The sequence below is a fragment of the Neoarius graeffei genome, chromosome 10 (genome assembly GCF_027579695.1).
Source record: "Neoarius graeffei isolate fNeoGra1 chromosome 10, fNeoGra1.pri, whole genome shotgun sequence".
In the NCBI taxonomy this organism is placed as follows: Eukaryota; Metazoa; Chordata; class Actinopteri; order Siluriformes; family Ariidae; genus Neoarius; species Neoarius graeffei.
The window spans coordinates 58551935-58839166 of NC_083578.1; the positions used below are offsets into that span (position 1 = coordinate 58551935).

At 41.9% G+C, this 287232-nt stretch overlaps 3 protein-coding genes across 11 annotated transcripts; 2 read left to right on the plus strand and 1 right to left on the minus strand.

Annotated features, from left to right (window-relative positions):
- The first annotated feature begins 239 nt into the window (after positions 1 to 239).
- Positions 240 to 31844, plus strand: samd10a (sterile alpha motif domain containing 10a). Its single transcript, XM_060931945.1, has 5 exons — positions 240 to 395; positions 5943 to 6124; positions 18196 to 18364; positions 29170 to 29310; positions 30802 to 31844. The coding sequence occupies exons 1-5, from the start codon at positions 383 to 385 to the stop codon at positions 30822 to 30824; spliced, it is 528 nt and encodes a 175-aa protein (XP_060787928.1). The 5' UTR covers positions 240 to 382; the 3' UTR covers positions 30825 to 31844.
- A 52988-nt stretch (positions 31845 to 84832) lies between these two features.
- On the minus strand, positions 84833 to 199992 carry si:dkey-70p6.1 (uncharacterized protein LOC570575 homolog). 7 transcript variants are annotated; one of them, XM_060930815.1, is made up of 10 exons: positions 199696 to 199992; positions 196856 to 196928; positions 146537 to 146782; positions 123844 to 124068; positions 123198 to 123263; positions 121183 to 121240; positions 118845 to 118932; positions 117979 to 118550; positions 87960 to 88085; positions 84833 to 87794 (listed from the first exon to the last, which is right to left on the minus strand). In XM_060930815.1, exons 4-10 carry the CDS (start codon positions 123975 to 123977, stop codon positions 87216 to 87218), a joined length of 1623 nt encoding a protein of 540 aa, XP_060786798.1. In that variant the 5' UTR covers positions 123978 to 124068; positions 146537 to 146782; positions 196856 to 196928; positions 199696 to 199992; the 3' UTR covers positions 84833 to 87215. The 7 variants fall into 7 exon arrangements, with proteins under 7 accessions (XP_060786798.1, XP_060786800.1, XP_060786799.1 ...); XM_060930817.1 differs by lacking the exon at positions 196856 to 196928; XM_060930816.1 differs by lacking the exon at positions 146537 to 146782.
- Positions 199993 to 236037: 36045 nt separating this feature from the next.
- On the plus strand, positions 236038 to 268773 carry ythdf1 (YTH N6-methyladenosine RNA binding protein F1). Of its 3 annotated transcripts, XM_060931948.1 has the most exons (6): positions 236038 to 236414; positions 236991 to 237015; positions 244759 to 244838; positions 246829 to 248454; positions 266900 to 266944; positions 267110 to 268773. In XM_060931948.1, the coding sequence occupies exons 1-6, from the start codon at positions 236388 to 236390 to the stop codon at positions 267134 to 267136; spliced, it is 1830 nt and encodes a 609-aa protein (XP_060787931.1). In that variant the 5' UTR covers positions 236038 to 236387; the 3' UTR covers positions 267137 to 268773. The 3 variants fall into 3 exon arrangements, with proteins under 3 accessions (XP_060787931.1, XP_060787932.1, XP_060787930.1); XM_060931949.1 differs by lacking the exons at positions 266900 to 266944; positions 267110 to 268773 and adding an exon at positions 248990 to 250997 and having other exon boundaries at positions 236038 to 236431; XM_060931947.1 differs by lacking the exons at positions 266900 to 266944; positions 267110 to 268773 and adding an exon at positions 248990 to 250997.
- The last annotated feature ends 18459 nt before the right edge of the window (positions 268774 to 287232 follow it).

Sequence of the window (287232 nt, forward strand, 5' to 3'; positions counted from 1 at the left end):
TAAACTTTCAAATTGAGATTATCTTTCATTGTTCAGTTTTTAACCCAGCTCCTTTACGCAAACAGGAGGAAAGCGGTTCTAACTCAGCGATTTCTCGGAAACGGAGAAAGAGGCGTTTGGCTCATGTGTTGATTGACGTCTCTGTCACCTGTGCTGAATGGGGCGGGGCCACAGCACGAGCGTTTTCATTGGCGCGGTGACATTTCTCATCTCTCTCTCTCTCTCTCACGCGCTGAGACTCAGCCAGTCGGTCCGCGCGCAGTGTGAAGCGGAGCGCAGGAGCTCGTTCTCATTCTGAGAAACTGCCGGGCTGTGCAGAGTGAAATGGGATTTTACATCTCACAACTTTCTCACTAAGAGGAATTCCAGACGGATCAATGGCATGGCTGTCGACGGTAAATTGTTTTTATTTATTGTAAACCCATGTAAACAGATGGTCATGTGTTTGTGGGCCAGATGGTCGACCAGACAGAGTAAATAAATGTGAATAACCTCGGTGTGAAACTTTCACACATTGTAATTAGCTTTGAGTTTGTTGTGGAATGTGATGTGAAAACTATTATAAAGCTGTAATTATACCGGGACGTGTTTCAGGTTTTCTCTTCCTGTTTAATCCGAAAATGTAATGTTCCACTTCATACAGGAGTTTATGTATTTAAAGTAGCCCGTAGCTTGTGTTGTTGTTGTTGTTGTTGTTGTTGTTGTTGTTGTTGTTTAAATCCTATCTTGATTAGTATTAGTGCATGAATAGTTATTAACCAAAATATTTCAACCCCCAGGCAAAGAAACTTTTAATTTGTTTCATTGAATTCTATACACATTTCCTTCTCAGAAAGAGAAAGCACTTAATGTGTGCATTTTCCTGTTTACATTATTTTGTGCACTGTTAGTGCTTGAGCTGTTGGTCTGTTGCTGATTCTGTTTCTTATTCTGTGCAGCTGTGGTTATGGGAAAGGTGTCTTATCATTAAACAGTGGTTTACTCAGAGAACTCAGAGTTTATAGGAATTGTTCTGCAGATTACACGGGACTAATAAGTCGCAGTACTGGTCTGTCATTAAAGTGCTTCTCTCTTCCTGGTCTGAACTTGTCCTACCTGAAAGCACCAATCATTTGTACACACACACACACACACACACACACACACACACACACACACACATTTAGACTTTTGTTGAGAGACAAATGCTGGTTTGTAGAAGTGCTAAACTGGTCTGGGCAATAACAAGAAGGACCCTTTCAGAGCTAAGCACATAAACAAAAATACAACAACAGCTACTACTATTACTACAATAAGTTGAGGACACCAGGAAGTAGATTCTGCAATCGATGCAAAGTAAGTGCAGAATAATCCTAGACATTGCAAACACACTCTCAATCATTGACCCAAAAACCCTCCATAAATTCACCTATATCACCTATTACCCACTCACGCAAGCAGTCATTCATGCAAATACATCAAAAAACAATACCACCCACCCATGTGACTAACACACGCACGGTAATACCATCTACACATCCATCCATACACACACAAAACTATCCCCAGTCCAATCACACACACACACACACACACACACACACACACACACACACACACACACACAGATGAATAAGCACATAAACTCAGACACAGTTTGTTGTATTAACTCAAAAAAATTATTAACCTGATTGCCTTAAAATTTCACGTTTGTTGAAACTCGTATAGTAAGTTAGCACAATGCAACTTGATTGCCTCATAATGCTAACTTGCTATATGAGTTTTAATGAACTCAAAATTTCTCACTTTTTTCATTCAAAACAACATATATACATATATATATATATATATATATATATATATATATATATATATATATATATATATATATATATACACAGTTAGGTCCATAAATATTTGGACAGAGACAACATTTTTCTAATTTTGGTTCTGTACATAACCACAATGAATTTTGAACAAAACAATTCAGATGCAGACTTTCAGCTTTAATTCAGTGGGTTGAACAAAATGATTGCATAAAAATGTGAGGAACTAAAGCATTTTTTAAACACAATCCCTTCATTTCAGGGGCTCAAAAGTAATTGGACAAATTAAATAATTGTAAATAAAATGTTCATTTCTAATACTTGGTTGAAAACCCTTTGTTGGCAATGACTGCCTGAAGTCTTGAACTCATGGACATCACCAGATGCTGTGTTTCCTCCTTTTTAATGCTCTGCCAGGCCTTTACTGCAGCGGTTTTCAGTTGCTGTTTGTTTGTGGGCCTTTCTGTCTGAAGTTTAGCCCATGTTTACATTAGACCGTATCAGCGGATCATCAGATTAACGTTTTTAAAACGATTAGTGTGCACACAGCAACACCAATACACGATTTGCGTGCACACAGCAACACCAATACACGGATACGCTCGGCTCCGCAGGCATTCTGCGCTCCAAATCACTCCGCCCTGAACAGCGAGTGCCCTCTGGAGGGTGCGCACTCCGGCCTTGCACAGCTCACAGAGCACGCGAGTGAAATGAACAAGCTGTGATTCGGGACTGAGCCGCTGTGTGTGTGATCCCAGTGCATATCACTTACCACTTGCAAGTGGAAGGATGGCAAGCCTAAAGACAATCATAACTACACAATGGGCAGTATTTGCATCAGTATTTGCAGTATTTTCATACTTTTATACTCTTTAATGAAAGGTGATACAAGGCGGAAGTCCGCGCCGTTTTTCAGCAGTCGCGTCACATGACCAACGCCAGCGAATCAGGAAGGTGGATGTCACAGTGACGTTGTCCAATGAGACGCCAGCTAGAGCTCAGCACAGCGTATCCGCGTATTCTGAATGTTTACACAGCACCGGAGCTGACACGATCTGGATTGAATACGTGGACGCTGGCGGATTCCCGTTTCCCGGCGTTTCCAGGCGGTTTAATGTAAACGGACAGTGCATCCGCGAAGAAAACGAGACAGATACGGTCTAATGTAAATGTAGCCTTAGTCTTTAACAAGTGAAATGCATGCTCAATTGGGTTGAGATCAGGTGACTGACTTGGCCATTCAAGAATATTCCACTTCTCTGCTTTAATAAACTCCTGGGTTGCTTTGGCTTTATGTTTTGGGTCATTGTCCATCTGTATTATGAAATGCCGACCAATAAGTTTGGCTGGATTTGAGCACACAGTATGTCTCTGAATACCTCAGAATTCATCCGGCTGCTTCTGTCCTGTGTCACATCATCAATAAACACTAGTGACCCAGTGCCACTGGCAGCCATGCATGCCCAAGCCATCACACTGCCTCCGCCGTGTTTTACAGATGATGTGGTATGCTTTGGATCATGAGCTGTACCACACCTTTGCCATACTTTTTTCTTGCCATCATTCTGGTAGAGGTTGATCTTGGTTTCATCTGCCCAAAGAATGTTCTTCCAGAACTGTGCTGGCTTTTTTACATGTTTTTTAGCAAAGTCCAATCTAGCCATTTTATTCTTGAGGCTTATGAGTGGCTTGCACCGTGCAGTGAACCCTCTATATTTACTTTCATGCAGTCTTCTCTTTATGGTAGATTTGGATATTGATACGCCTACCTCCTGGAGAGTGTTGTTCACTTGGTTGGCTGTTGTGAAGGGGTTTCTCTTCACCATGGAAATTATTCTGCGATCATCCACCACTGTTGTCTTCTGTGGGCGTCCAGGTCTTTTTGCATTGATGAGTTCACCAGTGCTTTCTTTCTTTCTCAGGATGTACCAAACTGTAGATTTTGCCACTCCTAATATTGTAGCAATTTCTCAGATGGGTTTTTTTCTGTTTTTGCAGCTTAAGGATGGCTTGTTTCACCTGCATGGAGAGCTCCTTTGATCGCATGTTTTCTTCACAGCAAAATCTTCCAAATACAAGCACCACACCTCAAATCAACTCCAGGCCTTTTATCTGCTTAATTGAGAATGACATAACGAAGGAATTGCCCACACCTGCCCATGAAATAGCCTTTGAGTCAATTGTCCAATTACTTTTGGTCCCTTTAAAAACAGGGTGGCACATGTTAAGGAGCTGAAACTCCTAAACCCTTCATCCAATTTTAATGTGGATACCCTCAAATGAAAGCTGAAAGTCTGTACTTTATGTCCATGTCCATGATATAACTATAACCTGAATATGTTTCAGTAAACAGATAAAAAAAACAAAATTTGTGTCAGTGTCCAAATATATATGGACCTAACTGTATAACATTTTTACAGTGCACATGGAAAACTTTAGCTTTTGATCACTGGTGCTATTAACAGCAGCTCCATTTACCTGCTGAGAGGCTCGCCACTGCTTTAATAGTGACTTGCAAATATATTCTGGCATTTGTGTGCATCAGTAATTAAGCACTAGCGCTGGAGGGGCTGGCTGCAGACCTGTCTCAGCCTTTCCCTTCTAGCTCATTACTCTGCACAGATGTTGCATTTCACTCGTCCTCTGAAGTTCAAAGCCCCTCACACTATTGCCAGCACTGGCTTGCATAGCCTGAATGAAGCATACAGAATGCATGGTGAACTTGCACCAGTTGACCTGAGAGAGTACATCAGATATACAAAAAAAAAAGTCTGGGCTATTTAAATTAAAATTTTTTAATCTCATTACTTGTATTAAAAGAGCTCATTTGTGCTGGTTGTTGGGTTCTATAAAGATCTATAAGAGAGGTCTATAAAAGGTCTATGAGAGATTGGCTCTACAAAACATATGCAGTATAATAAGCCATGACTTTATTTAACTTCCTTATCCCTACATTCCCACACAAATCCCATCCCTCTCATACCCACTTCAGCAACTCTGTAATGAAAGCCACTTTGTTAGTTTGTGAGTCTATCCCGTAGTGGATCGTGTTTACTTCACATAGACCATGGTCAGATGAACAGACTTGATGAGAACTGCCTTTGTCGGTCTGTGGGTCTGGAGGAGGTGAGTGCAAGGGGATAAGGGCAAGAGAGACGAGCAAGAGCATTTCATCACATCCAGTTCCCCACCTTCTGTCACACACACATGCACAAACTGCTTACATTATCATGGTTGACTGGTTGTCTCTGGTTCAGCTATGACAACACTGTCAATTAGAGGAGTGGGATTTTAATGAGCATGGGCACACTAACTGAATACTTGTCTGTAAATACACTGGCCACTTGCCCTTCACTGAGAAAACATACCCAGACTGCCTCCTGAATCATTAATGCCACCTGAATTCAGTGGTGCTGGAATATGCATGGCAAGCAAGCTAGGATGTTCACACACGTTCACATCCCAGTGATCAGAGGCCCATTGAAGCTCTGGATGCAAGACTAATATCATATCTGACAGCTGACATAAACTATGTCAACATCTGACGCAGGAGTGAACTTGAGAGAGAGTTTGCCCAGTGCTGTAAATCACATTACCTTTCAATGTCTGGAGGTGGATGTGAGGAAACAAGAGCAGTACCTGAATTAGCAGTACATAGAAACAGTACATCATTTAGATTCAAAGAACTCCGTGGCATTTCCTTGAAGTGAGTGACCAGTCAAGCAAATGTGTTGCTGCCAAAATTGATGGTGCAATTTTCTATGTCTATTTAGCTTCAGAGTGATGTTTGTTTCTAGTTCAGATGTTAAAAAAAACCTACTGATTATGTTTGTATGAGTTAGCCTGAGACTTATGATATCCGTTTTCCTTTGGAGTTGTGGAAAATCCATGTGTTATTAATTACACTAACCCATAAGCCACAAAACCACTGTAGTTTTACAGTCTTACTACATGCATGCAAAGGCATGGTGTTTCTCATAATTAAGCATTAAACATCTATAACAGTAATGACGAATTCACACTGTGTAGGTTTCTATCTGCCAAGTTTTATGTTTTGCCTGAAGACAAAACAGAACAGCCAGGACAGAGGTTACCTTCTCAATATGTCAAGCTCTCTTGTTCTCTCTTGTTCAATAGCTGCCTCCAGCTTTAGTTTCTGTCGTCCTGCAGTAGAATATAAGGCACTTCCAGAGGACTTTAAGTACCAGCTGAGCCGCTGCACTGGAGGAAATCTTACCTGGCATGAGTGTCGTGGGAATAAGACAGCAGGTGGTCGCACTGTCAAACTTTTACAGCAGCCAGGAACTGAGGTCTTGCAGGTAACTACACAAAACCACTATAAACATCTTAATGGTACAAGTGCGGAAGTTATGACCAACTCCAAAATTCATCAGCATCTTATTTAAAGTCTTAGCTTCCTGACAGAGGTAACCAGGTTTTGGGCTAAATTATATTAATTACAGTGGTGCTTGAAAGTTTGTGAACCCTTTAGAATTTTCTATATTTCTGCATAAATATGACCTTAAACATCATCAGATTTTCACACAAGTCCTAAAAATAGATAAAGAGAACCCAGTTAAAAAATGAGACAAAAATATTATACTTGGTCATTTATTTATTGAGGAAAATTATCTAATGTTACATATCTGTGAGTGGCAAAAGTATGTGAACCTCTAGAATTAGCAGTTAATTTGAAGGTGAAATTAGAGTCAGGTGTTTTCAACCAATGGGATGACAATCAGATGTGAGTGGGCACCCTGTTTTATTTAAAGAACAGGGATCTATCAAAGTCTGATCTTCACAACACAGGTTTGTGGAAGTGTATCATGGCACGAACAAAGGAGATTTCTGAGGACCTCAGAAAAAGCGTTGTTGATGCTCATCAGGCTGGAAAAGGTTACAAAACCATCTCTAAAGAGTTTGGACTCAACCAATCCACAGTCAGACAGATTGTGTACAAATGGAGGAAATTCAAGACCATTGTTACTTTCCCCAGGAGTGGTCGACCAACAAGATCACTCCAAGAGCAAGGCATGTAATAGCCAGTGAGGTCACAAAGGACCCCAGGGTAACTTCTAAGCAACTGACGGCCCCTCTCACATTGGCTAATGTTAATGTTCATGAGTCCACCATCAGGAGAACACTGAACAACAATGGTGTGCATGGCAGGGTTGCAAGGAGAAAGCCACTGCTCTCCAAAAAGAACATTGCTGCTCATCTGCAGTTTGCTAAAGATCACGTGGACAAGCCAGAAGGCTACTGGAAAAATGTTTTGTGGATGTATGAGACCAAAATAGAACTTTTTGGTTTAAATGAGAAGCGTTATGTTTGGAGAAAGGAAAACACTGCATTCCAGCATAAAAACCTTATCCCATCTGTGAAACATGGTGGTGGTAGTATCACGGTTTGGGCCTGTTTTGCTGCATCTGGGCCAGGACGGCTTGCCATCATTGATGGAACAATGAATTCTGAATTATATCAGCGAATTCTAAAGGAAAATGTCAGGACATCTGTCCATGAACTGAATCTCAAGAGAAGATGGGTCATGCAGCAAGACAATGACCCTAAGCACACAAGTCCTTCTACCAAAGAATGGTTAAAGAAGAATAAAGTTAATGTTTTGGAATGGCCAAGTCAAAGTCCTGACCTTAATCCAATCGAAATGTTGTGGAAGGACCTGAAGCAAGCAATTCATGTGAGGAAACCCACCAACATCCCAGAGTTGAAGCTGTTCTGTACGGAGGAATAGGCTAAAATTCCTCCAAGCTGGTGTGCAGGACTGATCAACAGTTACCGGAAACGTTTAGTTGCAGTTATTGCTGCACAAGGGGGTCACACCAGATACTGAAAGCAAAGCTTCACATACTTTTGCCACTCATAGATATATAATATTGGATCATTTTCCTCAATAAATAAATGACCAAGTATAATATTTTTGTCTCATTTGTTTAACTGGGTTCTCTTTATCTATTTTTAGGCCTTGTGTGAAAATCTGATAATGTTTTTGGTCATATTTATGCAGAAATATAGAAAATTCTAAAGGGTTCACAAACTTTCAAGCACCACTGTAGTTAGTCATTGGCAAGCAGCCTGAGTTAACCCTTAAACTCCAACCACTATATTATTAAATATATTTTACTAGCCACTAAGTAATTCATAGTAGTTAATGAATAATGTTTTGTAAAAATTTAGAATATCTCAATAATAAGCCGAGATATTTAATGAGTCAAACACTTCTTTTTTTTTTTCATGATTTTAAAAATCTCTTCACTGAAATTTCCTGAAGCGCCATCTATTCAGGCAGCTGTGTTAATTGAATGAAAATTATTTTCATTACATTTCAGTTTATTTCTTTTTTTTTTTTTTCTTTCCTGACAAAATCAGCAGCTGTGGTTTATTACAGACTGGAGCCATTTCAGAGTCTCAAAGTGTATTGTTTAGTGTCTAAATGTAAAAAGTTCCACACTTTATAGTCACATCTTTTAATCAAAACAAAAATACCTAAAATATTTTTTTTCTCTCAAACCTCAAAGCTGTGTTGGCATTCCTTTGGAATAGCTGCATATTTGTGCTTAGGAAGTTTGGAAAAAGTTGCTGCTTTAGTAAATTGCTAAAGTTACAGTTAACATTAGAATTATTGGCACAATTCATTTTCTTATTTAAAATCTTACCCGAAACCTTACATTTTAACAAACATCCTAAAACATTAATGATGCGCCAAGATATTGTCTTAAAATGGGTATGGATGTGCAATGACAGCAATTTAAAAACCAGTAGAATTTAAAGTATTGTGTGTAATGTATGTTTTTGTTAACTATTTCCCATTTTCTTAAAAGGTGCCAATAATTCAGCAGCTGCAGCTGCTCCACTTCAGATTCATAGATCACAATGCAAAGAGCATAAATCCAAAAGCTGATTCGAGTAATAAAACTAGAAAATGTTGTTTGTTATTGTTTTCTACAATACGGGAAATGAACCTCATCATATACTGCTTTATGGAGAAGTTAAAAACTTTCTGTACAATCGACAGTTTAATATGAACAACATAATGCCAGTAGCTTTATGATATGGGGAAAATATGGGTTCATAATCCTCAGGCATGATATTACAGAACTCATACTGCTATTTGGTAGCATTATGAATAGTCTCTGAGAATATAGTTGTTTAAATACATTGCATTTTTCAGCTACATCCCTCTGTTTCATCAAAAAAAGAACAGCAGCAGAAGGTGTATGGTGGTGTGACAGTGATAATGAGGACCTTACAGCTGTGAGAAATCACTGATCATTTCTAAGCACCCTGTAATGCTTTCATACTACTGCTTCATGTCTTAAACAGGCATTCTCTTTATGGCTCTAGTCTACACATTTCCCATTAAACTATGCTGCAAGACAGAGGCTGTTATTCCATGCCCAACCGTCACTGCATTTTTGCATTACTACAGTGGCTGATATCTTGCATGCATTTCCTCATGCTTTCTGACATGCATTCAAAAAAGACATAGCTATGACTAAAATAAAGGTCAAAGGGGTAAAAGAATGAGGAAATGTAGCCATTCACTCTCTTTGTTTCTGTCTGTCTTTTTATTTCCATTTCTTCTTCTCTTACCCATCCCCCCTTGCTCTCTTTTCACCCATCCATCCAAATCAAGACTTTATTTGCACAAAATGGGAAAGATGCAGTTGAGCCGGGAGGCAGAGCAGAGCAAAGGCTCTTCTTCCAGAATGGCTTTAAATAGACTGTAAAGTCTCTTGACTCCTGAACACTGATAATGGATGATTGAACACTGCAGGCAGATATGTGAACCTTAGTGTGTGTGTGCTGAACTCTAGCTGAGTCTTTACGGTACATATTGACAAAGCAGCCTCCTGTGCCCCCCTTCCATGCCCCCAGAAGTTACGTCCAGATGCTGTCAATAGCACAGGCTTGCTTTCTTCATAGATTTTATTCTATATTTGGGCTGATTAACTGTTCCAACGAAACTAACCTGGCTAATAAGTTGAAATAGTCTTAATTCACTTTATTCTTGAGTGATTATTAGTGCCAAGTACCCTAAGTTACCTTAAACTCATATCACTACATATGTTTTCTTATTTGATTAATTATTGTCAATGAATAATTCATAGTAATTACTGAGTAATATACTTTGCAGTGAATAACATTGTCTGAACTACCATCTATTCCTGGAGTTGTTTTGTGTTAAGGCTATGTGTTAATTGTGTGGATTTTTAAATTTTGTTTTATTTATTTATTTATTTATTTATTTATTTATTTTTCCTGAGTCCTCTTCAGACAAAATCATTTGTTACAATTTATTATAGATGAGCCTATGGTGCAAATTATTGTCAAAAAGTGTAAACACTCTCATGCAACCAAAATCAGTCATGCTCATGAGGAAAAGCACATCCACCCAAAATAGAAAAGATAGACAAATCGCACATGTCCAAAAGGAAAAACCTTGCACCAGTGTATTTGTTTGGAATGATGAAATTATACCATGAAGCAACAGTGTTTTGTTTTGCAGTTACTACTACTACTACTACTACTACTACTACTACTACTAATAATAATAATAATAATAATAATACACTGCAACCCTGCTATAACAAACTCCTTGAGGGATGTCCAAATAGTTTGTTATACTGAAAGTTCGTAATACTGAAATGGACTTACTTGTCACACTAAACTCTCGTTATATACAAAATTTTAGGTACATTCTCCTTATCACAAACTTCTCATTCTGAGTCACAATTGCAGTGCATTGACTGAGTTAAAGGATCACGAACGGAGGCAATGATTTCTTCGTCTGTTATGGAAATGACGGAGGTTACCAGTGTATCATTGTCAGTGTCCACCCACTGACTCACTATGTTTTTCTAAATCTGCATCATTCAGTTCATTCATGTGTTAAAATTCACTGATGATGTAATTTATGTCGCGCCGCAAGGCTGGGCGGGCGGTATAAAAACGCTGCCGGTACGCTTTAACTAGGTGTTAAGTTCAGCAGGTATCAGCAGTCATTTCGTCCTTATAGCAATCCTTTGATCACCGTCCTCAATAATTGTTAGTGATCAACACCTAAGCGAGGCTAGTTAAGCCTTTGTTTTATGGTGTTAACACGTTAACTTGTTAACAGGTTAACTTGACTGCGGACTTGATTACTTATTGTTTGTCTGTGGTGGGAAGAGGAATGCATGGCTCAGTGTGTCATGTAAGCATGTGAATGATGGATGTAATTACAGGAAGAGTGTTTATTTACAAACAGGCAGGCAAACAGTTCAAAAACACAAGACAAAGGCAAGGTCTTGAAATGGGAAATGGTCAAGCGTGGCACAAACAGAACAAGTGTTGCCAGGCAAAACAAACCTTGCCCAGCAGTCTGGCCTATGAATCTGTGACCTTCAGTTTGACATTTCAAGGTCACTCAAGGTCAACATTCATGGTGCTAAATGAAAGCCCATATGGGACTACCTATATGTTGATAATGGTAATAGTTCTCAATCATCAGCTATCAGGTTATAGTCCTATGAAAATCCATGACCTTGAGTTTGACATTTCACAGTCATTCAAAGGTCATGGTGGCAACTGAAAGTCCATATTGGACTTCTTATATGTTGATAATGGTAAACATCTGCCTATCATTAACCATTTTGAAGTTATGAGCCTATGAAAACCTGTGACCTTGAGTTTGACCTTTCAGGGTCACTCATGGTCAAAGGTCATGCTGCCAAATGAGAGCCCGTATATGACTTTATATATGTCAATAATATTAAGTATCTGTCTATCTTGAACCGTTTCACAATTATGAGCCTCTGAAAACCCGTGACCTTGACCCCTGACATTTGAAACTATGAGAGAGACCCCATCATGTAGCATATCAATGGAAGCAGAATTGAAAGATGAAAGGCAGAGTCCAAATACACCAAAACCAGAAAGGCAATACAGAGATACAAGGCTTGGTAACATGAGACACTAGGTATACTTTGCCAAGTGTGTGCGTCCTTAAAAGCGTGCGCTGTGATTGTGCTCTAATCTGGAACAGGTGCATAGTAATTAGTTCTAATGGCACCGCACGCTCCGAGCGCCAACACACATGGATGTGATACAGTAATGATTTTTTTTTAAAACTCCGATTCATTGTCACTGAAGGCAGAGGACGTAAACTTTGTTCGTTATATGCAAAAGTTCATAGTAAAAGAGTTCATTATAGCAGAGTTGCAGTGTATCATGATTTTAACTACTTAAATTATATATATAGGCGACATATAAGACTTGACATAATATATAGGTTTAACACATACAGATGGATGGAAGAACTTTATTGATCCTCAGAGTGGGAATTTGGGCACTACAATGGCTGAAGATTACAGCACAATAAATACACAAACACATCAGTGCACAAGCAAGACAAATTTCAGAAACACATCAAAACACAGATGAAACATTCATATTTCATTTTGGGACAGTGGGTCCAGAACAATAGAGTACAAATTAATGGGGGAAATATGGGCAAAAAACCCACCATAAAACTTAAAGGCCCTCTCAGAGAGAGAGAGAGTGCCTGCTATCTCCTTTTCTTCTCCCACATCTGAAATGTCTGCAAACAAACATCCACTCCCTTCTATCTCCATCCCATGTGTTACATTACACAATTTAACTATTTCACAATTAAAAGACACTTCATGTCTTAAAGTAATGATGTACTGTCATTTCTCTTTACTTAGTTGAGTGGTTCTTGACATTATATGAATTACTACATGTCAGGTATGTGGAGGTAGATGGACATAAGTGCAGGAAGGTGTTTATTTACAGGTATGCTATATAGAGAAACAAAAATGTGATGTAAAGTCAGAGTCACAAAACACAACTGAAACAGAAAGCAGAGTTGTTAAACCAGACTAACATACACAGCACTAGGAAACATGGAAAACAAAACACTATACGTCATGAAGTCTTTGAGTTAACAGCATCCTTAGGTGAGCATGCTGATTGCCCTGAAATCAGCAATAGGTGTTTCCAATAATGAATGGTCCCTATGGCATGCGCAATGTGCTCCATAAGCGTGAATGAGAGCGGAAGCTCAAGTGCGCGAAGATGTGACAGGAACACCCCCCCCCAGCTCTCTCCGGAATAGACATGGACTTGGGTTTGGGCTCTGAACTAGATGTGGACTTGGGCTTTGGGCTCTGGACTACATGTGGACTTGGGCTCCAGACTAGACGTGGACATGGGCTTGAGCATGGGCGTGGACACTGGTGTCAGCATGGGCATGGATTCGAACGTTGGCATGGACTCAGGCATGGATCTGGACTTGAGCATGGGCATGGACCCTGACTTTCGCATGAGCATGAATTCAAACATGGGCAGGGACTCTGGCATGGGCGTAGGCATAGATTCCAGCATGAATCTGGGCTTGGGCATGGACCCTGGCATTGATGTGAGCATGGACTTGAAAATAGGCATGGGCTCAAGCATGTACTCTGGCTTAGACTCTGACCTTGGTGTTGACATGGACTTAGACATGGGCCTGGATGTGGTCTTGGAAATGGATATGGTCTCTGACCTTGGCACAGACATGGATTTAGATCTTGGCATGGACACTGGCATTAGCATGGGCATGGACTTGGACATGGGCTTAGATATTAGTATGGGCTCCGGTGTTAGCATGGGCATGGACTTGGACATGGACTTGGACTTTGATCTTGGCATGGGCTTGAGCTTGGTTTGAGTGAGGATGTCCCTGCTGAAGCCAGGCGGCTGAGCGACAACCGCCTCCCTGCTGAAGCCTGGTGGCAGAGAAATGACCTTGTCCCTGCTGAAGCCAGGCAGCGGAGCAATGATCTTGTCCCTGCTGAGGAGTGATGACATTTTTAAAGCCAGGTGGAGGAGTAAAAAGCTTGTCCCTGCTGAAACCAGGCGGAGTGACGGTCTCGTCCTCACTGAAATCCGGAACAGAGGCTGCCGTGTCAGCCTCTGGAGCAAGCAGTGGAGCGGAGGCTGTCCGCAGAGGAGGGTTTGCTCCCCGCCTTGGAGTGAGCGGGGAACACCCCCCCCCCACCCCACCCCACCCACACACACACACACTTTTATGGGAGTCCTCCTATCTGAAAGCCTGGAACCAGGACTTGAGCTCTGGAAGCATCGGTGCTGCACTCTGACTAGACCTTTGGCCCACCATACCCTGTCAGGTACCGTATGCACCGGTAGACAGATGTAAGTGCAGGAAGGTGTTTATTTACAGGCGTGCTATTTACAGAAACAAAAATGTGATGTAAAGTCAGAGTCACAAAACACAACCAAAACAGAAAGCAAAATCATTAAAATAGAGTAACATACACAGTGCTAGGAAACGTGGAAAACAAAGCAGTATACTTTGCTAAGTCTTTGAGTTAACAGCGTCCTTATATGAGTGCGCTGATTGTGTTCAAATCAGCAACAGGTTTTTCCAATAATGAATGGTTCTTATAGCATGTGCAACGCGTTCCATGCGCCTGAACAAGAGCGGCCACTCAAGCTGTGCCAGGCTTGAGTGCACGGAGGCGTGACATTACAGATGTCGAATAGGGCTATATACTGTATTTTTATTATTTACTATTTACTGTTCGATGATCTTGGATGCATTAAGACGGCAAGAAATTCGACTAATTAACTTCTGACAAGGTATACCTGTTAAATGAAAATCATTCCAGGTGACTACCTCATGAAGCTGGTTAAATCCAAACAGAACACAAAAAATAAACTCCTTTATACTGACAGATAATATCCATACAAGACATGTTCAAGTGTTCCACTTGTTCGTATTTGTACGTGTATACTGTGCGTTTTCTTTTAAAATCAAATCTGTACAATGACCCTGGGTGCTGACATCTTACTCTCTGAGGTTCACATATCACACTCTGAGTACAAATTACGCAAGAGAGTCAGAGTGTGATGTCACTTACATGGCACAAGACTTACCGAGGCTGAGACTTAGTGGATACATCACTTCTAAATTGTTGTAAAGAACACTAAAGATGCCCGAGTGTCAGGCGTTTGACTGTAAAAATAAGCCTGCTCATTGAAGCAGTGAATGAACACACACACACACACACACACACACACACACACAGAGACAGAGAGAAAATAAGAATTTTGTTTAAATTAGAAAAGAATGTAAAACTGAAGGATTTTCACTAGTTGTCTCAAACTTTTAGACCCCACACTATATATTGTTTAAAAATATTATTCAATAAAGTAAGAGACAATGGTTGTGTATGATTAAAGTTTTTAGAATTTAGAATTTGCATTTTTAGAGAAATATCCATTTTTGGTCTAAAAGAAAGCTTTTTCTGTGTTATCAGGAGTGTCTCATCAGATCTGAGGGAAAGGATGCATGTTCTTAAAATGTATTATGACCTTTAATGTGACATCTTGGGTTTGTTAGAAAGCATAAAGACATTTAGGCAGCCAGGTTTAAAAGCAAACTGACATGGCCTTGAGACAGCATGGCCAAAAGTATGTAGACACCTGACCATCACACCCCATATGTGGGTCTTCCCCAAACTGTTGCCACAAAGTAGGAAGCACACAATTGTACCAGATGTCTTTGTATACTGGAGTATAATAATGATGATAATAATAATAATAATAATTATTATTATTATTATAAGAAGAATATAAAACCCTTCGAAACAAGAATCATCATCCTTTTGGAATACGTATTTTCAAACTTGGCAAAAGTCTGGTTATCGAGGAGTAATGTGAATAATTATTAACCTATAGTAGAAATTAGTAACTTTGTAGCCTGTAGTAGAAAGATTATTTTAAGATTATATTAATGTTAGTTCCTCACTCTGCCTCCATGTCCAAGTGGTATCGAATTTATTTTTCTTTGAAAGTTAAAGGATTTAAAAAAAAGTTTTTGTATTCTTTTGGAATAGCTGCTACATTTTCTCCTTGTGAAGTGAAGTTAGTTCTTGAACACTAAGCTAGCTTTGAAGAGTTTTTAAGTGGGCGGCGTGCTGTTGTGACCCCCCCATTGAAGAGCCAATCAGAGCTTCAGCTACTTGCCCTTTTTTGTTCTCAGTGAACCAATGATCAAAAGCCTTGTAAAATTAGTCTACCATATTAATATACCTCTTGCAGAGTTCAAACAGTAATTGTTGAAATCTTGGGTAATTTATTTGGAAATTTTCATCTATTTTGGGCCTCAATGTGAATCATGATTTATCATAAATAATGAACGTTAACACTCTCCAGACAGATCAGGGAGTGTGGATTGTGTGGATACTTTGTACTTTATATGACCTCCTAATGGAAGTAGCCATTCATTACTGTTGAGGAATTTTTGTATCTCGTTTTTCAGAAGATATGAAAGAAAGAAAGTCAGACAGACAGACAGACCAACCATAATGAGGATTTAATGCTGATGGTGGTGTGGCGATCTGTCTACAAGAGCATAGTAGGTTGAGAACTATGAATGCCAGATTCCATCTCATTACTGTGTTCTATAATTACCCTTCAGAGGCATGCTTGTCTATGCAGGGGGTGGATAAATCATAAATTCATTAGCTTTCCCATTGCAAAAAGTAAAGGCTCTGTCGTGTTTGCCGAGTCCCATGTTTTTGTTGAATGTTTTAGCCTTTTATTTATTTATTTATTTATTTATTTTACTAGGCTAAAATGCAATAGCTAACAATGTGTGGTGAGATAATTAGCTTGTTAGGTTGAAGACTAATATATATGATCATGTAGTAGATTATGTTTGCACCCTCAACATAAAGACAGCAAGCAAAGTATATGAGATGTGGTGTTCTCTCGCCTATAAAATATATTATTTGTCTGGTTAGTGACTTTTTCTCTTGATATGTTTAACTGTGAGGTGACTTTAAAAAATCTTTCCCCATTTTCTCCACCTAACTTGATCTTGGCCATTTCCCATCCACCGGCCAGCTCTCCCGTATCATATGCCAGCTACCAGTGTCACTGTGATTGACAGGAGAGAAACAGGAATAGGTTTCTGTTTGTTGAATCTACATGTTCATTACACAGCATTAAATAAATAAATAAGCTAATAACCTGATCATGACGGGTGTTTGCACAGTCATGGTGTTTACACAATCATCGCACATGTTGGAGAATAGCTGTCAGTAACAGACATATGGAAAAGAGACCCATTGATTGGCTTCTGCACTGCAGATAAACGTTTAGTGACCAATAAGCCTAATATTCTTGATCATTTAGTGTTTGATTATTGGGTTCAGTGGTATTTATATGCATTATTAGTTCCTAGATGGAAAGTCACTTGTGGTCCCAGCCATGGCAGAAAAAAATGAATGGGATGCATAAGGGCATTATATATCCAACCAGTACAAAAAGGGAGGACCGTTCTCTGATTCAGCTTTGTGTGTGTGCACATGCGTGTCAGCCGTTACACACGAAAGATCTCCCTAGGGCCACTCGAGAGAGAACACTGCAGTTAAAATGGCTGTCAGAGAGGGAGGGAGAGAGTGTGAAGGCAAAAACTGTGAAGGAGAAAGAAAATTGGAGATAAATGGGAGTGGACCAGCATAAACATACATAGACGGCAGTTAATGGGTCATCAAAGCAAACAAATAGAAGAAAAGGCACAAAACTGTTACGAATAATGAAAAGAACTTTGTGGGAGTGAATAAAACAACAAATTAAACATATTATATTCACAGTGCCTGGCTTTGAAAAAATTATAATAATAACAAAAATAAATGCCAGTGTATTAATACCTTGATAAAACTTAAAAGGTTAATAGAGGGTTTGTAAACAGTGTCTTCATATATCCTTTCTAAATTCGCTATTCATCCAAACATTGTCTGGGACTATTTTGATCACAATGATGCACCATAATGCTTTTCTAGCTAGGTTATATGAGTGTAAGTTGGTTTATGGTACACGTGCAACAGCAATTGTGTGCAACAGCACAGTGTGCTAGAGGTTACTAAATAGGTTTTAGATGGCCTTAGTTTAATGAGGTCTATTTATGGCATCATGGGTCTGTCAGTGTTTTGGCCAAAATCACGACAATCCAAGATGAAATAATCCATCTTAATTACTGGCAGCACATAGAGCGGAACACTGCTATTACAGGAAAAAAAGATTTATTTCCCAGAACTCTCTGTAGCAGTTTGAATGTCATCACCGTCACGGGATATTGCTCACCTAGTCAAGAGAAAGAAGCTGGGTGTGCATATGTGTATGCGTGTTTGACACTCGTTATGGTACCGATGAAATGCATTCCTAACAAGCTTTGACACATGAGGTATGATACGCAGACTCCGAAGCATCCACTTGGAACATATTTGCCCATTTCATTGGAATTGTTTTGTTCTCTCTATGTCTCTCTCTCTCTCACATTTATTTCTGTTTACTCTCTCAGTTTCACACAGGGGATGCATACTCTGCTTACCACACTAGTCCCACCCTGCCAAGTCTGTCTAGGCCAGTGGTTCTGTGGTCCCAACAGGATGTGTGTCGGTGGTTAAAGAAACATTGCCCTCACAACTATCTGACCTACGTGGAGGCTTTTTCCCACCACGCTATTACAGGTACATTCTCTAGACTTTGAGGTCATTGCTGCCAGAGATGGGTTAATGGGCATTTTTTTCCACATCAAAATTAAGGGTTGACTAGTTTTTTTTTTCTTTTTTTTTCTTTTAAAAAAAACCAATTGTTGTAGTGGCTGCTGGTTTGCATAATATAGGTGTGTAAATGTTTGCATCTGCTTGGAAAAAAAAATGGAAAATGTAGTTTTATATACAACCCCGATTCCAAAAAAGTTGGGACAAATTCAAATTGTAAATAAAAACGGAATGCAATGATGTGGAAGTTTCAACATTCCATATTTTATTCAGAATAGAAGATAGATGACATATCAAATGTTTAAACTGAGAAAATGTATCATTTAAAGAGAAAAATTAGGTGATTTTAAATTTCATGACAACAACACATCTCAAAAAAGTTGGGACAAGGCCATGTTTACCACTGTGAGACATCCCCTTTTCTCTTTACAACAGTATGTAAACGTCTGGGGACTGAGGAGACAAGTTGCTCAAGCTTAGGGATAGGAATGTTAACCCATTCTTGTCTAATGTAGGATTCTAGTTGCTCAACTGTCTTAGGTCTTTTTTGTCGTATCTTCCGTTTTATGATGCGCCAAATGTTTTCTGTGGGTGAAAGATCTGGACTGCAGGCTGGCCAGTTCAGTACCCGGACCCTTCTTCTACGCAGCCATGATGCTGTAATTGATGCAGTATGTGGTTTGGCATTGTCATGTTGGAAAATGCAAGGTCTTCCCTGAAAGAGACGTCGTCTGGATGGGAGCATATGTTGCTCTAGAACCTGGATATATCTTTCAGCATTGATGGTGTCTTTCCAGATGTGTAAGCTGCCCATGCCACACGCACTAATGCAACCCCATACCATCAGAGATGCAGGCTTCTGAACTGAACGCTGATAACAACTTGGGTCGTCCTTCTCCTCTTTAGTCCGAATGACACGGCGTCCCTGATTTCCATAAAAAACTTCAAATTTTGATTCATCTGACCACAGAACAGTTTTCCACTTTGCCACAGTCCATTTTAAATGAGCCTTGGCCCAGAGAAGACATCTGCGCTTCTGGATCATGTTTAGATACGGCTTCTTCTTTGAACTATAGAGTTTTAGCTGGCAACGGCGGATGGCACGGTGAATTGTGTTCACAGATAATGTTCTCTGGAAATATTCCTGAGCCCATTTTGTGATTTCCAATACAGAAGCATGCCTGTATGTGATGCAGTGCTGTCTAAGGGCCCGAAGATCACGGGCACCCAGTATGGTTTTCTGGCCTTGACCCTTACACACAGAGATTCTTCCAGATTCTCTGAATCTTTTGATGATATTATGCACTGTAGATGATGATGATGATATGTTCAAACTCTTTGCAATTTTACACTGTCGAACTCCTTTCTGATATTGCTCCACTATTTGTCGGCGCAGAATTAGGGGGATTGGTGATCCTCTTCCCATCTTTACTTCTGAGAGCCGCTGCCACTCCAAGATGTTCTTTTTATACCCAGTCATGTTAATGGCCTATTGCCAATTGACCTAATGAGTTGCAATTTGGTCCTCCAGCTGTTCCTTTTTTGTACCTTTAACTTTTCCAGCCTCTTATTGTCTCTGTCACAACTTTTTTGAGATGTGTTGCTGTCATGAAATTTCAAATGAGCCAATATTTGGCATGAAATTTCAAAATGTCTCACTTTCGACATTTGCTATGTTGTCTATGTTCTATTGTGAATACAATATCAGTTTTTGAGATTTGTAAATTATTGCATTCCGTTTTTATTTACAATTTGTACTTTGTCCCAACTTTTTTGGAATCGGGGTTGTATTTTGTCTCAAAAAAAATTCCATATCCATTTAACAGTATTTCTATTGTTTCTATTGTAAAACTATTTGATTTACTAGAATGCGCCCCATTGTGCTGTCTAAAGATTTAAAGCAGTCAGTGCATTCATTGTGTTAAAGGCATGACATATTCTAATAAGTGGCACTCAATGAGACATAAAAGACCTGAAATATGTTTCACCATGGAGAAAAGTATAAAAAAATAATCGAAACAAAGACACTACCAAAGAGTCAAAATAAAATAACTTTTGCTATTTGCAAAAGTTTTGAGATATTCAATAATCTAAAACACATGGCAGGAGAATTAAAATAATGAAGGAGCATTTATAAAGCTGAAATTGCATTACATTTTTTTTTGTTTCATTATTTTGAAGTTATGCAACTTTTTACTCAACTTCATACTATTGTTCAATTATTGTAACACAGGATAAAAGTATAGTGTCTTGCAAAAGTATTCATCCCCCTTGGTGTTTGTCCTGTTTTGTCGCATTACAAGATGGAATTAAAATGGATTTTGGGGGGTTAGCACCATTTGATTACACAACATGCCTAAAGGTGCAAATTGTTTTTTTTTTTGTGACACAAACAATAATTAAGATTTAAAAAAAAAACCAGAAATCTGGAGTGTGCATAGGTATTTACCCCCTTTCTCAGGAAACCCCTAAATAAGAGCTGGTCCAAACAATTCACTTCATAAGTCACATAATTAGTTGATTAAGATCCACCGGTGTGCAATCAAAGTGTCACATGATGTCGATAAATCAACCTGTTCTGGAAGGACCCTGACTCTGCAACACGACTAAGCAAGCAACATAAAAACCAAGGAGCCTCCAAACAGGTCAGAGACAAAGTTGTGGAGAAGTATAGATCAGGGTTGGGTTATAAAAAATATCCCAAACTTTGAATATCCCACGGAGCACCATTAAATCCATTATAGCAAAATGGAAAGAATATGGCGACACTACAAACCTGACAAGAGAAGGCCGCCCACCAAAACTCACAGACCAGGCAAGGAGGGCATTAATCAGAGATGCAACAAAGACACCAAAGATAATACTGAAGGAGCTGCAAAGATCCACAGTGGAGATGGGAGTATCTGTCCATAGGACCACTTTAAGCCACACACTCCACAGAGCGGGGCTTTATGGAAGAGTGACCAGAAAAAAGTCATTGCTTAAGAAAACACGTTTGGAGTTTGCCCAACAGCATGTGACAGACTCCCCAAACACATGGAAGAAGATTCTCTGGTCAGATGAGACTAAAATTTATCTTTTTGGTCATCATGGGAAACACCATGTGTGGCACAAGCCCAACACTTCCCAACACCCTGAGAACACCATTCCTACAGTGAAACATGGTGGTGGCAGCATCATGCTGTGGGGATGTTTTTCATCTGCAGGGACGGGAAAGCTGGTCAGGATTGAAGGAAAGATCGATGGCACTAAATACAGGGCAATTCTGGAGGAAAACCTGTTTGGGTCGGCCAGAGGTTTGAGACTGGGACGAAGATTCACATTTCAGCAGGAAAATGACCCTAAACCTACTGCTAAAGCTATACTGGAGTGGTTTAAAGGGAAACATTTAAATGTCTTGAAATGGCCTAGTCAAAGCCTAGATCTCAATCCAATTGAGAATCTGTGGCATAACTTGAAGATTGCTGTACATCAACGCAACCCATCTAACTTGAAGGAGTTGGAGCAGTTTTGCCTTGAGGAATGAGCAAAAATCCCAGTGGCTAGATGTGCTAAGCTAATAGAGACATACCCCGAGAGACTTGCAGCTGTAATTGTAGCAAAAAGTGTCTCTACAAAGTATTGACTTTGGGGAGTGAATACCTATGCACACTCCAGATTTCTGTGTTTTTTTTCATCTTAATTATTGTTTGTGTCACAATAATAATAAAAAAATTGCACCTTTTAAAGTGGTAGGCATGTTGTGTAAATCAAATGGTTCTAACCCCCCAAAAAATCAATTTTAATTCCAGTTTGTAATGCGACAAAACAGGACAAACACCAAGGGGATGAATACTTTTGCAAGACACTGTATGCATAAAAAGGACAAGCATATGTGTAGCAGTTTGCATAAGAGAATCCTAGGCTTGTTCTGAGACAACTGTTTTATACAGTGTGACAGATGGGTTAGCTGTTTGACCCAAAGCTCAGTGAATTCTGGCTTGACTACTTTTCTAGGACCTTGGAATCTCACCTTCACCTATATGGGTCTGTCTCAGAAACTGGGTATTGTGGGGGTACCCCACTAAATATACTCACAGTCAATAAACTATATGGTTTTGAATGGTGATGGTTTTAATTTGAAATAAAATGATGAAAGAAATAATACAGATAAAACTAAATCTTTGATGTGAATACTCTATTCAGAATTTGGCAAAAATTCTGCAAATTTGTGGAAAAATGGCGGCTTGATCTGGGACATGATAAATGGTTGACTACATCGCATTCCCTTAAAAAGGTTGTAGTCCACTGAAAAGTCTACAGTTTATCACTAATTGTATTTTAAGTTGTAACTTTATACACCTAAGGATTGGTGCGCTCACAGAATAATCATAACCGTAATAAAACATCATGCAAAATATTTGATCACCGTTGTAGCTCCATTTTCCGCAAACCCAAAACCAATACGATCGTGTGTTTTGATCTAAACGGAAAGAAAGCCTCAGGGTCAAGGTCACTACCTCACCAACAGTAGTAACTTAAAATCACTACACCATATAAAAATTTAGTTATAAATCTACGACTTTGTTTTTTAAAACGAAAGCTGAAATTTAGGTATAGAATATGTTTCTTACAGAATATGTTACGATGGTAGCTGGTCTTGTATGAGTTGTGGTCTATTTTTTACCGTAGCGTGTTATTTGTGTGCGGGGAAGGACACACATTAACAATTTGCATGTGTAGAATGGAATTTTCCACTCCAGCAGTTAGAAGTTGATCGTGCTTCCATTTGCGGTCTTTCTGTTACGCGAGTGATCTGTTCGGACGTTATCACTGAAAAGGTGAGTTTTGACAGTTTTATTTTGTTTTAGTCTTGCAGTATAAGGCAATAGAATGGGTGGCACGATGGTGTAGTGGTTAGCGCTGTCGCCTCACAGCAAGAAGGTCCGGGTTCGAGCCCCGTGGCCGGCGAGGGCCTTTCTGTGCGGAGTTTGCATGTTCTCCCCGTGTCCACGTGGGTTTCCTCCGGGTGCTCCGGTTTCCCCCACAGTCCAAAGACATGCAGGTTAGGTTAACTGGTGACTCTAAATTGACCGTGGGTGTGAATGTGAGTGTGAATGGTTGTCTGTGTCTATGTGTCGGCCCTGTGATGACCTGGCGACTTGTCCAGGGTGTACCCCGCCTTTCGCCCGTAGTCAGCTGGGATAGGCTCCAGCTTGCCTGCGACCCTGTAGAACAGGATAAAGCGGCTAGAGGAGATGAGATGAGATGAGATGAGATGAGATTTTGCAACCAAGGTCAGTTTAGATCAAACTTTTGATCGAATCTTCGGCCAGTCATTTTGCTCCGCCCCCTGCCTCGCGCTCCATCCGGTGCAGTTGTGATGTCCCGTTGTTCGCACGCCGCAGCAGAGACCCGCGCGACCTTCAGCCGGGACAGTTGCTGTTTTTTTTACCACCGCTGTTATTCTCATCTTTCCGGTGTGTTCTTGATTTTTCCATTGTGTCTTACTGTCCTATTTCACCATATCAAATACCCCAAATGTATCATAGTATTCATATTTAAGTGAATAATCAATTCAGTCATCATAACTTGGCATTTTTAACCCAAGCAATCAAAAAGAGGAAATTTATTCAATATTTTCACTCATCTGTGAAGGAGGGGCTTTAATTCTTCATGATGTAGTTATTTTATATGTAAATCAATTTTACAAAAGCATTCGAATTGTAATCAAAAAAATTTTCCACAGTGGAGGCCAGATAAAGCAAGATACTATCTTTATTCTTATTAAACATGACAAAAGAAACATTGTGTGTTTGGTAAATGCAAAAAAAAAAAGTAAAATTAGAAAATGTATTTTTTGACCGTACTGTCCCAAATGAGAGACCAGTTCCTGAAACGGACCCATATATACACTTCCTCTGCAGCTCAGTCAGATAGCATTTCACAGTGGTTTCATTTTGAGTTACAGCAGTGCAGGTGTACAAGCTTTTTACTGTATTGTGGTAATATTTCCAGGACAGGTGCAATATCAGAACTGTAGTAATTTGTCCATCCTAACTATGAATGTACTGCATTATACAAGTGCTGTCCTGTGCTCTCATTACAGGATTGATACTTAAAAGTGGTATCTATTTGATACTTCAGATATATAAATAAAAATGGCACAATACCATATTGCCTGTTTTATGATACAGATACTGATAATGAATCCTTGAGCATCAGCTGATGCTAATATCTGTTTAAAATTTGAGATTTAAAATGTGTAAATCCTGAATAGTGCAACAGAAAACCGTTCTCTCTACTGTCTGGAGATCACAGCTTTCTCTAGCCAGGAGTCCAAGAGAACAAAATTGGCCATGTTTTCTGAGTGGGAGAGAAGGAATACTCTCTCACCCCATCAGTTATGGTCTTCACCTTCCCCAGTTGCTCACTGTAATATGATAGGGGAGACCTAACTGGTGGGTGAGAATTGGCTAAGACTAAATTTGGGAGAGAAAAAAAAATACAAACCCCATTTCCAGAAAAGTTGGGATATGCAATAAAATGCAATAAAATAAAATGCAATAAAAACAAAAATTTGTGATTTTTTAATTCACGTGAACCTTTATTTAACTGACAAAAGTACAAAGAAAAGATTTTCAATAGTTTTACTGATCAACTTAATTGTATTTTATAAATATAAATTAAGTTAGAATTTGATGCCTGTAATACACTCAAAAGTTGGGAGAGAGGCAAAATAGGACTGAAATGTTTATAGGATATTCAAATAACACCATTTTGGAAGATTCCACAATAAGCAGGTTAATTGGTAACATGATTGGATATAAAAGGAGCATGCACCAAAGGTTGAGTCATTGCAAGCAAGGATGGGTCGTGGCTCACCTCTTTGTGTTAAAATTCATGAGAGAATTGTGAGTCAATTCAAAAAGAACATTTCTCAACACAAGATTTTAGGGCTTTCAGAATCTACAATACATAATGTTGTGAAAAGATTCAGAGAAATTTGGAGACATCTTAGTGCGTAATGGGTAAGGTCGGAAGCCACTTTTGAATGTGCGTGACCTTCGAGCATTCAGGCAGCACTGCCTGAGAAACCGTCATGCTAATGTGACAAATATAGCAACATGAGCTCAGGAGTACTTTGGAAAACCATTGTCACGTAACAGAGTCTGCTGTTGCATCCAGAAATGTAACCTGAAATCGTATTATGCAAGGAGGAAGCCATTTATCAATTCTATGCAGAAACGCTGCTGATTTCTCTGGACCCAAACTCCTCTCAGATTGATCAAAAGACAGTGGAAATGCGTGCTGTGGTCAGATGAGTCCACATTTCAGCTTATTTTCGGGAAAACAGGATGTCGAGTTCTCAGTGCTAAAAGTGAACGCGACCATCCGGTTATCAGAGAAAGATGCAAAAGCCAGCATCTGTGATGTGTGTGAAAGTAGCAATTATATATTGGGGCATGTATTGAGGTTTTAGAGAGACATATTCATCAAGGCAATGTCTCTTCCCAGGAAATCCATGCTTATTTCAGCAGGACAATGCCAGGCCTCATTCTGCATTCTTGCTGTGAGGCAACAGTGCTAACCACTACACCACCATGCCGTTCCTGGGTTAGTAATTTTAAAAGAAAATTATTTGTGATTTTTAATTGAACTGGCCATCTAAAAGGACCATACTCAAACTGTACAAACACTACCATACAGTAAGAAATGCTGTACATAGCCATCACCAAATTCAGACGAAAAGAAACAAAACATAAATATCACAGTGCAAATATGTGCAAAATTACAGTTACAGTTTAGTACTTATTCATACCAAATATATTAAAATCAGGGCGGCACGGTGGTGTAGTGGTTAGCGCTGTCGCCTCACAGCAAGAAGGTCTGGGTTCGAGCCCTGTGGCCGGCGAGGGCCTTTCTGTGTGGAGTTTGCATGTTCTCCCCGTGTCCGCGTGGGTTTCCTCCGGGTGCTCCGGTTTCCCCCACAGTCCAAAGACATGCAGGTTAGGTTAACTGGTGACTCTAAATTGACCGTAGGTGTGAATGTGAGTGTGAATGGTTGTCTGTGTCTATGTGTCAGCCCTGTGATGACCTGGCGACTTGTCCAGGGTGTACCCCGCCTTTCGCCCGTAGTCAGCTGGGATAGGCTCCAGCTTGCCTGCGACCCTGTAGAACAGGATAAAGCGGCTAGAGATGATGAGATGAGATGAGATAAGATATTAAAATCAATGTGTAACAAATGTTTCCAGTTTAAAAAAAATATGCTAGCAGTAGAAAATAAAGCTATCATTTAACATGAAAAAGCATGTTATAATAGCATGTTATAATAGCTTATTATAGAACTGGATGGATTCAGTCTTTTTCCCTCAGATATCCTATCCAGCATTTTCTGCTGATATCAGCCCAATACCTGTTGTGTGCTGGTTGTAGGAGCAAGAAGTCCATGCGTATGGTGTAAGTAGAGTGATGCTGAAGTCGAGTATTTTTTTTTTCTGATTTATGATTAATACCAGCCCTGCCCTTTAGAGAGGGCAATGATGCATATCAGTGCATCCAAAGTGGGTTGTAACCCCAGTGACTTTGTGGTCTGAAGTCATTATAGCAGAGTTTAAGAAGTCAGAGAAGCCCTGATTCATTAGTGAATTTTAATGAGAACATTCTGTCACATTTAATATTACTTGCACAAAATAGTCTGCAGTTGAATGTGTACATAAATGTGTACATGAATCTCTGTTTGAAGAAAGAAGAAAGCATATTTTGGTATGTGTGTGCTTGCCATGTGACTCACTGTGTAATTACCATAATATTGGTGTTTGCGTGAGAATTTGTGTAGATATATGCTCTTGTAAGTCCATTTGTCCATGTACATTGTGCTTAGACCTCTACTTCTGCTGTACCCACTCCCATAGTAACCCTTCAAATTGGTTCAGTTTGTGTTCTGAAACCATGGGCTTTTTGTACGCGCATGGAGATATGTTTTATATTAGCGTCTACAGAACACTAATGTAAGCCACTCTGGATAAGGGCATCTGTCAAACGCTGTAAATGTAAATTTTATCTGTTCCCGCCCTCTCTTTCTCCACAAAGCCCATCTGTCTCACTGTTCCTGTCCTCTGTCTCAAATTGAACATAAAGCATCTGGGGCTCAGATGTTATACAAGTAGCAAGAGGAGACCAAGCGACAGGGAGAGTGTCTGAGATATTGGGAAAGGCTTTGCCTGTCATTTGGGGAGAAGACAAGAGGGCTGTGCACTAAAGGGTTTAAAACAGCAAGCTCAGTAGGCTTCAGGGCCATGAAAATGACTTCAGGCTTGGTTACCTCTCAGGGAGCAGCTTTAACAGGATGCCATAATTACATTCAGAAGCTCCCCCACCTGGGATTTGCTTGAAGGATCCCAATGAGCAGGGGAGTTGCTATTATGATTTCACAATAATTTGGAAACCGTAGTACTTGAGACTCCTGATTTCAGGTTTAGCATCCCTCAGGATTCTTGGCTAATTAAAAGGAAATTACTCCAAAACTTCAGTGTTCAATGAATCCAGACAACTTCTACAACAAAGCAGCTTTTATGACATGCTATTTATTTATTTATTTAGTTGAAAATGGACATGAAGGCAAAAATGTGGGGGGGAAAGGGAAGATAAAATTATCAGCATATTAAGTGGAACATAGCACGTCTGTTAGTGTTTGGCATTCTTTTGGGAGACAGCAGGGAAGAAAATAACCTCAGAGACATCCAGCAAGTCTGCAGTCGCAAATGACCTTCAGGCTTGAGCTCACTTTCCAGTGTGTGTGTGTATGTCTTATCAGCCCATCTGTATCTGCCTGTGTAAGGGCTCTTGTGTGGCCAGTGACCCAATTCTATGCATGATTTAATCTCCTTTGCTCACCATCCAATCAACACTTACTCTAAGGATCATATTAATTTGCAATTTAATCTGCTGGATTAAAAAGCAGCCGCAAAATGATGTGGTGCTAAACTTTTTTAACAATGTCATCTCCAGCAGACATAAAGGTGCTTATATCTGAGGGTCTCAGAGACCTTTTCCTCCTGAAACTGAGTATTTCTCTAACAATATTCATTGACATGTCTGTGAAGATTCTCAATCATCCAGGTCATAGTAAACTGTGGGTGGTAGAAAAGGGCAACTGGACTTGCTTGAAGATTCTTGAAAACGTTTCACCTCTCGTCCAAAAGGCTTCCTCAGTTCTGTCTGACTAATAGGGAGTATCAGATATTTATCCTCTCCTGGCTCAGAATCAGAATCAGAATTCTGATGACCAGCTCATCTAAGGTGTCACTGAGGCATCATGTTGGTGTGGGTCGCTGGAGGCTGGGTGTGGATGGCGAGTCATTAGGGTGATCAAAGGATTGCCCGTTAGGGTGATCAAAGGATTGATCACCAGATTGCCATTGATCACCCTAACGGGCAATCCTTTGATCACCCTAATGACTCGCCATCCACACCCAGCCTCCAGCGACCCACACCAACATGATGCCTCAGTGACACCTTAGATGAGCTGGTCATCAGAATTCTGATTCTGATTCTGAGCCAGGAGAGGATAAATATCTGATACTCCCTATTAGTCAGACAGAACTGAGGAAGCCTTTTGGACGAGAGGTGAAACGTTTTCAAGAATCTTCAAGCAAGTCCAGTTGCCCTTTTCTACCACCCACAATATTCATTGACATTAATCGCAGATATTGATCACGAAATAATATTTCTATAACCAATATGATTCAAAGGACCATCTCTCTCTCTCTCTCTCTCTCTCTCTCTGCCAGGCCGAGCTTTGTTGAGACTGAATGGTGAGAAGTTGGAGAGGATGGGTCTGGTACAGGAAACCCTCAGGCAGGAGCTTCTTCAGCAGGTCCTGCAACTGCAAGTCCAGGAAGAGAGACGCAACCTCCAGCTGCTCAGCAGAGGTGAAAGGAAGCTGGGAAACTGTTTTAGACAGACAAGGGGCCTCTTTTATCACTTTTGTTGTAAAGTTGTGTATAAATATTTGAGCAAGCCAAACTGAACTAAAAAAAAAAAATTACACCAAGTGTTTCAGAAATGCAGGGGGGTGTTTGTATTCACTTCGGTATGTTTATCACCCATAAATTGCAAAATGTGTTCCTGATGCGGTTACGGTGCATGCAGTCACACTCCCCAAGGTAGATAAAAGGTCAAATGGACAATGGCTGGAAACACGAAATGACTACTAAGTGATGAGACAAGGGCGCCACGGTGGTGTAGTGGTTAGCACTGTCATCTTATAGCAAGAAGGTTCTGGGTTCCAGCCCAGTGGCCGATGGGGGCCTTTCTGTGCGGAGTTTGCATGTTCTCCCCGTGTCTGTGTGGGTTTCCTCCAGGTGCTCTGGTTTTCCCCACAGTCCAAAGACATGCAGGTTAGATTAACTGGTGACTCTAAATTGACCGTAGGTGCAAATGTGAGTGTGAATGGTTATCTGTGTCTATGTGTCAGCCCTGTGATGATCTGACGACTTGTCCAGGGTGTACCCCGCCTCTCGCCCGTAGTCAGCTGGGATAGGCTCCAGCTTGCCCATGACCCTGCACAGGATAAGTGGTTATGAAAAATGGATGGATGGATGGATGGATGGATGGATGGATGGATTATGAGACAAAAGGAAAGTTATTCTGACACTTCTTTACCAATAAAAATATTTGGTAGTGCAACAGCACTTGAGCAGGTTAAAATCAAGTGATAAATTACAGAAAAGGTGAATTCGGCTGTGATTTAAGTGCGGTGACAAGAAAATGGTGTGACATGAAAATGGAGGATCTACACTATTTCCAGGGTTCATGCATACCAAACAATTTTAAAATTGTTTGAGGTGTCTCGACCATCATGCTGGAAGTGTCGCACAGCATTCAGAGAAAACAGTAAACGGAACAGCTTTATAAGCCAGCTTTGATCCTACAAAAAAAAGTTCTCTAAGCACCCGTTTTTCTCATAAGCGTGATGTGCAATAAATCTAAATGCTAAATGCTGTAAACATAAATAAGTAAGTGATTTAAACTTGACAGTATGATCCATATATAATAGTGCAGTAATCCATGCAAATTATATTATTTGAAGTTGAAGATTACATTAGTTAGTCTTCTTATGCATAAATGTATGCACACTCAGGAGCATGAATAGGATACAATGTTTTCCCAGAATTGCAAGATTTTCATGAATACAATTTTTTTTTTGCGTGTGTGTAAATGTGGAGGAACAAATGATTTATGAATACATTTGTTTGTATCCAGCTTTAGAACTGAGGCACAGGGTGTGAATTGTGAGGAACGTGATGAAAATTCAGAGAAAGAGAAAGGGAGTGTGTTTGTTTTTCCATATGCACAGGATCTCCTTTGCTTGGAAGGATTATGTATTCATTCCTTTCTTCTCCCTCTTCCTCTGACTGCAGGGACTTTTGGGAACCTGTCATAGCTACAGCCATGCGTGGGCAGCTCTGCCAGGCTCAGTATGCTGCGAGAGGGCATCGAGGCATGGGGCCACAGGCTATGTGTGTCTGTAAGAAGAGACCTCTGTCTTGGACTGCCACAGGCCACTGAGGCTTTGGCAGAGCTTTCAGCATCAACAGCTGAACCTTCATGTCCATCTGAGATTCCAGAAGAGCACAGACTGAATCTGCAGCAACAAGAATAAAGAACCTAACCTGAATTGCCCCTCTGAGAGTAGTACACTACTCTAAAATGTGGTGTCTCTGAGAGCACAAGGCTTCACAACTTGAACCAGGAGCACTGGGAAACACGTTTTGCTGCTCACCTTAAGCTGTTTTCTTCTACAGAAGCATTTTTCAAATGAATTTGTCCACAAATACTATGTGGGTGATTTTCCATGGCACAATAACTCGCTTTAATAATCTTGCAAGAGACAAATGTCAGTTAGCGACAGATGGAATCAGCTACAGTGTAATTACGTAAAAATTAAGAAAGCAGCAAGCCTTGACATGCCTTTCAAAGGTACCACATCTAACTGAAATGTCATGGTTTGAAGGAAAGATGAGGTGATAAAAACAAGCTCTTTAGGACTTCACTCGTCAAGTTAAATGCTGTGGTTAAAAAAAATAGGAAAGAACTGAAAGAAACCATTGCTCAAATGACTTTCACTACACAAAATGTAGGTGTTTCTCGTCTATTTATTACCTTGATGACACTGCGCTTTACTTGGGGACATTTAGAGCATTACAGAAATTCCACCGAATAAAAAGTTGACATTCTCTCCATACTTTGTCTTGAATCCTAAACATTCACTGATTTCTAATGGCTTATTAAATATATTTTCTTTTAAAAACCATTCTGGCTTACATGGTACCTTTTGGCCTGAGGACACATGTCCAGACATTTACATTATGGTTTTTATCTTATGTTTGTATTCTTCATATTTATTCCTTTGAAGTCATATTTTAAAATATGTAAATAAAAACATGATGCTTGGCCTAAAGAAGTGTGTGCAAATAATTAGTAACTATTTCATATGGATGTATTGTAATTAACCACAAGTGTCTGGTTTTGATGTATGTTGTTGTATAGTAGTTAAACCGAGTTGAATGGGCTGTGGGACTGACCTAAGTACAGTATTACATCAGTATTACAGCCTCAATAATATGTACCAACACTACCTCATTGCTGGCCTCTCTATGGTGACTGTTTGGGAGTGGATTGTTCAGGCTTTTTTAATATAATTTTTGTATATGACTTACACTGTTATGTGTACAGGTCTGATAGGCAGACTGTTACTTTTTGAACACAGTGTCTCATGGTGTAGCCTAGTGAAAGAATATCTCATCTCATCTCATTATCTCTAGCCGCTTTATCCTGTTCTACAGGGTCGCAGGCAAGCTGGAGCCTATCCCAGCTGACTACGGGCGAAAGGCGGTGTACACCCTGGGCAAGTTGCCAGGTCATCACAGGGCTGACACATAGACACAGACAACCATTCACACTCACATTCACACCTACGGTCAATTTAGAGTCACCAGTTAACCTAACCTGCATGTCTTTGGACTGTGGGGGAAACCGGAGCACCCGGAGGAAACCCACGCGGACACAGGGAGAACATGCAAACTCCGCACAGAAAGGCCCTCGCCGGCCACGGGGCTCGATCCCGGACCTTCTTGCTGTGAGGCGACAGCGCTAACCACTACACCACCGTGCCGCCCCGTGAAAGAATATAATAAGCAAAACTTATTGAGCTTTGGGATAATTTTCCTTCTTGCAATAAATACATATCTGTGTGGGATTGGAAAGGTGGATTACATCTCGTTTGCACAAACACAGCTTAAGCCTATTATTGGTACCGCATGCATGCTACATTGTTTTTGTTTTCCCTATTTTAATGGACCTGGCTTAGCTTATTGGTAAGTGCACTGTGACTGGAATTAGATATTTTAAAAACCAGATGAAACAAAATTTATGTGCATATGTTCACCAGGAGTGAGAAACACTATGGGATGGTGTCATACAATTATCTACAGTGGTATGATGGATGCAGTTGTTGGTGTATTCTGCCATCTACTGACCTTCTTCTACAAAAATCCCTAAAATGAAAGCCAATCATAAGGAAGGTACAGTGGTAAATTAAAGCCAAGCAACCCCCCCCCCCCCCAAAAAAAAAAAAAAATATATATATATATATATATATATATATATATATATATATATATATAAAATTTATGCTGAGAGATAATATTTATACAAGGCATGTTTGAGTGTTCACTTGTTCATATTGGTACCTGTATACTGTGTACAGATTTTATTGTAAAAGAAAAACAATGCCCCTGGGGCAGCACGGGGGTGTAGTGATTAGCACTGTCGCCTTACAGCAAGAAGGTTCTGGGTTTGAACCTAGTAGCCAACGGGGGCCTTTCTGTGTGGAGTTTGCATGTTCTCCCTGTGTCTGTGTGGGTTTCCTCCGGGTGCTCTGGTTTCCCCCACAGTCCAAAGACATGCAGGTTAGGTTAACTGGTGACTCTAAATTGACCGTAGTTGAGTGTGTGAATGGTTGGTCAGCCCTGCAATGACCTGCCGACTTGTCCAGGGTGTACCCCGCCTCTTGCCCATAGTCATCTGGGATAGGCTCCAGCTTGCCCGTGACCCTGCACAGGATAAGTGGTTACGGATAATGGATGGATAGATCGATGGACAATGTCCCTGGGCACTGACATTTTACTCTCTCTGAGGTTCAAATATTGCACTCTGAGTGCAAATTACATGAGAGAGTCAGAGTGTGATGTTGCTTATACGCCACATGACTTACTGGGGCTGAGAGCTAGTGGATACATCACTTCTAATTTGTTGTAAACAATCCTAAAGATGCCCGATTGTCAAACGTTTGGCTGTAAAAATAAGCCCAATCACTGAAGCAGTGAACACACACACAGCCTTTGGGAGCCTTTTTCTGCCTATAAACGCTCCATCACCAGCTACTCACAGTGTCTTTTTTTTTTTTCTTCAAAAAAAAAAATTTCCTTGCATTTTTGTGACATGCTTTTGGTTGTTTTGTATTCACTGAGAAAAGCGATCTTTTTAGACAGCAAGAATCGCATTGCTATGACAACGACCATTGTTTACTAGTATCCGTGTCAGTAGTGTGTATGCGTTATCTAGCCGAGTGAGATTTACACTTCATCAAAGTGAAGTCTGTTGATTTGTGTTTTGTTGCCAGTAAAAATCACATGGTTACAGAAAGTTACTGATTAGATTTTTAGAATTAGAAGCCTTTATTTGTCACATATACATTATAAGACAGTGAAATTCTTTCTCTGCATTTAACCCTTCTGAAGCAATGAACACACACCCAGAGAGAGAGAGAGAGAGAGAGAGCGCAATGGTGCCTGGGGATTTTTTTTTTTTAGAAATAGAAGCCTTATTTGGGGGCGGCACGGTGGTGTAGTGGTTAGCGCTGTCGCCTCACAGCAAGAAGGTCCTGGGTTCGAGCCCCGGGGCCGGCGAGGGCCTTTCTGTGTGGAGTTTGCATGTTGTGTCCGTGTGGGTTTCCTCCGGGTGCTCCGGTTTCCCCCACAGTCCAAAGACATGCAGGTTAGGTTAACTGGTGACTCTAAATTGACCGTAGGTGTGAATGTGAGTGTGAATGGTTGTCTGTGTCTATGTGTCAGCCCTGTGATGACCTGGCGACTTGTCCAGGGTATACCCCGCCTTTCGCCCGTAGTCAGCTGGGATAGGCTCCAGCTTGCCTGCGACCCTGCAGAAGGATAAAGCGGCTAGAGATAATGAGATGAGATAAATTGTTGACAAAAGTTGTATTTTTAATTTAAATGTGCAGGGGCACATCAGGGTACTTGCTGTGATCGGCAAACGGCATTTATTTTGGGGTTTTGTTTGACATTAAAGGAAAACCAACATAGTGTTTTAGTAAGCTATTGGGCCACCAGAACAGCTTCAGTGTGTCGTGGCATAGGTTTCTATAAGTCTCTGAGAATATACTGGACTGATCAACACCATTCTTCCAAAAGGTGGTAGAGAGCACTCCATCATCTCCCGTAGGTGTTCAGCTAGGTTGAGATCTGGTGACTACAAAGAACAATCAGTTTACAATATAGTTTACATCAGTTTTATACTCTTCACACCATTCTGTGATGTGGGCATTATCATTCTGGAAGAGGCACTTCACATCACGATAGAAATATTTCATCATATGACAAAATTGATCAGTCAAAAGAACTTTGCATTGATTTGCAATAGTGCTTCTTTCTAAAGGAACAAATGGAAAACCTGATAACAAAATGCCCTATGGCATAACCACTGTTTTTTCCTTTAATTTGTTACCTGTCGATATAATGATGCTGTTACATAGCTTTGATAAACTGAGTATATAGCAATCAAATGCAATAATTTCTGGCACGTTATATGAAGAATATAGGTATTGAACGTATTGAATATAACAACTGTTATTTTAGCCATCTACCACATTATAATGGAATTAAATAATGGATATAAGCTCAAATTACAGACTTGCATCCAGGTATTTATCTCAAAATCGGGTGAACACTGTAGAAAATCCCATCGCCCATCCATATCTGGAACCCATAGACATCACCAGATGCTGGGTTTCTTCCCTGCTGATGCTCTGCCAGGCCTTTATAGAATATTCCATTGCAGAATATTCCACTTCTTTCCATCAAAAAAGTCTTGGATTGCTTTCAAAGTATTCTTCAGGTCATTATCCATCTGCACTGTGAAATACCATCCAATGAATTTTGAAGCTTTTGGCTGAATCTGAGCAGATAAACATAGCCCTATACATTTCAGAATTCATCCTACTGCTTTTGTCAGCAGTCACATCAACAACTACAAGGGAACCAGTTCCACTGACAGCCATATGTACCCACACCATAACACTACCTCCACCATGCTTCACACATGAGCAATTCCCTCCCTTTTCCATACTTTTCCCATCATTCTGGTACAAGTTGATCTTTATCTCATCTGTCAATAGGAATGATGCTCAAGAACTGTATAGACTTTTTAAGATGTTTCTGGCAAACTCTAATCTGGTCTTCCTATTAATTTTGTGGTTTACAAATGTTTTACATCTTGCATTAAACTCTCTTTATTTACTCAGGTACCAAATAATTCCACTGACTGTGTTGAAGGCTACGGAGTATATTCAAGGATGATGAGCACTGATTTTCTAGAGGCATGATGTTTCTCAATAACAGCCACAAGGGCCATTTCTTTGGCCTATGTCACATTTAATCCAGACTAATAATAAGGATCCCAGAGGCCTGGAGGTTGTAAGGAATAGAGACAACTGATTGTATACAGTGCATTATACAGTACAAGAATGCTAGAAAGAAAGCATAGAAATGATGCCAGCAGTTAGTTACTAGTAGTTGTCTAGTATAGAAAAGTGAAGAAAAATGTTATAGAGCTTCCATTTATCAGATGCTTTCAGCTTTCCCTCATCGAATGATATCTTAATAGCAGTGACATTAGAGAAGAACACTGACAGAAGAGAGAGGGATGAGAGATCAGCATCAAGTGGTTTTCTCCACTTTCTCTTGGCTACATTTAATTTTCTCCAGTTGCTGCGTAACATATCTGACCGCCAAGAAGCAGGGAAGGGAAGGGATCTGGAAGATTGAGGGCATTGATTGGGTTGGTGATGGATGGATGGATGGATGGATGGACAACTAACTAACTAACTAACTAACTAACTAACTAACTAACTAACTAACTAACTAACTAACTAACTAACTAACTAACTAACAGGTGCACTAAGTAACCACCTGAGACAACTAAGTAGCCATGTAGTAAGACACTAAAATGCTCTCCTTTTGCAAAGGGGATTCCTCAGGGCTCTGTTCTAGGGCCTCTGCTATTTATAATCTACCTCCTTCCACTTGTCTTTAGACAACATGGTGTTCAGTTTCACTGCAATGTTGATGACAACCAGCTTTACATGTCCACCAAACCCACAGCCTCTCTTCCTCCTGCTGCAATCATTGCCTGTCTCCATGACATCAATTTGTGGATGACAATACACTACTTAAAGCTAAATAGCAGTAAGACTGAATTACTAGTTGTTGGTTCAAAATCAGCCCTTGCAAAAAATGGGCACATTCACCCTCTCCATAGATAGCTGCACCATACCTTGCTCCACTCAGGTCAAGAGCCTGGGTATAATATTAGACAGTATGCTGTCCTTCAATGCACACATTAATGTGTCTCGCAGTGCTTTTTTTCATCTATGGAACACAACAAGACTACGCCCAGCCCTCACTCTGCAGAGTGCAGAAGTCCTGGTCAATGCTTATGTTACATCTCACACTGACTAGTGTAACTCCATCTTGTCTGGCATCCCAAATAAGCTACTCCACTGGCTCCAATTAATCCAACACTCTGCAGCTAGGATCATAACGTTCAAAATCCACAAGCCATATAAAACCTTTACTCATGTAGCTTCACTGGCTCCCAGTTGCATATTGAGTCCAATTTAAAGTCCTGCTCCTAGCTTATAAGGTCTTACATAACCTTGCTCCCACTTATCTCAGTGATCTCCTTGAGAACTACACCCCTGCCTGTTCATTGCAATCCTCCTCAGCAGGTTTACTAAGAATACCAAGCATGAACCTTAGCACCATGGGAGAAAGTGCATTGGCTTGTGTAGCGTTGTGGAAGACGGCTGCCTCTCCAGTAGCTCTGTAGTTTTTAGCTCTTTAAACCTCTTTTTTTCCACCTTTTTACTTTTCTGCTCTTCTTACGGAGACATAGTGTGTTTTTCTTCATATCACACGGATATTTTTAACTTTAACACGCAACCAAGAGCCAGTTTTCTCGCTTATACGAGAGAGGAGCTGCTGGCCCTGAAAACAATGGGACGAGCCAGGATATGACACCCCATCCCGGCGGAGCTGAGGAGGAGACCCGGGGGCTGCAAAGCTGGGGCTAAGCTAAAGGCTAGGCTTGCAGACAACCAGCAGTGCTGGTTAGCATGTATAGCATATTTGACAAAGTTGACTTGACTTGACTTGCAAACCATCCATTTCCTCCATTATCATGGGGAATGTGAACTCACTGCCGAACAAGGTCGACGAGCTATCCGCACTGAACAACCAGCGGATTTACCATGAGAGCAGCTTGTTTATCTTTACGGAGACATGGCTAACACACCTCGTACCGGATGCTAACGTGGACCTGTGGGGATTCACTGCTGTGAGAGCCAACAGAGACACTAAAGCATGCAGGAAAGGCAAAGGTGGGGGACTCAATCTACGTAAACAACTGCTGGTGTAACCCGGGACATATCTCCATAAAGACAGGTCTTATGTTGCCTGGACTTGGAGCTGCTAGCCGTTAGCCTGTGGCTGTATTATCTGCCGAGGGAGTTCAGTCACATGATCACCATCTGTGTTTACATCCCTCCAAGGGCAGATGCAGCTGCTGCATGTGAGAGAGTTCACTCTTGCCCCTTTTCCACCAAAGCAGTTCCAGGGCTGGTTCGGGGCCAGTGCTTATTTTGGAACCAGGTTTTCTGTTTCCACTGACAAAGAAATGGCTCTGGCGCCAGAAAAAATGGTTCCAGGCTAGCACCAGCTCTTTGCTGGGCCAGAGGAAAGAACCGCTTATGTCAGCAGGGGGGCGGAGTTGTTAAGACCAACAACAATAACAAGACTGTGAAAGATCGCCATTTTTAAGCGACGAGAAGCAGCAGCTGTACAAACGCGAAGTCATCCATTATTATTATTATTGTTGTTGTTGCTGCTGCTTCTTCCGTGTTGTTTTTGCTTCGATATTTGCACCAAGGTTTATGCAAACGTAGCGATGTAACTGACATATACAGCGACGTAACTGACATATACAGCGACGTAACTGACGTATACAACGACGTAATGACGTGGCTTCCCTTAGCACCGCGAGCTATGGAAAAGCAAATTGGTTCTCAGCTGGCTTGCAAGTTGAACGAGTTGTGAACCAGCACCAGCACTGGCCCCGAACCAGCCCTGGAACTGATTTGGTGGAAAAGGGGTATCTGTCACAGCAAGGCTGCAGACACAGCACCCTGAGGCATTTATGATAATTTCTGGGGACTTTAATCATGCTACTTTGGACTCTAATTTGGCTGCTTTTTATCAGGTTGTGGACTGTCCAACAAGGAACAGGACAATTGACTTGCTGTATGCTAATGTGAGGGATGCATACAGAGTCACACCCCTCCCCCCACTAGGGAAGTCTGACCACAACCTGGTTCGTCTACAGCTAAAGTACACCCCCCCGGTCCAAAGGCAGCCTGCAACAACTAGCTCCATCAGGATGTAGTCCCCTGAAATGGAAGATGCCCTCAGAGACTGTTATGACACCATGGACTGGGATGTGCTGCTTAGCCCACACTGTGAGGACATAGACGGGCTGACACATTGTCTGACGGATTACCTCAACTTCTGTGCAGACGTGGTCTCCCCCATTAAGACTGTATGGTGTTACCCTAATAACAAGTCATGGGTAACACGGGAAGTCAAAGCTGTCCTCAACAGGAAGAAGGCCACCTTCAGGAACAGGGACAGGGAGGCAATGAAAGCAGCACAGCAGGAGGTGAAACACTGCGTGAGGGAAGCTAAGGACAGCTAGAGAGATCTTGCAGTCACGTGACCGGAAAGTACACAACCGCCATCTTGTCGGTCAAAAACACCGCTGAATACTGCTGCACTCGTGTACAGAATGGATCAATTTCAACCGACGGACTACACGGCTCATTTTTCTAATGAACAGATAACTAGATATATGTCTAAAATAAACGAGCTACAGATTTGTGACCCTTATGGCTTTCCGGACGGAGTTTTCACGACCGGATTTTGAACTGCCAGCGGAATACCCGGAAGTGTATGATTACCTCATTAACTTTCCCTCGCTGTTCAGTGGTGAAGCACTGCGTGCTTATAAATCTCTGCACAGTTATCTTTACAGAAATTCAGGATTTGTCAGCGACTCAGATGTGGCATCTTGTAAACAAGAAAATAATCCTCACTGGATGGGTAAGTCACTTAAGTATTACTAGTACTGCACTGACCAGCCGATTATAGAATAGAATAAGGTAATTCCAAATAGTCCGTTTTGTTTACATGGATCTGGCGTTGGAGAGGTAGAGGCTTGGCAGTGGAGATTTGAGTGGCTGTTTTCTGAGCTTAGTCAACAGGCCGGCTCTGCCTGTAGCCTCGCTTTTGCTTCGGCTCCCGGCGCCGCCTCCTTCGCTTTGCTTCCGATAACAATCCACGGAGACCCCGCTGGTCTCGCTATCTGGTCTCGTCCGGAATGTTTTTTTTTTCTCGTCCGGAATGTTGTGCATGCGATGGAAATCGCTACAAACCGTCATTTTCTGCTGGAAACCAATGTCCAGTAAATCCATACGGTTGTAGTGGATATTGAAGTCCGGTACAGACGAACAACACGCAAAAATACACACAAAAAACATAAAAAACGTGCACAGGTAGGGAGAGCTTGTAGCCGCAGCCGTTGTAGTAGAATTGTATATACCGGTAGTAGGGTTTTCCAGAAGAAAAGGTAGAAGTAAAAGCAGAAGTAGAACCAGAAGTAGAAGTAGAAGGCGGAATATGGCCTTTGACCGACACGATGGCGTCTGTCACAATCTGGATCGGCTGTGACGTCACATGCAAGTGCTCCATAGGAGAAAGGTGGAGCAGAAGCTGAAGGAGAACAGCATGAGGGAGGTCTGGGAAGGTGTGAAAACCATCACAGGCCACAACACAAAGACCAGAGTCGTTGAGGAGACAGTGGAGAGGGCGAACAAGCTGAATGACTTCAACCGGTTCAACCAGCCCACATCCCCCACCCTCCCCCTCACTGCAGCCATCTCTCCTTCCTCCCTCAACATACCTCCCCCCAGTCATCGCAGCAGTCCCCTCCTCCCCCACCTCAACACAGACTCCTCCATGCATCACTGCAGACCAGGTCAGAGGTCAACTGAGGAAGCTTCACCCCAGGAAAGCAGTAGGCCTGGATAAGGTGTGTCCCTGACTACTGAAGACCTGCGCTGCTGACCTGGGTGAACCACTCCAATGCATCTTCAACCTCAGCCTGCAGCTGGGGAGAGTGCCCACCCTCTGGAAGACATCATGCATCATTCCAGGTCCCAAGAAGAACCAGCCCAGCGAGCTGAATGACTTCTGACCGGTGGCACTCACTTCACATCTGATGAAGACATTTGAGCGGCTCTTCCTCAGCCTCCTCAGACCCCAGGTGCAACATGCCCAGGGCTGTCTGCAGTTTGCGTACTGGGCAGGTGTTGGTGTGGAAGACGCCATCCTCTACCTGCTACACAGAGCCCACTCGCATCTGGATAAGGGAAATGGCACAGTGAGGATCCTCTTCTTGGACTACTTGAGTGCCTTCAACACCATCCAGCCCCTTATGCTTCAGGACAAACTGAACAGGATACGAGTGGACCCCTGCCTCACCAACAGGCCGCAGTACGTCAGGCTGAAGGACATCACATCTGACACTGTGATTAGCAGCACCGGAGCACCCCAGGGCCCCTCTTCTCTTCACCCGCAGACTTCTGCTACAACTCGGAGCTGTGTCACATTCAGAAGTTCGCCGATGACACAGCCATTGTGGGGTGTATCAGGGACGACAGAGAGGAGGAGTATAGGAGCCTGGTGAAGGACTTTGCCGTTTGGTGCAACAGGAACCATCTGCAGCTCAACACCTCGAAGACCAAGGAGCTGGTCATTGACTTTGGGAGGTCCAGACCAAGGTCACGACCAGTTCTGATCGAGGGAGTCAAGGTGGAGGCTGTGGATTCCTACAAGTACCTCGGGCTGTGACTGGACAGCAAGCTGGACTGGACTTGCAACACCAACCACTTGTACAGGAAGGGACAGAGCAGGCTATATTTCCTTAGGAGGCTGCGGTCCTTTAACATCTGCAGGAAACTCCTGTGGATGTTCTATCAGTCTGTGGTCGCCAGTGTCCTGTTTTACACCGTGGTGTGCTGGGGGGCAGCACATCCAAGGAGGACACATCCAGGCTGGACAAACCAATCAGGCGGGCTGGCTCTGTGGTCAGCATGAAGCTGGACTCTCTGGTGACTGTGGCAGAGAAGAGGACTATGGACAAACTACTGAACATCATGGACGATGCCAGTCACCCTCTGCACACCGTCATCAGCAATCAGAGGAGCCTGTTCAGTGACAGAATGCTTCTTCCCAAGTGTAGGACTAACAGACTTAAAAACTCCTTTGTCCCTCATGCCATCAGACTGTACAACTCCTCTCTGGGGGGGAGGAGGGGTAACAGGAGGACAGAGGATGGGAAGGAGCAGTAGCCTAGCCTGACAAAAAGCAATACTGGACAATGTGCAATCTAAATGTGCAATACCTCTCCTGCTGGATTTTTTTTTTCTCCACATATCATCTTTTTTATATTTGTATATGTAAATAATTTAATTTATCTATAAGTTTTCTCTATTTTCTATTCTCTGTTTATCCTGTAATGATGCTGCTGGAATTGTAATTTCCCTGAGGGAACCCTCCCAAAGGGATCAATAAAGTTCTGTTCTGTTCTGTTCTGTTCTGTTCTGTTCTAATCTAATCTAATCTAATCTAATCTAATCTAGTTACATTGCCCCTAAACTCTGGAATTCACTTCCCCTTTACATCAGACACTGAATCTATTGCGGACTTTAAACGCCACCTAAAAACTTCTCTCTTTAAGCTGGCATATTCACTGTGACTTGGTTTTACTACTTTGTAAAATTTAAATTTTTGTTTATTCATTGGCAGCGGTGGCTGTCCATCGCTAGCGATGATGACTGCTTCTTTAGGATGTTCAGAAACACAGATGGGCCACGAGGCCTGCACCAGAGCACACCAGACTCATTCTCCTTTCCTTATGAAGCACCTTGCACAGTAAGGTAAGACAAACGATGTTGTGCCCCCATCGTGTTGTCTCTCTGGACCTCCAGATCTGATGCCAAGTGGTGCACAAAAGTGCCACAGACCTGACGGGTATGGAAGTTGCCCTGCAGTGACAATTGACTTGCCAAGTGATGCCATCCATTGGCCATTTGAGTGGCTCTTCCACATGCCATCAGGTGGTGTGCCATTGACCCTGTTGGGTTCATCTGCCACATTGCACCAAAAAGCGCCCTGCTGCCAGCACCTTATTGGTGATGTACTGTTTAACCCATAGCTGGAACCCAGGCAGGTGCTGCCATTCCGGGTCAGAGCGGATCTGGGAGTGGGAGTTTAAAGTCATACCCAGGACTAGAATGTTTGTTTATTAATACTTTATTAATTGCATTGCATGTTTTTTTGTGAAGTGACCTTGGGTGTCTTGAAAGGCGCTTTTAAATACAATTATTATTATTATTATTATTATTATTATTATTATCATCCATCCATCTATCTATCCATTATCTGTAACCGCTTTTCCTGTACAGGGTCGCAGGCAAGCTGGAGCCTATCCCAGCTGACTATGGGCAAGAGGTGGGGTACACCCTGGACGAGTTGCCAGGTCATCGTATTATTACTACCACACAGAGAACAGATCCATGATAGAAAAAACCCTGAAATGTCATCCATATGATGAAGTGAATACTAACTCCTAATGTTTCTTGTGAAAATATCTTTGTTGCCAGTACCAGGATCCTCAAAGGAATTTTGCCTTTAGCAAATAAACAGATGTAACACAGAGATGAAAAAGGACTTTTTACATTAAGATCTTGAAATACACTCGATATTGGTGCATGTGCAAATGATTTGTGTAGCCAGCTTTGAGTACATTAGCCCCACCATGAGACTGGTAATATGTAGTACAACAATTATGATATATAGTACTGTGCAAAAGTCTTAGGCACATGTAAAGAAATGCTGTACAGCAAAAATGGCTTAAAAATAATGAAATGAAAACATTTAAAAAAAATACTATCAACAGCAGTAAACCATAATAAATGAAACAAAGTCAATATTTGGTGTGAGACGACCCTTTGCTTTAAAAAAAATAGTAGTCTCAGGTACAACGAGTGCAGTTTTATAAGGAAATGAGCTGTAGGTTTTACTGAGCATCTTACAGAACCAGCCACAGTTCTTCTGGACACTGACCGTCACATTCGCTTCTTCATTTTGCAGCAAAACCCAGTAGCCTTCATTATGTTTTCTTTTTTCATCTGAAAAGTGATTTCTTATGTAATATGCTGCTCAGATACAAACTTTTTTTCTGTAACATTTAATTTTGTGCTGGAAAACAAACGTTTGGAACTCTACAATGTTTTTGCACTGACTCAATGTAGAAGTCATAAAATAGAAATCTATAACAAAGTTTGCATGGAAAAAAAAATAGGGGGCCTAAGACTTTTGCACAGTACTGTAAGCAAAACACAGAGGCTGATTTGATCATTCAGCATTTTCATGGTGCAGGTGTGTCTTGTAGAGACTTTTCAAAGACACATTTCAGTTTAATACAACCGCAATTCCAAAAAAGTTGGGACAAAGTACAAATTGTAAATAAAAATGGAATGCAATAATTTACAAATCTCAAAAACTGATATTGTATTCACAATAGAACATAGACAACATATCAAATGTCGAAAGTGAGACATTTTGAAATTTCATGACAGCAACACATCTCAAAAAAGTTGGGACAGGGGCAATAAGAGGCTGGAAAAGTTAAAGGTACAAAAAAGGAACAGCTGGAGGACCAAACTGCAACTCATTAGGTCAATTGGCAATAGGTCATTAACATGACTGGGTATAAAAAGAGCATCTTGGAGTGGCAGCGGCTCTCAGAAGTAAAGATGGGAAGAGGATCACCAATCCCCCTAATTCTGCGCCGACAAATAGTGGAGCAATATCAGAAAGGAGTTCGACAGTGTAAAATTGCAAAGAGTTTGAACATATCATCATCTACAGTGCATAATATCATCTTCCAGATTCAGAGAATCTGGAAGAATCTCTGTGCATAAGTGTCAAGGCCGGAAAACCATACTGGGTGCCCGTGATCTTCGGGCCCTTAGACGGCACTGCATCACATACAGGCATGATTCTGTATTGGAAATCACAAAATGGGCTCAGGAAAATTTCCAGAGAACATTATCTGTAAACACAATTCACCGTGCCATCCGCCGTTGCCAGCTAAAACTCTATAGTTCAAAGAAGAAGCCATATCTAAACATGACCCAGAAGCGCAGACGTCTTCTCTGGGCCAAGGCTCATTTAAAATGGACTGTGGCAAAGTGGAAAACTGTTCTGTGGTCAGATGAATCAAAATTTGAAGTTCTTTATGGAAATCAGGGACGCCGTGTCATTCGGACTAAAGAGGAGAAAAATGACCCAAGTTGTTATCAGCGCTCAGTTCAGAAGCCTGCATCTCTGATGGTATGGGGTTGCATTAGTGCGTGTGGCATGGGCAGCTTACACATCTGGAAAGACACCATCAATGCTGAAAGGTATATCCAGGTTCTAGAGCAACATATGCTCCCATCCAGACGACGTCTCTTTCAGGGAAGACCTTGCATTTTCCAACATGACAATGCCAAACCACATACTGCATCAATTACAGCATCATGGCTGCATAGAAGAAGGGTCCGGGTACTGAACTGGCCAGCCTGCAGTCCAGATCTTTCACCCAGAGAAAACATTTGGCGCATCATAAAACGGAAGATACGACAAAAAAGACCTAAGACAGTTGAGCAACTAGAATCCTACATTAGACAAGAATGGGTTAAAGGAACAGTCCACCGTACTTCCATAATGAAATATGCTCTTATCTGAATTGAGACGAGCTGCTCCGTACCTCTCCGAGCTTTGCGTGACCTCCCAGTCAGTCAGACGCAGTCAGACGCGCTGTCACTCCTGTTAGCAATGTAGCTAGGCTCAGTATGGCCAATGGTATTTTTTGGGGCTGTAGTTAGATGCGACCAAACTCTTCCACATTTTTCCTGTTTACATAGGTTTATATGACCAGTGACATGAAACAAGTTCAGTTACACAAATTGAAACGTAGCGATTTTCTATGCTATGGAAAGTCCGCACTATAATGACAGGAGTACTAACACCTTCTGCGCGCTTCGGCAGCACATTGATACGGAGCTCAGATATCAATGCGCTGCCGAAACGCGCAGAAAGTGTTAGTACGCCTGTCATTATAGTGCGGACTTTCCATAGCATAGAAAATCGCTACGTTTCAATTTGTGTAACTGAACTTGTTTCATGTCACTGGTCATATAAACCTATGTAAACAGGAAAAACGTGGAAGAGTTTGGTCGCATCTAACTACAGCCCCAAAAAATACCATTGGCCATACTGAGCCTAGCTACATTGCTAACAGGAGTGACAGCGCATCTGACTGCGTCTGACTGACTGGGAGGTCGCGCAAAGCTCGGAGAGGTACGGAGCAGCTCGTCTCAATTCAGATAAGAGCATATTTCATTATGGAAGTACGGTGGACTGTTCCTTTAACATTCCTATCCCTAAACTTGAGCAACTTGTCTCCTCAGTCCCCAGACGTTTACAGACTGTTGTAAAGAGAAAAGGGGATGTCTCACAGTGGTAAACATGGCCTTGTCCCAACTTTTTTGAGATGTGGTGTTGTCATGAAATTTAAAATCACCTAATTTTTCTCTTTAAATGATACATTTTCTCAGTTTAAACATTTGATATGTCATCTATGTTCTATTCTGAATAAAATATGGAATTTTGAAACTTCCACATCATTGCATTCCGTTTTTATTTACAATTTGTACTTTGTCCCAACTTTTTTGGAATCGGGGTTGTGTATATATATATATATATATCACATCACATGTAGAAACAGTGCCCTCTCTTGTATCAAAATGTTTTTGTTAAACCTATTCAGCAGTTCCATACTGGTAATATACCACATGACAGTACTCCCAGTTACTCACAGCTGTCTTTATGATAATATTTAATATGCTTTTATTTCATTTACATCTTTGCTGAAAAAAAATTGTAGTATTATACTTGACACTAAACTGAATCAATGTGGGTGTATTTACTCAAAACCACATGACAAAGATTTAAATAAAAAATGAAAAAAAACACTTTTTTTTATCCTATCCAGTTTCTTTAGAGCCTCAGACAGAGAATGGCTGTGGATCTGTAAAGCTTTTAGTAACGCTGCTACAGCACCAGAACTGTCAGCTGCTCTCCCTAGGGCCAAGGCTGAAGACAGCAACAGTGTCATGGATTTGTACATCTGTCATTTTATATAGCGAGCTATTCAGTGTGCTCCTCATTTTGAAATATACCGTAGGCTTTATAATTGCTCTCCTTTTATTTCTCTTTACAATTGTACTTTTTTTTGCTTCACTCAGATATAATTGTGGTTCTCATTCGTTTCTTTTTCTCTCCCTCTTCAAACACACAGGATAATCCTGGCCACAGTGTCTCAGTCTCATTGGCAGACACTGCATTTGTTAGAGAACTCTGCTGCTCCAAAATTCATCATTAGTTCATACAATTAATATAATGGCTTATCATTTACCTTTCAGGCGGCATGGTGATGTAGTGGTTAGCACTGTCGCCTCAGCAAGAAGGTCCTGGGTTTGAGCCCAGCGGCCGATGAGGGCCTTTCTGTGTGGAGTTTGCATGTTCTCCCAGTGTACGCATGGGTTTCCTCCGGGTGCTCCGTTTTCCCCCCACAGTTCAAAGACATGCTTGTTAGGTTAATTGGTGGCTCTAAATTGACCGTAGGTGTGAATGGTTGTCTGTGTGTCAGCCCTGCAATAACCTGGCGACTTGTTCAGGGTGTACCCCATCTCTCGCCCATAGTCAGCTGGGATAGGCTCCAGCTTGCCTGCGACCCTGTAGGACAGGATAAGCGGCTGCAGATAATGGCTGGCTGGCATTTACCTTTCATTATGTGTTAACATTAATTAAATAGCGCTTTTTTAAAGACAGTACATGTAGATGTGTATGTCTCCTTTCTGTCCAGAAAGGCAGATTCACTTACTTCACTCTGTTCTCAAAATGGCTTAATACCCCTTTGGCATAATTTGCCAGTGTGAGATGAAATAGCAATCTCTGCAGCTTGCATTACAGCTACATAATTCTGCTACATTTGTCCTTGTTGTTTTGCTGGAAAGGGAAAAAGCCTAGAAATAATTGTACACATACCGTATGTGGACAAACACATTAGGTATGTCTAATAAAGTGGTCAGTAAGCGTACACAGTGCTTAAAAACCTCGCCATTTCTGCTTCATCTGATTTCATTCATACCAGCTCTCTGGTCTATGGCCTCTCTTTTTACTATACATTTATGATTTCTCAGAGGAGAATAAGATTTGATATGGGGATTGGCAGATTAGAAATGACATTATTTGATTAGGAAAAAATAAAATGGAGCACGATAAATGTGAACCCGTTAAGCCAGCCCCTATTTCCAGACACTTTGATTAATTAAAGCATGATTAATTCATTCAGGGGAAGCCCTGGCCTAAAGTAACCTTGGGCCTAAAAGGTTACTGGTTCAATTCCTCGGACTGGTAGGAAGTGAATGAACAGGGGTGGGTTTCCCAAAAGCTTCTTAACACTAAGAGCATCTTAACTAGGAGAGAGTGCATTCACTGTGATGCTCACTCTACCATTTAACCATGCTCTTTGTGCTACAGTGCTTTTGGGAAATCCACCCCAGTACTTTTAGACTAGTACAATTTTCACAAAAGAGGAGTTCTAGCAGCAAATTTGAGGAAAAGTTGGTAAACCATATTTTTTACATAATTTGAGGGTGCTGATTCTGAATATTTTGTTTACCAAGCTGAATTCTGAGTTTTAAGCCTTCTAATTTGCATATTAAAATGAGATAAACGATTTTCATTTATTATTATTTCTAAACTATCCAGTTAAACAACATAGCATTAGGCTCGAATTTCATATTTAAGTGCTAAAATAGTGCAGGAGTCATAACAAAATGTTTTCTTAACATATTGCATGGAATCAAGGTAATAAAACAAGGTAGAGCAGGAGTCATAATATGACGTTTATTAATAACAGATGGGATAAAGGTAACAAAGCAAACAGCATTCAGAAAATAAACAATTTTAATTAGTCTTAAACTTGAAATCAAACTAAGAATGAATACAAATACAAATCAAATTTATTTACAGCAGTTTAAGATTAACAGAGAGTGTCTCTCCAACTCCATGGACACTTGAACCATTCTCCTCGTCAATGCAAAAAGTCACTGTGGAAAGAAAAAGTCACACATCAGGATTTTATGGTGTGTTTGATGTTTGTTCTTTTAAGCTGTGTTAAAATTGTGAGATAAGAAGTTTAGAGAAAGAACTGCTAACTTACCTGAAGTAAGGTGTGTATCCCTAGTCCGAACTGCTAGCATTCTGGCATGGGTGATCTTGAGTACTTCTACATTTGCAGCCACCTGTACAGAGCAAGCCAGCACTGTGACAACTGCATTTGCTTGTCTTACAACCATACTTGCATCTGCAGGTAACCATCAAGCTGCAGCTTTTGGGGATTGGTGCAACAGACATCAGTTTGGGTTCCAGGTGTCCATTGATGATGTTCCATCCCATTTCCTCTATAGGTGGTAGAATTGGATTTGTTTTGTTTGATTGTCTCCATACTAGAGCTTGATAATGTGCTCTTCTAATATGCCACTGAGCATCATCACTTGTAGGGGGTAGAGCCTCAGGTCCCCGACATCTGGAGAAAAGAGTGGCTCTTGCATCATTGCAGCTGACATCGTTGGTGTCATAAACATGACAAATGAACTTCTCTGCAGAATGTATGGTGGTTTCAGTCAGTTCACCCAGGCCAAGTCCATCTAGAAGTGCAGGCTGCTCCAAGAAAGTTTTCCATGATGTTTTCTTGCTATGTCCCGCAAAGTAGGAGACAGTATCACAGCCTGTTATTGCATGGAAAGAGAGAACATTCTCAATATTGGGAACCTGCGCCCTCAGAGACTCACGCACTGTGTGTATGGGGATATGTCTTGGCTTCTTAGATGTCCCCATTCTCATCCACAACTGCTTACACTTCATCTTGTCAAAATGTGCAATTAACAGTAGGAGTACATCCGTATCTTGACTCGAGACAACAAGAAATTCTGCATTTGAATGCACACAGTGGAGGATAATTCTTGTGTCTGCTTCCTCATGGTAGCCCTGGAGAGCTGTGATGTCTACTTCTGAATGAGAACATTTTGCTGTATTCTCCTCTTTGAACCCTCCAGCAACAATGATAATCTTGTTGGCTGGAGCCTGAGCCAATAGCTCGTCTGATAGAAATTGAGCTAGATCTTCTTTATTCTTCTCCAAAGCAAGGAAGTTAGACCAGTTCTTTGGAAGTGGTACACAGCCATCTTCAATGGCACGGCGAATGGGTGTACATCCTCTTGCACGTTTCTCCCTTGTTGTGCTCTTAATCGATATGTCTCTGTATCTGTCAAACATAATGTTGATTCTGTGAAAGTGTTTGCCAAATGCGAGCACTCCTCTCACAAACTTGTCTGCATATTCCCTGAATGTGTTGCAGTCAGATGGTTGCCCTAGAGTCATAACAAAAGCTTGACCATCTATCACTAGCGTTGAATGAACTTCTGTAGGGTACACCACTGCTGGACATTCCACATCACCACATAGCACCTGACTGAGGATAGATTAATTTCTACTTCTCAAATAACCATCACTGTCTGCAATAGACTAGTACAATTTTCAGAAAAGAGGACTTCTAGTGGCAAATTTGAGGAAAAGTTGGTGAACCATCTTTTTTACATAATTTGAGGGTGCTGATTCTGAATATTGTGTTTACCAAGCTGGATTTTGAGTGCTAAGCCTTGTAATTTGCATATTAATATGGGACTTGTTTGTTAACATTTTTTGAAAGTCGGCCATCTTGAAAGTCGGCCATCTTTAAACCGTTGGCTTCCAAAATGTAGACATTCATGTACACATGCTAGAGCATCAGCATAGAAGATTTGGTGACAATCCATCAAGCCCTTCAAAAGTTAATCGCACAAACAAAAAAAATCTTCATTCGCCTAGTATGACTGCTATGCTATTATGCTAATTAGCAGGCTTAAAACTCAAAACTCAGCTTGGTAAACAAAATATTTGGAATCAGCACCCTCAAATTATGGGAAATAGCATGCTTACCGACTTTTCCTCAAATTTGCCGCTAGACCTTTTTCTGAAGGTATTTCTAAGATTTTTGCCCAGTCTATTTCCCCTCCTTCTGTATCCATGAAGTGCCCCTGAGCAAAGCACTTAACCCATGGGCGTCGCCACCATTGAATGTGAAGGGGGCGTGTCCCCCTCACATTTCATAATTCTTCGTTTGGACCCCCCCACATTTAACATAAAATATATGAGTTCACCCAGCGCCCATTCCACTTGATCGATAAGAGAATACACAGACCACTGAAAATCCACTCCGGGTTTTCCGGGCGTTCCCTACAACAACTCACCGCGCGCGAGTGAATCTCAGCGCGAGCAGAGAAATGTTGGTGCAGCCATAGATTTACAGAGAAGACTAGATGCCTCGTCCCCGTTGCCCGTCAACGAAGTCGAACGTCCGCACATGGCGGCCATCTTACCTCAGACACCTGGCTTACCCATTACATTGTGTTGGTAGCGATATGTACTTTTCAGATGACCGTAACTTCCTCAAATTTCAATCGATATTCAAACGGTTTGGTTTATTATATATTATGGCATGCCGTTCAGGAAATTAATCTTTGCATATATTGAATGAATCCCCGAATATATTGAATGAAACATTGAATATATGGAATGACTCCCCGAACATATTGAATGAAACTTTGCATATATTGAATGAATCCCCGAATATATTGAATGAAACTCTGAATATATGGAATGAAACTTGGCTGACGTCATGAAGGCACTGCTGCCGTCCTGCAGCAAAAATGAGTCAGTCGGCTCGGGATTTGGTTGCGGCTATTTTAAACAATAAAGACATTGTTAACACTCTGGCGAATGCTTGTGGTTTTATTAGTGTTTACTTCTTTTATGTGCAACGAAGCTACGGTGACAAAGTCATTTCCCTCGTGGATCATATTTGTATAATGGTATTTTCTGTATATAAAACTAATTTGTAAATTTTGTTTGTCGAGTTTTACAGTGTTTCTCAATATACTCTAATACTCTCCTCTGAGTCAGAGTTTTTCTTGGGATCTGTTGTCTGTCTGCCGAGCTGTGGGAGCGGGGGCAGAATACAAAGTTTCATTCAATATATTCGGGGATTCATTCAATATATTCAAAGATTAATTTCCTGAACGGCATGCCATTATATATATAAACAAACGGAAGTATGTATTTATGATATTAATGATGAATAATCATTTTGTGTTTTAAAAAAATACGCATAGCTTGGCGAAAATATTTCAGTATACTACAGACTGTAAGACAGGATGCATGCTGAAATTCCTATGCTGTGAGAAGCCTAACACTGCATACTTATGGATAACTGCGGCCTTAGGACAAATAACCATACAATTTATTTCCAATTTTTAGTGAAAATATTTTTACATGTGACAGGGCCGTAGGGGAAGCTAAAGTTAAATAAACAGCTTACTCACTTCCGAAACTTCAGAAATACTTCATCCACCTCAAAAACCTAATGCACTCACATCATAGCATAATAACAAATGCAGTAATAGTATAAAACAGTGACTCACGGTAGTTTGTGACAAAAAAAAGCATTTAATCACGTGGTTATACTTCCAAGGATAAAAAAGATATCTTTACATTTACAAAAAGAACATTCAAAGCTGATTATCATGTCAAAGTCAATATATGTTAGCACAGAAGATTGAAATTTCATTAGACTAGGCTCCAATGTGCAGTTAAAATAAAACTAAACATACTGATATAAACATCTACAATTAAAACACACATCATCTTGTCATCAAAGTCAGTACTTTCATTTCCTGTAAATCATGATGTGAGTGCTGTGCTTGCGTAAGTCTTCATACCCCTTGTCTGTGGTAAGATGGCCGCCCTGTGCGGACGTTCTGGAATATGCGGCGAGGAATCTAGTCTATGTAAATCTATGGGTGCAGCTGCTGGAAAGTGGAGGTGACGTCATCCCCATTGCCACCTCACAATGTCTAGCTTTTGCTAAAACCTTATTCTTTTGTTATATGCCCTCAAAATTAACCCTAGGCCACGTTAAATTAATGTTCAACTAAACAATGAAATAAGCTTAGCCTAATGGGGGTATTCTTGGTTGATGATGAATTGTTTGCAGTATTTGCTCCCTCCCCAGACACAATGGACATAAGGACATTCTTTACAAAGAAGTGGAAAATAAGTCCAAATTTCCCCACAGGACAGGGTTTTTTTTTGTCCCAATGGAAATGTTAGTGCAGTTAGCTGGCTAGTCAATGTTAGATGTATCAGCTACTGTAGCTTAATGTTAGCTATCATTTAATTCAAACCCAGTAGGCTGACCTTATTGTAATGCCAAGAATGAGGTCAAGTCTGCTCTGATGTTTATTGATTCCCTGTTTGATTTGAAGAACTTGTTTTGTCTGGTCTTTGCCAGTTTTCTGGAAAGTAACATGGGAAATCAGTGTACGGGGAAGGAATAGTAGAAAGGAAAGCAATGGAGAGAGATGGATGTTATTCCAGGTGGATTGTGAAGGAAAGGGGGATAAAAGTTATGAAGTGGTAGAAATTGTGGTGGCACCAATGTAAGGAGGAGTTATATCTATAAATCTATTTGTTGTACTAATCTGTAAATGTTACTGTAGTACCACTATTGCATGTAGGTTGACAAAACTGCACTTGTTCATTGTGTGAAGTTCTCTTTTATGTCCTCGCTTGACACAGTGTGATTGTTATGAAGACTGCATGATGCCATGTCATTTTTGTTATATCACTAAATCAGAAAAAAGTAAAATGCACCCAGTAAAGTCACTGTTGGTGGTTAACAAAATTGCACCTGTTCATTGTGTGAAGTTTTTTATGCGTCACCGTTGCTTGACAGTGCGATTTTGTGTTATGAAGTTTACATGATGCCATATCATGCCTGTTCATTGTGTGAAATTATGAATATTATTATTTTTAAACATACAGTTGAGTGTCACTATTGCTTGGCACAGTGGCATGTTGTGTTGCATCTAAAGCTAAATAAAAAAGGAAACAAACTAAAAAGTAAAATGCACCCATAAAGTCATTGTTGGTGATAAATTGTGTCACATTCATCTCATTATCTTAGGCATAGCAGTGGGTTTAAAAACAGACTGATGAATATATGGATTAGTTGTTGAATGAGGACTTCTTGTTGAGTCTCTAAAATAGTCACTGAATTAAGTGACTTGTCGGTAAAATTAGGTGTTTAACAACCTGTTAAAAATACACCAGAATGCAGGAAATGGCATTAATTAATTAAAAGTTTTCTGGGGGAGGACCCCCTGCCAGAGTGTCCCGCCCACATTAAAAATGCTTCTGACACCCCTGACCTAACCCCAACTGCTCCCTGGGTGCTGTAGTATAGCTGCCCACTGCTCAATGCATGTTTGTGTGTTCACCACTTCAGATAGGTTAAATGCAGAGGAGGAATTTCACTGTATACATGTGTACAGTTCTAATTTCAGCTTTTTCCTTCATCTCACACACAGTCTTGTACATCTATCTTTGTGGGGACATTCATTGACATAATGCATTCCCTAGCCCCTTACCCAAACCTAAACTTAATTCTCACCTAAAGCGTAGTCGTAACCATGAAACAGCCCTTTGGAGAAGTGAGGATCAGCCAAAATGTCCTCACTTCCCAAAAATGTCCAAACTCTGATATTAAAAAAAAATAATAATAATAATATTCCTCAATATGTAGCAAATCTCTCACACACACAGCCCACTTTTTTCAATCTAGATTGTTCTCATTTGCCTCTTTGTAGTGTGAGCCTAACTCATAAAATAAATGTTTGGTTTTTTTCCTCAGATTTCATTCCATCATTCACACCTCTCCCATCCTCTTTGTCTGTTGTCATGACTCAGTCTCCATGGAAACAGGGATCTCCTGACTCCTTGGTCTGTGTTCTTTTGGTTTTGCCTATTCCTCACTTTGTTTCCATCGTAACAGCATCTTTATATGCCACTCTTCCTCCGCCTGCCTCATCAGTGAGGGCCATGGGATCCTGAGCAGCATCATGTTCACGTGATCTGCAGCCATGATAGTGATTAGAGTGCTCTTGGTCTGTAGCTTTAGCCAGTAATTCAATTGCAGACAAACAATAACAAACCAGTGTAGTACTTTTACTTTTTGGTAGATACTTTTAAACACACCAACTTGTGTCATCATCAGCACCAGGGCCAAATGGAGTTACAAACTTTACAAGAACTGCCCACAAGTGCTGAAACTCCTGTGGACACTGATGAAAACTGCCTGGACTAAACAGACCATCCCCACCGAGTGGCAGAGGGTGGTAGCAGTCCCAACTCCTAAAGAGCAAAACTCTAGAACCCTCGATCAGTTTAGAAGCATAGCCTTGCTGAATGTTGAGGGGAAGAGCTTCTTTTCAGTAATGGCGAGAAGAATGACCTCATACCTCATGGCCAATGGATATATAGACACCAGCTGTCAGAAGGCAGGGATTCCCGGTTTCCCAGGGTGTGTGGAACATGCCTCAATGATATGGGATCAAATCCAGACAGCAAAGAGGGAGAAGAAGGACCTGCATGTAGTGTGGCTAGACATAGCGAATGCATATGGCTCAGTGCCCCACCAACTTATCGCATTTGCATTGGACTTCTATATCCCCACTAACATCAAGGCCATGATAGCAAGCTACTTTCAGGACATGCACATGTGCTTCAGGCTGCAAAACTTTACCACCAAGTGGCAGCAACTGGAGGTAGGCATTGCCATGGGGTGTTCCATCTCCCCCATCCTCTTTGTGGCTGCGTTCGAGGTCATTCTAACGGGAGCAAGGCAGGTGGTGGGGGGAGTCAGACTGCCGCAGGGCCGACGGCTTCCCCCATTACAAAGTTACATGGACGACATCACATGCCTTCTACAAACGGCTCCATGCATGTCGAGGTTGCTCAGACGATTGGACGAGCTGATTAGCTGGGCCAGAATGAAGTTTAAACCGGGCAAGTCTAGGAGCCTCTCTATGCGCAAGGGAGAACGTAACGACAGGGCCGCGTTCACCATAGGAGGAGAAAACATCCCCCTCATCGCTGACCAGCCAATCCACAGTCTGGGAAGACAATATACATCCAGTCTCTCAGACAAGTCGATGGGGAGGACCATTCTGCAGCAGCTATCAGCAGGCCTGGAGAAGATCGACGCCAGCCAGTTGCCCGGAAAGTACAAGGTGTGGTGTTACCACTTTACCTTGTACCCAAGAGTAATGTGGCCGCTGAAGCTCTGCGAGGTCACCTCCTCAGCTGTAACTCGGATGGAGACAAAAGCCAATGCCTTCATCCGTAAATGGCTGGGGCTCCCAAAGTGCTTTTCAGCAACAGGCCTGTATGGAATGCACTCCAACTGCCCCTGAAGTCCATCACCCTTGGGTATAGGCAGGAGAAGGCAAGGCTTGTAATGGAGTTGAGGGAGTCTTCCGATGCAGCGGTGAAGGACCAGTGCGCACGGGTTAAGATGGGGAGGAAGTGGAAGGTGGAGGAGGAGATGCAGAGGGTAGTAAGCAGGATACAACACCAGGAAGTGGTTGGCATGGTCCAGCTAGGGAGGGCAGGCCTTGGATGGAGGGAGCCACCCTGTATGTGGTCCAGAGCAAGTAAGAAGGAGAGGAAGGACCTGGTGGCTGCTGAGATGGCCAGGATGGAGCAGGAGGAGCTCAAAGTCAAAGCCATCGCTCAGGGCCAGCAGGGCCGTTGGACAACTTGGGAGGGGATGACGAGAAAAACTGTCAGCTGGGCGGATCTCTGGAAGACTCCACAGGCCCGCCTCAGCTTCCTAATCCAAGCAACATACGACACCTTACCCTGCCCTCGTAACTTACATCAGTGGCTGGGGACAGAACAAGCCTGTGACCTATGCGGTACCAACAACGCCTTGTTACAACATGTCCTGTCAGGATGCAGGACAGCTCTGACACAGGGGAGGTTGAGATGGCGTCACGATCAGATCCTCCGAAAGCTGGCCGAGATCATGGAAACAGCAAGGCATGAGGCGAGCAGAGGAGAGACAGCAGGAGCCCAACATCGCATCCACTTCCTCAGGCAGGGAGAACTGCCAGCCGGATTAGGAAGGATACTACCATCAAAGCTCCTCAATCAAGGTGCAGAGTGGAGGCTGGCAGTGGACGTGGGCAGGCAACTTCAATTTCCCCAAGAGATCTGCAGCACCTCCCTGCGACCTGACATGGTATTGTGGACCACAGTGGAGAGAAAAGCACTGTTGGTAGAGTTGACTGTGCCATGGGAAGAGGGGTTGGCAGCTGCCCACGAGAGGAAGAGGGCAAAGTACTCTGACCTACTGGTAGATTGCAGGGAAGCCGGATGGAGTACGAGGCTATACCCTGTGGAGGTAGGGGTAAGAGGCTTTGTGGCAGACTTGACAACCCGGCTGCTGAGAGACTTAGGCCTGCGTGGCACTAGTCTGCAGAGGGCCATCTGAGGAGGCAGAGAAGGCAAGTTTTTGGCTCTGGCTGAGATGGAGGGATGTAGCGTGGGGAGCAGGCACAATTTAAGAATGCTAGCTGCAGGGGGTGGCAGGGAGACGTCCCTGTTCACTGCCCCGCCACCAGGAGATGTTCTGGGCTAAGGGGCGAAACATCTATGAGCGGTGGTCCCCAGCTGATGACCCTGCAGCTAGCAAACAAGGCACCGGTGGAGGTGCTGCATGCCAAAAGGCAGTGCAGGAGAACACCTACCTGTATAAAGAAACACATGAAGCAGATTGCAATTATAGCTGAGGATTTGAGGGTTTCCTTGGCAGTGTCCAGATTTTCAATCTTCTTGTGATTAGAACCCCCCCCCAAACATTTACCACTGAACTATTAGATCAAGATAATTAATAGAAATGTATCCATCTGGTAGTTCTACTTTAAGCTAGTATAATGACCATGCTGTATACATTAAAGATGTTACTCAGTCATGTGGGTCATCAGTTTAACATCATAATAGCAGATTCACACCAGTTCATGTTCTAAGACTTCTCATGTCTTGGTGCGTAACAGTGTGAATCACCAACACATTTAAATGGCAGGCATTTTATCACTCTTTAGTAGAGCTGGCGAAGTTTTTTAGAAGAGTAGTGATATAACTCCAAGTTTAATAACAAGTGAAGTCACACTGGCTTCCCTGGTGAAAAATAAATGTACTTTATTGTATTTAAAGTATATTAATTTTTCAATAGTATATTGAAAATGTACTTACACAAATTGTACTTTGTAAATATATAAAAAGTATACCAACATCACGCTTTCACGCTAACGCAACACACTTTATACTATATTACACTTGATAGAAATTATACTAAAATATACTTTGTGAAAGTTGTGTAATTTAGCACATAAGAGTACACTAAATACACTTCAAGTTGCACTTTTCTACAATTTAATTACAATTAAAATATATTTAGTACGAAATTAGTTGTTCCAAAATAGCATGCCTCAAGTTAACTAATCATAAACACACTTGAAGTACAGTATATTGATGATTAGTGTGGCTTCAAGTACACAAAAGTATGCTAAATTTTAGTACACTTGGCACATTTTTCACCAGGGTTAATACACCAATTTATTTGAATAATTTAATAAAATACTTTCATAAATATCTAAGCAAGCAAGCTAATTAATTGGGCATATTAGGTGCAAGTAGTTTAAGGAAGGAGTTATTAAACTTTGTGATCACAGCACAAATTTATTTTATGAGTATAATCTAATTATTGAAATTTTAGAAAAAACATGTAAATTATATTTATTTATAGTGTGCATTATAGCTTGTTATTCCAGAACCTTCTACCCACAGAACCCAAACAAACTATACTGTGTTACATTTTAGAGTTATTTGGTATCATAAATACCACTTCTACTAGATTTATTAAAAGCTGCCATTATTAATGCATCAAATTAGGAAATTAAGTCCTTCTTATAGTGTACTTTATGAATTTTAAAACTATTCATTGAAAGTGGCCAGTCAATTAAGCCTTGAACTTTAGTAATGAAAATAAATAACATCCCTGGACACCACTATAATACTTTACTGTCTCATATGAACTGAAACAGAGAACAAATTTCCTGTTTCAAATTGGGTTCATATTATTCACGGAGTCTCCTTGCTTTCATCATTACAGAGAGTAGGTTTTAACATATGCCCTGTTAGCTTATTAACCATGCATACTTGGTGCAAAGGACCAAATATTTAGAAGGAGAACATATTGCTGGTGTCACCAGTGCTATGGACAAGAGTATGAATGACTTTTTTTACAACCCCAATTCCAAAAAAGTTGGGATGCTGTGGAAACTGTAAATAAAAACAGAATGTGATCATTTACAAAATCATGGAAACCCTATATTTCATTGAAAACAGTACAAAGACAACATATCAAATGTTGAAACTGAGAAATTTAATTGTTTTTGGGGAAAAAAAATGCTCATTTTGGATTTGATGTCAGCAACATCTTTCAAAAAAAAGTTAGGACAGGGGCATGTTTACCACTGTTTTATCACCTCTACTTTTAACAACACTCTGAACTGAGGAGACCAATTGCTGTAGTTTTTAAAGGGCAATGTTGTCCCATTCTTGCCTGATATACAGTTTCAGTTGCTCAACAGTTCAGGGTCTCCTTTGTTGTATTTTGCACTTCATAAGCCAAATGTTTTAAATGGAGACAGGTCTGGATTGCAGGCAGGCCAGTTTAGCACCCGGACTCTTACTATGGAGCCATGCAGTTGTAATACTGTATGTGTGGAAAGCGGTTTGGCATTGTCTTGCTGAAAGAAGGAAGGTCTTCCCTGAAAAACAATTTTGTCTGAATGGCAGCATATTGTTCTGAAACGTGTATATACCATTCAGCATTAACAATGCCTTCCCAGATGTACAAGCTCCCCATGTCATGTGCATTAATGCACCCCATACCATCACAGATAGTGGCTTTTGAACTGTGCACTGATAAGCCAGATGGTCCCTCTCCTCTTCAGACTGGAGGATGTGGTGTCCATGATTTCTCAAAAGAATTGCTACTTTTGATTTATCAGACCTCAGTCCATTGTAAAAGAGCTTGGGCCCAGAGAAGGTAGCAGCGTTTCTTGATATCATTTACAGTTAGGTCCATATATATTTGGACACTGACAAATTGTTTTTCTACCTGTTTACTGAAACATATTCAAGTTATAGTTATATAATGGACATAGTCCAGATTTTCAGCTTTCATTTAAGGGTATCCAGATTAAAATTGGATGAAGGGTTTAGGGAGTTTCAGCTCCTTAACATGTGCCACCCTGTTTTTAAAGGGACCAAAAGTAATTGGACAATTGACTCAAAGGCTATTTCATGGGCAGTTGTGGGCAATTCCTTCATCATGTCATTCTCAATTAAGCAGATAAAAGGCCTGGAGTTGATTTGAGGTGTTGTGCTTGCATTTGGAAGATTTTGCTGTGAAGAAAACATGCAGTCAAAGGAGCTCTCCATGCAGGTGAAACAAGCCATCCTTAAGCTGCGAAAACAGAAAAAACCCATCCGAGAAATTGCTACAATATTAGGAGTGGCAAAATCTACAGTTTGGTACATCCTGAGAAAGAAAGCAAGCACTGGTGAACTCATCAATGCAAAAAAGAGCTGGACGCCCACAGAAGACAACAGTGGTGGATGATCGCAGAATAATTTCCATGGTGAAGAGAAACCCCTTCACAACAGCCAACCAAGTGAACAACACTCTCCAGGAGGTAGGCGTATCAATATCCAAATCTACCATAAAGAGAAGACTGCGTGAAAGTAAATACAGAGGGTTCACTGCACGGTGCAAGCCACTCATAAGCCTCAAGAATAAAAAGGCTAGATTGGACTTTGCTAAAAAAAAAAAAAAATCTTAAAAAAGCCAGCACAGTTCTGAAAGAACATTCTTTGGACAGATGAAACCAAGATCAACCTCCACCAGAATGATGGAAAGAAAAAAAGTATGGCGAAGGCGTGGTACAGCTCATGATCCAAAGCATACCACATAATCTGTAAAACACGGCGGAGGCAGTGTGATGGCTTGGGCATGCATGGCTGCCAGTGGCACTGGGTCACTAGTGTTTATTAATGATGTGACACAGGACAGAAGCAGCCGGATGAATTCTGAGGTATTCAGAGACATACTGTGTGCTCAAATGCAGCCAAACTTATTGGTCGGCGTTTCATAATACAGATGGACAATGACCCAAAACATAAAGCCAAAGCAACCCAGGAGTTTATTAAAGCAAAGAAGTGGAATATTCTTGAATGGCCAAGTCAGTCACCTGATCTCAACCCAGTTGAGCATGCATTTCACTTGTTAAAGACTAAACTTCAGACAGAAAGGCCCACAAACAGTAACTGAAAACCGCTGCAGTAAAGGCCTGGCAGAGCATTAAAAAGGAGGAAACACAGCGTCTGGTGATGTCCATGAGTTCAAGACTTCAGGCAGTCATTGCCAACAAAGGGTTTTCAACCAAGTATTAGAAATGAACATTTTATTTACAATTATTTAATTTGTCCAATTACTTTTGAGCCCCTGAAATGAAAGGATTGTGTTTAAAAAATGCTTTAGTTCCTCACATTTTTATGCAATCATTTTGTTCAACCCACTGAATTAAAGCTGAAAGTCTGAACTTCAACTGCATCTGAATTGTTTTGTTCAAAATTCATTGTGGTAATGTACAGAACCAAAATTAGAAAAATGTCTGTCCAAATATTTATGGACCTAACTGTATATATGGTTTTAACTTGCATTTGTGAATGCACTAATGAACTGTTCACAGACGATGGTTTTCTGAAGTGTTCCTGAGCCCATACAGTCAGTGTGTTTACATGCACATAGAGAGAATCGAATTTCTGCCGTTGCTCGACTGAAATCGAAGTTCAAAATGCCATGTATACACCTTAATTCGGCTGAAATTGAACCGAACTTGATTTCTCGGAATCGAGCTACACGACCTAGATTATGCGATTTCTGCCGAGCTACTTAGTGCATGTATACCCTATTGAGCTACGTATTCGAGCTACTTACTTCAGCACTGCCCCTTCCGGAAGTGACGAGACCACAAGGGAAACACAACAGCCTCGGTCGGCATGACAACGGCATGAATCTTTTCTTTTTGTGGCATTGTTTGCACTGTTAAAATTTAGCTCACTTACTGTATCACCAAATACATCTGTACAGCTGTTGCATAGCTGTGAATTGTGTACATAAACAAGTCATTGTATTTGTCTTTTTTATATATATATATATATATATATATATATATATATATATATATATATATATATATATATCCAACATCTGAAGAATGTCAATAAAAGCAAAACAATTGAACTTTGTGTGTTTATTAAGACAAGTTAAATTGTAAGCAAAAAAAAAAAATTGTGCAAAATAAGTTGTCTTACAAAACAGTGGTCTGCGCCGGACAGTTTGTAGCTATACAGTCTGTTAGAGCAAGCCTAACAGCTTGAACACGGAACTGCCAGTGTTGCCAGATTGGGGGTTTTAAGTGCATTTTAGCGGATTTGAACATGTTTTGGGCTGGAATACGTCAGCAGTATCTGGCAACACTATAGCTCTTCATGACGACAACCGGAAGTGTACCAACACGATGGGGCACGTAGCGCCACGTGTGGCTCGGGTGCACAATGCACCTTGCACAATAGCCCAATTTCACTTGTGCATGTAGGATTGGATTTCTCTGGCACCCCTGCTGGGACCCTTTGCTCGATTACCGACAGCAGCTCGATTTGGACGTGCATGTAAACGTACTGAGTGATTCCCACTACAGACACATGTCTGCTTTTAATGCAGTGTTGCCTGAGGGCCTGAAGATCACAGGCATCCAATGGTGGTTTTCAGCCTAGTTTGTTGTATACAGAGGTTTCTCCAGATTCTCTGAATCTTTTCATATTATGTACCATAGATGTGATCCCCAACTTCTTTGCAATTTTAGATTGAGGAACATTATTCTTAAAAGGTCATAGGCAAGGGTCGGAGGTGAAACATAGAATATCAACTTTATTTTCTAGAAGAACAACCCAAAAAGCGAATTCAATCTTCCTAGTGTCTAATTTGCACCCTAAAATTGAAAACAGTTAAAATATACTGTTTTGCCCAATTTCCAAAGGTTTGTTTACATCTCACTTATGCGCACTTTTACTGCCAGGGGGCAGTTGTCGTGACGTCATTCAAGGCAAACAGACTGGGAGCAGTTCTGTGTTTACTTGCGAACTGAGCACACGTGTACAGACTTTGGTCGTGAGAGGTTGTGTAAAATGTCTGAAAGTGATAGTGATTTTGAAGTAGGAACTCTCCAAATTGAATATCAAGAAGTGAAACCATATGCGTATGAACCTATGGCCGTTGCGAAGCAATCGTGAATGTGGCTCACTGGTTTGACTGTGCAGCCTCGGACTCGGACAGCGACTCAGATCGCAGCGACCCCGGACCTCAACAAGACTCGTGCCCAAACTATTTATCCTGGTAATTATGATAAATTCTTACTTTCGTCGTAATACTAAATAAGAGCCCTTTTGAAGAATAATTAAACTGCCCCGGGCGGCACGGTGGTGTAGTGGTTAGCGCTGTCGCCTCACAGCAAGAAGGTCCTGGGTTCGAGCCCCGGGGCCGGCGAGGGCCTTTCTGTGCGGAGTTTGCATGTTCTCCCCGTATCTGCGTGGGTTTCCTCCGGGTGCTCCGGTTTCCCCCACAGTCCAAAGACATGCAGGTTAGGTTAACTGGTGACTCTAAATTGACCGTAGGTGTGAATGTGAGTGTGAATGGTTGTCTGTGTCTATGTGTCAGCCCTGTGATGACCTGGCGACTTGTCCAGGGTGTACCCCGCCTTTCGCCCATAGTCAGCTGGGATAGGCTCCAGCTTGCCTGCGACCCTGTAGAAGTATAAAGCGGCTAGAGATAATGAGATGAGGTAAAAACTTCTTCCTGAACCGGTCCCGTTGTTACAGTTCACTGCACAACAATAACGCATGGGGTTTTTCTTTGGAAATTCCTGAACGCAGGTGATTAGAACTCAGGTGAACCACTTCTAGGAATTGGATGGCAGAGTGCATGTGGTAGTGACTAGTGTGTGAGGGGGATTATGGGAACTGGAGTCCTGAGGGTTGAGGCAGATGGAAGGTGAGCCTGGAAGCATGACACAGAGCGGTGAACCCCTCCCCATCTTTACTTCTGAGAGATTCTGCCTCTCTGGGATGCTCTTTTTATATCCAGTCATGATACTGACCTGTTGCCAATTAACCCCAACTTTTCTGAAACATGTTGCTGACATCAAATCCAAAATGAGCATATTTTTCAAAAAACAAAATTTCTCAGTTTCAACACTTGATATGCTGTCTGTACCATTTTCAATGAAATATAGGGTTTCCATGATTTGCGTATCACACTATTTGTTTTACAGTGTCCTAACTTTTTTTTTTTTTTTTAAATTGGGGTTGTAAGTCTTCCCAGGTATAAACAGATAAAACTCACACTCTTACATTCTCCAGTCACTTGACACTCTTCTACTCACCTGTGAGCAAAGCAGTGCAATCTTGAGCTCTCTGTGGGGGGGGAGGAGAGACCTACAACTTCCTTTGTAATTATATTCAGCAATATTCATAGTATAATTGCCAGAAATGGCAAGCTGAGGTAAAGTGAGGACCCAAGAGCAGACTCAAGACAGGCAGTGTACAGAGAAAGACTTCTTGAATGAAGTAGAGGGCAGAGGTACAGTAGGGCTCAGGCAAAAATCAGTAGTCAAAGAACAGGCCAGGAGGTCAAAACACAGAGGAGCAGGTAGGCACGGTCAGGGACAAAAACAGGACAGAAAAGTCTTCACAAAAAACAAAGGACACAAGGACAAGGGAAATCCAGGCAGAGGAAGCAAAAAACATTCCAAAAGAACAGGCAGGTAAAACAGGGGCAAAAAACTAGACAAGGAACAATTCAGGCAGGAGGACTCAAGAAGGCACAATACCAAAGAGCTGTGGCAAGGAAAGTCTACAAGAGACAGTCTAGTAACTAGAGTAGCTCCAAACAGTTCTTAAAAAGCCCTGGCTGATGGGAGAGGAGTGGTAGCAGGTGTGGGAGGGCCACTTCAGGAAATTGGCCTTCAGCAAGGCAGGACTGAATTCCTGTCCCAGATCCGGCCTGGAGCCGGCATGGAAGTCCCACAAACTCAGGCATGGATGGATGGACTGGACCGGACTGTGACAATAATAGCAAAAAATATATCCCACACCCAAATGTCTGTTCTTCTTCACTCAGTGGACTGAATATGAACGAGTAATAAATTCCTGTGTACATTTTAAAAGGGATTTTATGGGATGCTACTTTAGAACAGATGTTCATTCATCATGGAGTGATGAGAACCATGAACAGATGCTTTCAAATAAGGTACTTTTGTCATTAACTATGCATTGCATCTGTTATGATTTCCAATTGCATTTAACCATTTTGTCTACACTGTTCCTGTACATTGAGAGGGTCAGTAACATACCTGTCAACCCTCCCGTTTTTCCCGGGAAATCCCTTATTTTGACTTATTTCCCGCTGTGTTCCCGTTTTTTTTTCCCGAAAATATCCCGTATTTTCACATTATATAAACGTCCCGTATTTTCACAATATAAAAAAGTCGGTAGGTCCAGAATTCATGACGCGCCTCTGACAGGAGTTTACAGCAGGAAGTCGGGCCATGAATTCATGTCTCCGCCCTCTCAGGCATCAGTAATTACAGAACTACGTCCGGAGGCGAGGCTGAGCAAGTGATTAGATCCAGTGTTGCCAGGTTGGGCAGTTTCCCGCCCAAGTTGGGCAGTTTCAAGTGCATTTTGGCGGGTTATCTGGCAACACTGATTAGGTCTGAGGTGAAGATGGCGATGCTAGTAGCTAAGAAAAACATTAGCCTCTCTTTCTTTGATGATTTCAACAAGTGCGTGGCTGGAATGTTCCCAGACTCTTCCATCTCAAAGAAATTTTTCATGGGGAAAACGAAAGCCTCCCAAATAATCAAAGGTAAGCTACACATGTTTACATTAAGTATGTCCTGGCTAAGACCTCATAAATAGCCTAGTGTAAACTAATTGGTGTATTAACTGTTTTATCCACTCATTGTCTATTTTATTTTCTATCTGAAACTTACCCATTTTAAATCACTCTTGGTTTAATATCTTATATTACTCTTTATCTCTATCTATCTATCTATCTATCTATCTATCTATCTATCTATCTATCTATCTGTCGGGGGCGTGTCTACGGGGGGCAGGGGTGGGCAGTGCCCACCCTGAGATAAGCCTTGCCCACCCTGATAAATTGGTTGCCCATCCTATAAAAAACGCCTGTGAATATCATCACAATATGCGCGATTTTGCTCGGAGGTGGCGTCTTGTGTTCTCCTTTAAATCCATTTTGCACTCTACTGCTTTCTCATTGGCCATTTCGAAAGGGAAGGGGAGGGGGGGTGCCCTGCCCACCCTATATATAAAAAAGCTGCGTGCGTGCTCGCTCTACGCACATGCGGTAGTAGCAAAGTCAGTGTGTACGGCAGTACTGTAGATTCTGAGTTAATAGTTAACAGTAATACATTGCTTACTTTCCCTTCTGATAGTCATGCATAGGTTTCTCATTAAAAAGCAGACACCCTCACCCCCCGTGCCCAGCACTTCCTCCGATACTGAGGACGTTTCTCAGCCCAGCACCTCTGCCCTCAACCAAAATTGCCTCAACACCATGCTAAGCGCTGCATCTTTGTCGGTGGATGCTAACATCGTACATGTCTCTGTTCCCGTTGACGCTAGCACCTCTGCTACAACAGATATTACCGATAAAGATGCATTGCTCTGCACAAATGTTACAGGCATACAGTCTTCCGTTCCCCTTAATTTAAACACAGATAGCCCATCTCAGCCCATTATAAAAATTTATCCAAAACGCCTTTTTGGCCAAACCTACCGGTCATTTAGTGCAGGCTGGTTTCAGTCACGGCCATGGTTGGAATATTCAATCTTGCAAGATGCCAGCTTTTGCTTTGCCTGTCGCAAATTTAGTTTAAATTCGGACAACATATTCACCAAACGTGGGTACACTAATTGGAAAAAGGCTCTGGAAAAAGACGGTGGCTTTAACAAGCACGCTTCCAGCCTTGTGCACATTAGGGTGATGTCCGCCTGGCAGGAGTGTCAACGCCGTGGAGAGACAGGAGAAAGTATCGTTCACCTTCTCAGTCAAACTCAGATTGAAAAGAACAGATACTATGTGAAAAGTGTAGGTGAAGTCATACAATTCCTCGCAGTAAATGAACTGGCTTTTCGGGGGCACAATCACGGGGCTGAGAATGAGGAAGGGCTTTTAATCTGGCTGTTCGAGTATACACTCCTCAAAGATCAAAAACTGAAGGATATCGCAAAATGCATCCCCGAAAATGCTAAATACACGTCTAACACCATCCAAAACGAGATAATTGAAACTCTGGCAAAAATGGTTCTAAAAGAAATCAAAAGGAAATATGATGAGGCTGACACCCCTGGCATGAGCATCAAGTGTGATGGCACCAGGGACCGCTGTAACATTGAGAACCTGTCAATAATAATTCGATTTGTCCGGAATTCCATTCCAGAGGAACATTTAATTGGCTTAGTTGAATTGGACCAGCTTAATGCTGAATAAATGTGCAATCAAATCCTTTCACATTTGTCTGATCTGGGTTACAGTGCAAATAATTTGGTCTCCCAATGCTATGATGGTGCTTCTGTTATGTCAGGAGTGAGGGGTGGTGTCCAGGCCTTGCTACAGAGCAAAGTTGGCAAAGACATCCCTTATGTCCACTGTTACAATCACCAACTACATCTGGCAGTGGTACATGCAATGCAGTCTGAGCCTCTAGCAAAGAAGTTCTTTGACTGGTCTGGTGCAATGAACACATTTTGTCACAGACATTATGTTGTACATATATGTGACACCCCCACACTGAAAAGACTCCTTGAAATCCGATGGACCAGTCATCATGATGTCACAAAATCAATTGTTGACAATGAGGATGCCATCAGGCAGCTTCTGTCTGAGGTAGTAGACGATAACACTGCTCCTTTTGACCTCTGTACAGAAGCGTGTGGTCTTCTGACCCAGCTGAACTGCCTGCACTTCTTTGACACTGGTAGATTTCTCCTTCGTGTGCTTGGTGCGCTGAAGCCAGCCAATTAAATTCTCCAGTCACAAACAGTAGATTTATGCACTGCAGGAGAGGTGGTGGCAGCCTCACTGAGTACACTGAAGGAGTTACATTGCGACTCCTTCTGGGAGGAGCATTTCTCTCACTGTGGAAGCACTCCTAATCCACCTAAAAGGAGACGGACAGTTAACTCCCAGCTTGATGGTAGCATTATTTTGTCAAGTATAGGGCATGGTGACTCCAACAACCTAGCAAGTGCTCCTAATCAGGCATTTAAAAGGGCTATGTACAACATTCTTGACAGAGCTATTGTGGAAATGGAGACAATGTTCTGTCAAAAAAATGTTGACTTAATGAAGGTGACATCATTCCTCCTGCCCAAATCTGTGTCTTTTCTTGACCCCTCTCTCCTACAGCCACTTCAAGTGCTTGCAGGCCAGGAACTTAATGATGTGGGCTTACAAAATGAAATTGCTGTGGCAAAAACACTGTTAGTCAATAATCTAAGCACAGATGCTAACCTCTCTGAAGTGTGCAAATGCATCCAGCAGTACAAGGAGGCCTTCCCCATGCTGCATAAACTGTATGTCACCGCACTCATCATTGGTGTGTCATCAGCTGCATGTGAAAGCTCTTTTTCTACTCTGACTCGCATTCTCACACCTCTCCGAAGAACAATGCTGCATTCAAGGAAGACACATTTAGTCATTCTGGCACATGAAAAACAAATAACAAAGAATTTGGATATGAATGAATTTGTTTTAGAATTTTCCAAATCTAACCGCAGACTAATACTGTAGATATTCCAGGTTATACACTAGAAACTGATCACTTATCTAACTAGACTGAGAGCAATTTTCCACTATTCTTGTTCTCTAGTAGATATAGTTCTTTAATACACCTATATTGCAGCCTATAAGTTCTGTTTGTATTCATAAAAAAGGGAAAAAAATATTGATATAAAAATGTTCCATTGCTTCTATTAATCACACAAGTCCATGTAATGACAGGTCCTTTCCTTTTATCACTAGATGCAGATATGGTGCATAATGAAGCCCAACCTTTTTTTCATGTGTCTGTTTTTTTCATGTTTGACCCTCTGAATGTTTGTGTGAGTATGGATCTCAACTTACACTACATTCCAAATTATTATGCAAATGACTTTTTTTCACTGATTTTCCTGAAGAGTCAATAGAAATGACAATCGTCCTAATTTTCAAGTCATCAACCGTCAGTGTACAAATCAACTGTTTTTGAACGAGCCTTCCAATGCTAACTGTATTTTTTTAAATAAAAAAAAACTAAAAATGGACTGTTCCAAATTATTACGCAAAATAGAGTTTCAAAAGATTTTTGTTCTTGTAAAGAACTAAAAATGGCCATTTGTGAAATTGGAAGCATTAGTAGGTGATAATTACTGGAATCAAAACCTAGTTCAATCAAAACATCTTATAATTCAAATTGCATTACTGGATTTGTAGCAGATTCAGAGCCCAGTGGGGCTACCCAACTCCCTGGGGTCAAGCAGATGATGATGGTGAGGACGATGATGATAAAAAGTAGCAAATGTCACAAGAGCAATAAACAAAACCTCTTCCAAGCAGTGCAGATTTCCCACCATTATGTTATTTTATCCACTTTGCTTCAACCAATCACCAGCAACTATCATTTAGGAAATCTTTGTCCTATTAATTTGCTCATACCCGTCTGAATGCGCTATTAATCATGGGAAACACGTCTGATCACAAAAATGGGGGACTTATACACACATACATACACATACACTACAATAAGAAATGTAATTTGTTGCCCCCCCAAATAAACCAAATGCCCACCTAAGCATGACATCCTGGCAACGCCTCTGCTATCTATCTATCTAGTGTTCCGAGGCCATGACTATGGTAAAACCATAATAAATTGCAATGGAATTTAATTTATTGACTGGTTATATAATGACCTTTCTTATTTTAACATAAGATACGTATTTTAGCCCTTAATTTGTGAAATAACTGGTACCACTGAGCGCAAATAAAAATAAATGTGTAGTTTATTCACAAATGCACTCTATAAACCATAAGCATATTGAGTTTGGGTCTTGGCTATCACCAACATGCACCAGAGTACAGGAAATCACAAATACTAGATAGAAAATTGCCCCCCATTCAACTACACACCCACTTTTGGTGAAGGGTATGACTTTCTGAAATGTTCCCTTATTTTGAGTTAAAAATCTGAGAAATATCCCTTTTTTTCAAACCTCAAAGTTGACAGGTATGGTCAGTAAAGCAATATGGTAGATTCTTTATTCAGCCAGTTAGGAATGTATTCTAAGATACAACATTTGTAGAAGTGATCCATGAATAAACAGGCCTGAGAAACATCTATAGACAAAAACAGCAGTGTCACTCATGTCATTAGTAAAGTGACAAACACTATGACAACAGTTACTAAAGCACCAAACAGATTACTGTATCAGTAAATAATGCAAACATACACTAACAATAATCTCATCTCATTACCTCTAGCCACTTTATCCTGTTCCACAGGATCGCAGACAAGCTGGAGCCTATCCCAGCTGACTATGGGCGAAAGGCAGGGTACACCCTGGACAAGTCGCCAGGTCATCACAGGGCTGACACATAGACACAGACAACCATTCACACTCACACCTACGGTCAATTAGAGCCACCAATTAGCCTAACCTGCATGTCTTTGGACTGTGGGGGAAACCAGAGCACCCGGAGGAAACCCACACAGACACAGGGAGAACATGCAAACTCCACACAGAAAGGCCCTCGTCAGCCGCGGGGCTCAAACCCAGGACCTTCTTGCTGTGAGGCGACAGTGCTAACCACTACACCACCGTGCCACCCCTCAGTTGTAATCATTTTGGATAATTTATTTTGTCAAATGAAGAAAAGTGAATAAATAAACAGACTATTATATATTTCTTTACTTCAAACATTACTTGTTTTCACCTCACTTAAAACTGTGTTTTTGTTCTGTTATTGGTACACTAAAAAAATGCTGGGTAGATTTTAACCTAGGGGCGGCACGGTGGTGTAGTGGTTAGCGTTGTCGCCTCACAGCAAGAAGGTCCGGGTTCGAGCCCCGTGGCCGGCGAGGGCCTTTCTGTGCGGAGTTTGCATGTTCTCCACGTGGGTTTCCTCCGGGTGCTCCGGTTTCCCCCACAGTCCAAAGACATGCAGGTTAGGTTAACTGGTGACTCTAAATTGATCGTAGATGTGAATGTGAATGGTTGTCTGTGTCTATGTGTCAGCCCTGTGATGACCTGGCGACTTGTCCAGGGTGTACCCTGCCTTTCGCCCATAGTCAGCTGGGATAGGCTCCAGCTTGCCTGCGACCCTGTAGAACAGAATAAAGTGGCTAGAGATAATGAGATGAGATGAGATTTTAACCTAAACGCTGTGTAAATATTGGTTATCCTAATACAGCAAAATGGGTTATGCATTAAACTCAGCAGGCTGAGATACAGATTTAACCAAAGTGTTGAGTTACTTTAACAAGACTGTTAAGTTAAATTTATATAATTGTTGGGTTTCTATTTCAACCCTGTATTTTGGTTATATTGACTGCAGTGCTGGGTTAAATTTATCTAATGTATGAGTTATTATTGGCCTCTTTTCCTCACCCTTACAAAAATTTTAGGTTTCTGGCTGATAGTTGTGGTTAACCTTTGGCAACGGGTCATATTTTCACATGAAAATTAGTTTTCTGGCTAACTTTTTGGAAAACTTATGACAAACAATTGATTCTAAACACGGGGGGGGGGGTGTCCCTTTTGTTGTAGGTTTAGGCGATTACTAAAACCCGTGACATGGAACAGGACATGACGTGACATATTATTGCTCACGGTCAGTGACCTCCCCATCCTGTCATGGACCGAAATAATTGTCACGGACTTATTATCGCTCACAAACATTGAACTCTTGTCACGTCACGTTCCGGGGGATCTTACCTTAGCTGTCCTATCACGTGTCATGGTATAGTTTGGATAACATACTATAGTTTTCATTGTCACGGTATAGTTTGGATAACATACTCTAGTTAGTTAAGAATAATCAAAAGAAAGAAAAGAAAAGAAAGAAATAACAAACAAATTAGTGGTATGTGTTAATATTTATTTCTTCTTTGGTCTTCCACATTTGGTCTGACATTTGATACATGTTAAATTCTTGCTTTGTTAATTTCATCCTGGGTTTAATGCCCCAGTCCTTCACATGATGGATGATACCACTGTTTACATTTAGTACAACTGAAATAAAATTCACTATTGTCTGGCATATTGCAGGAACAGTATAACTGCTCCACTGTTGAGCCATATTGCTTTTGGGATCCTATTAATATCTGGGGGTTGTCAAAGAATGGAAATTGAACTAACTTTTTTCTTTGAAACATTTTATTAGATGTTTCCTCATAACTGCTTTTTCATACATTATTGTTGATGGGCATATACCATTGCAAATGGAAAAGGCATTAGCAATGGCAAAGAGCCCACAATCATTACCATCACCCTGCATGTCACATGATATACAGTTAGGGTGACCAGATTTCCCTAGTCTGAAACCGGGACACTTTTGCGCGCGACCATGCTCGTGCACGCATACCTTTTTTTTACGTAAACGTGACACTCAGAGAGGTGCTCTTATCATTTTGTTGAAGCTGACATTTATCAACATCTCACATAAAATAAAACAAACAGGCATTTTGTTATCTAGTAGCATAGTGGTATACAGATCAGTTAAATTATGGTCAGACAACAGATTTTGTAATGGCTGAGAATAGGCCAGGCTATGTCCATAGGCCAAATTTAAACTGATTTATTTCACCTGTTTGTGAGAACACCAAGAAGAATGCATATGCACATGTAGGCTATATCTCTAAAATTGTATGCACTATAGCATGAACTTAAAAAGTAGATATGTGACCTCAACATAGCCTAGGTCAGAATCAACCTTACTAACCATTCCCCACAACTGAATGAATAAAGCAAGAAGATGTGTACAAAAGTGAACACTTTAATGGAAGCTGCAACAAGCTGTTCAACACAGCAATATGGCCAAACTGTCAGAATGGTATGTTAAACAGAAACAAAAAAGAGACAAGTGATTTGAGAATATATACTCAAACAAAACAGCACTAAAGGAGGAGAGGGGAGAAAGCCCGAGGAAAGCCCCCACAGGAGCGCACATCATTTGCAACATAGGCTACCCAACTCAGTACAAGAACAAAACACTTAGTGTGTGCAGTAGGCTTCGTGCACATTGTTCTGCACCTCTCGGAGGAAGGGGTAGGTGCCCTGTAAATCTTTGGAAAAGGTACATTTTCTTTTTGGCATAATTGCTGCGGCATTACTGCTGCTAGCTGCTAGACAAAGAACATTCGCGCCAGTTAATGTTTATTGTATTGTTGCATGGTAACACGTTCTGTTGTCTGGAATAATGTGGCTAAATAAACACCCATGCCACAGGGCCAGGGGGCAGTAACCAGTAAAGTTTGCGATTCCTGTCAACTCATCAAAATAGTAAATGCAGACATTTCTCCGCTAATGATTCCCACGCTGCTCAGTCGCAAACATCGCGAGTGGCAAAAACCGGGACATATCCGTGTTCCGACAGACTTTTGTCGGGACTCGGGACACACAACCCCAAATCGGGACTGTCCCGGTAAAACCGGGACGTCTGGTCACCCTATATACAGTGGTGCTTGAAATTTTGTGAACCCTTTAGAATTTTCTATATTTCTGCATAAATATGACCTAAAACATCATCAGATTTTCACACAAGTCCTAAAAGTAGATAAAGAGAACCCAGTTAAATAAATGAGACAAAAATATTATACTTGGTCATTTATTTATTGAGGAAAATGATCCAATATTACATATCTGTGAGTAGCAAAATATGTGAATCTGGTGTGACCCCCTTGTGCAGCAATAACTGCAACTAAACGTTTCTGGTAACTGTTGATCAGTCATGCACACCGGCTTGGAGGAATTTTAGCCCATTCCTCCATACAGAACAGCTTCAACTCTGGGATGTTGGTGGGTTTCCTCACATGAACTGCTCGCTTCAGGTCCTTCCACAACATTTCGATTGGATTAAGGTCAGGACTTTGACTTCATCTCATCTCATTATCTGTAGCCACTTTATCGTGTTCTACAGGGTCGCAGGGAAGCTGGAGCCTATCCCAGCTGACTATGGGCGAAAGGCGGGGTACACCCTGGACAAGTCACCAGGTCATCACAGGGCTGACACCTAGACACAGAGAACCATTCACACTCACATTCTAAACATTTTTAGAGTGTTGTAAAATGCTAAATTCACTGAATCTTAACTCTTCTCCCTATCTCTTTCATACATCGACACAATGTTTTTGCCTAAATACTGACGTAAACTCTCTGTTTGTATGTGTGTGTGTGTGTGTGTGTGTGTGTGTGTGTGTGTGTGTGTGTTTATCTGTCTCCCTTAAGGAGAACATGGAACCCACTGACCAGACAATACATCCATCTATTATCCATAACCGCTTATCCTGTACAGGGTCGCAAGCAAGCTGGAGCCTATCCCAGCTGACTATGGGCAAGAGTCGGGGTACACCCTGGACAAGTCACCAGGTCATCACAGGGCTGACACATAGAGACAAACAACCATTCACACACACATTCACACCTACGGTCAATTTAGAGCCACCAATTAGCCTAACCTGCATGTCTTTGGACTGTGAGGGAAACCAGAGCACCCAGAGGAAACCCACACAGACACGGGGAGAACATGCAAACTCCACACAGAAAGGCCCTCGTCAGCCGCTGGGCTTGAATCCAGGACCTTCTTGCTGTGAGGTGACAGTGCCAACCACTACACCACCAGACAATACAGTGATCCTGTATTTTTTATGCTTGAAAGATGTCACACGAGCTTTAGGATTATTACCACTAGGTGTCTCTCTCTCTCTCTCTCTCTCTCTCTCTCTCTCTCTCTCTCTCTCAGCCAGTTAATGTGCAGCCCATCCGTAGCTCAAAAAACCTGACGAAAGGGGAAGTAATGAAAAACAGCTTTAAAACAATTATATATGCAGCAAGGCTTGAATGAGGCATGTTCATTTCCACTACTGTTTTGCAATATACATTGATCACAAGGATAATCACAAATGAACCTTCACCAGGCACAGAATTAGGGGGTGGGGATGTTATGTGGGTAAAAGCTGTCTGAACCATTCAGAACCCCCCCTTTTTTTTTTTTTTGCATTCCACTATTTACTGTTATCTGATACTCTGACAGGTAACTAACTAATACCAAAAGCTCAAATGACTGCACCTGTGCTTTGCCCATTATCAAAATTAAAACCAATAAATACTAGCCTAATATGACTGCTATACAACGGAACAAATCAAGGCAGCTATATTAATAAACTTGGACAAGCTAATAGAAATATGAAAGATGAGATGGAGGAAGGCGGCACGGTGGTGTAGTGGTTAGCGCTGTCGCCTCACAGCAAGAAGGTCCTGGGTTCGAGCCCCGTGGCCGGCGAGGGCCTTTCTGTGTGGAGTTTGCATGTTCTCCCCGTGTCCGCGTGGGTTTCCTCCGGGTGCTCCGGTTTCCCCCACAGTCCAAAGACATGCAGGTTAGGTTAACTGGTGACTCTAAATTGACCGTAGGTGTGAATGTGAGTGTGAATGGTTGTCTGTGTCTATGTGTCAGCCCTGTGATGACCTGGCGACTTGTCCAGGGTGTACCCCGCCTTTCGCCCGTAGTCAGCTGGGATAGGCTCCAGCTTGCCTGCGACCCTGTAGAAGGATAAAGCGGCTAGAGATAATGAGATGAGATGAAATGAGATGAGATGAGATGGAGGAAGAGAAGGATGAAAAATAGTGGTAAAAGTGAATTAGCAGCTACCTGTCATCACTGGCTAACCTAAACCCAAAGAGCAGCTGAAGTCTCTTGGTAGCTCAACTTTCAATGGAAGAGAGTGTGGTTAACATTCCTCCTTCTGGGAACAGCATGAATTAACATCAGAAGATGACAAATCATTGAGACATCAATGACACTAATCTGAGAAATCAGTCAATAAGAGCACTGTGTGGATGAGGAAGATCTTGGGTAAGGATGTCTGATTGAATGGAATTGTGTTCAAGTGTTCATGCATTTACAGAACTGGAAACAAGGACTGAAAATATACCCATTTCACTGGTTCCACTTGTGCTGTAAATAACTTTCTTTCGAGGAGGATTAAATGTGCAGATAAGGTTTAAAAACATGACTGGCACTGGTCAAGACCACGAGCAGTCATTTAGACTTTACAGATAAAGGTTTGACATCAAGCATGTACTTCTTCTTCTTCTTCACGTTTCTTCCTCTGGTTGAGGGTGGGATGTGATGAAATGTCATTCTTTCCAGTTTTGTGCTTTTCGTACTGCCTCTGTGTAAGTCATACCAGTCCTTTCCTTGATGTTAGTAACCCATGATATTTTGGGCTAGCCTCGACCTCACCTGCTGTTTATTTGGCTTTCCAGTAGAGTACGACGGAGGCTGTCATGTCTAACTATATGACCAAAGTACTTGAGTTTTCTCTCTTTAATTACTTTTAGAAGCATTCGCTTAGCACCTACCCTCTTCAGCACATCCTCATTTGTTACTTTTTCAGTCCACGAAATCTTATTCATACGTCTGTAAGCCCACATCTCAAAGGCCTCAAGTCTTTTTTGCATTTGGTTATTTATTGTCCATGTTTCAGCTCCATATGAAAGTGTAGACCAAACATAACACTTTAATAATCTCTTTCTTGTTTCTAAGCCAATTCTATGTGAAGTAAGGGTTGCCTGCATTTTGTTAAAGACACCTCTTGCTATTTCTGTTCTCCTTGCTATTTCTTTCTCACATTTGGCATCTGCGGTGATGAGTTGACCCAGGTACACAAATTTCTCTATTTGCTCAATGTTGGTTCCATCTATCTGCATGTCTACTTGAGGGTTAGCTGTCTTTTTACTGATCACCATTGTCTTAGTTTTCTTTATGTTTATTTTCATACCAAGGTCTTTGCCTATCTTATTAACTTGGTCTACTATTTTTTGTAGTTGTTCCTGGTTCTCTGCCAATAACCTGGTGTCATCTGCACATCTAAGATTATTTATAGTTGTACCACCAATATTAATTCCTCCAAAATTTTCAATGCTTCTGAAGATCACTTCTGTGTACAAGTTGAACAAACAAGGAGATAAGACACAACCTTGATGCATTCCCCTCTTTATAAGTATTTACAAGCATGTACAGTACCAGTCAAAAGTTTGGACACACCTTCTAATTCAATGGTTTTTCTTTATTTATATTAATTAAAATACACTTCATGTCTTAAAGTAATGATGGATGCCATTTCTCTTTACATAGATGAGCGGTTCTTGACATCATATGGATTAGTACAGTTGTAGTAGTCAAATCTTTATCATCTTTGGTCCCCACCTGACCTGACACCCAGCTCTCACCTGTGGCTCCCCATAGCTGTCTGCATGTGACAGTGGCCATGCCCTGGGCAATGGCTTCGACTGGCAGGCTAAACTACAACCCCGATTCCAAAAAAGTTGGGACAAAGTACAAATTGTAAATAAAAACGGAATGCAATAATTTACAAATCTCAAAAACTGATACTGTATTCACAATAGAACATAGACAACATATCAAATGTCGAAAGTGAGACATTTTGAAATTTCATGACAAATATTGGCTCATTAGAAATTTCATGACAGCAACATATCTCAAAAAAGTTGAGACAGGGGCAATAAGAGGCTGGAAAAGTTAAAGGTACAAAAAAGGAACAGCTGGAGGACCAAATTGCAACTCATTAGGTCATTGGCAATAGGTCATTAACATGACTGGGTATAAAAAGAGCATCTTGGAGTGGCAGCGGCTCTCAGAAGTAAAGATGGGAAGAGGATCACCAATCCCCCTAATTCTGTGCTGACAAATAGTGGAGCAATATCAGAAAGGAGTTCGACAGTGTAAAATTGCAAAGAGTTTGAACACATCATCATCTACAGTGCATAATATCATCAAAAGATTCAGAGAATCTGGAAGAATCTCTGTGCGTAAGGGTCAAGGCTGGAAAACCATACTGGGTGCCTGTGATCTTCGGGCCCTTAGACAGCACTGCATCACATACAGGCATGCTTCTGTATTGGAAATCACAAAATGGGCTCAGGAATATTTCCAGAGAACATTATCTGTGAACACAATTCACCGTGCCATCCGCCATTGCCAGCTAAAACTCTATAGTTCAAAGAAGAAGTCATATCTAAACATGATCCAGAAGCGCAGACGTCTTCTCTGGGCCAAGGCTCATTTAAAATGGACTGTGGCAAAGTGGAAAACTGTTCTGTGGTCAGACGAATCAAAATTTGAAGTTCTTTATGGAAATCAGGGACACCGTGTCATTCGGACTAAAGAGGAGAAGGACGACCCAAGTTGTTATCAGCGCTCAGTTCAGAAGCCTGCATCTCTGATGGTATGGGGTTGCATTAGTGCGTGTGGCATGGGCAGCTTACACATCTGGAAAGAAACCATCAATGCTGAAAGGTATATCCAGGTTCTAGAGCAACATATGCTCCCATCCAGACGACGTCTCTTTCAGGGAAGGCCTTGCATTTTCCAACATGACAATGCCAAACCACATACTGCATCAATTACAGCATCATGGCTGCGTAGAAGAAGGGTCCGGGTACTGAACTGGCCAGCCTGCAGTCCAGATCTTTCACCCATAGAAAACATTTGGCGCATCATAAAATGGAAGATACGACAAAAAAGACCTAAGACAGTTGAGCAACTAGAATCCTGCATTGGACAAGAATGGGTTAACATTCCTATCCCTAAACTTGAACAACTTGTCTCCTCAGTCCCCAGACATTTACAGACTGTTGTAAAGACAAAAGGGGATGTCTCACAGTGGTAAACATGGCCTTGTCCCAACTTTTTTGAGATGTGTTGTTGTCATGAAATTTAAAATCACCTAATTTTTCTCTTTAAATGATACATTTTCTCAGTTTAAACATTTGATATGTCATCTATGTTCTATTCTGAATAAAATATGGAATTTTGAAACTTCCACATCATTGCATTCCGTTTTTATTTACAATTTGTCCCAACTTTTTTGGAATCGGGGTTGTAGGTGAGGGTAGCCTACGGGTCTCAAACCCTCGGTGAGTCAGGGATTTGCTCATCCCATCATGTGAAGACTGCTTCGGTGGACCAGGCGGAAGAAGTCCCTGTGATTCAACGGCTGAAAAGGTGATGCAAGGACTGTGGAGTGCTTAGGGAGTGTTAGAGCACAAAGACAACACAGCCATCCACTGCAGCTGACAAAATTTCTAGACATAACGATTCTTTGTGCCATTGGACCCAGGCTTCTGAGGCTGAGAGAATGGGTTTGTCTATGCGCAAAGGCCTTTCTACTATAAAACCATTCACGCACAGGTTTCATTGTGCACATTCATCTATTATCCCAAGTCCTGCGATCCCACAGATGAGAGCACAATGGATCGTCATCCTCGGGCAACAAGAGACTACCAAGAAGCGTAGTCAAATTTGGCCATTTACTGAATTTTTATTATTTGCTATTTACTGTTTGATCTCAAATACATTAAGAAGACAAGACATTCCAGTAATTAACTTTTGACAAGGCACACCCATTAATTGAAAAGTATTCCAGGTGACTACCTCATGAAGCTGGTTAAGATAATGCCAATAGTGTACAAAGCATCATCAAGGTAAACACTGGCTACTTTGAAGAATCTAAAATATGAAACACGTTTTTTTAAACACTTTTTGTTTACCACATAATTACATACATGTTCTACACGTTATTTCATGTTTCTTATGTCTTCAGTATTTTTTGACAATGTAGAAAAGTCAAAGTACAGAAAAACCTATGAATAAGTAGGTGTGTCCAAACTTTTGACTGGTACTGTATATACTAAAAAAAATTGCCACAATAATTGACTAGAAATCCATGAAATGTTAAGAAACCTACAGGATTAACCCATTTAATCCCAAATTCTTCCTAACTGGATGATGCCTTACATGGCACAAACTGTATACTTTTTCAAAACTTGTTTTGGAAAAGTTAGTGAAAGTTAAAGTCATAATCAGTGGCAAACTACAAAGTGAAATGTATGATCAAGTGTACTGATCAATTACCTACAGTTATTATTATTTTTTAAACTATAGGCTACATCAAATAAAATGTTATTATGCTAACAAGCAATATGGAAACAAAAATAAAGGCATTGAATACATTTTCACATTGTATATCTTTTAAATTAGGAACGGTGCAGCAAGTAGCATTGCCACCTCACAGCTCCAAGGTCCCTGATTCAATCCTGATCTAGAGTTACTGTATTGGCAGCTTCACATGTTCTGTTGAGTTTCCTCCATGTTCTCCAGTTTCCTCCAACTGTCCACAAGCATACAAACTGGCTACATTAAATTGCCCATAGGTGTGAATGAGTGTTTGACTGTGTGTGCATGGTGGCTTGAGATGGACTGGCGTCCCATCTGGAGTGAATTCTCCTGCCTTAGTCCCAGTGTTCCCAGGATTGGTGCCAGACTTACCAGAACCCTGACCAAGGTAAACTGGTTACTAAAAGTGAATGAATGAATGAATGAATGAATGAGAACTTTTAAACTTGTTACATTTAAAGTGTATTGATAGTTAAAATTATCAACAATGGCAATAAGCAATATATTATTCCACTGGCCACATTGCAATTATGCATACCAAATTTGATAACTGTATCTGTATTATAAAGTTTGATGTTCCTTTTATGAATTACTGACCCAAGCATATTCTTTGTCATGTACATGCTTGAAGTAAACGGTTCACATCACCCAAATAAAACTAATGAAATCAGCACTATTGATAATCTAATTTATAGATAAGTTTATAAAATACTTCACTAACATAGCCCTTATAGAGCTTTACAAACACAAAAGACAATTTCTATCTCAATGACTGGTGAGATTATAAAGGTTAAGTACAGTGCCTTCCATGATTATTGTCACCTCTTGTAAAGGTTAGTAAAAAAAAGGTAAATAAAAATCCATCCATCCATTATCTGTAACCGCTTATCCTGTACAGGGTTGTAGGCAAGTTGGAGCCTACCCCAGCTGACTATGGGCGAGAGGCAGGGTACACCCTGGACAAGTCACCAGGTCATCACAGGGCTGACACAGAGACAAACAACCATTCACACTCACACCTACAGTCAACTTAGAGCCACCAATTAGCCTAACCTGCATGTCTTTGGACTGTGGGGAAAACCGGAGCACCCGGAGGAAACCCACGCAGACATGAGAAGAACAAGCAAACTCCACACAGAAAGGCCTCGTCGACCACTGGGCTCCAATCCAGAACCTTCTTGCTGTGAGGCGACAGTGCTAACCACTACACCACTGTGCCACCCAAAATAAAAGTCCACTTTTTGGTAAAGTAGCTTCATTTCACGCTGAAAAAAAATGAGAAAAATATAACTTTTATTTTAAATAAATGTATTCAGAGAAAAACAAATCCCTCATCAAGAAATAATTATTTTCAACAAAAACACATATGCCACTCAGTTAAAGGTTGGATTTTTCTATTTTTCAGTGTGAGATGAAGCTCCTTCGCCAAAAGGGAATTTTTTCTAACCGTTTTTACTAATCTTTATAAGGGGTGCCAATAATCGTACATAGATGTAAAAGTGCTCAGGAGACAGAATAAATGAGGAAATGCTGGTTAAAAACATCTCAGAGCAAATGGAACTGGTCATTGCCAGTGCCATTTATTTAGGCTACCATAAAATAGACTGAAAATTGTCTGTCACAATTGTGTGTATTGAATATTGTGTGTGAACATTGTGTGCCTTGAAGAGCCAGCCTACAGGATTACAGCTGTAGTGACAGTGGTGCTGTAGACAGCCCTTCTGTGAGGCAGTTTAAATGTGGCACTGTCATGATTCTACCAGGACTCTACTATCACAGAATTAATGTTTCAGGAGAACTGCCTGTGCCAGACTCACACTCCGTCTACCCGATGTGCCTGGCGTACATGACATCTGGGCTAAGAGGGGCTTTCATGCATGTTGGATTCTCCCAGACAACAAACTGGTCTGAGACTGCAGCCTCAAGGTTAACCAGTTACCATGGAGACATATCAGCCAATAAAAAATCAGCAGATGGTTGCCATGCAGACTGCACATGTTTTAAGGATGACCTATTTTTTTTTCCAAAACAAGTCAACAAGAGGCATATGACACATACACACACACAAACAAACAAGCATATTCCATAAATGGCATATTAATACACACACATACATAACTGTAATGCTACTTTTTAGACTAAAATAAATTGAATCAAATCAAATGAATAATGAGGCTTGTAATCAGGCATTAATTTGAGCTGTTCCCAAGAAATAATTCTCAATTTTGTCTTGGTATTAGAGAATTTTTTTTTTCCTATCACAACAGCATGAGGAACAGCTGTTGTGATAGGAACATATCAGAAATGAAAGCGGAAATGTAGCAGCTTCCCTGGATTATCTGTAAACAAAGATTTCTAATCATATTCTCCATTTACCCAATTGTTCATAACACAGACTGGTTTTATTTTAAAAAATATCCGGAGACTAACCAAAACCAGTACTAAGGCAGATTTTGAATTCTGCTAAAGTAAAATTGTGGGGTTTTTTTTAATTGTATTTATTTATTTGTTTGTTAGTTTGTTTGTTTATTTTCTGAGATGCTACAGTTTCATGTTACTACTATTGGAATTTAAACATGTTTTGACTTCTCAGAAAACTGTTGTGGACAGACTACATAACTTTTTTTTTAAATTAATATCAAAACCTGACTGAAGACTTGTTTGTTTGTTTGTTGCTTGCTTCAGATGTACTTTGGCAAGATACATAATCTATATAAACATAACATTTCCTTATTGCTTGCATTATGAAGATATAATGTACAGGCCAAAACTTTTCATACACCTACATCTAATTTTTCACAACTCCGTATAGTTCATGCTACTATGCATTTCTTTTGACAAGTCAATTAGGGCCTCTAATTTGGTTATATCAGAGGTCAGTTTAAATAAGTGATTAGAGAAAAATTTATTTCATCATTAATTCTCACTATAACAGAATTCCAGTGGGTCAAATGCTTACATTTACCAAATTGACTGTGTCTTTAACCAGTGTGAAAAATTACAGAAATTGGTGTAATCAATTTTAGAAACATCTGATTGACCCACTGGGAATGTATCTGTGAAGGGCTTGCCTTTTTGCCCTTGATACCATAGGAAAATCCAAGTAACTCAATGTGAACTATCCATCCATCCATCCATCCATCCATCCATCCATTATCCATAACTGCTTATCCTGTGCAGGGTCTTGAGTAAGCTGGAGCCTATCCCAGCTGACTATGGGCGAGAGGCGGGGTACACTCTGGACAAGTCACCAGATCATCACAGGGCTGACACATGGAGACAAACAACCATTCACACTCACATTCACACCTACGGTCAGTTTAGAGCCACCAATTAGCCTAACCTGCATGTCTTTGGACTGTGAGGGAAACCGGAGCACCCGGAGGAAACCCACACAGACACGGGGAGAACATGCAAACTCCGCACAGAAAGGCCCCCATTGGCCACTGGGCTCGAACCCAGAACCTTCTTGCTGTGAGGTGACAGTGCTAGCCACTACACCACAGTGCTGCCCTCAATCTGAACTAGGTCAGATGAAACAAAAATGGAGCTATTTGGCCATGATGATCTATGTATGTAAGAAATCTATGTATGTAAGAAAAAGGCTTAGGCTTTTAATCTTAAGAACACCATCCCAACTGTGAAGCATGGAAGTGGCAGCATCAGGTTCTGTGGGTGTTTTTTTTTTAAAAAAGTACTGGTGCATTTCAGAAAACAGATGGCATTGTGAGGAAAAAGAATTGTCAAAAACTATTGAAATGAAACCTCAAAACATCAGCTAGTAATTTAAAACTTGGTCCCAACTAGGTCTTCCAGCAGGGAAATGATCTTACATATACCTTCAATACTGCAACAAAATGGCTTAAAGACAACATAGTGAAAGCATTTGAAGTGGCCTTCACAAAGCCCTAACTTCAATCGCATAGGAAATTTGTCTGAAAAAGCTGAATTGAAAAAGTGTGTAAAATATTGTGAGAAGCTTGTCAAAAGCTATCCCGTCTTCATGTTCAAGTAATTAAAACACAATGCCACTTAAAACTGTATAAAAAAGTGTATAAAAATAATATCATAAATAAAAGCTGAAGTAAATCTTAACTATTATTTCTGAAATTAACTTGTATGGAAATTAAGAAACTACCCTCATGGACTTAACACACAAATATCGTAACAAATTGTTAGCTGTGAAAAATTGAGTCTGTCTGCCTTTAGCCTTGGTTTAGGTGAACTTTTGGTCTTAGCGGTATATTTTTGCCTTTTAAAATTTGTGGATAAACTGCAGAGATTCTTGCATTTTTACAAAATATATTATGTCAATCCAAGTCAGGTTTTTAGGTGCTACTTTATTAGAAAAGTATAAACTTGTTGACATTTTTTATGAATAGTCATTTTGTTATAAAAACATTACAATCTTTTGCACATGAGTACTTACACGGCTGGAACACACAACCCTGTTGTCTGATAAGCAAACACACAACATCAGCTGCCACACTAATACTCAGCTGATCTTTGAAATACACATTATAGCTCAAAATGGCACGGGAAAATAATAAACACACACACACACACACACACACACATTAAAACCCACAGAGACACTGCTGAGCAAAATTTTCACCAGAGAAAACTCATTCCAAAAGAACAAATAAAAAAACACACACACATATGTTCAAATACACCAAGGGCAACTTCACCTTGATCCTCCTGCTCTTTTCCTTTCTTTGTAAAATATTTACAACGTTACTCCCACATACATTACAGTGACTGTGTGCCAGACTCATAGACTGCAGTCTTTCTCCATGGGTTCAGGCCTCTTTTAACACTAATATTAATTATCACTGGTGAAGGTTAACTCATTGTATTTTTTTCTTCAATTCTTGAGGAACGTCACAGATAATGCTGTCTGCATTAAACATAAAAAAACACTGTAGCGCACTATACTCACACTGGTTACCATCATTTGAATAGCATCAATAGTGTTTCATTACATCATTCCCAATTACTATACAGCAGATTAATGTGCTGTAAGATAGTTGGGTGAAATTCCACTTAAAGCATACTGTATATCTGCCTAAAAGGGGTTCGAGCCAAATGCAGACATCGTGATTGGTGTTCACTTGGAAAAATGAGGAGAATTGTCTATGATTTATTCACTATAACCAGTCACATTCGGCTTCCAGCTGTGTAACATCAGATGTAGACAAAGTTCACCTTGAGTCATCAGTCCTGAAGCAAAACATTGTGCTCTCTCTTCAGCAGAGGAAAAGGCAATTAAATCAAATAAGCAACCGACAACAGCAAGAAATAAACCATTCTCAGACACCAGATAACTTTTTTCATCACCTTTTTTCATTTGTATGTTTTTTTTTAATACATGCATCTTTTTTTTATCAGGCAAAGTGCATTAACAGTATTAACAACGTAAAACATTATTGTACTGTATTGTACGGCAGTGGTGACTTCATACACAGCCATTTAGGTGTTTATGTTATGAGCTAAAATAACCCAAAAAAAAAAGGATAATACTATGAAAACAACAACTTAAAAAACATTCTGAAGGGCAAGGTCCAATGCCTAAAATGCTTTAAACTCTTTTTGTTTCACCTACAGGAAAATAGTTCCATGTGCAACTAATTCGATTACCTTTATATATTTTCCACATTCCCTGAGCGTTTGCTAATTCTCTTTAGGATCTCTTTTTTTTTAATTGCTACTATAATTATCATGTAATTGATTTTAGCTCTCATTTTTCAAATGGACTCTTAAAAAGGAGTCTATAATGTATTTAAGTGCTGGAAGAGGAAATTTGCAATATATGATTTTTGTGCTTTTGAATATGCAGACCAATATGCAGTTGTGTGATTCAGTGACTGGGAATACAGTTTTTACTGTATATCTATATTTTATATTTATTTCCCATAGAGTTCCCTTACAGAAATAGAGGCTTTATCACTAGAAAAATAGTGCCACATATTTTCCCAAAGCTTGTGGATGTATTCATAAATAATTTAGATAAAGGCCTGTGTTCATTGTCAAGCTATAATGCAAGGTCTGACAATAGTGGCCTTAGCCAGACTTTCATTATTAATAGTTATATTTTGCTAAAATAAGGGGCTTGTTTTCCCACTGCATCATTTTTCTCTGTCAATATACTCTAAAACATTGAGTATAAATACTCTGTGCCATTTTAGTATTCTTTCTGCTCAGTAGAGTTGTGCTCATTTTATCCTTTCCTTTGGAATTAACATAAAATTAAACAAAAGAAACCCGCAATTCCGATGGAAACTTAGGTGGAAACTAATGCACAAGTGAATGTACTATCAAAAACAGGATTCTGGAGTATACTTTAAACAGGCTTCCCCATGTAATGATATGTTGATGATTTGTGAATTCTGATGTCTGCTACTCTTGAAAGATATGTGATTAAGTGAGATAAATTTTTACTTAAGTCTTTTCCTTGGTGTTATCACTTTTTCCCCCACCATGCTTTCAAATCTCAGTCCATAGGCAATTAATACTGATACACCATGTTAGACATGAAGTGGTTGTGCAACGTGTTTATCAAACTGATGTATGATGCAATAGCATCCCCACTGAAAACTTTAGCACAATATGTTCTGTAAGATAAGCCCCCTTTTCCAGACTGCTTCTCTAAGGCAATGTGTGGGGCTACTTGGGAACCATAGAGCTGAAATGTAAACATGATGTGTTAATGAGTGCAGGAAGAGTTGGTGCCTTGTCAAGTCTCTTTCCCACTCAACTATAAGATGAGGGGGCTTTCCATTTGAGGTTTAAGTTTGAGCCCTTACAGGCCAGTGACATACATTTCCATTCCGTCATTAAAAGTGAAGATGGTGGTGGTACTGGATGTAGTTGAGCCCTGCTTCAGGTCAGGAATGCTCTCATAGAGATTCTCACCTGGCAGCAAAAGTGCTTTGGCTGGCAGGTGCTGCATCTTGGGCGTATGTTGGGGAGGAGGAGGTGGCGGAGGTGGCTGGTGCTGTGGCTGCTGTGGCTTTCTTTTCTTGGGCCGAAGGGTGGCACTGGCATTGGGCGGAGGCCTGTCTCGTTTCCATCCTCCACCTCCTCCTCCACCTCCTCCTCCTCCACTTCCACTAACCTCCGCAGCTTCATAGGATATGTCGCTCTCCTCCGCACCAATGGCTTCATAGCAGTGCTCTTCCATTGAGCCAGGGGGCATCCTTGAACCTTTTGCCTCCTGTGGCGCCCATGTCTGTGGCTTCACCACCACATTAAAGCCACCATCACGTTCACCTCGGGCCAAGGTCCGATAGCCACCAATATCCCTAGGACCTGTGGGTGAGCCGGGCATGCCTCTTTTCTTCTTGCCTGGTTTGCAGACTTTAGAGTACATATCTGAGATCTAAAGAACAACACAGTAGCAATGAGTTGCAAAAGGTGAAGCGTTTGTAAGCTATACTTCAAACTTTACATGACTACTTACAGACTAGAAATTAAGTGAAAGCCTTGACACCTTGAAAACCATTTTAGAGTGAAGAAGGGACTGAATGCAGAAACACTCACGTACCCCAGCTGCCATATTTTCTCCCATGTGAGGGCTCAGAGGGCCTATGTGCTTGGGCTGGAATATGATGTCATCATCTTCAGGAGGCTTCCATATGTACTCCTCTCCATTTCCAATAAACACTGCCTCCTGATTAGATAATACAGAGAGTGAGATGTCCATCATATACAGACTGTTTCTGATTAAAGATTTACATTATTGATGTCTAAAATTAAATATGAATCAAGAAAATGTAGTGATGAAATTTATAAGGCCATGATCAGTGTCTCTGTCATTATATACCCATATGAAGACAACAGTAACCAACTGCACCAGTGAACCAGTACTTTATTACAATATATAATGCATCATCTGTAAATGTACTAGCTATAGTACATATATTTGCTTTAAAAAATGATGATTAAGTCAGGGAATGGAAAAAGTCTCTATAATACGATGTTCCTGAGCTGCCGTGAGTTGCCCTAAATATCCTGTATTAAAGTAATTTGGGTTAGAATTAGGGTTTTCAATCCACTATGTTGGGAGCCTCAGTGAGGGGTTTCAGTCTCTTGAAATGGGAAAAAAGTTTCAAATGGATTTTTTTTTAATCAGGTTGAAATGATAAGTAAAATAAACTGAAATGCTTGAACACTTGAGTTTAAGTAACATGAGACAATACTTAATTTAACACAAGAACTGTGTATTTGTGTTAAATGAACACAAAAGACGAGTCTAAAAACACCCTCTCTCTTTACACACACACACACACACACACACACACACACCAGCCACTTTATTAGGTACACCCATACACCTGCTGTTTTTTGCAATTATCTAAACAGCCAATCCCTTGACAGGAGCATAATGCATAAAATCATGCAGATACAAATCAAGAGCTCCAGTTAATGTTCACTTCAAACATCATAATGGAAAATTGTGATCTCTGTGACTTTCACTGTGGCATGGTTGTTGGTGCCAGATGGACTGGTTTGAGTATTTCAGAAACTGTTGATCTCCTGGGGTTTTCACACACAACAGTCTCTAGAGTTTATACAGAATGGTGCAAAAAAAAAAAAGAACATTGAGTCAGTGACAGTTCTGTGGGTGGAAACGTCTTGTTGATAAGAGAGGTCAGAGGAAAATAGCCAGGTTGGTTTGAGCTGCCAGGACGGATATACAGTAGTAACTCATAGCAACTCTTTACATCTGTATTGAGCAGAAAAGCATCTCAGCAAGCAACAGCAGAAGACCACATTGGGTTCTACTCCTGCAACCAAGAACAGGAATCTTAGAATCAAGAACAAGTTCCTATTAAAGTGGCCGGTGTGTGTGTGTGTGTGTGTGTGTGTGTGTGTGTGTGTGTGTGTGTGTGTGTGTGTGTGTGTGTGTGTGTGTACAGCTCTGGAATAAATTAAGAGACCACTGCAAAATTATCAGTATCTCTGGTTTTACAATTTATCAGAGGTAGACAAAGTACCCAACTTCATTACTTACCGTAAGTCAAAGTACAGATCCCACTGGTCAAATTTTACTCCAATAAAAGTGAAAGTTGTACAGTCAAATTTTTACTTCAGTTAAAGTACTGAAATACTTGCTTTTAAAAATACTTAAGTATTAAAAGTACATTTTCTGTCAACGGATTGTTGTATTACTGCCACAACACTTACAAAACCTAATGCCTCTGTAACAACCTACTGGATTTACTGACTAGCTTGTAGAACCTGTAGAATAAACACCTGGTAGAATGTTACAAAATGAAACACAACTGAACTGAAAAAGAACCATTGTCATTTTCTTTTTTTTTTGTAACACTCCTCCCCACCCCCACAAAGCAGTATGGTAGTGTTCTGACACAGCTCTGGCAGTGTGCACACGTACAGTGGGTCAAAAAAATACTTAGTCAGCCACCAATTGTGCAAGTTCTCCCACTTAAAAAGATGAGAGAGGCCTGTAATTTTCATCATAGGTATACCTCAACTATGAGAGACAGAATGGGGGGAAAGAATCCAGGAAATCACATTGTAGGATTTTTAATGAATTAATTGGTAAATTCCTCGGTAAAATAAGTATTTGGTCACCTACAAACAAGCAAGATTTCTGGCTCTCACAGACCTGTAACTTCTTTAAGAGGCTCCTCTGTCCTCCACTCATTACCTGTATTAATGGCACCAGGACTCAAATCCTGCAGTGCCAGACGTGTCCCCCTGCTTAAGCCAGTACATGTCCAGGCCCATCTGAAGTTTGCTAGAGAGCATTTGGATGATCCAGAAGAGGATTGGGAGAATGTCATATGGTCAGATGAAACCAAAATAGAACTTTTTGGTAAAAACTCAACTTGTCGTGTTTGGAGGAGAAAGAATGCTGAGTTGCATCCAAAGAACACCATACCTACTGTGAAGCATGGGGGTGGAAACATCATGCTTTGGGGCTGTTTTTCTGCAAAGGGACCAGGACGACTGATCCGTGTAAAGGAAAGAATGAATGGGGCCATGTATCGTGAGATTTTGAGTGAAAACCTCCTTCCATCAGCAAGGGCATTGAAGATGAAATGTAGCTGGGTCTTTCAGCATGACAATGATCCCAAACACACCGCCCGGGCAATGAAGGAGTGGCTTCGTAAGAAGCATTTCAAGGTCCTGGAGTGGCCTAGCCAGGCTCCAGATCTCAACCCCATAGAAAATCTTTGGAGGGAGTTGAAAGTCCATGTTGCTCAGCGACAGCCCCAAAACATCACTGCTCTAGAGGAGATCTGCATGGAGGAATGGGCCAAAATACCAGCAACAGTGTGTGAAAACCTTGTGAAGACTTACAGAAAACGTTTGACCTCTGTCATTGCCAACAAACGGTATATAACAAAGTATTGAGATGAACTTTTGTTATTGACCAAATACTTATTTTCCACCATAATTTGCAAATAAATTATTTAAAAATCAGACAATGTGATTTTCTGGATTTTTTTTTCTCATTTTGTCTCTCATAGTTGAGGTATACCTATGATGAAAATTAAAGGCCTCTCTCATCTTTTTAAGTGGGAGAACTTGCACAGTTGGTGACTGACTAAATACTTTTTTGCCCCACTGTATGTGTATGTTAATCAGGAAGACAGCTGTAAATGCAGCTTGCTCAGAAAATAAAAATGACAATCCAACCTGCTTAAAACCCAAGTCCACACCTCGAACTTAATAACTGCCTAACAGCAACACTGCTTTAAGCAAGACAAAAAAAATACAAGACCATCATCTAACAATTTGTCTGGCAACAATTTGTTGTGACCGACTAGTACAATACCGTCCACCTCACAGGTCATGTGTGAGCACATGCGCGCAAGTGTATGTATTCATGCACATATGAATCTGCCTGTGGAATCATGGTGATTTAATGTTAAGCTAGCTAGTCAGTGAAGCTCCACCTGACATGCTAGCAAAATCTTTTCAAACTCAAAAAAACCTGGGTAGCAGCCGTTACTAGAAAAGAAAGATTTCTACATTTTGTTTATTTGGCAAGATTATGCTAAAACATTTCTGAAAGCACTTCAGAGAAGTTAACGTTATTCATGTTAGCGTAACTCCAGTTTTACATGCTAACTAGTGTCCAAGTTAACTAGCTATGTGTTAACGTTAGCTGTAGACAAGGCTATGGCAACTTGGCAGGCAAATCCATAGAAAGTCATTTGACTAACCAGACTGCATAGCTATTGCAACATTATCGGCTAACTCTAAAAGTGCATACAACTTCACTGCAAGCTTTCTCTTGGAATAAAATGTTTACATACCTCAATATGCTTCTGCAGGTCAGACGGCGAGTTTTTGTAGGCTGTGATGTGCTCCGTTTTAGGCAAACAAAGCAAACATTTAAAACGAAATGACTCTTTATTCCTTTCAGAAAACTGAAAAATGGGTTCTAGCTATAGCCATGGGTGTGTGCATTCCCCAGAAGTACCACCTCCTTCCATTCTGCCATCAACTGATCGTGTTAAATAATGCTGCAGAGAAATCATTGAACTTGGTTTTATACAGTCTATAGATGTGACCCTAGTGATTACTGATAGGCTGTCTCAGTGTCACCTGCAAAAAAAAATCACGTTTTAGAAAAGAAAAGAAAAAAACATCCACTTTCAAAGCCACTTCATAGTAACGAGTAACAAGGGCCTTGATCGAAATGTAGTGGAGTAAAAAGTACGATGTTTGTCTTTCAAATGTAGTGAAGTTATAGTCATAAGTTGCCAAAAAAATTAATACTCAAGTAAAGTACAGATACTCAAAAAGTGTACTGAAGTACAGTACTCAAGTAAATGTATTTCATTACTGTCCACCTCTGCAATTTATAGGTATGTGTTTGAAGAACAACATGAACATTTTTGTTTTATAGGCTGTATTCAGTCATGTGACTTTTGCTTGCGAGTTTACTTCTGGTGAATGAAGTGGTGGTCAGGCAAACCAATTTGGCTACCATTATGCAAAGAGCTAGTTAACCATCTCCAGCTATTTTCGCAGTTTAGAAGCCAATGCACGGTCAAGATACCTTCAGAAAGTTGCTCTTTGCAATGGAATAGACCCTTACACGTTATTAAAGAAGGATTTTTCCTGAGTTGGAAAATTATCCAGCCGTTGAGCACTCTGACATCTCAAACTACCTGGTGTTGGAGACATCGTTCTACATGGCCAAACAGATGAAAACCTGGAAGAGCATGGAGGCATACAACTTTTTATATGTGGCTGGGTTAAAGATCTTGGGATCAGGACACTACAAGATAAATCCTGTATTGTTTATGCCAGGTAAGGAGGCATTTGGGGGCTTTTTGTCCGTGTCTTTGCGATGATTGCTAGGATGCTACAAGTTTTAGTATTGGGTGTAAACAAACCACAGCCACTCAATTCACAATCATCCCTGCTCTTCTGTTCCAGGTAAATCATTCACAAAGGTCCACAGAAACCCCTTTAAAGACCTGGGTATTGGTGAAACAGGACAGAGAAGTTATCACGGCTCACTGTAACTAAATGGCTGGGGAATCAGTTTCATGGTGTTAACACGTGAGCTCTGCTTTTGTGTTTCCATGGATCATCTCAATTATCTTATCTATCTAGTTCAGTGTAGGAGCCCAATCTACATAATCATCCTTGTAAAAATGACTAGAACATCCTGATAAATACAGTGAAAACGTGTTAGTTTACAATATGGCAACCATGATCAAACAGTAAACAAAAACACATCTGAGGATGTAAACATCTCCTGAACTTCAAAACAATAATGAAAATGGCAAGAAAAGTAATTTGTGAATCCAAACGAAGTAATTCAGAGGAATTTATAAACCTTTTACAAAGTGATCACTGCAAACTCGAGTGTTCTTCAACTCTGCTCCCTTCCATCGCAGTGAAAGGTTCAAGAGCCACTTTTCTTGTTGTCTTTTGGTAAAATGCTTTGCTCTTTCACCCTTCTTTATCACTTCACGGGGAACCTGGAAGAAACTTATCAGTTTCACAGTTTGTTCGATTCAAGCAGCCCAAAACAACACAAGCATAGGGCATTTTAACAAACAGCAAGATGCCCCAGTGATAGTAATGCTTTGTGAACAGTGAGCTTAGCTGACCACCACTTCATGTCTTGCATATCTAATGAAGCAGATGTGACATTAGATGCAACCCACCTATTCCATAAACTACTGATAACACTTCCCCCAAATTCCACATTAAAATATTGTCACTTTGAACATTTAATTGCAGAAAATGACAACTGGTCAAAATAAAAAAGATGAAGTGTTTAGAAATGCATAGTAATCAAGATCATATAAAACTTTAAATAACACAATACGAATGTTTGAACTTAGGATGAGTTCAGAAATCAATATTTGGTGGAATAACCCTGACATTTAATCACAGCTTTCATGCGTCTTGGCATGCTCTCCATCAGTCTTTCATGTTGCTCTTAGGTGACTTTATGCCACTCCTTGTGCAAAAATTCAATCAGCTCAGCTTTGTTTGATGACTTGTGACCATCCATCTTCCTTTTGATCACATTCCAGAGGTTTTCAATGGGGTTCAGGTCTGGAGATTGGGCTGGCCATGACAGGGTCTTGATCTTGTGGTCCTCCATCCATACCTTGATTGACCTGGCTGTGTGGCATGGAGCATTGTCCTGCTGGAAAACCCAATCCTCAGAGTTAGGGAACATTGTCAGAGCAAAAGGAAGCAAGTTTTCCAGGATAATCTTGTACATAGCTTGATTCATGTGTCCTTCACAAACAAAAATCTGCCCCATTCCGGCCTTGCTGAAGCACCCCCAGATCATCACTGACCTTCCACCAAATTTCACAATGGTGCAAGACACTGTGGCTTGTAGGCCTCTCCAGGTCTTCATCTAACCATTAGACAACGAGGTGATGGGAAAAGGTGAAAATTGGACTTAGAGAAGATGACCTTACTCCAGTCCTCTATGGTCCAATCCTTGTGGTCTTTAGCAAACCTCTGGCTCTTCTTTGCTTCTCATTGATGAAGGGCTTTTTTGTTGCTTTGCATGACTTCAACCCCACCCGTAGGAGCCTGTTTCAAACCGTCCTTGCCATGCACTTCACCCCAGCTGCCATTTGCCATTCTTTTTGTAGGTCACTTGATGTCATCGTATGGTTGTTGAGTGACATTTGAAGGAGTTGACGGTCATCCCGGTCAGTGGAGAGTCGTTTTCACCCTCTGCCAGTCTGTAACTTTGTTGCCCCCAATGTCTGCTGCTTGACCTTGTTCTTATGAACTGCAGTCTTTGAAATTTTGAGGATGGAAGCAATCTGACGCTCTCTGTATCCTTCTGTCAGTAAAACCAGAATTGAACCCTTCTCACTCAAAACTTTTCTTTTTAACTATTTTGGCATGATAAATACGGTGGTGCTTGAAAGTTTGTGAACCCTTTAGAATTTTCTATATTTCTGCATAAATATGACCTAAATCATCAGATTTTCACACAAGTCCTAAAAGTAGATAAAGAGAAACCAGTTAAACAAATGAGACAAAAATATTATACTTGGTCATTTATTTATTGAGGAAAATGATCCAATATTACATATCTGTGAGTAGCAAAATATGTGAACCTTTGCTTTCAGTATCTGGTGTGACCCCTTTGTGCAGCAATAACTGCAACTAAATGTTTCCGGTAACTGTTGATCAGTCCTACACACCAGCTTGGAGGAATTTTAGCCCATTCCTGAGGGTGGGAGCAAAGAACTGGAGACCAGAGATTTAAGCTGTGACACGTGGAAAATGGGGTGAATATGTCACATGGTGAGTGGTAATGCCAGTCTAACGGAACATGGATTGATTACCTTGCTGATGAGGAAGGGTCCTAGGTATCTGGGGGCCAGCTTGCGGGAGACAGTTCTGAGTGGCAAATGGTGCATGGAGAGCATGACTCGCTACCCCACCCGGTAGGTGGGTGCCTTAGAGCGGCGTTTGTTGGCCTGCCTCTTGGATGCTAGGGTGGAGCGAATGAGTCTTCTCCGGGCCAGTGCCCACCTCCTCCTGCAGCGGCATATGAAGGTCTGGGCTGAGGGTATAGCAACCTCCTCCTCTTGGTTGGGGAAGAGTGGTGGTTGGTAAGCTAGGGAGCACTGGAAGGGCAAGAGATCTGTGGCAGATGAAGGGAGAGTGTTGTGAGCGTACTCAACCCAAGGTAAGTACTTACTCCAAGAACCGGCATCCCTGGATGCCATGCACCTGAGTGCCACCTCCAAATCTTGGGTCGCCCGTTCCGCCTGGCCGTTGGTTTGAGGATGGAAACCTGAGGAGAGACTACAGGAGGCCCCAGTGAGTTTACAGAAGGCCCTCCAGAACTGCGCAGTGAACTGAGGACCCCGGTCGGGAATGATGTCAGTGGGGAGTCCGTGTAGGCAGAAAATGTGAAGGATGAGTAATTCAGCGGTTTCTTTAGCTGTGGGAAGCTTGGGCAGAGGGATGAAATGGACTGTCTTGGAGAAATGGCCAATAACTGTGAGGATGCATGTGTTGCTACCTGAGTTGGGAAGTCCTGTGACAAAGTCCAGGGCGATGTGAGACCAGGGTCGATGAGGAGTCGGGAGGGGTCTTAGCAAGCCAGCAGGGGGTCGGTTGGCTGTCTTGTTCTGGGTACATGTGTCACAGGCTGCCACGAACTCCTGGACATCTTCCTTGATGGATGGCCACCAGAAGCACTGTTAGATAAGTGCTAGGGTTTGAGCAGCTCCCGGGTGACAAGCCAACTTAGAGCCATAACCCCACTGCAGCACCTGGGTTTGCACAGAACAGGGAACAAGCAGATGGTTAAGTGGTATGTTGCTAGAGTTACCTTCTCCGGGGTCCTGCTCCAGGGCCTTCTGCACTAATGTCTCTACCTCAAGTAGGGTGGCCCCCACCAGACAGCGTGGAGGGAGGATGGTTTCGGGCATTCTAGACTCCTCCTGGCGGGAAGAGAATATCCTGGACAGGGCGTCGGGTTTGCCGTTCTTGGAGCCTGGGCGACAGGAGAGCGTGAATCGGAACTGGGAGAAGAAGAGAGACCATCAGGCTTGCCGTGAATTAAGATGTTTGGTGGACTTGAGGTATTCTAAGTTTTTGTGGTCAGTTCAGACAAGGAAAGGGAGATCTGACCCCTCAAGCCAGTGCCTCCACTCCTCCAAGGCTAGCTTGACAGCCAACAGCTCTCTGTCGCCGATGTCGTAGTTTCATTCAGCAGGGGACAGCCGGTAAGAGAAGAAGGAGCAGGGGTGGACCTTGCCATCACTGGCCCTCTGGGAGAGAATGGCTCCAACCCCTGACTCGGAAGCGTCGACCTCCACGATGAACTGTTTGGCCAGATCGGGTATGGTGAGAATGAGTGCTGTGGTGAACTTGTGCTTGAGCATACAGACGGCTTTCTCTGCTTCCTCCCCCCACTTGAACGGGGTCCTGATCAAGGTCAACACCGTGAGGGGTCCGGCCACTGTGCTGAAGTCGCGGATGAAGCGCCTGTAGATATTGGCGAACCTCAGGAAACGCTGGAGGATGGGGTGGGCCAGCCAGCGACTGCCTCAAGCTTGAGGGGGTCCATCTGGATCCTTGCCGGGGAGATGATGAACCCCAGAAACAAGACAGAGCTTTGGTGGAATTTGCTCTTTTCCACCTTGACAAACAGCTTATTCTCTAGCAGGCACTGGAGGACCTGCCGGATGTGACCCCAATGTTCCTCCAGGGAGCAAGAGAAGATCAGGATGTCATCCAGGTACACGAAGACGAAGATGTTTAGGAAGTCCCTTAAGACATTGTTGACGAGTGCCTGGAAGACTGCAGGTGTGTTGGTCAGGCCGAAAGGGACCATGAGGTATTCATAGTGGCCAGTGGTGGTGTTAAAGGCTGTCTTCCACTCGTCCCCCTCCCTGATCCTGATGAGATGGTAGGCATTGCGTAAATCCAACTTGGTAAATACCGTGGCTCCCTGGAGTAGTTCAGAGGCCGTGGTCATGAGCGGTAGTGGGTAGCGGTTCTTGACCGTGATGGCATTGAGACCTCGATAGTCAATGCAGGAGCGGAGCAACTTGTCCTTTTGCACAAAGAAGAATCCCACCCCTGCTGGGGAGGAGGAAGGGCAGATGATCCTAGCTGCCAGAGACTTGGAGATGTACTTCTCCATGGCTTGCCTTTCGACAGGAGAGAGTAGAGTCGCCCTTTGGGTGGCACCGTCCCAGGCAGGAGGTCGATTCCACAGTCATAGGGTCTGTGAGGAGGGAGGGACACTGCTAAGGTCTTGCTGAAAACAAGTTTTAAGTCCAGGTATTCTGGAGGCACGTGAGAGAGGTTGGGAAACTCGCTGGTGGAAGGCTGCAGTGGTTTGGCGGGAGGCAGAGTGGAGTTCAGGCAGGAAGCTAGGCAGGAATGGCTCCAGCCTAGGATGGTGTTATCGGCCCAGTTTAGGTGGGGGATGTGCTGCGTTAACCAGGGTAATCCTAGGATGATGGGTATGTGGGGGTCGTTCATGACGTGAAGTTGGATGGTTTCTGAGTGGTTGCCGGAAATCCTCAGGGTGAGTGGGGCGGTAAGATGGGAGATGGTGGTCAAGTCAGTGACAATGAGTGTCAGGACAGTGAGAGGGACCTCGAGGGCGAGTAGCGGGACTCCCAGACACTTGGCGGTGATGGAGCAGATCAGGTTCCTGTCCGCCCCTGAGTTGACGAAGGCCTGGAGATGGTGATGCCGGTTGTCGTGGATGATGATTACAGGGAGTAATGGTTGATCAGCGGGGGGCTGGTTCCGAGTGTTGCCCACCAGGGCCCCTCAATTCACTGGTGGGCTCATCCTTTTAGCGGGCAGGCTCGGCAGATGTGTCCTTGCTGACCGCAGTAGAAGCAGACCCCTGTGCTCCGACAGCGCTGTCGTTCCTCCGCTGACACCCGTACCCGGTCTACCTGCATGGGTTTGACGGATGAGGCGGAAGGTGGAGAGGAGGTGAAGTTGGGGCAGGTCTTCTCTCTTCTCCATTGCTGGATCCGGGCGTCAATACGGTTGGTGGGGTCCATGAGACTGGAGAGGTCCGAAGGCATTTCCCGTGATACCAGTTCATCCTTAATGACGTAGGACAAGCCGTGCAGGAACACGTCAACCTAGGCGCTCTCGTTCCAACCGCACGATGCGGCCAACGTCCGGAACTTGATGGCATAGTCCGAGGTAGACCGGGACCCCTGCCGCAGCACCATGAGTTTCCTAGCCACCTCCCGGCCAGACAGAGAGCAGTCAAAAGTTTGCCTCATCTCCTTGGAGAAATCTTTGAAACTGAAGCAAAAGGATGCGTTGGCGTCCCAGACTGCTGTCCCCCACTCCCTGGCCTTGCCGGTGAGGAGCGTGATGGTATATGCTACCCGGCAGCGTTCTGTGGGGATGGCCAGAGGTTGCAGTTCCAGGATCAATGAGCATTGAGATAAAAATGATCTGTAAGTACCTGGTTCTCCATCGTAGGGCTGAGGCACTGGGAGTCTCGGTTCGCGGAGGAAGGCGGTGGCAGGAGCTGAAGTAGGAGGCAGCTGGGCAGGGGTAGGCATGGCTTGATAGCACTGCATCTGTGTGGAGAGGAGGTTGAGAGAGTTGGACAGGGTGGCAAGGTTCTGGGTAATCTGTTGTACTTCTTGTTGGTGGGTCCCGAGGAGAGTCCCTTGTTGCTGGATGGACGTTCTCAGATGGGTGAGTTTCGCTGGATCCATGCTGGCCAGAATGTACTGTCAGGGGTGGTGGAGGTGTGGTGAGATTTGGATCCAGAAGCAGAACACAGACAGCAGTCCAATAAATAAGGTGATTTAATCTAGGGAAAGGGCGTGGCAAAAAGGTAAATAAACAGGATGAAAAAACAAATAGCAAAATAGTCCAGGTAAAAAGAGACAAAAAAACTTGACAAAAAAAAGAGGCAGGCAAGGACAAAAAATGCTAGTGCAAGAAACTATGAACAATAAAAAATGCTAGTGCAAATAAACCATGAACAAGAAAAAATGCTGTGGCAGTGGGGGCGTGGTCAAGCACCGGTCTGTGACAGGAGGGCGGAGTCAGGGAAGGTAAGTGGCAGAATCACTACACCTGAGAGCAATTAACCTGTGTTTGTGTGTGTCTTCCCAGTGACCGCGCCCTATATAAGGAGGGAGAGCGAGAGTGGAAGAGAGCTCTTCCTGACCCAGACGCTGAGAGTGTGTGTCTGCAAAGTACACATCGATTGTTATGCTGAAAAGTGTAGAAATAAAACAGTCTGTCAAACCTTATCTCTGTCCTGCCATCCTCTGTGCTCCACCCACCAACACCGAACCGTTACAGTGGTGCCGAAACCCGGGATCTGGAGCACAGCAGCCTAACAGCCCCATGGAGTCCTCCCCATTCGCTGAACTGGTCCACGCCCTCACCACAGCCCAGCAAAGCCAGCACCAGGTGCTACTCACCCTCCGAAAGGAGGAAGAACAGCGGTTCGAGGCCCTGGTGTTGGCTCAACAAGAAGATCGAGAGGCGTTCCGGCACCTCCTCGCATCGGCGGGGTCCACCAGCGCTCCTACTGCGGGCCCGTCTCCCCTCACCATCACCAAGATGGGCCCGCAGGACGACCCCGAGGCGTTCATCACGCTCTTCGAGCAAGTCGCCGAAGCCTCGGGGTGGCCGATGGAGCAGCGCGCGGCGCGCCTCCTCCCCCTGCTAACGGGAGAGGCACAGCTGGCCGCGCTACAGCTCCCCGCCGACCGCTGGCTGGCCTACACGGACCTCCGCCGGGCCGTCCTCCAGCGCATGGGGCGCACCCCAGAACAGCAGCACCAGCGCTTCCGCGCGTTGCGCTTGGAGGAAGTTGGCCGGCCATTTGCGTTTGGCCAGCAACTCCGGGACGCCTGCTGGTGGTGGCTGAGGGCCAACAACTGTGACGCCGAGGAGATCGTCGATCAGGTGGTGCTGGAGCAGTTCATCGCGCGCTTGCCAGCAGGAACCGTGGAGTGGGTCCAGTGCCACCGCCCGGGGTCGCTGGATCAGGCAGTCGAGCTGGCGGAGGACCATTTGGTGGCTGTCCCGGCGGCAGGACAGCAGATGGCATCTTCTCTTCTCTCCTCTTCTCTCCCTCTCTCTCCCCCTCCTCCTGTGACCCATCCTAGCCCCATTCCCCCACCGCGGAGGCGGGGGCCGGCACCACCCCAGCCGGCCCACCGCACCCGCAGTGCCCTCCCGTTTCTCCCTTCTGTGTCTGTCTCTCCCCCACCTCAGGTGAGTGAGCCCCAGATCACCGGTGCAAAGGGAAAGCCCGGGCCGGTTTGCTGGTGCTGCGGGGAGCCAGGCCACCTTCAACAGCAGTGCACAGCGATGGAAGTGGGCGCGGTGGTTTGGATCCCCGACGTGCCAGAGGCCGCCCTCGATCGGGCCGGAGCGTATCGTATACCGGTGAGTATCCAAGGGGATACATATCAGGCGTTGGTGGATTCTGGTTGTAACCAGACCTCAATTCACCAAAGCCTGGTTCAAAACGAGGCATTGGGGGGAGCACAGGGGGTGAAGCTGTTGTGTGTGCACGGGGATGTTCACAGCTACCCTTTGGTGTCGGTCCACATTTTTTTCAGAGGGGAAAAATTTATAGTGAAGGCGGCGGTTAATCCTCGCCTGACCCACTCTTTAATTTTGGGGACTGATTGGCCGGGATTTTGGTGTTTAATGACACGCCTAGTAAAGAGTGGGTCCTGCCATTTGACAGGGGGAGGTCCCGGTGTCGCTTTGGCGGGAGCAGCTGTCACAGAGCCGTCTACGTCATCACCGCGTCAGAGTGAGGAGCCGCCGGCTCCTCCTCTCTCTATTGGGGAATCCCTCACGGATTTCTCATTAGAACAATCGCGAGACGAGACTCTGTGACATGCGTTTGACCAAGTGAGAGTAATCGATGGTCAAACGCTCCAGCCGAACACCACCCCATCCTTCCCCTACTTCGCGATTATGAAGGATAGATTATACCGAGTGACAGTGGCGGCTGGTAGTCTTTCAAACAGGGGAGGCTGGTCGGTTACGATATTTCCAGATTTTAAAAGAAAAAACACATCAATTTTGCCCATACTCTTGCCTCTGATCTGGCTGATTGTTGGCAGGGTCACAAACTGTGAAATAACAGGTTCTTTTGGCCCATTAGCCTACTGTCCAATATACATGATGGTGGTGTTGGGGGGGAGGGGTATATTTTAACATTTTATATTTTAAAATTGTGGCATGTTGTTTAAAAATTGACCTCGGCTGTGTTTTTGTTTAAAAATGTTTTCCAAATTGTAGCGGTGTTTAATTCATATCCAGAAAAACATATATTCCAATATAATATACTCAGCATAAACATTTTAAATAGATTCTATATTTTTGGTCCATCCATGACATATTACTAAAGTAGCCTATTTACTGTTGTTGATGTGGGTCACTTGCTGTTAGCCAATTCACTTTCTCATACCAGGAGAGCTGAAAGGAATGAGTATTATTCCCTACCTTTTTCACCAAGTCAATTTGAGGCGTTGGTCTACCCTGCTCTTTAATTTTAATTTTTTCCTCGAAAGGAAGACTGGCAAATGGCTTCGCCAAAATTAAATCAGCAATGCTTGGCATCCGTGCGCAGCTTTCTTGCTAGCTGACTAGCCCCCTCAAGTTCAAGTTCAGTCACTCAAATAAACGAAATTTCTGGAACTAAGATAGCAAACTTGACAACACTATATTTACACTTTATTTACAATGAAAATATATACAAACTAAAAAAGCTTGTAGAAACCGTATGTAATGAATGAAATCGAAACGTAAGCCGATCTCTTACAATACACCACAGCACTCGCGAATCCGCATGGGACTGAACTGATGTTGCCAGATACTGCTGACATTATCCAGCCCAAAATATGTTCAAAACCCGCCAAAATGCACTTAAAACCGCCCAATCTGGCAACACTGAACCGCTGCCTGTCTATAGTTGAAACGAGCTGTCAATCAAAGAAAATATCCGGCCGCTTTCACCAATCACCAGTCTCCTCGCGGAAACTGCCATGTCCCTCCCATGTGAGGCTTGGAGTCCGTAGGCGGGCGTTTTCGCAGTATTTGTCCAATAACCGTCTTGCATTTTGAGATTGAAAAGCGCAGAGCTCCCAAATGCCGTTGAAGTCCATTGAGGCTGGGAGTCCGTGAGACTCCGTGGGCGGGCATTTTCGCAGTATTTGTACAATAATCTTCTTGCATTTTGAGATTGACAAGCACATAGCTCCCAATCCACTGAGGCTGGGCTGCATCGCGCTGTCACAAGGGGGAAAAACTCACGCACACATTAGGCGAACTGGAGAAAGTTATAATGGAATGATTTCGCACTGTAGTGGGTTGAGCACATATATTTCTATGATTCTGGATCTGAAATAGCAATGTTATAAGGTCGGCTATAACATAAGCCTAGTGCAATTCATCCTACATGATGTTCGTCATTTTTAGAGGAGGCTGAGCCTCCCTCGCTGTCTTAGAGCAATCACCCGTGCCGAGTGACGCAGGACACTCAAACTAAAGAGCGAGTCACGCAGCTTTTGATTCCAAAGAGCCGCCGGGAATTGGTATTCCCGGCGGCTCACTTTAATCCCATGGCTGGACACTTAGGGCAGGATAAGACACTAGCCCGAATAATGGCCCGATTCTATTGGCCAGGGATTCGCGGCGATGTTCGTAGGTGGTGTACGGCATGCCGCGAATGCCAGTTAGTAAATCCAGCGGCCATTCCAAAAGCGCCTTTGCGCCCTCTTCCTTTGATCGAGACCCCGTTTGAGAGAATTGGGATGGATCTCGTCGGGCCATTAGATCGGTCAGCACGAGGGTACCGCTTTATATTAGTTCTGGTGGACTATGCAACGCGATACCCGGAAGCCATGCCTCTGCGCAATATCTCAGCACGCAGTATTGCAGAGGCACTCTTCCGCGTCATCTCCCGAGTCGGAATCCCGAAAGAGATTCTGACTGATCAAGGCACTACATTTATGTCACGGACACTGCGCGAACTGTATTGGTTATTGGGGATTAAGCCGATCCGCACCAGTGTGTATCACCCACAAACGGACGGTTTAGTAGAACGGTTCAATCGCACCCTCAAAAATATCATTAAAAAATTTGTAAGTGAGGACGCACGTAATTGGGATAAGTGGCTCGAGCCCTTGTTGTTCTCAGTGCGAGAGGTTCCCCAAGCCTCCACGGGGTTCTCCCCGTTCGAATTATTATATGGGCGTAAGCCGCGCGGCATCCTAGACGTGCTGCGGGAAAATTGGGAGGAGGGACCTTCACAAAGCAAGAATGAAATTCAATACGTTATGGACCTGCGCGCAAAACTCCACACGCTCACCCACCTAACCCAGGAGAATTTGCAGCAGGCCCAGGAACGGCAAGCCCGCCTGTACAACAAGGGTACGCACCTTAGGGAGTTCACCCAGGGAGATAAAGTACTCGTACTGTTGCCCACTTTGATCGCCAAGTGGCAAGGTCCCTTTGAGGTCACATGGCGAGTCGGGGACGTCGACTACGAGGTGAGGCGAACGGACAGGGGTGGGGCGCTACAAATTTACCACCTCAATCTCCTTAAACTCTGGAAGGAGGAGGTCCCCGTGGCGTTGGTGTGGGTGGTTCCGGAGAAGGCGGAGCTGGGGCCGGAGGTTCAAAAAGGGGCATTGGCATCACATACCTCTCCGGTCCCCTGTGGAGACCACCTCTCCCCGACCCAACTCACGGAGGTCGCCCAGTTGCAGACCGAGTTTTCGGATGTGTTCTCGCCCCTGCCCAGTCGCACGAACCTCATAGAGCACCACATCGAGACGCCCCCGGGGGTGGTAGTGCGTAGCCGCCCTTACAGGCTACCCGAACACAAAAAAAAGGTGGTTCGGGAAGAACTTCAGACCATGCTCGAAGTGGGCATCGTCAAGGAGTCCCACAGTGACTGGAGCAGCCCGATGGTCTTGGTACCCAAAGCCGACGGGTCAGTCCGGTTCTGTGTGGACTATAGAAAAGTCAACGCGGTGTCTAAATTCGACACGTACCCAATGCCTAGTATTGACGAGCTGCTCGATCGACTAGGCACGGCTCGCTTTTATTCGACACTGGATTTGACAAAGGGATATTGGCAGATCCCCTTGACTCCACTATCCCGAGAAAAAACGGCCTTTTCCACACCGTTTGGTTTACACCAATTCGTCACCCTTCCGTTTGGGCTGTTTGGGGCGCCCGCTACATTTCAGCGGCTGATGGACAGGGTCCTCCGCCCCCACGCCACCTATGCGGCCGCCTATCTCAACGACATCATCATATATAGTAATGACTGGCCGAGGCACCTTGAACACCTAAGGGCCGTCCTTAGGTCGCTGAGGCGAGCGGGTCTCACAGCCAACCCAAAGAAGTGTGCGATTGGGCGGGTGGAAGTACGGTATCTGGGCTTCCACTTGGGCAACGGGCAGGTGCATCCCCAAATTAACAAGACCGTAGCAATTGCGGCCTGCCCGAGGCCCAAGACCAAAAAGGGGGTGAGACAGTTCCTGGGGCTGGCTGGCTATTATCGTAGGTTTATACCTAATTATTCGGACGTCACCAGCCCGCTGACTGATCTCACTAAAAAGGGGGCACCAGATCTGGTCCAGTGGATGGAGCAATGCCAGCGGGCTTTTTCTGGGGTAAAGGCTGCACTGTGTGGGGGGCCACTTCTACACTCCCCTGACTTTTCTCTCCCCTTTATGTTGCAGACCGATGCGTCGGACAGAGGGCTGGGAGCGGTTTTGTCCCAAGAGGTGGAGGGGGAGGAACGCCCTGTCCTGTATATCAGCAGAAAGCTGTCGGTGCGTGAGGGGCGCTACAGCACCATAGAGAAAGAGTGTCTGGCCATCAAGTGGGCGGTTCTTGCCCTCCGGTACTACCCGTTGGTATCTGGCACTCCAACCCTTTAATTTCAAGGTGGTCCACAGGCCGGGGGCGCAGATGGTCATGGCGGACTTCCTCTCCCATCGGGGGGGGGGGGTCGGCTGCAGGCCAGACGGCCGCCCGGCCTGAGTCGGGCGGTGGGGGTATGTGGCAGCGGGGGCATGGTCAAGCGCCGGTCTGTGACAGGAGGGCGGAGTCAGGGAAGGTAAGTGGCAGAATCACTACACCTGAGAGCAATTAACCTGTGTTTGTGTGTGTCTTCCCAGTGACTGTGCCCTATATAAGGAGGGAGAGCGAGAGCGGAAGAGAGCTCTTCCTGACCCAGACGCTAAGAGTGTGTGTCTGCAAAGTACACATCGATTGTTATGCTGAAAAGTGTAGAAATAAAACAGTCTGTCAAACCTTATCTCTGTCCTGCCGTCCTCTGTGCTCCACCCACCAACACCGAACCGTTACAAACGCTTAGTGCAAAAAATCATGAACCAGAAAAATACGCTAAAGAGAAAAAACATGAAAAGCATAAGAGGCACAGAAATGGCTAGAGTAACAAATGAGACGTTCTAGCAAAGTCAGAGTCTGAGAACAGTGTTTATATATGCAGCGGTGAAAACCAGGAAGTGAATTCAGGTGAGCGCTCGCTGAACAGGGAAGCAGGCAGGATGGAATTCCCGTCTCGAAATCCGGATCGATGCTGACATGGGAGATCCGTAATGTCCGGGGTGGATGTCCAGGGCGGAGCATGACAGTTTTTGCCATCCAAACTGGTCCTACTGCAAGACAATAGTGATGACCACAGCAGTGGTTTATATACTTTTCCTTGTTAAATAAGATTTGGATCAGGTTATCACCTAATCAGTACCTCAGGAAGTAAAATGAGGTGTGCTTTTGTTAGAATTCCAGCACAGACACTGGAATGAAATGACTGCCATACACAGAGATGCTGATTTAAGAAAAAAATGAAGCGGTCTCTTAATTTTTTCCAGAGCCGTGTATCATATGATTCAAATGGTTTTTAAATAATACACATATTCAGGGATGTGGGGGGGCACAATGTTTCAATGAATTAATAATTAACTGTTACAAGCTAACTCCCTATATAAGTTTTTTTAAACTTAGGTAATTAATCTTTGATAAAGAACAGCAGTGGAGGTCTCCTCTCAGCTTAGTAATGAGCTCTGCAGAATTCTTGTTGAAATATGGCAGGTGACATCTTGTGTATATCAGAACAGCTTCAGAGTAGTTCCACCAAGAAAAGGAGATAAAAGAAGCGACCTGTCAGAGCCACATCAGTAGTGTAAAGGGGGGGGGAGCAAGCATCTGGAAAAAGCCACAGGCAAGCAAACCGTCAGTGGTAGTTTCTTCACTACTGAGCCTTGTCAGTATAAATAAAAAAAGAAAAGTTCCAAATTTTAAACAAATATAATTAATGCTTAATATTTAATTGTTTAATTTACAACCCCAAATCAGAAAAACTTGGGACAATACGGAAATGCAAATAAAAAGAAACCAGTGATTTCTGAATTTACTTTGACTTGTATTTCATTGCAGATGGTGTAAACCCAGGATATTCAATGTTGTTGTTTTTTTCTGGTCAACTTCATTTCATTTGGTTAATATACCATCCCTGCATTTCAGGCTTGTAATACATTCCAAAAAAAAGTTGGGACATGAACAATTTAGGGCTATTAATGAGGTAAAACAATTAAATAATGATGTAATTTGAAACTGCTGATTTCAGCAGGTGATTGTAATAAAGATTTAGTACAAAGTCAGGATCCAGGACAGGCCAAGTCTTTGAGGAACAAAGATGGGCAGAGGCTTTCCAGTTTGTCCACAAATGCATGAGAAAAATATTGAAATGTTTAAAAACAATGTTCCTCAAAGAAAGACAGAAAGGGATTTGGATATTTGACCCTCTATGCTGCACAGTATCATTAAATGATTCAAGGAATCTGGAGGAATTTCAGTGCATAAAGGGTAAGTGCACAAGCCTAAGCTGAACATCCGTGATCTCTGATCCCTCAGATGGCACTGCATCAAGAACCATCATTCATCTATAGCTGATATAAATACATGAGCTCGGGATTACTTTGGCAAACCTTTGTCAAGCACGACAATACAGAGTTACATCCACAAATGCCAGATAAAACTTTACTGTGTAAAAAGGAAGCCTTATGTTAATTGTGTCCAGAAGCGCTGTCAATTTCTCTAGACCCAGAGGCATCTGGGATGGACCATCACACAGTGGAAATGTGTATTGTTTTCAGATGAATCAGTATTCCAGGTCTTTTTTGTAAGAAATGAATGCTGTGCACTCTGTACCTAAGACAAAAAGGACCATCTAGACTGTTACTAGCAACAAATCCAAAAGCCAGGGTCTGTCATGGTATGGAGTTGTGTCAGTGCCCTTGCCAAAGGTATTTCTTTCCCCAGTAGAGAATGCGAGGCGACTTTTAAAACAAAAATTTTGGTAACAACCCCACACTGTTGCACACCTTTAGACCTGTTTGCAGGAAGAATGGGACAAACTAACACCTGAAACATTTCATCACTTGGAGTGTTCAATCCCTAAACATTTTTAAGTGTTATGAGAAGGAATGGCAACATTATAAAGTGGTAAATGCTTTACCGTCCCAACTTTTTTTTTTTACGTGTTGCAAGAATCAAAATCACAATGTGTTTATTTTGAAAAAACAATAAAATTCATGAGGTAAAACATTAAATAATGGTATGCATTGTTTTGAGTGCAATACAGGTCAAAGATTATTTACAAATCATTGTTTTGAGTTTTAATTTCAATTTCAACATACCATCCCAACCTTTTTCTGATTTGGGGTTGTGCATTCAGTTGGAACAGTTTAACCAGCATAATGATCATTGTTAAACTTTTCTGAGATTTAGAGAGCTAGTTTGAAACATGTCCTCTAACAGAGTGTTAAGGTCAGTGCAATCCATCTGGCTTTCCCCCTGCTGACTGACTAGCTCATCTATAACCACTCAGTGCATCTAATGACATGACGCTTAATGAGTTTCTCCAACCTGGCAGTGGTGAGGGAACAATGACCCATACTTTGCAGTTTTACTCATTTTCCCATGAGTCCAAAATAGAATAGTAGCATAGTTTATTTTACATTCTTTGTATTTATAATGTTAATTTTTTCATCACAATACTTTACAGTAAATAGTTAAGTGTGGTATTTTATTTGAGATTTTATCATAGCCATATGTCAGAGAAGGAATGTAAAGCCCTTAAATGTGAAAAGCTGCCTAAGAAGCTGCAGTGTATAAGCTGTATGTCTGAATATTTATGGCAAGATTATAGGCTTTTGTTTGTGAGAACATATATCTTCTATTAACAGGAAGTCGCTAGATGTCTGTGACCTGAATTTTAATGATGGGAATACAGGCATTGCATATGGGTTTCTGTGTGTTGCGTCATCTGTACGGCACAGGGATTCTAGGTATGCCTCAGCAGGAATGCCAAATGGACAGGAACGAGTGTCAGGAGTTTTCACAGAAGTGTGTAATTAGCAGGGATGGAAAGTGACAAAACTATATGTAGTCTTGTTCCAGTCTTTGAGTATATGGTTCAATGGAATGGGACTTTTTTGTATAATTAATCCTAGGGTTTTTACTTGAGTTTTTTAATAATAAAATGTTCAAATTCACTGCACTCGTTTTAATCACTGTTCCAGAGTATACAACATATACAACCACCACAATACAACTATAACATTTACAAGGCCAGGTTGAATGAATGAATGAATGAATCGATAGATAGATAGATAGATAGATAGATAGATAGATCCTACGTATGAAAACTGCAAATTCTTAAAGTTCTAAGTTTAATATAAGCCATTAACCACTACTGTGGAGTATGATATCACAAAAACATTGAATGCTGGACACGGGTACCCTCAAAACAGGTCAAAAATTCCATTTTTTTGACCTGTGGGGGAAAAAGAGTTTTTAAAAGTTTGTCTATATTTTAAATAATTCAACCCAATAATTTTGCCCAGTGAAAATAAATTAGTTTCCTGCTGAAAGTCTACACTTCAGGTGCCAAATGCTTACTCAACAGCAGCAATGTCTGAGACAGTGGTGATATATGAGCATTATTGGTCCAATTTATCAGGAATCTTCAGTTTTAATGCTTCAAAGAAAAGCGTGTGATAATGAATTGCAAAGTATGTGATTCAACCAGTGGAGATATTTTCATTTATAACTCAGTATCTAACCTGTAGAAACATACAGCTAAACCCAACCCCAACAACATTTGGCTAAGTTAGCTATGCAACTAATGTTGCCTTTCTTTATATACTGTTGATAATCAAGGTGGTGTTACCGGTATGGCTATTATCTCACTCACTCACTTCTTCCAGCTTGTCCCATTTATGTGTGTGGGGTTGATGCCATGTGGACCCTACTGATCCACATGTCCCATGTGCATAGTTTTATGCCAGATGCCCTTCCTGCTGCAACCTTCCCATTTCCAAGCTTGGGAAACAACCATTCACACACACATTCACACCTATGGACAATTTAGAGTAGCCAGTTAACCTAACCACATGCCTTTGGACTGTGGAGGAAGCCAGAGCACCCAGACGAAACCCACACAGACACGGGCAGAATATGCAAACTCCACACAGAAAGGACCCCATCAGCCACTGGGCTCGAACCCAAAACCTTCTTGCTGTGAGGCAACAGTGTTAACCACCCCGTGTTATGGCTATTATAAAAAGGCAGTGGCTATTCTTACGACGAGTCGTAAGAATAATATTTTCCCTATTCTTATGACATGAACGTAAGTTCTGGTAGTGCATGCACAAATCAGTATCACTTATTCTTATGCCTCACCCCGGTGTCAGAGGGGCGTAAGAATTATGCTTACAGCATTGGCTGTAAAAATATTTTTTATCATTAGCTATCACATTTATATGACAAAAATTATCCATTTCAATAAAAATAGGCAAATAAAATAGAAATGATTTGCTACTTTTGACTTTGCCTTTATGGGCTACTTGGTTTCTTTGCCCGGTTTATTTTCTCTAAAACTTCAGTGGCTGCCCACGCTTTAAAAGTACATGGCAACAACAGTATATAAGAAATAATTTCCTTATCCATTTTATTTTAGCAGAGGTGGAAAGTAACGAATTGCATTACTCGCGTTACTGTACTTGAGTAGCTTTTTTGTGTACTTATACTTTTTCAAGTAATTTTTAAAGAGTGTACTTTTACTTAAGTATGTTTTCTTTTAAGTAGTGTACTTCGGTACATTTTACATCACAACCGTTACTGAGTAAAAAAATAAATAAAAAATTAAAAAAGGCTAAAACGGAGAAGGGGAAATGCGTTCTGGAAATGAATCACGGGAAGGACAGTTGTCGCGCGCGCGAGTCTCACACAGACGATGGCGGACATGCACCGGCGCTTCGGGGGGCTCAAACCCCTGGGCCACAGCCAATCAGGGGCCTTGTAATATTAATAAAATAATAAACTGTCGGAATCGTGGGCCTACATTAATGTACGGATAGAAATAAGGTTAGAAATAAATGAGCGCACAGTAGCCTGCTGTAAGAGACATGGTGGATGTGGTTCGCGAAACGAACACCCACAACTGGACCAGAATAAAATGTAACAAAATGTAACGTCACGCACGAAAGCGCGCCAAAGACTGCAGACTACTGAGACACAAATTTAAAGGCTTTGAAAGATGAAGCGTTCACATGTTAGCGGGGCGCATAAAAGGAAAAAAAGAGAGAGATGCAGGTAATGATAGAATCGTTGCCTAAAGTCACAGACTTTTTTAAGGTAAGGATCACCAATCTGCTCAGAATATCAGCTATTTATCAGTTATCAGCCTGCCAGCAGCTAGGCTATGTGCAGCTAGGCTAGATATGCTATGATCTGTCCAACAGTAAAATAAATCAGTTGTGATTTGAATACGTGTCGTGTGATTTGAGTTATAATCCTGTTAGTATAATAGCATATTTCGATGGGGATAATAAAATGTCTAAAATGGCATCTACTGAAGAAATTGATGAAAAGATTGTAACCTATAATGTTCACAGTTCGGGCAGCAGACAGTGTAAGCATACTGAGGGGAACAGCAATACAAAGCTAGCGCAGATCCACATTTCTCGCTAGTTGTGTTGGGTGTGTTGTTAACCCGTGTGGATTTAAGTGAAATACTTGAGAAGTTCTGTGGTCAAGACAGCGTTTTAAGGTAAGGACGCTTGATTATTAATGTTTGCCCGCCGTGGCTTGTTGTTGACGAAAGGCCCACGTGATTTTGCCTTATGCAGCTACTGCTAGCGTCGTGCTTTGAACTAGGTTAAGCTCATTTGCGCTAAAGGATGGGTTGATTGAAGGACTTTGATGTAGCTAGTTTCTTTTTAAAAAATCGTATGCTCAAAACAGTATGCCCGTGTTCATCATGTTTAACTTTTTTCTTGATGGAGTGCGTGAAATAGGGCTGTGCGATGTCCCCTTAATTGGCATCGACGATGTTTACAGTGCAAACATCGTGATGGACGATCATATCGTGGGCCGGGGGGGGGGGGGGATTTTAATACCACATTATTATTATTATTATTATTATTATTATTATTAAAAGTATTAGATACTCATCCGAGGCTTTGGCACGTAAAGAAAAAAAAGCGCTAGGTGATGTGGAATATTTGGCCTTGATAACGGATATGTGGTCCAGCTGCAACATGATGCCCTATATGTCAGCTACCGTACATTATGTGGACCGAGAGTGGGCAATGCAGTCCAAATGCCTGCAGACGAGTTTCATGCCAGAGACACATTCAGCGGACAATTTAGAAGACGCATTGCGCGAGACACTTGCCGAATGGAAAATAGAAGAGAAAAAGATCGCCTGTATAACAACGGGGCGAATATTGTCACAGCCATCAGGCAATTGAAATGGCCGTGGTTAAGTTGTTTTGGGCACAATTTGAACCTGGCCATAACCAACTGGCTTGCGCAACAGAGGGCCAGTACAGACCGAGCGTTTGGAGTTTGCCGAGCAGTCAACACTGCGTTTGCGCACAGCTGGCTTCGGAGAAATGAGCTGCGCAAAGCGCAGGTGGAAATGAACCTCCCCGAGCACTCACTGATCACGGCAAGATATTAATCTGCTCTAACAATGAAAGACTAGTATTCAAACTATGAGAAGAAACTACACTTAAGCTATTACTCATTGTTTATTTACACCATATCAATTGAAGATGCGTTTCGGCCTTTAGTGCGCACTTGAACGCGCTAATTTTTCCAATTTATTAGTATGTGAATTATTGCTCCAGCTTTTAAAATCATGATTTAATATTGGGGGGCGGCACGGTGGTGTAGTGGTTAGCGCTGTCGCCTCACAGCAAGAAGGTCCGGGTTCGAGCCCCGTGGCCGGCGAGGGCCTTTCTGTGTGGAGTTTGCATGTTCTCCCTGTGTCCGCGTGGGTTTCCTCCGGGTGCTCCGGTTTCCCCCACAGTCCAAAGACATGCAGGTTAGGTTAACTGGTGACTCTAAATTGACCGTAGGTGTGAATGTGAGTGTGAATGGTTGTCTGTGTCTATGTGTCAGCCCTGTGATGACCTGGCGACTTGTCCAGGGTGTACCCCGCCTTTCGCCCGTAGTCAGCTGGGATAGGCTCCAGCTTGCCTGCGACCCTGTAGAAGGATAAAGCGGCTAGAGATAATGAGATGAGATGAGATTTAATATTGGGGTTTTTTTTACTGTCTTTACATTTGTCAGAATCACCTTCATTCTTCCATTTGGTTTGACATTATGGCTTAGAGTGGACCATTTTGAGTCTGAAAGTAGGCCTATTTACCAGATTAAAGTTATTTGACTTCTGCCGAAGTCTGCGCTTCACTGCCGTTTGATAAGGTGAAATATTTCCCGACTGTTAATAGTGGCTATTTGTTTGAACAACATGACAAATTTTACATTAAAAGTATAGTGTAGGCTAAAAAATGAAGTCAAAATTTATTATTAGTAGCATACTGTAATTGTGTAACCACATGTTATGTTCACTAGCACGTCCCTGCACCATAGCCTACGTGAACAAGCGGTAATAGGATATTACTTTATAATGATTTATATAATTATGTATTTATAATATGTTATATATTTATATATTAAACAAAACTAACTAACTAAACTAACAAAAAACTAACTTTTTAGGTTAAATAGGCCCAGATGATACCGTATATGCATGATTATGACAGGAGGGGGCGTGGTATCACGATGGTGGCTCTCCATCGTGATGGATGACCACCATCGTCGATGGACGATGGCATCGTCTATCGGCACAGCCCTAGCGTGAAATATTGTTGCAAGTGGTATTTTGATGCAGTCATGTCAAAAAGGCAGTTGAATGCATGGTCTCATTCAAGGAGAAGGAAGACTTGCATGATGCTTGAACATAGATCGGTAAAATAGACCCTAGTAGGACTTGGTTTCGTGTATTTCGGTCTGTAGAGTTATGAGTTTGGCCGCTGTCCATGGTGTTTACGTTTCATGTGGCCGCCGAGCCAAGTACCTTGACTTGCAGTGAATGTTTGTTTTCATGCCGCCGAGCTATTTTTATGTATTTTATTTTTTAAAAGGACTTGTCTGTAGGTGTGTGTGTTTTATGTTTACAACACATAGGTCTACATTATAGCGCACGCAGGCTTGTGTGGTTATCTCTGGCCATGCCCCTGCGTGAAAGTTACGCAGTATCACTGTCCTGTCCATGGTAATAATCAGAACCGGCTCTGTAATGATAATGCGCGCGTTCTTCTCTCCCTCTGTGGTCGGATGTGTTGAGCGATGTGAGCGTGGGCCTTGCGCAGCTACGCTGAGCCAAACGTAACCTATCGTAGGCTTCTAGGCTAATTACGCACTTACACTGTAAATGCTTGACACGTATTGCAAATAAAATAAGAGTGTTTTCCTGGCCAACGGTAAAGGTAGGGTTGACAGGTAGCCTATGAGGGGCCTAGCCCCTGGGCCACGGGTGTTGATAAAGCGCCCCTGTGGACATGGAGGAGACCGAGGAACCTGTGGTGGACGACCCTGCAGAAAACACAATTTCTTCCAGTAATGAAGTGCACCCCTGGCCCTACATACGTGATCACTTCAGCTTCGTAGAGAAAAGGGGTGACAGTTTCATTATGCAATGCAGATTATGTGTGCCCAAGAAGACAACCATTGCGGCATACAAAAATTCGACGTCTAATCTGCGCAAGCATGTTGAGGTAAGTATTGTCATTGGCATCATAATCACGGGCGCAGATAGAGGGTGGGACGGGTGGGATTCGTCCCACCCAGATTTAAATTCACCTCGTTCGGTCCCCCCCCCCCCCACTTATAGGGAGGAAAAAATGTCTATGCTGTCTTTCTTTGCATAAGGCAAACCTCACGGAAAAATCAAAAGACTAATTACCATTCGGTTTATTGAGGTGCACAGCAGTGTATACATAGTTGCAACAACTCACATAAAACAAAACAAAGACTGATATTCGGTTGGTTGAGCTGCGCAGACTGCACAGGTTGCGAGCTCGAGCTTGGTTGCTATGGTTACCCACAACAAGTTTGACAGGCATATCGGGGTTGGGGTTGGTTTGCTGGCAGCTTTGTCCCCCCCAGTTCAAAAAACGTATCTGCGCCCCTGATCATAATGTTTCCTTTCCATAGTAAAACCGACAATAGGCTGGTTATATTCCAAAAATAGTGGATGGCATTGCTAATGTTGAAGTAGCAACCTGTTGGTACTGTAACATAACGGTAACTAGTCTGTTATTTGGTTGGCTAATCATGCAAGCAAGTTAGCTCGCCAACCTGACGTGATCAGTCCTCCTACCATTCTACATCCAACAGGCCAGAAAGGAATACTAAGCAAAACAAATAATGTTTGAATTGAATTGTTTAATAACACACAGTGCACACAGGCAAGCTACGAGATTTCGGTGCAGCATTTCACTTTCATATTTCGTGTACAATGCTTTGTGTGTGGTCAGGGCGATGTAAACGACATGACTGTGTGTATTGACCTTTTTTGTTTGTCTCAGTTTTAATGCAGCATTATCCTAAGCATTCAATTTGATACACTTCCTTTAAATAAAACATCTGGGTTGAGATGTACATATATCCTTGTTTCCTCATCTCATCTCATTATCTCTAGCCGCTTTATCCTTCTACAGGGTCACAGGAGCCTATCCCAGCTGACTACGGGCGAAAGGCGGGGTACACCCTGGACAAGTCGCCAGGTCATCACAGGGCTGACACATAGACACAGACAACCATTCACACTCACACCTACGGTCAATTTAGAGTCACCAGTTAACCTAACCTGCATGTCTTTGGACTGTGGGGGAAACCGGAGCACCCGGAGGAAACCCACGCGGACACGGAGAGAACATGCAAACTCCACACAGAAAGGCCCTCGCCGGCCCCGGGGCTCAAACCCAGGACCTTCTTGCTGTGAGGCGACAGCGCTAACCACTACACCACCGTGCCGCCCATCCTTGTTTCCTCTTCTTTTTCATTTTTGCACAACACAATGGAGGCAGAAAACACCCATTGTTAAAAGTAACGTTTTACTTTTACTCAAAGTACATTTTAAATGATCTACTTTTTTACTTTTACTTGAGTAGATTTTTTGTCTGGTAACTTTACTTGTACTTAAGTAAAATTTCATCAGAGTAACAGTACTTGTACTTGAGTATAATATTTTAGTACTCTTTCCACCTCTGTATTTTAGTGTCTAACATCAGTATCTATTTTCATAATATGACATTTATAATTTTTTTTTTTTTCCGAGTAAGACATAAACAATAGGTTGACTTTACACCATGCAGCCCAGGCAGACCGGTCAAGACGACATAAATGCACATTGTAATTCTTCCGCCTTACATCTACTTTTTTGGTGTCTTACTATCTGTTTATGTATGGTATTTCTCTATGTTTGCCTGATACAGGAACACGTTTTTGATATGCCTGAATAGAAGATACTAAAGTCCATTTATTCAAATTCTGCACCTTCATGCAAAAATTGTGAACACTTATCCTGCACTGAGCTGCTCATTTCTTCAGCCATTTTTTCAGTCTGTTGATAGCGATTTGTGCATGCGCTACCTGTTCATGTCGTAAGAATAGGGAAAATATTATTCTTACGACTCATCGTAAGAATAGCCACTGTCTCATAAAAATGAAAAATAAAACAGAATAGAAAATATGTTTTCAGATTAGTTGTCAGTTGTAGACATGAAAAAATTATTTGTAACATAATTACTCAATAACCAAATGACTTAATTACGCTAACTTCAGTGATCTACACACTGATACACACAATTCTAATAATTTTGGAAATATATCCAGATACGAGCATCCACCTTATTCCTGAAGCTAATGCTGGAGAAATCATTCTGTGTGAAATTTAGTGTAAGTGATGGTAAAAGCAAATGTCTGATGGAATGTGTTACTATTGTTTACTTTGTCTTATCCTTGTTAGTTTTTAATACATGTTGTATTATACCGGTGTGGCTTGTGAAACTGTCATTACAGAGTTATGAGAACTTGCGCTGTTCACGGCGATACTAACAATCAGACTCAGCTAAACCAATGACTGAAACAGGAGTGTTATGAACACATGCATATTTATAGCAGGACCTTATCAGTGATGAACTCTGTGAAGTTTTCATCATCTACAAAAAGAGGACTTACATGGTTGAATCAGTGTCATGGCGAGGCTACGAGATACCACCAGCGAAAAGACAACTAGTATGCTAGAGGTTTAATGTGATGTTTCTGCAGAATGAGGTTTTTTTTTTAGGTATTTAAAGGCATAAAGACAAATTTATTGCCTTTTGCTTAAGATTTTATTTGCAGTACTAAAGTACAAAGTATTTCTACATTGTTCTAGTATTACCTCTACTGATAAAATAACTGTACATACCAGTTGTGTGTGTGCGTGCTACATACTGATAACATTTAGATTTGTATTAAGTGTCAGAAACAACAGATTCAATAAAGTGGCTAAATATGTAACAGTAGGTTATCCAAGGTCACGTCTTCAAATTGTCCTTTCATTCCTCAGTAAGTGAAGGCAGGGAGATGATCACATTATCCAGTCTGAGCTATTGAAATGATTGTGCTCCTACATTATTCATTTTCCTTAATGCCAAACAACCTTTTGCATAACCGTTAACTTCGCACAACAAGTAACCGGAAATCTCACCCAGAGTCCATGCAAGGAATCATGGGAAGCAGGAAAAAGGTGGATAAAGTGGTCACAGGTGCAGATATGCATATCACAGAAGAGTCAACTATTGTCCTTGGCAGAGGTCTGTGCTGTCCGAGTGTCCTTCTAGTTATAATAGCAATACTTTTACTCAAGTTAGTGTCTTTTGTACTCTTTCCACCATTAGTAATTAGACAGCATGTGCAACACATTTTTTGCTTCTTGTGCTACCTCAGATGAATTGATACTGTAGTTTTATGCATACATAATGAGTTTAAGCCAAATAGTAATTTGACTATTAATGATCAGTTAAGTTAATTATTGGCACAGTGACACCATGCCAATAATAAACTAATAATACAAAAACAATCATTTTGGTTAATACTGGCTTATCTCCCTCAGTGTAAAGTCAATATCCTGTTTCCCCACCTACCTTTGGAAAAAAAGGAAGATTGAAAGCCTCCACGTTCTTGCGCGGCAGCTTCTGACTGTGTGGGTGTGGTGGGGGTGGAGCTGGATGACTGGGTGGACCATGCCGAATTTCTCCACTACTGTGCCGCTGTGACTGCCCGAGTCCCTCCTCTGTCTCAGTGCCATTATCCCTCTTCTGGGCAGCTTTGTCAACCTTGCGAACTTTTCTGATACATGCGTACTCAGCTGTTTCTGGAGGCTGTGGGGGTGGGTTCATTACTTGAGGGAGAGTTTCAGGCTCAGGAATCCCACCATCCAGGCTGTCTCCATCTGGATCAGGTGGGGCTGGGGTATTGGCAGGAACAGCTGGAGGGGCGGGAGTGTCTGTCTCTCCAGCACGCCCCCTGAGTGCAGCTTCAGGACAGCGAGTGGGGGACGAGCGGCGGCCCACCTCAGCATATGTGTGTTCTCCATCCTCCCCTGATGACGCCTGGGGCACCTGGCGGCCTTGTGAGGTTCGCAGGTCTGAGTTGGAGCGACGGCTTGGCAGCAGGAGCAGGTCCATGCTGGCTGGACGGTTCTTTTTGGAGGATTCTGAAGATTTAACATCAATTTTAGCTCCATGAAGTATGGAATATGTAGTATATCAAAAATAGAACAGAACATTGTGGGCTAAACTGCAGAGGCAAAGGCGGCACAGACGGCGCCAACCCTCACAAAGTGAAAAAAACATCTACGGGTGGCTCTACTACAGAAGAACAGAGAAAAGAATTGTATCCCGAAATGAAACTTATACCATCCCGCATGCTCCGACTCTACATCCGAATTTGAGGCGGCTCTGTGGCCTCGGTAACACTATCAAGCAGTGTGAGAAGCGAATGTACATACTTTTGCCATTGCAGTTGAGTCTGTTCATCTCATGGAGCTTGGTGTCTGACTTACTGATGGAGCGCAGCTTTGACTGCCGCAATATGTTCTAAAAAAACAGAGAACATTATCACTACATAACCTAATATGAGTTGTAGATCATAGCTGTAAATCAATATATAAGAAGAGTTAAAAATTAGAAAACAGATCAAGATAAGACTTCTATTATAAAGACCACAGTATATTTCTATAAATATAATATATTTGTACTGTTTCCACTGGTTATCCATAACATTATGATCACTGACAGGTAAAGTGAATTACATTGATTTACGTTGTTAGAATGGCACCTGCCAAGGGGTGGGATACAGTATGAGGCAGCAAGAGAACAGTCAGTTATTGAAGTTGATATGCTTGAAGCAGGAAAAATGGGTAAGCATAAGGATCTGAGTGACTTTGACAAGGGCCAAATTGTGATGGCTAGATGACTGGGTCTGAGCATCTCCAAAAAATGACACATCTTGTGGGGTGTTCCCAGTATGCAGTGGTTAGTACCTACCAAAAGTGGTCCAAGGAAGGACAACCGGTGACCTGGCAACAGGGTCATGGGTGCCGAAAGCTCATTGATTCACATGGAGCACAAAGTCTAGACTCTAGCCCATATAGTCCAATCCCACAGAAGAGCTACTGTAGCACAAACTGCTGAAAAAGTTAATGCTGGCTAAAACAGAAAGGCATCAGCATTAACTTTTCAGCAGTTTGTGCTACAGTAGCTCTTCTGTGGGTTTGGACCATATGGGTTAGCCTTCGTGCCCCATGTGAATCAGTGAGCCTTCGACACCCATGACCCTGTCGACGGTTCACCGGTTGTCCTTCCTTGGACCACTTTTGGTAGGTACTAACCACTGCATACTGGGAACACCTCACAAGATGTGTCATTTTTTGGAGATGCTCAGATCCAGTCATCTAGCCATCAGAATTTGGCCATTGTCAAAGTTGCTCAGATCCTTACACTTGCCCATTTTTCCTGTTTCCAACACATCAACTTTGAGAACTAATTGTTCTCTTATATATCTAATATATCCCATCCCTTGACAGATGCCACTGTAATGAGATAATCGATGTTATTCACGTCACCTGTCAGTGGTCATAATGTTATATGTGGTCATATGTGGTCATAATGTCACACTTGACAGGTGAGAACATTGTTTTGGGGCTTTTTTTCTATATAAATGGTCAATAAGATAAGTAATAAGGTTTACTGTAGCCTTAACACAGGGCCATATTCAGAGCTGAGTTATGTGTAGTGATGGACACACAGAGTGGAGGTTGTCCAAAACAGCAACATGTCTCAGTGATGTACCTTGAGAATAAATCACATTTTTGTGGTGTATTCATTCCACTATCTGCTAGCTGCTATGTGTCGTAAGAACAATTCCACATGTAAATACACAGAAACATGATGGAATGGCATTTTAAAAATAAAATATTAATGAATTAATTCATACATCTTCAGTAATTGCTTTATCATGATCAGAGTTGTAGTTGACCTGGAGCCTACTCCAGGAACACTGGGTGTAAGACGAGAATACAGCCTGGAAGGGACTCCAGTTCACTGCAGGACCCCATGAACACGAATATTCACACACTCATTCTCATCTAGGGGCTATTTTAAGGGCATAGTCAACCTGCATATCAGCATGATTTGTTGATGAGGTAGAAGGAAACTGGAGAACCCAGAGGAAACCCACACGGACACAGGCAGATCATACAAAACTCGGCACAGACAGTAAACTGAGGCAAGGATCAATCTGTGGACCCCAGAGTTGTAAGGCAGCAACACTGCTTTTAGGACAATTCATTACTATGAGTATGAATATATTTTAAATATATTACACTACTGTTAGTTCTGTTTTTATACTAAATCATATTTCAATTGCAAGCAAAAAAAATCAGCTTAATAAGACCTTATTTAACAATCTATCTATCTATCTATCTATCTATCTATCTATCTATCTATCTATCTATCTATCTATCTATCTATCTATCTATCTATTTTTGTTTAAAGAATGATCTGGATGCAGTTGAGAAGCTCCTTGTCCATCACCCTTACACAATAAAAATCTGGCCAATTCAGAGACATTAACTGCATTTCAACAACCTGAATGGGTCACCCAAAAAATCTCAATTGAACTGAATACTGAAATTATCTATAAATAAAATGCCTATTTATATTGCCAAGTTTGAACCCAGCCATCAGTGTCCAGAACCCAATTTTCTCACCCGTCAATGCAGTCTAAAGGCAGACATAACAAGGAAATAGTTTTATTGCAACTCGGAAAATGAAAGAGATGGTCACCATATCCATGAGTCTGTGCTTTCTCTCTTCACCAGTACCATTGTGACTCTTCCCCTTCCTGTTAAACACACAATAAGCATAAAACACAACGATTATTTGTCAGTCCCAACAATAATAGATGGTTGGTTCGTGATTAGGATGAGAACTCTTTGCTCCCTTCCACCCCAATTACACCTGGTCATTTCATGCATCTTGTACCTGCATTGTATCCAATGTAATTACAGTTCAATTTCTGGTTACGTTGTGTAAAATAATCATGGGCTGGAAGGGATTTTGGCTAGGTTTGGCTTGGAGAGATGGATGTATTTCTTTTGTAATATCTGGCTAAAATAAACCTCAGGTCACCTGAAATATTTTGTGTAATTTACATTTGTTTTAAATGTGTCTTGGGTACAATTACATTTGCATTTTTGTATATACTACAATCCTAATATTCAAGACGCATGAAAAGACAAAGTATAACCAGTGTTTGAATCTCTGAAACAAGAAAAGGTTTCATGCCAACACTATAAAAAATGACTGTAAATTTTAAAGTAATTTACTGGCAACTGGGTTGCCAATTAAGTATTATAAAAATTTTACAATGAGCTACTTTAAACATATTTACAGTAAAGTCCTCCAATATCTTATATACTTTAAAGTAACACATAATCTAATATATTTGCTCATTTGGCTGGCGCTTTAAAAAAAAAAAAAGCACCTTACAATTGATGCAGGATACAACTGAGCTGAAGGCTAATGGTGATGATACACGGGGCAACTTTTTGGGCAATGTTGCCGAGCAATGTTGCTGGCAACGGGCAACTAGGTGAGACACAGGGCAACTTTTCAGGGCAACTAACAATGGGCAACAACAGTTAGCAACGGCAGTTTACAGTTAGCTAAAAAAAATCGATGTCTTAATTTTTGCTGTGACCATTTAATCAAGCTGTCTGTTGTTTTTTAGAGCTTTGGTGAGGTAAATTCCTCCATATAGAATATTAAAATAACAACTTACCGGCGTAAAAACAGATGAGGAGTCTCTCCATCTCTTCACTCCACTGACACTGAGCGGCCGCCATATTTGTTTGAAATTTCTGATCCGAACCTCACCGGAGGTCACATGACTCGATACTCACGTTCTGATTGGCTTATCTCAAAAAGTTGCCAGAGATTATCAAAACCATTCAGAAAGAAACAATGTTGCCCAATCTCGATAGAAAAGAGTCAAAACGCAATTGCCCAGCAACATTGCTCGGCAACATTGCCCAAAAAGTTGCCCCGTGTATCATCACCATAAGGGTCTTGCTCAAGGGCACAACCAAAGCCATGGCAAATCAAAACCTGAACAACTGTGCCACCACAACTTGCTCAACTAGTTGACAATGATTCAACCACTTCTACCACTGAATTAACTTGTACCAAAAGACTACATCCAATCAGTTGTGTTTGGCAAAGTGGTTAAGGCTTTGAGTTGCAAAGCAGAAAGTCTTGTGTTCAAATCCCAGTGCCTCCAAACTGCCAGGGCAGGGTTCTTGAGCATGACCCAAAACCTTCAGATAGATTGTAGCCTGCATCAATAGTACATCATTTCTTTAAAAAAAAAAAAACAACAACAGCCAAATGAGCAAACATATTGAATTATGTTATTATGTACTATGCAGGATATTACAGTACTTCACTGTAAATATGCTTACTGTTGTTGATTGTAAAAAAAATATATACCTTGTTGCCAGTAAATTACTGTAAAAATTACAGTCATTTTCTTAAAATGAAGTCTTTGGCCAAATCACATAGAATATTTCAATCAGCAGCCATAAAGACTTACATACAGTCATCATTTATCATGATTATTATACAGTATATACAGTACACAGCACCAAAGCTACCTTTAGTCTTGGACCCTAATATTAACTACACACCCAATGCCTCTTTGTCAAAGCACTGGAGTCTCACCCTCTTGCGCAAAGCTGCTTTTTCACAACTCCCTCCCCCCCCAAAAAAGTATCTTTGATCAGAAATATATTTACTCTCACTGGATGACTCTGGGAAGCAAGCTGAAGCTCCAGATTCCAAAGACTAGACATGAAAAGAGTCCTCGTCTAGCAGACAGAGAAGCACATCTATAATTCATTAGACAGACTGTAGCTTAGTACAATATTCAATCACAGTCCATTTGGATGTGCCACATTCAAATGCTCTCTGCTTTAACCTATCAAATGGCCTGTGCTTCATATTTATAGTGGGTTCAGAAAGTATTCAGACCCCTTCATATTTTGCACATTATTGTATTATAAAGTTAATTTGAAAGAGTTTAACTGAGCTTGAGAGGATCTGTTGGAAAGGAAAGGAAACCAGATCTAGTTGTGCAAAGATTGAACAGACTTACCTTAGAAGAATCGAAACTGTAACTGCTGCCCAAGGTATTTCCACAAAGTACTGAATAAAAGGTTTGAATATTTATCCAACTTAGACACTCTAGTTTTCAATTTTTAAAAAAATTAAAATAAAATTTCTAAAAAGTTGGATTACTGTGTGTAGCTTGATGGTTGAAAAAGTCACTGTAATCCATTTTAAATGTAATCTATAAAACAAAACAACTGAGCAAAAAATGAAAGGGTCTGAATATGTATACTGTATGTGAATATCTGTGTGTTACAATTATTTCCATTTATCGCTCACCTGTGGCAGCCCACACATAACACGACAATCAGGATGGTGACGACGAAAGCCGAGGCAGCGGCAATGGCCCCGAGCAGCAACACTTTGCCGTAGGGGGGAGCAGTGAAGTTCACCCCGTCCTGCATCGAGGCCATGTGAGAGTGCTCACACACGCTCGCTCGTACACTCCCACTCTCTGCCACGGGCACGCACACAGGCAAAAACAGGGTATACACCTCACAGGATCTGAGGAAAAAAGGAGAGGAAAGCAAGGAGTAAGCTCTTCTTTTGTGCACAGTTGTTTCATTTAGATCAAACATCAACATCCGTCTGAATCCTTGCATCCTTCTTCCATGAACTGTGAGAGAGAGAAAAAGAATCCCAGCTCCATCTGTCTCCTTTTGTCTCACACTTACTGTCATTTTCTCCCTATTGGCTGTCAGTCATCCCCAGGCTGACACTATTATCCACAGCTGGACAGTTCAGGGGAGCGATTTTAATCTTTTCATGCTGACAGATTCACAACCAACAGGCACCAAACCTGCCAATATGTATGACTGCTTCTCCTGCTTGGAAATATGATGCTTGCCGAGCTTGCCGACTACACAGCAAAATCCCTAGTGTTGAATTAACACCCAGAGTGTTGATTTAACACCCTACTGTGTTAATATGTGTCCAATTGGACACAAATGAACTCTGAAAGTGTTAATTCAACACTGCGGAATATGCTGTGTATAATGCCAACTCTGCAATTAGTGCAATCCTTGGGCAAAATGGTGGAAAAATTAGTTTCACTATAGGGAGAATCAACTTTATGAAGAACCCTGCCTGCCTATGTTAGTACTAGTACCTACACTATTAGAAACATTCAAGCCATGGAACAGCAACATACTGTCCATTGCCATATGTTGCTGCTACTATTATTATTATTATTATGTGGCACGGTGATGTAGTGGTTAGCACTGTTGCCTTACAGCAAGAAGGTCCTGGGTTCGAGCCCAGCAGCTGGCGAGGGCCTTTCTATGTGGAGTTTGCATGTTCTCCCCATGTCTGCGTGGGTTTCCTCCGGGTGCTCCAGTTTCTCCCACAGTCCAAAGACATGCAGGTTAGGCTAACTGGTGACTCTAAATTGACCGTAGGTGTGAATGTGAGTGTGAATGGTTGTTTGTCTCTATGTGTCAGCCCTGCAATAACCTGGCAACTTGTCCAGGGTGCACCCAACCTGTCGCCCATAGTCATCTGGGATAGGCTCCAGCTTGCCCGCAGCCCTGCACAGGATAAGCGGCTACAGGTAATGGATGGATTATTATTATTATTATTATTATTATATAAAATTACATCATCTATCATGAATAGAAAACAATACATCCATTGGGTTTTTTTGCTGAAAGCAGTGGTATTGATGTACTTTACAATAACACCTGCTTTAACTATTTTACTCTACTTTAGCTGTAAACAATATACGTACAGTACCATGTATGGAATAGCACCATTCAAATTAGATGTCATTACTAATATTAAAATGTGATTAAAACACATTTTCAGTTTCTTTCTCTCCCAAAGGATTAATTTAACTTGAATACAATTTCACAGCATGGGCAGCACCAGGGAGGGGTTCAGGGGTGCTGTAGCTACCCCTAGGATAACCATAGCACCCCATCAGAAATTTCTGTGGTTTATTCATAATTTTAAATTTTTAATGTGTGAATACTATAATTTATCATTTGAGAAATAAATAAATACATCAATAAAAGAAAAATTATTTTAGACTAAAAAACAACGTGAATGCAGGTGATCTGATTCAGACACATTAGCGATATCATAATGGATCTTTTTTTGTTTTTGTTTTTTTTTTACTTCGTAAACATCCACATGTGGAGACTCAGTCAACAGATGTTTTGTTATGAAGATATTGAATGGTAAGTACACAATTTTTTTTCCTATTGCCATGTATAAATTTAATGCATTTAGTGATTGAGGCACAAATTCTGACTCCTTATAGTTATCTCTCTGTGATGCTCATTCATATAACATTAGGTCTATGGAATGAAATACTGTTGGTTGTCTAGTCAAGGCGTTGGTGATTGGCAGCATGAGTCTGTGAGCTCAGAATCTTGGGCTAAAATGTGCACAAACCTGTGTCTGTTGCTTGCTGCTTGTGTGCAAGCCCTGACTGTGGCATAATTGTGTGAAATTTTATATACAGAGGTGTGTTTACCTAGGCTGGCTTGTGAACCTCCCATATATATCCCGTAAGCTAAATAGCTCATCTTCTGTTTAACACATAATGACATTGTAATTGAGGCAGAGCAGGTACTGCATGCGTGCACATGTGCACATGCGCATGGAGTGTTGCAATAAGGGCACTGAAAGAGCTCAGACTTCTGCCAAGGCCAAATGCCGCATTGTTAGTGAAAGTGAAACGAAAAACTGTGAGTCAGATGCGTGTCAAAATTTAACAGGTTCTTCCTTGGCCCATGCTACATCTTTCCACCAAGTTTCATGAAAATCAGGCTTGTAGTTTTTACGTAATACTGCTTGAAGACAAACAAACAAACCTCCTTGGCAGAGGTAATTAAACTGTAGCGATTGGCACATTAATGGGAAACCCTAAATTTCAGAGCACCCTCACTGAAAAGTCAAGCAACCCCGTGGCGCCAGCAAAAGAAAATTTCTCGTGCCGCCCCATTTCATAGCCAGACCTTAATATTCTCTGTCAGGTTGGCATCAGAATGCCATCTAACTCTTTTCTATTAGTTTAACTCTGAAGTAAACACACTTTTCTCTAATGAGAAACTTATTAGCATGGCAATTAACATTCGCTGACTGAGACTTAATTTGTGAAAATCAGCAAGAGCAGAGGATTTATAGCTATAAACACGCAATGGCAAAAACACTTGAATAATCACAAAAAGTTGGAAGGGGAGGAGTCATGGGAGTCTAATTTTAGCAGCTGTCCAGCAGTTGTCTCTCTGCACAATTTATTACATATAATAATTTAATGGATTTAATTAAGATTGTATTAAATATGAGTGACAACTGAATAAAATTATAGTACCAGAGGTCAGCTCTGATCGCTGTTCACATAATCCAGTGGTGTCTGAGCTTGACTTGTGTTCATTCCACTCTAATTTAACACCTGATAGGAATAATGGATGCGAGTGGACCCCTGCCTGGTCACCTGGATCTCCAGCTACCTCACGGACAGGCTGCAGTACGTCAGGCTGAAGGACATCACATCTGACACTGTGATTAGCAGCACCAGAGCACCCCAGGGCACGGTGCTGGCCCCTCTTCTCTTCACCCTGTACACCGCGGACTTCTGCTACAACTCAGAGCTGTGTCACATTCAGAAGTTTGCCGATGACACAGCCATCGTTGGGTGTATCAGTGACGACAGAGAGGAGGAGAATAGGAGCCTGGTGAGGGACTTTGCTGTGCGGTGCAACAGAAACCATCTGCAGCTCAACACCTCGAAGACCAAGGAGCTGGTCATTGACTTTGGGAGGTCCAGACCAAGGTCACGACCAATTCTGATCGAGGGAGTCGAGGTGGAGGCTGTGGATTCCTACAAGTACCTTGGGCTGTGGCTGGACAGCAAGCTGGAATGGACTTGCAAAGCCAAACACTTATACAGGAAGGGACAGAGCAGGCTATACTTCCTTAGGAGGCTGTGGTCCTTTAACATCTGTGGGAAACTCCTGTGGATGTTATATCAGTCTGTGGTCGCCAGTGTCCTGTTTTACACCGTGGTGTGCTGGGGGGGGCAGCACATCCAAAAAGGACACATCCAGGCTGGACAAACTGATCAGGCGGGTCGGCTCTGTGGTCGGCATGAAGCTGGACTCTCTGATGATGGTGGCAGAGAAGAGGTCTATGGACAAACTATTGAAACTCATGGACGATGCCAGTCACCCTCTGCACACCGTCATCAGCAACCAGAGGAGCCTGTTCAGTGACAGAATGCTCCTTCCCAAGTGCAGGACGAACAGACTTAAAAACTCCTTTGTCCCTCACACCATCAGACTGTACAACTCCTCTCTGGGGGGGGAGAAGAGGTAACAGGAGGACAGAGGATGGGAAGAAGTAGTAGACTAGCCTAACAATAAGCAATACCGGACAATGTGCAATATAATGTGCAATATCTTTCCTGCTCCCCCCTCTCTCTCTCACACACACACACACACACACACACACACACACACACACACACACACACACACACACACTTACCCTAACCCCACTTTCCCCCCTTCCCCCTCCCCCCTTCCTCTCTTCCCCATATCTTATTCTTTTGTATATGTAAATACTTAATTTATTTTAGTTTATCTAGAAGTTTTCTCTATTTCTTTTCTCTGTTTATCTGTTATGATGATGCTGGAATCTTAATTTCCCTGAGGGAACCCTCCCAAAGGGATCAATAAAGTTTTATCTAATCTAATCTAATCTAATCTAATCTAATCTAATCTAATCTAATCTAATCTAATCTAATCTAATCTAATCTAATCTAATCTAATCTAATCTAATCTAATCTAATCTAATCTAATCTAATCTAATCTAATCTAATCTAATGACTGACAAATAGTGCATCACATTGTCAAGTTATTAACCCATGACAACAATTAGCACTTTGTACATGAGAATGAAAATGAAGTGGCATTAAAAGAATTTTAATCAACAAAATGCAATATTATATTGATTTCTGATAAATTCTTCAATAAAAACTGCCTCATAGCAGGCGCTTTTGGAACATGCAACATACCTTGGCTGTTAGTCATGCATCCATTGCTATCTTCATAACACTTGTGTCCATTCAACATACACAGAGTAAAGCCCATAATTAAATACAACCCCAATTCCAAAAAAGTTGGGACACTGTGTGCAACATAAATAAAAACAGAACATGAAGATTTGCAAATCATGGAAACCCTATATTTTATTGAAAATAGTACAAAGACAACATATCAAATGTTGAAACTGATACATTTTATTGTTTTTTGAAAAATATATGCTCATTTTGGTCTGACTTACTGCCGGCAATGCGAACCATACTCCTGCTCCATTCGTACAGGGACCGGACAGCCCTTAGCAAAGAAAAAGGGGCTGGAAGGAATCCTGTTTGGGAACCACAGGATTTCATCTCTGCTTTTTGCAGATGATGTTGTCCTGTTGGCTTCTTCAAACCAGGACCTTCAGCATGCACTGGGGCAGTTTGCAGTCGAGTGTGAAGCGGCTGGGATGAGAATCAGCACCTCCAAGTCCGAGGCCATGGTTCTCGACCGGAAAAGGGTGGCTTGCCCTCCCCAGGTTGGTGGAGAAGTCCTGCCTCAAGTGGAGGAGTTTAAGTATTTCAGGATCTTGTTCATGAGTGAGGGAAGGATAGAGCGTGAGATCGACAGGCGGATCGGTGCGGCTTCCGCAGTGATGCAGTCGCTTTACCGGTCCGTCGTGGTGAAGAAGGAGCTGAGCCAAAAGGCAAAGCTCTCGATTTACCGGTCGATCTACGTTCCGACTCTCACCTATGCTCATGAGCTTTGGGTAATGACCAAAAGAACAAGATCGCGGATACAAGCGGCCGAAATGAGTTTCCTTCGCAGGGTGGCTGGGCACTCCCTTAGAGATAGGGTGAGAAGCACAGTCACTCGGGAGGAGCTCGGAGTAGAGCCGCTGCTCCTCCACATCGAGAGGAATCAGCTGAGGTGGCTCAGGCATCTCTTTCGGATGCCTCCTGGACGCCTCCCTGGGGAGGTTTTCCAGGCATGTCCCCCCGGGAGGAGGCCCCGGGGAAGACTCAGGACACGCTGGAGGGACTATGTCACTCGGCTGGCCTGGGAACGCCTCGGTGTTCTTCCCGAGGAGCTGGCCGAGGTGTCTGGGGAAAGGGAAGTTTGAGCTTCCATGCTCAGACTGCTGCCTCCGTGACCTGGCCCCGGATAAGCGGAAGAAGACGAGATGAGACGATATGCTCATTTTGAATTTGATGTCAGCAACACATTTCCAAAAAGTTGGGACGGGCAACAAAAGACTGAAAAAGTTGTGCAATGCTTAAAAAAAATTGGTTAGTTGGCAACAGGTCATTAACATGATTGGGTATAAAAAGAGCATCCCAGAGAAACGGAGTCTCTCAGAAGTAAAGATGGGGAAGGGTTCACCGCTCTGTGAAAGACTAAGTGGGCAAACAGTGCAATAATTTAAGAATAACGTTCCTCAATGTAAAATTGCAAATAATTTGGGGATCACATCATCTATGGTACATAATATCATTAAAATATTCAGAGAATCTGGAGAAATCTCTGTATGCAAGAGACAAGGCTGAAAACTGACATTGGATGTCTGTGATCTTCAGGCCCCCAGGCAACACTGCATTAAAAGCAGATACGTGTCTGTCATGGAAATCACTGTATGGGTTCAGGAACACTTCAGAAAACCATCATCTGTGAAAACAGTTAATTACTGCATCCACAAATGCAAGTTAAAACCATATATAAACAATATCCAGAAACACCGCCTCCTTTTCTGGGCCTGAGCTCTTTTACAATGGACTGAGGCGAAGTGGAAAATTGTCCCAAGGTCTGACGAATCAAAAGTAGAAATTCTTTTTAGAAATCATGGACACCATGTCCTCCAGGCTAAAGAGGAGAGGGATCATCCGGCTTGTTATCAGTGCACAGTTTAAAAGCCAGTATCTGTGATGGTATGAGAGTGCATTAGTGCACATGACATAGGTAGCTTGTACATCTGGGAAGGCATCATTAATGCTGAATGATATGTACACGTTTCAGAGCAATATGCTGCCATCCAGACAAAATCGTTTTCAGGGAAGGCCTTCCTTCTTTCAGAAAGACAATGCCAAACCGCTTTCTACACATATTAAAACTGCATTGCTCGAGTCCAGGTGCTAAACTGGCCTGTCTGAAGTCCAGACCTGTCTCCCATTTAAAACATTTGGCGCATTATGAAGCGCAAAATATGACAAAGGAGACCCTGAACTGTTGAGCAACTGAAATTGTATATCAGGCAAGAATGGGACAACATTTCAATTTCAAAACTACAGCAATTGGTCTCCTTAGTTCCCAAAAGGTTACAGAGTGTTGTTAAAAGTAGAGGTGATGCAACACAGTGGTAAACATGCCCATGTACCAACTTTTTTGAAACATGGTGCTGACATCAAATTCAAAGTGAGCATATATTTTTCAAAAAACAATAAAGTTTCTCAGTTTCAACATTTGATATTTTGTCTTTGTACTATTTTCAATGAAATATAGGGTTTGCATGATATTGCAAATCTTCACATTCTATTTTTATTTACAGTTTACACAGCGTCCCAACGTTTTTGGAATTGGGGTTGTAATATTAGCTGGCGTTGAGTGGTATATCAGATACAGTGATGCTTGAAAGTTTGTGACCCTTTGGAATTTTCTATATTTCTGCATAAATATGACCTAAAACATCATCAGATTTTCACACAAGTCCTAAAAGTACATGAAGAGAACCCAGTTAAACAAATGAGACAAAAATATTATACTTGGTCATTTATTTATTGGGGAAAATGATCCAATATTACATATATGTGCGTGGCAAAAGTATGTGAACCTCTAGGATTAGCAGTTCATTTGAAGGTGAAATTAGAGTCAGGTGTTTTCAGTCAATGGGATGACAATCAGGTGTGAGTGGGCACCCTGTTTTATTTAAAGAACAGGGATCTATCAAAGTCTGATCTTCACAACACATGTTTGTGGAAGTGTATCATGGCACAAACAAAGGAGATTTCTGAGGACCTCAGAAAAAGCATGGTTGATGCTCATCAGGCTGGAAAAGGTTACAAGACCATCTCTAAAGAGTTTGGACTCCACCAATCCACAGTCAGACAGGTTGTGTACAAATGGAAGAAATTCAAGACCATTGTTACCCTCCCCAGGAGTGGTCGACCAACAAAGATCACTCCAAGAGCAAGGTGTGTAATAGTCGGTGAAGTCACAAAGGACCCCAGGGTAACTTCTAAGCAACTGAAGGCCTCTCTCACATTGGCTAATGTTAATGTTCATGAGTCCACCATCAGGAGAACACTGAACAACAGTGGCATGCATGGCAGGGTTGCAAGGAGAAAGCCACTGCTCTCCAAAAAGAACATTGCTGCTCGTCTGCAGTTTGCTAAAGATCACATGGACAAGCCAGAAAACTATTGGAAAAATGTTTTGTGGACGGATGAGACCAAAATAGAACTTTTTGGTTTAAATGAGAAGCGTTATGCTTGGAGAAAGGAAAACACTGCATTCCAGCATAAGAACCTTATCCCATCTGTGAAACATGGTGGTGGTAGTATCACGGTTTGGGCCTGTTTTGCTGCGTCTGGGCCAGGACGGCTTGCCATCATTGATGGAACAATGAATTCTGAATTATACCTGTGAATTGTAAAGGAAAATGTCAGGACATCTGTCCATGAAGTGAATCTCAAGAGAAGGTGGGTCATGCAGCAAGACAACGACCCTAAGCACACAAGTCCTTCTACCAAAGAATGGTTAAAGAAGAATAAAGTTAATGTTTTGGAATGGCCAAGTCGAAGTCCTGACCTTAATCCAATCGAAATGTTGTGGAAGAACCTGAAGCAAGCAGTTCATGTGAGGAAACATCCCAGAGTTGAAGCTGTTCTGTACAGAGGAATGGGCTAAAATTCCTCCAAGCTGGTGTGCAGGACTGATCAACAGTTACTGGAAACGTTTAGTTGCAGTTATTGCTGCACAAGGGGGTCACACCAGATACTGAAAGCAAAGGTTCACATACTTTTGCCACTCACACATATGTAATACTGGATCATTTCCCTCAATAAATAAATGACCAAGTATAATATTTTTGTCTCATTTGTTTAACTGGATTCTCTTTATCTACTTTTAGGACTTGTGTGAAAATCTGATGATGTTTTAGGTCATAGTTATGCAGAAATATAGAAAATTTTAAAGGGTTCACAAATTTTCAAGCACCATTGTATATTCCATTCAGCTAGCATGATACTGAACTCATCTTGGATGAGTTCAATGTCATGCTAGCTGAGTGGAATATATCTGATAGACCACAAAAAAAGCCAGCCAATATTATTATTATTATCTCGTCTCGTCTTCTTCCGCTTATCCGGGACCGGGTCGCGGAGGCAGCAGTCTAAGCATGGAAGCCCAAACTTCCCTTTCCCCAGACACCTCGGCCAGCTCCTCGGGAAGAACACCGAGGCGTTCCCAGGCCAGCCGAGAGACATAGTCCCTCCAGCGTGTCCTGGGTCTTCCCCGGGGCCTCCTCCCGGGGGGACATGCCTGGAACACCTCCCCAGGGAGGCGTCCAGGAGGCATCCGAAAAAGATGCCCGAGCCACCTCAGCTGGTTCCTCTCGATGTGGAGGAGCAACGGCTCTACTCCGAGCTCCTCCCGAGTGACTGTGCTTCTCACCCTATCTCTAAGGGAGCGCCCAGCCACCCTGCGAAGGAAACTCATTTCAGCCGCTTGTATCCGCGATCTTGTTCTTTCTGTCATTACCCCAAGCTCATGACCATATGGTCATGGTCATTATTATTATTATTATTATTATTATTATTATTATTATTATTATTATTATTATACATACATTTACACATACATGAGATAATTATGCATATTATTATCTTATGGCATTTTCAATTCACTGCGACAGTTTACTGCAGGCACTGCCAGCGAACAAAGAAATGCTTCTGCGCATGTGCAGCAGAAAGCTCTCTCATTGAATATTCGCATCCGCTCCGACACGTGATGTCATGTTGTCTTGACAACCATGCAATATCGTAAACCATATTCAACACTCATTCTCCATTGGGCAGAGTGATGTACACTCTAGGATAAGCAATACGTAGGATACACATAGGATAAGCGATATGCTAACAATATTGCATGCTATTAAACCAAATGAATGAAACCCGCTGGAAGGGAATAGAATACATGTTTTTATTCCATAGAAAAAAGTGTTCTGTATGTATAATAATACATGATATTACATAAAGTACTCAACTACTTCCCCCATATTTTTCCCTTTCTCCACTTTCCCTATTGCATACACACCAATGCCAGGGTATCCATAACCCAGACATATAACTTCATTTCTCAATCTGTGCCTTGTCTCCTCACCCCACCACCACTATTTACACCGCAATACCATCCCCTCTTGCCACAAGAGCCAACTTCTCCATCAGGGACATCGCAGAGTGGTGAACGAGCTTTTCTTATCGTACTCCTGTGTCTCGCCTATAGTATCTCCTCGTGCCTTTACACACCAGCTTAAGATCTCAATGAATGGCCCTGAATAGGATTATAGTTTTGAATGGGACGTTTGTCTCATAATTCTATGTACATGCTTTTTATTCAGGATTATGAGCCTTAACTTTACCCAAGTACCAGTAATAGCAATATGAGTGTTAGAAAATATCAAACGACAGCTCTTCACTGAAAATAACATGAAGTGTGTGTGTGTGTAGGAGGGAGGGAGGAGGTGCTTGTTTTGTGTGTGGGGGTCTGCTTTTTTGTTTATTCATCACAGTTTAATCTGGCAGTGTGGAGATGCTGAAATCAAAATGAGCACGTTTTAATCATCTGGCTCATTTTCTGTAGTATCAAAGTGAGCTATGAGTCATGACAAAGACTAAAAATGTTTTTGCGCATAGGCAGGTCTTCTTGCTGTGAAGAGGTGTCAAAAAACATGGATGGGGAAAAACTTTTTTCTGTGTCTCCTTTTTCTCAGGGGCAACAAAACTCTTGTTAGTTTGACGGGGTTTTTCACAGACAAGTACACACAAGGACCATTCTGTCTTAAATGGTGCATATCTTCTGCACCTTGGCTGAACTCCAAAAGATAACTACATTAGATTTGCCTCCATGATGCAACAAATAACATCATTACCAAGTAATCCACAGCAGATCTCTGGAATATCATTATCGGATGAAAAGTTTTAGAAATGGAGTTTGCATGTTCTCCCCGTGTCTGCGTGGGTTTCCTCCGGGTGCTCCGGTTTCCCCCACAGTCTAAAGACATGCAGGTTAGGCTAATTGGTGACTCTAAATTGACCGTAGGTGTGAATCTGAGTGTGAATGGTTGTCTGTGTCTATGTGTCAGCCCTGTGATTACCTGGCGACTTGTCCAGGGTGTACCCCAACTCTCGCCCATAGTCAGCTGGGATAGGCTCCAGCTTGCCTGCGACCCTGTAGAACAGGATAAAGCTGCTAGAGATAATGAGATGAGATGAGATGTTCTCCCCGTGTCTGCGTGGGTTTCCTCCGGGTGCTCCGGTTTCCCCCACAGTCCAAAGACATGCAGGTTAGGCTAATTGGTGGCTCTAAATTGACCGTAGGTGTGAGTGTGAATGGTTGTCTGTGTCTATGTGTCAGCTCTGTGATGACCTGGCGACTTGTCCAGGGTGTACCCCGCCTCTCGCCCATAGTCAGCTGGGATAGGCTCCAGCTTGCCTGCGACCCTGTAAGACAGGATAAGCGGCTACAGATAATGGATGGATGGATATAGTGTGTGTGTGTGTGTGTACACCGCGTTCCAAATTATTATGCAAGTGATTTTTTTTCTCTGATTTTCCTAAATGGCTGATGCAAATGACAGTCAGTATAATTTTCAAGTCATCAACCGTTAGAGTATAAATCAAATTTTATGGAACAAACAGTTCCAAATTATTATGTACAACAGAGTTTCAAAACATTTTATAGGCTGTAAAGAACTGAAAATGGTCATTTGTTGAATTTGCAGCATTAGGAGGTCATACTGACTGAAATCAAAAGCTATTTCAATCAAAAACATTTTATTTGAAATGTTTGTACCTCGCCTTTCGCCCGTAGTCAGCTGGGATAGGCTCCAGCTTGCCTGCGACCCTGTAGAAGGATAAAGCGGCTAGAGATAATGAGATGTTTCTGTGCTCTGAATCAGCCACAAACATATATGTCAACCTTTGGTCAATCAAACCTGTATAATCAACCTCCAAAATCCGTATTTCCCTTATAAAATCCATATAAGATGCAAATTAAAATAATTTACCTAAAATTTGAATGATAATTAACAATGATATATCCAAGTTACTTTTTATTCAATATTAATAACAATAAACCTTCAGAATGAATACAAAGCTCCAATGTTTGACAAAAACACAGTGTCACTCTAATGTTCTGAATTGTACTCCATGACAGCTTTTTTTAGCGCTCTGCACCAATACCTCACTAGGCTGCATGTCACAGCAAGTGTCTGTGTTGATCTTGCCGGAGTGCCCATCCAGAATCTTTTCAGTCGCTAGTGAAAGTCGCTCAGGTGGAAATACACGTTTCAGACAAAATGTTACTTCCGGGTTGGCGGGATTCTCGCAATGCGGTGTGTGCATGATCAAAAGTGGAACGAAGTCTCGCTACCACAAGATAACGCGTGATTTCATAAGACTCTTTACTGGCTGTTTGTGCTTTCTGTGGTGTACAGTACATTTGTAAATGTTATGCGCTCTTTTATCATCGTGGGAATTGATTATAGCTCTAAATAAATATTGAAGTTTTTTTAAAGAATCCATATAACTTTATTTGTACGCCCGTATACTACGTTCATTGAATCAAATCCGTATAAAATACGGACATTCCGTATAGGTTGACATGTATGCACAAATCTCTTCATAGTATGATGATCACGCTTAAGTTTTCGTGAAATATCTAATGTTTTCATACCTTGTCCAAGGCATTGCACTATTTGACGCTTTTCAGCAGCAGAGAGATCCTTTTTCTTTCCCATATTGCTTGAAACCTGTGGCCTGCTTAATAACGTGAAACATCCTTTTGAAGTAGTTTTCCTTTAATTGGGCTCACTATCTTTAACCTAACCCAAACTCTCAGCCTAAAATGGCTGAAATGTCGATTAGCCTAACAGTCGCTAATATAAACCGAAGAAAGTGTCAGCACATACGCTGAATGCCACTTGGCTGAAACTGCTGTTGTAAAAGTGCTGGGTTGTAAAATTGTGGCTCTGCGGCACTGCAGTCAGAGAAAAACGAAAGAGATGTTATTACCATTAAGTTAGTTTGGAATTTTTTTTAAACTAACCTGTGGCAAAATTTTGAAATGTATGTTATTTAGTAAATATCTCATCTCATTATCTCTAGCTGCTTTATCCTGTTCTACAGGGTCGCAAGCAAGCTGGAGCCTATCCCAGCTGACTATGGGCGAGAGGCGAGGTACACCCTGGACAAGTCGCCAGGTCATCACAGGGCTGACACATAGACACAGACAACCATTCACACTCACATTCACACCTACGGTCAATTTAGAGTCACCAGTTAACCTAACCTGCATGTCTTTGGACTGTGGGGGAAACCGGAGCACCCGGAGGAAACCCATGCGGACACAGGGAGAACATGCAAACTCCACACAGAAAGGCCCTCGCCGGCCACAGGGCTCGAACCCAGGACCTTCTTGCTGTGAAGCGACAGCGCTAACCACTACACCACCGTGCCGCCCCATTTGGTAAATATATAATTAATTATTGTTTATTATTTTTTTAATTAGGAATTTAATTTAGTACTTGAATGAGCAGATGTTATGTTGTGTTTATTAGACAAGGACTTTAACATATTGTAGGGGCATAACTGATATTCTGATACGTCTGAATATATATATGTTATTTACCAGCTGGGAGAGCCGTATCATGAAATACCGTGACCAAAGTCTTGAAAGTACTGACCTTGGCCCAGAGGGCCTCGGTCAGTATTCAAGGCCGAGGTCATGGTATTTCACTATATGGACCGACCTTAAGCTGGTAAATAATATATTTATTTTTTTCTTTACCAAATTCTAACAGAAAACGAGAGCACCTGAAAGGGAAAACCGAGCCGAGCCATCATTTTGAATCCTCATTCACGGCTGTAATGCAAATTGCTTCCTCCTCAGTATACAAGTGCACTTCCATGGCAGGAAAAAAACTCCATTTTGCCGCCTATGTAGTCCCCTATTTATACAAATAGGAGTCATTCAGGATTCAGCCATGTTTTTGGTCGGCGTCAGCAACAGTTACAGGTTTTTAGCTTTCTCCTGAAATGTTTTCTTTTATTTCTTCTTCCTCAGGGTAGTAAAACTCTAGCCTGGGCCCGCCCATCCTAAGCGTGACGCAACACGAGGGCCTGTTGCGAGCTTAAGGCCAATTTATGCTGACAACCCAGTCCTCGCAGATGGCGTCGCAGATGGCGTCTGCGTAGCCCCCCCACCTTCGCAGACGCTCTGCGCGCACCTCCCAAAAATTGTGACCACCGCAGAAGCCTCGCAGACAGCGTCGCAGACAAGAGGGCTCTGATTGGTCCACTCTACATCCACTGTACACGCACTTCCGCTTCCCTACTTTCCCAGTTTGGTTTGTTTTCACGACCGCCATTTTTAAAAACACGAGCGAAGATGGAGCAGCACAAAGAGCGGTTGATCGAGGAAGTGAGGAAGTACGTACATCTATACAACTCCAGTTCTAGTCATTATAAGTAACCGGAGGATAAACGCTCCACTAACCACACCCACCAACTACTCCTAGCGATTTCGCGACTTCGCGCCCCCTTGCGTTGTGGCGGTGAATAACATCGCGCACGCCTATTACTCCCTGCTCAACGATAAATTACAACTGTCTGCAAAAAGCTATCTGCGAAAGCCTTGTCGCAAGAGCATGCAGAGGCCATCAGTCTGGCCAGGCAAGCTATCTACAGCTCTTCCAAGCTCCCGAAAAATTGGGAACCAATCAACTTTGAGCATCTCCAACGGCCCTGGGTAGAGGCGTGTTCAAGGCACTGACGTAGTAGAACTGCGACCGGAAGCCATAGATTGTTTACAGAATCTATGCCGGAAGCGCTTCATTCATGCTTCTGCATCTATTATGCATAGATGCTGTATTGAAAGCATTCAACGGGAAGTTCTCATTGAAAACGGAGCAAAGAGCAGCCCTGGAGGCATTTATTGAAAGGAAGGAAGTTTTCGCCTTGCTCCCAACCGGCTTCGGTAAGAGTTTAATCTACCAGTTAGCCCCGTCGCGTCGCATACATCAGAGGAAGAGTGATGTGATTGGTTTAAGCTTCGTCACAGCCTTTTCTGGCTTCGACCAGTAGCAAACTGAGGCATTTCAGGGAGGCGGGTCAACCACGGGCTCTGGGAAACGGTTGGGCTTAATATCTTGGCCAGACCAATAGCTCAGAGAGCTTTGAAGTCATGTTAGCCAGGCTAGTAAAACTTACTTTCGCTGTGAACACTGTCGTTATCGCTATCCATGCTGTAAAATTAATGCTATTCTTCTGAGAAATGCTGGCAAAAATTTATAAGATTTTTGATAATCTTATAAATAAATCTTATTAAAAAAAAGATAAATGTTGACAAAAAATGCTACCATGTTTGTTGTTGTTGTGAGCGAGTGAGTCGCCAGAGGTCCATAATCGGGGTCCATAACTGGGGTCCGTATCGTAGGATACAGACCCGCTCACCAGCCAATCAGAGCGCAGGATTTGGACCGCGAAGAAAATAAATAGGGGATATTACACGGTGGCGTGAAGATATGAAGTTTCTCTTTGAGTGGTGAATGTATATTTCACAAGTGAGCGAAGCAAACGAATGAAATATTTTTCAACACGAAAAGATAAACTTCATATCTTCGCACCACCATGTAATGTTCTTTATATTATATGGACACATCCAAAAATAAATAAAGAAAGAAAGAAAGAAAAACCGCAAGTGGGGCGGCACGGTGGTGTAGTGGTTAGCGCTGTCGCCTCACAGCAAGAAGGTCTGGGTTTGAGCCCCGTGGCCGGCGAGGGCCTTTCTGTGTGGAGTTTGCATGTTCTCCCCGTGTCCGCATGGGTTTCCTCCGGGTGCTCTGGTTTCCCCCACAGTCCAAAGACATGCAGGTAAGGTATTAGGCAGAGACCCGTCCACCCGTAAATTTGACGGGTGATTGCCGATTTCAACGGGCAAGTATACACACAGACGGATACTGAAACGGACGATAATGCCGAAAATTTTCGCACATGAATACTCCCACATGTCGTCCGATAAATCCAGTTATGTTCCGCCCACACACGGACTGGCCATCGGGAGTAGCGGGAGTTTTCCCGGTGGTTCAGCGTGGGCCGGCGGAGAAAAAAAAAAACAAAACAGTTGCGCGCTGGCCTTTAATATGATAAGCAATGTTAACAGTTTCTTTAACAAACTGTTAACATTGCTTATTACAGTTGCGCGCTGGCCTTTAATATGATAAGCAATGTTAACAGTTTGTTAAAGAAACTGTTAACATTGCTTATCATATTAAAGGCCAGCGCGCAACTGTTTTTTTTTTTTTTTTTTTCTCCGCTGGCCCACACTGAACCACCGGCCCACTGGGAAAACTCCCGCTACTCCCGATGGCCAGTCCGTGTGTGGTTCCGCCATCATTTACAAATCGTAAGAAACACAGTTTAATACGAAAAATACTGAAAACTTGAAATGAAAAATCAGAATATTTCATCGTTTCCGCCATTTTGGCCCGCACTGAATCTTGTAACATGCGGACTGAATAAATCGCGAATTCTGATTGGTCGAAAATTGCCAAACACCCTGCGTTGTAGTTTCCTCTTTCTTGGCGGGAGAACCGCATTTTTTTTTGCTGACTCACTCTTCTGGATCAAGATGAATCCCAACAAACGCCCCAAATTGAATGTGACAAAAACTGATTCGTTTTTCCACAAAAAGACAGAAAAGGTATGTGTGATACATTGATTAACAAGGGGGTTTCATTGGGGTATGGTAAAATAGAATACTGTTGGTTTTTTTTTTATTAAATACTGTAACTAGATCAAAAGATTATATACAATTCATTGTTGTTTATTTTCTTTTCACTTTTGTTACCAAATCAAACACCATACATACATCTGATACATTCAGGAGTGAAACTGAAAAAAATACAAAGTAAAAATATGCAATATTTCTGATCAAAAATTACACGCCATTTCACCCTGAAAATGTCCTAGAATGCAGGAAATGAAGTCTAAATTTCAAAAATTTTCTGGGGGGGCATGCCCCCAGACCCCCCTAGAGGGACTTCACGCCTGCAGCGCTCGTCTTCGCACCTGCGGCGCTTATCAGGATTATATAAAATATTATTTTTGACTGGTAAATTTCTTTTTCTGCCTAATACCCTACATGCAGGTTAGGTTAACTGGTGACTTAAATTGACCGTAGGTATGAATGTGAGTGTGAATGGTTGTCTGTGTCTACTGTATGTGTCAGCCCTGTGATGATCTGGCGACTTGTCCAGGGTGTACCCTGCCTTTCGCCCGTAGTCAGCTGGGATAGGCTCCAGCTTGCCTGCAACCCTGTAGAGCAGGATAAAGCGGCTAGAGATAATGAGATGAGATGAAAAACCTTAAGTTAATCAAGAGAATTTTAATTTTGAACCGGTTCACCATTTTGACACTGCACCTCCTGTCAGCAGGAAAACAGTGGGAGTGACGTCACTGGAGTGAAATATTGGAAAATATGTTACTCAGGTCCAGGATGTAGTATGAGTTTTTCAACACGAGAAGATAAACTTCATATCTTCAAGCTAACGTGTGATTGTCTTTTTATTATACAGGTACATTCACAAACAAAAAGTACCCGAATTTATCAAAATAATTCATCGATTTCCTCATGAGTGAGGATACTGGAAAATATGTAACTCAATGTCCCGGGTGTAGTTCGTATGAAAAATATGAGTGGCATATTTCCCAGTAAAACACTCCTGTCAGTGTTTGAAATACCCGTCTGCAGTCTGCATTTTGCAGAATGATTTTCATGATTGCAGAAGAAAAATTAAACAACCCGCAATTTTGCAGAATGAAAAAATCAGGCTTGGGATTCAATGGTTCTCAATTTAGCAAACTAACGGTGCTGTAAATAAACTGAAACCTGCACTGCGCGAACCTGACGGCGTTTTCCAGGTCAAAGTTGAGCAATATTTACGTAATACCGACGAAAGGCGATGACAACCAAATAAGGGCAGTTGCCATTTTCCGATGTAAGATTTCGTCACTTTCAATACCCGCCGGGAGGACCCGACAACTACCTCGGCAGTGTTCGGCAGTTTCCGCCATGCATCTCCCAGAATTCAATGCGGCACAACAAACATGACTCCCAAGAAGAGGATTGTTTCTTCGGGGCAAGAGTCCGACAAAAACTCCCAGAAAACAAGGATGATTTTGTCGTATCTCGGCAAAACCGGCAGCCAGCGTGACTCCAACAACAACAGCGACAGATCGCGCGTCCGCGAGGGGGACAAAAAAAAGCAAAAGCAAAGACTCTGACTAGTTCTTATCTTGCATACATATATATTGGTAAATTGCATAGGTTTGTATATACTGTATTGCTGAATCATGTAAAATTATACTGATATTATATCCCTTTTGAAGATAGCAACAGTATTTTACCTTTATTCATAGATACTTTTGAATATTTTGTTTTCTCATACCAAGCCACATTAATACATGTTTTGTGTACATGTTCTGATTTTTTTTTATTAGTGCTGTCTTGCCTGTGGTGCAGACTAGCACAAAGTAAAACAGTTGCCCTGTAAGACAAAGCTCATAGGTTCAGTTCTGTAGCTCTCAGTAGTCCTGTAGCTCTCAGTTCTGCCATGATTAGTTTGTACCCAGTTCTCTGTTGTTAGTTTAGAGCAGTGAAGCCTCTGCAGTAGTTCTCAGTTCAGTTCATGACCTTGCACTTTAGAAGCCAGGCAAACACAATGAACCCAAACGTCTTTCCATTTGCCAGTGTGGTGTAATACAGTAATGCCTTTATTTTGAAAGTGTGGAAAATGTAGGGGGCACTTCCGGTCCCTCACACTCAGTTCTGTGTTAGGTCAATGCATGTTAGAGACATGAGCCGTCTAGCTATATAACTTACCTGTTTAATAAAGCAATAACTTGACATGGTGTCAGAAGTGGGCGACAGCGCATGACCGGAGAAAGGAAAAGAATGAAAAAGAAGGCGAAGAGGGAAAATCGCACATCAGGTGGGTTAACAGAAAATCTTGTGAGTGGTTCTGGCGGCGAAACGGGAGACGAGGTGGCAGAAATGGCGCGACCGACACCAACTGCAACGTTCACCATACAACCTCCAGAGCCATTCGATTTTACCAAGCCACAAGAATGGGAACGGTGGATTAGGAGATTTGACCGCTTTCGGCTGGCAAGCAACCTAAACGCAACGCCAGAGGAAAACCAGGTAAACACGCTGGTGTATTGCATGGGCGATGAAGCCGAGGATGTTCTAAAGGGGCTAACGCTAACTGCAGATGCTAGGAAGAAGTACGCAGACGTGAAGGCAGGTTTTGATGCATTTTTTGTTCCTAAAAATAATGTCATATATGAAAGAGCCAAATTTAATTAGCGCGTGCAACTGCCGGGAGAAACGGTGGATTCCTTCATCACTGCTCTATACAGCTTAGCCGAACATTGCAATTATGGACAGTTACAGGAGGAGCTGATTCGCGACAGGCTAGTGGTCGGATTGAGGAACGTCTCCTTGTCAGAAAAGCTATAGCTAGACAAAGACCTCACGCTCCAAACTGCCATAGAAAAGACGAGGCTAGCTGAAGAAATTAGACGACAGCAGTCGGACCTGAGAGGAGAAAATAGTGAATGCTCCAATGTCGATGCTGTGCATGCTACAACTACAAGCTACAGAAAGCCCAAATTTCCCTCCAAGCTGCCACAAGCACAGACGCCAGGCAGATACAAACCTGCATGATTGCAGCAAGGTGCAAAGGCCTGTTATAGATGTGGGAAAACGCCCTCACATGGGAAATCAGAATGCCCTGCTACAGATGCTGTGTGTCACCACTGTGGAAAGAAAGGACATTACGGCAAAGTATGTAGGAACAGCACAACTTCTCTGAATGCTGTTATTGCAGAGGAAGAGGAGAGTTTTTTTCCTCGGAGCTGTGGATGCTGGAAAGGACCCATGGACAGTGCAGCTACAAGTCAGACACAAAAAAGTGTGCTTTAAGATAGACACTGGTGCTGATGTCACTGCCATGCCAGCCGAGGTGTACCATGACATTGCTGGGGGACTAGATGTGAAGCGCCTGGCAGTGTCGACACGCCCACTGTTCGGACCTGGTGGCAATGTACTCACTGTCCTGGGTGTAGCTAGGGAAACACTACGCAGAGGCAAGAAGATGGCCACAGAGGACATTTATGTTGTGAAAGATCTGCACACTGCACTGTTGGGAAGGCCTGCCATCGAACAGCTCCAGCTTGTAAGCAGAGTCGACAGCATCACCATGGACATGGTGAAACAACAGTATCCGAAGCTGTGTAGCGGCTTGGGTCTTGTTTGGAGGCCATACGCACTTAAACTAAAGCCAGGCGCGGTGCCCTTCTCTCTTTCAACGCCTCGCAGAGTCCCCCTGCCGCTCATGGGAAAAGTGAAGGAGGAGATAGGTCGCATGGAGAGGGTGGGCGTGATCACCAAGATCGAGGAGCCGACCGAGTGGTGCGCCGGGATGGTGGTGATGCCAAAAAAAGAAGGCAGTGTTCGCATTTGTGTGGATTATTCAAAGATGAATGAATCAGTGTGCAGAGAAAAATGTATCCTGCCGTCTGTCGAGCACACTCTGGGCATGCTAGCAGGCGCAACAGTATTCAGCAAACTAGATGCCAATATGGGCTTTTGGCAAGTGCCATTGACAAAAGAGTCTGCCAAATACACCACCTTCATCACGCCTTTTGGGCGCTACTATTTCAACCGGCTACCCTTTGGCATAACTTCGGCCCCAGAGCACTTTCAGAGGATGATGGTGACGGAGGTGACTGCAGGCCTGGACGGGGTACTGTGTCACATGGATGACATCCTGGTCTGGGGACGGACACAGGACGAGCACGACATGCGGCTACATGCAGTGCTTCAGAAAGCACAAGAGGCTGGCATTACACTCAACATGGACAAATGTGAGCTCACACGCCACACAGTCAAATTCCTGGGTCATGTGATTTCAGCAGACGGCATGAAGCCAGATCCAGAGAAGACGAGGGCGGTACAAGGGCTGGATCCACCTAAAAATGTCAGCGAACTCAGGAGTTTTCTGGGTATGGTCAATCAGCTGGGGCGCTTCGTACCTCACCTGGCTGAAAAACACAAAGTTCTACGAGACCTGCTGTCCAAGAAAAACCACTGGTACTGGGGAACAGAACAACAGGCCGCCTTCGATCAGTTAAAAACAGAGCTGTCATCCTCACCAGTGCTCGCACTATACAACCCAAACAGTGCATTAAAAATCTCTGCCGATGCCTCTTCTTTCGGCCTAGGTGCAGTCCTGCTGCAGCAGAGCGATGACGGGTGGTCACCTGTGGCGTACGCATCAAGGGCCATGACACCGATGGAACAACGCTACGCCCAAGTAGAGAAGGAGGCATTGGCGGCAACATGGGCCTGTGAAAGGTTCAGCAGTTTCATCCTGGGAAGACCATTCGAACTTGAAACAGACCACAAGCTGTTGGTGAGTCTGCTGGGAGGGAAAGCTTTGGATGACCTCCCACACAGAATCCAAAGATTTAGGATGCGGCTTCTGAGGTACGACTACATAGTCAAGCATGTCCCCGGCAAAAGCCTATGGACAGCCGACACCTTATCTCGTGCTCCTCTGAGATCCAAACAAACGCACACAGACACAAGCCTGCTAGAGGACACCAACATATATGTTGACTCTGTCATCAGCAACCTTCCTGTCAGTGGGGACTATTTGGCCAGCCTGCGTGAGCACCTGAAAGCAGACAGCACTTGCTCCACACTGATGGAGTACTGCACGGATGGCTGGCCTGACAAAAGCCAACTACAAGGAGAGCTGAGGCATTACTGGGCCGACAGAGTAGTACTGACTGTACACAATGGACTGCTGCTGCGGGGCACGAGGCTTGTCATCCCGTCAGTGCTGCGAGATGATGTGCTGCAAAGACTACACGAGGGTCACCTGGGGGTGACAAAGTGCAGGGGCTGGGCCAAAGAGACAGTATGGTGGCCAGGACTCAGCAGCCAGCTGAATGACTTGGTGCTGAAATGCAAAGCCTGCATTCAAGAGAGAAGGAACATCAAAGAGCCGCTGATGCAGACAGAGATGCCAGACAGGCCCTGGCAAACCTTGGGAGCTGATCTGTTCATGCTGAGAGGCAAGACTTACCTGCTAGTCGTAGACTATTTCTCAAGGTATGTAGAAATTGCACTACTGTCACCCACAAAATCCACAGATGTGGTGTTGAACCTGAAATCCATGTTCTCTCGTCATGGCATTTGTGAATTCTTTAAAAGTAATAACGGACCCCAGTTCTCAGGTAGCCACTTCAAAGATTTTGCAGCCAAGTATGGCTTTGTGCACATCACGAGCAGCCCCAAGTTTCCTCAGAGCAATGGGGAGGCTGAACGAGCTGTACAAACTGTGAAAAACTTGTTAACGAAGGGGTCAGACCCATACCTCGCCTTACTGGCCTACAGAGCAACCCCCCTGCAGAACGGATATAGCCCAGCTGAGCTGTTGATGGGGCGTTGCCTCCGCACTACTGTCCCCACTCTTCCAACCTTGCTGAACCCAGCTTTGCCAGACTACAACATGCTGGAGGCCAAAGAAAAGGAGAAGAGGAGGAACAATGTGAGATACTTCGACAAGCGGCACAGAGCAAGAAACCTGAAGCCACTCTTACCTGGAGAGGATGTGTGGATCACTGACGCTCGAGTCCAGGGCACAGTGTTATCAACACACAACACTCCTCGCTCCTACATCGTCCAGGGGCCTCAAGGCACACTGAGGAGAAACCGGCATCACTTGGTGCCGCTGCAGACCAACAGTGGGGTAGTCGACGCTGATCCACAGGTGGGAGAAGACCCACCTACTCCAGAGGCCCCACCAGCGACATCACCACCTAGCCAAGAGGGTCCCACCAAAGAAACTGTGCGGACCAGGGATGGGAGAGAGGTTAGACCACCACAGAGACTTGTGACTTTATGAGCCACTTATTTGACTCGAAAAAAAAGAGAGAAAAATATGATTGTGAAATTGTTCTGCTTTAATGTACATTATCTGAAACCTGAGAGTTTAAGTAAGTTTTGGTCAGTAAAAGAAACACAGCTTGCTGAAGTAAGCAGTAAAGTTAGTTCTAATTTTCATGTGTGATACAGGGACAGAATAGGGACAGGTCTTCCAGCACCAGGGCAGAATAAACCCCTTAAGACCTGCTGAGACAAAGGCAGTCTACCCTTTGTCTCAACGAAAGGGAGATGTGGTGTAATACAGTAATGCCTTTATTTTGAAAGCGTGGAAAATGTAGGGGGCACTTCCGGTCCCTCACACTCAGTTCTGTGTTAGGTCAATGCATGTTAGAGACATGAGCCATCTAGCTATGTAACTTACCTGTTTAATAAAGCAATAACTTGACAGTTGACAGTTCTTGACAGTTGGGTTTTATTCCTTAATGGCATCAATTCTTTGCATCATCATAAGATGTAACAGAGTGTAGAATTGAAACCTTGCTTTCAATTTAAAACTATACAGTGGTGCTTGAAAGTTTGTGAACCCTTTAGAATTTTCTATATTTCTACATAAATATGACCTAAAACATCATCAGATTTTCACACAAGTCCTAAAAGTAGATAAAGAGAACCCAGTCAAACAAATGAGACAAAAATATTATACTTGGTCATTTATTTATTGAGGAAAATGATCCAATATTACATATCTGTGAGTGGCAAAAGTATGTGAACCTTTGCTTTTAGTATCTGGTGTGACCCCCTTGTGCAGCAATAACTGCAACTAAACATTTCCGGTAACTGTTGATCAGTCCTGCTCACCGGCTTGGAGGAATTTTAGCCCATTCCTCCATACAGAACAGCTTCAGCTCTGGGATGTTGGCAGGTTTCTTCACATGAACTGGTCACTTCAGGTCCTTCCACAATGTTTCGATTGGATTAAGGTAAGGACTTTGACTTGGCCATTCCAAAACATCAACTTTATTCTTCTTTAACCATTCTTTGCTAGAATGACTTGTGTGCTTAGGGTCGTTGTCTTGCTGCATGACCCACCTTCTCTTGAGATTCACTTCATGGATAGATGTCCTGACATTTTCCTTTAGAATTCACTGGTATAATTCAGAATTCATTGTTCCATCAATGATGGCAAGCCGTCCTGGCCCTGATGCAGCAAAACAGGCCCAAAACATTATACTTCCACCACCATGTTTCACAGATGAGATAAGGTTCTTATGCTGGAATGCAGTATTTTCCTTTCTCCAAACATAACACTTCTCATTTAAACCAAAAAGTTCTATTTTGGTCTCATCTGTCGACAAAACATTTTTTCAATAGCCTTCTGGCTTGTCAATGTGATCTTTAGCGAACTGCAGACGAGCAGCAATGTTCTTTCTGGAGAGCAGTGGCTTTCTCCTTGCAACCCTGCCACGCACACCATTGTTGTTCAGTGTTCTCCTGATGGTGGACTCATGAACATTAACGTTAGCCAATGTGAGAGAGGCCTTCAGTTGCTTAGAAGTTACCCTGGGGTCCTTTGTGACCTCGCTGACTATTACATGCCTTGCTCTTGGAGTGATCTTTGTTGGTCGGCCACTCCTGGGGAGGGTAACAATGGTCTTGAATTTCCTCCATTTGTACACAATCTGTCTGACTGTGGATTGGTGGAGTCCAAACTCTTTAGAGATGGTTTTGTAACCTTTTCCAGCCTGATGAGTACAACCCCGATTCCAAAAAAGTTGGGACAAAGTACAAATTGTAAATAAAAATGGAATGCAATGATGTGGAAGTTTCAAAATTCCATAATTTATTCAGAATAGAACATAGATGACATATCAAATGTTTAAACTGAGAAAATGTATCATTTAAAGAGAAAAATTAGGTGATTTTAAATTTCAGGACAACAACACATCTCAAAAAAGTTGGGACAAGGTCATGTTTACCACTGCAAGACATCCCCTTTTCTCTTTACAACAGTCTGTAAACGTCTGGGGACTGAGGAGACAAGTTGCTCAAGTTTAGGGATAGGAATGTTAACCCATTCTTGTCTAATGTAGGATTCTAGTTGCTCAACTGTCTTCGGTCTTTTTTGTCGTATCTTCCGTTTTATGATGCGCCAAATGTTTTCTCTGGGTGAAAGATCTGGCCTGCAGGCTGGCCAGTTCAGTATCCGGACCCTTCTTCTACGCAGCCATGATGCTGTAATTGATGCAGTATGTGGTTTGGCATTGTCACGTTGGAAAATGCAAGGTCTTCCCTGAAAGAGACGTCGTCTGGATGGGAGCATATGCTGCTCTAGAACCTGGATATACCTTTCAGCATTGATGGTATCTTTCCAGATGTGTAAGCTGCCCATACCACATGCACTAATGCAACCCCATACCATCAGAGATGCAGGCTTCTGAACTGAGTGCTGATAACAACTTGGGTCGTCCTTCTCCTCTTTAGTCCGAATGACACAGCGTCCCTGATTTCCATAAAGAACTTCAAATTTTGATTCGTCTGACCACAGAACAGTTTTCCACTTTGCCACAGTCCATTATAAATGAGCCTTGGCCCAGAGAAGACATCTGCGCTTCTGGATCATGTTTAGATACGGCTTCTTCTTTGAACTATAGAGTTTTAGCTGGCAACGGCGGATGGCATGGTGAATTGTGTTCACAGATAATGTTCTCTGGAAATATTCCTGAGCCCATTTTGTGATTTCCAATACAGAAGCATGCCTGTATGTGATGCAGTGCCGTCTAAGGGCCCGAAGAGCACGGGCACCCAGTATGGTTTTCCGGCCTTGACCCTTACGCACAGAGATTCTTCCAGATTCTCTGAATCTTTTGATGATATTATGCACTGTAGATGATGATATGTTCAAACTCTTTGCAATTTTACTCTGTCGAACTCCTTTCTGATATTGCTCCACTATTTGTTGGCGCAGAATTGGGGGATTGGTGATCCTCTTCCCATCTTTACTTCTGAGAGCCGCTGCCACTCCAAGATGCTCTTTTTATACCCAGTCATGTTAATGACCTATTGCCAATTGACCTAATGAGTTGCAATTTGGTCCTCCAGCTGTTCCTTTTTTGTACCTTTAACTTTTCCAGCCTCTTATTGCCCCTGTCCCAACTTTTTTGAGATGTGTTGCTGTCATGAAATTTCAAATGAGCCAATATTTGGCATGAAATTTCAAAATGTCTCACTTTTGACATTTGATATGTTGTCTATATTCTATTGTGAATACAATATCAGTTTTTGAGATTTGTAAATTATTGCATTCCATTTTTATTTACAATTTGTACTTTGTCCCAACGTTTTTGGAATCGGGGTTGTATTAGCAACGCTTTTTCTGAGGTCCTCAGAAATCTCCTTTGTTCGTGCCATGATACACTTCCACAAACATGTGTTGTGAAGATCAGACTTTGATAGATCCCTGTTCTTTAAATAAAACAGGGTGCCCACTCACATCTAATTGTCATCCCAGTGATTGAAAACACGTGACTCTAATTTCACCTTCAAATTAACTGCTAATCCTAGAGGTTCACATACTTTTGCCACTCACAGATATGTAATATTGGATCATTTTCCTCAATATATAAATGGCCAAGTATAATATTTTTGTCTCATTTCTTTAACTGGGTTCTCTTTATCTACTTTTAAGACTTGTGTGAAAATCTGATGATGTTTTAGGTCATATTTATGCAGAAATATAGAAAATTCTAAAGGGTTCACAAACTTTCAAGCACCACTGTAGGTTGCAGATGCAAACACTGTGAATGAAGTACATTTTGGGTAACAATTTATTGTTCAAGCTAGAAACTTAATCTCGACAAAATGTAACATGATGTGTAACATGAAAATGAATGTTTTGTTTCTTGAAGAACAGTTGTGTTCTATTTTTTATTGTGGTGATACCTTTATTAGTATGTTGTGTGGAAGGATAATGTGTGGGTGTGATAACTAGTACATTTATGAATTAGTTGGTATACTTCAAGTTGTAGTAGCCTGTAGTGTCAGGGCAAGGGGGATGAAAGACCTGTGGAGGTATCATGGAATGATAACTTTGCTTCAGAGAAGGATCTGTGAAGACTGAAATTAAAAATAGAGTGAGAGAATAAAGAATTACAGTAATGCTATGAGTTGTAAAGCTAGATATGATGTAAATATACGGTAGGCATTATTAGGTTGAGAAGGGTGTAGTATGGAGGCTTGTGTATTTGCAGAAAATATTTACAAATTGCAGAACAAAATTTTGACATTCTGCAATATTGCAGAACACTGGAAAAAAGTATTTCGACCACTGCCTGTCTATATAATATAATATAATATAATATAATATAATATAATATAATATAATATAATATAATATAGATGTAATAAATCATCATATGAAGTTACTCACTACTTGAGGAGCCATTTTATGAGATTCTTTTTTCCCCCCATACTCATGTTGTGACTTTGATGAGTACTTTTATGTCTGCTTGAGTTATTATTATAAAGTAACAATACTTTAACTTGTGTACAGTCTTTGCTTATTCTACCCACCTCTGCTAAACTGGTCACCTTGGAGACATAGCCTCTGGGAGGGCACATCAGAATTACCTAATGTGACTTCACTTCAGAGATGATGCAGTTGAGTTCGCTCAAATATTGGTAGGGACAATTTTGTCCTCATATGTAAACCTACGACATTAGGTTATGGGTTCCATGTTGGTTTCATTTTGTAGTTTTGTTTGCATTTAAAAGTGAAAGTGAAGTTAATGCAACTTTAGAAAAAGTAACATTAACTTCATAATCCAATTCATTTTTAAGACTTGTCAAAATCATATTTTAGACATTTAAAGATATTCTAAGGCCTAAAATTCAATGTTGGATTTTAGACTTTTAAAGACTTTTAAATGACCCACAGAACCCTGTAGAACAAGTACACAATCAACCTCAGAAACTAGATTCCCTATTACATCTACCAAAGGATCACAGGGATCCAGAGGTGGACAAAGTACCCAACTTCATTACTTAAGTCAAAGTACAGATCCCACTGGTCAAATGTTACTCCGACACAAGTGAAAGCTGTCCAGTCAAATTTTCACTGAAGTTAAAGTACTGAAGTACTTGCTTTTAAAAATACTTAAGTATTAAAAGTACATTTTCTGTCAACACATCATTGTATTATTCCCACAACGCTTATAATAACTAATGCCATTATCAAAGACAGAAATGTCTCATCTTATTATCTGTAGCCGCTTTATCCTGTTCTACAGGGTCGCAAGCAAGCTGGAGCCCATCCCAGCTGACTACGGGCGAAAGGCAGGATACACACAAAATGAGCGCATGCTGTGCCATCATGGTGGTTTAACATTAAGCTAGCTAGTCAGTGAAACTCCACCTGACATGCTAGCAAACACTTTTCAAACTCGAAATCATATTGGGTAGCTAATGCTACTAGAAAAGAAAGATCTCTACATTCTGTTTATTTGGCAATATTATGCTAAAACATTTCTGAAAGGACTTCAGATAAGTTAACGTTATTCATGTTAGTGTAACTCCATTTTTACATGCTAACTAACAGTGTACAAGTTAACTAGATATGTGTTAACCACGGGCGATTGCTCTAAGACAACGAGGGAGGCTCAGCCTCCTCTAAAAATGACGAACATCGTGTAGGATGAATTGCGCTAGGCTTATCTTATAGCCGACCTTATAACATTGCTATTTCAGATCCAAAATCATGGAAATATATGTGCTCAACCCAACTACAGTGTGAAATCATTCCGTTATAACTTTCCCCAGTTCGCCTAATGTGTGCGTGAGTTTCTCCCCCTCGTGACAACGCAATGCAGCCCAGCCTCAGTGGACTTCAATGGCATTTGGGAGCTATGCGCTTTTCAATATCAAAATGCAAGACGATTATTGGACAAATACTGCGAAAACGCCCGCCCACGGAGTCCCACGGACTCCCAGCCTCAGTGGACTTCAATGGCATTTGGGAGCTATGCGCTTTTCAATATCAAAATGCAAGACGGTTATTGGACAAATACTGCATAAACGCCCACCCCACGGACTCCCAGCCTCACAGTGGGAGGGACATGGCAAAGCTTTCCGCGAGGAGACTGGTGATTGGTGAAAGCGGCCGGATATTTTCTTTGATTGACAGCTCGTTTCAACTATAGACAGGCAGCGGTGAATTTCAGTTCAGTCCCATGCGGATTCGCAAGTGGTGTGGTGTATTGTAAGAGATCAGCTTACATTTCGATTTCATTCATTACATACGGTTTCTACCAGCTTTTTTAGTTTGTATATATTTTCATTATAAATAAAATGTAAATATAGTGTTGTCAAGTTTGCTATCTTAGTTCCAGAAATTTCGTTTATTTGAGTGACTGAACTTGAACTTGAGGGGGCTAGTCAGCTAGCAAGAAAGCTGCGCACGGATGCCAAGCATTGCTGATTTAATTTTGGCGAAGCCATTTGCCAGTCTTCCTTTCGAGGAAAAAATTAAAATTAAAGAGCAGGGTAGACCAACGCCTCAAATTGACTTGGTGAAAAAGGTAGGGAATAATACTCATTCCTTTCAGCTCTCCTGGTACGAGAAAGTGAATTGGCTAACAGCAAGTTCAGTGACAAGGAAAATGTATTGTTGGCCATGCCTCTTGATTAAACTCGGATCCGTGATTTGGTCAAACGTGGGCTGGTAACCCACATCAACAACAGTAAATAGGCTACTTTAGTAATATGTCATGGATGGACCAAAAATATAGAATCTATTTAAAATGTTTATGCTGAGTATATTATATTGGAATATATATTTCTCTGGATATGAATTAAACACAGCTACAATTTGGAAAACATTTTTAAACAAAAACACAGCCAAGAACATTTCACACTACAGACCTGGATTAAAAGTGAAGGGTTATCAAAATTGTCAATAAAACATTTCTCAGTCAAAATAAGTAAAATATAGGGAAAGTGTCATTGAATGAAACGTGTGGCACCCAGCTCTATGTTTGGCTCCCCAAGGTCAGTGCTTGTGCCTATTCCAGAACACTCTGCTGTTACTGCTGAGGTTCCTGACAAAGAGCTGCTTTCAATAATGATCAATTTTTAAACAACATGCCACAATTTTAAAATATTATAAAATGTTAAAATATACCCCCCCCAACACCACCATCATGTATATTGGACAGTAGGCTAATGGGCCAAAAGAACCTGTTATTTCACAGTTTGTGACCCTGCCAACAATCAGCCAGATCAAAGGCAAGAGTATGGGCAAAATTGATGTGTTTTTTCTTTTTTCTTTTAAAATCTGGAAATATCGTAACCGACCAGCCTCCCCTGTTTGAAAGACTACCAGCCGCCACTGGTGTTAACGTTAGCTGTGGACAAGGCTGTAGCCACTTGGTGGGCAAATCCATAGAAAGTCATTTGACTAACCAGACTGCATAGCTATTGCAACATTATCGCTAGCTCTAAAAGCACAGACAACTTTGTTGCAAGCTTTCTCTTGGAATAAAACGTTTACATACCTCAATGTGCTTCCGCAGGTTGGACGGCGATTTTTTGTAGACCGTGATGTGGTTCACTTTCGTTCAATGAACAAAGCAAACATTTAAAACGAAATGAATCTTTAATCCTTTCAGAAGACTGAAACATGGGTTCATGGGCCATGGGTGCGTGCATTCCCCAGAAGAACCGCCTCCTTCCATTCTGCTATCAACTGATCGTGTTCAAATAATGCTGCGGAGAAATCATTGAACTTGAGTTTATACAGTCTATGGACGTGACGTGACCCTAGTGATTACTGATCGGCTGTCTCAGTGTCACTTGCGGAAAAAAAACACTCACGTTTTAGAAAAGAAAAGAAAAAAACATCCACTTTCAAAGCTGCTTCATAGTAACGAATAACGAGGACCTTGACAGAAATGTAGTGCAGTAAAAAGTACGATATTTGTCTTTCAAATGTAGTGAAGTTAAAGTCATAAGTTTCCAAAAAAATAATACTCAAGTAAAGTACAGTGTGGCAGTGGGGGCGTGGTCAAGCACCGGTCTGTGACAGGAGGGTGGAGCCGGGGAAGGTGAGTGGCAGAATTGCTTCACCTGACGGTAATTAACCTGTGTTTTGTGTGTGTTTTCCCAGTAAACCGCTCCCTATTTAAGGAGGCTGAGAGAGAGCAGAGGGAGCGCGACCCGGGATTGGAGGCTGAGTGTGTGTCTGTGTGCGTGTGTGCATGCGAGCGTTAGACTGAAAAAGTTGATTAATAAATACGCTGTCTCTACCTCCAAACGTTGTCCTGCCGTCCTCTGTGCTCCACCCACACATTGTCTGCGCTACATACAGATACTCAAAAGTGTACTTAAGTACAGTACTCAAGTAAATGTACTTCGTTACTGTCCACCTCTGCAGGGATCACAGAGAGATTTCAGTATAGCATTCTCAATACTCTAAGCAGTCATCCATCTTCCCAACACCCTACAGTACTGAACACCATAGGTCAGTGGCAGAAGCAGCTTGAAATGCTTGATTGTAGAACAGCAGTCTAGTAATAAAGTTGCATTTCTTCAACAAAATGGACAACGTGAATGTGTTTTAGAAGGAGCCAGATAGTACTCCACAGTGTAGCATCACCTCATTAAACTTTAAAATTACAATTAAGCAATTCTCGGCCTACTGCTATAAATATTATCTACATGTATTCTCTCACAAATACAAAACAAACTCTCTTCCAAAATTCTGTCAAAATGAAACACTGACTCTCTCGCTCTCATTTGACCCTTCTTTTAATTTACCACTTATATTTAGACACTACAGGGAAAGCAGCTGTTCTGAACAGCGATCACAGTCTTTTACCACAGCTGCTTATCTCTCTTACTGACTCACTGGTCTAGACAGGGTGAACACAGGTCTCTTACAATTAATCATGCAACTCCTGGACAGTGTACAATCGTTGTTTTTCTGCATTACCGCAACACACTGCAAAAGCAGACTGAGCTTCTATTTATGGTTCACACTGCAAGCAGTAACGGTATTCCTAACATAAAACTATAAAGCAGATTATGGATGTTATTATTATTATTATTATTATTATTATTATTAATAGACATTGTGAAATTGGGACTTGATTTGACCTATTAATAGGACCTGTAAATTTCTTTACAAACTACCAGTTACTACTAGCCATAGTAACCGTAGTTACTACTAACTATTACTACTATTGAGTCAAAATAGTAATAGCAAAAAGGCAGAAAAAGTAATGCAATTAGCACATTTTATGTAATACACAATGCTGAATAACCTGTGTTTAATTACTAGCCTTCCAAAACTAGTATCTGATGCTTCTCATCGCTCAATTATAGCACCTATGTCTTGTTTGGGAAAAGCCTGTTTCTTTCTGATTATCTGAGACCGGGACTAAGTAAACACTAATACCCATTCTGTTAGGACTTGGGACTGTCTTGGCTTCTAGAGGCCGCTATTATTTCTTTGTCTTGTTATGTTTGTTTTGACAGCTAGAGGCCGCTATTGTTTCTGTGTTTTGTGTTTGTTTTGACAGCCCTTGTTTTCATGTGCCTTTTGCCCCACCTGTTCTTTATTTTCTGCCCCGCCTAGTTTCTTAATTACCCTGTGTATATATACTTCCTCAGTTTGGTCCCTAGTCACAGAGTCTTTGTGCTGTTCATGGCTAGTAACCTCTGTTCTGTGTACCTTGCCTATGTCCTTATGTTTTTTGGCATTTTGCTTTCTTGTGAACTTTTGGACTTTTTACTTTGCCATTTTTGGATCTTCTGAGCGTTTGGATTTTTGCCTTTTTTCTGATTTTGGACTTTGAACTCTTGGATGTTTTATTTTTCCCGTGTATCTTCTGAGCGTTTGGATTTTACTTTTGTTATTTTTTGCTTTGGATTTTTCTGAACTTCTGAGCGTTGTCAATAAGCTGTTTTTTATTCTACTTTCGTCTCACTCCTCTGCACTTGAGTCATTCCCCTGGTGGCCTAGTGGGGGTTTGCTGGATTACCACAACAGTGACCCGGGTTCGATTCCCAGCAAAACCTTAACAGAAAGACTCCATCATGACCGACTCAGCAGAGGCTTCTTCAACTGTCTACCCGGCTAACCTTCAGGGAATTATGGCCGCTTTAACGCGCTTCGGAGCTACCATGGACACTCATGGATGAACACTTGCAAGCCAACGTGAGGCCCTTGCTCGTCACGAGGTACTGCCCCAGCAAATTGGGAAAGCCCTGGCACAGCTGACTCCTCTGCCCCCATCTCCTGTTCCTGCTCCACCATCTGCTCCCGTTCCAGTGCCTCTTGCCACGCTGCCTCCTTCACCTCGCGAACCCTGCCTTCCTGCACCACAGAGGTATGACAGCAAGCACGGTGAGTGCTGGGAGTTCCTTACCCAGTGCCAACTCACCTTTGAGCTCCAGCCTACTACCTACACTACGGATCACCACAAGATTCCATATGTGATAACTTTGTTAGCTGATAAGGCACGAGCTTGGGCAACAGCCATCTGGCAGAGACAGGGACCCGAGTGTTCTGATTTCAAGCTGTTTACGGAGGAGATGCTTCGTGTCTTCGATCAGGCGGACATCAGTAAAGATGCAGCCAGGAAGCTCATGTCCATCCGACAGGGAGGAAGCGTTGCAGACTATGCCATCTCGTTCCGGACGCTCGCAGCAGTCAGTGGATGGAATGAGACTGCCCTGGTTTCAGCCTTCCACCATGATCTGTCTGACCCCATCAAAGACGGTCTGGCCTCTATCGGATGCCCAAGTGACCTCGAAACACTGATCTCACATGCCATTCGTCTTGACAACAGGATTAGAGAGCGCCGCCAAGTCCTGAGCTTCCCCTGCCTCAACCTGGAGTCCGTCTACCTCCTCCAGTGACTGTCTGGAGCCCATGCAAGTGGGCCGTACTCGTCTCTCCGCATCTGAGAGGGAGCGCAGAAGAAGGGACAAGTGCTGCATCTCCTGTGGCAAGCCCGGCCATTTCCGAGCATCATGTCCCGAGCTCTTGGGAAAAGGACCGCCCCGTCCAGCTGATGGAGGGTTGTGATGGGGCCTACCCTCTCTCCCAAACTTCCTGGTCAAGGAGTCTACATTCCTGTCTCCATCTCCTGGGGTGAGTCCGTCCACTCTTGCCAGGCCTTGTTAGACTCCGGGGCGGCTGGAAACTTTATGGATGTCCACTTCGCCTGAAGAATCAATGTCCCTACTGCACCTCTTGAAGTCCCGCTGTCTGTGTCTGCCCTGGATGGCCAACCTGTAGGTGACGGAAGAGTCACCCAAGTTACTTCTCCAGTCCTTCTCCAGTCTCAAGGTCACAAAGAAGAAATATCCCTGCACCTGATTCATTCACCAGAGTTCCCAGTGATTCTAACCCTTCCTTGGCTTACCCGCCACAACCCGTGCATAGACTGGGTAACAAGCCAGGTTGTGGAATGGGGCCCTGCATGCCATGCCTCTTGTCTGCTCTCTAGCTCTCCTGTGTCTCCTGCCAAGCTTCCTGATCTCACCGAGTTATCTCAAGTTCCCCCAGAGTACTGGGATCTGAAAGAAGTTTTCAGCAAGAGTAGGGCCGCCGTTCTTCCTCTGCACAGTGCCTACGACTGTGCCATCAACTTGCTCCCTGGGGCTACCCCTCCTCGGGGCAGACTGTTTTCCCTCTCTCAGCCAGAACGCAAGGCCATGGAGGAATACATCAAGGACGCCCTGGCCTCTGGGTTCATTCGACCTTCCACCTCACCTGCTGGTGCCGGCTTCTTCTTTGTCAGCAAGAAGGATGGGGGGCTCCGACCGTGTATTGACTACAGGGGCCTGAACAAGATCACTGTGCGCAACCGCTATCCCTTCCGCTGATGTCCACAGCATTCGACCTGCTCCAAGGCGCTACTGTCTTCACCAAGTTGGATTTACGGAATGCATACCACCTCATCCGTATCCGACAGGGAGATGAGTGGAAGACTGCCTTTAACGCCCTGTCAGGGCACTATGAGTACCAAGTGATGCCCTTCGGACTCATCAATGCACCAGCAGTTTTTCAGGCCCTTATCAACGACGTCTTGAGGGATATGATCAACCAATATGTTTTTGTCTACCTCGACAACATTCTGATATTTTCCAAGACCTTGCAGGAGCACCGCCACCACGTCCGCCAGGTTCTCCAGAGGCTGCTACAGAACAATCTGTTTGCTAAGGCCCAGAAATGTGAGTTTCATGTCCCCGAGGTCTCCTTTCTGGGTTTTATTGTACGGACGGGGCAACTCCAGATGGATCCAGCCAAGACCCTGGCCATCCGGGACTGGCCCACTCCTGGTCTCCTCAGGCGGAAAAGGCGTTCAAGGACCTCAAGCACCGCTTCTGCACAGCACCCATTCTGGTCCTCCCGGACACATCGCAACTCTTCATCGTCGAGGTGGATGCCTCGGACAGTGGCGTCGGCGCGGTCCTCTCTCAACGCTCGGATGGAAGGTTGCACCCCTGCGCATACTTCTCCCACCGCCTGAGTCCTGCGGAGTCCCGGTATGATGGGGGGGATTGAGAACTGCTCGCGGTTAAACTGGCCCTTGAGGAGTGGAGGCACTGGCTGGAGGGAGCGCAACATCCATTCCTGGTTTGGACGGACCACAAGAACCTGGAGTACCTCCAGCAAGCCAAGAGACTTAATCCACGACAGGCTAGGTGGGCCTTGTTTTTCAGTCGATTCAACTTCACCCTATCGTACCGCCCCGGCTCTAAGAACACTAAACCTGATGCGCTTTCCAGGCTGTTCTCTTCCACCAACAGGGAGAGTGAAGTTGGGCCTATTATCCCTGTGTCCCGGATTGTGGCCCCTGTCCGCTGGGGTGTTGAGGAGGCCATCCGACAAGCTTAACACCAGGACCCCGGTCCTGGGACGGGGCCACTGGGCCTCTTGTACGTCCCACGTCAAGCCCGGGCCAAGGTTCTCCAGTGGGGTCACTCGTCCCCTCTCACCGCCCAGCCGGGAGCTCGGAGGACCCTGGACTTCTTGAAAAGACGCTTCTGGTGGCCAAGCATGGAGAAGGAAGTGAGGTCATTCATCCTGTCCTGTGATGTGTGCACCAGAAGCAAGAACCCACGACAGCATCCCCAGGGCCTCCTGCATCCTCTGCCTATTCCCCGGCATCCCTGGTCCCATGTGGTGGTTGACTTCATCACGGGCCTTCCAGACTCACAAGGTAACACTGTCATCTTGGTCATAGTCGACAGATTCTCTAAGGCCTGCCGCTTCATACCGCTGTGCAAGCTCCCTTCTGCCCTTGAAACAGCTAAACTAATATTTACTCATGTCTTCCGAGTCTTCGGGCTCCCACAGGACATCGTCTCAGACCGGGGGCCCCAGTTCTCTTCCCGAGTGTGGCGGGGGTTCTGCAAGATCATCGGGGCCACTGCCAGCCTCTCCTCTGGGTTCCACCCCCAGTCCAATGGCCAGACTGAGAGGCTCAACCAGGACCTGGAAACCACCCTGCAAGGCCTGGTGATGGATAACCCGACATCATGGAGCACCTGGCTGCCATGGGCGGAGTACGCCCACAACACCCTGCAGTCATCGGCCGCCAGGTTGTCGCCGTTCCAGTGCCAATTCGGGTTCCAGCCACCTCTGTTTCCGGAACAGGAGGAGGACGCTGGGGTGCCCTCGGTCAACCAGTACGTGAGACGGTGTCGCAAGACTTGGAACAAGGTTAGGAGGACCCTCATCCAGACTTCCAGGGCCAACCAGACTCAGGCCAACCACCACAGAAGGCCTGCCCACATTTTCCACCCTGGGCAGCGGGTTTGGCTGTACACCAAGGACCTTCCACTGCGGGTGGAGAACCGCAAGCTTGCCCCTCGCTATGTTGGCCCCTTCAAGGTTGTGCGCAGGGTGAACCCTGTCGCCTACCAGCTCCAGCTGCCCCGGACTCTAAGGATCAACCCCACATTCCATGTATCCCTGTTGCGGCCCGTACTGTCGTCCTTTTATTCCCCTGCCCCTAGGAATCCCCCGCCTCTCCGCATCCTCCAGGGTCAGACCCGTGTTCACTGTGCACCGCCTGCTGGACTCCCGCCGGGTCCGTGGCGGGCTTCAATACCTAGTGGACTGGGATGGCTATGGCCCTGAGGAGCACTGTTGGGTCCCCACTTGGGACGTGTTAGATAAAGAACTTTGTTGGGACTTCCATTTGGCCCATCCTGATTGCCCTGGGAACGTCAGGAGACGCTCCTTGAGGGGGGGGTCCTGTTAGGACTTGGGATTGTCTTGGCCTCTAGAGGCCGCTATTATTTCTTTGTCTTGTTATGTTTGTTTTGACAGCTAGAGGCCGCTATTGTTTCTGTGTTTTGTGTTTGTTTTGATAGCCCTTGTTTTTATGTGCCTTTTGCCCCACCTGTTCTTTATTTTCTGCCCCGCCTAGTTTCTTAATTACCCTGTGTATATGTACTTCCTCAGTTTGGTCCCTAGTCACGGAGTCTTTGTGCTGTTCATGGCTAGTAACCTCTGTTCCGTGTACCTTGCCTATGTCCTAATGTTTTTTGGCATTTTGCTTTCTTGTGAACTTTTGGACTTTTTACTTTGCCATTTTTGGATCTTCTGAGCATTTGGATTTTTGCCTTTTCTTTTCTGATTTTGGACTTTGGACTTTGAACTCTTGGATGTTTTATTTTTCCCGTGTATCTTCTGAGCGTTTGGATTTTACTTTTGTGATTTTTTTTTGCTTTGGATTTTTCTGAACTTCTGAGCATCGTCAATAAACTGTTTTTTATTCTACTTTCGCCTCACTCCTCTGCACTTGAGGCATTCCCCTGGTGGCCTAGTGGGGGTTTGCTGGATTACCATATCAGCGACCTGGGTTCGATTCCCAGCAAAACCTTAACACATTCTTATTTATAGTATCTTGCGAAAGTATTCATCCCCCTTTGTGTTTGTCCTGTTTTGATGTATTACAAGCTGGAATTAAAATGGATTTTGGGGGGTTAGCACCATTTGATTTACTGTACACAACATGCCTACCACGTTAAAGGTGCAAATTGTTTTTTTGTGTGTTGTTGGTTTTTTTTGTTAATTTATTTTTAAAATGTATTTATTTATTTATTGTGACACAAACAATAATTAAGATGAAAAAAACCCAGAAATCTGGAGTGTGCATAAATATTCACCCCCTTTCGTATGAAACCCCTGAATAAGAGCTGGTCCAGCCAATTCACTTCATAAGTCACATAATTAGTTGATTAAGATCCACCTGTGTGCAATCAAAGTGTCACATGATCTGTCACATGATGTCTGTATAAATCAACCTGTTCTGGAAGGACCCTGACTCTGCAACACTACTAAGCAAGCAACATGACAACCGAGGAGCACTCTAAACATGTCAGAGACAAAGTTGTGGAGAAGTATAGATCAGGGTTGGGGTAAAAATAATATCCCAAACTTTGAATATCCCATGTAGCACCATTAAATCCATTACAGCAAAATGGAAAGAATATGGCACCACTACAAACCTGACAAAAGAAGGCTGCCCACCAAAACTCATAGACCGGGCAAGGAGGGCATTAACCGGAGATGCAACAAAGATACCAAAGATAACACTGAAGGAGCTGCAAAGATCCACAGCGGAGATGGGAGTATCTGTCCATAGGACCACTTTAAGCCGTACACTCCACAGAGTGGGGCTTTATGGAAGAGTGGCCAGAAAAAAGTAATTGCTTAAGAAAACACGTTTGGAGTTTGCCCAACAACATGTGGCAGACTCTCCAAACACATGGAAGAAGATTCTCTGGTCAAATGAGACTAAAATTGATCTTTTTGGCCATCATGGGAAATGCCATCTGTGGCGCAAACTGACCACCCTGAGAACACCATCCCTACAGTGAAGCATGGTGGTGGCAACATCATTATCATATACTTGTGTGTGTGCACAAAATTTTGCATTTATCTGTAAGAGAGAACAAACTTCATCAGTCAATATACTGGCTATAAACACACCATTAATGTGACCACATGGAGTGCTAAGCACTGATTATCTTTTTTCTTCTTTCTTTTCTTTTTTTATTTGTAGATGGGAATCCAATTTCAAGACATTCTCTCAGCAGGCAAGTCCACTACTCACAAAACTTCAAAATAATGTTAGCCTAATACGTTAGTGTGATAATGTTAACTGATAACCGGCATAGGTGTCTTTTGGGTTACAAAATGTGTTGCGGGAAAAGTAACTAGAGGTGGGACGAGTACGGTAAGCAGCTTTTTAATAGGAAATGATAAACTGAAATGCTACACTTGTCTGGGGCAGTACAGTGGTGTAGTGGTTAGCACTGTCACCTCACAGCAAGAATGTTCTGGGTTCAAGCCCAGTGGCTGACAGGGGCCTTTCTGTGTGGAGTCTGCATGTTCTCCCTGTGTCTGTGTGGGTTTCCTCCGGGTGCTCTGGTTTCCCCCACAGTCCAAAGACATGCAGGTTAGGCTAATTGGTGGCTCTAAATTGACCGTAGGTGTGAATGTGAGTGTGAATGGTTGTTTGTCTCTATGTGTCAGCCCTATGATGATCTGGCGACTTGTCCAGGGTTTACCCCACCTCTCGCCCATAGTCAGCTGGGATAGGCTCCAGCTTGCCCGTGACCCCGTACAGGATAAGTGGTTGCAGATAATGGATGGATGGATGGATGGATGGATGATTACACTGGTCCATTTAAAGTAGTCAACAGAATTAATGATGCCACCTATAGATTTGTATAGCTCTCTGAGAACTGGACCCCCGTTCAACAACCGTGCCCATTTCTCCTACTTCCTCTAAGTACAATCACACTAGTTCATTGGAATTGGATTGCTGTTGAGTGCTACTTATTACATTCTATAAATGTATATATATCTACGTTTGTATATACGTCTGCATATACACAAGTCTTGTTTGTGCTTCACTGTCTGCATTATTAAGCTTTTGTTGTTTACTATCTGCTCTGTATACGTAAATGTGCGTGAATCCTTGTTTGCTCGTGTTTTACTCTCCTGTTTTGCCCATGTCTGCTTAGTAGTTTGCTATTTTGTTCACTTTAGGGATTTCTTTTTTTTTTTAGACTTTATCTGATGATTTTGTGGTGTTTGTCTAATTTCATTTTTGTCATTTTGACCTGGATTCGACTCCACTAACACTGTCAAAGCCTGACATTTGGCCAGGTCCTCTGAGGTGCTCTAGTATGGCAGGGGATTCTGAACAGTTCTCCTGCCTTAATAAATGCACACTAATTCAGAGACAAAGACTTTTAATTTTGTGAGAGTTATTCTTAACCTATTGCTCTTGCAGAAAAATATATATTTTTTAATTTTCTGCAGGGACTTATTCTAGGAGTGGTAAAGGTATTGCTGTACACTCTTCAAAACATGCAGGGCAGGCAGTAGTTGCCTGAAAGTTCTTCAAAGAGATGTGTTCTTTCATACCCCTTTTCAACCAACAGGGAACGGGTTCTGTTCTCTAATCCTCTCTCTTCCATTCCATTTGGTTCACACACCAAATTTTGAACTGTTCCGAGCATTTTGATTAAAAATAAATTGGTTGGGAAACTGAAAAGTTGGCTCCCGGCTGGTTTTTCCAGCACAAACCGTGATGATATCAGTGGCTGTGTCATTAGTTTGGAGAGGAAGCGGAGCACAGCAATGGAGAACGCAACGGAAAAGGATAAATCTTCAGAAAAAGTGGACCAAAAAGAAATATCTGCAATAACAAAACAAAAGCTCACTAATCAATGTGCTATGCCATCTTGCTACTACTGTTTAATCACGTTGCGAATTCAATTGTGCAACGCCCTCTGTTCATGATGCATTCTTGATTACAATGAGTGCGTTTACATGCACATAGAGAAAATCGAATTTCTGCCGTTGCTCGACTGAAATCGAAGTTCTAAATGGCATGGAAACACCTTAGCTAGGCTGAAATTGAACCGAACTTGATTTCTCATAATCGAGCTACACGACCTAGATTATGCGATTTTTGCCGAGCTACTTAGTGCATGTAAACCCTATCGAGCTAGTAGTCGAGTTACTTACTTCAGCACTGCCCCTTCCGGAAGTGACGAGTGACGAGACCACAAGCGGGAAACACAATAGCCTTGGTCGAAAAAAAAAAAACAGCCTCGGTCGGCATGACACTTCACCTTAGCCGCCACTTTATTAGGAACACTTGTGTCTGGGCATGTACGGACCCATTTCCAATTAGTTGGTCAGTTATTAGCATGTTAGCAGGCTAACAGTTAATATGTTCACCATTACAGATCAACTTCAACTTAGTGGCCATTTTATTAGGAACACTTCTGTTCGTACATACAAACTACAAACACTCTTCTTGTGAACACGGAACTGATAACTTTGTTTATACTCTTGAACAGTGTTGCCAGATTGGGAGGTTTCCTGCTCAATTGGGCCTTTTCAAGTGTATTTTGGCAGGTTTTGAACGTATTTTGGGCTGGAAAATGTCAGCAATATCTGGCAACACTGCTCTTGAATAGCTCTTCTTCATGACGACACCCGGAAGTGTACCAACACGATGGGGCGTGTAGCGCCACCTGTGGCTCAGGTGCACAATGTACCTCACACAATAGCTCGATTTCCTTGTGTGCATGTAGGATTGGATTTCTCTGGCACCCCTGCTGGGACCCTTTGCTCGATTACCGACAGCAGCTCGATTTGGATGTGCATGTAAACGTACTGAATGATTCCGCTCAAAACTGGTTCAAAACAGTTCGCTAGCTGGCACCAAGGTTTACAGAATCCTGAACGGAACTGTTTCAAAAACCCATTCCCTGCTGGTCAAAAAGGGGCATCAGTGATGGCAGTCAGAAAACTGGCCTCTGCTCTACAACCCTACTGAATCTTATAATCCCTAACATTAACATTTTTGCTCAGGCAGACAGAATTGCAAAACTCCATCTTACAGTAGTGCTTGAAAGTTTGTGAACCCTTTAGAATTTTCTATATTTCTGCATAAATATGACCAAAAACATCATCAGATTTTCACACAAGTCCTAAAGGTAGATAAAGAGAACCCAGTTAAACAAATGAGACAAAAATATTATACTTGGTCATTTATTTATTGAGGAAAATGATCCAATATTACATATCTATGAGTGGCCAAAGTACGTGAAGCTTTGCTTTCAGTATCTGGTGTGACCCCCTTGTGCAGCAATAACTGCAACTAAACATTTGTAGTAACTGTTGATCAGTCCTGCACACCGGCTTGGAGGAATTTTAGCCCATTCCTCCATACAGAACAGCTTCAACTCTGGGATGGTGGTGGGTTTCCTCACATGAACTGCTCGCTTCAGGTCCTTCCACAACATTTCGATTGGATTAAGGTCAGGACTTTGACTTGGCCATTCCAAAACATTATTCTTCTTTAACCATTCTTTGGTAGAAGGACTTGTGTGCTGAGGGTCATTGTCTTGCTGCATGAACCACCTTCTCTTGAGATTCAGTTCATGGACAGATGTCCTGGCATTTTCCTTTAGAATTCGCTGGTATAATTCAGAATTCATTGTTCCATTACTGATGGCAAGCCGTCCTGGCCCAGACGCAGCAAAACAGGCCCAAACCATGATACTACCACCACCATGTTTCACAGATGGGATAAGGTTCTTATGCTGGAATGCAGTGTTTTCCTTTCTCCAAACATAACGCTTCTCATTTAAACCAAAAAGTTCTATTTTGGTCTCATACGTCCACAAAACATTTTTCCAGTAGCCTTCTGGCTTGTCCACGCAATCTTTAGCAAACTGCAGACGAGCAGCAATGTTCTTTTTGGAGAGCAGTGGCTTTCTCCTTGCAACCCTGCCATGCACACCATTGTTGTTCAGTGTTCTCCTGATGGTGGACTCATGAACATTAACATTAGCCAATGTGAGAGAGGCCTTCAGTTGCTTAGAAGTTACCCTGGGGTACTTTGTGACCTCGCCGGTTATTACATGCCTTGCTCTTGGAGTGATCTTGTTGGTCAACCACTCCTGGGGAGGGTAACAATGGTCTTGAATTTCCTCCATTTGTACACAATCTGTCTGACTGTGGATTGGTGGAGTCCAAACTCTTTAGAGATGGTTTTTAACCTTTTACAGCTTGATGAGCATCAACAACGCTTTTTCTGAGGTCCTCAGAAATCTCCTTTGTTCGTGCCATGATACACTTCCACAAACATGTGTTGTGAAGATCAGACTTTGATAGATCCCTGTTCTTTAAATAAAACAGGGTGCCCACTCACACCTGATTGTCATCCCCTTGGTTGAAAACACCTGACTCTAATTTCACCTTCAAATTAACTGCTAATTGTAGAGGTTCACATACTTTTGCCACTCACAGATATGTAATATTGGATCATTTTCCTCAATAAATAAATGACCAAGTATAATATTTTTGTCTCATTTGTTTAACTGGGTTCTCTTTATCTACTTTTAGGACTTGTGTGAAAATCTGATGATGTTTTATGTCATATTTATGCAGAAATATAGAAAATTCTAAAGGGTTCACAAACTTTCAAGCACCACTGTACATCCCCCTAAAGCAATTCTTCTTTTTCCTTTGCCTGTCCTCCTCCCTTGCCAGCTCTAATCCTCTCTCTTCCATTTTCTTTCTTTTTCCCTGAAAGGAGTGGCACCCTGTCACTGCAGTGCAACATTCAAGGTAATCAACTTGTCTTTCAGGGCCTGCAAAACTCAGGAAGTGCACAACAGAACTCTGATACACCGAACACACACAAACACACACTTCTGCACTAACAGAACCTCTTAGAGCACTCCCTTATAAAGCTTTAATCCTCACGCCCACATAGCAGAGCAGCATTCAAATATGCCTTAAGACATCACTCTTAGCCAGACCTCAGCATAAGTTGGCATGGTCTCTAAGACGTATATAAATGAAGTTTGGTGGCTCAAGTCACAGTATTGTTTTCAGCTGGCAGATGGGATATTTTATTTCCACTATACATATCTAAGATCTCAATGTAGTACTGTATTTCCTAATGCCCTAAAGAACCAGCAGCTTAATTGCATAATCACAGTCAGGAATGATCTAGAATCATATTCCTGCTGTGTTGTCTCTACTTTTAAGTTTCATTTGTAATCTAGAAAAAAGAAATGTCTAATCCATAAAAGTAAGACAAGGCATTTACATCTTTAAAATATGACTAATTATTTATGCAAGCTCAACCATTCAGCTCATCTTTAATTCATGTGATGACCCACCACAGATTATAATTCATGCACTGAAAACAGCTGATTCATATCCTGTGAGCAAGCTTGAGTGCCTTTTATGTAAAAGAATTGTCTGTAAATGAAAAATTCACATACCAATGAAAATATTACAATATAAATAACATTGTTGGATTACACATACATGAGGTACTGCACTGATGATTGTGATATTGAGCAAATCATACTGCAGTATTTATATATTATACAGCATATTTATATATTTTCAGAATTATATCTTTACATAAAGGAAAAGAAAAAGACTTCCATGCTTTTTAGAAAGGAACCTTTACAGTGGTGCTTGAAAGTTTGTGAACCCTTTAGAATTTTCTATATTTCTGCATAAATATGACCTAAAACAATATCAGATTTTCACACAAGTCCTAAAAGTAGATAAAGAGAACCCAGTTAAACAAATGAGACAAAAATATTATACTTGGTCATTTATTTATTGGGGAAAATGATCCAATATTACATATATGTGAGTGGCAAAAGTATGTGAACCTCTAGGATTAGCAGTTAATTTGAAGGTGAAATTAGAGTCAGATGTTTTCAGTCAATGGGATGACAATCAGGTGTGAGTGGGCACCCTGTTTTATTTAAAGAATAGGGATCTATCAAAGTCTGATCTTCACAACACATGTTTGTGGAAGTGTATCATGGCAAAAACAAAGGAGATTTCTGAGGACCTCAGAAAAAGCGTTATTGATGCTCATCAGGCTGGAAAAGGTTACAAAACCATCTCTAAAGAGTTTGCACTCCACCAATCCACAGTCAGACAGATTGTGTACAAATGGAGGAAATTCAAGACTATTGTTACTTTCCCCAGGAGTGGTTGACCAACAAGATCACTCCAAGAGCAAGGCATGTAATAGCCGGCGAGGTCACAAAGTACCCCAGGGTAACTTCTAAGCAACTGAAGGCCTCTCTCACATTGGCTAATGTTAATGTTCATGAGTCCACCATCAGGAGAACACTGAACAACAATGGTGTGCATGGCAGGGTTGCAAGGGGAAAGCCACTGCTCTCCAAAAAAACATTGCTGCTCATCTGCAGTTGGCTAAAGATCGCGTGGACAAGCCAGAAGGCTACTGGAAAAATGTTTTGTGGACGTATGAGACCAAAATAGAACTTTTTGGTTTAAATGTTATGTTTGGAGAAAGAAAAACACTGCATTCCAGCATAAGAACCTTATCCCATCTGTGAAACATGGTGGTGGTAGTATCATGGTTAGTATCAGGGTTCACAAACTTTCAAGCACTACTGTATAATATATAAAATAAAATTATTCTTTAAAGGGTTCAAGGACAGTGGCATGGTGGTGTAGCACTGTCGCCTCACAGCAGGTTAGGCTAATTGGTGACTCCAAATTGACCGTAGGTGTGAATGTGTGTGTGAATGGTTATATGTCTCTCTGTGTCAGCCCTGCGATGACCTGGTGACTTGTCCAGAGTGTAACCCCGCCTCTCACCCATAGTCAGCTGGAATAGGCTCCAGCTTGCCCACGACCCTGCACAGGATAAGCGGTTATGGATAATGGATGGATGGATGGATGGGTGGGTTCAAGGACACTTTCAACTTCCCCATTGTAAGGACTTTGATTTGTCTCCTCTCTAATGCCTCAGTAAGTGAGGAATATAATCAGCTTTCAGGTGGGCAGTATGGGAGTTGGGGCTGGGGGATGGTGGGATGATAGGGTTATTCCAGTATTACCCTCTTACTGTTAGTCACAGTGGCAACATGGTTCAAATATTGAACTTTTTCATGATATTCTAATTATTTGAGCTGCACTAGTAAATGATAGGTGGCATGGTGGTGTAGTGGTTAGCACTGTCACCTCACAGCAAGAAGGTTCTGGGTTTGAGCCAGTGGCCAACAGGGGCCTTTCTGTGTGGAGTTTGCATGTTCTTCCCGTGTCTGTGTGGGTTTTCTCGGGTGCTCCGGTTTCCCCCACAGTCCAAAGACATGCAGGTTAGGTTAACTGGTGGCTCTAAATTGACCGTAGGTGTGAATGTGAGTGTGAATGGTTGTTTGTCTCTATGTGTCAGCCTTGTGATGACCTGGTGACTTGTCCAGGGTGTACCCCACCTCTCGCCCATAGTCAGCTGGGATAGGCTCCAGCTTGCCCGCGACCCTGCACAGGATAAGCGGTTATGGATAATGGATGGATGGATGGATGGATGCACTAGTAAATGATATGACTGTACTCTGATGAAGCACATCTACGCTAGTGTTAATATTGACAAAATCACCGTTTTTATAAAAATTGATGTTTTATGGGTTGAAAATGTTTCAAAACACCATCTAATGTTTAAAATCATCCTGAAACTTGTATGGCTGATGCTGACGGACAGTCAGAAGAGTTTGGTACTTTTCTACATCATGAAATTTATATTTTTAAAAAATTATAATTTTAATGCCCTCTAATTAGAGGTGAGCAGCCCATCCCCCCCAAGCACGCCCTTGAGTAGGAGTCTGTAAAACCATGCTCATTTTAAATATATGCTGATCGAGACTCGTAATTCAAAGGAGTTTAACCTCCCCCCTACGCACACACACACACCCTGCCCCTCCTCCATTCATACTTTGATTAAACAAAGTGTACTTTCAGTTTCTCCTCCAAACATATTTCAGCAAGAAAATAATGATAGAGTAAATAATCCACTTCATTTACATTTAGTATTACACATGTGACTGAGTCCATAACTCACCTACTGGTGAGTAAACAGCAAGTAAACAGCAGCAAGAAAATACTTCTCTGCAAAATACTGTATGTCTAGTTTTTGGAAACCTAAAGTCCATGACTTAATTGAATAACAGAAAAGAAACTGACATAGAAAACAACATACTGTATCAATGCAGTCATTTGAAGTAGTAAACAATTTGTATTATGTGCAATCAAATTAGCTTTTGTTAAATTTCAATTACTTTCATGCTTCACTTATATTCGACAAGATTAAAGTTTAAAATTAAATTTGGCCTCTTTAGTTTTCTCCATCATAACACAGCCAATTATGACTTATACAGTACAGTATGATTTACTTGTCTATGGTAAATGTCTTTTTAATGACTAAAAGAGTTGATTCAGATTTCGTTTTGTTCAGTCGTGGGTAGGATATGGATCTTAGGCCATGACTTGCCTGTTAGGTGTGATGAAAATGACAACTAAGTCATAATAAGTCAAAATAAGTAGCTAAGTTAAGATACTGTGTGCTGAAGTTAACAATCATGGATATTTTGGAGAATTAGTTAAATTCCCACCAAATTGAAGCACAAATGAAGAACACAATTGAAAGAAGGCTATTCCGCTAAAAATACTATGTATTCCAAGAAGATGGCATGAAATGCCATACTTTATCAACAGCACAAGTTGGTAACACTGTTTTAACGATAAAATAATATCACTTTAGGGATACTAAACCATGTTAGACCTGCGATGACCTGGCGACTTGTCCAGGGTGTACCCTGCCTCTCACCCATAGTCAGCTGGGATAGACAAGCTCCAGCTTGCCTGTGACCCTGCACAGGATAAACGGTTACAGATAATGGATGGATGGATGGATGGATGGATATTAAACCCTATACATGCACCCAAAACTAACATTTTTGTGATATTGTCAGTACTGGCATGGCACAAATAAACTGTGGAAGAATATTTGCTTCAAATGTTACACTGTCATACTGGTATATTGTTACACCATGAATAATGAATACACTCTTTAAAAGTACCCAGAACCATTAAAGCTTCCAAACAGAAATAATAAGGTAACTAGCACATAAATCAACTTCCTTTATTGTTAATGCAATAATAAATAATAATCAGTTCAACTGAAGCCCTGTGATGACCTGGCGACTTGTCCAGGGTGTACCCCGCCTTTCACCCGTAGTCAGCTGGGATAGGCTCCAGCTGGGATAGGCTCCAGCTTGCCTGCGACCCTGTAGAACAGGATAAAGCGGCTAGAGATAATGAGATGAGATGAGATGAGATGAGATGAGATGAGATGAGATGAGATGAGTTCAATTGATATATTGCCTTTCTCACACCCAAGGTCACTTTACAAATAGGGGGGAAAAAAAAGTCCACCAAAAGAGGGTCAGGATGTAATTCCAATCGCATAGCTACAACAGTCCCACCAGGTGCACGAAGATAAATCCCACACCACCTGCACAGTTACCACGCTCCCGCCAGGCAACATCGCTCAGAACATCGCACCATGGATCCACAAAGCAAGCACAGAACCACCGCTGCACAGAGCGCTGGTATGTCCCAAACCACCTGCACAGCCAACGCGACGCCACTGGGCAACATCGCTCAGAACACTGCACCAAGCACAAAAGCACCGCCGCACAAAGCGCTAGACAACCTCGATGTTAAAAAGAGCAACGAGTTCACTGCAGTCCATAGCGAGTAGCACAGGCATCACCCACGGCGCACCGTCTCAAGGGAACCGACGCCCAAAAGTGGGTCAGGAGCTACGCCACAACTGGCAGACAAAACACTCAAACAAAAAAACAAACATCAAACTAAACAAACACAAAAAAGAAAAACAAAAGAAAAAAGAAAAATGAAAAGCTCCAGTGAGAAGCGGCAGCCAAACCACACACAGCATACTCTCAACCGGGTAATGTACCAGAGCAGAAATCAGATCACGTAACAACAGAAAACTTTCATCACAGAGTCAGATATGAGCTCCCATTTCTGCTGCCAATTACTACCCCAGAGAGAGAAATAAAGAAAGAGTGAAGGTGCAATGGAGGAGTGGCATGTTTTAATTACTGTGAAGGCCTAGATTTCAGAGAAAGAAAAAACTGGCATGTCAGTCCCCCAAGCCCTGTGACGAGACTTTGTTGCCACAGTGCTCCTTTCTTCTCTCTCTTTTCTCCTTTTTCTCTAGAGACCAATTTCATGTGCAAAAAAAAAAAGAAATAAATAATTGAGGCGCAATAGTCGACAAAATGTGACAGCAGCGACCTCATCACTCAATACATCTTTACAGTTAGAATTTCCAAAGAATCTCTGAATGAAAGGGGTTGATAAAACTTAGACATCTTTGTCTGCTACTTTCCATGGGGCAATGGTTAAATTATAACATCTTTATATCTGTTCCAGGGTGCACTAGCAACAAGTCTAACATATACAGTAGTGTGCAAAAGTCTTAGGCACATGTAAAGAAATGCTGTAGACCAAAAATGGCTTAAAAAATAATGAAATGAAATGTTTCAACATTAAAAATATACTTTAAACAGCAGTAAGCCATAATAAATAAAACAAAGTCAATATTTGGTGTGATATGACCCTTTGCTTTTAAAAAAAAAAAGTAGTTTCAGGCACTATTAGCACAGTTTGATAAGGAAATGAGCTGTAGGTTTTACTGAGCTTCTTGCAGAACCAGCCACAGCTCTTCTGGACACTTTGACTGTCACACTTGCTTCTTAATTTTGCAGCAAAACCCAGTAGCCTTCATTATCTTTTCTTTTTTTAATCTGAAACGTGGGCTCTTATGTAATATGCTGCTCAGGTACAAACTTTTTTTTTTCTGTAACATTTAATTTTGTGCTGGAAAAAGAACATTTGGAACTCTAAAATGTTTTTGTACCAATAATGTAGAAGTCATAAAATAGAAGTCTGTAACAAAGTTTGAAGGAAAAAAAATAGTATGCCTAAGACTTAAGAAGAAAGAAACCTTTATTTGTCACATGCACACTTCAAGCACAGTGAAATTCATCCTCTGCATTTAACCCATCTGAAGCAGTGAACACATGCACACACCCAGAGCAGTGGGCAGCCACACTACAGCGCCCGGGGAGCAGTCAGGGGTCAGGCACCTTGCTCAAGGGCACTTCAGCCCAAGGCCACCCCACGTTAACCTAACTGCATGTCTTTGGACTGTGGGGGAAACCGGAGCACCCGAAGGAAACCCACGCAGACACGGGGAGAACATGCAAACTCCACACAGAAAGGCCCCGGCCGGCCACTGGGCTCGAACCCAGAACCCTCTTGCTGTGAGGCAACAGTGCTAACCACTACACCACCGTGCCTTTTGCATAGTACTGTAAGTCAAACATACTGTAGCAGAGTTCCTGAGCTTTGTCCAGGGATGTGGTCAAGCATTTTGAGGGGCTGTTGCTCTCACCTGAAAAAAGGGGCAAAACCCAACCCCCAAACCCCACTTCACCCCTCTCACAAATTTCAGATGTCACCTATCAGCATGTATCTGAATGGTGTAAAAGATTATCATTTCACTAATCATCAATAAATCCATTTTAAATTTGTACATTATTTAAATTTTTAAAGATTAATAACATTTAAAAAAACTGCACACTGTTAGTGTAAGTTAACAAAGAAAGAAGATAACATCTACATTAGCTTGCAATATAAAAGAAGCTAACATTAACTTCTTTAATACACTCACCGGCCACTTTAATAGGAACTTGTTCTTGATTCTAAGATTCCTGTTCTTGGCAGGCAAGAGTGGAACCAATCTCGCCTTCTGCTGTTGCATGCTGAGATGCTTTTCTGCTCACCATGTTTGCAAAGAGTGATTATATGAGCTACGGTACTATATCCTTCCTGGCAGCTCAACCCAATCTGGCCATTTTCCTCTGACCTCTCTTCTCAACAAGGCATTTCCACCCATAGAACTGTTGCTCACTCAATGTTTTTCGTACCATTCTGTGTAAACACGAGAGACTGTTGTATGTAAAAACCCCAGGAGATCAGCAGTTTCTGAAACACTCAAACCAGTCCATCTGGCACCAACACCCATGCCACAGTGAAAGTCACAGAGATCACAATTTTTCCCATTCTGATGTTTGAAGTGAACATTAACTGAAGTTCTTGATTTGTATCTGCATGATTTTATACATTGTGCTGCTGTTAAGGGATTGGCTGATTAGATAACGGCATAAAACAGGTGTATGGGTGTACCTAATAAAATGACTGGTGAGTGTATAGCTGCCTATATGTTAGCCAGCTAGCTAGGTAACATAGATTATAACAGATTGCATAATAATGCAAACATGAAAAGCATTGTTTAGAAGTATATGTGGATATTTTTATTCACAATGAATCCCATTGGTTATACCATTCTACAACTTCAAAAGACTCACTTGGAGGCTTCACACAACATCAGTAATACCAAGTCTAGATGGTACAGTGTCACAGGAAAAAGGGTAAAGTGCATCGCTTTGTGTCACATTTTTTATGGCTCGAGGTCACTTAAATCTGTCCTACAGAGGCATGCCAATCAAAAAGTAATAAAAGTTTGCCTGATTATGATTTAACTGAGTCTAACTTTAGCAATTATGGGCTATGTGTATTAATGCAACCATAATAACAAAAATAAAACATTTTTGTTTTCCAGAGGGGCAGTTCAGCCAAAGAGGGCAAATGGGCTGTTGCTCGGGCAACTATAGCCTGGCCTTGTTTACATCCTTGATTCTCAGCACAGTAGCACTTGACATGGTTGTTTGTGTGGTGCTGGTAGGAGTGTATCATGCACAGTCATGTTACTGGTGTTTTTAAACACTGTGTACATTTTATTAGGCACACCTTCCTTGTTGGCATATGTTACACAGTGTCTTGCAAAAGTATTCATCCCCCTTGGGATTTGTCCTGTTTTGTTGCATTACAAGCTGGAATTAAAATGGATTTTTGAGGGGTTAGCACCATTTGATTTACATAACATGCCTACCATGTTAAAGGTGCAAATTGATGTTTTATTGTGACACAAATAATAATTAAGATGAAAAAACCCCCCAGAAATCTGGAGTGTGCATAAGTATTCACCCCCCTTCGTATGAAACCCCTAAATAAGAGCTGGTCCAACCAATTCACTTCATAAGTCATATAATTAGTTGATTAAGATCCACCTGTGTGCAATCAAAGTGTCACATGATCTGTCACATGATGTCTGTATAAATCAACCTGTTCTGGAAGGACCCTGACTCTGCAACACGACTAACATGAAAGCAACATGAAAACCAGGGAGCACTCCAAACAGGTCAGAGACAAAGTTGTGGAGAAGTATAGATCAGGGTTGGGTTATAAAAATAATATTCTAAACTTTGAATATCCCAGAGAGCACCATTAAATCTATTATAGCAAAATGGAAAGAATATGGCATCACTACAAACCTGACAAAAGAAGACCACCCACCAAAACTCACAGACCAGGCAAGGAGGGCATTAATCAGAGATGCAACAAAGACACCAAAGATAACGCTGAGGGAGCTGCAAAGATCCACAGCGGAGATGGGAGTATCTGTCCATAGGACCACTTTAAGCCGTACACTCCACAGAGTGGAGCTTTATGGAAGGGTGGCCAGAAAAAAGCCATTGCTTAAGAAAACATGTTTGTAGTTTGCCCAACAACATGTGGCAGACTCCCCAAACACATGGAAGAAGACTCTGGTCAAATGAGACTAAAATTGATCTTTTTGGCCATCATGGGAAATGCCATCTGTGGCGCAAACCCAACACCCTGAGAACACCATCCCTACAATGAAGCATGGTGGTGGCAGCATCATGCTGTGGGGATATTTTTCATCTGCATGGACAGGAAAGCTGGTCAGGACTGAAGGAAAAATGGATGGCACTAAATACAGGGCAATTCTGGAGGAAAACCTGTTTGAGTCAGCTAGAGGTTTGAGACTGGGATGAAGGTTCACGTTCCAGCAGGACAATGACCCTAAACATACTGCTAAATCTACACTGGAGTGGTTTAAAGGGAAACATTTAAATGTCTTGAAATGGCCTAGTCAAAGCCCAGACCTCAATCCAATTGAGAATCTGTGGCATAACTTGAAGATTGCTGTACACCAATGCAACCCATCTAACTTGAAGGAGTTGGGGCAGTTTTGCCTTGAGGAATGGGCAAAAATCCCAGTGGCTAGATGTGTTAAGCTAATAGAGACATACCCCAAGAGACTTGCAGCTGTAATTGCAGCAAAAGTTGGCTCTACAAAGTACTGACTTTTGGGGGGGTGAATACCTACAGTAAATCCTCTAATACTGGCCTGTATTCCATTACTGGCCGGGACTCTAATATTGGCCGGTCTCGCTGTCGGAGGAGGTAAATAATGGCCGGACTCTAATACAGGCCGGGGCTATAACCAACGATGTTTCTGAGATCATAGTGGCCTTACACAATCGTTCCGATCTGAAAGACAATTGTGATCAGTGGCGCCACCAGGCGTATGGCCGTACGCACTAGGCGTACCTTGGGGAGAGAGATATTTTTTTTAATTATAATTGTTACCTGAATGCTTTGGCAATGCAACATAATTTGAGAAAGAGAGAGAGAGAGAGAGAGAGATGTGTGTGTGCCGGCGCATTTGTGTGCTTCAGGAGTGGGCGGGGTGTGCGTGACCAAGAAAGCTCATTGGTCAATGCAGATATACTTTTCTTGCACCACTGAGATTCTCTCCAGTTTTGAGAAACGGAGACTGACAATCGTCAGCAGTCAGAGCTTGTGCGAGAATTTATTGAGAAGCGAGTCAAAAATGAGTAAACGAACCCTGAAACAAACGAGCTTGTTTCAGACTTTTACGAAAAAGTCCAAAAGCAGTGATCCAGGGGTGTCATCTGCTTGCCAGTCCTCTCCAGTATCAGCTAGTAACACGGCACCGGCAGCTTCCACTCCTCCGCAACCGAGCAGCAGTACGCTGCAGCTGGATGCTAGCTCAGTTCCTTTGAGGGAATTGCCTTCATCTACCTCTGAGTTTGAAACTAGCCATACATCCAGTGAATTTCATATAAGAACACCTACATCTCCCCATGTCCCTTACGATCAGAAGTAGATGGTTGCTCCACCTTGCTGACAAATGAGCCATCAGATAGCTTTACTAATGAGCCACGAGTCAGCCCGCTATCACTGACATCAGATTTATCAGACATAGGTAAACTTCAACCAGATGCCTTAAAATGTGCACCGGACTCTGTAAAGCTCAATGTCCTACAGAACCGCTTCAAACCAGACAGAGGGTGGGTGGCTCCTTCTACTCTGATTTTCGGTAAACTCAGAAAAATACCCGAGGAGTTTTTCAGCGAGTCTATGTACCCCACGTTGCGCTACAGTGTGTGTCAGAGTCATGCGTGCGGTAGTGCTGAGCAAGTTCACTAGATTCTAATCGAGGCTATAAAGAGTTTATTGTTTATTGTCGTGTGTAGTTCACATATGTTGTTCAAATATCAGCCTGTGTTCATGGAAGGCTATTGTTCAATTTCAAGTTAAAGTTCTATCGTTGTTTTGTGTATAAGCCTATAGATCGACTCTTCATAGAAACTGCAGCACGCAAGCGTTTTTTTTTTTTTTTGGGGGGGGATTACACCGCTCATGCGTACCTTACAGTTCAACCCTGCAGGCGCCCCTGATTGTGATTACCGGTAGGTCTGGTGGTAACCAGGCAACCAAGCATCAACTTGACAAATAGACACAAAATCTCGTTTTTATTCATTCCACTGGTAGTCTGTTTTGCTCAAATAGAAATAGAGGCCTGCCTCTAATTCTGGCCTCCTTCCAATAATGGCCTGGACCAAGATGCACTTGAGTGAAATAAAGGCCCCGGCCTATATTAGAGGATTTACGGTATGCAAACTCCAGATTTCCATTTTTTCATCTTAATTATTGTTTTTGTCACAACAAAACAACAATTTTCACCTTTAAAGGTGTAGGCATGTTGTATAAATCAAATGGTGCCAACCCCCCAAAAATCCATTTTAATTCCAGCTCGTAATGCGACAAAACAGGCCAAACACAAAGGGGATGAAGACTTTTGCAAGACGCTGTAGGTGTACATGGTATGTATTGTACTGTACTCTTTATCTGGGTCAGATTCTAATGTTAGCAGTCACATTATATTAATAAAATGAGTTGATAAAAGCATGTAGTATTGTTCATCTGGTTACAGCACAAATGTCACGAACAGAAACATACCTAAATACAGTCTTAGATGTTACCATGTGCTGTGTGGACTGAGCTCTCAGCATGGCCTTGTATGCTAAACCAGTCATCACCCATATAATGGTGTAAATGCTGTATGGTATAACTGTTTTCCCTTATGAGAAACATCTCAGGACACAAAAAGCTGATTGCTATTGCTAAATGTGTTCATTCAGTCTTCATTCTTTTTCTGAAAAGAACTTGAAAGCACTGGAAGAATTATGTGACAATGAAATGTGCTCATTCACTTCATAGATACCACAACAATTATAAAACACAACCTTCAGTGAAAGCTCAATATAATAACACAAATTGAAAAGTAGTGTTTCCACATTGTTGGCAGCCATGAAATTCAAATTTAATCCCATATTACATCGTATGTCCAGGATACAGAGAGCTTATCACTTTGATAGCTTAAAAGTAATTATTTTTCAACAGATTTATTATTTACAGTATTACATAGTAGCAGGGGCACTGTAATGAAATTTACAGCTTTCCTTCTCCTGAAATGTTTCATCTCTGAAGGAAGAAAATGGAGTCCAGAGAGCATGTGGTATCTGAGCCAGCCCTGGCCACTTTTTTTTTTTTGTGGTGTGTGTGTGTGTGTGTGTGTGTGTGTGTGTGTGTGTGTGTGAGAGAGAGAGAGAGAGAGAGAGAGAGAGAGTTGTTTGTAGGCATAAATATAAATGGTCAGTTTTAGGGCTAAGACACAACAATCTTCAGATGAGAAGGTGTGTGTGCATGTGGGTGTGTTAAATCAGTGTCTCCTCACTGCCTCTCTTACACCTGAGCTTTAAATAAACTATACTGGTGTCACTGAAGAGATGAAGGTACAAAATCTATTTAAAATTGCAAACATAATGTATTTTCAGTTATGCGCTAATCTATTGCAGTGAATTTGTGGTTTTCAATAGTTCTCCATTATAGTTTCAGACATGGCTACAAAATGGCAAAAAGCCCCAAACCTGCCAATGTGTAGTAAATAGGGTGTGGTTTCCGATATACTTGTACATAAGCAAGTATGCAGTGGGGCTTTATGGAAGAGTGGCCAGAAAAAAAAGCCATTTCTTAAAGAAAAAAAAAAAGAAAACATGTTTGGAGTTTGCCCAACAGCATGTGTCAGACTCCCCAAACACATGGAAAAAGACTCTCTGGTCAAATGAGACTAAAATTGATCTTTTTGGCCATCATGGGAAATGCCATTTGTGGTGCAAACCCAACACCTTGAGAACACCATCCCTACAATGAAGCATGGTGGTGGCAGCATCATGCTGTGGGGATGTTTTTCATCTGCAAGGACAGGAAAGCTGGTCAGGACTGAAGGAAAAATGGATGGCACTTACAAGGCAATTCTGGAGGAAAACCTGCTTGAGTCAGCCAGAGGTTTGAGACTGGGATGAAGGTTCACGTTCCAGCAGGACAACGACCGTAAACATACTGCTAAAGCTACACTGGAGTGGTTTAAAGGAAAACATTTAAATGTCTTGAAATGGCCTAGTCAAAGCCCAGACCTCAATCCAATTGAGAATCTGTGGCATAACTTGAAGATTGCTGTACACCAATGCAACCCATCTAACTTGAAGGAGTTGGGGTAGTTTTGCCTTGAGGAATGGGCAAAAATCACAGTGGCTAGATGTGTTAAGCTAATGGAGACATACCCCAAGAGACTTGCAGCTGTAATTGCAGCAAAAGTTGGCTCTACAAAGTATTGACTTTCGGGGGGGGGGTGAATACCTATGTACACTCCAGATTTCTGGGTTTTTTTTAAAGATATTTTTTGGGCTTTTTTCACCTTTATTGGACAGGACAGGAAGTGAGTGGGGGAGACGGGGAGGGATCGGGAAATGACCTCGGGTCGGAATCGAACCCGGGTCCCTGGATTTATGCTATGGTGCCTTATCCACCTGAGCCACTAGTCAGCTGGGACGGGCTCCAGCTTGCCTGCGACCCTGTAGAACAGGATAAAGCGGCTAGAGATAATGAGATGAGAAAACGATAATAATAAAATACATTAAATATTTACCAAATAACATAAAATAAAGCAATTTTGCCACAGGTTAGTTTCATAAATCGTTCAGGATAAAGAAGAGAGAGAGAGAGAGACGAGAGCTGCGGGAGAGAGAGCTGAGCAACACAATGCCATGTGTATGAACATGTGTGCTGAATGAACTAAAATCACTGCAAAGCTAAAGGGAACAAAAATAAAGCACAATCCTGCAACCCTGTCTCAAAAATAAGTCTTTTGAACCCAATAAAAAAGTCACAACACTGTTTAATCTCTTACGCGTTAACACAGTCCTGGTCTTTAATTATGTTTGTTCAATTGTGTGTTCGGGCGGCACGGTGGTGTAGTGGTTAGCGCTGTCGCCTCACAGCAAGAAGGTCCTGGGTTCGAGCCCCGGGGCCGGCGAGGGCCTTTCTGTGTGGAGTTTGCATGTTCTCCCCGTGTCCGTGTGGGTTTCCTCCAGGTGCTCCGGTTTCCCCCACAGTCCAAAGACATGCAGGTTAGGTTAACTGGTGACTCTAAATTGACCGTAGGTGTGAATGTGAGTGTGAATGGTTGTCTGTGTCTATGTGTTAGCCCTGTGATGACCTGGCGACTTGTCCAGGGTGTACCCTGCCTTTCGCCCGTAGTCAGCTGGGATAGGCTCCAGCTTGCCTGCAACCCTGTAGAAGGATAAAGCGGCTAGAGATAATGAGATGAGATGAATTGTGTGTTCAGAATTCCGTTTATCAGAGCGGTCGATGTCATAGAAGATGTGTGCATGTGAATAAGAATTATTTAATAAATTAAATAAAAGTAGCAAGAAGTATGTAGTCTAATGAAATGGAGTGCACGTACATTTTTTTAATCTTAAATGCACTGGAGTAAGAGGGAAGTGTAATATGCATCAAAACTACTACTATAAATACAACTTATTCAAGAAAGTTACTTGAGCACATGTACCATGTTACAACCCACCGCTGATAACAAATAAATGTGGTCCTGGGGATTTGTCTAGAACCCACAGAAGCCAAAGGCACTAGGACGAAGTTGTGTTAAGTCTATGCTCTAGCAAGCATACCTGGGTTAGTATTTTTGTAAGGGTTCTTAATATTAGGTGAATTATTTTGTGTTATTGGTAAATCCTAAGCTATCAGTCAGCAGGAATGACATTTCCTCTGATACATGTGTTTTTAAGATCCCTTCCTGGACCAGCAGTGCTATCAGCTGACGCCCACTTAAGACCTTAGACCACAACCTGGAATTTGAATGGCCTCTCCCAGATGAATTTAGTGGACTTCAAAATTTGGACCTGTCCCTCATGGTTCAGTTCTCTCAGATAAGCGCCAACCAGTGGTAACATGAGAAATTAGGAAGCATCCAAAAGCCCCCTTATTCTCACAACATCCATTAAATGGCTATAAATTGGAACAACATCATTTTGTCCCAAATCATCATCATTTTTATCATACGGAGAGCTTAGAGGTCACTAGTGAATTATCATGTATCATTAAGAAGAACAGAAGTGGGCAGCCAGAGAACCCATTGTGGAAGCAAGTGCGTCAGCCATGCATGACTTCCAGTAGATTTGGAGAAGTATACAACGTAAGGCGGAAGCCTTGTTGGGTTCTTGCAGTCAGGATCCTGAAGGGGGTGCAACAAACAAACATCTGCCATCAAAAAGGGTACTGACCTTGAACTAAAAGTCTTAAAGTAGTACAGTGACCTGCGTAATGTACAGGTGTCACCTTCTGGATTTGTTGTACACCCTGACATGCCTTACCTTGGTACTAGCCCTAACGCTAATGTATATGATCCTGCTGGAAATCCTCTTTTTGGGCTAGCTGAATTTAAATGCCCAAACACTGACAGTATAATGGATGCCCCACACATTAGGATCATCCACAGTCAGGCTAAACTGAAACAGAACCAGAAGTACTTCTGGCAAGCCCAAGCCCAGTTTGCCAAAACTGGTTTGCCCTGGTGTGTGTGGGTTTTTTTTTTTCCACTGTTTTAAGTAATTTTATGTAGTTGTCTTATTCTATTAATAGATCATTTTGCTTGTTTCAACAATCTCAAACTGAGAAATTATAAATTCGGTATATTTGACTATATTCAAGATGATTTAATTTGCCAAGATTCCATTTTTGCAGTTCAGTTTGTAATGCACTACATTTTAACACAATAACATTCATGGAATGATTATATGCTCAGAAGTTTTATTATGTTCTTATGCATATTGTAACCAGCGCTTATGCTAACTTAACAATGGTCTTCTGTTACTGTACTTATGTTTGTTTTCTCCTCACATTTTATCTTAGAAATGCCATGTTTTACCCAATGAAATAAATACAAAAATGCAAGTTCTATATCAGAAAAGAACATTCAATAAACATTATTAATAAGATAGGTCCATTTAATTTGTTTGACAAGCTATTCTTCCAGTGTTGCACACAATTAAATCACCTTACATATCCAGTGGGCCTTGGAAGTTTGACATCACATTTCAGGCATTTAGCAGACATTCTTATCCAGAGCGATGTACAACAGAACCCTGGCACACCCCCAGCGAGCAATTGGGGGTTGGGTGCCTTGCTCAAGGACACTTCATCCATTCCTGCTGGTCCAGGGAATCGAATCAGCAACCTTTTGGTCCCAAAGCTACTTCTCTATCCTCTAGGCCATGGCTTCTTCTCACATTAAGTGGCATGTTGTCCATAGCTGATTGACTGAACTTCAAAGGGACAGAGAAATGGCTGTGTCCCAAATGTGGTATTCCTTTATTCTCCTGATGGCTCTTCACACCAGGATTCTGAGATGAGCAATGGTTTGTGTTTTTTCCATGACTTCTTTGCTGAAGCAGGTACCATTCTTGAATGTAGGGATACTGAGGCTTGCACCAACTAGCATCTGGTCAATCACCAAGCCTTTATCGGTCATGCATACATCTCCAGGCTCTCGTAATCTGAGAATTCCAGACGGCCTTGTTATTTCTTGGTCAGATACTGATCCTGTAAAGAGCTTTGAAACAAAAGTAATTACACCATATAAGGAAATACCTATCAGAGCTTTGAAAGTGGTGTGATTTTTATATGTTGAAAAGGTTTCAGACTGAAGTGTAAGCGGTGATGGAGATTCACATCTAATAACTGTACAGTCCAGAATCACACTCACATTTAAACAGTACTGTGTAAACATTGTTAGCATTGTTGCTTGGACCTGTTCCCTTGACATCCAGGTTGGTACAAACCCCAAGACAAGGTATAAATATTTGGCCCATGTGATGATGACTCTGCTTACAGTTGTGGTGCTGATGCCAAAGATGTCTGCTAGGAACTTCTCTTTCAGGCCGACTGCAACACTGTAGCAGTACAGAAACAGCTTATCCACAAGTGCCAGTCTACGGTTTGGACTTAGTTACTCAATTTCCATTGCATTTTCCATCCTCTGTGCTCTACTCCAGTGCATTATCTTGGATGCTGAGGGGGCAACTGACTCACAAAATGTCCAAAATACATTCGCTGATGGAAAACAAGTGAAGAATGTAAACTCTTCATCAGTTACACAGTATCTGTTGATTTGTAGTTTTGTGGCAGATAGGACCCCGAGCTGAGATTCAAGTTATCTAACCTTGGTCTCCAGTTTCCTTATTCTTTCAGTAGCAGCATGCAATTTACCTGAAGTATAGTTAAAAGCATTAAGAAAATATCCAATTTATCTTGTTCTTTAAATCGAGACATTTCATCAGCCTTGTAAAGCAGTGGGGTTTTTTTATCTTTCTCTCCTGGGAATGCACAGCACTGTGTATTACAACAGTGTTGTCTAAGAATGGTGTTGTAGCTCTGTTGGAACAGGGACAACATCAAAACCTGCAGAGCAGGGGTACTGCAGGACCAAAGTTGGGTGCTGGTGTTTTCCCTACTGCAACACACTCAATTATATGGAGCGCCCCAGTGTCAGCTGAAAAAAAAAGAGCCATGTGTAAATCTGTATTCTTGGTTTATAAACCGTGCTCTCGGCTGCGTAATTATGCAATCCATGCCCACATTTTTTCAAACCATGCCCGGAGATTCAAATTGATCACAGACTTCATATTATCAGGGTTTTTCCTGCATTTTATTCACTGAATTGGGGGTGCAGTAGGGAGCAACTTGACCCTAAACTGAAATGTACACAATCACCTCCTTTACCTAAATGTTGCCAAATCATGTTTAGTGGCTAAAGTGTGCCTTCTTAGTACTGCACTGGAGCTATGTAGTTTAACAAATAAGTGAAGCGTATAGTTTAGCATCATGCAAACAACATGTCTAAATCATCAGACACTATAAGCTTTGTGCTCTTACTTTGTTATCTACCCTTACAACTCCACTGCAAAGAAGTAAACGTGTCTTGGTTGACTGACTAATTACATTTTGGGTAGGGGATATACTGTATACATTTCATTTTGGGGAAAACATTTACTTTAAAATGTGAAATACTGTGTGTCCCTAGAAGTATGACCCAGAGAAGAATTCCAGTTCAGTGCAAGCTAAAAGCTAAAGCTAATGCAAGCTAAAGTTATAGCAAAAAGACTTGAATCATTTCAGATATTGTTTCCTTGAAACACAATATAGATCTTGCTTGGTGTGTACTTACCAGATGAAGTGTAGCTGTGGACAGTTGTGGGTTCCTTGACCGCTTCTTCCACAGCAGAAACTTAGCAGCACTGTCTCCATGCACATCTACACCCGAAACTGACACCCAAGACATCTGAACTTTCTCCCAGTCGTTCCAGAAAAATCAGTGGGGTTGAACACCGGTTTTTAGTCTTTTTCTGCCGCTCTTTGAGATGCAAACAGTGTCACTTTCGAAGTGCATGCTGTGTACGAATGTACTCCCATGGACTCTATTAAAAAAGGACCTTGATCCCTCCTTATTAACTTCACAGATGCTCCGCATTTCTTTGTCTTTTGGGAAATCATGAAAACTAAAGTAATGATGCCTCTATTTTAAGTTAAAGCAGTCAGGTATGCTGCAATGACACCAGTAAAAGGATTCATAGGGACCTATGGCATCGCTTTGTGCCGCTTTTTTTTTTTCTTACGGCTCTGGGATGCCCCATCTCTGTGTCCCATAAAGGCATGACAATCAAAAAGTAATAAAAGTTTGGATGATATGGAGATTTAATTGATCTAACTCTGGACAATTATGGGCTACTCATTTTTATACAACCACAACAGCAAAAATAAAACATTTTATTTTCCTTCAGAGAGGCAGCTCAGCCAAAGAGGGCAAATGGGCTGTTGCTCAGGCAACTTTAGCCTGGCCTTGTGCATGTCCCTGCCTTTATCAGTGTCAGCCATGTCTAATCTTGTCATGCTTGTGCTGCCTTCGCTGTACTAGTTGTTCCAATCTATGTATCACTCCATGACCAATTGCAATCAGTGAACAATCATCAAGAAGATCTGACAACTCATTCAGCATGTTCGGCTTGTTGCTGTTATCACAGGCATCTAGCTACCAACACAGATTTTGTATGCTCAGTTATACATACAAAGTGGTTCCCTGACTTACAGTTGACCTTAAAATGAAATGGAATCACATTTCAGTTATGCTAATCTTGTGAGAAATCAAAACGCAGTAATTTCCTGCCCTTTGTGGATGATGTTTCTGTAGATAACACACTTATTACTACTGAGTTTGCGCTTTTATGTGCATTATGCCTTTATTGGACAACCTATAAATTATATTCTGAGTCAATATTCACAAAAACAACATAAACTGACTTCATGACCACATATTCATGATCAAATGACAAATTAAAGGTAGACTGCCTTTCACATTTTTCAGGTTTAGGTCATAAAAAGAATTTTCCCTGACACCCAGTTATTTTTGTTTAGTGGACCGAAAGCTACTGAATTTGAATCACAGACTTCCAATTTTATTAGATTTTTTAAAATAGAACAATTAATGAATTTAGGGCCATGTGGCCCTAAATTCTCCGCTATTATTTCTTGCTTCACCATGACACAATACTAGAGACTACGTCATGCATCATGTGGTGGACTTTCCCCGTTCGCACAAGGCACTGTGGGATACAAATTTGAAACAGGAGAGGAAAATGGAGAACACAAGTGAAACGTGAAAGGCTTTCCATTACTACAGTAATGGAAAGCAAGAAGAAAAGATGTTATGTTCTGAAGGAAAGGAAACACAGGACCAAATTAATAAATATCGGCAGTCAGCGAGCACCTCGGTGTGATCAGCTGTTTGTTTAGCGACAGAATGATGTAACTGTCAGTGCACGGTCAAGGTAAACCTGTAGATGGCAGTAATGCAACACTGGATGCCAGCTGCCATAAAATCCCAGAGAAGAAGAAGAAGAAGATGCTGAAAGGTAAACCTGCGCATACGCACACCGTACTTCCTCTGTCTGTTTGACAGCGCGAAGCGAGCGATTTCATGCACATTATTTGCTCAGGAATCCCCTCAAATTAAATAACTTCCCAGCCACAGAATGGCCTGTGTTTTTTTTTTTAGATATTACAGAAATAAACCTATATCACAATGACCAAGTTTCAGAGGGAACTAAATTTCACTGGTTTTATGAAATCGAAAGGCCGTCTACTTTTAATATTTAGAAATGCAAAGTTCCATATTAAACTGGAATGTCGGACAAAGACAGTGTGCCTGTGACCCAAATGGCTTACAAGCTGTGAACCTGCAAATCCCCAAAATCATAAGTATAAATTGTTAATGTTTAGAAAGGACTGACTTGTCCCCCATACCTACCACAATTGCGTAGACTCAGAATATCCTAATGTCAGTGCTTTCAGCTAAAATCTGCTTTTTAAAAGCTCGATCAAAAACCAGATATTTTTGCTATTGTACACAAGCTGAGTGAGAAACAGCAACAGTTGATGACCCCTTTCATAACATGGCATTATAGCTACATTTTAGCTACATTTTTGTGCAAATGTTTACAAATCATAGTGCTTAAAATTGAGATACATTGCATGCCAGTGAGTTCATGATAGAAACTGTCAGCCTGGTAGCTATGACATGCTGTATGCTTACCCTGGATTAACTGAAACTGCCAACGCTGCAGCCTATCTAGCCAAAAATAGTTTGTAAGCAATAGCTAACATAACTAGCTAGTTTAGTACAACCCCGATTCCAAAAAAGTTGGGACAAAGTACAAATTGTAAATAAAAACGGAATGCAATAATTTACAAATCTCAAAAACTGATATTGTATTCACAATAGAACATAGACAACATATCAAATGTCGAAAGTGAGACATTTTGAAATTTCATGCCAAATATTGGCTCGTTTGAAATTTCATGAAAACACATCTCAAAAAAGTTGGGACGGGGCAATAAGAGGCTGGAACAGCTGGAGGACCAAATTGCAACTAATTAGGTCAATTGGCAATAGGTCATTAACATGACTGGGTATAAAAAGAGCATCTTGGAGTGGCAGCGGCTCTCAGAAGTAAAGATGGGAAGAGGATCACCAATCCCCCTAATTCTGCGCCGACAAATAGTGGAGCAATATCAGAAAGGAGTTCGACAGTGTAAAATTGAAAAGAGTTTGAACATATCATCATCTACAGTGCATAATATCATCAAAAGATTCAGAGAATCTGGAAGAATCGCTGTGCGTAAGGGTCAAGGCCGGAAAACCATACTGGGTGCCCGTGATCTTTGGGCCCTTAGACGGCACTGCATCACATACAGGCATGCTTCTGTATTGGAAATCACAAAATGGGCTCAGGAATATTTCCAGAGAACATTATCTGTGAACACAATTCACCGTGCTATCCACCGTTGCCAGCTAAAACTCTATAGTTCAAAGAAGAAGCCATATCTAAACATGATCCAGAAGCGCAGACGTCTTCTCTGGGCCAAGGCTCATTTAAAATGGACTGTGGCAAAGTGGAAAACTGTTCTGTGGTCAGACGAATCAAAATTTGAAGTTCTTTATGGAAATCAGGGACGCCATGTCATTCGGACTAAAGAGGAGACTTGTTATCAGCGCTCAGTTCAGAAGCCTGCATCTCTGATGGTATGGGGTTGCATTAGTGCGTGTGGCATGGGCAGCTTACATATCTGGAAAGACACCATCAATGCTGAAAGGTATATCCAGGTTCTAGAGCAACATATGCTCCCATCCAGATGACGTCTCTTTCAGGGAAGACCTTGCATTTTCCAACATGACAATGCCAAACCACATACTGCATCAATTACAGCATCATGGCGGCGTAGAAGAAGGGTCTGGGTACTGAACTGGCCAGCCTGCAGTCCAGATCTTTCACCCATAGAAAACATTTGGCGCATCATAAAACGGAAGATACGACAAAAAAGACCTAAGACAGTCGAGCAACTAGAATCCTACATTAGACAAGAATGGGTTAACATTCCTATCCCTAAACTTGAGCAACTTGTCTCCTCAGTCCCCAGACGTTTACAGACTGTTGTAAAGAGAAAAGGGGATGTCTCACAGTGGTAAACATGGCCTTGTCCCAACTTTTTTGAGATGAGTTGTTGTCATGAAATTTAAAATCACCTAATTTTTCTCTTTAAATGATACATTTTCTCAGCTTAAACATTTGATATGTCATCTATGTTCTATTCTGAATAAAATATGGAATTTTGAAACTTCCACATCATTGCATTCCGTTTTTATTGACAATTTGTACTTTGTCCCAACTTTTTTGGAATCAGGGTTGTATACATTTGTAAATTTATATTAGCTATATTGATTCATACAGTGTTTGGCTTTAACAAATATTTACTTTTGAAAGTCTGCGATGACCTGGCAACTTGTCCAGGGTGTACCGGGATAGGCTCCAGCTTGCCTGCGACCCTGTAGAACAGGATAAGCGGTTACAGATAATGGATGGATGGATGGATACTATTGAAAGTGCTTCCGAAATTGTGCTGTCATGCTACATTATAGCACTAGAATCTTTGCCTAAACTAAAGTCATTCATTCAGCTTTGACAGATCGCTTCATCCGCTTCTAGATAGGTGAACCATAGTCTTTTCTTGTAGGCCTAAATGACATTGTTTGTCATCCATTATTTAGCCTTTAACTGTGTAAGCTACATTTTGCGATGTTGTATATGACATAACATTGCTTATCACATTGAGATGTAGCGGTTGACCTAACAAACCGTAGCCTACTGTGGCCAATGGTAACAGGAGAAAACTCAGTGCAGCACCAATCAGTCAGCTGAAGTTGTTGCTAGATGTAGCATTGCTGTAGGAGAAATTCAGCTGAGGTAAAATTGTAACAGTTCAACGGCATAAGCTAACTTACACACAAATTGGTGTGTTATCCCACAGAGTAGCTGGCTATGGTAATGTTATGGTAAAGTTACCAACGTGTCAGTAATTTGTATAATTTGTTGTGATGTGTAGCGGACTACACATTTTAATTAAGGCTACTCATTTAGGCGAGATCATCAATTCAGCCATGGCTACAATTTAGGCTGTGGGAGATGGGGAATCATTTGTATCCTCAATAATAATAATAATAATAATAATATGTTACCATACTTTGAAATTGCTTGGATTGAAGTAAACTCATCTCATCTCATCTCATTATCTCTAGCCGCTTTATCCTTCTACAGGGTCGCAGGCAAGCTGGAGCCTATCCCAGCTGACTACGGACGAAAGGTGGGGTACACCCTGGACAAGTCGCCAGGTCATCACAGGGCTGACACATAGACACAGACAACCATTCACACTCACATTCACACCTACGGTCAATTTAGAGTCACCAGTTAACCTAACCTGAAGTAAACTGTTTATTTAAATTGTGTTGTGTGTTTTGTATATTTTTAAATACATTGTCCTTTAGTAGTGGCATATATGGTAATTAATTTAATATATTTACTTTCATGGATCTAAAACATGTATTTCAGCTAGCCTACAATTTAAGAGTCTATAAATCTAAACTATGTACCCATACCTGAGAGTTTCACATTGTCTTTAATTAATGTGAACCTAAAGCAGTTGCAGAATCGGCCTACAGTGCACTCAGTGAGGAAAATCCCACTTTTTATGCAATGCATGATCAAAATACATGAAAAGCAGAAATGTGTCCCCTTTTTTATTACAAAAATGAAAACATTAGATGTTTTAATGATATTTTCACTGCCGAACCAAAAATGTCCCCGGTTTTCTTCTCAGAAATCTGGTCACCTTATATTATAGTTATGTGTACTCTTACATCTTTTTTTTTTTTAAATCTATGCCATTTGGCATTTTCATTATATCTGCTTTTATTCTTTAAAAACACTCTGGTTCCTTAATGTACTGTTCAGGTTTTTTTTTATCCCTCCTCATCCAAATACTAATAGGTAGAAAATGCTTCAGTAATTAATAATAAAAAACTTACTGTTTACTCCTTACATTTTTATTTAGACCTTAAAGGCCCTACTTAATTAAAATGTTTCAATATTCTAGAGTAAGCAAAGACTCATACAAATGAGCAGTCTTCTTTGTCTCTCTAGAAGGCATTAACTCCATCTAATTTGAAAAAGCATGTTGAGGTAAATGGTGGTGTAGTGGTTAGCCCTGTTGCCTCACAGAAAGAAGGTTCTGGGCTCGAGCCCAGTGGCCGACGAGGGCCTTTCTGTGCGGAGTTTGCATGTTCTCCCCGTGTCTGTGCGGGTTTCCTCCGGGTGCTCCGGTTTCTCCCACAGTCCAAAGACATGTTCTAAATTGACCGTAGGTGTGAATGTGAGTGTGAATGGTTGTTTGTCTCGATATTTCAGCCCTGTGATGACCTGGCGACTTGTCCAGGGTGTACCCTGCCTCTCGCCCACAGTCAGCTGGGATAGTCTCCAGCTTGCCCGCAACCCTGCACAGGATAAGCAGTTACAGATAAGGGATGGATGTTGAGGTAAATTGTGCTAATTTTCTCACATTAAGAGGTAATTTACCGATAATTACCTAAGCTGGTTTTCTTTGCTAACGCCAGGTTAGCCTAATATCAATTTCAGTAGCTAAAGTACATAGCTAGGGAACAAGTCAAAATCTAGAGAATGGTAAATATTGGTTATCCCAGCATATTCTGTTTCTGATTCATTTACTGGCAAGCTGTGTAGCGTTAGTCATGCATATGACCAGCAAACTTATAGACACTGAATGAAGTTTTCAGGCAAACGTAATAAAAGTTAGTTTTCATATGAAATTCCCATTTCCCAATTTTAACTGAGTAAGAGTTTGACACATTATTTATACTTTCATTTAAGTATAATTTCTCGGTAATGTATCCACCCCGTTCCTCACACACTGATTCACAAATAAGTAAAAATACTTTACAGATCTTATTGCTGACACATGGTTAATGCAATGTTGTATCCTTAGCCAAAATTACTTGACCAAATAACCAAAAATGTATGCAAGTACAGTACTGTGCAAAAATCTTAGACACCTTTTTTTAGTACAAACTTTGTTATATACTTTTATTTTATGACTTCTTTTTCTTTTTCTTTTTTGTCACATAGTTCACATAGTTTGTGACGGAGAGGAATACAAGGCAAAGCCCCAATTAATTTTCAAGCCTTTTGAATAAATCTACATGTCTTTGGACTGTGGGGGGTGAAACGGAGCACCCGGAGGAAACCCACGCAGACACGGGGAGAACATGCAAACTCCACACAGAAAGGCCCTCGTCGGCCGTGAGGTTCTACATAATGGAACCAACACTTTAGATTTCCAAACATTAGTTTTCCAGCACAAAACTAAATGTTACAGAAAAAAATGTTTGTACGTCAGTAAAGAAAGCTGCATATTACATAACAGACCACTTTTCAGACAAAAACATGATGAAGGCTGCTGGGTTTTGCTACAAAAATAAGAAGGAAGTGTGACAGTCAAAGTGTCCAGAAGAACTGTGGCTGGTTCTGCAAGATGCTCAGTAAAACTTAGAGCTCATTTCCTTATCAAACTGCACTAACTGAACCTGAGACTGCTTTTCTTTTCTTTTTTTAAGCAAAGGGTTGTCTCACACCAGACTTTTACACGGTACTGTATGTATCTATGTATACATGTATACATGTATGTATGTATGTATGTATGTATGTATGGCAGAATGGGGAAAACCTGTCAGTTAATTCCTGGCAAACAGCCAAAAACAACAACAACAACAACTACTACTACTACTATTACTACTACTACTACTACTTGGTTTTCAGCCAATTTTTTTTTCTTTTTCTGCTTACAAAATACTTTGACACATCTACTTTCAGAATTAATAAATAGGCCTATATTTCACTAAAGAAATATGGAAATGTTTTTATTTAATTTATAATCTTGCCTATGCTCGCTGCAAAAATCATGTTGGATAAGGAGCCAGTTTAACAAGCACAGTGGTAATCTGCCTAAAGATATCTATAGCCTTGCTAGCTAAGTATGCTTTTCTGAATATAAGGCTTTTATCAGTGTTTTGGACATAAGCCTATTCAATTTAGTTCCTCATCAGATACTGCCTGTCAAATTGTCCGCAATGCACCTGTGCCATCCCACTGTAACCAAGAAAGCACTTATACACTCTGTACAGAAGACACAAGACAAATGATCTCATACAAATATAGGAAATACAGGCAACAGATCTCACTGATGAATTATTTTAGTATAGCGGTAAGAGCAAATACAGAACAGGAAAATACCACAAATGATTTTTACCTTAGGTGATAAGATAAGAAACTGATGTGGACATATTTCAGTTCATGAAAGCCTGTAGGTTTCAGAACTTCATATAGTAGATAATGTCAGTATTTAACCATATGAATTGGTTTCCCAGGCTGCCACTAAGGCCACACCTGACTAAGAATTTTGTTAGTCAAACTGGATTTGGCTGTTCATTATGAAGATTTGACTATTCATTACTTTTTGTTCACGTAGACTTTCTGGCAGTGAGAAAATCCATTGGCATGAGATTCAGTGATGATCTTGGCCACACTACCAGTCAAATGCAATATGTCACATATTCCCCCTTCGCGTGTACTTCCGCTTTATCTTTGTTTGTTTACGTCACTACCATATGGATTTGTTGGAATAATGAAGACAGGCAGCACACATGTACAGTGGTGCTTGAAAGTTTGTGAACCCTTTCAAATTTTCTATATTTCTGTATAAATATGATCTAAAACATCATCAGATTTTCACACAAGACCTAAAAGTAGAGTAAAACCAGTTAAACAAATGAGGCAAAAATATTATACTTGGTCATTTATTTATTGAGGAAAATGATCCAATATTACAAAAGTGTGAGTGGCAAAAGTATGTGAACCTCTAGAATTAGCAGTTAATTTGAAGGTGAAATTAGAGTCAGGTGTTTTCAATCAATGGGATGACAATCAGGTGTGAGTGGGCACCCTGTTTTATTTAAAGAATAGGGATCTATCAAAGTCTGATCTTCACAACATGTTTGTGGAAGTGTATCATGGCACAAACAAAGGAAATTTCTGAGGACCTCAGAAAAAGCGTTGTTGATGCTCATCAGGCTGGAAAAGGTTAAAAACCATCTCTAAAGAGTTTGGACTCCACCAATCCACAGTCAGACAGACTGTACAAATGGAGGAAATTCAAGACCATTGTTACCCTCCCCAGGAGTAGTTGACCAACAAAGATCACTCCAAGAGCAAGGCGTGTAATAGTCGGCGAGGTCACAAAGGAACCCAGGGTAACTTCTAAGCAACTGAAGGCCTCTCTCACATTGGCTAATGTTAATGTTCATGAGTCCACCATCAGGAGAACACTGAACAACAATGGTGTGCATGGCAGGGTTGCAAGGAGAAAGCCACTGCTCTCCAAAAAGAACATTGCTGCTCGTCTGCAGTTTGCTAAAGATCACGTGGACAAGCCAGAAGGCTATTGGAAAAATGTTTTGTGAATGGATGAGACCAAAATAGAACTTTTTGGTTTAAATGAGAAGCGTTATGTTTGGAAAAAGGAAAACACTGCATTCCAGCATCAGAACCTTATCTCATCTGTGAAACATGGTGGTGGTAGTATCATGGTTTGGGCCTGTTTTGCTGCATCTGGGCCAGGACGGCTTGCCATCATTGATGGAACAATGGATTCTGAATTATACCAGTGGATTCCAAAGGAAAATGTCAGGACATCTGTCCATGAACTGAATCTCAAGAGAAGGTGAGTCATGCAGCAAGAGAACGACCCTAAGCACACAAGTCCTTCTATCAAAGAATGGTTAAAGAAGAATAAAGTTAATGTTTGGGAATGGCCAAGTCAAAGTCCTGACCTTAATCCAATCGAAATGTTGTGGAAGGACCTGAAGCGAGCAGTTCATGTGAGGAAACCCACCAACATCCCAGAGTTGAAGCTGTTCTGTACGGAGGAATGGGCTAAAATTCCTCCAAGCCGGTGTGCAGGACTGATCAACAGTTACTGGAAATGTTTAGGTGCAGTTATTGCTGCACAAGGGGGTCACACCAGATACTGAAAGCAAAGGTTCACATACTTTTGCCACTCACAGATATGTAACATTGGATCATTTTCCTCAATAAATAAATGACCAAGTACAATATTTTTGTCTCATTTGTTTAACTGGGTTCTCTTTATCTACTTTTAGGACTTGTGTGAAAATCTGATGATGTTTTAGGTCATATTTATGCAGAAATATAGAAAATTCTAAAGGGTTCACAAACTTTCAAGCACCACTGTGTTTCTGCTTAAATCAAGTTCTTATACCCTTTTTCTGTTTCACGACACGTTTGTCAAGTCTGATGTCAGTAGCCATTTCCGAGGCAAACTCCCCTTCAGTATTGCTAATGTAGAGACATTATCGCTAGATTTGACAATTTTTTAGACCCCTTAAATTACTTTAATTAAAAAAAAGCCTTGTGACAAATCTAGTGACTTTTTCAGCACACATTAGTGACTGTCGTGAACTCACATGGCAAACATCACAGCCGCTGTTACACAAGTTTAGAAAGCAGATTCGCTCGACTCTCAGTGTAATGCCTGACTTGTTCTTGCGACCAATCACTGATAACCATGGTCCCACCCCACGACCAATCACTGATCATTCTAGTGCCCCCAACCAATCAGTGATCACCTCTTTATTCTTCGATTTAAACTTTCTTTTTGGAGATATCACATTTTATAAGTAAACGTGAGGAAACGTTTTCCTTCATGGCAATTGCATCGTATTTTTGGACTCAGATCTATTCAAACAATGAGGGACACAGCACTGTGGCATGTTGAGAAGATGAGGCTTGACCCCGGAAATACAGTCATTATGTCACAGTTTAGCAATTGGACAGCTAGCCTAGTTTACGAACCATTCCACCTCAGGTTTCAGGTATTCTCATCTGTTAACCAGCGCATGTTTTCATGTGAATCTCTTTTTGCAAGCGAAATGCTAGAATACAAAAATATATTTGATTGCCATTATTTGATTCTTCACTGAAATGTTTAAAACAAAAAAAAAGGCTGCTCGATTTGAATCTCGGTTGACTTATGGCTCTCTGACTGATGATTCGATTCATCGACATTCAGGGGCAGCTCTAGCCACCACCCAAGTGTTTACTCTACAATGCACACCGTGTCTGCTGAAGACGTTTTTAAGAAACACTAGATGTCTACTTCTATTGTATGAACTATAAAATCATTAGTGATTCCCCTCTTTTTGACCCTTAACACTGAGCCCAAACAATGGCAATCAGGAAGCAACGACACACCTGCAATGGCCGTCAATTATCAACCATATCCACACATACTTTTACACAATGATGTTTCGCAAAACAAAATTTCAAAATAAATTCTTATAAACTCCATTAAATTGACCTTGTTCCAAAAAAAAAAAATCGCTCAAACAAAAACAGGATGAAAGAATACTCACACAGAATGTCACATCAAATAGCCAAGCTGGACTGAGCATGTAACCATGGCTGCAAAACCATCTTTAAAAATCCCTAGAAAGGAAGATACTAGGCATCAAAAAATTATTGTTGTCTTATCATATACAAACACATACACACAAGTGGACTGCAATTTCTTATTCCTGGGCACCATTCATCAGTCAGACACCACATTTGTATGTCTGCTCCATATTAAATAAAAGGAGGCCTCATGGAAAGTTCCATCAGAACACAGCTTCACTAGTGGGTTGAACACACTGCTTATCATTCAACTACAGGTAATAAATGAGCTCGCACTGGTGAGGATAAAATAAAATAAAATTGTTGCTCATATTCATGCATACAGTGGCAATGATATTTAGCAGTTAACGTGAGCTGCAATGAAGATGGGATATTTTGTTCCATATTTTGCTTCCAGGGAAATCTAAAGATTAAACACATTTCCTCGCATCTGATTATTCTTTCGGAAACTCTCTTTAGGATGTGTATCTGCTTGGCTGTTTTCATATGTGCAATCTAAACGTCATTCAAATAGTCAGCTGCTTTAGTCAAGTCTGTCAGGCCCAAGAGCTTCCTGACTGTAATTATAGTGTTTCAGAAAATTCAAGGGCACAGTTCAGGAATCTGTTCATGAATTTATGTCTGAGGAATGTCAGAGTATCCGTAAATAAGCAGACAGAAGAAAAGTTGCCAATTCCCACTGGGAGGCAGCACAACAAAACATGAGAATGATTAATGAGATCCCAGCTATGGGTTTTCCCCCCTCTCTTCAGCTTGTACAATTAACATGTACAACTGCTCTCCTCGTCTGGGCCTTGGACCAGGGCCTTGGACCCCTCTGGGATTTTATGGTGATGTTTTCTGTGTGTGTGTGTGTGTGTGTGTGTGTGTGTGTGTGTGTGTGTGTGCTTGTGTAATTAATATTTAATAATTAACACATGTTCTGGATGATGATGATGATGATGATGATGATGATGATAACACCTTCTCCTTTAGATAAACTACGGAAGCCGCGAGAGGCCCTTCATATAATCCTTTTTTTATTCACCTTGTTATCCCGAGATAACGACATAATTAATTCAGGATCTCGAGAAAACAACACAACTAATTCGAGATCTCGAGAAAACAAAACCGTTATTCCGAGATAACGACGTAATTAATTCAGGATCTCGAGAAAACAACACAACTAATTCGAGATCTCGAGAAAACTAAACCGTTATTTCGAGATCTCGAGAAAACAAAACAATTATTCTGTGATCTCGAGTAAACAGCTGAGAAATGGTTCATTCAGGTGCGCCAAGAGACTTGTGATATGCTGACTTTGGGGCTATTTCTCATTCTGTATAGACGCAACTTTGGTCATTCATTTCTCAGCTGTTTACTCGAGATCATGAAATAATTGTTTTGTTTTCTCGAGATCATGAAATAATTGTTTTGTTTTCTCGAGATCACGGAATAATTGTTTTGTTTTCTCGAGATCTCGAAATAACGGTTTTGTTTTCTCGAGATCTCGAATTAGTTGTGTTGTTTTCTCGAGATCCTGAATTAATTATGTCGTTATCATGGGATAACAAAGTGAATAAGAAAAAGGATTATATGAAGGGCCTCTCTCGGCTTCCGTAATAAACAAACATGCATGCTGCCTTTTCTTTAGACTGATGAGGATTTAATCCTCAGGGAGAAGTTGAAACCCCTCAGTAGTAGTCGGAATTAATTTCACAAACAAAGGGAGCCTTTAAAACAAGGCTGCATCCGACTCTTGATCTCAGACTGAAATGTACACAAAACAGACACCGTGATATCACAGTGATGTCTCTCTCATCCACAGCCTTTTGTCGTTTCTGCATATTTTACCTTTGGTAAGAAAAAGCCAATTTCTACTATTCCTCACCAGTATAGCTTACTGGAAGCTTATCTGGTTGAGCAGCCTGGCCTCAGGGCTTTCTGGCTCCGTCAAAGCACTCTCTCTCTCTCTCTCTCTCTCTCTTTACGCTTCCTGCTCCTAAAATATGCAAAACGGGCTCTGATTTGTGCACTTCAAGACCCACGCCCACATTTCACATCTGCTTGTCTCCATCCTTGGCCTTGTACATGACCCTAGCGTGTCTCATCCTTCGCCAGTGGCTCTGGATTGGACTGCGGCGCTTCACACACCTCCCCATCCAGGTCAGAGCTGAAACCCTGACTGCTCACCAACATGAAGCATGCATTCATGAGTACTGCAGACATACAGGCCAGGCAATTTTGTTTCCAAATATGTCGGATCTCCTTTGAGCTCGGCAAATAAGCTCAAAGTCAAAATGTCCGCGCGGTGCAGACGCGTCGCCAGCTTTCATGGGGGGGGGAGAGGGATAAAGCAGCTTCCCTTCGCTTTACAGACTACAGAATAAAGCCAGTGAATGACTGACTGCTCTGATCAGGTGTAATACAGAGCTGAAACATTTCCACAGAACGGAAAACATCCCCGCCTCGTTTGCTTTCACATCAAAGGTCGCCTCGGTAAAATCGGTTAATTGGTCGCAGCATCACAAAGAGCGATGCGGATCCACACGTGTGTGTGTGTGTGTGTGTGTGTGTGCGCGAGAGAGAGAGAGAGAGAGAGAGAGAGAGAGAGAGAGAGATGCCTTTTTAGTGCCTAAACTCACTTTAACATACTAACTCTCTAATCATTATACTACACACATGTTTTATTATATTTATATCACATGTGAGATGCGAACGCAAACACATCCGACGTTTGACATGTGCAGCGCGAGACGGAAGGCATCATTCAAAACAGACAGGCTAATAAAGAGCGGCTTGGCTTTAAATACATACTCACTTAGGTTAGGGGTTCCAGGCTCAGCTTTGGCCTCTTTCTCTCTGTCTTTCTCTCAGTATGCGGCTGAACCGTTGGGACTTGCGGTCGCAGCCCCGTGCGCATAATCAGTGCTCCGCGCGCGTTATTGCACAGAGCTCGCGCGCGCCACGGCGACCGACATCCGCATCATCACCGCGTTCTCTCCACACCGCCATTATTCTGGCGTCTGGGCTTCAGCTCATCTGACTTGTTGGCAGGTCAGTTTTAGACGGATGAATCAGAAAAAGCTTCCTTGTCTCTGTCTCTGGATTGCGCGTGTGACAGAAAGCAGCGCGGCGCTCGAACGCTCTGTTAAATGCGCCACCTAGTGGCACGCAGAAGGAAGGCAGGGATTAGAGCTACATGGACAGATGTGTAAAAAAAAAAAAATCCGCTTACAGTATGAATCAGTCTATCTTTTCTCTGGAAACAGGCTGAAGTTGCTTCAATTCAATACACATCTGCCCTGATGATAATATTAAACTGCATGTCTGCAGAGATTCAGAGATATTTCCTGCATGGACAGGTTCGAGGCCAAAAGAACCACACCCATGAATGATACCAGTCATTGTTTTTGACATTACCTGTTGTGCTGAATCATGTGCTGTGTTTATAATCGAACCGCGTAAAGCTTGCCATTTTGCTGACTCACTGCTGCTCATTTGTGCTGGGGGAACAGTGCGTGGTTGTGTATCCTGTAGAGCATGTTATGGCACACAGGGGGGCAGAGTAGTCTCTGTGCATAATATGGTGATCGTGCATCGTGGCAACAAGGTGAAGGACCTCAAGCTTGTCTTTAAAAAAAAAAAGGAGACTCAGTAAGAAGCTGTGTGAAGATGGAGCATGTAAAAAGAACAGACGTGTGTACAAGCAGTTCATAGTGAAACTGGACTGGTTTGAGCAATATTGTACCGAAATCCAGTATTACAATATTTCAGACATTGTTTTGCAAAGTTTTTTTTTTTAAGTACCATCTGTCCTCCTCTTCCTCATTCCTATACTATATTATATATCGTATTCCTATACAATATTATTATTATTTTACATTAAACTTACTACTTCTGAATCGTTCTGTATTCTGCACTACTATATATATGTTCTCAACAAATATATATTATATGCGTTACATTTCATTATATTAAAAGCACTGGCTCTCAAACTATGGTACACGTGCTCCCTCTAGTGGTACGCAGAGGAATCTCCGAATTTTTTTAAAATGAAATAAAATGAATTTAAAAACATATAATGCTATCAAGGGTGGCACGGTGGTGTAGTGGTTAGCGCTATCGCCTCACAGCAAGAAGGTCCTGGGTTCGAGCCCAGTGGCCGAAGAAGGCCTTTCTGTGTGGAGTTTGCATGTTCTCCCCGTGTCCGCGTGGGTTTCCTCCGGGTGCTCCGGTTTCCCCCACAGTCCAAAGACATGCAGGTTAGGTTAACTGGTGACTCTAAATTGACCGTAGGTGTGAATGTGAGTGTGAATGGTTGTCTGTGTCTATGTGTCAGCCCTGTGATGACCTGGCGACTTGTCCAGGGTGTACCCCGCCTTTCGCCCGTAGTCAGCTGGGATAGGCTCCAGCTTGCCTGTGACCCTGTAGAAGGATAAAGCGGCTAGAGATAATGAGATGAGATGAGATATTAAAAGCACTGGCTCTCAAACTATGGTACACGTACAGTGGTACGCAGAGGAATCTCCGATTTTTTTTTTTTAAATGAAATAAAATGAATTTAAAAACATATAATGCTATCAAGGGTGCGGCATGGTGGTGTAGTGTTTAGCACTGTCACCTCACAGCAAGAAGGTCCTGGGTTCGAGCCCAGTGGCCGAAGAAGGCCTTTCTGTGTGGAGTTTGCATGTTCTCCCTGTGTCCGCGTGCGTTTCCTCCGGGTGCTCCGGTTTTCCCTTACAGTCCAAAGACATGCAGGTTAGGTTAATTGGTGGCTCTAAATTGACCGTAGGTGTGAATGTGAGTGTGAATGGTTGTCTGTGTCAGCCCTGCGATGACCTGGCAACTTGTCCAGGGTGTACCCCACCTCTCACTCATAGTCAGCTGGGATAGGCTCCAGCTCGCCCGTGACCCTGTAGAACAGGATAAGCAGCTACAGATAATGGATGGATAATGCTATCAAAATAGCACTACGAATGAAAATACCTTAATCATGAGATCATTGAAATGGGATTTAAAATAAATGTGGCCTTTCTTACAACCCCGATTCCAAAAAAGTTGGGACAAAGTACAAATTGTAAATAAAAACGGAATGCAATAATTTACAAATCTCAAAAACTGATATTATATTCACAGTAGAACATAGACAGCATATCAAATGTCGAAAGTGAGACATTTTGAAATTTCATGACAAATATTGGCTCGTTTGAAATTTCATGACAGCAACACATCTCAAAAAAGTTGGGACGGGGCAGTAAGAGGCTGGAAAAGTTAAAGGTACAAAAAAGGAACAGCTGGAGGACCAAATTGCAACTCATTAGGTCAATTGGCAATAGGACATTAACATGACTGGGTATAAAAAGAGTATCTTGGAGTGGCAGCGGCTCTCAGAAGTAAAGATGGGAAGAGGATCACCAATCCCCCTAATTCTGCGCCGACAAATAGTGGAGCAATATCAGAAAGGATTTGACAGTGTAAAATTGCAAAGCGTTTGAACATATCATCATCTACAGTGCATAATATCATCAAAAGATTCAGAGAATCTGGAAGAATCTATGTGTGTAAGGGTCAAGGCCGAAAAACCATACTGGGTGCCCGTGATCTTCGGGCCCTTAGATGGCACTGCATCACATACAGGCATGCTTCTGTATTGGAAATCACAAAATGGGCTCAGGAATATTTCCAGAGAACATTATCTGTGAACACAATTCACCGTGCCATCCGCCGTTGCCAGCTAAAACTCTATACGGTAGTTCAAAGAAGAAGCCGTATCTAAACATGATCCAGAAGCGCAGACGTCTTCTCTGGGCCAAGGCTCATTTAAAATGGACTGTGACAAAGTGGAAAACTGTTCTGTGTTCAGACGAATCAAAATTTGAAGTTCTTTATGGAAATCAGGGACGCCGTGTCATTCGGACTAAAGAGGAGAAGGACGACCCAAGTTGTTATCAGCGCTCAGTTCAGAAGCCTGCATCTCTGATGGTATGGGGTTGCATTAGTGCGTGTGGCATGGGCAGCTTACACATCTGGAAAGACACCATAAATGCTGAAAGGTATATCCAGGTTCTAGAGCAACATATGCTCCCATTCAGATGACGTCTCTTTCAGGGAAGACCTTGCATTTTCCAACATGACAATGCCAAACCACATACTGCATCAATTACAGCATCATGGCTGCGTAGAAGAAGGGTCCGGGTACTGAACTGGCCAGCCTGCAGTCCAGATCTTTCACCCATAGAAAACATTTGGCGCATCATAAAACGGAAGATACGACAAAAAAAAGACCTAAGACAGTTGAGCAACTAGAATCCTACATTAGACAAGAATGGGTTAACATTCCTATCCCTAAACTTGAGCAACTTGTCTCCTCAGTCCCCAGACATTTACAGACTGTTGTAAAAAGAAAAGGGGATGTCTCACAGTGGTAAACATGGCCTTGTCCCAACTTTTTTGAGATGTGTTGTTGTCATGAAATTTAAAATCACCTAATTTTTCTCTTTAAATGACACATTTTCTCAGTTTAAACATTTGATATGTCATCTATGTTCTATTCTGAATAAGATATGGAATTTTGAAACTTCCACATCATTGCATTCCGTTTTTATTTACAGTTTGTACTTTGTCCCAACTTTTTTGGAATTGGGGTTGTATAATGTATGTAGGGGAGAGGTCACCTTGGGGCAGTACGGTGGTGTAGTGGTCAGCACTGTTGCCTCACAGCAAGAAGGTTCTGGGTTCGAGCCTAGCGGCTGACAGGGGCCTTTCTGTGTGGAGTTTGCATGTTCTCCCCCTGTCTGTGTGGGTTTCCTCCGGGTGCTCCGGTTTCCCCCACAGTTCAAAGACATGTGGTTAGGTTAACATGGGACGGCCTTGAGCGAGGCACTTAACCCCCAACTGCTCCCCGGGCGCTGTTAGTATGGCTGCCCACTGCTCTGTGTGTGTGTGTGTGTGTGTGTGTGTGTGTGTGTGTGTGTGTGTGTGTGTGTGTGTTCACTGCTTCAGATGGGTTAAATGCAAAGAGGAATTTCACAAGTGTATGTGTGATGAATAAAGTTATTGTTATTATGATTATTATTAGGCTGGCCCCACACTAGAGGATAATCAGGCCAATTTAGGGTCCGATTTGCCCTTTGTGATAATCACAGGGGCAAATTATTGGCTCAAATAATCCTGTAGTGTGAGGGGTCCTAGCTATTTAGCATAGAAAGTGTGGTAGTTTTTTCTAGTGAGATCTGAGGCTATTGTCTTGCATGTAGCAAATACTGGTCACATAAGTCATCTGCTTGAAGCTACATTCATTGAAAATGGTAGTCTGCCTTTCACTCACACATGTTGCAAAATGTGTAAGCATGGGGCCATGTTCAGAATTGGAGACTTGAGATGGCCACTTAAGTTCAAAAGATATGCCAATATTTACCCAGGTAAAGTTCTCCATATTCCAAGTCTTATACAGGTGCTTAAACTGCTTTTCTGGAGGACACACTGGGATCATTAAAATTACCTGAGTTTCTACACTTTCGAGGTTGCCAGATCTTTCTTCAGCAGCGGTGTCTGAGATGGGGAGTCCATCCAAAATCCCTCTCTGAGCCTCCTTTGATTCCTCAATGCTTGATCCTTTAGCCCATAACTTACGCCAAAACATTTTTTATTGCAGCATTTGACACTATCAATGCACCACCTCTCCCAAAAAAATCCCATAAAGGATGCAATAATAAGAGATATAGTTTTATAAATGTAAATAATTTACAATGGAAATTTAAAACTTTATAATATTATCTTATTCATTCTAATCTTAAAATAGAAACTGGATACAAAAATCCTTGAATAAACATCAGGTAAAATGCACATATGAAAAGTACTGTACCTGTCAACACTTGTTTATTTAGTGTGCAATCACACCACATTGTGTATGCAGATTGGTTGTGCACGGTACATTCTGGCATCAACAACTGAAATAGCTGATAGAGTGATAGAGTAGAGTGATATATCAGTGAAAGGACAACTCATTTATTGAAGACATTTATGCCTCCTGCCCACATTGGGCAGCACTGATCTCCATTTCAGTAGCCCTCAAACCTCTCACTCATTACATAGCTAGACTTACAGTCCTCCGGTAACCACAAGAGTTTGACTCCCTACTCACATCTATATTGTGTCGTGCCTGACCAGATACCATTTTTATGATGGTCTTTAGTATGACCCGACTGCAAGTAGATCTCCCAGTCAAGAGGTGGACACGCTAACCACTAGGCCAGCTCACAGTACTGCTCGACTCAATGCAAGTATATTGTTTTATGTCTGGTTATTAGTTACTTTACTCAGATTTTCAACAAATGATTGTACTTTTTGTAACAGAAGGCACATGTCCTGCTTTTTCCTTTAGAACCTGAGTGCCTGAAATTAATTGGTGTACTAATATTTAACATTCCCTGGGTGAAAGTAGCCTGGTATACAGTAGTTATACAGTTGTAGCCAATAAAGCAATTGCAGTGCCCGTATTCTGTCACTAGCATTTGAGCAGTCCCTACAATCTGCAGCTGTTGACCCCTCTGTTACCTCTTTTCAACCAACAGGGAATGGGTTCTTGAACCAGTTCTCTTCAGGATTCTTTGAACCTTGGTGCGAGGTAGTGAACTAACCCACTTTTTCACTAGTTTTGAGCAGAACCATTGTAATCAAGGCTGCACCATGAACGGAGGGTGTTGCACAGTGCACAACGGGCAGTAGTGCCCATAGTAACAGTAGTAACAAGATGGCAGAGTCCACTGATTACCTGTCAGTTTTGTTCTATTACTGCAGATATTTGTTTTCATTCAATTTTTCCTGAAGATGTGTCATTTTCCATTGCAACAATGTTGGGTAGGCCCTAGACAGTAGAAGAGCACAAAGCTTACTTCGTGTTCCTATTGCCCTGGAACACAGATGCTTCTTAAGGTTTCCCATTTCCATTTTAAAGTCTTGGTCTTTGGCTTTTCCCTAGCACCACATTCTTTTAAGATATATGGAGGTGGCCTTGGCAACTGGCATCAGGATATTGCTGTATGTGGACAACTAATCATGCTAGTGCTGATGATTATGATAAGCACATCTTTGATCCCTTTAGGGTTGCTGGAGCAGTCCCCATTCCAGAAGTGGGTTATCAGCCTGTGGCGAGAGCAAAAATACTCAGTGAAATAAACCTGCCTCAGTGAAAAGATCCCAAGTATTGGCTAGCTAGTGATGCAAGATATTCATAAAAGAAGAGACAACTAGTGCATCTATGACAGTGGCATCTTCACTCAGATGTGGTAGCCCAGTTCTGGAAGAGCTTTGGCAAGGTGTAGTGCCTCACCACTTACTATATAACTTTATATGCTTTTCCTCTTCTACCACCGCTTCTTCCCATACAGTTCAGCTTCTTCCCTGAGCAAAACTACAGTCCCAAATGAATGGCAAGGTTTGGCATCAACAGCAAAAGCAGCTGGGTCTGGCCCTTTGGGCCAAATCACCAATTGAGAACTGAGATCGAGCAGCCCAGAAAACACCTCTCAATGCAAGAGCCCCTAACACATGGGAATTGTATGCCCTTAAGTAAAAGTTCATTAGCTGAAGATAAGACACTGAGAACACAATTGACTAAGCAGAAGTAGTGGATGTTATCACCTTGCACAACCACCTCCTACTGTGGCATGCTACTGTACGAAATCTGTCTCCTTTTCATCGGCCTTACTTAAACGTGAGCGTTCCAGGACAGCTGTCCTCCGGCTACCTACTAGCATCACCATGGACTTTCTCCAGCTTCTACAACCATAATATCCCCAAAGTACAGTACACCACTGACACAGTGTAAATCCAAGAAGCTCACGTCCATCTGTGAGTTGTGCATTAGGTTTGCATACCCCTGGTTCTCTGACCATCAACTTCAGAGTCATGTTTCAACTCTAACTCTGGCTGATTCCACATCAATCTCAGTTAGTCTCCATCATGACAAGATGAAGATGACACAATTAGTCATAATGCTTTCTCCACAATCTCTGGACAGGCTGACTCAACCTAGGCTATGACATGATTACCACTGAAATCTGTCTGAACAGAGTCATTACACTTTCTCTTTGATCCTCAAACAAGCAGGCTCAATAATATGACTAGATGTTCAACAATCTCTGCTGAAATTGTGTCAGTTACATGATGCTGTACTGGTCAGATTAAAATGATCAGAAATGTGGGTCAGAGATATCATGAGGAATTAAATTTGGTCATTTAAACTACAGTACCAGTCAAAAGTTTGGACACACCTTCTAATTCAATGTTTTTTCTTTATTTTTATTCATTAAAATACACTTCGGGGCGGCACAGTGGTGTAGTAGTTAGCACTGTCGCCTCACAGCAAGAAGGTCCTGGGTTTGAGCCCAGCGGCTGACAAGGGCCTTTCTGTGTGGAGTTTGCATGTTCTCCCCGTGTCCGCGTGGGTTTCCTCCAGGTGCTCCGGTTTCCCCCACAGTCCAAAGACATGCAGGTTAGGTTAATTGGTGGCTCTAAATTGACTGTAGGTGTGAGTGTGAGTGTGAATGGTTGTTTGTCTCTATGTGTCAGCCCTGCAATAACCTGGCGACTTGTCCAGGGTGTACCCCGCCTCTCGCCCGTAGTTAGCTGGGATAGGCTCCATCTTGCCTGCGTCCCTGTAGAACAGGATAAGCAGCTACAGATAATAGATGGATGGATGGAAAATACACTTCAAATCTTAAAGTAATGATGGATGTCATTTCTCTTTACTTAGTTGAGCGGTTCTTGACATCATATGGATTACTACAGTTGTAGAATAGAGCTATTTACTGTATTGTTATTATTTACTATTTACTGTTTGATCTCAAACGTATTAAGAAGGTAAGAAATTGCACTAATTAACTTTTGACGAGGCACACCTGTTAATTGAAAAGCATTCCAGGTGACTACCTCATGAAGCTGGTTAAGATCATGCTAATAGTGTGCAAAGCGTCATCAAGGTAAACGATGGCTACTTTGAAGAATCTAAAATATGAAACTTTTTTTGTTGTTGTTTAGCACACAATTCCATATATGTTCCATGTGTTATTTTATAGTTTTGATGTCTTTTTCAATTTCTTACACAAACACACCTACACCCACACACATACATACTGTACTGGAGCCTCGTGGTCTACAGAGAGGAAGTTTTGCCATTGTTTCACAAACTCATTCCCAGGAACCAAATTAGCATGTAACACCTTGGGGTGAGCCTATCTTACTGGGAATCTACCCTGTCATAAAGTAGATTATGTTTATGGCTGTGCTCACCATTGAGGTCATCAAGGTCCAGATCTCTGTATTTTTTCCAAGGTGTGTATAATAAAATTTGTGAAATAATCCCCTAGAAATAACTCTACTTTGGTGCTGTAAAGATAACGTACAACGCCAAGATAACCAACTTTCTCATCTGATCACCAGCATTACATCATTGCTTTATTATGGGTAGAGTTAATGATCTTGTCATTACTATAAAATCTTTACTCAACATGGTGGACCTTTAATTATGTCAACAAACCGGACAGGTAGCTGAATCCACCGAAGCATGATTCTAGAAAATTGGATAATTTTACTAATGGACTGCTTGTAGTTCGATGCCATTCATACTCAGGCATTGTTACTTACATCCATTCAGTGGTCAGATAGATAAGCTTTCAACGAAAGTTGAAATGCTTTTCTTTCAATTCAGATTGTGTAAAGGGTTGAAATGCATGTTAAAATGAGGAACTCCTATATATTTTAATTTTCACTGCAAGATTCTAGCAGAGGTCGGTACAGATGGTGTAAATGGTTAGCATGGTCACCTCACAGCAAGAAGGTTCTGGGTTCGAGCCCAGTGGCCGGCGGGGGCCTTTCTGTGTGGAGTTTGCATGTTCTCCCTGTGTCTGCGTGGGTTTCCTCCAGGTGCTCCGGTTTCCCACACAGTCCAAAGACATGCAGGTTAGGTAAATATGGGATGGCCTTGGGCTGAAGTGCCCTTGAGAGAGGCACCTAACTCCCAACTGCTCCCCGGGCGCTGTTAGCATGGCTGCCCACTGCTCTGGGTATGTGTGTGTGCTCATTGCTCACGTGTGTGCATGTGTGTGTTCACTGCTTCAGATGGGTTAAATGCAGAGAGAAATTTCACAAGTGTGTGATGAATAAAGTTGTACTTTCTTTCTTTTTCTTTCTAACATTTGCATATTAATCGTCCCTGTGTTTACTTTCGTCACTGATACTAATGAAAATGAAAAGACTACATCAATCAAAGTTCAGCTTTGGGAAGGGAAAAGATATGGGACAAGATGAGGAGACTGAGAGAAAAAGAAAGCGAGAATGTGATGGAGATGAGAGAGGAAAAGCAGGTAATGCCCACTGGATCCAGGATAGGATTAGCATTATGTCCCTGTGCTGTTCAACACAAACAAAATATGACTGACCAAATCACATTCAAACAATGTAGGCCTAACTACCATGGAGATATATGTTTTTTTTTAGAAATTACAGTGGAATCTATAGGATCAGTTTACCAATACAAACCTCTCATAATTATAGTGTCATAATATAGCAGTATTGTTTAAATATATTATTGTATAAAATACATTTTGCTTTTGTTTATGTACTGTTTGAGGCACACTTCTGTGATTCAAATCCAAAATGATGCAACCTCAAACACAAAGATGAAATAAAGGTGGCGTATATAATTTTACTAAATTATTTCAATGCATCTTGGCAGGAGAGGCAAATGAGGAGTTACTGAGAAAGGGACAGGCAGTGAATACAGAGAAAGAGAGAGAACAAAGATTAGAGAATGGAGAGAGAAATGAACAGAAAGATTGTAACGTTGAAGACAGAGAGATAAGAGATGGGGGAGTAGGTTATGGAAAGCAGAGAGACATGGAAAAGGAGGCTGAGAGAAAGCGCACAGCAGATGCAAAGGGAAAACAGTGAGAGAGACCACTCAAGCAGAGCAATACTGGAGGAGACCAGGCTGGAAGAGAGGTGACAGGAGTTGAGGAGACAGAAATGAGAGGTGAGAGAGTTGATGTCAGTCAGAGCTGAACTCAGACACATTTCTAGATGAATTTGATCCAGCAGGGTTAAAAATAAACCACTAACTGATGAAGATATATACTGGCTTCTCAAGAATAAGTGGTTCAAACATAACCATAATTAACCTTTTAGCATCTTCTGTATTTCCAGATTGTACATTGATCATTTGCTGCAACATTTGAAGCAGCACTATGTATGAATTTATCTTAAAATATCAGCTTCAAAATCAGGGCAGGGCAATTCTGGAGGAAAACCTGTTTGAGTCGGCCAGAGGTTTGAGACTGGGATGAAGGTTCACATTCCAGCAGGACAATGACCCTAAACCTACTGCTAAAGCTATACTGGAGTGGTTTAAAGGGAAACATTTAAATGTCTTGGAATGGCCTAATCAAAGCCCAGACCTCAATCCAATTGAGAATCTGTGGCATAACTTGAAGATTGCTGTACACCAACGCAACCCATCTAACTTGAAGGAGTTGGAACAGTTTTGCCTTGAGGAATGGGCAAAAATCCCAGTGGCTAGATGTGCTAGCTAAGCTAATAGAGACAGACCCCAAGAGACTTGCAGCTGTAATTGCAGCAAAAGGTGGCTCTACAAAGTATTGACTTTGGGGGTGAATACCTACGCCCACTCCAGATTTCTGTGGGGGGTTCATCTTCATTATTGTTTGTGTCACAATAAAAAATAAATAAATAAAAATTGCACCTTTAAAGTGGTAGGCATGTTATGTAAATCAAATGTTGCTAACCCCCCAAAAATCCATTTTAATTCCAGCTTGTAATGTGACAAAACAGGACAAACACCAAAGGGGATAAATACTTTTGCAAGACACTGTAGCTTTTAATAAATTACACTACCAAATGTATATTATGTGCAATATGTGCCTATATCATGTCACGAACAACATTGTATTCAATTACATGCATACTTCACATTCAAACAATGTATATGGCCAACTTAGCATAGTGTTTCAGCAAAACTAAAACTCTGTCTTCTTTTTTTGTTATTCTTTTTATGTTAGTGTTCATTTCTGATTTCCCAATAAATTAGACCTTACAGTTAGCCTGGCAAGCCAGACTAAATGTGAATATTTAGTCTGGCCTCGATCCGTAGACATTTCCGAAGGGGGTGGGAGGAACAAACCACTGTCTTTCAAACTGTCTTTGTGCGTATAGGCCAACGCTCTGACCAATCAGCGCAACAGTGACTGTGACGTAGTCAGAGCGACAGAAAGCAGTGGGGGAAACCTTGAAATAAATAATTTTTCAAAATGCGTATTAATTAATAAACAGGTTCTAGATATTAAGAAGTTTGGAGATAATGACCACAAGTTTGGAGTCTGTACCACATACTTAACATACACTCATTTTTTTTCCAAGTGTTTTTCAAGGGTTTGCTTAAACTGTTTTTGAGAGTTTTTATTTAGTGGTGTTTGGTGAAATACAGTGGTGCTTGAAAGTTTGTGAACCCTTAAGAATTTTCTATATTTCTGCATAGATATGACCTAAAACATCATCAGATTTCCACACAAGTCCTAAAAGTAGATAAAGAGAACCCAGTTAAACAAATGAGACAAAAGTATTATACTTGGTCATTTATTTATTGAGGAAAATGTTCCAATATTACCTATCTGTGAGTGGCAAAAGTATGTGAACCTTTGCTTTCAATATCTGGTGTGACCCCCTTGTGCAGCAATAACTGCAACTAAACGCTTCTGGTAACTGTTGATCAGTCCTGCACACCGGCTTGGAGGAATTTTAGCCCATTCCTCCATACAGAACAGCTTCAGCTCTGGGATGTTGGTGGAACTGCTCGCTTCAGGTCCTTCCACAACATTTCGATTGGATTAAGGGCAGGACTTTGACTTGGCCATTCCAAAACATTAACTTTATTCTTCTTTAACCATTCTTTGGTAGAACGACTTGTGTGCTTAGGGTCGTTGTCTTGCTGCATGATCCACCTTCTCTTGAGATTCAGTTCATGGACAGATGTCCTGACATTTTCCTTTAGAATTTGCTGGTATAATTCAGAATTCATTGTTCCATCAATGATGGCAAGCCATCCTGGCCCAGATGCAGCAAAACAGGCCCAAACCATGATACTACCACCACCATGTTTCACAGATGGAACAAGGTTCTTATGCTGGAATGCAGTGTTTTCCTTTCTCCAAACATAACGCTTCTCATTTAAGCCAAAAAGTTCTATTCTGGTCTCATCTGTCCACAAAACATTTTTCCAATAGCCTTCTGGCTTGTCCACGTGATCTTTCGCAAACTGCAGATGAGCAGCAATGTTCTTTTTGGAGAGCAGTGGGTTTCTCCTTGCAGCCCTGCCATGCACACCATTGTTGTTCAGTGTTCTCCTGATGGTGGACTCACGAACATTAACATTAGCCAATGAGAGAGAGGTCTTCAGTTGCTTAGAAGTTACCCTGGGGTCCTTTGTGACCTCGCCGACTATTACACGCCTTGCTCTTGGAGTGATCTTTGTTGGTCAACCACTCCTGGGGAGGGTAACAATGGTCTTGAATTTCCTCCATTTGTACACAATCTGTCTGACTGTGGATTGGTGGAGTCCAAACTCTTTAGAGATGGTTTTGTAACCTTTTCCAGCCTGATGAGCATCAACAATGCTTTTTCTGAGGTCCTCAAAAATCTCCTTTGTTCGTGCCATGATACACTTCCACAAACATGTGTTGTGAAGATCAGACTTTGATAGATCCCTGTTCTTTAAATAAAACAGGGTGCCCACTCATACCTGATTGTCATCCCATTGATTGAAAACACCTGACTCTAATTTCACCTTCAAATTAGCTGCTAATCCTAGAGGTTCACATACTTTTGCCACTCACAGATATGTAACATTGGATCATTTTCCTCAATAAATAAATGACCAAGTATAATATTTTTGTCTCATTTGTTTAACTGGGTTCTCTTTATCTACTTTTAGGACTTGTGTGAAAATCTGTTGATGCTTTAGGTCATATTTATGCAGAAATATAGAAAATTCTAAAGGGTTCACAAACTTTCAAGCACCACTGTAATTTCCCTTAAATTTAAAATAATGGGAAAATAAGAAACAATCAAAAAGTAATGTTTCAAAGCTGTTTATTAATTCTTCGTACTGCACAAACTAGCCCCATCCTTTTGGCTACGAGCAGAGCCAGCTGGTAGATCAGACTTTTGCCATAGCCAGTCGGCAAAACAGCGAAAACGTCCTTCTTGAAAAGGAATGAGCGGAGAGCCTCTTCCTGCTCATGTTTCAACGAAAACTCCAAGTCTAATTCTTCTAAAACTGATTCCAAAGCGAGGCTAGACCCACTCGCTAGGCAAAAATATTTTTGGCCGCTAGGCGGGTGGGTCTAGTTTACTAGGCTACCTTACAGTCATATTTGTGTAAAATCATATAATCTTACTCTATTTTGTCAGTCGACAAGGTTCTTTAGCTTTTGCCAGTTCCGTGTCCTCCAGCTTGTCAACAAATACATGTGTACAGCTGTCAATGAGAGGAGCTCAAAGCACAATTTTTATTCACAACAGTAGCATAAAAGCATACACTCCGCAACTGTAGGGGGAATGCAGGAGCAAAAAATAGCAGTTCTCACAAAATGCTGCTTTAACCTGATCATCATGCATTATTGCTTGATCCATATTGTATGCTAACCACACTGGTCCATCCATTCATTCTGTTGTAAGTTTCCACTTTTACCTCCATCCATTATCCATAACCACTTATCCTGTGCAGGGCACAGGCAAGCTGGAGCCTATCCCAGCTGACTATGGGCAAGAGGCAGGGTGCACCCTGGACAAGTCATCGCAGGGCTGACACATAGAGACAAACAACCATTCACACCTACAGGCAATTTAGAGCTACCAATTAGCCTGACCTGCATGTCTTTGGACTGTGGGGGAAACCGGAGCACCCGGAGGAAACCCATGCAAACATGGGGAGAACATGCAAACTCGACACAGAAAGGCCCCCGTCGGCCACTGGGCTCAAACCCAGAACCTTCTTACTGTGAGGTGACAGTGCTAACCACTACACCACCATGCTGCCCCTGCGTTTACTTGTTGCATATTATTCTTGTGTTATGCAGTCTATATTAAACTTTGTAAATGTTCCACCTCCAAAATTCTCAGTACTTCTTTTGGAGAAAAGTAGTGCATGACTTCTATGATTACTAGAAATACCTTGTACTGGATGGAGGTAAAAGTGGATGCTAACATGGACCTGCAGGGATTCACTGCTGTGAGAGCTGACAGAGACACTAACACATGCAGGAAAAGCAAAGGTGGGGGACTCATCATTTATGTTAACAACCGCTGGTGTAACCCGGGACATATCTCCGTAAAGACAGTTTTATGTTGCCCGGACTTGGAGCTGCTAGCCGTTAGCCTGTGGCCATATTATCTGCTGAGGGAGTTCAGTCACGTGATCACCATCTGTGTTTACATCCCTCCGAGGGCAGACACAGCCGCTGCATGTGAGAGAATTCACTCTGTCACAGCAAGGCTGCAGACACAGCACCCTGAGGCATTTATCATCATTTCTGGGGACTTTAATCATGCTACTTTGGACTCTACTTTGGCTACTTTTACCAGGCTGTGGATTGTCCAACAAGGAACAACAGGACAATTGACTTGCTGTATGCTAATGTAAGGGATGCATACAGAGTCACACCCCTCCCCCCACTAGGGAAGTCTGACCACAACCTGGTTCTTCTACAGCTGAAGTACACCCCCCTGGTTCAATGGCAGCCTGCAACAACTAGCTCCATCAGGAGGTGATCCCCTGAAATGGAAGATGCACTCAGGGACTGTTATGACATCACGGACTGGGATGTGCTGCTTAGCCCACACTGTGAGGACATAGAGGGGCTGACACACTGTCTGACAGATTACCTTAACTTCTGTGCAGACATGGTCTCCCCCACTAAGACTGTATGGTGTTACCCTAATAACAAGCCATGGGTAACACAAGAAGTCAAAGCTGTCCTCAACAGGAAGAAGGCTGCCTTCAGGAGCAGGGATAGGGAGGCAATGAAAGCAGCACAGCAGGAGGTAAAACGCTGCGTGAGGGAAGCTAAGGACAGCTACAGGAGAAAGGTGGAGCAGAAGCTGAAGGAGAACAGCATGAGGGAGGTCTGGGAAGGTGTGAAAACCATCACAGGCCACAATACAAAGACCAGAGTCATTGAGGGGACAGTGGAGAGGGCGAATGAGTTGAATGACTTTTTCAATCGGTTCAACCAGCCCACGTCCCCCCCACCCTCTCCCTCACTGCAGCCATCTCTCCTTCTTCCCTCAACACACTTCCCCCCAGTCATCACAGCAGCCCCCTCCTCCCCCACCTCAACACAGACTCCTCCATGCATTACTGCAGACCAGGTCAGAGGTCAACTGAGGAAGCTTCACCCCAGGAAAGCAGCAGGCCCGGACAAGGTGAGTCCCTGACTACTGAAGACCTGTGCTGCTGAACTGGGTGAACCACTCCAATGCACCTTCAACCTCAGCCTGCAGCTGGGGAGAGTGCCCACCCTCTGGAAGACATCATGTATCGTTCCAGTTCCCAAAAAGAATCGGCCCAGCGAGCTAAACGAATTCCGACCGGTGGCACTCACTTCACATCTGATGAAGACGTTGGAGTGGCTCTTCCTCAGCCTCCTCAGACCCCAGGTACAACATGCCCAGGACTGTCTGCAGTTTGCGTACCAGGCAGGTGTCGGTGTGGAAGACGCCATCCTCTACCTGCTACACCGAGCCCACTCGCATCTGGATAAGGGAAATGGCACAGTGAGGATCCTCTTCTTGGACTTGTCAAGTGCCTTCAACACCATCCAGCCCCTATTGCTTCAGGACAAACTGAACAGGATGCGAGTGGACCCCTGCCTGGTCACCTGAATCTCCAGCTACCTCACTGACAGGCTGCAGTACATCAGGCTGAAGGACATCACGTCTGACACTGTGATTAGCAGCACTGGAGCACCCCAGGGCATGGTGCTGGCCCCTCTTCTCTTCACCCTGTACACCGCGGACTTCTACTACAACTCGGAGCTGTGTCACATTCAGAAGTTTGCCGATGACACAGCCATCGTTGGGTGTATCAGTGACGACAGAGAGGAGGAGTATAGGAGCCTGGTGAGGGACTTTGCTGTGTGGTGCAACAGGAACCATCTGCAGCTCAACACCTCGAAGACCAAGGAGCTGGTCATTGACTTTGGGAGGTCCAGACCAAAGACACGACCAATTCTGATCAAGGGAGTCGAAGTGGAGGCTGTGGATTCCGACAAGTACCTCAGGCTGTGGCTGGACAGCAAGCTGGACTGGACTTGCAACACCAAACACTTATACAGGAAGGCACAGAGCAGGCTATACTTCCTTAGGAGGCTGTGGTCCTTTAACATCTGCGGGAAACTCCTGTGGATGTTCTATCAGTCTGTGGTCACCAGTGTCCTGTTTTACACCGTGGTGTGCTGGGGGGGCAGCACATCCAAGGAGGACACATCCAGGCTGGACAAACTGATCAGGCGGGCCGGCTCTGTGGTCAGCATGAAGCTGGACTCTCTGGTGACAGTGGCAGAGAAGAGATCTATGGACGAACTATTGAACATCATGGACGATGCCAGTCACCTTCTGCACACTGTCATCAGCAACATTTCACATGTTCAGTGACATGTTCAGTGACAGAATGCTCCTTCCCAAGTGCAGGACGAACAGACTTAAAAACTCCTTTGTCCCTCACGACATCAGACTGTACAAATCTTCTCTGGGGGGGAGGAGGGGTAACAGGAGGACAGAGGATGGGAAGGAGCAGTAGCCTAGGCTAACAATAAGCAATAGAGATCATGCAGTCACGTGACCGGAAAGTACACAGCTGCCATCTTGTCAGTAAAAAACACCGTTGAATACTACTGCACTCGTGTACAAAATGGATAAATTTCAACCGACAGACTACACGGCTCATTTTTCTAATGAACAGATAACTAGATATACCGTAAAATACCAAATAATAGCCCGGGCTATTATTTGTCTCAATCACGTAAGAGACCCGGCGCGTATTAGAGACTAGGCGGCTATTTGGAACAGGCGATTAATTCCTTCTTCACAAACACCTTCCCCAAAATCTACCTCAAAACGGGGAAAAATCATTCTCAGATAGGCCTACTTTTAACCAGTATAACTTACAGTTTGTTTAGAGTTAGATTACAGATAGCACGGTGCCGACTTCGGGGAATTTTGAAGATGCAGAATGCATCTTCGCATGGCACAGTCGGGGTGGATAAAGGATAAATCACACACCTTTTCCTGTTAATGACTAGTTAAGTGCATGCTTTACAAAATAATCAAGAAACTACACCATTGTCTGTGCGCAGCACTGTGATTTAATTACTCTGCAAAGTTATGGTCACTTGCTATCACCCTCACCCATGCAGCCTCCACCCTTTGCGCTTCGCGATGTCTGTCAATCTGAAATTGCATGGAGGGCGCGACGTTGAAGCAACATAATTAGGGTGCGAAGTGTCAAACCAAAGGGTTTTTTCTTATGCTGAAAAATAAGTGACCTGCAGTGGCTACATACTGTCATCTTGCATTCTCACGTTTCTCTCCAAGACGTCTCCCTATTTGGCCGATATGAGCCTATTCCCCGAGTGAGTTGGTACGGTGGCTCGACCCCGTAGAAAACTTAAAGTTAGGATGAAAGTTAGTTGAATAGGTTACTGACTTGTAGGCCTACATGTTGCCTGCCTGACGCATGCTTCTGCCCAACTTGCACGACAGATTACTTGTTGAAAAGGCCCCTTGGATTAGATTGGCCACGAGCAGACTGAAATGCATGTTAGAACGCTCTCACCTTTTTTGTAAAGCGTCTTCCAGATCCGAATGGGTAAGGGCAAGTGAAATGGTATAAGGTCTTTAATAAAACTCAGTGTGTGCTTTGACGCATGCATTCGGCAATTTAGGTCGTTTAACAGAAGCAGCAGTCCAACCTTGGAAACCCGCAGTCCTCAATGTCACCACACACGCTGGCTTTCGTTGGGTATACCCAAAGGGGTATTCCTCATTCAATGACGTAAGTGATATCCCACACATCCATGTCAAACGTAATTGGCTAAGACATCTGTCAAAAGTTACGGAGTTGCATTCCTCAAGAAATATTACGGTAGACCAAGATTATAACATTGAAATGGCATGTTTATTATCACGTAACAAAATGTTGTAAACAGTATTGTAGAAATAATTTCATTTTGCATTCATTCATTCATTCATTCATTCATTCATATTGTTTCGGTAGAAAACTATGCAATGCAAAATCGTTTAAACACCAGAAAACCAGAAAAGTGCTGGGCCTACAAACACTCAGACACGTGAGCACATTGTAACAAAAGAACAACTCAACTCAAAACTGATTTGATAGCCTGTTAAGTCCATATCCTTCCCTCACTCATCCTCCTCCTCCTCCTCGTCCTCCTCATCATCTTCCTCCTCATCATCATCCTCAACTACCAGTTCATTGTCAAATGCTTCACCCTCATCTTCTTCATGTTGCTCATCTTCTCCATCATCCGCATCCTTCTGGGCAATTGTAGTGCGCCGTCTGGAGAAGTTATTGCGTTTGAGGAAGCGATTTAACCACCCAACACTTGCCGTGAATCCCTCCTCTCGGCCATTGCTTACGGTGTTGTACACTTCTTTGGCCTTTTCTCTGATTAATTTTCTCGAGACCCTCTCGTGACGGGCCCTCTTGGCCAGCACCCATTCTCTTATGCTAACCTCTAGCTCCTCGCTAGCCTTCTTCCTGCCCCCACCTGGTAGTCATGCTTTGCTGCCCTCCTGCGTTGAAAGACGTTGCAAGTCATCTTTCTGCTTCCTCCACTCCCTGACTCTTTTGGGGTCCACGGAAAAATGTCTTGCGGCCGCTTCTCCACTGTTGTCCTCTGCATATTTTACTACGGAAAGTTTAAATTTGATATCATACTTCTTATTTTTTCGCGGCGGCGCCATGATGAACGTCTCAAACAGCTAGCACAATGCTATCTGAGGTAAAAAGAATGTTTTGAAGAAAGAAGCCTCAAGATTCTAGATAGAACGTTCGGACGCTTTTTTTTTTTTTTTAGACCCCGGCGAGTATTCGGAACCGGCCTTTATTTGTCACAACACACGCGTACACCCGGCCGTTAAAGGGACCTCGGCGGTTAATTGGAACTCGGCTATTATTTGGTATTTTACGGTATGTCTAAAATAAACGACCTACAGATTAGTGACCCTTATCGATTACCGGACATAGTTTTCATGACCGTGTCAGTGGATATTGAACTGCCAGAGGTGGAATACCCAGACGTGTATAATTACCTCATTAACTTTCCCTCGCTGTTCAGTGGTGAAGCACTGTGTGCTTATAAATCTCTGGACAGTTATCTTTACAGAAATTCAGGATTTGTCAGCCGCCCTCAGATGTGGCATCTTGTAAACAAGAAAATAACAATCCTCATTGGATGGGTAAGTCACTTAAGTATTACTAGTACTGATACTAGATATATCAGTAGTATCTAGTATAGCACTGACCAGCCGATTATAGAATAGAAGAATAGAATAAGGTAATTCCAGCTGTAATTCCAAATCATCCGTCTTGTTTACCATGGATCTGGCGTTGGAGAGATAGAGGCTTGGCAGTGGAGATTTGAGTGGCTGTTTTCTGAACTTAGTCAACAGGACGGCTCTGCAGCCTCGCTTTTGCTTCCTCTCCCGACGCCGCCTCCTTCGCCTGCCAGACCCGATAATAATCCACGGAGACCCCGCTGGTCTCGCTATCTCGTCCGGAATGTTGTGCATGCGATGGTAATCGCTACAAACCGTCATTTTCTGCTGGAAACCAATGTCCAGTAAGTCCATACGGTTGTAGTGGATATTGAAGTCCGGTACAGACAAACAACACGCAAAAATATACACAAAAAACATAAAAAATGTGCACAGGTAGGGAGAGCTTGTAGCCGCAGCCGTTGTAGTAGAATTGTATATAGTAGGGTTTTCCAGAAGAAAAGGTAGAAGTAGAAGCAGAAGTAGAAGTAGAAGGCGGAAATATGGCGTTTGACCGACAAGATGGCGTCTGTTACAATCTGGATCGGCTGTGACGTCACATGCAAGATCTCTATACCGGACAATGTGCAATATAAAGTGCAATATCTCTCCTGCCGCCGCCCCCCTTCTCCCCCCTTCCTCTCTTCCCCATATCTTATTCTTTTTATATTTGTATATGTAAATACTTAAAGGTCCCATGGCATGGTGGTTTGTTGATGCTTTAAACGGGCTTGTGGAGGCTTCCGGATGTTATATCCGCAGCCTTTCTCGAAATGAACCCTCGGCACGTAAATATAGCCTCCTGGGAGAAAGCCCCATTTCAGCGCTTTTCCCAGTGCGTTGTTCTGCTAATGAGAAGCATGGAGGCGGGGAAGGGTAGAGGGTGGGGGCGGGCCATGGGGGGAGGGGGAGGGGCTTGACCAAGCTGCACACACACATACTCGCTGCTATCAGCGCCTGTAGCCACGCTGCTAAGACAAAACCCCGTTCTCCCTCGGACTCCTTTCGTAAACTCAACGTGACACAGAGAACAGAGAGTGAGAGTGTTCGGAGTGGTAGTTTACGAACGTATAATACCCTAGGCTTGAACACGCACTCCATAACCAAAGAGGATAGAAGCAGCAACTACAGCAACATATCGCTTATCCAACAGAAGACATGCATTGCGGAGCAACAGTCAAACATAAGCTCATAAGTTACACTCAATTTCCAGACTAAACTCAGTTTAACAGAGCATGCTGCATGCTCTTTAGTTTTGTAGCGCAGATTACCTGGCTAACTGCAGGAAGCGGTTAGCTGCACAGCTAATGTAGCCATTGCTAGGCTAACGCACCGATTTTAAAACACGGCAAAACGACCAGTTATACACTTACTTGTTCGGTGTTTGTTGCTGATGCGGCAGGGATGCTTGGTACGGACCCAGGCTTCAGTGACAGTTGATGTGCAAAACCTGCCCTGTACTGTCCCAAGTTGTGGAAACATTCCTCAGGAAAATGCTTCCGACAAACATACACCGTCTTAGGTAGACTCGACAGCGTATTATTGGAGTAAATAAAATTAAGCCACTGCGTCTTCAGGGGCTCTCCCGTCGGCAGTAAAAACAGACTCTTTTCTGTGTTGTCACATCCATGTACAGCGCAATTTCCATGTTTCGCTCGCTTAGGTGATGCCATGTTGTTGTGTCCTCTATGGTCTCCTCACTACAACTGGGCGGGCAATTCATACAATGGGTGGGAATCCAGAGGGGGGGCGTGGGGATCATCTCCCTTGCTGACGTAGTAAAGGGAAGAGCTTATCAACGCGCCGTTTTGACGCGCCATTCTCAAATGTTGGGCATAGTTTGGTTTACACATTATGAAATTTCTAGCCACTGGGGTGACTTAAGAAGGTCAGAGGAACTCATTTTAATGTTAAAAAACCTCAGAAAGTGAAAATTTCATGCCATGGGACCTTTAATTTATTTTAGTTTATCTAGAAGTTTTCTCTATTTCTTTTCTCTGTTTATCTGTAATGATGCTGCTGTAATCTTAATTTCCCTGAGGGAACCCGCCCAAAGGGATCAATAAAGTTTTATCTAATCTAATCTAATCTAATCTAATCTAATCTAAATAGTTTTCTCACTGAAGTTTTAGTACGTTAGACACATTTGAAAGTACCCTCTGACAAGCTAATATAAAAGCTTAATTCTGCTATGTTCAAATAAAAGCCTCTGACAAGTAACCAGGAAAGGCCAAAGCTTGCATGCAGATAGAAACCTCTGAGCCAACTGAAAATTGGTTTAATAAATAGGCTATATAAAAGCCTCTGGTGGAGGAACATGATGTTCTAGTGAAAGCTTAGTATGAAGCTGTTTAGATTAAATGCAATTTGAACACTGAGATTTTATCCTTTTAATATTTTAACTCAAAGGTTTTTAAGTTAAGTAGTCAGATACTTCAGTGAATCAAATATTGGAATCGGATCTTTAATTGAATATTGGAGTCAGATATTAAGTAAGGGAATTCAGACACGCATTTAACCTTTGGCTGCATCTATTTCCATCCTTGGTCATAGGAGCGCAGCAGACGCAGATAATATAATTTTTATACTTCATTCTACATGTGCAACAGTCTGAGTCTTGGCCTAAAAATGAACAACTTGGATCAGGACCAACCAAGCAGTCCAAACAATGGAACATAACTATAAAGCTTTTCTAAACACCTACTTTAAAATTGGAATAATAGTTTAGCTATTAATTAGTTTGTGAGATCCACTCTTTTTCTCACTTTACATAGTACTACACATTAAATAAACAGTTTCCTACACTCTTGGTGTATGTCTGTATTAGTACTACAAATTACTGTATCTTATCTATGCTTTATATTCACTACATTTGTAGTGCTGTATATTAATACTTACCTATTAATGCTTATTAATGCTTATTAATGTATATTAATGCTTACCTTTCCTCTTAGTATTAAACTTTGTGTGTTTTGTGTGCTTCTTTTGTCACAAATGAGTTCTACAAATAATCAGAGGATTCAGTGAATTTCATTCCCTCACCCGCCATCAGTAAATGATTCATTGTGGTCAGTCAGGATCATGGAAGATTTGGAGCCTATCTCAGTAAGCATGGTCACAAAGTGGGAGAATTCACGCTGGGTGGGACACCAGTCCAGTGCAGGGCACCATGCACACACCAGGGATGTAACCAAATACTTAGAACAGAAAATGTGTTCTGAACAAATACAGATACAATGAAGAGAGGCACAATTATGTTTTTTTTCTTCTGCCAACTTTGTTGGAGGAGGTTATGTTTTTGCCTCTGTTTGTTTGTTTGTTTGTTTGTTTGTTTGTTTGTTTGTTTGCCTGTTCCCAACATAACTCAAAGTAGTAAATGGATTTTGATGAAATTCTGAGGAAAGGTGAGTCATGGGCCAAGGGACAAATGATTACATTTTGATGCAAATCTTGATATGTATATATTACATATTATGATGGCACGGTGGTGCAGTGGTTCGCACCGTTGCCTCACAGCAAAAAGGTTTTGGGTTTGAACCTCATAGCTGACGGGGGGCCTTTCTGTGTGGAGTTTGCATGTTGTCTGTGCAGGTTTCCTCCCACTTCAAATACATACAGATTAGGTTTTTAAAAAATAAATAAATAAATAAATAAAATTGTTGAACTTGTAAGAAAAAGAAAGAAAGCACAACTTTATTCATCACACACTTGTAAAATTTCCTCTCTGCATTTAACCCATCTGAAGCAGTGAACACACACATGAGCAATGAGCACACATACATACCCAGAGCAGTAGGCAGCCATGCTAACAGCGCCCAGGGAGCAATCGGGAGTTAGGTGCCTCGCTCAAGGGCAGCCCAGCCCAAAAGTAGTCCCATATTAACCTAACTGCATGTCTTTGAACTGTGGGGGAAACCGGAGCACACCCACACAGACACGGGGAGAACATGCAAACTCCACACAGAAAGGCCCTCACTGGCTGCTGGGTTCAAACCCAGAACCTTCTTGCTGTGAGACGACCATGCTAACCACTACACCACCATGCCGCCAAATCATTGGATAAGAGTGTCTGCTAAATATATGTAAACATCTGGATTTTATAATGCATGGCAGAGGTACGCACACTACCGACTGCCCTTCTAGTTTTTTATTTGTTTAACACTGGCCAGATAGTTTCATGCTGAGAATAGAAGTGTACATTGGGACTGGGATCCCACAGGATGAAACAAAAAAGTTGGGCGAGAGTGAGGTTTTTACTTTTGTCACACTTTTAACACTTGAAAGCCATGAGAGGGAAAAAGACTTGAAACTAGCCAAAAACTTTCAGGCTTTGGGTAAGAAAGACACATTTTTCTTCTTTTCATATTTGTGTGGGAAACACATTGACAGTCATGTACACACATTTCTGATGTGATCAATATAGTTCTTGCAGAAAATTCGCCATGCACAGGGTAGCATATGGCAGCTGGGGTCAGTATAAAATAATCATTGAATTACAACCCCAAATCAGAAAAAGCTGGGATGGTATTCTTTCATTTTCTTTACTGCTTATGCATTGCAGGTCATGGGGAAGCTGGAGCCAATCCCAGCTGACATTGGGCAAGAGGCAGAGTACATCCTGGATCAGCTACCAACCAGTATGGAAAATGTAAATAAAAAGAAAGCAGTGATTTCTAAATTTACTTTGACTTGTATTTAATTGCAGACAGTATGAAACCAATATAGTTCATGGTTTTTTTTTCCTGATTAACTTCATTTTATTTGCAAATATACATCCATTCCTGCATTTCAGGCCTGCAACACATTTCAAAAAAAGTTTGGACAAGAGCAATTTATGGCTAGTAAGGAGGAAAAACAATTAAATGATGTGATTTGAAACAGGTGATGCCAGCAGGTCATTGTAATCATGATTTGGTACAAAATCAGTATCCAGGAAAGGCCTAGTCTTTGAGGAGCAAAGATGGGCCAAGGATCTGAAGAAAATTCTTGAAATGTTTCAAAAGAATGTTCCTCAAAGAAAGATATGAAGAGATTTAAATACATCACTCTAATTTGCATAATAGAATTAAATGACTTAAGGAATCTGGAGGAATTTCAGTGCATAAAGGGCAAGGGTGCAAGCCTGAACTGAATACTCGTGATCTCCAGTCCCTCAGACTGCATCAAGAACTGTCTTTCATCTATAGCTGTTATAACCACATGGGCTTGGGATTACTTTGGCAAAACTTTGTCCAGCACTACAATACAGAGTTACATCCACAAATGCAAATTAAAACTGTACAAAAAAAGAAGCCTTATGTCAACTGTGCCCAGAAGTGCTGTTGACTTATTTGGGCTCAGAGGCATCTGGGATGAACCATCACACAGTGGAAATGTGTATTGTGGTCAGATGAATCAGTATTCCATTGAATTCAGATAAATCAGTGTTATTGGCAAAGGTAACATACTACTGTGATGGCAGTGTGAACGCAGAGAAGTACATTGAGATTTTGGAGCAACACATTTTACCTTCAAGATGACATTTTCCAGGGATATTTCAACAAGACAATGTAAAACCACATTCTGAACACATTACAAAGACATGGCTGCAGAAGAAGAGGGTGTCTGTCCACTCTGTCCCCAATAGAGAATGTGTGGTGAATTTTGAAAAGAAAAATATGACTACGACCCTTTATTGTTGAACACCTCGAGACCTGTTTGCAGGAAGAATGGGACAAAATAACAGCTGAAACATTTCATCACTTAGGCTACATCCACACGACAACGGCAACGAGATTTTATTTAAAAAAATATCGCGTCCACATGGGCAACGGATCAGTAAAATATCGCAACGCAACGCTTGCTGAAAACGATGCAATACACATGCCACACCTCTAGGGGTGCTATAAGACGGTCCCATCGGAGACACCAGAACAACAGAAGAAGTAAACGCATGCGCATAAACTATTGGTGGGACATGGCGATTCATTTCCGCCAGTTCGTTCATGTTGGTCAGTTCAGCAAAGAAATTCGTTCGTTCAGTTCATTCACTCGTTCATTTTGATGACGTAACACCAAAGCGGCACAACAATGGCTGTCATCCGAAGTTTAGTTCATCTTGAGTGAACGAGAGGCGGCAGAGGTGCCATCCACAATAGATTTTCATACATTACAATGTGCTTGAGAAAAAGATGTAAGAAAAACATTATCCTAGCATTATCTGAAAAAGACTACATAAACAAAGCTCTGAAAGTTAATTAAATGTAGATGAGAATAAAGCTGTTTTTATATTTATTATATTTATTTTAGTAGAGCCATGGTCTGCCAGCTATGCAGTTGTTCTCTCAAACCCATTAAGCAAAAAAAAAAATTGCTTATTTAACAGCAACACTCATTTCAGAGAATAAACAACTTTACAAGTCATCGTATTCAGCGAACAGTAGCCTGCGATGTCTCTCTGCTGCATTCATGATCATTCATTGTTTGGCCTGGTCATGGACATGGAAACGGTTGTTATGCACGAACATTCGATTGACGTCACGTCTAGCGAGACCTTTTCCAGCTGTTCGAGCAAGAGACCTCCTTTAAACCCATTAAGTAACACCCATTTTGCTCATATTCAACAGCAACGCTCATTACAAAGAACAAACCACTTTATTACAAATTGCATTAACATTAAAAAAACGAACACAGTATGCCACGATCTCCAGAGCCACGTTCTTCATTGTTTATCACAGTCATGGAAACCGTTGCTATGCGCCCAGCCCAGTATGGCAGCAGGCAGGCTGGCTGCTGGCTGTTCGTTCGTTCGTGAACTGCTGAGCTCGTTCACTGTGAATTGAAATGTATTGCTGAGTGAGAGCTCTAAATTGTAAACTAAAGACCTGGCATGTGTCAACGCTCTGATAATAGGGCTCAGATAGCCCTTAAAGAAGTAAAGTGGCGCTGCTCTGCACAGATCAAAATGCAAGTTGGACGCCCTTCTGCTACTGAACAGATCCTGCTGATTCGCCAACGACCGAGATTCAGCGACCGCCCTGCTGCCAGCGAGCAGAGACTGCTGATTCGCGAACGACCGAGAACGAGAGGCAGCGCGAACTAGTTCTAGTCGTTCACTTCGAAGACTCGTTCAAAAAGAACGGTTCGTTCGTGAATGACACACCACTAGCATAAACCCCTTCTTCTACCCGGTGTGAAGCACTGTCAGGAACAAACATACAACAAGAAGATGGCTGCGACTACACGAGGAAATCGTGCCTTCTGTGTGTACAAATTAGTTTTATTAGTGTGCATAGTTTTATATAACTTAATTTTCTTATTGTGTGTGAACATTTTGAAAAGCATTTTTATATAATTTATATAACTTTTTATATTGTGTGTGAACATTTTGAATAGCAGTCTTATCCACTAAAAAAAGAAATTCAAGAAATGGTTCAGTTACTTGTTTATTTAAAAGAAAAGCTGTATACAAAAGTGAATGCAATGTAGTGGTTCATACAAAACAGCGAGAGTGCTGCTTGTTCTAGTCATGTGGTTGTGACGTCATCGTAAACAAATCCGTTCTACTCATCCAGACAACTTCGCAACGGCGCCGTTGCCAGATTTTTCCACTCTGGAACCTGTTCTCAAAAAATATCGCTGTGGGGCACCCAAAACGCCGGTGCCATGTGGACGCCAGGCTGAAACGATAAACAATTTTATCAGATTCACCTGAATCCGTTGCCGTGTGGACAGGGCCTTAGTGTCTTCATTCCCTCAACATCTTGTGTGTTGTGGGAAGGAATGGCAACATAATAAACTGGTAAATACTTAACTGTTAGGGGTGCTGGAGGTGTGGTAAGAAGAATCCACAAGCAGAACACAGACAGTAATCCAATAAATAAGGTGCTTTAATCCAGGGAAAAGGGCGTGGCAAAAATGGGACAAAAACAAATGGCAAAAATAGTCCAGGGAAAAAGAGACAAAAACACAAGACAGACAAGGACAAAAATGCTAGAGCAAAAAACCATAAACAAGAAAAAGCCCTCAGTGCAAAAACCATGAACTAGAAAAAACCCTTAGTGCAAAAACCATGAAATGCAATGAAGGCACAGAAACGGCTAGAATAGCGAAACGAGATGTTCTGGCAAAGTCAGGGTCTGAAAACAGCTTATTTATACACAGCAGGGAGAACCAGGAAGTGAAATGCAGGCTAGATGGAATTCCCGTCCTGTATCCAGATTAGCGCTGACCTGGGAGGTAAGTAGTCACAGGCGTGGAAGTCCGGGGCGGAGCATGACACTTAATAGTCCCAACTTTTTTTCATTGCAAGGATCAAAATTGAAATGTGTTGTGGAGACCAGGGGTTTAAGCTGTGATACATGAAAGGTGGGGTGAACACGTCGCATGGTGAGTGGTAAAGCCAGTCTGACGGAACATGGGTTGATTACCTTGCTGATGAGGAAAGGTCCTAGGTACCTGGTAGCCAGCTAGCTTGCAGGAGACAGTTCTGAGTGGCAGGTGGCATGTGGAGAGCATGACTCGTTGCCCCACCCAGTAGGTGGGCGGCTTAGAGTGGCGTTTGTCGGCCTGCCTCTTGGATGCTAGGGTGGCACGAATGAGTCTTCTCCAGGCCATTGCCCATGTCCTCCTGCAGCAGTGTATGAAGATCTGGGCTGAGGGTACAGCGACTTCCTCCTCCTGGCTGGGGAACAGTGGTGGTTGGTACCCTAGTGAGCACTGGAATGGAGAGAGACCTGTGGCAGAGGAAGGGAGAGTGTTATGTGTGTATTCAATCCAAGGTAGGTACTTGCTCCAAGAACTAGCATCCCTGGACACCATGCACCTGAGTGCAACCTCCAAAGCCTGGTTAGCCTGTTCTGCCTGGCTGTTGGTCTGTGGGTGGAAGCCTGAGGAGAGACTACAGGTGGCCCCAATGAGTTTGCAGAAGGCTCTCCAGAACTGTGCAGTGAACTGAGGACCCCGGTCAGAAACTATGTCAGTAGGCAGACCATGTAGGTGGAAAACGTGGTGGATGAGTAGTTCTGCGGTCTTTGGCTGAAGGGAGCTTGGGCAGAGGAATGAAATGAACAGTCTTAAAAAAGTCAATAACAGTGAGGATGCATGTGTTGCCACCTGAGTTGGGGAGTCCTGTGACAAAGTCCAGGGCGATGTGAGACCAGGGTCGATGTGGAGTCAGGAGGGGTCTTAGCAAGCCGGCAGGGGGGTCAATTGGCTGTCTTGTTCCGGGAGCATGTGTCGCAGGCTGCCACAAACTCCTGGATGTCCTCCTTGATGGATGGCCACCAAAAGCACTGCTGGATGAGCGCCAGGGTTTGAGCAGCTCCCAGGTGACAAGCCAACTTGGAGCCATGACCCCACTGTAGCACCTGGGTTCGCACAGAACAGGGAACAAACAGATGATTAGGTGGTACCATATGTTGCTTGAGTTACCTTCACCGGGGTCCTGCTCCAGGGCCTTCTGCATGAGCGTCTCAACCTCTAGAATGGTGGCTCCCACCAGGCAGCGTGGAGGAAGGATGGTCTCGGGTGGTTTGGACTCCTCTTGGTGGGAGGAGAACATCCTGGACAGGGCATCGGGTTTGCCGTTCTTGGAGCCTGGGCGGTAGGACAGCGTGAAGTTGAACCGGGAGAAGAGACCAACGGGCTTGACGGGAATTGAGACGTTGGCAGACTTGAGGTACTCCAGGTTTTTATGGTCAGTCCAGACTAGGAAGGGGAGATCTGACCACTCGAGCCAGTGCCTCCACTCCTCCAAGGCTAGCTTGATGGCCAATAACTCTGTCACCAATGTCGTAATTACATTCAGCAGGGGACAGCCGGCGAGAGAAGGAGCAGAGGTGGACCTTGTTATCGCTAGCCCTCTGGGAGAGAATGGCTCCAACCCTGGACTTGGAAGAGTCAGCCTCCACAATGAACTGTTTTGTAGGGTATGGTGAGAATGGGTGCTGTGGTGAACTTGCGCTTGAGCATGGAGAAGGCTTTCTCTGCTTCCTCCCCCCACTTGAACGAGGTCTTGGTCAAGGTCAGGGCTGAGAGAGGTCTGGCCACCGTGCTGAAGTCACGGATGAAGCACCTGTAGAAATTAGCAAATCCCAGGAAACGCTGGAGCTCTCGTCACAAGGATGGGGTAGGCCAGTCTGTGACTGCCTCAAGCTTGAGGGGGTCCATCTGGATCCTAGCCTGGGAGATGAACCCCAGAAATGAGACAGAGCTCTGGTGGAATTCACTCTTTTCTGCCTTGACAAACAGCTTGTTTTCTAGCAGGCACTGGAGGACCTGCCGGACGTGGCCCCAATGTTCCTCCAGGGAGCGAAAGAAGATCAGGATGTCATCCAGGTACATGAAGATGTTAAGAAAGTCCTTTAGGATATTGCTGACGAGTGCCTGGAAGACTGCTGGTGCGTTGGTCAGGCCAAAAGGGACCACAAGGTATTTGTAGTGGCCAGTGGTGGTGCTAAAGGCTGTCTTCCACTTGTCCCCCTCCCTGATCCTGACGAGATGGTAGGCATTGCATAAGTCCAACTTGGTGAATATCTTGGCTCCCTGGAGTAGTTCAAAGGCCGTAGCCATGAGCAGTAGAGGGTAGTGGTTCTTGACCATGATGGCGTTGAGACCTCGATAGTCAATGCAGGGGCAGAGCGACTTGTCCTTTTCCACAAAGAAAAATCCCGCCCCTGCTGGGGAGGAGGAAGGGCAGATGATCCCAGCTGCCAGAGACTCGGAGATGTACTTCTCCATGGCTTGCCTTTCGACGGGAGAAAGAGAGTAGAGTCACCCTTTGGGTGGCACCGTCCCAGGCAGGAGGTCGATTCCACAGTCATAGGGTCTGTGAGGAGGGAGGGACACTGCTTGGGTCTTGCTGAAAACAAGTCTTAAGTCCAGGTATTCCAGAGGCACGTGAGAGAGGTCGGGAAACTTGCTGGCTGAAGGCTGCGGTGGTTTGGCGGGACGCAGAGCGGAGTTCAGGCAGGAAGCTAGGCAGGAATGGCTCCAGCCTAGGATGGTATTGTTGGCCCAGTTTAGGTGGGGGTTGTGCTGCGTTAACCAGGGTAATCCTAGGATGATGGGTACATGGGGGTTGTTCATGATGTGGAGTTGGATGGTTTCAGAGTGGTTGCCAGAAATCCTCAGGGTGAGCGGGGCGGTAAGGTGGGTGATGGTGGTCAAGCCGGTGCCATTGAGTGTCAGGACTGTGAGAGGGACATTAAGGGCGAGCAGTGGAATTCCCAGACGCTTGGCGGTGGCGGAGCAGATCAGGTTCCTGTCCGCCCCCAAGTCAGCGAGGGCCTAGAGATGGTGATGCTGGTTGTCGTGGATGACGATGACAGGGAGTAACGGTTGATCAGTGGGGGGCTGGTTCCAAGTGTTGCCCACCAGGGCCCCTCGATTAACTGGTGGTCTCATTCCCTTTAGCGGGCAGGCTCGGCAGATGTGTCCTTGCTGACCACAGTAGAAACAGGCCCCTGTGCCCCACCGGCACTGTCGTTCCTCCGCTGACACCTGTACCCGGTCTACCTGCATGGGTCTGATGGACGAGACAGGAGGTGGAGCTGGAGCGGGTCTTCTCTCTCCTCCGTTGCTGGAACCAGGTGTCGATACAGTTGGCAAGATCCATGAAACTGGAAAGGTCCAACAGCAGTTCCCGCGATACCAGTTCATCCTTAATGGTGTCAGACAAGCCATGCAGGAACGCGTCGACCTGGGCGCTCTTGTTCCAACCACATGATGCTGCCAATGTCTGGAACTCGATGGCGTAGTCCGAGGTAGACCGGGACCCCTGCTGCAGCTCCATGAGCTCTCTAGCCGCCTCCCGGCCTGACAGAGAGGTGATCAAAAGTTCACCTCATCTCCTTGGAAAAATCCTTGAGACAGGAACAAAAGGGTGCATCGGCATTCCAGACCACTGTTCCCCACTCTCTGGCCTCGCCAGTGAGGAGCGTGATTATATATGCTACCCGGGAGCATTCTGTGGGAAGGCCAGAAGTGGCAGCTCTAGGATCAAAGAGCAGTGAGATAGGAACGATCTGCATGTACCTGGTTCTCCATCATAGGGCTGAGGTGCTGGAAGTCTGGGTTCGCAGAGAGGAGCTGAAGTAGGAGATGGCTGGGCAGGGGTAGGCACGGCTTGATAGCGCTGCATCTGTGTGGTGAGAAGATTGAGTGAGTTGAACAGGGTGGCAAGGTTCTGGGTGATCTGCTGGAGGTCTTGTTGATGGGTCCCGAGGAGAGTCCCTTGCTGCTGGATAGCCGTTCTCAGACGGGTGAGTTCTGCTGGATCCATGTTGGCCAGAACGTACTGTTAGGGGTGCTGGAGGTGTGGTGAGATAAGGATCCACAAGCAGAACACAAATATTAATCCAATAAATAAGGTGCTTTAATCCAGGGAAAAGGGTGTGGCAAAAATGGGACAAAAACAAATGGCAAAAATAGTCCAGGGAAAAAGAGACAAAAACTTGACAAAAACACAAGACAGACAAGGACAAAAATGCTAGAGCAAAAAACCATAAACAAGAAAAAGCCCTTAGTGCAAAAACCATGAACTAGAAAAAAAATTAGCTTGAGCAAAAACCATGAAACGCAATGAAGGCACAGAAACAGCTGGAATAGCAAAACAAGATGTTCTGGCAAAGTCAGGGTCGGCTTATTTATACACAGCAGAGAGACCCAGGAAGTGAAATGCAGGCTGGATGGAATTCCCATCCCGGATCCCGATTAGCGCTGACCTGGGAGATAAGTAATCTCCGGAGTGGAAGTCCGGGGCAGAGCATGACACTTAGCAGTCTCAACTTTTTTGAAATGTGTTGCAAGGATCAAAATTGAAATGTGTTTATTTTGAAAAAAGAATGAAATTCATGAGGTAAAACATCAAATAATGTGCTGCTATGTTGTTTGGAATGCAACACAGGTCAAAGTGACATTCCCGATGTTTCACAGAATTGTGAAGTTAGACCTTATCAATTCGAACCGATAGCTGGAAATTCACATGAACATGGATCTTGTATTTACTCTGACGGGTCAGATGATTCTGAGAGTGAGAGTTCATTCAGTCCCCATGAAACTGAAAGTGGTCGGCTCGATAACACATCCTGGTAAGTTAAAAACAATTCTGCTCAAAGGCTAATGATCTGTTGAAAGAAGTATTATTTTTGTATCATACATTGAAAGTTCATCATAGATCTAGCTAAAGTCCATTGCAAGCTATTTTAAAGTCCTCTGCCCTCCCCCCAAAGAACCAGCACAGGCAGGTCGTGCTCGCCTCGGGATGAAGAGCCACGGTGCTCGGCTTAGGTTTCGTTTTCCCATTGGCGGCTCCAGCCCGACTTTGCACTTTTTTATGCTGATCAGAGAATTACAATGGTTTTTCATGTGACAAAAATGTGCGATTAAATTGCGATTAATCGCAAGTTAACTATGACAGTCGCGACATTAATCGCGATTAAATATTTTAATCGCTTGACAGCACTAAAAATTACATAAAATAAATGGGGAAGAAAAATAATAAGAATTAAACAATAGTAGAAATAAAATATAGAATAATAAAATGAAATAAAAGTTAAAAAAAAAACTTTTCTACAACTTCACCACAACTCTTCGATTCGGTACGTAAACAAAGAAGGACAGATATAAGAGTAAATGAGTCAGAATTATGATAATCAATAATTGATACACCCAAAATTATAATACTAATCCTTACCTCGGCTTTCAGTCGCTTAGCGAATGCACCTCGTGGTGGCCGTAGCACTTCTGGTTTCACTCCGCCGTCTAGTTCCTGAATTGGGACGTTGGGAACGGCTCCATCTTTAAGTAGCCTCTTAAATTTGGCTTGGCAATTAATTTCGTTCAGTACCTGAGTATTAAAGTTGAAAGAATCCTCTGTGAAATGGTCCGAACACAGTTTGTGGGAAACAGTAGGTGCAAAGTTTTTTCTACGGCAGTAGTGAGCCCACAATTTCCTCAGCTTCGGGTCCTTGGGGAATGCAAAAAACTTACTCCAGGGCATTTCCCATTGGAATTATTGCAACCATAAGCAGCACAATACACCATGATGTCCAATGTATGATGTCCAATGTACTTTAAAGACTATAAAAACAATTTTCTTGTCATCCACTTCTCCATTCATCTACCCGCTTGTGCTGTGCCCGAAAGTTTTTGTTACGTATGATCACGTGACAGCGACTCTTCCGGTTGTAGAAAATGCATATCGGAAGTCAAGCAGAAATGCCATATAATCATCACGAATATAACGATTTTGCTGAATTTAATAGATGATTTTGTATTTGTTGATGCAATTAATTCATATTTTTAATGGAAAGAAACTGATATAGCGTGCATTTATGTTTCATGTCCCATATCCTTCAAGATTTACATTGAAATTTTTCAACATTAAGGGTGGTACGATGATGCAGTGATTAGCACTGTTGCTTCAAAGCAAGCAGGTTTCTTTATTCTTTCCACTTAATCACTTACTATCAGTGGGCATGTCATTAGTTTGGAGAGGAAGCTGAGCAAAGAAATGGAGAACGCAATGGAAAAGGATACATCTTCAGAATAAAATGGACAAAAAAACCTAATATTTGCAATAACAGAACAAAAGCTCACAGGTAGTCATTGTGCTCTGCTATCTTGCTACTTTTGTTTACTTCTGTTGTGCACTGTACAATGCCCTCCGTTCATGACACATCCTTAATTACAACGGTTCTGCTCAAAACTGGTGAAAACGTGGGCTGGATCATTAACTGGCACCAAGGTTCAATGAATCCTTAACAGAACTGGTTCAAGAACCCATTCCCTGTTGGTGAAAAAAGAGGTATTTGTGCAATGCACCAGTTCCATTGGCAGCAAAACAGCCCCAGAGCATGATGCTACCACCATCAAGCTGAACAGTGTGCACAATGTTCCTTTATCTCTGGTCATTGTAGCCAAACAACTCTTGTCTCATCTGACCGTAAAACTTTCCTCCAGAAGGCTTTTTCTTTGTACATGTGGTCAGCTGCAACCTTTAGTCGCACTTGAAGGTGTTAATTTTGGAGCAGGGGTTTCTTGATTGGACGGCAGCTTCTCAGTCCATGGTGATGTAAAACTCACTTAACTGTAGTGTTCCAGCAGCTTCCAGTTCATGACTGGCTTGTGCCTTGACGGTTCCTGGGTTGTTCCTGACCATCTGAACCAATTTTCTCTCACGTGAGGGTGACCATTTGAGTATTCTTCCAGCAAAGTGGCTTGGCAAAGGTAGCTACACTTCCTAATACTTACATACAATTGTTTGAACTGATGATTTTTCGAATCTACAATTGTTTAGAAATGACTCCAAGAGACACTGCAGAATTGTGTAAATCTATAATCCCTTCTCAGATCTGCACTGATTTCCTTGGACTTTCCCATTGCATTGGTCAATCCAATGTGTGCTGTCAAACAAACAAACAAACAAACAAACCCTTTTTATGTTGGCATAGAGATGCTACCAGCTGTAGTCACTCATGATCACTACCAGGAAGTTAAGAGGCCTTGGCTTTGGTAAGTTAAAAGACATTTTGGAACCTTCAGCACCACTGAATTAATAATCTAACGGGGTGTATGTAAATTTTTGATGCTGTATGTACAATTTTGACACCGTGTTGACTTCAGAAAACCCAAAATTAAATTAAAACTTGTGTAACAATTTCTTGATATTTTTTTTCTATTAAAGATTTATATTGTACAGTCATTCTGCCACAGACAAAGAACAGTTCAAATAAATAATTGAAAGCACAATACCGCCATGATATTCATGTCTGCATGCGTATGTAAACTTCTGACTGCAACCGTAGTTTTCTTTTTTCCCCAGTTTTATTTATCACTTTGGCTTAAACAACAGAAATTCAACAAGGAGGATAATTCTCCAAGAGTTCATTATCCTTTATATCCTCCTTGTGACTGTAAATTGGTAAAGTGCCACAAAATTCTGCAGGTTTCCAAGACCCTGCCTTTGTAACACATACACTCTGGTTATTATCTGTTATTAATGTTTAGTGTCTTGCATACTATCAAAACAATCTGGACCATAATCATTTCTCATGTCTTTAAAAATAAGTGTTTCTCTTGCTCGTACTGTGTGGGTGTATACACAGTGAACAGAATCCTCATTGTTGAAACAAACACTCATCTTTAAAGTGTTCAACCGTTCCCAGCTGTGTCAATATGAACACTCATTTCAACTCTCTCTCTCTCTCTCTGTTAGTACATCCATATCCAAATTTCCTCAGATTGCTGTGATAAAAGAAAACATAAAATGCACTTTCCTTTAACTGAGTGATCGACAGCTCATCGAATTACAGTTATTTATGTCATCAACCTACTGGAAGCTGTGTCACTTCCTAGTGTTATAGGAAATGGATCTCACGTTTCAGGAAGCAGATAAACGTAAATAAACATTTAAACTTTTTTTAACGACCCACATAAATGGATTTGCGCATAAGTTTTGCTTGAAAAGAAAAACCAGAAACCAGAATTTTAAAAGAAGTCAAGCGCCCAGTACGTGTGTGACGTCATTCCGCTTTGAGCAGGTCCCGGATGGAGCTGGGGGAAGTGAACAGGACTGCACAATAACTCAAGGCTGGAAAGTGTAGGGGGAAAAAAATCTTAAAAGAACACGCCGTGAAACGGAATTGGACTCAAATTGAAAACTTGGACTTTATAAGAACCACAGGCACCATCCGGACCGGAATATTGCACATTGAGGTGTTTGTGTGTGTGCTATAATCTGGTGGTGGAACTTGCTGAGGATTTGTGCCGTGAAAAATAACGTTACAGCAGCTAATAGCGCCAGCAGCCGAAGAAGGAAACACTGACTCGGAATAACGCTGAAAAACCCCAATAGTTTTCACGACTCTTGGTGATTTATAGAGTCTCGGTTGATGAATTATGTCTACCACCAGTATTGATCCTCAGGTAGGCCTTACTGTTAGGTACGTTTGCTGGAGGAATATCTGGTTATGTCCATAGTTGCTAGCTCTGAGCGCAGGTAAGCTAAGGCCTTGGATTGGACCTCGGAGCAGAAACCGGGAATGTGCTTCTTTCCAGTCTTAGCGTTAGCTAATGGCTGTTGCGGATGTGCGGCTCGCTAATTACTCGAGCCACATAGCTTGCTTTCTTCTTGGTCTTATGAACCTGACCCCGGTTAGTGAGAGAGGAAATACCAAGTTTGCTGCAACGCAGCATCGTTTCCATCCACTTCTTAAGAAACTGTCAGTATAAGTGAGATGCACAAAACAGAACTTAATTTACAGTAACCTAGCGAGCCAGGCTAACCCGTATTGCTCTTTAGTTAGCTTTCTTACATCATCTAGTGTTGTGGATTTGACTAGTTTTGAAATTGCTGGCTACTGGTTAGCACTGCACGTCATTAGCTCCTAAGCTTTTAGCGACTTGCATGGTTCTGAGCTTTGTTGATATGATTTTAACTTAATGTGTGTTTGTTTTCCCCGCATCTCTCCCCCATGTTGCCTGCGCCAACGGAACCTCCAGACATCAAAAGGACAAGATTCTAAAGGTGGGTTAGTTAACACGACTCCCGTTAATGTGAGCTGTCAGTTTAGCAAAGGTAAACGAAGCTATTTCTGGGTACGAGGCCGAACATCACCGTCGCCGTTAGGTCTGCTTGTGAAATAAGACACTTAAATTTTCCTGGTGTAGCGGGCAATTCTTTATACAGCATTTCCTTCGTGATAAGAGTGTCGAAATCACTGTGAAATTTCCTTGTGGTAAAGGCAGTTGGTCTTGGAAGGAAGGAAATGTGGCTGGAAACCATTGCTTCTTATATAGTAATGCTCTTTCAGACCCTGTGTGCTGCAAGAAATCGAGATGAATATTATTTTCTATATAATGCAAGCTTCGAGCATAATCATACGCCTTATAACCTTCGTTAGAGTGATTCTTTTTCTCTCTCATTCCACTGTTTGCTTAAACTGCATCCCTCTTCATTTACACTTTTGCCTGCACGTTCTGTTAATGACAGTAAAAAATGAATTGAAGCATCCATGCACTTTACCACATAACTGGTGTTTACACTAATAGACCGTTTTATTTATTTATTCATTCTTATATCTACTACATAAGTGGCGTTTTTTTTTTTTTTAAGAGTACAATTACGGGGTGGCACGGTGGTGTAGTGGTTAGCGCTGTCGCCTCACAGCAAGAAGGTCTGGGTTCGAGCCCCGTGGCCGGCGAGGGCCTTTCTGTGCGGAGTTTGCATGTTCTCCCCGTGTCCGCGTGGGTTTCCTCCGGGTGCTCCGGTTTCCCCCACAGTCCAAAGACATGCAGGTTAGGTTAACTGGTGACTCTAAATTGACCGTAGGTGTGAATGTGAGTGTGAATGGTTGTCTGTGTCTATGTGTCAGCCCTGTGATGACCTGGCGACTTGTCCAGGGTGTACCCCGCCTTTTGCCCGTAGTTGGCTGGGATAGGCTCCAGCTTGCCTGCGACCCTGTAGAACAGGATAAAGCGGCTAGAGATGATATGAGATGAGTACAATTACTGTATGTGGCTCATCTGTTCTGTACATTTAGTAACAGGAACATGGTCACGGTAGTGGCATGTCCAAAAAGAAGTGTTTTCTCAACCCAGCATTGTCATTGTGGTTGAAAAATCCAAGCAAATTTATTGTAGCTAAGGGTAGTATCTCACTGGGCTGTGACAGCCCGCGACACAACAGTTGCGATAAAATATGCGAATTAGCGACAGTTTTCACTTGGAATCACACTGAATTGATATTCGTATATTTTACCGCAGTTGTTGTGTCTTCAACTTGTCGCAGCCCGGCTTTCCCTTGGCAGGCAAGGAAGTAGAGGAAGCCTCACGGAAACTGACTTGAGAAGGGTTCCCGACGGCTTTGTGACACCAGCAACGCATTTGCAGCTATTTTGAGAGAAATTTTGTCTCGTGAATTTTTTTAATATGTTCAAAATTTCAGCGATGAAGGAGCAACACTTTGCGACTCATGCGAGGAAATTGAGAAGCCCCACGAATGTTTCAAGACACTTGAAACTCTCTCGTGAATGACGTTCACAATTTGTCACAAGCTGTCGCAGCCCAGTGAGATACTGGCTTAATAATAATGTGCCACCTAAAAAGTTCACATCTATCCTGTGATAAAAGGCGAGATAATTAATCCAGATTTTATATATATATATATAATATATAATATAAAAAAAATCAGGTCTCTAAATGTATACCTCACGAGGTAGAAGGATCAGATAAAGTGGCTTGCTGTAGTACTGTGTGTAATAATACAATATGGCTTTGACTGTTGCTTTCGTGGTTGCTTTCTGTTGGTCACTTTTTCCACTGATCAACGTGATAGTGTGTCATTCAAATAGTACACAGTAATAGATGGGCTACAGTCATTGAGTACAAGCCTAAGTGTACCATTTTGATAAGTCTAGTATATCAGACTATGAGGGAAGTTATTTTTTTTAATAGGTTCATCATCCATATTGCAGGTTTTGCATCTAAAATGAATAGACCTACATATGCATGTTTATTTTTGTGTCACAGCTCAAGTTTAGTGCACGTTGCTCATACCCGTTCATCACTTGTAGTAGTCAGAGTCCTGGAGATGAAATAAGAACATATTTATTCATCACATGTACACTTGTGAAATTCCTCTCTGCGTTTAAAGGGGAACTGAAGGCAATTTTTTAAATCAAAATTCTATTTCTCATTTTATAAAATGTAGGAATGCATTTGACAGCTATTTTGTCACTGCTGTAGCAAGTTATGAGTGTTTGAAATATGCTATGTAATACATCAGTCCATATGTCAAAGCAATGGCCATAAACGAGATTCGTCGAGACCTGTGCGAGACTTTGTAGGACAGAAGTAAAATGTACAGCGGAAATCAAAGTGACCAACATCTGGCAACGTTGTCAAGAGACGCGTGCGCCCTCCTTCGAATGCTAACGTAATCAAGCTGGAAGTTTTCCCTGTGTCCGAAATCACTCCCTACTCACGAAATAGGGCACTATATAGTGGGGACGCCATTTTGTAGTGCTGTCCGAAACCTTAGTGAGGATAATGTGGGAAATGCGCTCAGTATAATATGTACACTACCGTTCAAAAGTTTGGGGTCACTTTGAAATTTCTTTATTTTTGAAAGAAAAGCACTGTTCTTTTCAATGAAGATCACTTTAAACTAATCAGAAATACACTCTATACATTGCTAATGTGCTAAATGATTATTCTAGCTAAATTCTACTAAATGTGTGGTTTTTGGTGCAATATCTCCATAGGTGTATAGAGGCCCATTTCCAGCAACTGTCACTCCAGTGTTCTAATGGTACAATGTGTTTGCTCATTGCCTCAGAAGGCTAATGGATGATTAGAAAACCCTTGTGCAATCATGTTAGCACAGCTGAAAACAGTTGAGCTCTTTAGAGAAGCTATAAAACTGACCTTCCTTTGAGCAGAGTGAGTTTCTGGAGCATCACATTTGTGGGGTCGATTAAATGCTCAAAATGGCCAGAAAAATCTCATCTCATTATCTGTAGCCGCTTTATCCTTCTACAGGGTCGCAGGCAAGCTGGAGCCCATCCCAGCTGACTACGGGCGAAAGGCGGGGTACACCCTGGACAAGTCGCCAGGTCATCACAGGGCTGACACATAGACACAGACAACCATTCACACTCACATTCACACCTACGCTCAATTTAGAGTCACCAGTTAACCTAACCTGCATGTCTTTGGACTGTGGGGGAAACCGGAGCACCCGGAGGAAACCCACGCGGACACGGGGAGAACATGCAAACTCCACACAGAAAGGCCCTCGCCGGCCACGGGGCTCGAACCCAGGATCTTCTTGCTGTGAGGCGACAGCGCTAACCACTACACCACCGTGCCGCCCGGCCAGAAAAATGTCTTGACTATATTTTCTATTCATTTTACAACTTATGGTGGTAAATAAAAGTGTGACTTTTCATGGAAAACACTAAATTGTCTGGGTGACCCCAAACTTTTGAACGATAGTGTATTTATCACAAAAATGCATGCATTTATTTATTATTTTGAAAACCCTCCGGCCTGGCACGTTTTAATTGTGCGACAGTAATGACGTACATACCAGCGCGACGGACTTGTCCTTGTCCTGTTGTCTTTCCAACTCTTCTCTACTCCACGTTGGTTTGAAGTCGTATGGAATAATCTCCATCACTGATGAAGCTGACGAATCTCGAAATTAATCTAAATTGGAATGATATGGCGATCTGGCTACTGTGTAAACAGTTTTCAAAATGGCATCGCTGACACTTCACGAGACTTGTGCAAGACTTCAAACGTGAAGATCGCGCGGATAAGCAACGCCTGCCGTGGACCTTATGATCTACATTCAACATGGCTAAAAACCAAAAAGGCTGATAAGTGTAATATAATATGCCAATACGAGTCATGATATAAGGTTAATAAAACTGAAAACGTAATTGAATAACACGTTAATTAAGAAATAAAGCAAGTTTAAAAATGACTTCAGTTCCCCTTTAACCCCTCTGAAGCAGTGAGCACACGCGCGCACACACCCAGAGCAGTGGGCTGCCATGCTACAGTGCCCAGGGAGCAGTTGGGGGTTAGATGTCTCACTTGGCATGTCTTTGGACTGTGGGGGAAACAGGAGCACCCAGAGGAAACCCACACAGACGCGGGGAGAACATGCAAACTCCATACAGGAAGGCCCCCGTCAGCCGCTGGGCTCGAACCCAGAACCTCCTTGCTGTGAGACGACAGTGCTACCCACTACACCACCGTGCCACCCTACAAAGCTGCGAGACAGATTTGTAATTGCAGGAAATATGCAATGCTTATTGTTTCAGATGATTTGTATCCATGTAAATAATTACTTCCTTGACATTTAACCTTTTGAATGAACAAGCTTTGTTCAGAGGTGTGGAGGTATGTAATAGAGTGTAGGTGAGGGCTTTGAAAAGCACAGATTGGCAATGCAGAGATGATTCCCTATTTACAGGCTGGAAGTCATACCACAAGATAGAAAGGTGCCTCTGCCCCATTCCTTAAATGATGGTGCAGTGGGTAATTGGCATGGTTTTGTGGTGAAGCTTAGCAGTAAGTGTTCTGAAAATCAGAATTATTATTTGGACCTCTGTGCATTTGAGTTACATAGTGGAAAGAACCACAGATGTCGTCACATTCGTCTTATTAGCAACAAGATAGCCAGCTTGCTGTGACGAGTGATATTTAGTTATTTACCTCCTCAGAACAGTGAACTGTGTAGTCAGTGTTATATATTTAACAAGCAGATGTTTGTATATACAGCATAAGTCATTTAAAGTGCTCCTTTGTTTACTGCTGATGCTTGCTGAACTCAGGGTTGAGGAGACTGTCTGGAGTTGATGTTTAGGAATTCCAAGTTGAGAAGACATTTTCTTTGGGGTTTCGAAATCAGAAATTCTGAGTTATGAGTTTTAAACAAATGCAGAATTAATTCATGCTTTAATGCTGTGTGGTTGGAAGTTTGATAGATCGGGTCTGGCTAATGTACATGGGGAAGACATACGAGACTGCTAGGGGTCTCATCTCATCTCATTATCTCTAGCCGCTTTATCCTTCTACAGGGTCGCAGGCAAGCTGGAGCCTATCCCAGCTGACTACGGGCGAAAGGCGGGGTACACCCTGGACAAGTCGCCAGGTCATCACAGGGCTGACACATAGACACAGACAACCATTCACACTCACATTCACACCTACGGTCAATTTAGAGCCACCAGTTAACCTAACCTGCATGTCTTTGGACTGTGGAGGAAACCGGAGCACCCGGAGGAAACCCACGCGGACACGGGGAGAACATGCAAACTCCGCACAGAAAGGCCCTCGCCGGCCATGGGGCTCGAACCCAGACCTTCTTGCTGTGAGCCGACAGCGCTAACCACTACACCACCATGCCGCCCGGTTGCGTGAAGATATGAAGTTTATCTTCGAGTAGTGAACATATTCACGCATGAGTGAAAATATTTTCAACATGAAAAGATAAGCTTCCGTATAATGTTCATGTTATATGGACACGTCCACAAAAAAATATGCAAGTTAATCAGTTTTAATTTTGAACCAGTTTGCCATTTTAATAAGGCCTGTTTAGTCAGCGAGAAAATGCTGGGACTGATGTCGTCAGAGTGAAATACTGGAAAATGTCACTCAGATCCACAATGTATTTTTCATATGAAAAATGTGAGTTTTTCAGCATGAGAAGGTAAATTTCGTATCTTCCAGCCAATGTGTGAGTGCCTTTTTATTATATAAACACATTCACAAATAAAAAGTACCCACATTTATCAAAACAGTTCACTGACATCCTCACGTGTTTTTTATATATATATATATATATATATATATATATATATATATATATATATATATATATATATATATCTCGATTAGCTATATTACATAGACGTGACCATTTTACTGGGAAATACACCACTCGTATTTTTCATATGAGCTACATCCAGGACATGGAGAACCAAAACCATGACACAAATCTCTATATGTCACTCGTGAGGAAATCAATGAATTTGTTTTGATAAATTTTGGTACTTTTTGTCTGTCAATGTGTCTGTATAATAAAAAGAAAATCACACGTTGGCTTGAAGATATGAAGTTTATCTTCTCATGCTGAAAAACACGCATTTTTCATACAAAATACATTGTGGGTCCGAGTGACATTTTCCGATACGTCACTCCCAGTGTTTTCCCGCTGACTAGATGAACATTGTCAAAATGGCTAACCGGTTCAAAATTAAAATTCTTTTGATTTTTTTGGTAGATGTCCATATTAAGAACATTACACAGTTGCATGAAAATATGAAGTTTATCTTCTTGTGTTGTCGTCATGTCTTGTCGTTTGCCTCGCTCATGATGTACACATTCACCACTTGAAGATAGACTTCACATTTTCACACTTGTGTATATAAAATAAAGGATGTTTGGACTGGATTAGTTTTACCTGGGGAGATGATGTAATTTTACTTGGGGTGGTAATGTACAGTACCAGTCAAAAGTTTGGGCACCTAATCATTCATATGTTTTTCTTGATTTTTATTAAGACACTTCATGCCTGTATATTTTGTCCAGTCTGTTGCAGATATCTTGTCATGTACTCTACTGCACCTGTGTTTGGACATGCATTTTTTGGTGCAGCAATTGTGTAGGATATAGTGCATCCTTCGTGCATGCACATATATTTTAAGAGCAAGTAGAATCCCAGCCTAAAAACACTGATAAATGCAGAGCTGCTTAATTGTTAGGACTGTTCTAGATCATGCAGCTGTTTGAACACGGGTCTCCGTTATAAGCAGTCTAAAGGGGCTGAAAGTGCATCCGAAGTGTCCCCATATATCATAGATCTTGATTTGAATTGCTTTCATCGGTCATGTTGTTCTTAAGTTTACTCTGAGTGGGGATTAAGACACGCTGTATGCTCAGTAAATACAAACTAGCAGTGAAAAGTCAACAACTAGTTTGGTTACCACATCAGTTGAGTAGAACAGTACATGTTACTGACATTTACTGCACTCTGTATTGTCCTCCTTGGTGATACTCCATCATGTGCTCCATAAACATGCACAAATATTAGGAACATCTCTTCCGTGAGTTTACATAGGCGCTGGCAGTTCGTTGGCTTCTTCAAAATCAGCAGTTACTTGCTCGCCGTCAAACATCCAAGCATTATTAGGTAAAGAGAATATTTTCCCAGCACCATCTGCTTCTTCTCACTCTCATAATGGTACATTTCACATTTCTGAGCCTTGGACTTTATCTGTTTTGCTTTTTTTACTTGATCACGAGGAGACCCATGCAGTTTCCATAGAAAATGAACTGGAGGCCAGACCAAAAAAGAAACTCCCCACAAGAAATACACCACAGCCTGTGTCTCTCTCTTTCTCTCTCAAAACTGATCAATTTTTCAATTTAAATTGTGTTCCCAGTGTATTAGCAAAACAATAAGAACAGTAATATCAGCATAACAGAAAATGTACAACTAATAGTAGCGACTTCTGAAATCTCGCTCTCTTGCCTCAAACCTGCACATTTTTCATGTCAGTGGAACAATTTTAAAATTTATTTATTTATTTATTTATTAAATGAGGTGAAAGATCCTTTTGGGTCACTTGTCAATATACTTGGACTTGGCACCAAAGTATCACTTGTGTTTGCGGAAATATTGTAATCTGTTAGTTTGTTTGTGACGCCTTTTTTTTTTTTCCCCCCTGTCTGTTTTTTGGTTTAATTTTTTCAGTGCAAAATGGCTCACTCCACCAAAAGGAAACGGTCCATGACAACGACTTTGAACCATACCTCACTGGCCAGTCTAATCCGGTGAGGAAAATTGTGTACGAGTGTACATTTGCTTTCTGTATATACCAAAAATGGTGTAAAAGAGAGGGGAATTATTTTATAGGACTCACTATACTGTACTATCCATAGACTTTGATGACAGTTCACTGAAAACCTGCCCTAGGTCAAAACCCGTGTGTGTGTGTGTGTGTGTGTGTGTGTGAGGTAGCTGAGTCATTTCACATAGGCTTAGATTACAACTTCCTGTTTCTAGAACTATGATCTTTTTCCCCTTTTGTCTCCCCCCCCCCCCCCCCCCCCCCCCAAGTATAATGACTATAGAATTGTATCTTAAAGGAGATACGCAGGACCTTGTATTTTTAAATACATTTCTGAATGGATAGCATCTCCATCCTTGTACTCGTGTATGCTGCATAAATGGGAATAAAAAAATATATAGTTTTGAGAGTTAAAATCGACCACAAAGTTGGCGTTCGAGCTGCCCCGCTGAGCCAGCCTTGAGTGCGTGACGTCACAGCGGTAACCGGTTTTAAGGCCGAGGCCTTTTACAGCTATAGACCAAAGTCATATAAATAAAAATTTATGGTGAAAGTAAGAAATACCGTTACCGACTTGCTCAACTAAGACTGATTTGACTTCATTGATTGTGGGTTGACTCTCATTAAAACAGGATAGGTGTTATAACCTATGCATGCATTTTCGCTGATAAAATGTAAAAGGCTAATTAAATAATCAGATCAACTGAGACAATCACATTCTGAAGCAAATTAAATAATCTTATACCAGTAACTTAAACACACAATACAAGTTACATGTATTTAATCTAAATGCAGGTAAACAACGAGTGTTGTTTTTGTTTTGTATCCAAATGAGTCGCGTCTTACCCGTCTGTGTCCTCGCTTCTTGAAGGTTGACCTTGCGGCCGATTTGTTTTGAAACAATCTGACTTTCAGTTGTTCGTTCAGTCCTCCTTCATTCGCTTCTTCCATGTAAGGGCGAGATATTGCTGCTGCGGCAGGCATATCCAGCAGAGACATCAGACGGCTGGTCCACTCGTTCTCCATTTTCTCCATACTGAGTACTCCCCCATTACTGCTCGGCTCAGGTAATTACTAAAACCCGGGACGGGACATCACCGGTTTTAGCAACAACCGCAGGGAGGTCACTGCCCGAGTGATATGTCACGTCACGTCCCGGGTTTTAGCAACAACCCTCGACTCGCACCCTGGGAGAACTGGTGCAACTGAACTTACTTTCCTTTAAAAAAAAAAAAAACCTTTCCTTTTCTTGTAGGAAAGGAAAGTTTCTTTTCCTTTAATTGTTGGTACTGCACCCTCTTTCAATACAAGCTTATAGCTAATGCGCTTCAACAGATCAGAGATTTCGTACGCGTCTTCAGTAAAATTTGAAGAGACCATTTTGTAGGTGCCCAATGTGCCCGTGAACTTCTCGCAAAACGTGTCCAAAACTTTGGAGTTTGAACATTCTTGGGCCATAAATGCAACGTAAATCCACCTTCTGTCATGTTGCACCTGTCAGCAATACATCTACGTGGCATGGCGATAAATTGGCTCAAAATGGAAACTCAAAGTTGCAGTCAGCTCTGTATTTTAATATAGTGAGACCGATAGCCTTCCTGCGGTGACGTCACAGATGTCAAGGTCATTCACTCAGACCGCTACCTATATGAATAATTTTAATCGTAAAAATTACTCTATTAGATTTATTGTTAACACTTAAAACTATTCCTATGCCATTCTTGAGGTCTCAAGGCATTTATAAACATAAAGTGAGGCCATGGTTCTGCGTATCTCCTTTAACGAAATGTTGACTGAATTATCTTTACCAGCAACTGCTGAGACGCAACTTCAATTATGAACTGAAGTTGATATCTGATTCTTATATTTTACTAAATTGTTAATTACTTTTTTTTTGGGGTTGATGATAATTCTTGTCAATTATGTTGTCAATATTATTACACAGTTCAAACTACATCTTTTCTGCTTTCCAGAACAACAGCTATCAATCCATGACTGACCCCTACTTATCAAGCTACTACGCGCCTTCCATTGGATTCCCCTATCCCCTCAGTGAGGCTCCCTGGTCAACTGGCGGTGACCCTCCGATTCCTTATCTTGCCCCCTATGCCCCACTCAGCAATGGAGACCACCATTTCATGCATGACACTGTGTTTGGACAGCCAGGGGGATTGGGTAGCAGCATCTACCCCCACCGTTTTAATTTTTTCCCAGAAAATCCTGCCTTCTCAGCATGGGGCACCAGCGGCTCTCAGGGCCAGCAGACTCAAAGCTCAGCCTATGGGGGCAGCTACAGCTACCCACCCAGCTCTCTGGGTGGCACACTTGTGCCCGATGGGCAGACAGGCTTCCACAGTGACACTTTGAACAAGGCACCAGGTATGAACAGTCTGGAGCAGGGTATGCTGGGACTGAAGATCGGCGGTGATGTTGTCACCGGCACTGGCTCAGCTGTCAAAACTGTGGGTTCGGTCATTGGTGCCAGTGGTGCAGTAGCCACTGGTAATGGTGGAACCCCAGTAGGCATGCCAGCTCCTAAACCCACCTCATGGGCAGCCATTGCAAGTAAGCCAGCCAAAGCGCAGCAGTTGAAGGTCAAAAGTAAAGCTGGTATGCCTGTGGCAGGAGGTGCGCCGCCGCCACCACCCATCAAACACAACATGGACATTGGCACTTGGGACAACAAGGGGACGAAAGTGGCATCGCCTTTGCCTCCTCAGCAGCAGCAACAGCAGCCACCTTCTCTCTCACATGGTCACTTGCCCCCTCACCCTCAGCCACCCATGCCCTCAGCCCAGTCTCTGGCACAGCATATGGCTCTGCAGGCTCCGCCACCTCCTGCTCCTCCTCAGCCCTACCAGAATCATACACCGGCTCCGCCCCCTCAGACGCGGTGGATAGCACCACGTAACCGGAACCCAGGTTATGGTGGAGGTGGCAGCATGGATACCACTGGTCCTTCCAGTGGTGGTGGCTTGGGCAACGGTGGAGGAGTGTTGGGCACTAGCTCTAGCTCCAGCATGGGCTCAGGAGACCCACACCCATTGCTGGAGAAGCTGCGTGCATCGCATAGCTACAACCCGAAGGACTTTGACTGGAACCTGAAGCATGGCCGTGTTTTCATCATCAAGAGCTACTCAGAAGATGACATCCACCGTTCAATCAAGTACTCCATTTGGTGCAGCACAGAGCATGGCAATAAGAGGCTGGACGCAGCATTCCGTGCCCTCAATGGCCGGGGCCCTGTCTACCTGCTGTTTAGTGTAAATGGCAGTGGGCATTTCTGTGGTGTGGCTGAGATGCGCTCACCAGTAGACTACGGCACTAGTGCCGGTGTCTGGGCACAGGACAAGTGGAAGGGCAAATTTGACGTGGACTGGCTCTTTGTCAAGGATGTGCCCAACAGCCAGCTGCGCCATATCCGCCTGGAGAACAATGACAACAAACCTGTGACCAACTCGCGTGACACACAGGAGGTACCCCTGGAGAAGGCCAAGCAGGTGCTGAAAATCATTGCGACCTACAAGCACACCACATCCATTTTCGATGATTTCTCACACTATGAGAAACGACAGGAAGAGGAAGAGGTGGTGAGAAAGGTAATGCATCATTGTTTTTCTTATGTTTGTGTTCTTGTATGTACATCATGCCACATGGTGAACACGTCATAGTATTTCTTGAAGAAACAAAATGGAGAATGTTTTGAGTGAGTGTGAAATAAAATCTATCAGGGAGCATTTGACTTGGCTAACCTTAGACAAGAACAGTTGTGGTCAGAAGGTTATATACACGGATATGCTGTGCCATTGTGGACATAAATGTCATGGCAAAATTGGGTTCTCGGTGTTTTCTTTGAACTGTTCTGTTTCTGTGGCAGAATGATTGTACAATATGTATCTTAATGGGGGTGGGGGGGGAGACAAGAATTTGGTGTGGGGGGATTTTAAATCAATATAGGGTCAAAACTGTACTCGCAGGGTCAATAATTAATACACCCACTTAGATTATTAATTCAGTGGTGCTGAAAGTTCCAAAATATTTTAACTTAAAGACCTCTTAACTTCCTGTTAGTTATCATGATTGACTACAGCTGATAGTTTCTCTGTGCCAACATAAAAATGGTTTGTTTAACAGCACACGTTGGACCGACCAAAACAATGCAGTGGGAAAGTCCAAGGAGCTTCGTGCAGATCTGAGAAAGATGATGGATTTACACAACTCTGGAATGTCTCTTGGAACCTTTTTCTAAACAACTGCAGATTCCAAGATCATTAGTACAAGCAAGTTTATGTAAGTAAAGGTTATTGGGAGGTGTAGCAACTTGGCTGGAAGAAGACCCAAACTGTCACCCTCAGCTGAAAGGAAATTGGATTTTGTGATCAGGAACCATCAAGGCGCAGGCTTGTACTGAACTGGAAGCTGCTGGAACACACTACAGTTAAGCAAGTTTTACATCAACATGAACTGAGAGACTGTTGTCCAAGAAAGAAGCTCCTGCTCAAAACTTGACACCTTCAATCTTGACTAAATTTGCAGCTGACCATAAGGTGAAAGGAAAAAGCCATCTGGAGGAAACATGAGTTGTTTGGCTACAATGAACAGAGGTCCAGAGGAACACTGTACCAACTGTTAAGCATGGTGGCGGTAGCATCATGCTCTGGGGCTGTTTTGCTGCCAGTGGAACTGGTGTATTGCACAAAGTAGATGGAAAGATGAAATAGGAGAGCTCCCTCAGAATTCAGCATAACCTCAAACCATCAGAAATGTGGGCACAGTTGTCTTCCTACAGGACAATACTTCATTATACACATCAAAGCTGGTTGTGGAATGGATGAAGCAGGCTAACAAGCTTGAAACAAGTCCTGACCTCAGCCCAGGCTTGTAGTACTCGAGTCCAGGACTCGAGTCTGACTCGTGCCTTAATTTTAAGGATTCATGACTTGGACTCGGGCATTAACTGCATTTGGACTTGTAAATTGGAGACGAGGACTTGGGTTTTTTTTCTTTTGTTTTTTGTAAGTCTAAAGTCCTTCCCGCACCATATGGCGCATTAGATCGTGCCGATCTCCATTTTTGTAGCCCTCGGCCTCTCACCTATTACATAACTAGGGTTACAGTGGGGGGGCTGGTCCTCTGGTAACCACGAGAGTTTGACTCCCCACTCACGTCTGCATTGCAGCGTGCCTTGCTAGATGGCAGTAGGTACCATTTTTATGATGGTCTTTGGCATGACCCAACTGCAAGTAGAACTCGTGATCTCCTGATCGAAAGCCGGACACGTTAACCAACTAGGCCAATTCACGGTCTTTGTAACATGCCATAATAATTTGGCATACGATATTTTATATTGACAATTTTTTACTAATTTTGTGCAAGTGTGTCAGACCTGTGCGCCTTGGCGTATGCATCAGATGCGCTGTCTGGAGCTCGCCCGAGAGCCTGAGTCTGAGTCCTGGACTAGAGTACTACCAGCCTGAGTTGAGGTCAGGACTTGTTTTCAAGCTTGTTGGCACCATAAACGACTCACACCTGCACAAGATTAAGGTGCAATCAGCGCGTCTATAGAGGATGTGCAGTCACGTGACCCGCACGTGTGTACTCCGCCCACTCTGGCATATTGGACGGCATCAGGATAGTTTACCTTGCGCGAGCGTAATGGATCCAGGGAGTAATCCCCAAGAAAATTCGGAAAATAATATACCCCATCTACATCGCACGATTACTTGTCTAAGTTTGTTCAGCATTTTGAAGGTGACGTGAGGCAGCGTTACGTGGAAAAGTGTTCCAGGTTGGGGATTGCAGATCCGTACAACTTGCCGCAATCCTTGTTCAGGGAAATTCGGAGCTGCGGTGCCAGCGATTTGCCCGATCTGGCCTACCACGACATTTACAATTTTCTCGTTAATCGTGAATTGTGTTACACTGGCAAAGCCCTCAAAGCTTACAAGAGCCTGGAAGCTTATAAATATTTTGTTGCGGGATGGGTATCTCAACTATACCTCTGGAAGGTCCCGAAGAAGAATGTCTACTTGATAACCTCACGGGTAAGTGGCATTAAGACGTTTATCATAAAGAGACTATGCAGGACGTTTTATCTTAAGAATGTTCGAAATCTAAACTCAGTTCTAGATAATGACAGGGTTGTAAATATGTATGTTTTTGTCTGAAAAACAGTAAATCAGAAAGCTGCGCACGTTTGCGCAGCTTCCGCGAAAACGTGGGCAGCTTTCTGATTTACTGTTTTCTTCTCATACTTCCTATTTTTCATGGACTGTAAGACATTTGCTTATTTAGTAATTTTAATACAGAATTTACTCCGATGAAATTATTCAGACACTCCAACGACCCCCCCTAAAAAAAAATCGGGTCTGCGCGATTCAGCCGTGAGAAAGGCGCATCCGCCGTTTGCATCCCTGTTTAAACTCCTAGGTTAACCGACTTTAACTGGGTAATGAGGCTCGGTGGTCGGTCAAGATTTTTTTTTTTTAGTTTTCGCCATCCCTACTATGGATTGGTCTTTCAAAGGCATATATGAGCCAAAAAGATAAAACATTGTCATAGACTAGGCCAGGGTAGTAGGGCTAGGCATAGCCATTTTAACCGTTAGAGACTGTCTAGTTTCTAAGTATGCAGCTATCATTCAATCCGAAAATCAACTTAACAGATGTACTAGGAGTATTGAATTAGAAGATTACACCAAATGCTGAACAAGATATAAGCATTCTCGAAAGATCTACTCCCACACACTTGATAATTAGAACGGGTTCGTCTAAGTTCTACGCGCGGCCTTGCTGTCCAAAATGGCAGATAATGAATATCACATGACCTCTTGACGTCACGTGCACGCTGTCTATATAAAAACTGTGAAAACACACTTACTGTGAAGTATTGAGCTGCGTTGCTGATGTTACTGAGCCTTATTTCCTTGTTTGGTTTCCTGATCCCTGATTTCCTGTTTCTTGTCTTTGATTCTGCCTTGGCTATGATAGCCTGTTTGTGCCTCGCTCGACCTATTGCCTGTTTTACGATTTTGCCTGTCATTTTTCATTATTTACTTGTATTAATAAACACACCTTCTGCACTTACATCCGTCTCCCAACCATCTCTGACCGAATACTTCGCACTCCCTGACAAACAGAATGCACGTTCACCTGTTCATATGTCATGTTCAGGAACAAACTAATGTTAATGGCGCTGAAACAGCCACCGTCAAATGATGCAGTTGGAGTGTTGGACTCAAATTTTTCTTGAATGACTTGGACTTGACTCGGACTTGAATACTGGGGACTTGAGACTGGACTCGGACTCAAAGTTTAGTGACTCGACTACAACACTGCCTCAACCCTATTGAAAATATGTGGACTATGATTAAAAATTGGGTCTGTGGACGCACGCATTTAATTGAGCTCTACCAGTTCTGCCAAGAACAGTGGACAAATATCCAACCATGATTCTGCCAGAAGCTTATTGATGGCTACCAAAATTATCTGGTCATGGTGAAACTCGCTGAGGGACATTTAACCAAATATTAGGTGTGCTGTATATTTTCAACCCTGTATGCATAATTTTTACCCTTTGTTGATTTCAGAAAACCCACAATAAATTAAAACTTGTGTACCAAGTTTGTGTGTGGTGGCCTTTTTTTTTTTTTTTTAAACATTAAAGATGTATGTTGTCCAGTTCTTTTTCTGTGGCAGAAAAACAGTTCAAAGAAATCACTGAAAGCCCAATATTACCATAATGTTCATGTCAGTGTATGTGTACTTCTGGTTGCAGCTGTATATAGTTAACATTGGGCATATTCGGAAGAAATTATACTATCTATTTTTCTGACTAAATCTCAAAGTAATCCATTTGTTTTACTTGCCCTCCCCCTTTATTATTTTTATTTATATATTTATTTATTTAAATAAAGGAGTGTTCACAACAAATTTCAGGCCAGGCCCAAGTACAAGCAGGTTAATAAAGGTGTATTTTTAAAAATCTGTCTTTTCTTAACACTCGAAACCATAAGAATTTGGTCTACCAGTAACATTCAGCCAAGAAATCTCATGATTGCTTGTGGACACACTTCAACACACACATTCCATATCCATGCTGGTTTTTCTTTATTTGAACACTTTACAAAGGAATGTGTCTAAAATATTTCTCTCCTTGAATGATGCACATGTTATTTGAAGTGATTATCTCAGTGGACAGAATATTCGACTCATTTTGTGAAAAATTCAAGTAATGCAAGTTACTTACGTGCAGCTGTTTAGATCACAGTCAAACATTTCCTAACATACGATTTTCTGCGATGGGGTCACTTATAATAAAGGTAGCTCTCGCAATGTAAACTCTTATAAATTCCTCTGACATGGACAGAATTAATGTTCACTTTGCACTGGGGTGACTTAAGCCTGGAATAACTAATGCTCCAAAATCAGTGTGGGAAATGAGGCCGGACCGGCGGACATTTACCGGTAATTTTTTGCATTTGTCCATCTGTATTTCAAAAGCCTCAAACCAGATTGCCCATGAAAAATTGTAAAGATATGGGTCTAATCTACTTCTAATTTTCTTACAAATGTTACACTGGGCAAGTACATTGTCGTAACATGGCCTGTGAAACGGGGGTCTCTGCAGGCCCGACTTTAAAATTTCATAACTCGGCCACCGACGATCCCAGCCCTGCCAAACTTCACAGGCACATCCATCTCCCCACACCTTTTCGAACGAGCCAGGCTCCGCCCGATCCGATGTCAGGCGTGAGCGTGGAAAGCTTTAGGACGAGCCCTGGCTCCAGCCACTTGCGGGGATTTAAAAATTAATTAAATTCGGCCACTGAAGGTCCTAGACCCAACAGAATTTACAGGCACCTCCCGCTCTTAGAGTGGCACACTAAATAAGACAGTAATAATACATTCAGTATTCGCTGTTTTTTTATTGCATGATGCAGTTGAACTAGTGTTTGTGTTGACAGTATCTGATTGATCCAGTCGGTTGATTTAAGAGTTCAGTTTACATGAAACTTTGTAGTACAGTATTAAGTGCCAAACTGCCAGTCAGCGGTTATGTGGTGGTTATTTTTTCCATTCATAAAAAGAATGACTATCATAGTCTTATGCTTTGGAAGATGTAGATTTTATATTTGAAGTGTTTTTATTTTCTTCTATTTTCTAAGCTCTAATCCAGTAGATTTTAGTCTGAATGCCAAATGATATGACCATGTCCTAGTTTTGAGTCATTTTAAAAGTCATTTTGTTACAAAGTTACTTGGAATCTCCTACTCCAAAATTTTAACAATATTATGTAAGAGTAGTTGTATTGTTAATTATTAAATTTCTTATAGACTTGGTACAATGAAACCTCATGTTACGACCACTTCAAAATTACGACCACCTCAAAATTACGAACAGTTTTTCACGGTCCCGATTGCTTGCTTATATATTTCATTGGTCGCGGCCTTCAATAATGCGACCACCTCGATATTGCGTATTACGACCATTAATTTCAGTCCCACCCTTCGAAAATCAATGTAATTAAACCTCAAAAATACGGGCGCCCCCCGTCGTGTCAACATGGGGCACAAGAGCTTTCACGACATCCGGTTTACGTCATGCTGCAAAATTTTTACGTCATGTCGCAAAATTAAGATCGACTTTTGAGCAATTCCAGCGTTATGGACGTGACACTTGAACTCAAAATGGCAACAAATGACCCAGTGCATGTTTTATTGTCTCCCAGTATTTAAACAGGTGTTGCATATTTTAAGGCTGTACCATACTGGAGAAGTGATAGAACAAGAACAATTCCCATAGTACATCTAGGGCATGCCAGAAAATGCCAATAAAAGATGCGTTATGGATGTGACAGAAAAAGTATCACTTTTCTTGGGTGACTGTACATTTTTATCAAACTCTGTGAAATTGTAAACCTAATGTCGAAATGGAGAGATCCATTTGATAGAGGGGTCCAAGGTGAATATTAAAAAATCTTTGTTTAAAATATTTTGTATTTCATGCAGAGTTTCGGAAGGAAAAGTCAGCGTTATGGATGTGACGAAATTCTGTTATGGATGTGACGCGTCTGAAATAGACATGGCATATGTTTAGAAAATCAGCAATTTAACCACCATAACCCTTTGAAAAACTCTCTAAATATCAGCTAAAACTATCAAAGTTCTTAAATAATATTTAGGATGGCTATTGTTTTGCTGTTTTGTGGATTTTAGCATACATTTCTGTGGCTTGTGGCAATAATATAGAATTGTACATGATCAAAGTTGATTTTAGCTTGGGTTTTACATTATAAGAAAGAAAGACTGACAGTGACATATTAGGTTGGTTACAAATTGGTTCAACTTATTCACATCTGTAAAATACAGGCCTAGGTGATATCTCTGGGAGTGGTTTTGATGTATTACATGTTGCTTTATTTTTGCATGGTGAGGTTGACATTTACATGGAATTGCCCTTTTGTGACAATGAGTAGAAAACATAATGAGTTGTCTTTGAAAGAAAAAATTGATCTGTTTAACGAAAGTGCGGGTAAAAGTCAGCGTCAGCTAGCAGAAAAGTTTGGAATTGGCAAAACGCAGGTAATCTATGCAATGAGGTGTGAAGTGAGCTTTAGTAGATCAATTTAAATAGAAAAAGTTCAAGTTATTAAGTGTCATAAGGCCACACCAATTTAGTTAGTTGGTTCTCGGATTTTTTTCAGGAAAAATATGAAGCGAGCGGGCGAAATAATAAAATTTAAAAAATGCTCTGATGGTAAAATTAGCAGTGGAAATAGACCAAACAATACAGGCAAACCAGTAAACAGAATTTCAACACCTGTCAAAGATTTTACGCTTCTGTTCGCTGAATATCCTAACAATCACAAACACAGGCTTTGTAGGATTCCCCTCCACAGGCATGTTTCTTCCACAAGTCTTTAGATAAAGTGAAAGGGGCGATTTGATTGGTTTTCGGCGTCACGTGACCTGTTGGTGGGAGTTTGATTTCGATTTTTTTTTCCATTTTGCATTTTTTTCAAGCGGCGATTCCGAGAACCAGCTAATTAAATTGGTGTGGCCTAATTATGAAAGAGTATTCAGAATGAGATTTCAATTTCTTGTTTCAATGACTTGTGTAAGTTTGCTGTATGGTTTACATTTAAAAATGGTATGATTTTAATTATGATTAATTCTATTACAAGTTTATTAAAAGTTTAAATGAAAGAGTTATATTGTTTTTTACATGTTGTATTACATGTACATTTGTACTTGCTAGACACACAAACCACACACATGCTATACTTTTTTGTTTAAATTTAGCTTGTTGATTTAATCATTTATCAATGAAATACAATAAACTAGTTCATAAATTTATTACATTTAATGCAACAGTATTAAGAACATCATGCATGCACGTTGCTATGCAACAGCTCAGCAACTGTCAGTATATCTTGCCAACTCAATATTAAGACCACTTCGACCTGGTCCCAGTGGTGGTCTTAATATCGAGGTTTCACTGTGTGTGTGTGTGTGTGTGTGTATATATATATATATATATATATATATATATATATATATATATATATATATATATATAAGGTAATTGTTGACAGTGTTTCAGGAGTATTATTTGAGTACCACTAAGTTGTAACCAGCTGGAACATTCCCCCCCCCCCCACACACACACACACTTTTTTTTTTTTTTTCCTAGACATGGAACTGACCTGTGTCGTCTGCTGTTTTCTTGTGTATAACTTTAAGCGTATTTTTCTTGAATCTTCTAACATTTTCTTGTAAATTTATATTCAGTTTGTAGTGTAATTAGCAACTAATGTCTAGTGTAATTTGGCCTTTGAAGATCACAAAAATGTGCCTGGAAATAGCTGAGAAGCCATCTCCAGGCATCTAACGCTACGTTCACACTGCAAGGCTTAATGCTCAATTCCGATTTTTTTGTGAAATCCGATTTTTTTGTGAGGTCGTTCACATTAACAAATATATGCGACTTGTATGTGATCCTCAGTATGAACGAAAAGCGACCTAAAAGTGTTCCGCATGCGCATTGCAGGATACGACAACGTCACACGCAGTGAGCATGGCCAGTGTTTACGGAAGTAAAACCGCCCGGTTGCGGTATGACTCATCCAATCTAGCTTGAATAGCTGCATCCCCCCAAATGGAAATCAGCTCCCTAACCTCTGCGTCCTTCCATTGAGAAGATTCAGAACCTTCACAGCCCGAAGCGTCCCTCGCATTGATGTCATGCGCAGGGGCGCAGATACGTTTTTTTGAACTGGGAGGGACAAAAAACTGGGGGGGGGGGGACAAAGCTGCCAGCAAACCAACCCCAAACCCCGATATGCCTGTCAAACTTGTTGTTAGTAACCATAGCAACCAAGCTCGAGCTCGCAACCTGTGCAGTCTGCGCAGCTCAACCAACCGAATATCAGTCTTTGTTTTGTTTTATGTGAGTTGTTGCAACTATGTATGTACTGCTGTGCACCTCAATAAACCGAATGGTAATTAGTCTTTTGATTTTTCCGTGAGGTTTGCCTTATGCAAAGAAAGACAGCATAGATGTTTTTTCCTCCCTATAAGTGGGGGGGACCGAACGAGGTGAATTTAAATCTGGGTGGGACGAGTCCCACCCTCTATCTGCGCCCGTGATTATGCACCATGTTGTTGTAACTTTTTTGAGAGACCCGCCGCCTACTTCAGCACAGAATAGTGACGTTTGTGGCTTGTTGATGACGTGTAAGTTGGATGAATGCGACCTGGCAGTTCAGACTGAAGTCGCATATGAAAAGAGCGGATAGGAATCGGAATTAGGACCACATATCCAAACGGCCTGGGTCGGATTTGAAAAAATCGGATCTGTGTCGTTCATATTGTCAATAAAAGATCGGATACAAGTCACATATGGGCTAAAAGATCGGATTTGAGTCACTTCAGCCTGCAGTGTGAACGTAGCCTAAAGCCCTTCAGCTTCTGGTGCCCTAAGGCAGGCCCTGGACCCCCAGCCGCATTGTTCCGGGCCTTTGGCCCATCATTTGGATGGATAGACAGACAGCATTTCAGATTAGGGATGTTAACCCATGACCGTTTGACCGGTGGTTGACCGAATCAACGTCAACCGGTTAATTTTTTTTTTTGGTTGTTGGTTAAAAAAAAAATCAATCGTTTTGGAGCGGAGAACCTGGAATTCTGTGTTGTAAATGCTTGGGGCATGCCATGCGGTGTAAGGACGACAGCTAACAAATCAGAAACACCCATTCAGTCATGTCCCGCCCCAGTTGAAAACAGCTGCCACTCGGCGAAAGAAAAGTGTAGACACAGGCTTTTTAGCTTACAAATTACTATTCTGTTTGTTTTTTTTTATTATTATTATTAGAAGGCACATCGAGTTTAGTCCTGCCTTGGCCAGTGCATTCTGAAAGTGTGTTTCGGTCTGTAGCCAACAATGCATGTTATTGCAGATCATATCTCCCCACACAAACTAAAGGCGCAGATGCCGACTTTTTCACGGCTGAATCGTGCAGATCCGATTTTTTTTTTAGGGGGGGCGTTGGAGTGTCTGAATAATTTCATCAGAGTAAATTCTGTATTAAAATTACTAAATAAGCAAATGGCATTGAAATTATTCAGACGCTCCAACACGCCCCCCCCCCAAAAAAAAAAAAATCGGATCTGCACGATTCAGCCATGAAAAGGCGGCATCCGCCAAAAGGCGCGCTGTTTGCATCCCTGTTAAACTCATAGGTTAACCGACTTTAACCGGCTAATGAGGCTCGGTGGTGGGTCTAGATTTTTTTTTAGTTTTCGCCATCCCTATTTCAGACTTGTCTGTCCTGCAACAGTCTGCTTAAAATTCCTTATTTCCCACACTGCAAAATCCTTCCCAGATTATAGCAACAAGGTGGTTATGTTTCCTATGTTCAATGTTTGTGAATCCGTCTTTCGATGAACACCAAGGGGTGTTGCTAACCTTATGCAGGTGGACAGACAAACATGTTATGTTTTGTTTTCAGTATTGTGGGATTGTTTTCTGTCCACTTTCGAAGTATTTTCTAAAATTCATTCTAACTGATGAATCTAAAAACACTTTTAATGCTTATACAGTTACTTTATTGTAGTTTCTATCATATTGAACAGACTTTTTTTAATTTTTTTTAAGTTATAAAATTTTGATTGGTGTACAGCATACGCAAATGCGCCCACTTTCTGCAGAATATGCCATCAGTTAGCTGTCTCGGGCGTGGGTTTTTTGTTTTTTTAATTAATGGATGCCACCCAAACATTTTGGCCATAGTCAAAAACGACAATTTCTTGTCAGAAAGAGAATAATAATTAAATAGGCCCACAATGAAGTATAAAATAACATATTAAGCATAATTTTAATGGTAATTAGCAATGATAATTAGAAAGAGATATGAAAGCTGCCTGCTCTCATGTCATGGTCACGTTCAAATAGCGCAGTCAAGCCTATTAAGGTAGAAATTGTGTGTTTGCAAGAGTTAAGAGTTACCACCAGGCAAGCAAGCAGTAACTCTTTTTCCCTAGTTGTTACCGTAAACGCACATACATTATATAGTCAAATCAATGCAGACACCTGACCAGCATACCTTTTTATGAGCTTTTCCCAATTTCAAAATTGGGGCATTAATATGGAGTTGGGCCCCCCTTTTTGTAGCTGTAACAGCCTCCACTCTTCTGGGTAGCCTGTCTCCGTGATTTTATATCATATCTGTGGGAATTTGTGCCCATTCAGTCAAAAGATCATTTTATGAGGTCAAGCACTGATGTTGGATGAGGCGACCTGCTTCACAATCAGCGTTTCAGTTCATCCCAGAGGTGTTCATTTGGGTTGAGGTCAGGGCTCTGAGCAGGCCACTAGAGTTCCTCCACACCGAACTCATCAAACCATGTCTTTATGGGCCTCGCTTTGTGTACAGGGGCACAATCCTACTGGAGCAGGAAACTGTTGCCTTGTTGTCTGAAATGTCTTTGTATACTTCAGTATTAACGTTTACCCTTTACTGGAAATAAGGGGCCCAAACCCTGAACAACAGCCTCAGATTATTATCTCTCCTCCACCATCTTTACTGTTGGCACTACGCATTCCGCTATGTAACGTTCTCCTGGTATCCGCCAAACCCACATTTGTCGATTTTTGATTACCAGATAGTGATCGTAGGCTTGTGTGCAGCCATGGAAACCCATTTCATGAAGCTGTCGATACACAGCTCTTGTGCTGATGCTGCTTCCAAAGGAAGTTTGGAACTCCTATTAAACGTTTCAACAGGGAATAGGTGATTGCTGACATATGTAGCATGTAACACTTTGTGGCCCTGCTCTGTGAGCTTGCATGGTCTGCTGCTTTATGGCTCAGCTGTTGTTGCACATAGACATTTCCATTTCACAGTAATGGGGCAGATCTAGCAAGGCAGAAATTTCATGAACTGACTGCCACATTTAAAGTCACTGAGCTCTTCAGTATGACCCATTCTACTGCCAGTATTTGTCTGTGAAGCTTGCATGGCTGTATGCTTTTTTTTTTTCCCCCTTTTTTTTTTTAATAAAAAGCACTTGTTAGCAGTGAGTGTGGCTGAGACTCCTGAACTGTAACAAGAAGAGGTGTCCACATACTTTTGGTCAGTGTATGTAGGTCCCTGCCTTTGGCAGTGATTTGTGAAAGGACTGTATCAAAAATGTGAACGGGGTTTTAGCCTCCCCCCCCCCCCCCCCAAAAAAAAATAAATAATAATAAATAAATATATATATTTATTTGTATAAAATTTAGTGCATGGTCACTGCCATTTGTCTCCTTTTGGTTTGAATTGTGGCTGGATGATATGGCTGAATTTTATGATAAAATGTTTCAGTTGATATTGATAACTATATTGATAATTTTCTAATGATGTGTTTTTAATAATTACCAAGGGAAAGGGTGAATTCACTTTTATTTTGAATTTAAATGCCTTAGTTTTAATAACAACTTGACTTGGCGGAGGCACTGCCCAGGAATATAAACAACTACCAAAGTACAGGGTTAGTCAAAATTATGTTAACACTAATGGATTATTTTTCTCCTGCAGATAGACATACACCATGAGTGACAGATTAAATGGTACTGTTGCTTGCTTGTGTGTTGAATACGATGGCGAACAGGTTGAAACCGTCCTGTAAATCTTGCACATGTATGTTTTGTGCATAAGTGGTTTCTACCATTTAAATTTTAACATAATTTTGACTAACCCTGTATATTTGGTGACCCATTTGAACAAACAAGTATGAAGAGTGAGAACATTCTGTGACCAGTAGATAAATAATAACAGTAATAATTTATTTTTGTTTGTTTTTCCTTCTTTCAGGCAAAAAAAAGTAATTGTAAACACAAGTTTTCTGAATTCTTTGGTTGCTAATCAAGAGCATACATGAATTGCATGCGAGTGAAGCAGGTTTTCTCACTCAGCATTTTTTATTTATATATCTCCACATTCACTGAATGAGCAATTGTGTGGTCTGATTGGCTACTCTACTTACAGGCTATCAGCTCATATACCACAAGTAGAGAAAAACAAAACGGCGGCGCATTTTGCTGAACCAACAGAGGACGAAATAAAAATTCTGCTCACAAACAAAACCCCCAAAAAAGCAACAAAATACGGAATGAAAGTATTTGATGGTAAGAACTTTTTTCAAAGAAACTTTTATTATTGCATTTTTCACAAATTGCAACTGTAATTTCGCTGGTTTGTTTACATTCCTCATCTTTAAGCATTTAAAATTAAATATTTTTTTTTTTAGACTGGCTCAAAAGCTCAAAGAAATTTGAAAATTACAGAACTAAAATGTCTGAGGAAGAATTAAATAAATGTCTGATGTAAATCTTATCAAATTTGAATATTTTACAACACGTATACAATTTGCCATGTGTCCACTAAGTGGAAATGATTTTGCTGAACATTTTGTATAAAGTTTTTATTTATCAAATTTGCAAAAGATAAAAACGCTCTTTCTCAAAATCCAGTGAATGTGGACATAAGTTATTCCACTCAATCTCGTCGTGCATGGCTTATAGCTGTCGGCTCATGTAAGACTCGATTTTGTGGAATAATTGTTTTATTTTATATATATAAAACACGTATGTTTATAATATAAAAAATATAATGTAGTATTACATGGTTGCGCGACGATATGAAGTTTATATTCGAATGAGCAACACAAATGAGTGAAAATATTTGCAGCACAAGTAGATAAACTTCATATATTTGCACCACCATGTAATGTTCTTTATAGGATATGGAGACATCCACAAAAAATGCAAGTTAATCAGAAGGATTTTAATTTCACCATTTTGGCAACCTGCGTCAAGTCAGTGGGAAAACACTGGGAGTGACGTCATCAGAGTGAAGATATCGGGAAATGTCACTCAGATCCAGGATATATTTTGTATGAAAAATGCTAGTTTTTCAGAAGATAAACTTCGTAGCTTCAAGCCAATGTGTGATATTTTTATTATATACACATTCACAAATGTGTGTGCATGTGCACAATAGACATGAGTGTTTTACTGGGGAAATACGCCACGTGTATTTTTCATACGAGCTACATCCAAGACATGGAGATCTAAAACCATGACATAAATCACTGTGTGTCACTCATGAGGAAATCGATGAATTGTTTTGATAAATTTGGTTACTTTTTGTTTGTGAATGTGTCTGTCACACGTTGGCTTGAAGACATGCAGTTTATCATGTTGAAAAAAAATCACGCGTTCACTTTGCTCACTCATGAGATATGCATTCACCACTCGAAGATAAACTTCATATCTTTGTGCCACTATGTAATATTTACAGTGGTGCTTGAAAGTTTGTGAACCCTTTAGAATTTTCTATATTTCTGCATAAATATGACCTAAAACGTCAGATTTTCACACAAGTCCTAAAAGTAGATAAAGAAAACCCAGTTAAACAAATAAGACAAATATATTATACTTGGTCATTTATTTATTGAGGAAAATGATCCAATATTACACATCTGTGAGTGGCAAAAGTATGTGAGCCTTTGCTTTCAGTATCTGGTGTGACCCCCTTGTGCAGCAATAACTGCATCTAAATGTTTCCGGTAACTGTTGATCAGTCCTGCACACCGGCTTGGAGGAATTTTAGCCCATTCCTCCATACAGAACAGCTTCAACTCTGGGATGTTGGTGGGTTTCCTCACATGAACTGCTCGCTTCAGGTCCTTCCACAACATTTCAATTGGATTAAGGTCAGGACTTTGACTTGGCCATTCCAAAACATTATTCTTCTTTAACCATTCTTTGGTAGAACGACTTGTGTGCTTAGGGTCGTTGTCTTGCTGCATGACCCACCTTCTCTTGAGATTCAGGTGGTGTTTACATTAGACCGTATCAGCGGATCATCAGATTAATGTTTTTAAAACGATTTGCGTGCACACAGCAACGCCAATACACGATTCGCGTGCACAGAGCAACGCCAATACACGGATACGCTAATCACATGACTAATTAGACGGCATGCAAGTTGAAATGTGTAATGTGTAAATTCCTCCTCAGCGGCTCGGCTCCGCAGGCATCCTGCGCTCCAAATCACTCCGCCCTGAACAGCGAGTGCCCTCTGGAGGGTGCCCACTCCGGCCCTGCGCAGCTCACAGAGCGCGCGAGTGAAGCGCACGAGCAGTGATTCGGGACTGAGCCGCTGTGTGTGAGATCCCAGTGCATATCGGGCATGCGCAAGTCACTCACCACTTGCAAGTAGAAGGATGGCAAGCCTAAAGACAATCATAACTACACAATGGGCAGTATTTGCATCTTACCATGAACAACATTAAGAATGACAAAGCATAGCATTATATTCATGACCAACGCCAGTGAATCAGGAAGGTGGATGTCACAGTGACGTTGTCCAATGACGACGTCAGCTAGAGCTCAGCACAGCGTATCCTCGTTCCTCAATGTTTACACAGCACTGGATCAGATACGTAATGGGTAGAATACGTGGGCCCTGGCGGATTCAAGTTGTTCCGCCTGTGGAGTCGTTTCCCGGCGTTTTAATGTGCACGGACAGTGCATCCGCGAAGAAAACGAGACGGATACGGTCTAATGTAAACACCACCTCAGTTCATGGACAGATGTCCTGACATTTTCCTTTAGAATTCACTGGTATAATTCAGAATTCATTGTTCCATCAATGATGGCAAGCCATCCTGGCCCAGATGCAGCAAAACAGGCCCAAACCATGATACTACCACCACCATGTTTCACAGATGAGATAAAGTTCTGATGCTGGAATGCAGTGTTTTCCTTTCTCCAAACATAACGCTTCTCATTTAAACCAAAAAGTTCTATTTTGGTCTCATCCATCCACAAAACATTTTTCCAATGGCCTTCTGGCTTGTCCACGTGATCTTTCGCAAACTGCAGATGAGCAGCAATGTTCTTTTTGGAGAGCAGTGGCTTTTTTCTTGCAACCCTGCTATGCACACCATTTGTTGTTGTGTTCTCCTGATGGTGGACTCATGAACATTAGCCAATGTGAGAGAGGCCTTCAGTTGCTTAGAAGTTACCGTGGGTTCCTTTGTGACCTCAACGACTATTACACACCTTGCTCTTGGAGTGATCTTTGTTGGTCGACCACTCCTGGGGAGGGTAACAATGGTCTTGAATTTCCTCCATTTGTACACAATCTGTCTGACTGTGGATTGGTGGAGTCCAAACTCTTTACAGATGGTTTTGTAACCTTTTCCAGCCTGATGAGCATCAACAACGCTTTTTCTGAGGTCCTCAGTAATCTCCTTTGTTCGTGCCATGATACACTTCCACAAACATGTGTTGTGAAGATCAGACTTTGATAGATCCCTGTTCTTTAAATAAAACAGGGTGCCCACTCGCACCTGATTGTCATCCCATTGATTGAAAACACCTGACTCTAATTCCACCTTCAAATGAACTGCTAATCCTAGGGGTTCACATACTTTTGCCACTCACAGATATGTAATATTGGGTCATTTTCCTCAATAAATAAATGACCAAGTATAATAATTTTTGTCTAATTTGTTTAAGTGGGTTCTCTTTATCTACTTTTAGGACTTGTGTGAAAATCTGATGTTTTAGGCCATATTTATGCAGAAATATAGAAAATTCTAAAGGGTTCACAAACTTTCAAGCACCACTGTATATTTATCTCATCTCATTATCTCTAGCCCCTTTATCCTGTTCTACAGGGTCGCAGGCAAGCTGGAGCCTATCCCAGCGAAAGGCGGGGTACACCCTGGACAAGTCGCCAGGTCTCCGTGTGTGTATGTGTGTGTGTATATATATATATATATATATATATATATATATATATATATATAAAATTTTATTTTTTATTTTTTTATTTTTTTATTTTTTTAAGGACTGTGTGTGGGGGGCGTGGGGTTAAATTTCTTATTGCTATTTAAGTGTCTATTGACAGTACATATAACCATTTTATTACCCAGGCCTAGTTTGAATTCATGTTAAAAATGAACTCCTCGCAAAGTGAATTTAATTGCTTAAAAATTCATGTCCTTGCTCACTGGCGTTTCTGTTACTTATTTGTTTACATTTAGGTGCATTGGAGCAAACGAACATATTGGAAAATAATGCAAAGCTACATGAGTCTCTGTTTCCCAATGACTTCAGTAGTATATTCTGTTCTAGCTAAGTGGTCATGAAAAGTTTGTCAATAAAACAATCTGCTTGTTTTGCTGTGGCCAACACTGATGCAGCCTCATGCAGTACTAATGTAAACCTCGCCACAGGAACATTTTCTGACAAAGGGGTGCTGAAAAAAAGTGTGGGTGCATCTTAACTGGGCAGAATTGGGCCTGGCAGGATTGATGTTACAAGTGTGTATATCGATGCTTAACTTACAACATTTGATTAAAAATATAGCGGTGTGGCTTGACTTTTCTGGAATGTTTGTATGTTGTCCGTGGTGTTGAACACCATGGCAGCAGTAAATAATGTGTTACAGTGGCCTTATACCGTCTGGATATTCGCTTTTCCTTTCTAGGTTGTTAATGAGCAAATAACTCGGCCAAAATTTGTCTTTTGTATAAATTGGAAGTTGCACTTTTTAATCTTTTCGGCCCCTCTCTGTGAAGACTTCTTTTTCATGAAATATGTATAAACAAATTACCCACGTTCCAAGGCACGGTGCATTACAGAAAGAGACTGAACAAATTAACCATGCAACTCGCTCATTGCCAACCTGGATATGAAAAACGGATATCCAAAAGGTCTGCGAACCAGAAACTGCTGGTGTAAAACTGCAGGGTGTAAAATTGTGGCTCTGCAAACAGATATTATAGCAAATTGTTGCCTTCATTAATGGCTTATCTTGGGTAAATAAATTTGTGTGCTGCAGCACCCCTTCTTCCTGTGATTATGAACATAAACGGTAGGATAGCAAGCAAACTCCACAATCTAGAGCTGTGTTGGTATGCCAGCATTTATTTATTTTTATTTATTTATTAAAAGCAATTTCTTATAAAACAGTGTATGAATTTAACACACCTCATAAGAACCCACTTAAAAATGCATTCCACCAGGTAATCATTTGGCTCCTGTAGATCAGTAAATACTGAGTGCATGATATGAGATGTGGCGCAATCAGAGCAATGACCGGTAGAGACGAATATGCCTCCCAGAATAGTTGGTGTAAAATCTGTAATAATTACAGCTCAAAATGGAACTTGCCCACCAGGGTTGTTTTAGCCCTGACCTGCCCCTCCTGATGCACAATTAGTCTGCTGATGTGTCTAACAATGCTGCTTGCATCGCATCCATGTGTGTATATATTTGTATGTGTATAAAGTGAATGTCAAAATGAACTGTGTAACCCTAAGCCTATATCTTTTAACGTTTTATTGTTTCAGTTGCAATTGCTGTCACGTTAAGTTGAGCTATTTACAAAAGATTAAATACTTTTTCCTCTCTTCTGGGACACATTGTGTCATTCATGCTATTCACACTTTTTATTTATTTAATTTTATTTTATTTATTTTGACAGAACTACGAGCCCACTTCGTCCCAGAATCGATCACGTCTGGATCAGGTAAACAGCTTAAATTGGGGGATGTAGGGGGAGTGTTGACCTTCGTTGGTGGAATATGGATATCTTGTATTGGTCATACAGTGCAAGGGCCATGATCTGATGAAACGTATGGATGCCATCACCTTTGAACACCTTCCATCTTTTTTTTTTTTTTCCTTCTTCCAGGAACGCCAAAATCGAAGTAAACAATAGAAGACTGCACCCCAATAGCTTCTTCAACTGTTTTAGGACTGACCATTTGAAAATGAAATTTAAAAGCAGGACACAAGAAGAAATTAAAAAAAAAAAACAACAAAGAAAAATAAACAGTTGTTTAAGTTTGCTCTATTTAATTCTGGGGACTTGGGCCAGCATCAAACTCAAGCCTCTGCCCTCCTGGTTCCAGTTCCAGCTCCGTTGGAGATGAAATAAATTAGCACCTATCAATGGCACCGTGCTCATCTTTGTCTCTCGTCATTTGGTTTTGTTTCCACACACCTCCTTCCTTCTTGACATACCTGACTTTGGCCAACAGTTATCTGCACATTCTCTCTCTCTCTCTCCCCCCCCCCCCCCCCCCCCCTTTTATTATTTTATTTATTTTTATTTTTTTACACTGTACCCGGCACTGGCTGAGAGTGTCAAAGTGAGTCAGTGACTGTTAAAAGCCCCTGATGCGTTTTTGTGAGAATGTTTTGAAATGGTGGTTGGTAAAGTTGAGGACAAGACTAATCTGGGTGCACTCCCCAACATCAGTCACTGTACTTGGCCAGTTGAATTTTGTACAATGGAGATGTGCATCTTTGTTGTTGGTCATAGGGATTTGAAAGGGGGTTGACTGAGGAGTACATGTGCCACTGCATATAAGGGACAGAGAAATGTCTTGATACCTAATGAAAATGTTGCTGTAAAAGAAAACAATATATTTTTGAATTATGTAACACTCAGCTTATAACTTCTTTTTTTTTTTTTTGTAGTAAGTCATATTGGTCACAAAACTTTGCTTTTCATTTACTTTTCATGCTCGGAGCCTTAACATTTTAAAGCTATTTTGTCATCAAACCGTTAAATAATTGCTGTACTATACCTCAACAGCATAATCAGGGAAAAGACGTCCCATGCACCCTCAACCCAAGGGAAGTCAACATCATCACTGGCTGAAGTGAAGAGGAAAACTATTGTCTGTTATGGTTCTGAGCCAAGTGCTATGATTTGTTTTACTCTGCTTATGGTTTAAAAGCAGCATTCTAACTGTACTGTTCCACTGATGTCCAGCAGAGGTTGTTGTTTCTTTGCTCAAGCCAATTTAAGAGAAATGTAGCATTCACTGCTTACTGAAATCAGTTTAGGTGCATCACTTCCACAATGTTTTGTTTCTCATCCTTTCTTAACAGAATTCAGTTTATTAAACTTTTTCTTCCCCTCATCCTGAGTATAATGCTAAGCTTTAATGTAGGAGCATATAATAACTGAGAACGCCTCAAATGTGTAACCTGAAAAATTAATGTTACTGATTTACTGTTAAAAAGTAGAAAAAAGAAACAAAAAAGAGTATACGGTTTCTGTGCGTGATTATTTTTTTTAATTATTATTATTATTTTTTTTTAGGACCTGCTTGCTGTTGTGTGCGTGTTTGTGTGTGAAAGAGGGAGTCTATCATGTGAGGAATTGAGATTTATATAATCATATAATAAATGATTTATGAGAATATATGAAATACTAAAAAAAAAAAATTACAAGGCAAACATTTTAGTCACCCCTGAAATGAATATGCATTGTATGGAAGGTCACTATCTATCACGTTCTTAGATTTGATCATGGTCATTATTAAAACAATACTATATGTTGTACCTGGTGTTTGAAGGTCTTGTTTTTATACCGATTTGTCATTTGAAAGTGTTCCCTTATCGCTTTTTTTCTGAACTGTCAGATGTGTAACGTGATTGTGTTCAGAAGTATCTAAATCAGTGTGCATATCTCAAATGTTATGTAAAACACCTTTTCCCTGAAGCAGCACCAAAGTCCTTCAGTGTAATATAAAGGCAACTTTAATGCATATCCGTGAAACCAGAAAAGCATTACTCTGTCCTCTGAAGAGGAAATGCATTCCATTAGCCTTTCAGAAATAATACAGTATTTATGTACCTCATTAGTGCCTTAACAGTTAATCAGATAAGCCTTAATATTGATAATAAAACATGAAATGTGATGGTCAGTGTTGTGTAAATAAGGTCATTAGCAAGACTGCATTAGTGTCCTTTCACTTCTAGCTACAGGAGCAGTTTTAATACACCATCAGCTCCAGAATTAATGGCAGCATTTCATAAAGATGGGTTAAAAAAAAAGTTATGAAAATTTGTCTTTGTGGTTCTTCAAATTAATCTCACACTGAAAATGTGAAAAATCTAACCTTTAATTGAAGTAAATGTACCTTAAGAACACACATGCATATGTAATGAGCTGATATCCTAGTAGTAGAGTAGCCAATCAGAGTGCATGATTGCTCATATCCAGTGAATGTGAGTAGAATGAATATATATAATTTTTTTTTAAACAAAGCCATGTGTTAAAGTTATTGGCACCCTGCATTTTGTACAACCTCCATCCATCAACATAACACCAAGTCTTCTATAATGATTTATAAGACTGAAGAATACAGAGCAAATAGGTGACCAGGATGCTGGACTCTCCTTTTCTGCTCACCCTACAGGTTTTCAGTTGGTTTTAAGGACTGCAATTGCTATGTCAAAAGATTCTGCTTCTGTGTTCGTTACCATTTTTCCTGTGGAACTGGATGCATGTTCCTGGGCCTTTGTCCTGCACAAAATAGCTAGCTTTTTGGCAGATGTGGCTAGATTTTCATTAAAAATCTTCTGGTATTTCAGGGAGTCCATGATGTCATGTAACGTAATGAGGTTCCAAATGCCTCTGGAGGAAAACCGCTTTCTGTAGATTTTCCACTGTACTTAACATGGCATACCGTACAGTTGTGTTCAAAAAAAAAAAAGCAGTACAACATCAGTAACCTAATGAACCACTGTTATTAGTAGGAGTGATATCTCTGCATGGCAAATAATTTACTTGTAGATGTAGTTGTGTGATTTAAAAAAAAAAAAATACCCAAGTGTCATGACATGCACACTGCTTGTTCTGAGGAATTGACTCATTTGTTGAAAGGGGCGTGTTCGAAATAATAGCAGTGTGGAGTGTAATGAGAGAATTCATTCATTCTGTGAAAAAACAATGTCTATAATGGTCCTTTATTAAGGAAGAAGGGAAGCAAATGTTATAAAATATACGCATTGTTATAAAATATATTTCCTTCTGAATTGCTAAGTAAAATGGGCCATTGTTCAGAGGACCAACGTAATTTGAATAAAAAAAGTTGGTTGGAGAGCGGATGTATAAAGAAGTGCAGCAAATTATGGGATGTTCACCTAAAATGAGCTCAAATGCTTTAAAATGGCAGCAAAAACCCAAACCGTGGAAGAAAACGAGCCAAAGAATAGTCAGAATGGCAAAGATTCAGCCAATTATCACCTCCAAAAAGATAAAAAATGATCTGTAAGTACTGTTACAGTCAGAAGATGTTTGATCGAAGCTAAGCTATCAGCAAGAAGCCCACATAAAGCACCATTGTTGAATAAACAGCATGTGCAGAATCTGTTAAAATTTGCCAAGAACCACATCAATCGGCCCAAAGAGAAATGGCATAATATCCTGTGGACTGATGAGAGTAAAATTGTTCTTTTCGGGTTTAGTGGTCATCAACGATATATCAGATGACCCCTGGGTACTGAATTCATTCCACAGTACACTGTGAAGACAGTGAAGCATGGTGGAGCAAAAACCATGGTATGGGGATGCCTTTCAGACTACGGTGTTGGACCTATTTATCGTCTACCAAGGATCATGGATCAGTCTGAATACATCAAAATACTTGAGATGATGTTGCCATGTGCCAAAGAGGAAATGCCCCTGAAATGGGTGTTTCAACAAGACAACGATCCCAAACACACAAGTAAGCAAGTAACATCTTGGTTCCAGACAAAACGGATTGAGGTAATGGAGTGGCCAGCTCAATCCCCTGGCCTCAACCCCACTGAAAACTTGTGGGGTGACATTAAAAATGGAGTTTCTGAGGCAAAACCCATAAATTCATAGGAACTGTAGAATGTAGTTCATTCACCCTTGGCTGAAATACCTGTGTATAGGTGCCAGAAGTTGGTTGACTCGATGCAAGGCAGATCTGCAGCACTTATCAAAAACAATGGTTATGCAACTAAATATTAGTTTGGTTTGAGTGTGAAGCGAAAAATATTGACACGGCTATGTTTTTGAACAGATTAATATTCCTTTTCTTTGCTTCATGTAAAAGAATAATACAGACTTGATCAAATTTGTTAATGTGGAATTGAATGTGTAATATTTCCAGTACATTTGAAATATGGAAATAAAAGATATTAAAAATATTTCACTTTTTAACGTACTACTATTTATTTGAACACAACTGTATTTGGGTTTTTGTTTGTTTGTTTTTTGCAGAACTAATACAAACTTTATATTTGTCTCATCTGGCTGAAGAATCCTGTTCCAGTCAAAGCTCCAGTAGACGCCATAGCCATGGTGTCAAAATGTAGATTTGGACACTTTTTGGACATCGTTTGAAAATGTCCAACCCTAATCCTTAGAGAAATGTTTGCCTGTCTAACATCCTTCTCACTGTGTGAAGGGGCAAAATTCACTTGCATCCTGTTCCAGGCAGGTTCATGACAGTGTCAGTGGATTTCAACTTCTTAATGATTGTCCTAGATGGCAAGGTGGTGCAGTACTTAGCACTGTTGCCTCACAGCAGGTTCTCGGTTTGAACCTGCTGACTGACTGGAGCCTGTCTGTCTGTGTGGAGTTTGCATCTTCTCCTCATGCCTGTGTGGGTTTCCTCCGGGTACTCCAGTTTCTTCTCACAGTCCAAAGACATGCAGGTCTACTGGCTACTCTAAATTGAGTATGAATCAATCTCTCTCTCTCTCTATGCGCACGCACACGTGTGTGTGTTAGCCCTGTGATTGATTGATAGATAGATAGATAGATAGATAGATAGATAGATAGATAGATAGATGGATAGATGGATGGATGGATGGATGGATGGATGGTGACCTGTCCAGGGTGTATCCTGTTTCTTGCCAAATGTCAGCTGGGGATTGGCTCCAGCTCACCTGTGTAATGGATAAGCAGTATAGAAAATGAATGAATTATTGTCTTAACAGGTGCATGTTCGGCATGCAATAATTTTATAGCCATTCTCTGGCCTTTTTTTATTATTTGTATATTCTCTGATCTTGCTGATGTTGAATGATTAAAGGACTGTGGCCTCTGTTACAGTTTTTGTTCACAAGCATTTCTAGGGGTGCCAATAATTGTGATAAATTTTCGTTTTTTAGAACAAATTTACTTCAATTAAAGGTTAGATGCCTCTCATATTTCAGGAACAGATTAAGATGATTACTGTAAGCACAGTTGTTTTTAATAACGTTGGTTGGTTGGTTGGTTGGTTGGTTGGTTGGTTGGTTGGTTTCCATCTTTACCACGGGGGCCAATAATCCTAGAGCAGACTGTAGGTCAAATGAATAAAAAAAGATTGATGTACTCCACAAATTGAACAAAATATGATAAATCAGAAATCGTGTTTTCCCTGCACTGCATTGTCATGCAATTAGATTTGAATTTGCATATTTATTGTCTTCCTGGATATTAGCAGGACCCACTTTCAAGCCACAGCGGCCTATCTGAGTATGTTAATCTGGAAATTGTGCAATTCTGTTTTTAATTAAATATTCCATATTCTTGCTTTTCTTCACCTCTTTACACACCGTTGAATCTGTCGGGTGTTAAACCAATATACACCAGAGAGCTGATGTTGGGGAAATGAAGCAGTCGATCATAGCTTCATAAGCTAATACTGCAGAGTTCCCATCATCCCAACACTGACCTTGTATACTATTCTGTTCCCAGAGATCACTTATTACATTCAGTATAAATTTCCGTGTACCAAAACTGAAGTGAAAGTCAACTCAATAATTTTGAGGTATTTTGTTTATTTGACATTCTCTGTGCGACCTCTAGCATGTTACGACCAACAGGAAGGTCACAAGCTTTCCAATGAGACAAGTGAATCCAAAAGACAAAGGAAAGTAAAGGGAATTAGAAAGATACAAACACAACACTCTAGGACATTTTATTAAAAAATAATAATAATAATAATTTAAAAAATAATAATAATAATAAGTGACACTTGTGTGCTGGAAGGATATTCAATTAGGAGGTATTTTATTTAAAAGAACAAAGGTATTGATATAGGATGACATTGGTGTGGCGGAATGATAAGGAACACATTCATCTTTACTCATATTCACTTTTAAAGTTCTGGAAACACATAGAAGCAAAATGAAGGCTGAAGCCAAATATTTAATCACTGGACAAACTGCGTTTATTATTCATAAATGTATGATTATTATGCATTTTCAGAATCGTATTCAATCTATTCACCTACAGGGTGACCAAATCAGACAAAACACCACAAATCTCTTTCCTCCTATGGACGTGCGCGTCATTATCCAGCCATTTACTGTAAACCTAATCTCAGGCCATTTAACACTGAGCTATAGGCTAAAGCTCAACTATCTGATGCTCATTAGCCATCTGATGCGCTCTGACACGTTTGCTGTAATGTGAGCAGGCTTTAAAGACCAGATGGAGGAGGGGATCTACAGATATCAAAGTTGCTATTTTTCTATCACGCTCCTGGGAAAGCAGAAAGAAAGAAAGAAAAAGCCCGTGTCGGCTGAGCGCCTGTAAATTCATGGCGCTGTAATTCTCCACGTTATTGTCTCCGCTCATTCCTTCCCACAGAACATCTCACAGATGAATCCTGCAGTTTTCGAGGAGCCTCTCTTGGCATTCACCGCGTGCCTTAATTGTATCGGATATTAAATCAAGGTCCGCCGTGAACACGCAGAGCTGGAGCCCGGGGTCGACAGGAGAAGCTGCGATCTGCCGCATTAAACCGCTGACGATTAAAATCCCTCAGTCTGACTAGCGGCTCGCTCACATCCACCGCACAGCACAGCGCGGCTTTACAGCGCCAGAGCAGCGCACTGACTGCAGGCCGCCGGCCTGTTTTTATCGCCGCTGAATTAAACAGCTCGCATCCAAGCTGCCACGGCTATTGTCCTTCAGTCAGCCAGGCTTTTTTTTTTTTAGACACCCCTGACAATCCCTTTTGCAAAACTTAAAATCTCCACCAATTTATTGACGCATCACAAATAATCTAAATACACAATGAACATTATAAGAAATCCAGAGCGCGCTCTCTACTGTACCTTTGCATCTGAAACCTAATCACAAAAAACCCTAATATAATATAATATAATATAATATAATATAATATAATATAATATAATATAATATAATATAATATAATATAATTCTCGGTGCTGGAAGCCTATCTTCCATCCTTCTGCTCAATAGACAAACAATAACGGTTCAATTTCTTCACACCCCTGTAGCTTCTATTTTTTAAAATATGAAAATAAACCTTTCAAAGCCCCTCCCGAACATTTTATCCCAGAAAATAAATAAATAAATAAATAATAATCAAAACGTCACGGCGGCACCGACTCGGTTTTCAAGCATCTCTGTAAACAAAGGTTTCCTTCGCCGAGGATCTTTTCACTCAACCTGAGCGTCCTGCCTGCATCCAGTTGGACTCGGGCACCTCATTTGAAGCGAACGGACACAAAATGGAGCTTATTCCCTTCGTTATCTCCCTCTGCCGCAACGCTCAGGTCTGTCGTTTGAGCTCAGGTCCAGTGTTGCAGAGATTCCTTGTGCGCTCCTCAGCCCTGCTCTGCCCTGCTCTGCTCTGCTGATGATAAAGCTCAGCGCAAAGAGGATTACACTGGGACAAGGTGACGTCATGACAAGGGCCGAGAGTCCCTCCCCCCTCTTTCTAACCCGTTATAACCAAATCCCCATCAGCAGAATATGCCCTTGAAAATCAGCCACACTGACATTCACGGAGAAGCAAAATGACTTGATTTGAAAAAAAATTATTATTAAAAAAAAAAACACCAACCCTGTAATGCTAGGTTATACAGTCTGTGCATCCACAACACAATGCTGGGTTTTTTTTTTCTTCTGACAATGGAATCAATCTGAGCTCAAGACTGAAAATAAACTAGTAAATAAATTCGTAAAATAGTGTAATAGTTTAAAAAAAAGCCTATTTATGTATACTGCAGACTCCTGAGCTTGTAAACATACAGGCTAGGTTACTGTGCAGCACTGATTAAACGACGCAGAGTCAACATGAAGCAAAATGGCGCAGGCACCTGCTCATTCCTCACACTGCGACCTCATCCCATCCTTCTCCTCACACCAAACAGCGCTCCTTCAAATGACTGCGCTGATTATCTACAGCACTCTATTCAGCCTTCCGCCGCTCAGTGTCTTCTTACTGCTTTATAATCTAGTTTAGTACTCTTACTCCGGTTATTCGGATTTTGAAGCGTCCTCACATCATGGCCTTCTCCTATTCCGTTAGGAAGGCGCAGCTCGTTGAAGTGTCCGGAAATTTGCTAAAACGTGGTGCGGTTTCTTGTTTTTTTTTTTTTGGGGGGGGGGGGGGGGGGTTTGGGTTGTCCTTTTACGGGTGCTGGAGGGAGGAGCCCCCACTTCCGTCTCTCTCTCTGCATTACAATACGGCCGCAGCTCATTCATTTCCATTCATTTGGCCGCTGTGCTGTGAGGCTCTTTGAGTGGACAGTCCCAGTCCGAGCGGGGCCTCTCCATTACAACGAGCCGCGAACACAACACAGAGCTGAGGGCAACTGCAGTAGCTCGCCTTTAGTCATGCAGAGGGTTGGCTGTGACTGAGCGCTGTTGTTATTTACCATCATTTAAACGAAAACTCGAAGAAAGCAACTTGATTCATCACACACTTGTGAAATTCCTCTCTGCGTTTAACCCATCTGAAGCAGTGAACACACACACATGACTCGGACACGGACAGAACATGCAAACTCCACACAGAAAGGCCCCTGCCGGCTGCGAACCCAGAACCTTCTTGTTGTGAGGCTACCATGCTAACCACTTACACCACTGTGCCACCAAAAAAAAAAAAAAAAAAAAGACAGAAAGACAGTTCAGCTGCAGTAACAACCCCTATTGACTTCTTTCTGGAAGGGCCCAGATGTCTGACCCTGTCAGTTAAACTATTTGGGAATGCAATATAATACTCATCTCATCTCGTTATCTCTAGCCGCTTTATCCTGTCCTACAGGGTCGCAGGCAAGCTGGAGCCTATCCCACCTGACTACGGGCGAAAGGCGGGGTACACCCTGGACAAGTCGCCAGGTCATCACAGGGCTGACACATAGACACACCTACGGTCAATTTTAGAGTCACCAGTTAACCTAACCTGCATGTCTTTGGACTGTGGGGGAAACCGGAGCACCCGGAGGAAACCCACGCGGACAAGGGGAGAACATGCAAACTCCGCGCAGAAAGGCCTTCGCCAGCCACGGGGCTCGAACCCACGACCTTCTTGCTGTGAGGAGACAGTGCTAACCACTACACCACCGTGCCGCCGCAATATGATACTCATCTCATCTCATTATCTCTAGCCGCTTTATCCTGTCCTACAGGGTCGCAGGCAAGCTGGAGCCTATCCCACCTGACTACGGGCGAAAGGCGGGGTACACCCTGGACAAGTCGCCAGGTCATCACAGGGCTGACACATAGACACACCTACGGTCAATTTTAGAGTCACCAGTTAACCTAACCTGCATGTCTTTGGACTGTGGGGGAAACCGGAGCACCCGGAGGAAACCCACGCGGACAAGGGGAGAACATGCAAACTCCGCGCAGAAAGGCCTTCGCCAGCCACGGGGCTCGAACCCACGACCTTCTTGCTGTGAGGAGACAGTGCTAACCACTACACCACCGTGCCGCCGCAATATGATACTATTTAATTTAATTTTATTTATAGGCTACTAATTATTTTTAATTTATTAATTAATAATTCATCTCCATAACTGTGAAAGAGACGAGCATTCATAATCAAAAAATAAAAATGACAAAATAATTCCCTGTATTTGCAATGACACAAAAATTGAAAATATATTAATAAGATATCTAAGCCCCTTTAATATTATTCCAGGTATTGTCTTCTTGATATAAATTGGGTCAAATTGTTGACCCAATTTATCGAGATGACAATCCCCAGAAGTGGACATTAAATCTATTCTGGTGTTCCACTCCAACTCCCTGTCCCTTACCACATCTCTCTCCCATCTCTTCTTGACAGACCACCCATCCACACCACACCCCACACCCCACATGCCTTCCACCCTCTGCATCCTCTGTTCTCCAATCTTCCTCCCACGTGTGCATCTCTGAGTAGCATGAGATCCACTCTGGCCCACATGGTCTCGGATGATTGGCTCAGCTGCTTGATTCAAGTTTACTATGGCAACCATGATTCTGTCGCCCAGCAACGGCTTTTCTTTCACCCCACTAACTAGTGGAAGACCCCCCCTTCCCCATCACCAACAGTCCATGGTGCAGTGGGTGGTGTGAGGCGTAAGGATGAGTGGGCCACTCTGATCTACTCCAGTATGGATTATCTGGAGAGTGACATAAGAAGGCTAGTAGCAGAAATTGTGGGCTCTAAATGATATAACCTAACTATTACATTCGAACCTGAAACCAGAAAGAACAGAACTCTAAATCTGTCCTTCATTCTAACTTATTTTTAGTCACATACTTTTATGTGGGTTTGCATAACTGGTCAGTCATACACATATAAACTGTGTCATATACAATTTGGCATCAGTTAGTACATTCATCATTTAAAAAAGTATATGTGTTATTTCTCCACTTCAGATTTGGACAAGCACAGACACAATAATGACATCATATGTCCTGAAAATTATTTGATTCTCTCTCTCTCTCTCTCTCTCTCTGTTTCTTGGCATATTGACATGTCTGCCTCACAGATTTTTTTTGATGACTCATTTCCTTTCTGAACATCTGAGGCATAATCCAAAAACTTCTGTGCATTTTCCACAGGACATTTTAAGCATAGTCTATGCTATGATTTGATTTGAGTAAATTACCTGCACTGTGCATCTTAAAGACATAAATTAGGTCAGGCACCCCCTCAGGATGGAAGGTCACATGCAAATGTTGCTCTGAGGGTGTGTCAGCATCTGTCTGTGTGTGTGTGTGTGTGTGTGTGTGTGTGTGTGCGCGCACGGGGAGGCGTGTGTGCAGATGGGTGTGCCTGCTACGCTTATTCATGCTTTAATTTCCATATATTAATATATTAGTTACCCTCCAACTCTGAGTCTCTACCCATCTATTTCTCTTACGCTTTGTTCTCTGACACCATCCCCCTTGTACAGCACTCATGATATGAGCAGACCTCTTAATTGTAACTATCTGGTTTGTTCAAATAATACTATAATAAATTTTGGTTTCATAATTACATCATTTTTTGTAAACTTCATAAAATGGTGTTGGGTAGTTTAAAATTCACTGATCACATGTCACAAAAATGTGCAATGTTTCGAAACATTGTTAGTCACAACAAATTGGAGCTTCTATCCTCCATTAAGCAGATGTGTTTCTACAGAACGCTTGATTGCATTCCATCAACCCCCTCCTTATGAAGAGACAGTGAGGGTCTAATTTCTAATCACAGACATTTGCATTTGAAAATGATGACTAATTAATCTGGCTCATTTAGGGCATTTCTCACAAGTGGGAAGAATATAGTCATTTATTATATTGTCTATACAACACAACTCAAATCACCATAAAAAGCCAATCAGCCTCCTGTTCCCCCTTTCTGTAATTAATAGACAAATAAAATAAAAAAGTGGAGAAAGTCGATAAACACATCTCTCTCTCTTGCTCTCTCTCTCTAAAAAATGGAATTTTATATATATATATATATATATATATATATATATATATATATATATATATATATATATATATATATATAACAGTTATTCCATGAAATCGAGTCGTACACGAGCTGACAGCTGATGAGGCGCGTAGTGCCGAGCTGGCTATAAACCATGTACGACGGGATTGAGTGGAATAACTGTTTTATTATATTCACGTTCACTGGATCTTGAGGAACAGAGCATTTTTATTTTTTTGCAAATTTGATAAATAAAAACTTTATACAAAACGTCCACCAAAATAATTTCTGCTTAGAATGTAAACAAACTGACTAAATGACCATAGCAGTTTGTGAAAAAATGCTATAATAATAATAATTCTTGAAAAATTAAAAAAATATACGTTCTTACCATCAAATACTTTCATGCGATTGCTCATCTCCAGTGAATGTGGATAGAATGAATATATATAAGAATTATTATTTAAGCATTTTTGACAAATTGCTACTGTCATTTCGCCAGTTTGTTTATATTCTAAAGTGGAAATGATTTTGTCAGACGTTTTGTATAAAGTTTTTATTTATCGAATTTGTAAAAAAAAAAAGCTGTTTCTCAAAATCCAGTGAATGTGAATATAATGAAACAGTTAAAACAGTGCCTTGTCGGCTATTACTTCATGTATGACTCAATTTCATGGAATAACTGTTAAATATATAACACAGACCTGAGTGTTTTACTGAGAAATACACCACTCACAATTTTTATACAAACAACACCCGGAACATCAAGAACTACATCTGTGACATATTTTCCAATATCCTCACTCATCAGGAAATCGATGAATTGTTTTGATAACTTTGGGTACTTTTTGTTTGTGAATGAGTGTATATAATTTAAAAAAAAATCAAACGTTGGCTTGAAGATATGAAGTTTATCTTCTCATGTTGAAAAATTTGTATTTTTCATGCAAAATACATTGTGGATCTGAGTGTCATATTTAAATAATATTGGCTGGCTTTGAGTGGTATATTATATATTCTGATATATATCTGATGTACCTGATATACCATGAAAAAGTCAGCCAATATTATTATTATTATACATACACACTCTCTTCATATCAGCATTCTCCAAGGCCAATGCTAGCTTACCCATGAGTTGGTGCTGTTAGCACGGCAGTGAAGTCACCTTTCAGCCACTGTAGCGTTCATTAGCATGGCAGTGCAGTTACCTGCTGAGTTACTTTTAAAATCAACATTGACAGCTACACACAACGGAACGACCTGGCAGACAAAATTCTCTCAAAATCTTCCCTATTTAATAAAACAAACCTGGTAGCCATGTTTGTTTACAAATTGTCACAGTTGCTTGCTAGCGTGGAAGTTTTACGTCTCCGAGGTGTCTCTTTTCCAGTTTTTTCGATGTCCATTGGTATGTTTTTCTCTTATATAAGAAGAATTTACAGTATAATGAAGCTTTGGTAGCCTGTCAGGTGTTCAGTGCATCTTTAGTTTCAGTTTTCAGTTTATTTATTTTGTGCTTAATTATAGTAGAGCTAATCCTAGCAGTAGTACTAGATTAGCCTCATTTTTCTCTTTCCTGGCAGACAAAGAAATGGTTCTGCACATGCAGCAGAAAAGTTGTCTCACTGGATATTTTCATGAGCTTCGATGTGTGATGTCGTGTTGTCTTGACAACATGCAATGTTGTAACAATATTGCACACTCATTCTCCATTAGGTAAAGTGGTGTAATACACGTAGGATAACCGATATGATAGCAATATTGTATGCTATCAAACCAAATGAATGAAACCCACTAGAAGGGAACAGAATACTGTACATGTTTTTATGCCATGGAAAAAGTGTCATGTATGTATAATCATTTCCGATATTTCACTCCACTGACATCACTCCCAATGTTTTCTTGCGGACTTGACGCACATCGTCAAAATGTCAAACCGGTTCAAAATTAAAATCCTGTTGATTAATTTGCGTATTTTTTGTGGATGCATCCATATAAGAAAGAATATTGTGGTACGAAGTGGTACGAAGATATGAAATTTATCTTCTCTTGTTGAAAATACAGTATGTTCACCACTCAAAGATAAACTTCATATCTTCACGTGACCTTGTAATATCCTCTATATATAAAACTTCACGATTACTGTATTTTAATAAATATTTTCACATGAACCCAAAACAAAGACTGTATCCATATAGAGATAAAGAAAGGCTTTGAAACAATTTTTTAATAATGTAATTGTCAGGGATAGGTTGGAAGACGGATGTAAGTGCAGAAGCGTTTCATTAATAAGAGACAGCATGCAGGCAAACAATCCAAATCGGCAGGCAAAAACCTGAGACGAGAAAGCATGCGAAAGGTTGAGCGAGGCACAAACAGGTTATCACAGGCACAATCAAGAAACAAGGAGACAGGAAATCAGGAAAACAAACAAGGAACTAAGACTCGGTAAAGTGTCTACAACGTAGCGCAATACTTTGCAGTGAGCGTGTGTTTACACAGTCTTTATATAGTGGCGCTGATTGCGCCTTAATTCAGTGTAGGTGAGCATCGTTAATGGCACGCATGTGAGAGTCCGCTTGGCGCGTGCGCTGTTCGGAGCATACCTGAGAATCCATCTGATGCACGCGCCACAGCACGCAGGTGTAACAGTAATAACTAGAAAGTCATTAAGGAGTGAGTTTGTGGTTTAACTCATGTTCTAATCATTCCTGAAATCAATGCATGAAATCTAAACACTCAGGTGTCTGCATTGACTGACATGGCTACACCACTGAAAAAAAAACACGTAAATTTACAGTATCCTACTGGCAGTAACATTGCCAGTTAGTGTAATAAATATTTGCAGATATTTACTGTAATGCTTGTTTACAGTAATGACGCATTTTAAACTGTACTTTTATAGGACTTCATATTCATATAAATAAACACCTTGATAACTGCTGTTCTTACTGGCCTTCATGGCAAAACCTCTTAATTTCAGCACATCTTTGGCTGTTTGAGAAGAAAGAAAGCACAACTTTATTCATCATACACTTGTGAAATTTCCTCTCTGCATTTAACCCATCTGAAGTAGTGAACACACACATGCGCAATGAGCACACACACATACCCAGAGCAGTGGGCAGCCATGCTAATAGCACCCAGGGAGCAGTTGGGAGTTAGGTGCCTCGCTCAAGGGCACCTCAGCTCAAGGCCGTCCCATATTAACCTAACCGCATGTCTTGGGATTGTGGGGGAAACTGGAGCACCCGGAGGAAACCCAAGCAGACAACATGCAAACTCCACACAGAAAGGCCCTTGCCGGCTGGTGGGTTCGAACCCAGAACCTTCTTACTGTGAGGCAACCATGCTAACCACTACACCACCATGCCGCCCAACATTTGGAGTTCTCTCACGCTCCAAATGTTCTCCCCATATCTTACCCATTCTTTAAAATTTTCTGGTTACCCATCTTTTACACTTTTATCTTTTCCTCACCCACAGATATAAAGCTGTGCCTGATAGTGATCCCTGGATTTAGACTTTTCACCATGGATGGCAAGTTTTTCACTGTTGTGGTACCAAAACTTATGATTTCACTCCCACAGAACCTCAGTAAAATCTCTCCTTGATCTTCTCATTTGAATCATAGCTCAAAATCCAGTTTTTCTCTCAGTGTTCTCACTGTGGAACTCAGTGCTCAGGTCTCCTATAGTGGGAAGAAGCTCTCATGGGCCCTAAACTAAAAAGATGGGAAGGGAATTTGAGCACAAAGACTATAAGAGGCCTAGAAACTTTTGGTCTGGTCTTCTTAATGCTGTATATTATCTTTATACACACTCTCTCTCTCTCTCTCTCTCTCTCTCTCTCTCTCTCTTTATGTAACCCCTCTATGCCCCTTATTACTTGTAGTTAGTACCTGTATCAGTGTGACATACTGTGCTGCTCCCTTGTCTTTTTTATGTCTTGTTTTATAAGAGGATTTATTAATTATTGACTTAAAAGGAGCTTATATATAATCTTATATACAATCACTGGACACTTTAATACAAACTTGTTCTTGATTCTAAGATTCCTGTTCTTGGCTGGCAGGTGTGGAATCCAGTGTGGTTTTCTGCTGTTGCATGCTGAGCTGCTTTTCTGTGCGCTGTGGTACTAAAGAGTTGCCATGAGTTGCTATATCCTCCCTGGCAGCCTGAAAAAAAAAATCTGATCATTTTTCTCTGACCTCTCTTATCAACAACGTGTTTCCACCCACAGAACTGTTGCTCACTCAACGTTTTTTGTTTTTCGCACCATTCTGTGTAAACTCTAGAGACTGTTGTACGTAAAAACCCCAGGAGATCAGCAGTTTCTGAAATACTCAAACCAGTCCATCTGGCACCAACACCCATGCCAAAGTGAAAGTCACAGAGATCACAATTTTTCCCATTCTGATGTTTGAAGTGAACATTAACTGAAGCTCTTGATTTGTATCTGCATGATTTTATACATTGTGCTGCTGTTAAGGGATTGGCTGATTAGAGACCTGCATAAAACAGCAGGTGTATGGGTGTACCTAATAAAGTGGCTGGTGAGTGTATAAGGAGATAATCTTCTTGTTGTTCTTCTGCTTCTTATTCTCTACAAGTTCAGTTCACTTATTACACAAACCCTCTCAAGTCCGTTCTAACACTTCATGGTCCATAAATTAGGAAATGTAAAGAAAGAAATCTCTGTAACATGCCCCTTTTCCACCAAAGCAGTTCCAGGGCTGGTTCGGGGCCAGTGCTTAGTTTGGAACCGGGTTTTCTGTTTCCACTGACAAAGAACTGGCTCTGGGGCCAGAAAAACCGGTTCCAGGCTAGCACCAACTCTCTGCTGGGCCAGAGGAAAGAACCGCTTACATCAGTGGGGGGGCGGAGTTGTTAAGACCAACAACAATAACAAGACCGCGAAAGATCGCCATTTTTAAGCGACGAGAAGCAGCAGCTGTACAAACGTGAAGTCATCCATTATTATTATTGTTGTTGTTGTTGCTGCTGCTGCTTCTTCCATGTTGTTTTTGCTTCGATATTCGCGCCAAGGTTTATGCAAACGTAGCGCCGTAACTGACGTATACAGCGATGCAATGATGTATACAACAACGCAACTGACGTATACGGCGACGTAATGACATGTCTTCCTTTAGCACCGCGAGCTATGGAAAAGCAAACTGGTTCTCAGCTGGCTCACAAGTTGAACAAGTTGTGAACCAGCACAAGCACTGGCTCCGAACCAGCCCTGGAACTGATTTGGTGGAAAAGGGGTAACAGAGGACTCGTTGAGAAAGCTGGTCTACAAACATCCATAAGGTCAATTTGATCGGTTTTGTTGTTTTCAAAATACTGAAATTCTTTCTAATCTTTTTAGCCTGAGTACTCAGCGAACTTCAGCTAGCCTTTGCCAGAGACAAAATGGATCGATTTTTAGTACCTAAAGCTACAGTGAGTGAGGAGACAGAGTCTGGGCCAAGCAAAAAAAGAAGGAAGTATGACCACGATTATTTAAAGTTTGGATTTTCATGGACTGGATCTGAAGATGCTCCACTGCCACAGTGTGTTGTCTGCCGAGAGGTGCTAGCTAACGATGCTATGAGATGTTTAAAATGTGCAAAACAAGATGTTTTTTTTTTAAAAAGCACAGATGTTTAAAATATGTAAAAAAAAGATGTTTTAAAAAAGCACAGATGTTTAAAATGTGTAAAAAAAGAGGTTTTAAAAAAGCTCATGTTTTAAATGTGTAAAAAAGAGGTTTTAAAAAAGCTCATGTTTTAAATTCGTAAAAAAGATGTTTTAAAAAAGCACAGATGTTTAAATGTGTAAAAAAAGAGGTTTTAAAAAAGCTCATGTTTTAAATGTGTAAAAAAGAGGTTTTAAAAAAGCTCATGTTTTAAATGTGTAAAAAAGAGGTTTTAAAAAAGCTCATGTTTTAAATGTGTAAAAAAGAGGTTTTAAAAAAGCTCATGTTTTAAATGTGTAAAAAAAGAGGTTTTAAAAAGCTCATATGTTTAAAATGTGTGAAAAAGAGGTTTTAAAAAAGCTCATGTTTTAAATGTGTAAAAAAGAGGTTTTAAAAAAGCACAGATGTTTAAAATGTGTTAAAAAAGAGGTTTTTAAAAAGCTCATGTTTTAAATGTGTAAAAAAGAGGTTTTAAAAAAGCTCATGTTTAAAATGTGTAAAAAAGAGGTTTTAAAAAAGCACAGATGTGTAAAATGTGTAAAAAAAAAAGAGGTTTTAAAAAGCTCATATGTTTAAAATGTGTGAAAAAGAGGTTTTAAAAAAGCTCATGTTTTAAATGTGTAAAAAAGAGGTTTTAAAAAAGCACAGATGTTTAAAATGTGTTAAAAAAAAGAGGTTTTTAAAAAGCTCATGTTTTAAATGTGTAAAAAAGAGGTTTTAAAAAAGCTCATGTTTTAAATGTGTATAGGTTTTAAAAAAGCACAGATGTGTAAAAAAAGAGGTTTTAAAAAAGCACAGATGTGTAAAAAAAGAGGTTTTAAAAAAGCTCAGATGTTTAAAATGTGTAAAAGAAAAAAATAAAAATGTGTACAGCACCCATTTTTTAAAAATACGAATGGAACATTAGGTATAGCAACAACAAAAATTGTAAGGGGGGCGCTGTTGTTTATTTGCTCTCTGGGGGGCGCTGACTCTCCCACTCTTTGAAAAGCCCTGAGTAGCGATGTGATGCTCCGAGCCGTGTTTCTCGCGCAGAGTCTGTGCAGGTCCTGGGAGCATTTCTGCCTCAACTCGCTTTCTGTGCTTATAAACAACGACTTTCTGTGGCGTCTTCATTTTTATTATTTGATGCATTTAAGATGTAAAACCTTTTTTACATTTGTCACACTTTTAATCTGTGACGTCCACCTTTATGCTTTAACTTGTGATGCTGAAGCAAAACATGAATTAAAGTGTTACACAAAAACATTCGTCTGAAAACTGCAGTCATGTAAACCTCATCGTTTTACACGTGTGTGAATTAGTCTAATACTCATGCAGAGGTGATTATATCAGGATTATTTATTTAAAAATAAATTATACACATTTTTCAGGGAGCATTTTATTTTATTTTTTAAATTAAACTACTTCGCTTAGAAACATGCTGTAATATGGGTAAGAGAAATAAAGTTATCAATAGACTTCTGTTTTAAATTGTGCTTTTGAAAATTCTCACCCAAACATCACGATGAAGTCAGTGTGCTTTTGTAAGGGAGTCACAAAACAGACGCCTTTTGTATTTATAAATGTTAAGAGCCTAATTTAACGTTTTATGTGGATCACGTGGGAAACAAAAGGGATAAGTTCAAAGATAAGCCGACTGTGTAGTCCTATCACTCTGACTTAATAAAATATAGGGTATAGAAATCTTTTTATTGTTTATAAGGAATATGTAATAAAATATAAGATTCATTCAGATGTCGTATAATTTGAAACAAAGTAAATTAAAAAACAAACGCGTTGTCTCAGAATTCTGATGTTTTTGATGATCTTTGTGGTATCATGAAGGAATACAATGTTACAATAATTTCCTTTTGGAAGATCATATGGCCACCTTAAAAAACAAATGAACAAACAAACCCTTAAATCTCTGTGTGTGCGTGTGTGTGTGTGTGTTTAGAGGATATTAAATAGTTGCACTAAGATATGAAGTTTATTTTTGAGTGGTGAACATATTCACGAATGAGCGAAGCGAACGAGTGAAAATATTTTCCACATAGTACAGGATAAAGCGGCTAGAGATGATGAGATGAGAAGATAAACTTTATATCTTTGCGCCACCGTGTAATGTTCTTTATATTATATCAACACGTCCACACAAAAATGCACAAGTTAATCAAAAGAATTTTAAATTTGAACAGTTCGCCATTTTGACAACACGCATAAAGTCAGCGGGGAAAACACTGGGAGTGACATCATCGGAGTGAAATATTGGGAATTATTATACATACACTAACAGGACACTTTTTCCATGGAATAAAAATATGTATTCTATTGCCTTCTAGTGGGTTTCATTCATTTGGTTTGATAGCATGCAATATTATTATCATATCGCTTATGTGTATTATGCCACTCTACACAATGGAGAATATGTGTGCAATATTGTTACTATATTGCACGTTGCACAGACAACATGACGTCACATGTCAAAGCACGAATATCCGATGTAAAGTTTTTCTGCAGCACATGCGCACAGCCATTTTTGTGTTCACCGGGAAACAGAGACACGTTGAACACCAGAAAAGCTATCAAAACTTCATTAGATATTCTTCACACATATTTACAAGAGTAAAACATACCAGCGGACATTTAA

Excerpts from the sequence above, each read along its gene's own strand:
- samd10a (XM_060931945.1), top strand. Across the intron at positions 6,125-18,195 it reads CAGGAACTGAGGTCTTGCAG|TTTCACACAGGGGATGCATA; the intron begins GTAACTACACAA and ends TTACTCTCTCAG. Across the intron at positions 29,311-30,801 it reads CCTCCAGCTGCTCAGCAGAG|GGACTTTTGGGAACCTGTCA; the intron begins GTGAAAGGAAGC and ends CTCTGACTGCAG.
- si:dkey-70p6.1 (XM_060930819.1), bottom strand. The coding sequence starts at position 123,977 with ATGGCCTCGATGCAGGACGGGGTGAACTTCACTGCTCCCCCCTACGGC. Across the intron at positions 88,086-117,978 it reads ATCTTCCTTTTTTTCCAAAG|GAGGCAGTGTTTATTGGAAA; the intron begins GTAGGTGGGGAA and ends TTATCTAATCAG. Across the intron at positions 87,795-87,959 it reads GAGAAAATATGGCAGCTGGG|ATCTCAGATATGTACTCTAA; the intron begins GTACGTGAGTGT and ends GTTGTTCTTTAG.
- ythdf1 (XM_060931947.1), top strand. The coding sequence starts at position 236,388 with ATGTCTACCACCAGTATTGATCCTCAG. Across the intron at positions 237,016-244,758 it reads AAAAGGACAAGATTCTAAAG|TGCAAAATGGCTCACTCCAC; the intron begins GTGGGTTAGTTA and ends TAATTTTTTCAG. Across the intron at positions 244,839-246,828 it reads TCACTGGCCAGTCTAATCCG|AACAACAGCTATCAATCCAT; the intron begins GTGAGGAAAATT and ends TCTGCTTTCCAG.